The sequence below is a fragment of the Colius striatus genome, chromosome 4 (genome assembly GCF_028858725.1).
Source record: "Colius striatus isolate bColStr4 chromosome 4, bColStr4.1.hap1, whole genome shotgun sequence".
Taxonomy (NCBI): Eukaryota; Metazoa; Chordata; class Aves; order Coliiformes; family Coliidae; genus Colius; species Colius striatus.
The window spans coordinates 24,408,904-24,697,261 of record NC_084762.1 but is presented as its reverse complement, the minus strand read 5'-3'; the positions used below and the strand labels follow the sequence as shown (position 1 = coordinate 24,697,261).

At 38.9% G+C, this 288,358-nt stretch overlaps 1 protein-coding gene across 2 annotated transcripts; it reads left to right on the top strand.

Annotated features, from left to right (window-relative positions):
* Positions 1-116,745: 116,745 nt before the first annotated feature.
* Positions 116,746-287,262, top strand: COBL (cordon-bleu WH2 repeat protein). 2 transcript variants are annotated; one of them, XM_061994851.1, is made up of 15 exons: positions 116,746-116,974; positions 168,592-168,798; positions 175,925-176,135; positions 176,878-177,106; positions 181,450-181,544; positions 184,907-184,990; positions 206,633-206,827; positions 232,636-232,774; positions 235,660-235,830; positions 260,799-261,096; positions 274,296-274,396; positions 275,605-277,625; positions 278,246-278,365; positions 280,472-280,723; positions 286,069-287,262. In XM_061994851.1, the coding sequence occupies exons 1-15, from the start codon at positions 116,931-116,933 to the stop codon at positions 286,084-286,086; spliced, it is 4,185 nt and encodes a 1,394-aa protein (XP_061850835.1). In that variant the 5' UTR covers positions 116,746-116,930; the 3' UTR covers positions 286,087-287,262. The 2 variants fall into 2 exon arrangements, with proteins under 2 accessions (XP_061850835.1, XP_061850834.1); XM_061994850.1 differs by lacking the exons at positions 184,907-184,990; positions 235,660-235,830.
* The last annotated feature ends 1,096 nt before the right edge of the window (positions 287,263-288,358 follow it).

Here is a 288,358-nt window from a genome sequence, read left to right as displayed (position 1 = left end):
TGGGAAAAATAACGTCTCAAATCTTGCATATCCAAACTTGTCTTGCCTGTGGAGTAAACACCAACTCAACTCTGCAACTTGTCATCACACTCATTTGACACATTTTGTATAGTAAATCAGATTATTAACTTCATATAAGTATTTCCTCATAACATAGCCTCTCAGTTGCTATCATCCCTGGCTTCTAATGCTAGTAAAACCAATTCATTAGGGACACAAAAGTTGAGTCCACAGTACAGTATATTTTCTGATGTTGCATTTTCAAGTCCTAGCTTGCCCATCTTTATGGGAGATTCTGAAGGTATAATAAAGTTATATTAACTTTTCAAAAAAAATACAAATTAAATTGACTAGCACACAATCATTTGCAAATTATTCAAAAGCATTTGTAATACACGGTTTGAAATTCATGGTGCATTACTCAGTCACCCAGCTTATTCTTATGGGAGAAATGAAACTATCATCTGACTTGCATATTAACTAGTCCAACGCAGATCAAAGTATAGATCTGATTTACATCTGTAATTTTTAGATCAAGCTGTAAGTTTCAAGGTTCTGAATAACTTAAGAGGAAGGTGATTTACAAAACTAGCCACCACAGCCCTACTTGATAACTTCTTTAGTGTGCATGTAATTAAAAATTTGCTTCCAGCTTTGAGCACTGATGCTTCAAAAATGTATTTTCCATATTTTTTGTCACAAAAAAAAAATAATTCTGGACAAAGACTGTTACAGTCAAATTAAGACCTGTCTTCAATTCAAAATATACTGGGCATATTGTAATAATTATGAAGTATAATTTAAATCTTTTTTTCTTGTAGAACTTGTTTTGTACTTAATTTGAAGTAGAGTGTTTTCCATCATGAGTACCACACCCAAAAAAAAAAAAAATTGAACTAAGGTGAAGGAATTATCAATCTTTAGGTTCTTTATGAAATGTTTAAGTTTGGTCATACTCTCCACAGATTTTCTGAACAACAGATAGCTGTTATTTGACAGCAAGCCTAGATTTACCTTACTGTTGGCTGTTGGCAGTGTCCGATGACAGCATTTGATTGCATGCAGAGTGCATGAGGGGAGTTGCAAACAAATCTACGTCTACAAATAATCAAAAGGCATTTAGGCTTTGCACAATTTTGGCTGTTAGAACATTTCAGAAGTTCCTTAACTTGACAACATAAATGCAAAACAACTATTGAATCACCTTCTTAAAAGGCCATCAGATCTGTATTTTGCTATGGCACTAAGCAGACTGTACCTCTGTATTCCAAATATTTCCCTCAACTTCCATCTAAAAAGGCTGATAGAAATATTTCCATCCACAATACGTGATAGATTTCAGGAAAAAAAAAAAAAAAACCATAAAATATGTCATACGGTCTGTCATGGTTTGACATGACAGCCTTTTCTGGTATGGGGGAAGGGGCTGCAAAGATGGCTCCTGCAAGAAGTTGCTCACAACTCTCCCCAGCTCAGAAAAGGCTCACTGCTGGGGCTGAGCCAATTAGACGCCTCCACGATCACTTTTTAAGAAGAAGCCAGAAGGGGAGGTGTCTTCCTCCATCTTCTTTCTTTTCTTCTGCCCCTTTTTCTCTTCTTCTGGCTGGTGGTGGTGCAAGGAGTAGGAACGGTGAGAGAAACAACCATGCGGACTCCAAGGTCAGTGATGAAAGGGAGGAGGTGTACTGTAGCAGAGACTCCCCTGCATTCTATGGAGAGAACTGGTGAAGCTGAGATTTATTTTCATTTCTTTAAAGACCCCGCATCAGCGGTACAGACTCATTTTGATAATGAGCCCGCATCAGGGGCAGAGACTCATTTTGCTAAAGCTGACCCCGGACCAGGGGCAGTGATTCACTTCATTAAAGGCCCTGAGCCAGGGACGGTGATTTTGGCCGGAGGAGGCCTTGTCCTGAAGGAGGGGCCCTTTATCACTATGGCCGGAGCAGGCCCTGTCCCGAGGAAGGGACCCAATATCCACAGCTGCAACTGTGGGGAGGAACCCACGACAAAGCAGCTCATTAAACTTATGCCCAGAAGAGGCCTTGTCCCGAGAGAGGGACCTTGCAACTGCAGAAACTGCAACCGCGGTGAAGAATCCACATCAGAGATATTCACCAAGGACTGTGTCCCATGTGAGGGAACCTGTATCGGCAGAAGCCGCAGCTGCTGGGAACAACCCACACCAGAGAAGTTTGTTAAGGACTGTGTTCCGGGGGAGGAACCCCGTGTTGGAGCAGGGGAAGAATGCCAGGCGTCATCCTCATCTGAGAAGACAGAAGCGGCAGAGCCCATCTGTGAGAGACTGACCACATCCCCCACTCCCTGCCCCCCTGAGCCGTTGGGGGGGGGATGAGGTAGAGATATCGGGAGCAGTGAGCTGGACCCAGGAAGAAAGGAGGGATGGGGGAGGGAGATCTTAAAGTGCTGGTTGTAATTTTCTCATCATCCTACTCCCTTTTTGCTTTTATTCTGTTCTGTTTCTTGTAGAATAAACTTTCCTACTTTCCTCTCTAAGTCGAGTACTAGAGTCTGTTTTGCCCAGAACCATAATTGGCAGTGAGCCCTCCCTGCCCTTGTCTCAATCCACAACAATCTTGCTTATCTTTTTACTCCCATTTCGCTGGGTCCTCCGCCATCTTAACGAGGGTAGGGGTGAATGGGGGCATCGAGCGAGAAACTGTCGTGGTGCTGTTGTGCAGGCTGGGCCAAACCACAACAGGTCTCAGTGTAGCAGTTCTCAATTTACGGTTTACAGGGCACTATTTTGTTTGCAAGATCTTCCAATGATAGTCTCAACTACAGGAAGTTAAATGGCAGAAAACAAAGCCAATAGTGTTGCTCAGCAGTACTGCATGTGAAACAAAGGAGCATGAGTTTACTAATGCAGGGAGCATTAACTCATATGCTCACCAGGTACGTTATACAAGTGATAAGGCAAAGAATAGTATTCAGACATACTGCTTCTGTAAATGTTTTGCTGTTTCAATGCAGAACTTTTTGGTGCCAAAATACTTTCCAGTGAGGAAAGAAACCACTGTTAATCACAGTACGGGAGACTTACTCATGAAGATGAACCAGGCTATTACCTAAAATTCACAAAAGTCATGTCAAAGACACCATTTTTTACATCAAAGGCATTATCAAAGATCCCTCTTTCTTCTCTAATTCTTTGTTTTGATTTGCATTTCATCTTTAATAGACTGAAAAGGCATGCATAACCCTTGAGAGGATGAAGAGACAGGACAGACACGAATGACACAACAATTTGGAGCAGGGAGAAATAACTCCTCATGAGACTTAATAACAACAACCCACAGCAGTCACTTCCAGTAAATATACTGAGGATATCTGAAATTTCAAATGATGATCATTTCTGTTCTTCAATGTTAAAACTGATCTCCAAGTTAGGTTTTGTTCTAAAATAAGGCTATGGCATACTTATAGCAGAAATGACTAGTCTGTAAGTGGATCAAGTTCTGTCTGCTACTGGAGACTCTGTATGGTACACAAGTAACAGCTAACACAGGTAAGATCTTTGGCTGGGTTATACTAAGTATTTAACAGTGATAATGCAGAATGTTATCATCTGTTTGCAATTTGGCATACTGCTGCACTTATGTTTTTCATTCAACTAGGTAGGCAAGACATTAACAGGGACTTACACAAGAAATAAGGAGAAGTGTCTGCCCTGTCAAGTTAAAAAATGCAAGACATCAGAGTAAACCAACTGCAAATAAAGAATTTCTCTGCTGCTACAAATACTGAAGTGCATCTCCTATTTGTTAAAGCGAAATGCCACTTGTATTCCGTCTGCTCAGCCAACAAAATCAAACACATTTTTTGGTGACAGAGTATAACTTTTTTTGCGAAAAACTAGATTATACACTCCTATTCTGAACTTTCCAACAGCCTTCAGATTTTTCCTTCTTTCTTCTGCCCAGAATCATCTAAATCAAAGTTTCAATTCAGATTTTTTTACTCTAAATATATATATATATAAAAATCAGAAGTTCCAGGTAGTTAAAAGAGAGAGTCCAGGCAGCGAGGAAGATACCTAATTTCTTTCTGAAGACTGCTGTGCTTTTAGTCAAAATGAATATAGGAGATTGCACTTCCAAGTTTAACTGATTGTACAAACCTCAAGGAGCCTTTGTAACATAAGGACAGGGCTCAAAACCCAATCTTTGACAAACAGGTCAGGCACCTGGAGAGACCGGGTAACTTCTGAGCAGCAACGAAATACAGAACTATATCTTAGAGGTGATGGAGAGGAGATTTTCCTGGATACCTGAGTTGTGTTTCTTCTTTTTTTAAAAAATCTCCAGACATATGACAAGGATGAGAGAAAGGATCCTCCAAGTCTCCTGCCATAGAAACAGAAGGTATGAAGGCAGTTGATTTAAAACCCCTTTTTATTTTACTATCTTCCCCTACAGAACCGGGCATTTTCAGTTTTATCATAGTTTTAATTCAATAAAACCTGGCTTTATAGACTAAAGCCTTCCTGTGGTTTTTGACAAGGCAAACTAATTTCCAGTCTTTGAGCTATATGGGAAGTCTGTCACACAATCCTAAAAGCATAGCTACACAGGAGGTCATGTAGGAGTCACGGTCTTCGAAAAAGCAATTAGACAACATACTGTTGGCACCAAGGAGACACTAGAAGCCTCTTTCAATTTGGCATCTTCTGCACTGGGACATTCATTTGTATACATCCCCTCTTGCACACTGTGAATCTTATCTCCACTCTCACATAGCTAGCTGTAAAGCTTAACAAGAAAAGTTCAATCACAGGTGAGGATTTCCATTCTCATTGTGCTGAGGTCTTCTCCCTTGAAAACGACATGGAGTAGCCATTGTAACAGGTCATGTAGTGTATGATCTGTTATTTTTAGAACTACTCTTGCAAGCCTATGAGGTAAGAGGAAATTAAAATTGCACTGGCATTTCTTAGTTTCTGTATATCTATTGTTGCTTACATATAAGAAAAATATTACTATCTTTGGACTGATGAACAGCTATAATACCTTGGGTTATATTTCAGCACACTTGAAGCTGTCAGAGAAGCAAATTTACCAAGACTCACTGAGTTTTATATGAAATCTGCTTGTTAATTCCATAGTTGGTGGAGATAGGAAGAGGGTTAAGCATTTGATTAAACGAAAGACAGTGGCAGCGATACAGCATTCATTGCATCCTTCCCATTCACGACTGCTTCCCAGAGTATTTTTAAAGTTACCTTCTTAGTAGCATCATGGAGAAACACACACTTGGTACATCTGCAATTACAGATTCCATAAACTACAGTTTGCATTGCAGTTGTTTGGTTTTGTGGTGTGCTTTGAGGTTTACTATTTTCCCCTTTTTTTTCTGCCTTGCAAGTTAGCAAGCTATCAGCCAGTAGTGAAAATCGTTTCTGGAATTCACCAGATGCAGGTTTTTAGTTTAAAATCTTGATTGTCAGCATGTACAGAGTGCATTAGCAGGAGGCAAGCCTGTCAGTCAAACGTTAATGAGGTTGTGCCTATGAACAGAAGTTACTAGGAAGCAGTTAACTACAGGCAACAGGCCCAACAACACTGGTGGTTCAGCCAACATCCAGAAGAAATGCAACAGCATTTCCATCTCACACTCTTGCTTTGTGAAAATCTGCTCCTGCAAAATGATTAGTGGGACAGAAACAAATAATTGTCGAATGTCAATGGTAAAGGCATGCATTGAAAGGTGAAAATAGAGTCAATTTTTTTGGAGGGAAAATCCCAGCTTTGGATTTTTTTTTTTTCTTTAATGATAAAACAATGAGGAAGGTTAAGTTTGAATCAAAGCCAGTATTTCATAGCATATGAGGAAACTTTCAGTTTTCTTGCAACAATAGCATTGATGTATTTTAAAAACCCCACAATCTTTCATTAAAATATATAACAAGTTGTGTTATTTTAAATCCAATATTTATTTCTTTCTGGAACTAATTTAGTGAAAGCTCATCAACCACTACTCACAAGGGCATGTTCTCTATTAAAACTGTGGGTTAGGCAGGTTTGTGTTGTCTGAAAAAAAATCGTGCATCCCACCATTTGGGCCAAAAGCTTTGAGTTTTCTAGTGAAAACCATTTGGCTTTTTGTTTGGTTATGGGATTGGGTTTATTTTTAATAGAACTACTTAATCATTACTAGTACCAACTAAGCAGATCTTTTCAACCACGCGGTATGATCGTAATACACTGCTCAAATTAAGCAGCTATGAGGTAAAGTTGTTTGTTGTGAAAAGCTGTGAGGATTTGTTTACAAAAACCAGGAAAAAGACAAAGCCACCGAGCCCCTCCCATTGACTCAGCCCAGAGCTGGGCTGCCCTTGCCCAGGCACGGAGCAGTGCCCTAGCCCCAGGGCTGGTCTCTGGCAGAGCTGGAGCAGAGCTGGGAAGGCTTGGAGTGCTCACCACTGGCCCGCCCACTAAGAGGCCCCCCCAGGAGGGCACAGCACAGCCCCAGGTGAGGGAGGGAAGGTCTGTCAGTACCCCCATGGCTTTGAGTGTGCTCACATCTGACCTGGAGCACTGCAGGCTCTGCTCCCATCTGCTAGGCCTTGCTTCTCCTCACAGTTTTGTCAGTCAGAGAGAAAAAAAAGGAAGAAATAAGAACAATCTCAGCTTTCCAGTTTTATGTTAGGATGACTACATAATTCTTATCTTCTAGTCTCCTTAGATTTCATTTATTACAAAATTGTTTGAGAGAAGTATAATGAGTTAGGCAGGTATTTACACTAATAACAGCAGAACTGTAAGCACCTATCTGCTAAGCTTCCACTGTCCTGAAGACACAGGATATTAGAAAGAGACATATCTGTAATTACTTTCCAGCTATCGCTCCAGAGCACCTCATGGATCCATAGGCTCAACATGTACCTCTGTTCAGCCTGGGCCACCATGTTGTTTATAGTTTCTAGTTAAAAGCTTCCAGATGACCACACACCTAGAAAGCAAAAACATGGAGCCAGGAAAACTCTCCAGTCAGCTTAAGGCTGTGGCTTACTGCATGTACCTCTTTTACTATGCACAACTAGCTGATGTGTCAGGGCCATGGGGCAATAATAAGACCAGATGGCCCCAAACAGTCTCACTTCAAACTTCCCTCACATCCATGAGCCCATGAGTTCTATTTAACCTCTACCATGCCAGGAAGCTTTGCTCTTACCTCAGCTGTATCAGAGGATCGCTGGGTTTTAGCTCAGCTATGGCCACCCGTGGCCATTGATGATATCATGTTGATCCTGGCCTGAACATTGGTTTGCTACCTTGACCTCTGTCTGCCCCTATAGCCCTGCCTAGTGGTTACTGAACCTGATCCCGACTTGCGGTTCGATTTCCAGGTTTAATCTCATGATGACTCAATCATTGTGATGCTTTCTTATAATTAAGGCTTCTCATTCAATCTGGCTCATGTTTCCAGGCTTATCTTGCTTATCTTGCAAGGGTTGGACAAGCCTAAGCTAGTGAGGCCTCTGTCTTACAGTCTCTGAAGTGTCCCTCAGCCTCTGACTTGCATTCCCTTAAGCAGCAGCTATGCTGTCACTGCTTTCAGGTACAAACCTGAAACAATGAAGTTTGCTGTACAAACCTCATATTTGTTACTGTAGCATACTGTTTCCAGATGTGGCACAACAGAGCTATTCTGTATGTTGCTGGAGCTTAACCAACTGTGCTGTTACAATAGGAAAGTGATTTTTGTTGCTGCTTGATTAGGGGAAGCTTGAATGTAAGACTATATATTTCCCTCCTTCACGCAAAACAGTGTTGTAAGACAAATTGTTGTGCTTATACATACATACATACACTTAAAACAACCCCACAATTTCTGTGACCTTCTTAAATAACATGCAATTGGAAGTTCTAATGGTTGAGATCAGCTCATGCATTTATACTGCCCCACTGAGCTAAAGAAGAGTGCATTAATTGATAGAGAAAATAAAATTTTGTATAACAAAGAGCCATAAGTGTGTAGGGGACAATTGCTATAGGAGTAGTTACTGGTTATTGCTAGCTGGGTCTAAAATGCCAAGAGAAAAAAATAATAAGTCTTGGTATCAGACCTCAAATAGGAAAAATACCATTGTGGTAATTCCCAGAAAATACTCTGGGGTCTCGGTTATGTAAATATGTGCCACAGAAGTAATACAGTATGCTTAGCACCTCCTTGTCTTATTAATAGTGGTTCCTTCTGCTAGTACTTCTAACACATCTTATATATTTTTTTAAAAAGACTGAAAAGTGTGTAGCATCATGCAGAAACTGCCCTGGCAACAATGACTGCATGTAATGTGACCACCCATGAATTTCGGACTTTTAAATAAATGTTTTCTGCTGTATCAACAGTTGAACAAAAGTTTCAACTTCGATGAATACATAGTTGTGGTTTAGCCCTGGCTAACAGGAACCAAACCACACAGTTACTCACTCCTCCCCACCTCAGTAGGATGAGAAGGAGAATCAAGAGAGAGTTCCAGAACTCCGTGGGCTGAGATAAGGACAATTTAACAGAACATCACAAAGAGTAGGCAGTTAGAGTGCCGGCCAATGGACCCAGCAGGCGAGCACTGCCCAGTGTCGCTGCTCCCCGAAGCACAGTCCGACGGCAGCTGCAGCTCCCGCACTTTCCACACCGCCGCCGTGGCCCGGCCACTGCCCTGAGAGCCTCAGCGTGACGTCACAGCCTGGCCACGCCCTCTGGTGGCGGCTGCGGAGAGTTAACTGTATCCGCGCCTGACCCAGGACAGTAGCCTTCAGTTGTAACGTACGGCAACAGATTTTTCATATTATACTGGGCAGCTATCCCTTGCTGATTTGCCCAAGTCTTGTCCCAAGACTGCCAACCAGAGCTTTTCTGCACAATCTCTGCATAGTTCTGCAACATCAGCAGTTTTATTAAGTCCTTCAAGGAAAGTGGATAGCATTTCTTCTATATCAGATGGAGCCTAACATGACATAATAGCCCTCACATTTAAACCTCATCCATTTGGTAAACTATAGCATAAGGACCAACATGTGAAGTTCATTGTTATTTTTTGGTGTCTGTTACTACTTTGGCAAGGCTTGCTTGCTACACCAGCTGGAGAGCTGGTGAATGGGATCCAAAATGTTCTTCACTTCTCTGCACCAAATTGCAGGAATCCTCCCACACCTTCATTTCTTTTAGCCAGGTAAATGGACAAAGTAGCTATAGCGTTCAGCAGGGTCCCTCAAGGGCAAGTAAGCTTACCTGAGCAAATGAAGATAAACAAATAAGGCCCTACTTAGCTTTCTTAAGATGAGGTGGGTTAAAACTCTGCTTTAGCCTTCATCTTCAGCCCTACAGCATCAAATTCAGACCCCTTGAATACTTAGTCTTAATGCTATTACAGACATATCTGTTACCTCTGAAAGTCAGCACAGTTAATGAAAACCTAGCATATGCTCTAGTTTCTGGCTGTGGCCAAGTGGGTTCTGGAGGAAAGAGAATTGTTAATCTTGTTTTTTCATAGGCTGAAACACTTCTTCTTGCTTATTATTAAACATTGTCTATAACACAGAAATTCTCCTCTCAGTTATTGACTCTGAAAAATAAAAGGTCTACTATTTCCAGCACAAGCAGTTCCCATGTGCGTGAGACTAGGTGAGAGCAGAGTGTGCCCATTTAACTTTACTGCTGGTACCTGCCATCCTACACTCTTAGGAGGTGTAAAAGGTGAGAGGGGAAGGTATTCTTAGCCTTGCCATGCTAAAATCTCAAGAGATTTTGGACTAACTTTTCTCAACCTCCAGCCAGCTGAGCCCCCAGCTCAGCTTTAGACCTGCGTCGCGTTTTGTGCATCTCAGTGACAGTGGGATAATTTTCTAAGACCGCAGGGAAGAGCAAGGTTTTGCCCTGTGAAATAAAAAATGCATATTAAAGTGAGAGAGGCAGTCTGTACCATTCCAGATTAACAGAAGTCATCTTAGACTCCAACTGATTCAAGCTAAAATTTGAAGGCTTATAATAATAAGCTACCAGAAATAATAATTGTAAGATATCAGAAAATGTCATATGGCCATAGCTGTAGCACTGCCATTCTTTTATTCTTACGATTAGACTGGTATTTTTTATGGATTTTTGAACAGAACCCTAATATTCATGTCTCGGGGCACATTTTCTGCAGACAGGCAGGAACGTGGTGCCTCATTTGTCCAAAGAGGGCTTCTTTGTGATAACTTGGAGGTTACTCAGCGACTCATCTATAATAAATGAATATAAGTAAGCTCTTGCAATACCATCCTGTTCCAGAAATGTCAGCTGCAATTTTCCATAGATTCAACGACCCTAAGTGATATTGCATCTTCTGCCTGGTAAATAATTGATGTAAGTCTGATGGAGCAGGAAGACTTCTGCTGCATGACTCTTCAGGCTGCTATAGATTTTCTCAGGATTTGGCAACACTAAACAGATTAAAAAATATATATTCCCTACAGGTTCAAGCAAGTCATACATTCCACACATGAAAGAAAATTAATTATGCTCTCAGAATGAAGCAATTGAGAGGGTTAATTTGCCATTTGCCATTGCGAGTCTTATTATTCTGAAAAGCCAGTAGACCACAACAATTTTAACAGGAAATTAACTTTTTTCCTAACGTTTAACTAGACTTTGTTTGCATTGTACTTAAATAAAATAAATATTGGAAGAATTAGCCTACAGCTTGTCTGAGTTCTGAAATGTGTTATATGTTGTATTCTTGATCCAGAAACGATGACATTATTCTGTAAAACTGACACAGTCATTTGCCCTTGCAATGTAAGGAGGCGTAAACAAGGGTTAGAGGATATTGCTCTCTAGAAGATCTTCTTATTGCTCTATATACAGTAGAAGTATCAAGACTCTTTTGAATGCCACAACCAGAACACACATATAGTTTCACCACCCTTTCATTTCTTTTCTATCCTTAAGATGAATTGTAGAATTTAAATTAAACCCAGGAAATCTCTGGCATTGTAATGTCATCTCTTAAATCTAGGATAATAATTTCTGCATTAAAAATTAGCATAGAATTAAACAATACCATAAGATGAACTGTCACCAAATTAAAATGCAGGACTCGGCAGTTCAAAATAACATGCTGGCTTGTGTGGAACCCAGTTCTTTTGGTCTTAAATCTTGCAGCAGACTTAACAGACTGAATAGAAAATTTTTATGTACCATTCCAGCACTTCCCAGAATGTCACTGTTTCTTGCTGTGTGTAGTAGCTGCCAGGTGGATCTGAGGAATTTCTTTCAGACCAAGACTTCTTAATTCCTATACTTCTGTGACTTCTGCACATATTTGCCATACCTCTGCTCTAGCATTCAACACAATAGATATATTCTTCATCTAAAAGAAGGTTTTCTGGGATATAAATGTGGTGACCTGGAAACTCAGATGATGGTGGCTATGAAAAGCCTTTGCATTTTCCCTCATCAATTCAAAACACCTCATTTAAAACAATTATTAAACTGTGTGTAATGGAATTTTCAAGTGAACTGTATTAATACAAAGTGCTGAATCCTACAATTCTTTTCTTTCTTCTACCTCATTTTCATTCATCTTCAGTCTTCCCTAATCCAATAAATGTCATTTGGACTGAGAAAGCACATTAAGAGCTCTCCCCACAAAATTAGAGAAAATGCTGTACCAATTCATTTACACCACTGAAAATATGGTAATCGAAGTAAATGCTGTGATGACAACTTACAAAAATCATCCAATTTCATAGCAAAAACAATATGATCTCAAGATTTTTTTTATTTGCTTATATGAAGTTTATCCTTTATCAGCTATTTATGTATTATATATTACTATATGAGTTATATCTGATGCAATAAATAGTCCATAGAGGTTACATTGTCAATGAAAATTGGTAATATTTGTTTACATGTGTTTCTATGTAAGGTCAGGTTCTCAGCAATGTAATAAAAAGCACGTTCATAAGTGATCTTCTGATTTTCATCACTTTCAAAATCCATTTTAGATACCTGTCCATGCTAATAACAGCTAAGGGGACAAGCAGTCATTAAGAAAGGTAGGTACATCAAAATTATCTTTGAAATTTGGTTGGATATTTCAATAGAAAAGTTTTCTGCCATTCTCTGATCTCTGGACATCCACATACTTAAAAGTGGTAAAAACACTAGATATTAGGCATTGTGCTATATTATCTGTTTCTGTATTGAGCTAATTTGTGTTTATAGTAAGAGAGTTTTGTTCATTTTTGAAAGACAAGGTATTTCTTGTGTTATTTTACAGAATTCATCCTCTGAAGGGTTACTATGCACTCTGATCTGAAATGGCTAACATTACACAAATTGACTGAGCACAAGTCTTATCTTCTTACTTTCATATTTTTTACAGGCAGATAAAAAAAAATCTTCAAATAGTTAAGCCAATGATTGGTTTATATCTTTGCCAAACTGCTAAACTGTCCTTTTCCCTGTACAGATATGAAAAGATGTGGTCTTGCTGCTGGTGGTATTTGCTCTGTGGGAAAGAAGCTGAAATAATGTTCTAAACGCAAATGGAGTACAGATAACTTGGGTCATTTGAAAATAACTCTGTTTGTATTCATTCACTTCAAGAATAAAAGCCTGCAAGACTGATTGAAAGTCATCCCCAAGCACAAAGGAACCACAGCAGATTTTTTGCACAAGTGACTTGAAGATTCTAATAAATGTCACCTGCGGATAGCAGGCAGGGAGAATTACCTAGCAGCTATGTATCCCCTCACTCCCAAACCTTTTCCATTCTGGCTCCTGAAAACATTAGATTTCTTCTAGAAACACACTCTTCCCTTCATAGGTAAGAATTTTCAAAGTGAGGATGTAGTCATTGTTTAATAAAGTAATTATTCAAGTGAGATAAAAAGAGAATGGTAACAAGCATTTTAAGAAAACTTTTATCATTGTTAGGGAAGTAGCCATATGCACTGCTTAAATGTAGGCAGCAAATTACTTACTTTAGTTCCTTGAATACAGCCGTAATGGAAAAAATACTTTTTTTTTTTTAGGAAAAAAAATAGGTTTGGTATGAACCTCATTGTTTTAGCACTTTAGAAAGAGCACATTGTCTTTCGAGCTTTTGGTAGAACCATTAGTTCATTTTAGAATATTTAGCATGAAATCATATATTTTTAACTTTCCATAGCTAACCATTTGCTAGCCTGTCTGCCTTTCACAGTGTAGGTACAATCAAAATCTATCTGTAAAATTTCAGAATGTGAGCATATATACCCATGGGACCCTTATAATTCTGCTATGAGTCATGTTGAGAGACTGACGAGTACCAGTGATCACACATAGATAAAGTATCTATTGCTTTTAAAAAAGGGTCTGACCCATCTTATTTCAGGAATCCAAATAATCTACCTGAGGGAAACTAAGAAGCAGAATCCAGCATGAGGCTTGGAAGGAGAGGACTGCAAGAGGACACTTGGTGTAATTTTTACGAGTCTAAATTTAGAAATATAAGGTTTCCTGTTTCTCCAAATCAAGTTTGATCAAGAAGATTTAATTCAATATCAATATCAATATCAATATCAATATCAATATCAATATCAATATCAATATCACCTAAGTGCAGGTGAGGAAAGAGTGAGTACAAGTACCATTCTGCAAAGACATCACTAATAACACACTTTACACTGTCAAATGATAGGTTTAGTAGTCCCTTTACATGTATGTTTACATGATTCTTAATAAGATATATTCATTATGCAAGCATGGAAATTAGAGATTTTCCTGTAAGAGTCATTTAAGCTTCTTCAGAGCAAACTGTATACAAGATACAAACACAAAGCGCAATATTCAGGCCGACTTAGCTTTTTAGCAAGTAAAAACTTGATTTAATAAAAAGTTTTCATTGGAGCAAAGCCTCATCCTTGAATGTGCAGCAAAACCTGAGCAGTTTTTCCTGGATCATTAACAGGACTTGTAGGAAGTACTACTGAACAGGAGGGAAAAAAATGAAGGAGATTGAAAGCTGACTGTTCAAGAATGCACTCTCTTTTGGATTCCTAGTGAGGCAGGCTCTTTTGATTGTGTATCTGCTTACTGTAATGGAATTGCAGCAGACTGATGGAGATCAAGGAGAAAGGGAAGGGAAGGGAAGGGAAGGGAAGGGAAGGGAAGGGAAGGGAAGGGAAGGGAAGGGAAGGGAAGGGAAGGGAAGGGAAGGGAAGGGAAGGGAAGGGAAGGGAAGGGAAGGGAAGGGAAGGGAAGGGAAGGGAAGGGAAGGGAAGGGAAGGGAAGGGAAGGGAAGGGAAGGGAAAGGGGAAGGAAAGGAAAGGAAAGGAAAGGAAAGGAAAGGAAAGGAAAGGAAAGGAAAGGAAAGGAAAGGAAAGGAAAGGAAAGGAAAGGAAAGGAAAGGAAAGGAAAGGAAAGGAAAGGAAAGGACACTAGCATAAAAACTCAGAACACAAGTATGTGTTTCAACCAAAGTTTGCAGTTCTGCTGTCCCTGGGGAGAATATGGAAACCATCACATTTCCCCATGCTAATTATTACATTCAGAGGCTGACTTAGGAAGGGAAGAAAAGGTACCTGAATGGTATAATACCATTGGAGTACAGAAATAAGTGATGTTAATTTTTTACCAGAATATGAAACTTATTATTCAGGATCCGCCTGGACACATCCCTATGCAACCTGATCTAGATGAACCTGCTTCTGCAGAGGGATTGAACTAGGTGATCTCTAAAGGTCTCTTCCAACCCCTACCATTCTATGATTCTATGATTATTAAATCAATAGACAATAGAGTGAATGAAAATGTAACTGCTACTGGTAAAGAAAGCACAACAGCAGTGTAGATGCAAACTTAGTAAAAACTGCTGTTGATAATCAATGCAGACTTCAAAATCACAAGGATTTTCATTGGTGAATTTCTCTGGTAAGAGAAGCAAGACGTTACGCAACAAAAATTCAAAATTCAAAATGGATTTAAAGGAATCTCTGTAGTTAAGAGGTGAGTGACCTGAGAACTTAGCTGCAGATTAAAACTCAATTGTTTGGAGGATGAGAGCAAAAAAATGCTTTCTAAAGTGAAGCAGTCCCTCACAGACTGTTTTAAATCGATGTTACAGAGCACAGTCAAAAGCTGTCAATTCAGGAAACTAAAGCAAAGATGATGGATTTCTTGAAGTGTTGATTTTGTCTTTAAGGAAAAGTTATATTGTACCAGATAGGCAGTATTTGCTGTAAAATCCTGCACTGAACTGTTTCAAAGCCAGCTTATACAGTTTCTCTAGCAACCAGTAGCATTATTTTTTTGTATGGTCTGTAGGTTTGAGTGGCCACTAGTATGTTCAAAATCTCCAGTCACAAAACCAGTTCAGGCATGTCTGAACATTGGCCTTATAAGTTTCTCCCCACAACAGACATTAAGCTTTGAGCTTAATTTGAGTTTTACCGCTTGCAGCTAGCCAACAGACAGCCAGCAACTGAGATGTCTCTTGGAAAAGGAGTGGTAGGTGCAGGACTGGGAAGTACCTTGATGGGATCAGTAAGGAAATAATAGAGTGCTGCAAGATCACAACTCTAAGAAAGAGTAAAAAGGAGGATTGCAAGAACAGGGTGTGCATATTCTATTTTCTGCATTATGCAAAATAGGAGAGTTTTCCTTTGTGCTGTGAAACTTGGCTGGTAACTCAGGTCATTCAAGAGATACTCTATCCACTAGGAGTTGCCTTAGAGGAATAAGTAACAGCTAAAGAGCAGAAGCAACAACAATTGCTGATCATTGTGCCATTTCTACAGTGGCTGCAGAACAAGACACATCTATGGTATGACAACATTAGTAGGAGATGATATAACAGCAGCTTAAGAACAGCATCCCTGCTATACCTTTTAGAAGGTATGGTGACATTCTGACTAACCACTATATCTTTGTAGAGCACTACGTTGGTGTTACTGAAGGAGGGAACACGGAGCTCATTCTTGCACGAGACTGTTTTAGCATGCATACTAAAGGTCTGAGAGGTGGAAACAAAAGAAATATTCAAGGGGAGTAATGAAAACTCTTCATAAAAAGCCACTACCCACCTAATGTAGCCACTAACCTAGTTGGCTGACTGGTAGCAACTGAGATAAAATGATGATGGTCAGAGGCCATTCAGAAACTAATAGCTGCAGGTGGAGAAGGCAATTTCAGCAGCAAAACTACACTACCAAGAAGTGCTGACTGTGAAAGAGAGGACAGTACTCCTCTTTTCCTCCTCTTCATAATAGTGACAATAATTGTCAGGTTGTATATTGTATTCCTCATCTCTATTTTTTAGGAAAAAGTAACAAATTTGTATAGGTTTTGTTAGATCATTCTGAAAAAATCAGCTTGTTTTTATAACTCGGTGATCATGACATTTCTTTATTTTTACCATAAGTTCTTAAGAGACTTCTCAACTATTTTTATCCTTGACAAGCTATAACAATATAAATTAAATGTAAATTTTGTCACAATATGATGTAACCATATTTGGATATGTGTTTTAATTTAGGAAAGAAAACAGTAAACATCAGAGCTTTCACTTTCTGATGTATTTGCTTTCTCTCAGGATTACAATCTTCTTGAGGTTTACTCATAGGAAAATAGATCAAATACAGTAATATTGTGAAAAAATGTGTTATGTGGGAGAGAAGCTTGTTTATGATGTTTCAAATATTAAAATATAGAAACTACTTTCCCAAATCAAGACTGTGCCACTGTATTTCACTGAAAAAAAAAAAAAAAACATCAAAACAAACCCCATTCATTAGACTGATATGTCAAGTGTAAAACTGCTTCAAAGCAAGGAATGTTTAAGGGATGTTTAAGTTGTAGCTTTTCTTTCTTATTGTCAAGGTAGAAATAGGTTTTCGTACTCTTATTGATATTGAATAGCATCAAACACCATGAGCAGGTACATTGATCTCTCATTTGTTGTTTCCCCTTGCATGTTCTTGTGCTTGTTGTCTGTTACAGGAGCATGCATACAAGCTGGTACTGTAAAATACTCATGAAATATAGGCTTTCACCCCTGCTTTTTCCCCCAGTAACTTGTAGCAGTAAGTAGGCAAGCTGCTGTTTTTTAAGGTTTCAAATTTTGAATGCCTGCCTTCTGACAGTAAGTTGATGACACAGGAACAGACATTTTTGTAGCAAGGAAAGACTTGTGTGGCATATGCCACACCAGGTGGGCTATCCAGTTTCTTAGTCAGCTGTTTCATGTTCATCTTCTGTCTGACTCCATATATTTACTGCATCTGCTATGCCTTGGTCTTTACCTTCAACATTTGCAATTGTTAAAAATAAAAAAATTAACTTCAATAAAATTCTCCTTCTTTATGCCAGGTCCAAATTTGTTCATATGGATTTTCTCCCTATGCATTTGTTACAAATTAAAGAAATCAATTCTTAAAGTATCCGTCATGTTTACAAATGCCTGATACATACATTTCTTTTAAATGCATTGACTTTAATATAAGGTAACATAACTCTGTACTGAATGAACTTGAAAAATCCCAGTAATATCAATTTCCATTTCTCTTAAGAAATTGAAAGACTTCAAAAACTTTTCCTCATACACATTTTAAACATTAACTGTCAGTGCACACACCTATAAGTCAAAAATGGGTTAAAGGCCAGGATCTTTTACTATCTTAGGATTTGACAAGTCTAGTGTTAATTACAATCTTGAAAACACTGGACACCCAAAAAAAGGAATGACTGGTGTAAAGCAAGAAATGTTGAACATACAAAACTACACAATTTACAGATATTAACATCATGAATTCAATAAAAGTAGTTCAACAATAATGTAAACAGTACTAAGCTAGCTAGACAAAACATGAACATTTATTAACATTCCTGTAGTTGTTTTGTGACCAAAATGTATAATCACAGGAAGAATTCACTTTTGAGATTCAAAAATAACTTTACTGGAACAAAGTTATCTCATCCTAACCTTTTTTTAACTCCAGTATCTTGAATACTTTGTACTCAATCCAAAATCAGTTTGAGCAAATAGAATCAGCTCTTCCTGAAGGTATTTTAGAGTGTGAATTAATCATAGTAAGATAATGATAACACAAACTTATCTCATTTTTTTAGGATATGTATTCCAAATGGCATTTAGTGTTTTGTCTCTTAGATATATGTTTTTCAAGTGTATGACCCTACTAAGAATAAGCACTGAATTTAGCCTACTTTTCTTTTTTAAACCTGTAGAATAGGGCCAAATTATATTAATTCCTTTACTCACTTTACCCAACATCTTTTTCAAGCAGCAGAATCAGAATACCTGGAGAATTTATGATAGAATTAATTTATCCATGTATAACCAGTTTTGCATGTTTAAGTTGATATATTTTTTTTCTCTTTATTTCATTGATTTATACTAGCATTGAATTGATATAATGTAGCAGTGGATGTGGGTCAGAGATTATAGTTTATTGTGGCTTTATCCTAGATAAAAATGCAGGAATTGAAACATTTATGTTCAGAAGAAAACAAGTCAACTTTGATAAAATGGAGCTCAGCAATTTTACTTTTCTAGGAAAGCATTTGTTCCTTTCAAAAATGTCAAAAAGCAAATTACGCTTAATTAATCAAACACTGAGTGATTGGCAATTAGTTTCCTACAGTTCTTCTATGATAGCTCTTTCCATTATTGCAGTGTGAAAACAATAAACAAGAGAATGACAATACATAATAACCAGGAGAAATTCAAATATTGTCACTTTGAAAAACATCCTCTCTGTTCCTCAAACTCTGAATGCTTACTTATGTAAAAGTCAAAAAATAGGTTTGTATGTGCAACCCAAGTAGCATCTGTTCAGAACGCCTCTGACAGCTTCCACCAGTGAAGGGACTGTCACAGGTCATGACACAGAGCTCTACCTTGCTCTGTGTCACTCTATCTCTCCCTTGCACCTGTGACATATTGTAGGATGGGAGACATAAAACACTTTTTAAAAAATCTCTTTAACTAAAATCTTTATTTGTATGGGTTATCATTTCCTAGGCATAGATATCTCCAGGGTGGAATTCTGCTCTTGTTCATCCTGCTCACTCTAACATTTCTGTTAAAGCAAGTGGGATTACAGAAGTTGACTTATAATGTTTACCTTTCTATCCTGTAGGGAACTGAGACATTTAATCTGAAATAACAAAACCAGTCAGGAAGTAAAAGTGTAACTCATAAAAGTCAGTACTTCCACAAATTATAGCTAAGCTGAAAAAAAAACAGAGATTTGCAATACAAGGCCCATTCTTTCTATTGCATAAATGGACTTTTTAGTTATGCTTTGTAGAATGTCAGCTCTGTCACTACAGGAGAAACATTTCCAGAAAGGAGCACTATAATTTCTTTCTCTTTGTCAAATGTTACTTGTTTCTCCCACACGTGAAGATTAGTGATGCACTCATTTTCAATTGCATCTCCCAAACTTTCAGATCTCTCTGCAGATCTATTCCATAAGTGCTTCAGCAAATGATGAGCAGAAATCAGTTTGTTTTAAATACTAAGGATGCTATTACAATTTCAAGTATTTACTTTTTATTTTTCTAAAAGCAAAGCCAAAGTAATTCTCAGCAGTTCTAACTTGCTTCTCTCTGCTTTTATCCTTTTAGAAAAAGAAACTAAAAATGATTCTATCTTGAATATAGCCTATCTGCAGAGTATTTCTGATTCTCAATGCTTAATCATTGCCTTCTTAACCTTTAGCTGATTTTAACAGAAACATCCTTTACACCATTGTTCTGGTTCCTGTCTTGGAACAGTTAATTACTATATGGGCTGCATATGTGCTTGCAACCAGAATCTCATCTAAAAGTAGCATCTGGAAATTCAGCTTTCTTTCTTATTTTGTTCCCTTTACAGGAAATCTTTTACATCATGCCCATATGTGTAGGCAACTTTCAAATCTCTGTATCATTGACAGCTGCTAAGTCTAGAGAGGAGGCTGCTGAAAACACGTGCATCACAAGACATGCATAACTTCCTTACCAACCACAGCTTCTTGCTGAACAGTGTCTCCTCATGGATCAGAATAGAATGGAAAATTGATCGGAATAAAATGGACAAGGGGAGATATATTGGGGAATCTCATGGTTACCAATAAAAATATTTCACAAATGATGAAGAGCTGGTAAAATTTCTGGAAATTTTCTGAGGATTGCTAATAATAACATTTATCCACTGCTTTTCTCTCTATTTTCAATCATCTCTTTACTCAAGGATAAATATCAAAACCGCAGTAATCAAAGTGGTCTACATCTTGCAGCACTGGAATTTTCTAAAATTATCAGCTCCTCTTTGGAGGGGTCAACTTAGGTAGTTGTCCCCAAAGAACAAAAATGGTAAACAATCACACCGTGAATGGGCAGGCATCGAAGTAACATAGAAGCCACAGCACATCCCACTTGAAAGCTGAGTAGCACCTTACAAATTACGTGTCAGGACTCAGTTTCAAAATAAACTGAAAAGTTCAGTGAAAAAACAATTTAAAAAAATATTAGCCTTTGACCATTGTAAGATCTACATTCAACAGAAACACCATTTACTCTTCAAGCTAAAAAAGATACAAAGGGATGAAGCTGCGTTTTGGTATAAAATTTCTTTGCATTCCAGTACAATGAATGTTGCAAGACTGCAGTAGTTCTGTACATTAGTTTTTCCTGCTTGCAAATGTTAAGAAGAGCATATCTAACTTAGATTCAAAGTGGTAATAAGAATTGCAGTCTATCTCAAGGAAAAACTTCTGTCAAAACTAGGATTTCTGCAAAATTTGTGTGAGCCACACTTTTGCACTGGACGCTATTTAAATCACAGACATTGATGTGACGCTTAGGGACGTGATGGACTTGGCAGTGTTAGGTTTATGGCTGGACTCTGTGATCTTAGGGTTTTTTCCTACCTAAATGATTCTATGATTCTATGCTGCTGCTGCTGTACTCAGGTGAATGAGCTACTCAAGCAGGAGAGAGAATAGAATGACCTAAAGTTTCACCTTGTGTCTCTTAGTCTGACACTGAGATATTCTTTCATCTAACAGGTAAGACCACACAGCAACAGTTTGGAGATGAAGTCAAGTAGTCAGGGTAAAGTTTAATTTTAAACAAATAATGGGGGCAAATAGCTTCTAATACTTGTCTACAGGATGTAAATATTTCATCTTTGGGAGACTATGAATAACACTGGACTTCTTTCAGAGCCAGATATTCTGGTTGTATTCTCTGTGAAAATGTTTATCCCCAGGTAGCCTTGTGGTATTTATATTTGAGATCTTAAACATACAAGTATTCTTCCTTTTTCATACTTTGTAATTTTGCTTGGCAAGGATGTTTAAAATCTTAGTGTTCACATTTGGTTACCCTAAGCAGTGACAGACCTTCACAACTGGTAGAAAATCTCTGCTTTCACGAGAGAGCTCATGGAGTGGAAGGTGTCACATTTGGGACACCTGGAGTCCAGAGAGATGATACTTACCTGCAGCCATCTTAAATTGGATTGCAAGTTAATATTGCCTTGAGGCCTCTTTAGCCACATATTCCTTGTCCCCACTGCCTCCCAGTGGCCTGAGGAAGTGCGGAAACCCCTCATAAAGTATCTCTATTATGTGAAGCTGTTAAAAGGTAACTTTTTGGTTGACAGGCTCAGCTCTATTAATAAATATATAAATTGGTTTTAAAATTGAATACTGAGAATTCTAAGTGTTTTCAGAAACACAATGTAAAGCAAGGCTTTAGCCCTATATTCTGCAAAGGAGACAAGGGACCTTTGTGCAGCGGTGTCTGTCAGAAAGCAAGCCAATTTGTGCAAGCGTGATTTTGTGGTCTTCCCATCTGCCACTGGTCAAGGATGTGCTTAGAAATGGTTTTGCAATAAACAAGCTGACAACTTCTAAGAATGATTTCTGAGATCTGCAGCCCCTAAGCAGATCAAATAATATTCTTCATAACAAACAGAGAAGAACTTAGGAAGCAGAAAATACTATTGAACTCCTAATGCCACTAGAATTTCTAGTAGCCATCACATAAACAGCAGTCAGCAGGAAAGGGACATAGTGAACACAGCTCCTGTAGCTCTCTTTCTGTGTGGTCCAAGCTGGTAGCCATGTGTCGTTTTCAAGACCAAGCATGTAAGATTTGTCCGAGTTTGCATTTTTATATCTCAAAGCTCTCTCATTGCAATCATAGACTTGAAAACATAAAACACTCTTGAACACTCAAGGTTTAGCATGGATTTGACCTAATTGTCAATATTATTCTAAATCCCTACTAGCTGCCACGAGTTAGAATCCTGGGGACATGAAGTACTAGACAGCACCCTCAATGTGTATTTAGTAGGGATGATTTCTTCATTCAGCTAAAGATCCTGTCGAGTTCTCGCTCTGACTTAAAAGGGAGGCAGACATGGTGCAGCCTCATATTTCCATTTCAGTTCGGTCAAGTCATGCAGTACCAAATGTCCAAAACTGGTCACTATTTTGGGTACCCAACATTAAATAGAAACACTTTAAACACTTTTAATCTATTCTAAACTAAAAATCTGTCAGAACCAATGTCAAGCCTGCTGGATGCTGAAAGCTTTGAACCTTAGAAAAGTGCTTTGGCTCATAGCTAGCATGACGTGCACAACAGTGGCTAGGGACTGCTCACTTGAATTGAAAGAAATGGAGGATATGCTTTTAAGAAAAATAGAATTCTACTGTGTTATTTCTCACTAATTATGATTTTGTCTTATTTGCAAGGATGTGTCAGGCAAAAATATTTGAGAAATGCTGCTTTGCTTTAAAGAAAAAAAAAAAGAAGATGGGGAAAGTTTTGTCAAGTTAACTAGTCTTGGCTTTTGGAAGAACTAATGTTCATCATCTGAAAGGCGGTAAAAATTATCCCTCCTATTATCCTGTATGAGTATGAGTATGAGCATTCCTAATGAAAGTGCTTTGATTTCATTTAACTGCAGGTAGCCAAAAGTTTAGGATTCATCACTGGATTAGAAGGCACTTTTCTCTGTTTTTCTGTGGTTTCTCAGACTTCATGAAACTGTCTTTTACTCTACAAGTTTGCAAATGTCTATGAGGTATGTTTTAGAGAAGATAAGATTGCTGAAAAAAAATCTTTTTTTAAGGGAAAATTTGCAAAAACTGTTATTTTTTTCTCAAATAAAAACTGGGGAAAAAATGTAGATTTTAGGTGATTCTCATGAATGAAAATAGCTTGCTTGTAGGACCTAATCAAGTGCATTTATTCAACCAGTCCACTTTAACTTTGACAGTACTTAATAGGTAATATTTCATGTTCCCATTTTCCCATATGCCAAACTATCCCACCTATGAAAGAAAATTTAAATCTACAACCATGTCTTTATGTCTGACCACTTTTGTTTCTAATGAATATTAAACTTTGCTCTGAGATTGAAAGACAAAACACATAAAAAATCTAGAATTCCTAGACAGATAAAATATGGGGGTTTTCATTTTCATTTAAATCTTATCTGTTTTACTTTATGCAGGACTGCTCCAACTGTACTCCTTGTCAAAATCAAAATATTTAAGTGAGAGTTGATGGAAAAACAACTTTCATTGATGTTTAGTATTCTGTGTTACAGTAGTATCTGGAGACACCGATCCAAAGTGTTCTACTGGGCTTATAGAAACAGTTACAACTAATCTTTTGTCCCATGTAGCTTGCAAGCAACAAAGACCCCTGATTCAAAGCCCGTCTCCTAACAGTGAGATTTCCAACATGGGGACCACAAAATCCTGGGCTCAGAAAAATGCTAATGAAAAGTAACTAGGGGTAATTGAAGTAATTATGGCAGCAAGCTATGTGGAGAGCTGCATTTTCACATAAGAGTTTTCAGGTTCTATACAACAAAAAAGGTTGACTATTTTTTGTCATTCAGATCCAATCCTTGTCTAAAGCTATTTCTCACATTTTTCTTTTTTTTTTCCTCCTCTGATATTAGAAGATCTCATTATCTTCAGCCTAGAGTAAGTTGTAGCCTAACTTGGAAGGTAAAAATGCCAGGAACTTGAGACAAAAGGTGAGACATCAATGTACTTGCTCCACATGCTCAAAAGTCATCTCTTTTTTTCTACTTTTTTTCCATAATCTGTCATGCAGGGTTTAAGAAATAAAACCTTATACAGGCAAAAAAAAAAAAAAGGCATTACATAATTAAGAAACAAATTTCTATGGAAATCTGACACTGAGTGAAATCAAAAAGCGTTCTGTAGCGAATTTCTACACAACTAGAAACACTGAACCACTGAAGTCTGTCAATAAACAAGAAAGATGCAGAGGGGGAGTGATAACTAGTGGAATAAGTAAGGTTTGTGGAGGGGAACAAATGTAAACAGTACTTACCAGTTTTGAGTTTAATATATTTTTTTTGTTAAACACACCCACAAGAATGTGCATCCCAGAAACACTTTCTTGGATAGTTTAATTTTAGCATACCTGTTGATAAGGTTATTTCAAACCTGATTGCAAAACTTTGCTATGAGCCTAAGCCAATCTTCACAGAACCTAATATACAAAGTAGAGGTAGAACTTGTGAACTGACTGATCCCATATCAGTTGACTGAATGGTTTTATCTTGTTTTCTTCTGGATCTGATGCCTAGGAACTTTAAGCATGATTTGACAAGTTATATCATGACTTAGGCCAGAACAGGAAGCTATAGCTTTTGCTAACAGGAACCATTAAAAAGAATGGCATGATTTTGGCAGAAGTACACCAAGTTGTAGTATTCAAAAGAGAGAACATCTGGAATTAACTCCTTATCATAGACTAGGACTCTTTTTTACTCTAAAAGTCACAGCATGGTAGGAGAAGGACAGCTGAGCTGCTTTTCAGTACACAAGTGCTTACTTACAGACATATATAAAAAGCACACGAGGTACAGCTTCCCAGTTAGGCAGTCATAATGCTCAGTTTATAGTCAGTTCTGCAAACTGAGTTATTCCCTACTTACTGTGTCCAGTTCTCTTTGTCATGATAGTAGTGCCAGCAGGGTATGGTGCCTCTGGCTGAATTCACATAAGCTCAAATTCATCATCATCTTCCACTGTTAACACAGAAGACTATCCAAATTTTCCTCTCCTGGTATTCAGCAATGAGGTAATAACACAAAGTCCCAGCAGTCTGTAGAGTGATTAAACCTGGAGAAAATTTCTTGGAGCTAATAAAAGCAAGATCCATTGCAATAATCTTCCAAATGGAAGACTGTTACAAGAATTAAAATATTGGAAAATGTCCTTGAAAGTCATAGCATTAAGCATGGAAAGAATATTTGAAATCATTTTGACGAGACCCAGAACTGCTACGTAGAAGATAGTAGGCAATTGTCCTGTGATAAATAGAGCATTCAAGGGGCCTTTTTTGTAAATCTGGAGTCTTAAACATCCCTTCCAAAAATGAAAGCTTTGTGTATGAATGAAAGAATTGAGTATTTCTGATGTACCAGCCAAACTCTATATGATGCAAAGGAGAAAGAAGAAGGAAAGAGGAAAGACAAAAGATTGGGAACAATATGCTAATCTGTGCTTAGCCTATAATAATGTCAGAAAGATTTTTAAATTAAATGTTAGAAAAGTGAATATATTTTATTCTGTCCCTCTTTTAGCCTCTAATTCTTTCAATTAATTGATTTGAATGACAGTTGTAGATGACTAATGAGCTACAGATGTCCAACTGTAGAAGCTGCAGTTAGGAAAACATGGCTTATTTATCAGTCCTTTACAAGAAGAAAAAGAAAAAAAAACTTTAAAACTTTCTATCTGTCTTTTTTATTTCCTTTTCGTTCCTTCTAACGTTGCAAAAATCTTTAGCTCCATCTTCAGAGCAGTAACATGTACGCACCTTCAAACCACAGAGGTAGAAATATGTTAAAAAGTCACAATGCACTGGAAATCAAAATGCACTGGAAATTAACACAGCACAAGTGCTTTGAAATGTGGTTGAAAACAAGAGAGAATTTAAACCAAGAATGAGGCAGAAAACATGAAAGTACAACGCTTCCCACAGACTGTTCCTGATTCTGGTAGTTGCTTGTGTTAAGTTGGTTTGAGGGGCTTTCATTTGGCTTAAACGTACGTGTGTGTAAATACTTTTTTCAACAAGGGTTTTACCAACATGCACATAAAAGATCAATGAAAAACTCTTGGCTAGGTTTGGGGTAAGATTTTAGGTGGAGGGGAGTGCAGTGAAAAATAGTGATGTATTTAACCCAGTAAATTACTGAGGACTGAGGTGACTAGCTTCAAGCTGCTGCTGAAAGTTGACACTCAGCTGTTGATAGCAGAGACTGAATACTTAGAAGCCTACTGTGTTTGAAAACAGGAAAGCCATCATTTGGCAGAGTTAATGGGCCTGTTGTCAGCTGCATAGCAGCTGGGTTATTGAGTAGTAAGGCTGAGGAAGTCAGAGGAGTAGAGAATAAACTAATTCTCCACTGAGAGTATGTTTACTTTAAATATCAGTACTTTAAAGGCATTTCGTTACTTGACTCTAAGTGCCAGCTCTGCTTCTGGCAATGGCTTCTTTTTTTTTCCTCATCCCACTGGTGCAGGTGTCTGAGATCAGGTGGGGCTATGACCTGTGCTGCTGAGAGCATTGCATCTATGAATTGCCAGTGAACATGAGCAAGTTTATTGGGTTTATTTCTATTTAAATTGTTCAGTTTATAGTGATTTCAGAACCTATTTCAAGGAAATAACTCTTGCAGCTCAGTAACCCATTTGGGACCTAATTTTGCTATAACTACATGGGCATCAAAGAACAGACATAAATCCTTGTGGGCTTTAATATGCTCCAAGTCCAACTTTAATAAAACAGGTTTCCTTTTCTCAAATTCATAAAGTATTGTATACTGTAATTAAAAAGACATTGGCTCTAGAACATTACTGTTTGTGTTGTTTCTTTAATAAAGGCTAATTAGAACAAATTTAAGTTTTAGTAATAGCTAGGAGAATAGTACTTAAGACAATTCAAATTAAGCTGGACACATTATGTTCCAGACAAGTGTCCCAAAGCAACCCTAAACAATTGCCAACAGTCATGCTTTCTGCAAAATATAATTCTTTTACACTTAGGAAGATACATGTTGCTCTGGAGATTGCTTGTGATCTCTGCATCTCTCCCTCAAACTCAGATGGAAGAAAGAACACCTTTAACATCTATGAACTTGCATTTGCTCCATTGGCTCAGTGCAAAGAATATTTGAACTAGTTCAATCAAACACAAAAAACTCTTGAAACCATAACCAGCTTGTGAGATACCTATTAAAATCTCCTAACATGTCTGTTGCTATTGGTCTCTTTCTTCACGGGTCACAAGCAGCAGGTACTTTCTTCTTTTCCTGTCAGATGCAAGTCTGCCTGACAATGGAAGCACAAATAAAGTGGTTGAACCTCAGTAATTCCAAATAAATAGCTAAAGTGGAGGAGGAACACGTATGATGTGTCAAAACAGCAACAGCTCTGGTAGGTCAAATTCTGCTCTCTATGCATGCTGGATTGTACCAAATACTGTAAGGACACCGTTAGTTCATTCCTAAATGTAGGTAATACCCTACCAAGAAAAGGAAAGGCAGCAAACACATGTGTGGGGATTCTCAGCTGGTTATTGTTCTGGTTTAGCAAGGAGCAGCTTTTGGCTTAGTAACAGGGGGAGCGGGTTGCAGTGAAGACCCAGTAAAGAGTTTGCGGACTCTCCCCCGGCTCCTGGGTTCACACCCACCTCCGGCCCGGCTGGGCCAATCTGGCGCCTCTGCCATCACTATTTAGGGGACGGGAATTTGGAATGCGAGGCAGGAGGTGTATGAGTGATACAAGATGGAGGCGACCACGCGGGCCCTTCAGCCAGAGAAGGAGGAAGGAAGGAGAAGCACTAGACCAGAGACTCCTCTGCAAGACGAGGCGAGAATGCAAGCTATGCCTCTGCAACCTATGGAGATCCATGGCAGGACCGAGAGTTACCAGCAGCTCCATGTGAGTGAGCCCGGACGGGCGAGGGACTGTGTGGGGAGACGGCCATGGCCCGGGCCATGTTGGAGAGCCTGCACGCCGCAGAGCAGCCCCACACGAGAGGCAGAGAGGAGCTGCAGCCTTTGGAATAAGTGCATGTCGGAGCAGGCTGTGCAGGTCTGCCATGGGTGTGAGTTACCCCACGGACTTGCAGGGAGGACTGGTGTGGAGTTCACCCGTCCTGAGGAGGGACAAACGGCAGAAGCTATCCGGAACAGACTAACTGAAACCCCCACTGCCTGCCGCCCCGAACCGTTCAGGGGGGGACAGGGTAAAAACACCGGGATCAGGGCTCTGAGCCCGGGAAGAGGGGAGGTGTGGCAAGAAGGTGTTCTTAAAAAGGCTGGTTGGACTCTTCATTGATGTATTACTCTGTGTTGTTTCATTTTGGTTATGTTCTGGGTTTTTGGTGGTATGTTTTAGTTGATGTTGCATTAAATTGGGGTTTTTTTTCTGTTTTCTTCCCCAAATCGAGTGGCCTGGTCTGTTTTGTCCTGAACCTTAAGCGGCAATTAAGCTCTCCCTGCCCTTGAGCAATTCTCAGCCACTTCGGTACTCGAGGCTAATCGTGGTCTTTGTTTCCCTGATGGGCCTAAACCACGACAGTTACCAAAATGACAAATGTTTTCTGGAAAAAAGTGCCAAGTAATCTCCTCTGCCAGTAATTCAGGAAACTGAAGAGTCATATGCAGAAGCCTGGAGGTCGCTTTTCACCGCCCTGAGGGACAAAGTCTTAAGAGGAAAATCTGCTGCTCTCCAGTCCTACACTGACCTGAAGGAAAAACACAACCTCTTAGGAAAATACAAATTCATATGACACAAGAGCTGGTAATACCAGGAAGTTGTAAGACTGTTCAGACAATTTTCTGCTCTGAGACTCAAGTCAAACCATCAGGATTGTCCTGGCTAGCAGAGAGAACGTTTCCCAGGATCCACCTGTTCTCATTTCCTGCTGAAATTCCCTACACTTGTAGTCATTCGTGTGTATGTGTAGTAATATTTGCCCTTCAAAAATGCCCAGAAACCTGAACTAAAGCAACTCTTGCCATGCCTAAAATGTAGTAAATAAAGATGACTGAATCAATGGTCAGCTATACAAATACTCTATGCTACTGTGATATTGTAATATTAACAGGATTTATTTTGTAGCTGTGTTTATTTTGGAGTCTCATTTAAGACTTTTTAAAATAAGAGTCCTTTAGGCATTGTTTCTACTCTTTCCTATTTTTCTGTTTTTTCTTCATGCTAGGAGAAAGCCATTGTTCTCTAGTTCTTAATTCTGGTTTTAATTAGTCTGAGCTGACAACCTGATTATCTCAGCATAATGACATAAAGTCAGATCTTGCAGCTTGATGGCTAATGGGCAATAATAAATACACTTATGGATGTATTAATAACACTATGATCTACTTCATATGCAGTTCATTACAACTGCCTGTTAATGCTCTTCTAAGAGCTGCTAGTGGAATTTCATGTCAGGAACATCAAGTGGATGGCTAAAATAAGGCATTTATTTTATATAGCTGTATCTAATAATTTTAATGTTTTACTGACTAGTAGGTTTTGAGTGGGAGAAACATTCAATAATATTTTAGAGTCACAAGAACATAGAAAAGAGCTGTTAAGGTGCTAAAGAAACTTTGTCTGGGACACCATTGCTAAACACAACATGCAAATTCAGGTACAACCAGACTAATCGGATCAATCCTTTCCATCTTTTCTTCTAAGTAACATTAAAACTAGGGACCTGAAACTTCATGGTATAACCTTTCCATATAGTGTACAATGAGACAACCTGCAAACTCACTTCTGTAAAGATGTTTTTATATGGCTTCAAATTTCCACTCTTGCAGTAGCCTCTGTCCTCTAGCACCTAAGATGTATGGGACACATGGGAGTCAGAAAAAAAGGGAAAGCAGTGCCTCACTGTCTCACTGTTTCTCATTGCATATGAGCTGAAGAAAACCTGCAGAGTCTCTTTCAATGCAGGCATTTGAAATTTGTAAAGTAGCACCAATATCTCTGTCACAGAGATGTAAAATCCAATATCCGCTGTCACAGACTACACTGAAGATACTATTTGGCACAACAGCTTGATGAGGCAGTTTTTGGAGAGCAAAGACAATGCTTGTTAGCATTAGAAAATATCAAAATAGCAATTTACAAATGTTTGCATCCTTCAACCTCTTGATGTTCCAGATAACAAGTAAAATACAATCTAACCCTTCAGTAAGCTATTTCTGGTTTGTACTACCACAAGTTGGATTAGATGATCTTTCAAGATCCCTTCCAGCCCTTGAAATTCTGTGATCAGAGAGCTTTTGCTCTCTATCAGTTTGAGTACTTTGAACAGAAAATGCAAATCCCTGTCATCATCCATGAGAAATTAAGAGTTGTGAGCCAATCTGAGCAAAGTCGTGCTGGAATTCACTAGAATAACCAGGAATGGAGTACTGATTTACTATGACAGGGCTTCCCTACTTAGCAAGCCATGTTACCTAACGTTAGGAAGTACATTCAGATTCAATTGTTCAAGCTGGCTATGACAATGGTGCTGCATGTAAATGATGCATTGAGCTAGTAAAATGTTGTCTGTACTGAACACAAAAGGATATCATCATTTGCTATCAACATGTTAGAAACTACAGTTTTAGAATCCATTTTCCTGAGTGAAGCAATAAGCATGGATTAAATATGAGTTATAAATGAGTAGAAGCTAGAAAATGTGTTTTAGCTATGCTGCTTTTCTATATAATATTACAGTGTGTATGTGTAGAAGACTTTTGATGCTTTTTTTCTATAGTAAGGGCATGAAAACAGGAGCTTTACCAGAGTTCTTAGGACCAGTTTGTGCTGCAAGCAGAACTTGCAGCAAGTGCATAATTGCTCCTTACCATGCTGAATTTATGTTCAGAGATTTCACAGAGCTCAGCTTGCTTGCAAGTGTGGAATTTTGTTATTTGCCCTTGTTCTTGCATTGTACCATGCATCATTCCATTAGACCACAGCTTAGTGCTCATTGAACTATCATCATTCTTTCTGTGCTTAGTAATATTTACTAAGGTTTTAATAGCATTCCTGCACACAATAACTGTAGTGAACATATTAAAAACACAGCCATTTCAATGGGAAACAATTAGCTTTCATATTTTTCAGATATTGTTTGTGTTATCAAATGCAGGTTAAGAAAGAAGAAACCATGCAGATTAATTGGAAATATAGAAAAAACACATTCCTGCTTTAGCAGGGAGGTTGGACTAGATGATTTAAAGGTCCCTTCGAACCCTTACCATTCTGTGATTCTGTGATTTTCTATTCTGATGTAGCAAAGTGCAGCATTTAAACACTGCAATTAATAGGTTCATTTCATGGAGAATAAAGTGCTTTATAGTCTTGCTTTAGAAGTCAATATAAGTCATTCCAATCATAACACCTAATTCAAGGTACTCCTGTACACAAGAGAGTTACAGAAAATTGTCTGCCCCTTTTTTCTTCATTTTATTTCAGCTTTCTAGAATATCACTGTTCACTGCATCCCTGCAAGCAGCCTTCCAATGAGGCCAGCAGAATCTATTCAGTGCCAGGCATTGGGCACACCTGGCATCACCAGGAGTCCTCCAGTACCATGTTTCCTTTGAAGTCTAGTAAAGAACCTTTCTTAGAGAGTCAAAACTCTCTTCTGCAGAAATATGGAACAAATCCAGGAGGTCAAAAGCCATTTGTGTGGCCATGGAGTTTTGCTTGTGATCCCAGAAGAGATTGGAGGACTGAGAAACTGCTGCCACCTGCTGTTGGTTCATTTTCAGCCGGCAAAGCTCCACGAAAACAAATTCACAGCAGCCAACAGAAATTACAAATCATTTTGTTCTTTAGGCAGAAAGGGAAGAAACGACTTGCTGTATTTATCCCAAGAGCCAAGAGTAGGCAGGCACTGCTTAGACCTAGTGCACTAGTGCTGGTCATATGGTTGCTAGCATTCAGCACCTTGGCTTTTCTACCCTGCAATTGACAATCTGTCAGTGACTTGAATGTGTGACCCTGAGAAAGCCAATTAATTTTTTTAATGTTATTTTCCAAGCAGTAACAGGGCAGTAAAACTTCCAATGTTTTTCATGGAATATATTCTTCTGGCTGTTTAGGAGTGTACTTTTTCATTATTATCTTTACATCTCCATTCTTTCAGAAGGCTATTTTAATAAAGCTCCTACTATAATAAAATTGTTTTGTTGTGTTAATAGGTAAGCATTACTATTCAACTGTAAGGCAGTAAGTGCAATCATACATATATTATAATGGAGTAAAAAGAGGACAGCCTAAATCAACAAGGGGGAGGTTAGAGTAATACCATGTTTTTGTAAAGTTCTACACCCACACATTTTATGTGGCTCTATGCAGGCGTCTGTGGGGTTATCAAAAAAATTACAGGGAACTTCTGAAAAACTGCTTTTTAAAGATGTCAGTCATCACTGAATTTAAAATCAAAGTCAGAAATCAAGTTGACATGTTCCATTTTAACTAATAGGTACCAATTCATGAAGCCATGTAGTCTCCCAGAGGTAATATAATGACTGTAATACATACTAGCCAAATAGCTAAGAGCTCTGACTATTATTGTTACCTGTAGCTATATCTAGTTTTTTAAGTAAATCCTTTCCTGCCAGTGGCAATGTAATGCAAACTGTCCTGATCTCACTGCCAAGTGTGGAAGGGTGAGCCACAGAAGGAGAAGTGTCAGCAGGTGATTTTCTGTGATCCAGAGTAGAGTCTTTGTTGGGGGGGAATTTGATAGCCCTAGGCAAGGACAAAGCAAGCTGGCTCCCAAGCTGACAACTCTCAGGGGTGGCAGCAAATCCTGCAGGTCTCAGTCTTGGGGATGGCCTGAGACCCAGCTCAGGACTTTATTTAGTCATGCTTCTGAAGGCTGCACATGCTTATTACAAAGCATCAATTCTTTTAATCTGGAAAGGAACAGAATAAACATGAAGTGTATTAGTTTTGTCTATTCAAAATTACCTAAAACCAATATGTTTATCTACACATTTTTTTAATCATTATTTCAAACCCAAATATCTCTATGGTCAGCACCATTGGGAGATGCTCAGATGCATTTCTGCCATACAAGCTGCAGATATAAGGAACTCTGTGACTGCTTGTGTGTTTTCCACTCTTTTAGGCAATGAGCATGACTGGACATTGTAGTGTAAACACAATCTGCCAAGCTGCTTTTCAGTCACTCAGCCCAGGCCTGTATTGTTTCATGAGGCTGTTCCTCTCAAGTTACAGGACTTGATATTTTCTTTTGTCGAACTTCATGAGGCTACTGTCAGTCCCTTTCTGCAGACAGTGTCCCGCTTAATAGCTACAACTGTGCAGTATATCAGCCACTTCTCCCAGTTTTTTGTCACTACAAATCTTGCAAAGGTGCACTTGGTCCCATCATTCAGGTGGTCAATGATGTCTTTAAACTGTCCCCAGCATCAACTCCAGGAGTACAGAGTTACAGAAAAATCTGCAGCTGGAGGTCATGCCACTGGTCACAATCCTCTCAGTCTAGCAGGTCAGGCAATTCTCAGTCCACTTTGTTGTCTACTTACCTAGCTTGTTTGTCTTAGTTTGTCTATGAAGAAGTTTTGAGATACAGTTTCTTACTAAATTTGAGATACACAGCATCCACTCGCTACTTAATTATTTCAGTGTACTAAGTTTGAAATACAAGGATGCCACAGGGGAAAATGTAATAAAACATCTTGCATTGAGACGCATGACCTTTCTTAGATTTTCTCTCTCCAACACAGACAGTGTTTTGGGATAGCCCAGCTAGGTTTACTGGCATGCAACAAATTTGCCTGTTTACAACAGATGAAAATTATTGCTTACAACAGATGAAAATTATTGCTAAGGCAATTGGAAGTGAGGGCTGTCAAGGTCATGATCCTGATCATGGAATGCTTTTCAATGGCGCTCTCTTGATGTGCAAAGTTGCTATAGTTATTATCCATCTGTTTTTACAGCAGCTTCATAAACATCAAGGAAAGCTAATCCATTTGCCTGTAATTTTCATTCTGAATTTTAAACTGTTATATGAAAGATAGTGGTACTTGACACTTCTAGTTCATTAAAGGTTTCCCTGGACAGATCTCAAATTATATTACAGGGCACTTGGGGCTCTGGACAAAAGTTTTTCAAATCTACTAAAGAAAGTGAGGAAATTACCCATGTAAACAAGAATTTCTGAATGAAATTGAATGTCTGTAATTATAGATACAGTCAAAGGAAACACCCAATATAATATTTATTCTTTGCAGGCTATAGGTACTATAGTAATACAATATCAATGTACAATTTGAGGGTCATGACTCTGTTAATTTAAGGAGCCTTGCATATTAGGACCTACCATCTGTTAACTGCATAAAGAGTGTAGTCATCTGGAAGATTCTGTAATTCAAGTAGCACAAGAGTCTTAGTGGACAAGGATCCTTTTTGCCCTTACCTTGTGATACTTCAGTTCTCTTCCATTGTAACCTAAAGCATAGACAATAAAATAGTAACTTTCTCAAACTCTTTCAAAGCACTTCAGTCAGCAGATACCCATACATTTTGCAAGTAAATAACTCTCCATTGTTGCAAATATAGTGAGGTGGATCTTGGAATGACATATAATTACATAGCATATATGTATGTTTGTGTAGGTAGTCACGCAGATAAAACTATTTTGTTTGTTCATTTCAGAACATTGGCAGAGTTACTTTTAGTTCCTATGAGCTGTGTGTTTTAACTTTAAATTACTGAGCATAGGACTTTGGAAATAGCTAAGATTTTCAGATAACTCTTAGAAAAGTAAGTCTTGCTGTGAGAGATAATTTCAGTCACATAGAGACTTCCTAGCTTGTGTGTGTAGCTTCTCATACAGCAGGATGAAGTTCCAAAACTGACAATCATGAACACCCCTGTGATGCAATGAATAAATAATAGTGTCTAATCCAAAACCAATTAAAAACAACACAGCTTTAAGTCATGCTTAAACACAAACAATAGGGAACAGATCATAGCATCTTGCAGGACATCCAGCTGTTAGGTCTTGATAAATGTATTTCTTCTTAGCCAGGCATTTTAGGGCTTACAGTTTCTCTCCAAGATCTTTAAGAAAGTTGACAAGGGGCCTCTCAAAAAGTGAATAATATCTCCCAGTCCTTATAATGAAAGAAAGAAAAAGAAACCAGAACCACTTTTTGGCAAGTTGTCAATAGCAGCTTGATCTTTTGCAGCCTACCCTGAGGAAGGTAAAACTACTGAAAGTGTTTTAAACTTCACATCTTCCCTTGATGCATGAAGGCATCTACAGCCAGACTGTGTAAAGAAGAATTATTTTATTTTATTAGTACACTTAAAATACTTAAGAAACAACAATCCTTTCTCACTGCAAATGATCTTGTAGAGATTTAAACCACTAAGGTAATTTCAATCTGTACACAGCAGAGCAAGAACCCCGTCTGAACCAGTATTATGTAACATAAGGACATGTATACATAAGAGGACATCTAAAAAGTGGTTCTGTTTGATGGGAATATATATAAACTGAGGGAACTAAAATATTAATATTTTTATTTAATTGATACTGAAAACAGAAGCAGAAATGAGAGAGAAATGTCTGAGTTTCTTACTTTCCCAATCCCAATCCCAATCCAAAAAGCACTATGGCTGTATCCAGAGTGGGCTTGTGAGAAATAAATAAGATGCTGTGGACAAGTATGGTGTTTGCATACTAGTGAGTAGGCAACTGGCATAAAGGACAGCAGAGTACTTGGACAAGGATGTTGTGTACAAGATTGTAGACTTGCTTGTGATAGATGGTCTAAGGGCTGATAAAACTAGGAATATGTGGCCATCTAACAGAGATGGTCAAGCGTCAACTTCTAACAGCAGTAAAAAGAAGATGCTTAGAGAAAACAGGAAGAAACAAGAGTAATGTAAAATGGGTTCTTAGTAGCCCTCTAGCTCATGTGACATCTGGAAAAACATTTGGAGGCCCAGTAGAGAGAATATTTAGAATATTTAGAAATAAGTACAAAGATGCTAGTAACCCAAGTATCAACACTGAGTTTTGTGCTGCCTACACGTGCCTGCTTGGGAATGATGGCAACCAACTCCTATGATGAGGCATATCACTAGTATATAGTTACTATTTTTATTCACTATGAGTTTCCTTTCTAGAGAGAACTTAATTCAGCACAGGAGTCATTGGCAAAAGCAGTATTATCATGTAAATGAAACACTAAACCAAAGCAGCAAGATAACAAGCTGAAGATCAAACGGATCAATGTCAGCTCACCTGGGCAGGGACTTGCATGTTTTCCTCAGAACGGAATTAAGTAAAAGTAATAATTTAACAACGGGACTCAGTGGAGTGACTAAGCTCTGTTCAAACAGGAGATAAGCAGATATAGTTATTGGGATAAAGGAGACTTCTTTGTAACCACACAGTGGCCACTCTTTTCTCCAGAGCTTTACTATAGAAGAATACCTGTCCTGTCCTTCTAGAAACAGGTATCTACTTACCCATTTACTTACCCCAAAAGACAATGGCTTATCCTTCTCCTTACTTAGGAAGACAGATAAAGATTAAATTAACCTATCTCAGCTGAAAAAACATAACTAATTTTCTGGGTTTGGCTATCTTTGTAGAGTGAAGAAATATCCTAGGACAGGTAGGAAATAAAACAAACCAATCTGTCTGGATTCACTCTGGAAATGTGATGCAATGGCAAAATTGCCTGGATACAGATCAGAAAACATGGTTTGATTTTTTTTCCTGTCTGTAGTGGAAGCAGGTTTTTATGCCTCCGTGCTTTGTTATGGAATGTTATGCTTCCAAGCTGTACTACACGCAAAGCTTTCACCAGTAAACAGTGTGAGTCACAGTCTCACAATTGGATGAGTACCATTAAACTTTTCTTTCACACAGTTTGCAAACTCATACTTCATGTTCATGAAACTAGCAGGTGTTTCTGTGGCTACTTGGGTTTCAAAGGCCATTTACAAACATCTGTGCACTGTCATTTACAAATAAGAGTTAGAAGGTTGCAAGTATGCTTTCAGTTGTACAATCTGGTTCTAAAAAAAATAGCTCTATTAGATAAACAAAGGGATACTTTCCCAGTCATGTCATTAAGATAGCTTGTAGTTCAGACTTACTTTGGGGTTTTTGTTCTCAGGGAGATGGGGGTTGGAAGGGAGTGTTGATATTGTCCTCCTTGCAAGAGTTTCACTGGCTGTCATTTGATTTTTTTTCTGAAGAATTTAGAATTTCCCTAGGATAGGCAAGGAGGGGGACTATAGCATTCTATGTGAAAAAAAAAAAAAGAAAAAAAAAAACTCCAAAACTTTGCAAAAGTTTGACTTTTGTAACAGACACTATGGAGAAATTTACTGTATTGCACTGTATTATAAACATTGTTGGATTCTAGTCATAGCTTGTCTATCAGACTTCAAAAAACAGAATTTTGAAGCTGAGGCCATTTAAGAGTTGTTGTCTGGGACTCTGCTAAAGGCACAATGCGCACAACAGTGTCTCAAAACACACCTTTTCTGCCTCTTTCTGCACTGTTTACTGCCTTTTCTTCTCACTCTTCCTCTTAGCTGACCTTTAAATCCATTTAGTTGGAGAGTAACACATGGTAACATTTTTTTGTGGTCAGAGATTCCCCACAGCCACATGTCAGATTTCTGCACTGACTGGCACTCAAGACTTCTGTTTGGGTTTCGAATTTTACTCTCAACTATCCATCAAACTCTCTCTTCAGCACATTGCACAACACTGAAGTTGGACACTGAATAGTGCCTCTTGGTGATACATGTTTTAGAACAATGCAGCCCTTCCAAAGGAAAAAAAACCAAAAGTTTCATTTTGGTTTTAGTTTGTTGTTTTGTTGGGTTTTTTTTATTGCCAATGCTTATACAGCCCACCTTGTATCTAAATCAGGTGTTTGATTTTTTCTGAGAACTCTAGTTACCCATAGTTCCCCCTTTGCACTTGATACGGGTAAAAATTGCTCAGCAATGTTTTCCAACATTATCAATAATTCATAAACTAAAATGAAGCTGAATTTTTTTTTTATTCATAAAGCCTTTGTTTGGGTTTTCGTTGCATGGGGATTTCAGGCTTTGTTTGTATATGGCAGAAATAACATATAATGGGATCTGGACTTTAATGGCTTAGGCAAGGCCTCAGACATGTGGAGTGCAAGGCTGTGAGGACACTTGCACTGGAGAAATGTAACTCATTAGCACCATAGACCCATACACTATGTGACTGCTTACACAGATAGATTATTTTCACTGCATTGACCCTATCAAGAAGTGTTGGTTTAACATCTCATCTGCTGGTCCCTTGAATGTTAAGACATAGTCGGAGAAAATGTCAGAGAGAAAATCCATCAACATTGCTTTCCTTGAAAATATCACCCTGTCTGGAACTAATAGCCACTTTAAACTCAGCAGCAGTGAGCCTGTGAGAGCTCAGCTGACAGCACATGGCCCCAAGGTCCTCAATATGACACATTAAGGTGAAGAGCAATCCAGCAGAATAACTTTGAAATACGAGAAGAGATAATACTGTGTCTGTGTGGTACAGTCCTGTCTGACTGCAAGGATATCAGGAGTCATTGACAATAATTTTGTGGGCTCTGATGTCTTTGCATAGGCAAGATCAACTGATACAGACACAGGTCTGGCATCTCTGGTAGCTATGTGACCATGCATACACATGTTTTAGGACATGTGAGGAAATCACCTTGCACAGTAGCACTTTGTTTTAGTGCATGACAGGGAATTAACGTCTGATTGATAGGAATCGCTCCTTGACCTATGCTTTTCCCCCAGATCAGCATTGGCCAAAATCTATGCTTTAGGTTATGATCTGTAAATAAACACAAATATTGCTATTGAGCCTGTCTGTTCTCTAGCCTCTGTAAGAGATCAGGATCCTTTGACCTATGGGCGTGATTTACAATGAGAAAAGTTAAAACCAGTTATATTTTACAGAGGTCATTTTCTTTTTCCTTAATTGAGCTCTCTAGAAGAACTGAGCAACAGGTCTCATCACTATTCCTGCACATAACAGAAAGCAAGCAATAAAACTCCATAAACTTAATCTCTGTTATAGTGAATCTAGAAAAAGGACTTTTCAGTTGTCTAAGTAAGCAAATGAGAGGCTGAATGATATCTAGCATTGTTTACTGTAGAAAATAATATTATATAATCACCAGTCTTGCAGTTTGCAAAGACAAATAATTTGTCTATTGTAATTAATATCTTATTGCTTTGAGGCATAGTCTATAATTCTGCTGGGGAAAGTTGAACAAATTAAGCTATCCAGCTGATACATTGAGCTTAGCCAGGGCATCTCCTCAAAATTTCTCTGCTACGCAGTAACAAATGCTCGTCCTAGCAGCAATAGAGTACCAAAATCTGGTTTATCTACTGAATTACCTCTGGGACAACTTGATTTCACGTCTAGTTGCTTAAAGTTGGATGATCTTAATATTTCTCTTTATTAAATTACTCTTACATTTGGACAGTATCTCAATGAATATTCCCTAGTATGTTTATCATCTGTTTCAGATTGATCTTACTCTTTTGGAAGGGAGTTAATGAGGTGCACTGAGTTAGGGCCTGATGCTATAATTCTGGCAATAGATTCTGTGTTTAAAACAAAGGGGGAGAATAGGATTTCATGGTGGCAGTCTAGGCAAGGAAGTCTCCCTCTGCAGTCCCCAGCTGTCAGAATGCTGCTCACCAAAGAAACACAGCAAGAATTGCTGAAATTGTCCCCTAAACTGACAGATACTCATTCCAAATCTGCACATATTCTACTGTCAATCAGCCTGTGTTAAAAAAATCTCTTTTTAAATCACAGTGATGCTAATTCACCTTTCCTGCATGGTCACTCTCAGATAAATTGTTAAGTATTTTAAGAATGCTGCGTGTGTTTGAGTGGAAAGGGAAAGGTTTGCTGTTTGTCTTTCATGAACTACAGGAGCACTGTTTGGTTCAAAGTCTTACCTTGAGTTAAGCCATTTACTCATGAGTCATGTGTCAGTGCTTTGCTGAATTTCTCCAGGGGCTGACTGGGATGTTATTTGAGTGGCAGATATTCTGGACCACGAATAGAAATACCTACGGACTGATGAGAGCTACTAAGCTTGAAAGCAGCAGACAGAGGGCAAGTCAGCACAGAATTATTGCTGCTTTTGTCTAGGGATTGAAGTAGTCTGCCCTATCCTCTGGTCTCTGGCTACACATACAGTCTTACAGACCTGAAGCTAACAAAGCATTTAAGCATGTTGTCAGAGAGGGTTGAGACTACACATAATTCACAACTGATAACAGGATAAAAAGAAGTTACTTGCAGATTCAACATGCAATGCTGACAGTTTGAGCAGAGAGAGTCAGAGAGGAGACTACTTAAATCAGATTAAAGTTATTCAACTTTCCTTGAGAAAAGGAAAAGAAGGAGAGAAGCAAGTAGTCAGGTAACTTTTAAGGACTATGAATGAGACAGCAGTCCTATTTTATGACTGTTTTTAAATCAGTCTTTCTTATCACCCTTGTCTCAGAGCTTTTAGCAGGATATTATTAAAGAAAATAAATAAAAAAAAAAAACAGAAAAACAAACCAAAAAAAGAGAAACAATCCTCCAAACTCATCTAATCAGAGAAACTAAGGGCTGTTTGCTTTCAGTCACGTGAAATATCCCATACTAAGGAGCTGTGTAGTTGTCCAACTGCTGGTAGACAAAACCAAAAATTCTCCCAAAAAAAGAGTAAAAACAATATAGAAAGCAACTCAGTAGTAATAATTTTATGATCCCTGCTCTGTGTCAGGTTTTGAAAACAATCGCAGCAAGTCACTTCATTTTCCTTTCACTGTGGCCTCCATTTCCCAGCATGGCATTTTGAAGCTAAACAGTGCAGAGCTAAATAGTGCACTGGAGCAGAGGAAACTTCCCTGGCCTCAGTCGCTCCTCTGCCTAACCTAGCTCTACTCACTGAAATGCTTAAGAACATTCTCAAGTGCTTTTCTAAATCATAGTCTCTGGTACAAATTAGGAGAAACAGCTTTCATTACGTTCTTCAGATACTGGAGAAAAATGAGAGACAATACCGAGGTGAAGTGACTCAAATGAGGAGATGGGTAATCAATAATAATGCACATCAGTGTAGCACAGTTGCAGATTCCTCCCATCTGGAAGTAATACTCATGGCAATCATTCAAAAGCAGAGCAGCTGGAGGTTGAAGCAGCAGAGAGGAAAGAAGAGACAGTACTTTTCCATCTTTAAGATCATGGAGCAGAGCAACACAGAAGAGGCAGAAGCTTAATATGCAAATAAATAATAATAATGTGCCTGTAAGTAAACTGTACATTAGTCAGCACTGTGCTGCTCTGTAGCAGAACTTTGGGTCTTTAGTCACTGAATTTTTGCTATATTTGACAATGATAAACAACTACTGGGTAAAACCCTTAAGTACAATTTTCTACATCTATATTTATGTTGAGGCAGATTATTTATCTTTTTGACAATATTAATCACCCAAAATATAATCTGTAAATTAAAAATTCTATAATATTGTTACCTAGAAGCACTGCATCCAGCTGAGAACATTTGTCTTCTGTGTTGCTTTTCTAGTAGAAAAAAGTTATTATCTGATTCGCTTAACTGTATCTGTATTAATTATGACATAACTTTGCTATAGTTTTCTTAGGGCTCTCTAAATTAAAGAGTTGACTCTTTGAGTTCCTCTGCAAATTTAGTGTTTTGAGATGGTGGGTTTTCTGGAAGATTAATATATGTTGCAAAGTGTTAGAACATATAAATCTTTACTAAGGTGGACAACAATTCTAATATAAAGCACCTAGCTTAAAGCTCTTGAGTGGCTGAGCTAATTAACATTCCCATGGGCCATATCCATACCAAACGCCTGGTATAAACCATTTCAATAATACATCACAGATGCTATTGCTACTCTGCACAGATTTCTTTTTCTCCAAAGTAGATGTTCTGTAGTCAGATTCAAGAAAGGACCACCTGTTGTCAGCTGTCAGCCACCACAGACTCCTTTCTGGACATCTTTAGGATCACATCACAATCCATGAAAATTTCAGTGGGAAAGAAAAATAACTAATTAAATTTGCAGGCTTCCACCTCCTCTCCAGAATCATCCAGTAGAAATCTTGAAAGATTTTCCTTGAAGTCTTAAAAAAAAAAAGACAAAAATAAAATGTGTGCCAAAAAAGTCACTGCAATAACATTCTTCTAATCAGCTAGAACTTTATATGTAGCTGCACCATAGAATTTGAAGTCTTTGCAAACATAATTGCAAATTAGGTTACAGAGAGAAAGTATGATTAATTTGTAATCCTCAGGCCTATTGCACTAGATAAATTCTGATTCCTTTTCTTTCTTTTTTTTTTCATTTTAATAGCAATTTTTTGGCTGCCAAATATTAAAGCCCCCTGAATATGTCACAAAACATGATTTATCTTTAGCTTGTATAATATGTTATGCCTATAGGCTAGAAATTATTATCAAGTGTCATGTAAGCTGACACAATTTCTGTACTTTTACAGTCCCAGCCTCCCTTTTGGATAATTTACTATCAAAGTGATCATATTCATTTTCTGTCATAAGGAAATAGAAAGCTCTGGAAAATATTTTTCACCAACTTGGCTCTTTTAAATGGTTAACCTATTAGAACCACCACTTAGAGAGTCATTATTAAATAAAATAGTGAATCCGATTGTCAGATCCAGTTCAAAGACCAAGTAAAAAGGGAAGTAACAGAGGCCAGATTTCATTTGTCTTTCTACTGAGAGAGCAAGTCATTAGCTTCCCTAGTTTAATGATAATAGCATATATAGCGCTATCTTGACCTTTTTAAAAGTTTGATAACTGATTTAAACAGACATTTTGACTTTGTGCATGCTGTTTTGACAACAACGTGGTCCTCAGATTCTTCAAATTTTGTACAGGTTCATATTCAATGGAGCTATGTTCAGTTACTTAGGCTGTGTCAAATTTCTGAGTTTGCTAGAAAGACCTTTCTAAAAGTCTTTTCCCATTACTGTTTTTGTCCTTCAATGAAAGCTGTGAAAGAAAATATTCTCCATCAGAAGCCTAATAAACCATCATTTAAATTGTGCTAATACCTTTCCATCACTATTCTTGTACATTTTCAACATAGCCTGGTGAATAAGATATCGAGGCCTTCCACTGTTCCCACTAATCCCAATGTTATGTTTTTACAATATGCTTTGTTGTCCAGGGATTAGACTCAGTGGTCCCTGAGTATTGCTCTCTGGAATTCACAAGACTTTTTTCAAAGAGCTGAAAGTATATCTTAACCAGATTGTTGAGAAGATATTTCAAAGCTACTGGGAATTGTCAATTTATCACCTTTTTGAATCACTTTTTTCTTTACTTTGTACAAGAAACAGATAGTAAACTTTCATATCATTAATTATCCTTAGTAGGCCTGACGCAATTAATAATTATTTTATTGTTTTTTCTCCAACCTAAGGTTCATCTATTTTCACTGTACCTCTTTGGTCTGTACTCATGAATTTTATTTGGATGTGAGACTCAGGGTGATTCAATTACATTACATCATTATTTTATTATATTTACTATCCATGAGATTATAGTATTACTCACATGTTTAGTTCTTCAAATCAGTAGTTCCCAAAATTTAAAACCTTACGAGATCAGAAGTAGTTTGTGTATACTCCTTCATTTTATTAAGTATAGTCATGAATAGTTTTATTTACACTGTATTAGTTTTTAGCGTGTATATGTGAGACAACTGGGTTCTAAATAAAGGTCAATCAAAAGTCTTCCCCAAAAATCTCGCAGTAAATTCAATGTTAATTTTACATATGGACAGTATAATCTACATAGAACACTAGACAATATAAACAACATTGTAAACTTATAACTTTATATTTTTTTCCTAAGATGTTAAAGGAGAAGAGTTCCTAGTAAAGTTGCACCAATAGAAAAAAAAAAAAAAACTAACAGCTGTAATGAAAAGCAGTGTCTGTTCATGCATTTCTACTCATTTTCTATTAATTTCTGTAAGAAGACAGCTTTTGTCCTATGTATATATATACACCTATAAGTGACATGTCCAGTGCATTGTGTGTTTTATATTTCATTCTGTAGCTCAGCTAAACTGCAAAAAAGAAAATTTCCAACTTGCAACTACCTAGTCAGTATGAAAAGCTTTTCATTAACCTTGTAGTTACCAAAGACTGTACTAGAAGAGGTTCTGTTTCAGTGCTCCAGAGATGTACGTCTGTAATTCATCCTAAACACTGAACTGAAGTGATCATCTGGGGAAAATTAATATAAATGCAACTGCCTTAAAGGTAAAATAAAATAAGTAAACACATGTGTATATTTGAACATCTCTTGCCTGTATTTTCAGAAAATAGTGTGTTTGCTTTAGTTTAATATTGTCAGAGTGTTTTCAGTAATGTGTCAATAATACCTGTCATAAGAAAGTATCCTGAAATACAGCTTTTCAGACCCTTTCAAAATCAGTAAGTACTTGGTGGAAAATAATTCTCTTTTTCTCCAAAGTTTTAATCTAGGAAAGAATGACAGTTAAGCACAAGAAAGCAAGACTTAGCTACTGATGGGCACATCAATATATCTTGGTGAAAGAAAGGCACAGACCTGCCTTGGCCTCTGTTGGCATAAAGGGGAGTAAAGTCAGATAAAAGATATATGGAAGAAAACTTCTTCAGCAAGAGTCCTTACTCCCTGCTGGCCCTGTGTATGGCAGGGAGTTGAAGGCCTGTATCTAGTGTAGTCCCTCAGGGGTCAGTGCTGGGACTGGTACTGTTCATGAGTTAAAAATTATGTAACTACTATAGCTGAATATACTATAACTCTATTTAAAATAAAAAGGTATCTTTTAAAATAATATACATAGTATATCATAGATGTATGCATATATATGTTTTTCTCTGTTCCTCTTGTTAGTAATACTGTTTAATTATGCAATCTGAAATTAGAGGATTTAGCCTCTTGAATTATCAAAGAGGGTGAAAAGGTGGTTGCTTATTTATTTTCTACATCAAACAGAGCTTTGTTGTTCTAAAAATGAGCTGGAATCGTTTCAGCTTTTTATTCTCTCAGTGAAAGCTGCTAACCACTTATTTTACTGTTTAGACAAGAACTGCTTTCCATTTTATTTTACATTCACAGACAATGATAGCAAGCTCTATATTCAGTGCACTAGTGTCATTGCATTATCTCACCTTCTATTGTTTTATATGGTTCTGCTCTTTCAAACATTTGTTATCAAAAGGAATTTTCTTTTTACTCTAACCTGAACCTTCTATAAATGTATTTGTGGAATCAAAACTACCACCACAAAGGAAATTTTTTCACAAAGGGATATGATCTTCACATTAACAAAACCTAGACTTAGGGATACATAAAGGATGAGCATCCTTTTACCAACAGCGATCTTCACTGACTAGCCACTTATAAGAAAACCAGCCTTCAAATAAATTATAGATCTAAATGTTTCTGAAACTTGACTGAGCTCAAAAGTTCACTTCTAAAATATTCAACCTACTGTCAAAATGGTAACAATGCCAGGAGATTTTTTTCTGAATTCATACTACAGACATTGTTTTTGAGATTTTTGAGGGTTTTTTTTAGAGACTAAGCACAGATTTTGGATTTTGGATGGTTATCTATGGACTATCAATAGAACTACACTTGAATTCAGAAGCTCACATAAGTGCGTTTTCAGTGACTATATGGATAGTGCTTTTATTTAGTTGCTGTGACAGATGTTGTAGCAATAACTATTGATTGATTGAAATCACTGATGATATTGGAACAGGACTTCAGCTAGCATAAATCAAAGCAGCTGAACTGAGGACCTAGTCCATTATTTCAAAAAGCCTTTGTTCATTTTCAATACCTTTGTTCTACTTCAAATACATAAGACTGTGCTGTTAACTGTATAAACTCAGATGAACAGCAACACAATACAAAAGCACAATAGGTGACACAGAAGACCAGGAGGCAAGTAAGAATATCTGTAGAGCTCATATGTGTGTTTGTCTAATATGGAATTATCTATTAAATAATAGCTGTGGTTGCTATCAGGATATTACATGGTTGCAAGCATAAAAACATAACAGAATTTGTGGATAACATTATCTTCCTTGTGGTATTTTGTGGCAGTGTTGGAAGTCCAAACTATCAGGAATAATACATTAACAGTAACACAAACCTCTTAGCTGAGTGGTGTTTTAAATAGAAGTCATTGTTATGATAAGTTGAAAATTCTTATATACCAAAGAGATTTTCATATAATTGAAATTAATAGACCCTAGGTATCCAAAAGTTCTCTAAAAAATTCACTTTGTTTTCAAATACATTTATGACCCATACATTTACTAGGAGGAATATTTTTTTCCTCAAATACGAATCATGAATGGTTATGTAAATTATTCTTTGAATCTCATATTTTCACAAATAGAGGCTAACAATCATTTCCATACTAATAGTAAATTCTCTGGAAAATATAGCTGAGATATTCTAAAAGTATTTGTGGATTTATACTGAATTCATTGACTGTTTTCATCTCAGAGAACATATTCTGTCATAGAAAACTGAGTAACATGTTTCATTTTTCCAATGATGCCATCAAATCACAGAAGTATGTGATTAGGATAAGCAATTAAACCTTATTACAAGAGCAAGCCCTTTCTCAGTAACTAGAGAGAAGTATGCTCCAGTGCACCTTTAAATGATAGCATTTAAGACACGCGGCAGGGAAAGAGAATGCAGGGTTTTGAGTTTGACTTTGTATATTCATACTGACACTCAGCAGAATTAATTATTGCACCACTTTTCAGAGTATTTTGCTGGTTCCTTGTCTATATTGTTGCAGTATGTTTGCCCAGGCTAATCCTGTGTTCCTTTTTTCATTCCTTGCTGCTTTGAATAAGAAAAAAGACTTAATGTATTTGTTTTCCAAGTGGTTAAGTGGACCTGCTGTCCTTTATAAACTGATTTGAAGATCAATCAGTGTTATATGTGGACAGCATCCCAGTAAATAGAATATTCATTTTTACTACACCTACAATTAGAGGCAAAAATACCATATCTGCAGCAATCAAATACTTAATGGTAAGTAACCATGCTCATGACAGTCTAATTTTAAATATTTGTACATATGTACATGTATATACAGGCATAAATATATATAAAGTAGTACGAAGTAACTTTCCTCTAAGTACTGTCAGTGTTGTTATAGAAGCACATGATGTATTTATGGTTCAGTTTCAGCAAGGCCAAACCTTAAAATGCCCACTTCAACTAGTAATTTATCATGATTGCCAACTCCTTATCACAAACCACAGACCTGACCCTCTTGTTGTGCCAACATTACCAGGTATTTCCATGGTAGCCACTCCAGGCTGACAGTGATGTCAGCCTGACAGACATAGAGGAACCTTTTTTTCCTCTGACAAGTTCCTGTATTACATCATAGTGTGCCAAAGCCTAGTAACAACTATGAGCACAGGGCAGCAGCAGTGATGCAAATGGGGAGCTGCACAGCCCTGCGGCCTCTGCCATATGACAGCTTAAAGCCATATTGGTTGCTCAGGGGAAAAGTAACAACTTGAAAGCAATGCTGCATTTCCCTCTACCCCTTGCTATGTATTTTTACCTAGACTTCAAAAGCTAGAACTAGCTCTTTATAGGACCTGATTCTTACAGAAGCATTGAATCCAACCATAATATAAATATCTACTAAAAGTAATTGTAGAAGCTCCATGACAAAAAGTTACAGTTGTTACAAAACATATTTAACTAAATCCTTCATATAATTCTGTAACCAGTGAAGAATTTTACTGGTGCTCAATTTAAAGTCCTGTGAAGACACATAGTTCATCTTTAGTTTGGCCTTTCATACCTGTGAGATTTCAAGCAAAATGCAGACTATTGGCATCAGAATCTAGAAGCTCATTAATCAAGGTATTATTCCAACAGAGTGTTAACAAAGCAAGGACTAAAATATGCAAACCAGCACTAGACAGGAGGTTTCAGCAGAATTCTGTTCTGCAAAAGCTAAATAGCACTCAGAAAGTAATTGTGGATCTTGGACATAATCCACAAGTCTTGTTCTAGTATTAGAAGTGAATTGCAGTGAGAATTGCAGTGAGTCTTTATCTCAGGAACAGACTGATTAGGATTTCTTTGCAAAAAATGAAAGGCTCATCACCTGTTGCAGTTGTCTTATGCTTATTTGGCAGCTGCTAATCCTTCATATAAGTTTCAAGTAAAAAGAATTTAGCAGCCAGAGAGGATCTATGCAGCTGAGCCTAGTGAAATTGGTTATTAAAGATACTCTAGAAGTTTTCCAGCTGTTTCTTCCACCTGCTCTAGTCTAATGCCTGGTGCACAAATATGAAAACAGATGAATCCAGATGCCCGTTCTTGGATTCATTTCTCTGTGGATCAGCACAAAGTGTCTTGGACATATGGACATATGAGGTGTACTTGTCCAGTCTAAGGTGGCTGCCAGTGACTCATTTGTGTCCCTCAGGTGACACATTGTGATGTTTACAGAGGGAGCAGTGAGGAAATCTTAACTGCTGTTACCAAGATGTTCACTACATTGGCCGACTTTAAAGTGGTCTCAACACTGAAGACTGATACTCTCCTAGTGTAGTCTGGAAGGTGAATTTTGTTACTCAACATGATGAGAAGAGGTATGTAAATGGCATATAATTTCTTTAAGGACATAGGTAAACAAATGGTCTGACCAAGCAGACAATCTGTGGAATAGAGGAATGTTGCCGCTACCGGCAACATCACCAGGCCACTCCCTCTGAGGGGATAAGTTCACTACATACACAGTATGGATGATACTTTATTCCAACTAATTGTTTACACCATGTGCTTTTATCTGCTAACACAAGCACCTCCTTTCACTTGACCCTATGCCCGCCTCTTCTGTACCCTCCACCTCTCGTGTTACAACCCGAGATCTTCCGGACGCCTACAACAGAAAGACTCAAGGAGTATCCACAGATCTTTTCCTAGAAATCAAAATATCGAAAGATGACTCCCACTTAGCATACAGGAAAATGCCAACATCTTTAGTTCAGCAGCCTAGATTGTCTGATTCTTCTCTGTCTATGAAATTAAGTCCATTAGTAAAACTTTTAATTAGAATGACTGTTGATCTGCGCATGATCAAGACTAGGTTGCTGCTGAAGGCAAACACAGTTGACTAATCAAAGGTGAATTGCTGAATTAAAATACCAATATGTGAAGCTTCTTGGGAAGAGAATAATATTAACCTAAAATACAAGGGGTTAAAAATATGGAAATGAGAGGAATACAAAGATCATCACCTAGTAAAAATTGTTTTTAATGACGTCATGATAGGCATATACCATGTTAAAACCAAAACCAAGAAGTGATCCATCCACTCATCTTCCCTATCAGTAAATTCTATCATTGCTTTTTCCTAGGGATGAATAGATTCTTTCAGATGTAATCTCTCCTGGTTGTCATTTTATTCTCTGAGTTTGTTATTTTATTTGTAACTGCTTTTCACTCTCCCTTATTAGCTGTCTGTTGAAGTTTTCCCTTTTTTATCATCTGTCTTCCTGTTTCACTGCCTAGTATTTTCACACTCCTGTTCACTCAGCATCTTTCTCTTTGATCTTACTGTTTTCTTTTGCTTTCTGATCTCAGTTTTCTCTCCAGTGCAAACTAACCCTTTCATTACATAACAACTCCTAATTTATAGATCTTGTTTCCTATTCTCTCTCACTTCTTTCTGTCTGATGCATTGTTTTTTTAATTGTTTTCACCTCCCATTTCCCTACTTTCCTCCCTTCTGTCCAGAGCTTTTTATGTCTAGTGCATTGACTGTAACCATAGCTTGGGAAAGGGTTGTCCAAAGCTTACTAATGTTTGCTTGCAAGTAAAAGTTTATCTTTTAATGGCTTGGTTTATGTAAGAACAAGATGCAATGAGATCTGAAAGCCCTCTGATGTAATGATAATACAGATATTCTAGTAGACCTAATAACTTTATTAAACATTATGCTGTCTTCCTGCTTCTTTAAATATTTAAAATTCCTTTGCAACTCTTTCCACACAGTACACAAGCAGAAAGCAATAGGGAAAAAAAAGCAGTCATTAACTTTGGAGATACACTAAGCACAGCAGGTAGTATATATGATTCAAATTCAAACTACCACTTTTTAGAAGCAAAGTCTGGAGGGGTTATGGCTTCTGCAGTAGACAGAGGGTGTATCACCTGGATGCTTGTTAAAATAAGGACTGATCCTTATACCTTCATTGAGATGAGTAGATAAAATTCATCTGGAACTCAGGTCTATTACACTTAAAAGGAGGAATAAAATCTTAAACAAAATCAAAGGGGAAAAAAAAAAAATCTAGATTAATGAAATAACTAAGTTTCAATTAATTGTCTTAGAGACTCCAAAAGGTGGAAAACTGTCTTTTGCAAATGTGCATATACGGTAGGTAAAATGTATTTTGAGGGAAATTAATTGCATCCCTTTTCAGTATGCAAAAGCACAGTATGTATTAATCTAATACTGATTTTAACACCTTGATTTTTCTTAGGGAAAAGGTACATAGTTTATATTTGTAACAGAACATTAAAAAAAAGTATACTACTGATTAGTCTTGCTGGCTGCACACTCTTTTTGCTGTTAATTACATCAACCTTCTTTTTCCACCTATTTCATGAAGGTCAAAAGTTGAATTCTTATCCAAAAATTGTAAACAGTAACCAGAGCCCATCTGACACCCAAAAGATAATTTTGTGTGAAGGTGAAGTTTGAGTCCCTAGTACCAGCAGGCATGACCACAGTGCAGCTCACCAAAGCTACTGCCAGGAATCATTTTTGCCTGGAGTACAGTGATTCCACATATTTGCACATTCAGTGGTGCCATTCTGAATCTATCACAATGTCCAGGACACAGAAGCTACAGAGTTTCCTAAATTTGTTTCTTTCCTGCATGTTAGAACCAAGCAGGTTTCACTGTACTTCATACCTCTTAGTCTCATGGAATCTCTATATTAGCAAACTTAAAAGCAACAACCACTTGAAAAGGAAAGACAAGCAAACAAGGTGAGGAGGTGGAGTTGCTCTTTATGTGAGAGAGCAATTAGAGCGCATTGAGATCTGCCTGGGCAGCTAGGAGGGATGGGTTGAGTGCTTAGGGGTGAGAATTAAGGGGCAGGGTAATGTGGGTGATACTACTTTAGGAGTTTGCCACAGGCCATCTGATCAGGAGGAGGAAGTGGATGAGGTCTTCTATAGAAAGCTGAGAGCTGCCCCACAATCACAATCCCTGGTTCTCATGGGGAACCAACTACCCTGATATTTGCTGGCAAAGCCACTCAGCCAAGTGCACACATCTAGGAGGTTCCTACAGAATGTTAATGACAACTTCCTGTCACAAGTGGTTGAGGAGCCAACAAGCAGATGTGTGTTGCTGGACCTTGTGCTAACAAATAAAGAAGGTCTGATTGGGGATGTGAAAGTTGGAGGTAACCTTGGCTGCAGCAATCATGAGATGGTAGAGTTCAAGGTCAAGTTCAACAGCCAGCAACATGCCCTCATGGCCAAGAAGGCCAACGGCATTCTGAAATGCATCAAGAAGAGTATGTCCAGCGGGTTGAGAAAGGTTCTCCTCCCCCTCTACTCTACTCTCATCTGGAGACCTGTGTCCAATTCTTGGGCTCCCCAATTCAAGAGAGACAGGGAACTTTTAGAGAGAGTCCAGTGCAGGGCCACCAAGATCATGAGGGGACTGGAGCATCTTTTTTATGAGGAAAATCTGTGAGACCTGGGACTGTTCACCCTGGAGAAGAGGAGACTGAGGAGGGACCTCATTCATACTTCCACTTATTTGAAAGGTGTACGTCAAGAGGATAGGACTACACTTTTTTCTGTAGTGTCCAGTGATAAGACTAGGGGTGATGGACAAAAGCTGGAACACAAGTTCTACTTAATGAAAAACTTCTTGACTGTGAGGGTGACAGAGTACAGGCTGCCCAGGGAGGATGTAGAGTCTCCTCTGGAAGTTTTCAAAACCCGCCTGGATATGTTCGTATGTGACCTGATCTAGGTGGATGTGCTTTAGCAGGGAAGTTGGACTAGATGATCTGTAGAGGTCCCTTCCAATCCCTACCATCCTATGATTCTGTGAAAATGTGTATTAACTGTGAAAGTAACCATGAAAATGTTAATGAGACCCTAAGGATAGGCTGGACCCCAGTTGCAGGCAGGCATTTTCCAGAGCTGTATGTGCCATTCACATGGGACTTCTGCAAAGCATTTACAGACTTCTCCATGGGGTCTGTCAGCTCCTCCTGTCTCCAGTCAAAGAGAGAATGCTGTTATCTGCAATGCTGCTTGAAGTAATCAAAAGATTGTCTGCTAGCCTGGGCTGAAATAGGATGTGAGAAAGGGAAGTTTATCTTAAAGTTTCTTTGTACCTAGCGAGTTAAAAAATGTGTTGCCTATCGGTCTTTGAAAATTTTCCTGCTTACAAGCCCTTTGTTGTGCTCTCTATTACATGTGAAGAGTCACTGGTTTGAGTTTCCACCTTTACAGACAGCTTTTACCAAAAAAAAAAAGAAAAAAAAATCCCACTGACTTTAATTGGTTGCAGTCTCAACAAAAGGACAAGGATTAAAGGTGGGAAAAAACAGAACTAACCTGCTTGCACAGATGCCCTTAGTACCTGTTGGAGGAAGGATGGTAGAGAGGCAGTGGAGTAAATTTCTCTAGACCTTATCCCATAGCTGCAGAAATAACTGTCCCAAGGAAAAGGGTGAAAGACTTCCATGTGCAGGGATTTCAAGCCTTCACCTTTCCTGAGCACTGAATTTCCCTTAGTCATTTTTATAAACAATTATTGGTATGCCATTAGCTATGACATTATACAGTAGCCTTCACCAAGTCAGGCTTTTCCATCTATATCAAGCAGGACAATATATTTAAAAGTCAAGGGAAAAGTGCATTAGGCAACATGATGGCAACAGTAACCCTTCTTGGATATACTGCCCAATAAATACTAGAAACCACTACAGTAGAGCTTTTATCAAATCCTGGGCCTGAGTGTAAGAGACTGTGGCTTCCACAAATCAAAAAAATGATGCAATAAATCATTCTTCCTGATGTCATATTATTTCTAGCTGCCATACCCAAAGAACACAGGAGGGTCAATAGTTGGTATGACAAATGCACCAGCCACTGCAGTAGCTTTGAGACATACACTCATCTTGGGTTAATCAATGTAAAGGGAATAAAATATCCAACTCTTTGATACTGTTATTCAAAGCTCCTGTTTGTCAGAGTACTAAAATATATATGGCTAATTTGGAATTCAGATTGCCTGCAACAGCAGCTTTTCTATACTTAAAAGTAGGCATGTATTTAAATGCCTTACAGAAATGGAACATAGAAGGCGAAATAGGTTAATAAAGATTTAGGACCCTGAGCTGACATACTGACTAATGAAGGCTGGTTTTCATATTGTAAGAAGGCAGGCACATGTTGTTCATGTTTGCTACTTTGCAAGCAATCATACTTGCTCTCTTGGCACTGCCTTATCATAATTATTTCCCTTATCCAATTAAGTCTGCGGGTAGAATTCCCCTCATAAATCTTTCTCCCCCAAACAATTCAATTGCTTTTATTTACCTCCACTGTGATTAGCTGAGCATGCACTTTTAAAGCTTGTTTCTTACCCTCATTCAAATATGGGGTCATATTTCTAGTGAAATGTACTTTATTGGCCCCTCAGCTTCCATGAAGGGGGTGGAACAGGACTGACAAAGCCTTCATGTAAGCTAGGGCACAAAACAGTTGTGATACACATAAAAGTAGCACAGAGAGATAGTTAACACTGGCTCCTGTGTAAGCATTGTATAGCTATGGCTGGCTGATTCTTCCACAGACAAAGGTGAAGTTATTGCAAAAGAAGGCTTAGAAATGGATAATGTAGCCTGTAGTACACCTACACTGTCTGAAACAAAATGGCCTCTGTACAGACTTTTATTAAAAAAATTTTTAATGGTCATCCTAGGAGCTGGCAATCATCATCTTTATCTGGTTGTATCTAAATTCATAGCAGTTCTTGTATTACGTCAGACCTACCACTTTTCAAATTGCTGGAATAGTAGCAAAACAGAGTCAAAAAAGTACTGAATCTAGGCTATTATTTTGGTGCAGAACTATGAAAAAAATACAACTATGTAAGCATCACTTAGCCTAAATTCCAAAGACAATGCACTTGGGAATGTCTAAGTGAAGATTTAATTGATATAAAGCAAGCTTTGAAATCGCAGCAATCTATGGAAATGTTATTTTTAGGAGCTGCATAGAATTTGCAGGACTGTCAGTGAAAGGAGAGGGAGGAATAAGCAACATATGTAATTTTATATGTAGAATTAAAACATTTTTATAGAGTAAAAAAATGTGTGTGATGTGAGGAACGTATTATGATGTGGCAAGATTTTATGTGTTTTTAAAAACAGAGCCTAGCTGAAGGAATAGAATATGAAGAGAGAAATATCCTGAAGTATCAACATTTTATATATATTGGTGTACCAAATGTAATTTGTCTGGCTGATTCTTCTGAAAAAAAATTTAAAATACAGCAAAAATATGCCTGCTTGAATGTCTCCAACTCAGTAGTGAAAATGAAGGGGTACTAAGACAAAACACCAAATCCCATGTTTCAAAGGCAGCTCCTAGTTTCAACTGTCAAGACAGTTGTGCGAATCTCAGCCCCTAAAACCAGGAAGATTTCTGATTTGTTTCCTCTGTTTGAGGTAGGAAATTAGAGAGACAACTGAGGATCTTAACAGGACAAAGAAATTTAGAAGGGTAACTTTCCAACATGTTTTTAAACACACAGTAAACAAAAGGGGGTTTTAAAAGGAAAAAGGGTACTATAAATAAGCTTTATGAAATATATTACATTTCAAAATATATTTGACAAAAATAGCTGTTGCTAGCAATAATTGCCACTGCATTACCTCTCACTGATGCTGACATCTTTATATGGGACAAGGTAATTCTCTCATTGGAGAGTCAGGAAGGAGAGAAAAGTGCACTTTTCGGTGGCCTGCAGTGCTCTCATAGACTGCACTAGTTAGTGTTTGGCTACTGCATACAATGCTTTTAGTAGTTTCCTCTAATAGCTATACACTCTCACTACTTGTGTATGCTTTGGTCCTGTTTTGAATGGGCCAGTCTTTAACTTGTTCTCATCCTGAATTTCTCTGAGAAAGAATGAAGATTCCTTCCTTTTTTTTTCTTTATTCATCAGTTAAAAAGAAAAAAAAATATTCAGATGTCATTTAAAGGACAAGAGGGTCAGTAGGAGCAGCCAACATGGTTTTACCAAGAGGAAAACACGTTTGACCAATCTGATAGCCTCCTATGAAGATGTAGCTATGTGAATAGATGGTGGTAGTGCTATGAATGGGGTTTATCTGGATTTCAGCAAAGCATTTGACACTGTCTCTCACTCCATCCACACAGCAAAACTGAGAAAGTGTGGGCTGGATGATCAGGTAGTGAGGTGGATTGTTAACTGGTTGTAGGGAAGAAGGCAGAGAGTTCTGCTCAATGGGGCAGGGTCTAGTTGGAGGCCTGTATCTAGTGGAGTCCCTCAGGGGTCAGGGCTGGGACTGATACTGTTCAATATATCCATTAATGACCTTGCTGAGGGAACAGAGGGCACTATCAGCAAGTTTGCTGATGATAACAAACTGGAGTCATTTGCTGACATACCAGAAGGCTGTACTGCCATTCAATGAGATCTGGACAAGCTGGAGGGCTGGGCAGAGAGAAATCTCATGTTCAAGAAGGACAAGGAGCTGCTGGAGAGAGTTCAGTGCAGGGCCACCAAGATGATGAAGTGAGTTGAGCATCTCCCTTCTGATGAAAGGCTGAGGGAGCTGGGACTCTTTAGCTTGGAGAAGAGTGGGGAAAATAAGTTAATATGTTTTTTGAAAGATCACGGGAGCACAGAAAAGGTGAGGAAAGGTTACACTATCTCTCTAAGAGTTTTCAATGTGACCATGGCAGAAACCTTTTCTCTGGTTTTGGAGTTGAAAGTTTAATAAGTTCAAGAAAGGATTTTGAGGGGAGAAAAGAAAAAAAAAAAATAACAAACTTATGAGTTGGTTAATTGCTATATACTAACAAGTTCAAGTGGTCAAATATCAGATGAATGTGGGAATACTTAAGGAGTGAAACAATCAAAGTCCAAATGGGAAATATAAAAGTGGTAACTCAAAAGGTTCTTCTGTTTTACAAAATTAACAGTGTCAAGAAACAAGCCCAGATGTAGCTGAGCTCGATAAACATCCACATTATAATAATTAATCTTAAATTAAATATTCTTTCAATGGCAATATTTCCCAACAAGATTGAAAGCTTTTATTATAACTTATGCTCTGCTTCATACACTGACCTCTGGCTCTTTGTGGTAACAGTGTGTTAGAGTATTGTTCTTTAAAAATAAGTCAGTATCAAAAAACCTAAACTGAAAGGAAGCATTTAAGGTGGATTGTTTTCATAGTAGATGTTTTTCAAGAGATCTCCATGTTCTTGATTTGCATTCTATGCATTTACAAGGAAAAATTGCTGAAACATTTACATTTTCTGTGAAAATAAAATGTCGTTTTCCCTTTTTTTCATAAGCCTTTGAATTAAATTTCCTGCAATATCTATATATTGAAGGCATTTTGAAAAACATAGATTTTTAAAAACTCAACACAGTGAAACAGTCACCCATTAAGTATTCAAAGGATGTATCCTTCTCTCTGTATTTTTGTTTATTGTATTTATTGGTGCCCTAACACTTGAAAGAGTAATTTCAAGTACTTTACCTACACCTTTATGGTGCTAGATCTATCTTTCTAAACAGATGTTCTTCTAATTCATGTGTGGAATATCCTCAACATTATTTACTATATTTTCAACAATTAATGGAGGAAAGCCAAACTGAAGAAGCAGGATTTTCAGTCCTCAGTGCAATAAAATGTTTTCCTACTGTATACACAATCTCAGTTTATGATTATTGTGAGGATTTTCCTTTCTCGAGGATTCTCTGTTTCATATTTCACCATTGAAAGCTTGGCACATAGCTTTTCTTTTTGCTTTTTTTAAAGATAATTCTAGCACCTCTGCAGATTTGGTGATTATCTGAGGGGAAAAAGAAAAAAGAATTTTATGTTTTCTGCTCATCTCAATCCTTTTTCTACTCCCTAGTTTATGTACTAGAGTTCAGAGCTTACTCATCTTTGTTGTCCATACAACTACTGCATCTTACCAGCCTGTGTTGCTTCACATTGAAATAGTTTCTGTCTTCCATACTGACTATATGAAGTACTCACCCACAGAAATACCAGTCTAGATTCAGCTATTTCTTTATTTTAATCAGAATCTCAGATCAAGATGCTCTTTGGAGAAAAATTAGGTTAGGTTCTGTGCAGTTCAGCTTGGTTATATGTGTGTTTCAAGTTCCATTTATAAAACCTATTTATATTTCAAGTCATATTTCAGTTTAGTTACATTCTACACTGAATTTCCTGATGATCCTTTTCTGGTCAGCAAGGCAAATGTGCATGTTTTTACTTGTTTGGGGCAGAATCTAACAGATGTCTGGAAATGGGGCACAAAGCTGTTCTCTGTGAATTGCTTAGTATCCAAGTAGAAAATTATACCTCTCCTTTTCGAGAATCTGTGAATGAGATGGTAGAGAGGTCTTCAGGAAAGAAGGTCTGTACCTTGTATGAATGGGATAGAAATATTCCCGTCTCTTAAACACCTCTGGGGACAGTGACTCCACCACCTCCCTAGGCAGCAGTTTCAATGGCTAACACCACTTTTGGTAAGGAAATTCCTCCTAATATTCAGACTGAACCTCCCCTGACACAACTTGAGGCCATTTCCTCTTGTTCTATTACTTGTGACTAGGGAGAACAGACCATCCCCCACCTTGCTACAACTTCCTTTCAGGTGGAGTCTTGGAGGATCTTGAAGCTTTATGAGTTAGCTAGAGGCTGCAACCTTTTCACTAATGCAACAGCACTGAAGGCTAAAAGAACTGATGTGTACAAGTGGAAACTAAAATGAAAGGGAGCCCAGAGAATCCGCAGCTCACTTTACTGGAGTGATTGGCAAGATTACTTCCTGCAATTATAGAGTAGAATAGTTAAGACGCTATCTTTAGAAATGAATCAAGACACTTTGCAACATAGGATGGGATTAAAAAAGGGAGTGAAAAATCATTCCCCAGTTTTATAAATACTTGAGCAACAGTACTGTACTGGTGTTCCAGTAACTGAATGGGCTTGTTTGCCACTGATGCAGACTGACAAGAAAGGAATTTAATCTACTAGTTACAATACTGCTAGCTCCAAACCTTAAATAATAAGACATCTACAAACCACAAAGTCCACAAGTATGTTCACGCTAATGAAAAATGAGAGACATCAAAAGGGTACAGTTCAGAAGGAAAGATGGGCATTGGGCAAATATTGCAAAAGGCAGTCTCTGGGATACTATAACCAACTTATAAGTCAGGCAAGAAATTCGCTTTGCAGCCGAAGGTTAACCTTAAATTTCAAATGTTTCATAAGTGTGTACTTTGACCTTTTTCTTGGTGACTCTTTCTCAAAGCAAAGTGGTTAATGGGACTTTTCTGAGACAAAAAACAGAGGAAAAAAATTCCAAAAGCTAGAGGAAAACAGACAGACACACCCCCTCTACCCCCTAGAAAGGAACTTAAATCTTTGCAACAAAGTAGGAACTAGAAATCTCAAGCAGAGAGGCTGATGCTTTGTGTATTAACTAGGATTTTAGAAAGGCTAACAATATGATAAGAAACTCCTTTCTTTTACACAAGATTTCAGGACTTTTAACTGCAGTTGCATTCCAATGAAATGGTTTTGGACAACAGTAAAAAATAAGGATATAGGACAGAGATAAACTTTAAGAAGTGAAGGGAGCGCTTGCTGAGTTTTTCCTCAATTATACATACGCTAAAATTCCAGAGACTTCAGATTCTCCAAGATCATGAAGCAATGCCGTATAAGACATTAATGCACAGCATTTTAAGTTGGTGATTAATATTTTTCTTAGTACATCCTATCATGTATATAATGTACTAATCAGTTCATTGGCTATTTGAGTGAAGCTATAACTACAATCTGGCTTAGCTCAAACTAACATTGTAATGGTATATTTTGCTTTCAGGTTGCAGGATCAGTCCTTGTTCCCTGGCAACAGTCATAATGGCAATTATGTATACACTACCTTAAAAACGAGAGCACATAAATGGAAACAGTAAATACCACATATATTTAACCCTTTTACATTTTCATTTGCTTTTATTCAAAGCTTCCATCATTTTTCAAATCCTTTGTGCCCTAGTAAGCTGATAATATGAAGAGAGTTAAAAACAAAGAAGTATAAATTATTTCAGTTAATGTAAACGTCCTTCTTTTTTCCTTTGGCCTCAGTGTCACTGTATTCAAAAAACTCTAAGGATCAAAATTGCAATCTGTATTTTTAAAGCTGACAGAAAATAACTTAATCTAAATAAATTGGGTCTTTCAAAGATATCATTTTGCAAGCAAAGTAGAAAGTTTTTTAAAACTTGTGAAACTAATAACAAATGTTGCTTGTTGAGCAAGCAATTAAATATTTTCCCAATGAAGCACTACTCAGAACTTCTGCAGTTTATTTTTAGTCCTTGCAGACCTTTTTATATACCAAAAGGCAGTCAAGCAGTGACACCCAGTGGCTTCAGAATTCTCTCTTCGGTTTCTTTCAAAGAGAAACTTCGGGTTTATCTCTCAGTTTCAAATCCAGTGTTACTTAAAATGGGTAAATAATTTCCTGATGAAGAGGTAGTCAGAATCCAGTAGTTATACATGGTAATCTGGACTTCTCTGCCTGACTAGGTGACTCTAGATGAAATGGTACAATTACCACAAATATCGATACTTATCAACTCTATGCATTCAGGGAGTTACTGAAGAAATACATGGAAATACTCTCTGCAAATAAGCATTTAAGTTAACCTTTCAACAATCAAGGGTAAAAAATCTGTACTTAAAATCCTTTACTTGTGCCTAAAATCCTTTACCTGAGAATTTTTAACCCTTTTTAAAGCCTTTGCAATTTATCAATGGCAAACACAATGAGGATGTAAAATTCTATTAATATTTCTCCTATCAATAAAAATAGATATGAGGTGCTCTTAGCACTGACAGTTTGGTTGACAGCTTGCCATTGTCAAAGTAATCTGGAACAAACTGCAGATTAAACCAAAATTTTGTCAAAACAAGTTCTTCTACCAAACTTGACTGAATTATAATTCCCACAGAGATATATCTTGAGGTGTACCTTGAAAATAAATTGGCTGCCTGACATAAGGAGGAAATATAAGAAGTCTCATTTTACAATTGCTATACTTTGGGGATAAACAAAAATGACATTTTTCTTTTTAAAATCAGTAGCCTTGCTTTATCAAAATAAACAAAATGTCTTAGTCACATAGAACTGATGACCAAAAGAGCAAACTTTTGGATTGCCCAGCCTTTTAAAATATAGTCCAATAGCTCTTCTCAGGATATATTTGCCTAGGAGTTATATGAAGCATTTGTACTTTTGGCAGCTGAAGAGGAATCCTAGTAGATTTCTTTGATTTGCCGAGATGCTTCTCTACCAGTTCAGTATAACCAGATGTGCATATGGAAATAAGTGTGGAGTTACAGCATACCTATTATGATGTATAGGCTATATGATCTAATGCAAGTCTTATTAACTGAGCTCAAGAAAAAGATAAGGAAGTCTGTGTCCATTACACTGACACATCTCACTGTTCTTTCAGATTTTCATTAATTGCACACTGCAAAGATGATGTAAGACAGGTATGCACCATGCTATTTCTGAAAATAGCAGTATATGCCTATTTCACAGCAAATTTTGTGAATGACAGTCATAATCCACAGTCTTTACTCCCATAGCAATGGGAAGGAGTGGTTGCATCTACTTAAAAATTCTTAATGACTGCCAAGACAAGGTATTAAGAATGAACATACTATTAAGGTCTTTTGCAGAACAGACGTCTTGTCCTCTTTGTTTAAAAAACAAAACCAAACAACAATGAAAATGTTTTTCCTTAAAATTAGAGAATAAAGCAAGAGTGCACTGCCGACTGAAAACAAAACTCATCCATGCCCCAAGGACCTCCCTTGGTGGCCTCCAACAGACTCCTCTGGCATTGCAGTCCAGACGACACTAGGTGCTCAGGGCTCCATGCAGAAGAGATAGCACCTCTGTACACTCCAGGGACAGGACCAGCAGATGGGGAAGAAGGTTCCATACAACACTTGGCCATCAGCAATTCCTTTATGAAATGCAGGGAGGTCTTGCACAGGCCGCTGGACCTCTCTTTCGTGTCAGAGGAGTATCCGGATGCTTCAACCCCTCACAGCCACTCTGGAGCACAGGAGGCTGTGCTACTTGCAGTGAGATGGACCAGTGGGGGTAACTGAAGACCCCTACCCTCCTATTGACACCATCTCATCCAGGGTAGCCCAGGCTCCAGAAGACTGGAGTCCAGAGCACACAAAGGGAGATGGAGGGCAGCAGAAGGTCACAGGGAAGTAATATCCAGGAAAGGGGCTCCCAGACCCCCTCACCCTCCCTCTTCTCCCACAGTAGGGCATCTTTCAGGCCATAGAATCACCATCTCCCAGAACAGACACATTTGGCCACATGTATCATTATCACAGTGGCCTCCTGATGTCACGAGACACCTCACTGTCTTCTGTTCTGGGCCTATAAAAGCCCCAACATTTGCCTCATAATTTACTTAAGCCCTCAGGTTCCAAGGGTGCTTGGTAGCAAGAGGTCCCAGAGCAGAAAGGCAGGTGACTGCCCACCTTTGCATGGAGAGCAGAAATGTGGCTGTAGAAAATACAGAGGAAGAGGTGGTAACATCAGAGGGAGAGCATCATCAGCCACATGGTAGCAATAGTCATCACTCATGTGGCTGATGGTGTGGAGCCCATGAAGGTGGAGCCACCTTCATGGTGAAGAAAAGCCAAGTGAATTTGATCCACCTCCAGCATCACTCACCTGGCACTAGCACAATGTGCTAGACCTCCCTCCATGACACCACAGTAGGATTGTAGGAGCATTGGTCCAGCACCCTGTCGTCAGCCCAGCCTCCATCCCCTGCATTAGCTGGGAGGCCCAGCCTCAGCTCCTGGCCATCCTGTGGGATCACCTTTAACATCTCCTTGCAATCAACAACTATTTTGTTGATTGCCATGGGTGGTGTGAGGCTTTCTTTCCCATCCCCTAGCCCATCCTCAGGGGAGGAGTGCCATTGCTCTGCCCTGAGCCCAAAGAAGAAGGGATGAGACAATCTGCATTCCATCAACTGGAGTGCTGGGGCAACAAGAGTCATCCCTCAGATAGCCACTGAGGTGTCTGGGGCCTCAAAGTGGGATTTCTTCAGTCTGAGAATGAGAAGGCTGCCCAATGGGTGGTTGAAGATGAAGCCAGACCCTCCATGGTAAGGCAAGAAGAATAGCAACAGATAAAGCAAGGAAGTTAGAGAGACAGCTGTTTTTCTGAAGAAGCAGAAGACTGCAGTGCTGTCAGGAAGCAGTCATGACCTTCACCTTTAAGATCCCTTGTAGCTTCTTTGTTAGGACTTCTTTTCAAGATTGGGCAAAAAACAATTTTAAACACAATTTTTATAATCCCCCTATTTTCCTCCTCTCTCATTTGGTACTCTGACAACAGTATCTGGATTACTCTGTTCCTTTCTGGTCTGCCCAGTCCAGGAAGGACACCAGTGGATGGAGTGTAGTCCCAGCACAGGGCCTTCAACATGGTGATGGCCAGGGCACATAGCACACAAAGGCAAGCTGAGGGAGGTGGTCATGAGGGCATTCAGGCCTATGGGCTGAAGCAGGGAACTCTTGGCTTCTCTTCAGCTTCTTCAAACACATTGCACTGTCAGCAGTTGTATCTTTTTTTCTTTTTTTTCTTCCAGTATTCAAGGGCAAATTTAACACCCGAGGTACTCTGACAGCAAGAGACAGCCATCTAATATTTCACTTAAAATAGGCTGGAAAGCTGTTCTTTTCACAGCACAACTCATAGTTCAATCAGTATGTATCTTTGCAAACTCATCACCAAAGGACTTTTAAAAATATATTAAAAACTCCTATAGCTATTTACAGAAAGATGGATGAAAACCATGGGACAGCACTGAACAGGAAAAATGCAACAGGAACAGATCTTGGCTTGCTCAGGGTCTTGTAATATAATAGTTTCAAAGTCAGGGATGTCTCAGGCTAGACAAATGATTTCCTGAGTGCCGCCGCCTTCTTTCCCCTTTGTTCTTACAGCTAAATGGCAGAGGAGAATGAATTGTGTTTATATGGCAAGTTTTTGGTAGCTGGAGTGGAGGCTTCAGCAGTGAAGAAAACATTGGGAGCTTCTACTAGTGGAAGCTGGCCAGTACTAGTCATCTCCAAGATGAATCCACCACTGGCCAAAGCTGAGCCCATCGGCAGTTCTGGTGGCACTCTGATAGCAATGGGAAGGAGTAACTGTATCTACTTGAAAGTTTATAACAGCTCCCAAGCCAGAGGCCTGAAAATAAAAACAGATGTTGTTGATTTTTTTTTCCAGGACAACTAATTCCTTCTTCTTACTTTTCTTTTAAAAATGTAGTGGAGTATTTGCTTTGGACAACAGAAGCTGATATGGTTTGTTTTATACTGAGGTGCCAGCTGTTCCTTATGTTCCAAAAACAATGCCAAACCTGCTATTATGAGACTTATTATAGTGTCTTTTATCCAGTGGTAAATTGTTCCGGGTGGGCAATTATTCCCACTGAAGTTTTTCCTCTTTTTAATAGACACTTTTTATGCCAGAGGTCACTGCTGTTATCATTACCTGTCGTGACTGGATATTTGGAGTAATAAACCATACGACATTCCATAAAACAGAACTATGACTGAAGAGAAAACAGGGCATTAAGCAAAAAGGGAAGTAAAACTCATAACCATATGTACATAACCGTATGTACATTTTCACCTGGTTAGTTCTACAAAGGCGGGGATTGTGATGTTTTTAGAGAAAGTATCTTTGGCTCAGCAGAAGTGAAAACTCTTTTCCTGATACAGGACTACTGTGTATTGCCATAGTAATAAGACAGAACTGCTTGTGACCTTTCAAGGAAAGGATCAGTTCCCTCCTCTTTATCTACATCTTCATAAGCAACTAGCTCAGAGAAAACCTTCATACAAACACTGATTGATCCCATCTCTAATTTCTAACCTGCCCCCTGCCTCAATCTCATCCATAACTAACACAGTTTCTAATGTGAGTTCAATTATCTAACAGCAAGAGCTTGGGGCCCTTTCGTGATACCTATACATATATAATCCACAGCAACTTGCCAAATACCTGTAACCCATCCCTCCAACCCTCAAATCCCTATTTATAGTCCGGACACTCCATGAGTATGCATACGAAGAGCTAGGACCTTATTTAGAGTTATGTGAAAATCACCCAAAACAAAAGTTCCTAATTGTGTCTCTTTTGGGGGAGTTCAAAACAATTTTATGTGTATGCAGACATTTTAGAAAAGGTGGCTTCCATACCATTTCTGGTATCCTACTAGATAATTCATGATATTTGAGGAGTTTTCCAAGTGATTTGCTTTTCCTGTTTCCACAATTAACAACTTTGTTCTCAAATGGAAAAAATATGTTTTCTCCAGGGATCAAACTATGGAAATGGTGGACACTAGTAATTCACAAGTCAAGATTATTGTTGCATGTTTTTGTATAAAACCTGGGCACAAATGTGTGGTAAAATGCAAATGCATGTGTTTAACAAAATACAGACCAGCAATAATCAGATCCTGGTCTGCACAGCTGTCTACTGAAAATAACTTCAACTTGTTACTGCTGTAACAAAGACAGTAAATAGATACCAAGGCCTGAAATTAGTAAGGTGTAACACCAGCTCTGCTCATTGGAATTTCTCCTGCTCAAACCCAGACTGCAATTAATCAGCTTCAGTAAATGACTTCTTTCCCGAAGTTACAACATGCAGTGCTGTCACTGAAAAGACTCAGCTAGATAAAGACACAGTCCAAGAAGGTTTATCTGAGGCCTTGTGTCTAATAAAATATTTTCCATACTTTCTGCAGTATAGCATCTCCATGCTTCAAGTGAGAATATTGGAGAAAAAAATGCTATAGCATTTTAAAATACGATAAATATATATATATAATTACAATAATCACTAGTAGTATCAACACTGTTTTGAAGTAAGTAAACATTTTTCATACAGATTATACTTCCTGAAGAGGATGACTACTACTTTCAATATTTGCCTTGTTGTATGGTTGCAAGAAAATGGATCAAAATAGAATACCAGCACACGTTCTGAGACAAGGCAAACTCTATTATTGCCAGGTAATTCACCATCACTTCTTCTGAACTTGCCCTCCTTTCCATGGTTAATGTAAAACTTACCACTTTTTCAGTCAAATCCCACATTTCTCCAGGCAGCAAAGATTTCAGTAGCTCTGGGTCTCTATGCCCACACAAATCAACCCTTACCTGAACAATTTCTTGCAGTAACATAGTAAAAAAAAATTAAAAAAACCACAAAACATCCTACAGCTTTGACATATAAAGAAAAATATCTTACAGGTACTTTTTGTTTACATTATATTAACAACTCAGTGTTTGGTGATGGGGAGAATATTTATGATATAAACTCATTTTTACTCCTCAAATACACTTTGTTTGCTGCAAAACCAGAAAGCTGGACAGGAATATATGGTTTACTGAGTGACACAGCTACAACATGAGGAAAGGAATTATTTTGGTAGTTAAAATAATACTGCTTCAAATCTGTGGAGGTTCTCAGCTAATTGGAGCAATCAGCAATCAATCTTTGCTTAAACACACACCTAAAGTGAATGCTATTAATGAAGATAATTGGCTCTGAGATGACCAAAATCCTAAGCTATTTTTGAATACAAACCACAAGTCAATAGAAATTATGAACTATTGATGCAGCTTTGTTTGTTGGTAGATTGTTTAACAAATTAGTCAATAACTCATGCATTTAGATTATGTTTAAATTGTCATAACAAGTCATAGCCTCAAATACAGTACACTACAGCAGCAGAACCTGAAATCATGCAGACATGGCAAAGTGTAAGCAAATACTACAACTGAGAAGAGAAAGTTTCACTGGACATTCAGAATGCTCACAATTATTTTTTCAAACTCTACTACTAGAGTAGTCTACACTGAGAGAAAAATAAAAGATATGGGTAAATGAAATTAGATATGAACCATGACATCTTTTTCAGTCTCTCCAGGTGGATGGTATTGTTATCTTAGCCAAGGCCAAAACTCAAATCAACCCACCTTCAAGCCTAAACAGGTATTCCTACATTTAAATTATATTTTTGTACCACCTGGGTTTCTCAAGAAATTGTGCTTCTAAATGTCATCATATATGCTGTGCACATCCTTGTTAACTTTGTTAATGGTTGTCTTTCATCCCATTTCTGTCAAATAAGAGGTTACAAAATGGAGCCCTTGTTGCTTCTAGCTATAAAGAGCTTCCATCTGAAAGCCCTAATCCTTGCTATGACAAGCCTTTCTAATGAGTTTTTGTTGTCTGCTGTGCTCAAGGTGGGTCAAGTGGAGCTTGATGATAGTAAGACCTTTTAATCTCAGTATATGGGTTTCTGTAGCTTCTGTGTCATGGCACAAGGTGAAACCCTCTGAGTAACCTGGAAAACCATGAGTTATCACATACTTGAGAATATGTGAGCAAGTTCTCAGAAATCAAACATTCTGAAGTAACCTATTTTGTTTAAAAAATATATATATATAACATCTGGTCTACAATATAGTCAGTATGGATTGATTGAAAAGGCCATTGTTTAGGGGTAAAAAAGCTCAATCTTTTATACAAAACAAAATACATATTAAAAAAAAGCTGTTTTCTTATTTCTTTTTGTTTAAAAAATGCCTTTCTTTTCATTTGAAAATACATAAAAAATGCTAGAAGGCTTGCTTCTTCCATCTGAAGAAAAAGGAGATAAAAAGTTATAATTGGTAAATAATAACAGTGGGATAGTTCAGAGAAACTAACTGATACAAAGTGATGAATTCTTGTTCCCATGTACTTTATGGGTCCTGAATTTCTACTTAGCTAGAAAAATCTATGAAATAGAATGTAACAGCAATACTACTTGCTTGCATGCTCTCTTCTGTGGGTTTTTCTTCCTCTTATCTTCTTTTCCTTAATTCAGTCCTGAAATATCTTATATAAATTATATGACAGAAGCAGTGGCTGTTGATACTCTCTGTTACAACTTTGTAACTGCTTTTGCTTTTTCTAGTGAAAAATAGCCATTTATATGCAATGTGAGTTCCTTTACTAATTTGCCTCTTCATTTTTTAACTTCTAGTTGCTCATGACATTTTTTAATTATTCTGAAACATAACTACCTGTTCCAATTTGGGGAAAAAAAAAAAGTTTTATAAAGCCTTGTATTCTTCCACTGGCTGCGTTATAAAATCACCAAGATTAAAAAAAAAGAAAAAAAAAGAGAAAAAAACAGTTTATATAAACAGCTTGATATTTTTAGAGCACAGGGTCAAGCAGATCAACTTTTAATTAGAAACAGATTAAACTTTGATCTCCCCTGCAGAATTCTCTAGCATTGACTGAAGGTAATCCTTGCAAGCTTTGAAGTGAGTGTAGCTGAGGTACCTTCCCAGTGACTTTGCATTTAGAATCGAAGGTCAGAAAGTCAAAGCAGCTAAAGCTGGGAAGAGTTATTTCTTACTGGGGCATGGACACAAAATCTACAAATCAAAAGCTAAAGTGCATCTAAGCGCTCAGGATCAATTCATTGATTGATGGTAATGTATGCATATGTCTATTACAGCAAAAACTATATAAAGCAGATAGTGTTGTAGCTTATATCTGAGGAATAGAGATAATCTGTGTTTCTGTAGTTTTTGGCCATGAAAGCTAATGATGGCTTCAAAATGCAGTGGAAAGGATCATGATTTTTGAGTAACTGCATATATATTTTTCATCTGTCTCAGTAAGCTTTGAGGTGTTTCTACCGTTTCTGTAATGATCAGTTGATTTTAGCTGCAACATCTATGTGCATCTTTGTACTTTAGCTTTGTTTTGAAAAATTACAGCAGCCAAAAAAAGGCAACTTAAAAAAGCTAACTGAAGGACAGAAGGTTGTATGTTCATTTGCAAGAGAAGCATCAAAAGTTAGTGAAGAATATTCTCAAAGCTACCATTTAAATAATATGATTAAAATGGGATGAAACTGCAGTGGTAAAGGTATCCCTGCAAGAAATTTAAAGCAATAAGATAGACACAAAGCTTTCTCACTATGATTAAAAGGGAAAATAAAATATAACTTTTGAGAGAGCTGCTTATGAATGCACAGTCCTTTATCTACTTCATTATACTTTATTTAGCTGTTTCTGAAAAGTCTTCCTAGATGTTTAAACACTCTCTGTGCTTATGTGAGTGTGCATGGCTTCCTATTGCTTGCTGTGAAAAGATTTCCTCAAAGCAGTGTAGTCCAGGCAACAAGTCAGCAGATCCAAATTATGTACCCAGCTTTGCAGCAACTCAGTTGAAAGCCATTTTTCTTATTTTTTCTTAAACATTTTGGTGATATCTCGTCCTATAAGAGTGCCATAGGTATATGGAATTTAATGGGATTATGTTATTCCTTACTGATAAATGATAGTGACCCATTTGGTTCTAACCGAATGGCCTAATGACTGGATAGCACAAATGGGCAGAGGCAGTGGTGGCTGCTGTAATCCTCTAAACATCTGCCACAAGAGAGACAGTCAAAGCACTGTCAGCACTAGCCTTGTCGGAAGCTTTTCACTTGCCTGCTCAGACTGAAATATCATCTCAAATACTTGAATGCAATAAATTATTTTTGAAGCCGACTGGTTTTATTAATTAATTGAAGATGTGTGTCAATGTAAGTGCAGCCCTGCACAGCTCTGTCGAGGTGTCATGAGACATGGGTAAGGCTACCTGGTCAATTATGTTTGTGTGTGATCATAGTGCTGAGGAACACATAGGTATATATTTGCATCCCAAGAAGACCTGTTTTGTTATCAACTTTTTTCAATCTAGTCTTCATTTTTTATGTTTAACTTCCTCGACTCTAAATTGGAGTGAATTTAAGGTTGGAGTTTGTTACCCTTGGGGTATCAGTTTTGGAATACGCGAGTTGGGAATACAAGCAGTAAGACGGTCCTTATATTGAGTTTTCCCAGGGGAAGGCTTTTTTTCATAGAAATAATTTTTTGCTAAACTTTTTTTACAGGAACAAACAAATTTAATCTGTAATTTAAATTGCAGGCACAATGCTACTTTTTTGATAAGTAATTTGACTGAACACAGTGAAACTTTGTAAAACTGAATTGAGAGTAAAAATCTCTGACTTCATGGGAGTATGGTAGTTTAATTATTAAGAACTTTGTTTTCAGGCACTTTTTAAATATAATTTGAAAGGACAGAGGAAGTCTGGGTAGAGCATGTACACTGAATTCCAATTTTTAGTTTTTCAGTGAGCTCTAAAAGACTGGAGGATAGAGGGATGAGATGGATTTTTCTTCAGTCTCTTGCATCTATAAATTGACACTGGTCCCAGATCTCTTGTTCAAGCTGGTGTACAACAGCTGGCGTTTCACTGGCTCGCCCTCCATGTTTATATTGTAAGGATTTTTTTCCTGTCCCTAAGGCCTTCACTCCCCTCACCATAGCTCCACTCGGTAAAGCCAACTGTGGGGAGAGGTAACTGTCACTAGAGGGTGCTAAAAATCTAGACTTTTGGGAATTTTTCTTTTTTCCTCCAAAGTCAATGATAAGGTAGCACTCCGGGTTGCTATGTCTAAAGCAATCTGCTGCGGTTGTGGTTCTGAACTTTCAGTTCAGTTGTTGGATATGTCTGATAACCCTGGTAAGAGAAATAGAGCATGATGGGAAACGACTAGGAGATGTCTCTGCCTAGATTTTGATTTGAGATGTTGTGTGTAGTTTTTCTTGCTGAGATTTGTTTGAATATTTGTCCTTTTTAAAGATATGTATGGTTCCATATTTTTAATTCATTTTTCTTTAAGTCGTTGAAACATAAAAGGGTTGATATTTTAAATTATATAGGTTCATACTTAGGCTGAGGATTGACCTGCTGGAGAGCAGCTCTGTAGAAAGAGATCTGGGAGTCCTGGTTGACAATAAAATGAGCCAGCAAAATGCCCTCATGGCCAAGAAAGCCAATGGCATCCTGGGATGCATCAAGAAGAGTGTGATCAGCAGGTCGAGGGAGGTTCTTCTCCCCCTCTACTCTGCTCTGGTGAGGCCTCATCTGGAGTCCTATGTTCAGTTATGGGCTCCCCAGCTCAAGAGGTACAGGGAACTTCTGGAGAGAGTCCAGAGCAGGGCCACCGAGACCATGAGGGGACTGGAACATCTTCCTTATGAGGAAAGGCTGTGGGAACTGAGGTTGTTTAGTCTAGAGGAGACCGGGGGGGGGGGGATCTTGTTAATATTTATAAGTACATGAAAGATGGATGTCAGGAGGTTGGGGCATCCCTTTTTTCTGTTGTATCTAGTGATGGGACAAGGAATAATGGAAAGAAGCTGGAACACAAAAAGTTCCATTTAAACATAAGGAAAAACTATTTCACTGTTCAGGTGATGGAGCATTGGAACAGGTTGCCCAGGGAGGGTGTGGAGTCTCCTTCCTTGGAGGTCTTCAAGACCCACCTGGACGTGTTCCTGTGTGACCTGATCTAGGTGGACCTGCTTTGGCAGGAGGGTTGGACTTGATGATCTCTAAAGGTCCCTTCCAACTCCTAACAGTCTAGGATTTTATGATATTTTAGAATCATAGTATTGTTTTGGTTGGAAAAGACATTTAAGATGGAGTCCAATCACTAATCTCACACTGCCAAGTCCATCACTAAATCGTGTCCCTCGGCACCTCATCTATTGGCTTTAAATATTTTCGGGGATGAGGACTGTTTTCCTTGTCCTCGATACTTCAGAATCATTTCTAAAGATGGACTTACAAAACTTCTGTTTTGTTGCTTGGTTTTTTTAACATAGCTGCATCAGGGCCACCCAACTTTCTTCAGAGAATCTTTTAAAATAATTTTTGCACATGTCTGGCTCAGCTGAGTTTCCTGTTAATGTGCAATGGGTAAGCAAAGCAATAGCTCCTGCTTGTTACGTAGATCTATACATATAAATATTGTTGCTTAATTGCTATGAACATCTATTGGTACTTTAGAGCAAAAGTCATTGTATTTGAAAGACTGAGACTGAGGTACAGTGTTGTGAAACAAAATAAACATGCAGGTAGAAAAAACACCTAAAATCAATATTTTTTTGTTTTCTTTCTGTCACCATTCAAAGCAGGTATTTGCTTCTTCAAGCAAACATTATCAGCAGTATGAGTATGGCTTGTGCAGCACCACACTGAAAGCTACCCAAGCTAGATCTGAATGAGTTGAACAGCATAGGAGCTCTTGTTGACCTGTCTCTGGGAAACAATGTCTTAAGTCTGGAATGAACTTGAGATAGAGTAAGATTTCACACTTGGCTACAATGAGTTACATTTTAGGAAACAACTGGTTGTCATACTGCAATGATAGAAGTAGTGTCACTCAGAGGGCCGCAGTTGCAGTCTGTTTCATTTTTGTTAACTCCTCAGATTTTACAGAGGTGTCTGGATGTGTGAGTGGTAAGGCTTCAGTACCCAGTTATCTCAGAGTTTTTCTCACTTTTTGAAAAATAAAAGCATGTCATTTTCACAGGAGCCATGAGAAAGTCAGGCAAGGATTTTTATTTCTCATGTTGTTGATTATCCTAACCAAGGAATGGATGAGACAGGCATACCAAATGCTTTCTTCAAAGATTACTGCTTCTATCCTTCAGTTCCCCTAAACAGAGTTGGGAATCTGTGTCCATCCCTTTCAAAATCTGTAAAGCTTTTCAGAGGCATTTATTTCAATATCATTATAATCAGTTGTTGTGAAGCCTCCTGAGCTAGAAAACTAGCAGTGATGAGCTCACAGATTAAACGTGTCACTAGAGAGTGATGAAGCTGGATATGTGGGCTTGCTCGGTATACTCTCCCTAAGCAACCCCACTCCCTTACTAGCTGAGAGATTTGGTGACTTTATGTGGACTTGTGCAGTGGGATTACCTGAGCTCTGTAGTGAGCCAAAGCTTGGTTCACTGCTTTGCATTGAATCACTCCGGGGTGTGCCATGACTATTGGTTGTTACAGAGAAAATACTGTCTTGTTCTCCAGCTCTTTTATTTTTTGATATGTTTTTCTAAAGACTTGGGTTGGCTGGAAAGCCACATTTGGGAAAATACTGCTTTTAATATGGTCAGAATAGACATGCTTCCCACTGGTATATAAATGAAATGGGCATTTATCCAATTAATTTCATGCAGGATCTTTCCACTGATGAGGCACAATCATGTCAAGATGTATCACCTGCCCACAGCCCACTGCTCACGAGCAGCTTATGTCCCTGCTCACCAGGAACTTCTGCCTGGTCCCTCTGACAGGAATGTCCAATGCAGGAGAAAACTATTCCTCTACTGACAAGTACTTTACAGCTAATTGGTTCCAACACAAAATAAACAGGGATCCTTTTCAATAGGCCACAGTTTCTTCCTCTTCACGTAGAGGCTAATGTTCTGCATGTCTGCTGTGTACATACACAGGTTTTTGGATGTCTGGCCTCTTCTTTCCTCAACAAAGAACAATAAATGCCAGAAAATGTTTGTACACTTTCTCCCCCTTCAACCCCAAGTCTAAAGCTGCTTCTTTGTAGTGAATGTTGTGTCCTGTTTCCATTAGGTCTGTAACACATAAAGAAGTCAGGTGATAACCCTGAATGGGAACAGTGCCAAATATTTGGCAATAGTGTCAAATATTTGTTCCCAGAACTATTTAACACCAACCATTTCCCCTAAGATAGCAGGTCAGCTTTTTTCACATTTTCACTTAGAAACTGGCCTGCAAGAAGCTCCAATTTAAACCTGATATGATGCTAAGAATTAGACTAAACCATGGAGGGTTTGCAGACAAAGTGAATGCATTTTTGGTACCAAAAATAGCTTTGACAGGATCTGCATACTAAATCTTCTTGCTCCTCATGGCTTGGAAGGAGGGAAAAGGTTTAGGTGCTTAGTTAAGACTCACATTTGAAGAACTACTTCAGAAAAGAGTCAACTTGTTTTGCTCTTGCAGTGAAAATACTGATGAGGTTACCATTTAGAAGGTATCTGATGGTTTAGGCTCTAAATACCTGGGCAAAACTCAATCAAGTAGGAGAAAAAGCAGGAGTTGTCCATGGTGTTCAGGGTTTTGGTACCTTTGAGTATCCTGTGTTAGGAATTTAAATTTACTGAGATTCAGGACCTGTCATCTTGCATGTTTTTTTCCTGAGGAGTGTATGTATGAAGTAGGTAATTAGCTTTTCCTGTGGGCTTGGATTTGAGATGCAAGGGTACGTGTGAACCATCTCCACAGCTCAGGATGGTATTCATGTTTTGCAACAGACAAATAAACTGAGATTAAGGAATGACTGTTGAGGCAAATCTGATTTGTACAGATGAAACTGTTGGTAAAAAGTCTTTGCTTAGGGTTATTTACAATTATTTATCTTTATGTAATAAATTTTATCTTAAACAGTGATTTTGTCAATGAAATTTTATCAGTGACTTTTTTTATTACCTTCAGCATAGTATTGGTTTTGTCCAGATTTTCTCTCAAATCGGGGGTTTTAAGTCCTGGATGTTGTCCAACCATAATTGTTTTGAACTCACTTCCTATTAAATGAGTCCCTTTTCTACTAAGAAAACAAAATTTAGGGAAAGTGACTTTTCTCAGTATCCTCTACAATGTTGTAATTGTCGCTATTCTCTAAAACTCAGAACAAAACCATATCATGGTAGCTCAAGAAATATCACTGAAACAGTGACATGCTTAAAACATGAGCTACTACATTGGAGGTCAGATCAGCCTTTTTGCTCCAATAACATGCCAGCTTTTGCTCTTCAGCTTCATTTCTCCTACACAAAAATATCTAATATTTCTGGTTGCTGGGGTACTTGCAGACACTCAGAAGGAATGGGTTTAAATTGTACTTGAACTGATGCAGATATTGTCAAACTTATTTTTGAGTTTGCCCTGACAGGTATTTTTGGGACAGATTTGCTTTGGGCTGGAGCCTACTGAGAAACTGTTGTAACCATGGTCAGAATCACAAATCCTTAAAAAAAAAAAAAAAGTTCCCCATCAAAACAAGATATTATTTCACCTAGAAAAAAAGCTTTACAATCAGTTGGTCAAATCTCCTTGTGAGCACTCTAAGCTCAGACATTAATTTTCTTCCCTGCATTGTCAGTATATTTTGATATTCTTTGGTTAGTGTATCAGGACCTTTCAAGTACTCAGTTTAGAATAAAATTAAACTGCCTCTATCTATTTTCTTCTGCTGCAATACCTGGACAAGCAGCTACATTTGAGAAGCATTTATTACTGTCTGTCTCAGGAATTCAGAGTACTGATAGATGTTTCAAGAGTTACCTTTATTTCTTATGCACTCTGAGAAGCTGTCGTAATACCTTATGACAGAACATTACTTTGCTAATCTCTTTTGGCACAACACAGTCCAATTCCTTAATTATTTTTAATCTCTTTTTAATGCCATTAGTGCAACTGGCATGTTCTCTACTGACAGTGGAAAGGACAGAGATAATCTTAAAATAGTGTAGCCTGACTGTACATGCTGTCTATTTTATAAACTATCCTTTTTGTGAGCCTCTAAAAATTGGGACAGGTAGGTGTCACAAACCCTAGCTGTCAGTTGTCATGGGAACAGTCCAGTTGCTCATCACAGCTACAGTGAGTGAAATTAGATAAGCTTTGAAAAATGTTATCTGGTCCGCTAGCAATGTGTTTTGCAGATGTACACTCCAAAGTCAGTTGGTATTCCTATGCCTATGAGGCAGATTAATATTTTTATTCCACTGTTTAGGTGCTTTAATTTTTTTCTAACTTAATTAAAAGTGAAACCTAACAAGTTTTATTATTGTCCAGGGGAAAAAAAAAGTAATTAATATTTTTCTGTAATTCAGATTTGTCATTTTAGGCCTTCATTATGTATGTGATCAGTTATAGTTTGACCAAACTTCATTAATTTCTTTTACAGAATATACTTGGACAATTCAGTGAAAAATTCTTGGTTTTTTAATAAGTGATGTTTTTTCAGGGTTTTGGGGAGTGGTGTTCTATTTTAAAAATTATAATGTTTGTAAGAACGGCACAGCTGGGAAGTTCTGGAAAATTAACCAAATCACATCATCAGAAAGCCTCAGGATCGATGTCCAAATTAGTGCCTCTCAAGAAGAGGTAACTGGCCCAAATTCATGCTGCTGTCACCTCTGTTGGCTTGGTGCTATGGGAATAAAGTAAAAACTTACTACAAATTGATGACATGGCAATTTTGCATCAGTAGACCAAAGATAAACAAGGAGAAGAATCATATCAGCAATTACTTCAGAACAAAGAGACTTCAGTATCTCTTCTAAAGATATCTGTTGCATCTTCAAAGTTTCAAAGTATTTTAGTTTTTTCTTCAGAGTTAGATTGCCTAGTAGGATGAGACTCAGTGAAGTTAGACTCGGAAAGTGAAGGGTCAAAAATATAGTATTCTGGAGGTTGTAACTGAAGCACTGTCAAAACTATTTCACCACCACCATCAGTTTCATTCCTGGTGGCATATAACAGCAAGCAAAAAACTGTGAAAATGAGTTTATTTCATAAAACAAAACCTGTAAATTCATCTCCTCCACAAATCCAAAGCACAATGGAGCAGTGCCAATCACTTTGAAATCCTTTGAGAAGATCCTTGTTCTTCATAGTAGTCTGGAAGCAAGAGGCTGAATTTTTTTCTGTGCTTTTTCTAAGGCTGAATGTTACTCAAGAGATTAATATGATCCAGGTTTTGTGTCAAAAGCCCTTGCAAAAAGGATGAGCTCAACTTGGGAATATGTAAGAAAAGCCATTAGATAAATGAGAGATAGGAGAAATATGAGGGAGAAAGATTCTTTTCAACATCAATTTCATTCTGATTTATAAACCAAGCACCTACTTGTTCATTAAGATTTCTCTTTTAATATATTGCTGAGTAATGGAGGGAAAATTGTTCAGTCTCATAGAATGTGTCATCCCAATTCCTTAAAAGTCTACCCAGAGTCATGTTTGTCAATTCCAGTCTTTCTGCTATCTTTAGGCTTGACTGTCACACTCAGCCTTCCTAGAAGAGATTGTAAATAACACCTAGGTAAATGATGTGCAGGTAATTAAAAATCTTAAGTATTAAGCTTAGAACTAAGCTAGCATTTGAACTGTATAAGCTATGTGTTGTCTGTGTCTTTGGTGCCAATCTTTGTTTCAGGTAATAGCAAGTGATATTTGAAGGTAAAACTTTGCATTTTAGTATTTATTAGTAACTTTTTGGCACTAAAGTAGTCTATTTATTTGTGGAGGCTCAGTCTTGGATCAAAATACTAAATCTCTCTCATCCTCTGAAGATATTTTAGTGTATTACTCTGGAAGTGATCCGTGGGGGTAGTTGTAATGAAAGCACTCAAATTTTCTGCGTATATGTGGCTTTCTGGTGAATAAACTGTCATAGAGTCAAAATAAAGATGTTCTAGGATGATCAAAATGCATTTAGGAAAGGCTTTTTACCATCCTGGAAACAAGACACTTGCCAATTGAATCCACTAACAGCTGTCCTGAACTTTTTTTATACATCATTTTCAGAAAGTGATGTATTAAATTATGTAGGACTCTGCATTCCAACCCAAGTTCTGGCTTTTCAGAGCCAAAGTAAATGCTTTTGGTGAGATTCAGAGTACTAAATTAGCACGTGGAGTACTCTAATACTCCATTAGCTAGTAACGCAGCCCCTTTGCTCTAAGGCTGGAGCTGGAATTCAACAAAGAATTGTAATTACCAGTTCCAGACTGTCTTCTTAATGGGTTTATATCATAACATATTCCTTTGCCTTGGGAAGTTATACCTTGCAGATAGCATACCCGCATTGAAGCAGCCGTCCACTACTTATTGATGAGGTTAGCCCTTTCTTGAGAAAAACGTGCATGTGTGCATACATTAAAAAAAATATGCTTTCATGTATAAATATATATTTATACATCCCAGCAGTCATGGCATTCCCAGAAGTCTAATTGTGAACTTTTGACTGACTTGAACCTGTCAAGTCCAGGTGTTAACAACATCCACACCTGAACCAAATGCTGATGTGCCAGAGCTTTGTGACTTTCTGAAAACAGAATCTCTTAACAAGGTTCATAATTTCACTTTCTCCTAATGAGCCCTGTTATTATAGAGCAAGAGACTATCAGATGCTGTGAGACCAGAAGACATTCAGTGAATTTTTTGAACTGTCCAAATAGCAGATAGCCATTCACAGCAACATCAATCTGAGGACTTTTCATTAACACTTAAAAATAATAAGTCGATCACAATACAAAGTGAGAGGCATTGTTTGTGCTGCTTTAATTTCATTTGTTCATATTGATTTAAAATATACATGGTCTGATTTTCTTTGTTCTGGGGATCTTTTAGAAGGGTATATTTTTGATAAGCATGATGGTTTGTTTGAAGTGTCTCTGCAGCTAGGAAGACTAAGATAATTATTAAAGTCCTGGGGAAACAAACCAAAACTTTAAACTGAGACTTACAGTAAGTCAGAACAGTCTTTGTGTGAGTTTCTCAGGATAGCCGTGTTGGGGCAGACTTGATATCACTAGCTGGAGGCCTGGTGTTTCATCTTGGCTAACTAGATCTGTTCCTCTTTCAGTTGTCCCTTGCTGTAAGAATGTTTTCAACTACCCAGATACTTGTGCTAGGTGTGAATCAAGTTGTTATTCTATCACAGAAGTATACAGAAGGCAGAGTATGATAGACATCCTGGGATTGTCTCTGTTTTTATTGCTTCTCTTCTATGAAACAACTTCTGTGTAGATAGCCTTTCAGGTTGTCTAATGAATCTAGCTTTGAATGATTAGGTTTTTTTTAACCTAAGAAATTAAATATGTTATGGAAAAGTAAACAGAGTTTTCCTCCTTACATCAGAAAAATCCATTGTGAGCTTACAAGAGTGCTGTCCAGGCAGATGGGTAGATAACATGTTGGGCAGGTGTTTGGCAAGAAATTTTGTTAGCAGTCATGAGTTTCCTAACTCCAGTCATAAATTGCTGTATGCTACAACTTGCTATTGTACTTTTATAAGACTTGGAGCCATGTATTGTGTGTAGAAAAAATGCTGCTTTCTGTCCTTGCTGATGTGTGTCATTTGATTACCTTAGAGTGTTTAATCAACCTTGGCTTGAAGGATAGGTCCTGGTCAGGTGATGTTGTCAAACATACAGAGAGTCCTTGGGGAAGAAAGAAAAAGAAATTGGTATTGTTTCTCTCCTGTCAACAGTTACAGGAGAAAATACAAGGTATAAAACACATATGGAAGTCTTGAGCTTGTTTTCTGTCACCCTTACTTAACAGATGGTTAAAAGAGTCCATTACTTATTGAGTGTTTATGCTACATATTTTATTTCCTATGAAAGTAAGACTTTATTTTGTCACTTCGAAACGGACTAGAGGTTTGCTTTCAATATCCTTGTCAAAGCATGCTGGCTGTTGGTTCAAGTCTTCAGATATCTGGAGCAATAAGCAGAGAGGACAAAAGATTATGTGAACTCATAAACGACTTCACATTGGCTGTAAAGTGTAAGACAAAACACTGAAGAGACTCAGAAGCAAGTTGTGCAAAAAAAAATGTATTAAAGACAGAAAATTCCCTGTAATAGACATAAATGAAAATATCCTTTAAAAACAACCAAAGAACAAAAATAAAATGCTTCTTTGGTGTATCAATGTGGTCTAATTACTTTAATACACGTTTGAGGAGAACCTCAGAGTAATATCTGGAATCCAGATTTTATCAGTCAGGAGATGAGAGCACCAAAAAGCTGCAAATGGGATGCCCTTGGGTCACTGCCTGGTCCTGGCAAGTGACAACAGCACTGAGCACTGGTGCTAGCGCACTGGTATTTGTCTGCACTGAAAATGTGAATGGACAATTCTCATCAACAAATATCACCATTGAAACTTAGGGAAGACCTGTGCATACCTGTACGAGCTGTCAAAAAGCTCCATGTTGACAACTCTATAAGCACTAAGCAGAGACACAGAGCTAACAACCTGGCAAACTCCCAGTTTGCAATCTAAAGGGCCTTTCATCTTTAACTCTGGTGTTTCTTATTTTATTCCCTGATATTTAACTAACATCTCTTCTGACAATGCTTAAACAATCAATTATTAAATCATAAACATAAGCTACCACTTCAATCATTCTTATTATTTAGAACAATTTTGTCTAGAGCTCTAAGGCAAATGTCCACTGAAATAACAAGGGAATATCTTATTTCATTAAAATTTTCAAATTTAAAAGGAAAACAACAAAATCTGAGGTTTAGATTGTACTAGTCATACAGCTGTGACAGCAACTCTTATGAAGGTGATTTCTAGGAAGAAGTTAACAGATAAAACTGAAAAGGCAGTAAAAATTTTAAAGGATAAATTTCTATTTGAGATGCTTTGATTTTGATGTCAAATTGAGACAGCCTTAGAGAAACTGCCATGAGAAAAATGCCCTAGGAAGATTAAGCTATCTGCATCTGGATACTAAAGTAAATATGGAAATTCACCAAGTCAGCAGTTTCTCTTGAAATGTCTATGCATGCAATAGATGAAGAGGATTTGGAAAAACTTGAAAAGGTGCGTGTTTGCATAGCAGCAGGAAAGACATGATCCAGCTCAGAATAAAAACCAAAGCTTAGAATAAAACACACATGGAATTGTAAGGACATGACGAGACTGAAATATCTCTCAAGTTAAACAAAAAAAAAACTTGTTTACTTACAGATCAATTATGTGGATGGTTGAACTAGCTGGGCTAAAATAGGCATGTTTATGCAGGATACCACCAAATAATCCATGTTCAGTGTTGCTTGTGTGCCTATGGGGTGTTGTCATGCTCAATATCAACAAGGCATGAGAAAAATCACAGTGCATTCCTATGGTCAGCAATCAGCACTTCTGAAGGGACATAAAAAAGGGTACAATATTTATGGAATACATATTTTACCAATTCAAATATTTTAGTATGTCTTGAAATTTTTTTTACATCTTGTCTATTCAGTGTTTTTTATATAAAATAGCAGCCAGGGGCAGGGAAATGGGAAAACATCATGCTTCTGTGTGGATTATACTATCTCACTTTATAGTTGTTTGGTTTTTCTTGGCAAGAAATATAGTAATGCATGTAAGTGAAACACTAACAATAACAAACATGCCTCCTGGATACAAAAATGTAGACTACATTTGACAGCCCTCCAAGATTTGTGCTATCAGTCAAATTAGTAACGTTCCAATTAAAGCAAAAAGTTATGTGCAAAAAGCATATCTCAGAGTTGTGAGAGAGGGTCTCAAAATTACCCTGAAGTTCTCTATGGCTGTTGCTGCTGCTTAGTGACCTAAGCAAGCTCGTGATTGCAGACAGGGGAAAAGGTAAGTCCTCTACTCCTTGCCATTGTTCACATCTTCCTTGTCCCCAGTAGACCTTACTTTCAAAGGTCAGGAAAAGATATCTGGTTTGGGAGGGTTGCGAGGGTTTGTTTTGGTTTGATTTGGGTTTTTTTGAGGGATGTACATGTTGTTCGGTTTGGATCTTTTTCTTTGGAGGTGAGGAAGTGCCCAATACTTAATGCAGTTTAACATTTGAGGACAGAGAAACTGTTCTGAGTAACCAGAAGGTACTGCCTTTGGACTCCTGACTTGGATGTGGTGGTATAGAATGGCTTCTTCCTTGAGCCATATGATGTGACTTGAATATTTATGGGTGGTGGGAACCATAGCCCAACAAACACGTCTTTCCACAGGCATTTTATCTGAATACTTACTTTTCTTTCAACAAATGCCCAAGCAAGCAGTATTACTATCAGGAATATGCTTGGTATCTTTTCATTTTTTAAGCAATGATTGGAAAGAGTTCACAGAAAGTAAGATGTGATTTCAGAAATTCAACATTTACAGAGAAAAAAATGGTTGAATAATCAACTGAATACAAAATCAATATGTGTTTACGTGCACTTTCAGAACACCTTAAGTATGGCTTCTGAATTATCTGTTTGACAATTATTACAACCAGATTTTTTCTTTACAAATTATTTAACATGTAAAAAAACTGCTAAGAAAAATTCACAGGAAGATATTACTGTTCATGTTTCATATACTTATTTTAAATTATTTTTGTAGTTCTCAAATCCATAGTTTAATAAATAGGTATTTTGAAGCAACAATACCATTTTCCCCATGTGAACAAAGCTACTTATACTGAAGATAAAGAGTTTATATGGTTTTATATAGTTTTAATATGATTCATAAACATCAGTGCAACAAGAGCCATGAGAGGGCAATGCTTTTGCATAGCCTATGTGGTGAGCTGGTTTTGGATCACTTTCCCCCTCTTGGTCTCCAATCCAAAAACCACAGAGCAGTGCAGCTTTTTTGAGGAACAGATTAATATCTTTCTCCCTTAGCAGTGCCCACTATATCTGTGACAAGAGAGATGCTGTGCCACCCTGCTCTGATGCTGTCAATACACTTAAGCAACATGTGCTTTGGTACATGCCCATTACAGGCAATCCCCCAGAGAACTCCTTCAGTGTTGGCAGTGCAGTGGCTCTTGACTGGGTCCTCTTGGATCAAGAGGAATACTTCCTATAAAAGAGGATAGTGAACACATGTTAACTTTTACGCAATAAAAGGATTACTTTTTTTAATGCTTTGATCCTGGTAGTTGAGACTCTTGTCTAGACTGCAAAAGAGCAGTGATGGCTCTTCAGTTCTTGGAAAGAATACAGACTTAAGCAAAGTCTTTTTTTAATCAGAATTTGTATCACCTTTGTAAAAGTGATGGGGTGAGTGTGTAAATTTTGAACTTTGTGAAATTGTACCAATTTCTATTTCCTAGCAACTGACCGATTTACATGCAGCAAAAGTTTGTGACTGTAAACTGTGACTGTAAACAGTGACTGCAAACCACAAGAAGTAAATTTGGGGAAGTAGGGGGGCTGGAGTGTGTGGGAAACAAAGGCTTTTTGTGGGATCTACAAGAGTTTGTTTAAACCTGTTGGGCAGGTTAAATGCAGAGATGACCTTTCTTTCAACAAGAAATTCCCTGGAACTGTCCGTTTCTTTAAACCTAAACAGTGACTCTTTGTCCACCAAATAAAGCAAAGAAGCAGTTGTGAACATCATTATAAAAACACCTTTGAAGAAAGTCCAGAGCCCTGAGGACTCAGATCTAGGTGACAAACTGTCATCTACTTCCAGCCTTTGCTTTTCAGTAGCTCCCAACCTTTTTTACAGGAGTGGGGGAATTCTCTCTCACTACACTGTATTTTAGTACCTGACTAGCTCTGAATCAGGTATGTACTGAGAAAAGACAAAATCCCTAGAGATAATATTTTTAAAAAAAAGAAGTTGAAGATTTTACTATTACTCCTTCTGTACATTAACCAAATGTCTCCTGATGCTTACACAGTGAAAACAGCTTGTGTTATACATTAGCACAATGATGCTGAATGGAAAAAAAAATATCTAAACAATATTCCCATCTCAAAAGTGGTCTACACTTATCTGAATCTAGCTGGTTCCTATTAGTTGGTTAGTATTTAATAAATGGTAAGAGTAATGGAAGGAATGAGCTGTGCATTAGTAATCTTGATATAGGTTTTGTTAGGTATTCTAGCTCGAATACAAAAGTAGGGTACAGTAACAGATACAGTAACTCTGTCTCAGGTAGAGAAAGCTTCCAGATAGAAGGACAAAGTGTTTTTACTCAGGGAATGTCTCTTGAAGAATACAAGTAGAGAGGCTATTTCTAGTCCAAACTGTGCTGTCTCTTTGTAATCCATACTGATAGATCTAGGTGAAATGAAAAACATATATTTGAAGAGCTGTTATATTGGAAAAGTAGAAATATGTACATTTATCTCTCTGTAAACTTTTTTAAAGACTTCTGCTTGTTACTTTGATCGAAAGAGTCAGAAAAATTAGAACTTTCTGACTGAACCAGACACTCCAGCAGAGGATATGAATTCATTCCTAACTTGAGGTGAAGTAGTCTTCTAGTACACAGAGCTCCTGTCGGCATAAGAAAGCATCAGCTGAAAACAAATGCTATAGTGGTTTAATGGGAAGATCTTGTATGTAAACTCTGAAGAAATCTTCCAGTAAACAGCCTGCTTCTAGGCAGTACTTGTTATGAAAAAGCTAATCTTATTTTAGCAAAGATGAAAAAACAGTGACACTGAAAACAGTGGCAAAGGAAGAGACTGGATTATTGTCTCAAAAAAAAATCTAAAGTGTATAAAAAAACAAAGAATAAAACATTTCTCAATGTTGGCCAAAATTTCTTGGCAGTTACTGGTGACAAGAAATTTTATTTGAAAAGAAAAAAAAGGGAGAAGTTATCTCTTCATTCCTGATTCATCAGTCACCTTGAGACAAAGAGCTCAGAAACGTTCATTTGACCAGTTATATTTATTTTTAGTTTCACTTTTGTGATAAATCCATCCCTGAAGAGGGAGCAGATCAGAAGTCTAAGGAACTACTACCGTGAAAATTTATGCAAAGTATGTCTTGGGTTAGTGGAACACTAATGAATTCTGCCAATGAATAACAGAACAATGGCAATAAAAACTCAATATGAGAAGCTGGTCAGAAACTCTAGGCACGACAGTCTTCTGATGAAATTAACTTCTCTACCATACCCAAATTGTATGGTGCTATTAAGAATTTATCTTCTGTTGTGACTAAGTATTAAATTGTAAAGAGAAGGCTGGAAGTTATTATATAAAGACTGAAGCTACAGTTTCAGTGCCTTGTTCAGGCATTGATCACCAGCTGATTCACTTAATACCCTGTGCCAAATTACATAAGAGCATTTTGAAGAGACAAAAGTGGTTTTTCTCAGCACTTGTGACTGGTTAAAAATACACTTTAAAAGTTTCCAAAGACCCAGAGGTGTGTTAGTCTCTTGGCCACTTCTTACTTTCACCTGGGATAAAGAGCTTTTATTTTTAAGGGTGAAATGGCAATGGTAAAGTGTTCAAGGGTATGCAGCTTTTTTTTTTATTTGATGGACACAGAAGATAATTGAAAAATCCTGAAAGCTTTGATATTGCCTTTTTTGTAGAGTAGCTAACAGTAACACATATGATAATGAGCTTTGAAAAAGCCATCTCCTTCACTAGGTGATATTTTTCTCCATAACTAAAGAAAAAGAATTCAATACTTAGTATGTAAATAGTGTTTAAAATAACTCCAACACACACATAAAAAAATCCCAAACAACCCAATCCAACATCTTCTCCTACTGGCTTGAGAACCTCTCCTCTGCTGGCAGTTTTAGTTCCAAAATAATAAAAGCAATACAAAAAAAGTAAATTATTACTGGGCTATTTTTTCATATGCTGATGTTGAAAGAAGATAGGATTAATTAAGAAAACAACCAAACAGCAGCATGTTTGGGCTTCCTTCTTTCTATCTCTCTTACTAAAAGTTGATATGCTGCTTCTGCAATTCTGTTTCAATTGCGGGAAATGAAAAATTTTACTCCCAGCACACTTAAAAATTGCAAAATTTTCCATTTCTCTGCCACTTTTGCTTGGGAAATGCTCTAATTTCTCCCTTCAGTGGTGTGCTAGGGCTGTTCTGTTCCAAATGTGAGGCTTTGGATTGTTTTAGGAGGAAAAAAGAGCTTCCTTCAGGGTAGAAGGTGTCTTTATTGCCAGTAGTACCTGGGATAACACACAATATTATCATCTGCATATAGATTATATACAGGGCTGTTTGCCCAATGGAGAAACTAATGATGGATACATGATAGAAATTCTGCATATCTGATCTTGCACATCAATGACTAAACAGTTAACCATCTTGTGATTTTACTTCTTTATTTTTGAATGCTTATTATATTGAAACTAAATATAGTATTGGTCTGAATAAAACAGAAAGAACTAAGAATTCATGTATTTCTTGTAGCCTAGGGTGATCAACCTATTTTTGTTGGCTCACTTTCTTTATTTGTAAAGTGGGTATAATTCTCAATATCCATAAGGATGTTCTAAAACTTGAATAAAGTATTAATTGAGCTTACTTATAAAGCATATGAATATTTATTGGTGAGAAGTGCTACAGTCATTCTAGACATACTAACCTTTTTAAGATTACCTGTGCTTATTAAGATGACAAGCCAGCTAGCTGAAGATTAAAAACTCAGAACAGAAGTCCTGTTGACATGCATTTGTCTATAAATCAGTAGGAAGGAATAGAACAACCACAGAAAGCCTATAAATAAAATCAAATTTCTCATTCCCTAGTGTTTCACTAGATATCAACATCTACTTAGAATTTCTGTTAGGCTAACTTTTCATAAAAACTGTAATGTTCACAAAGCTTGCAGGAAGAACTAAGCTACTATAACTGGTAGGCGGATCTTTGTTTTGAAAACTTCATGGGTTTATGTATGGGAAAAGTAGCTGCCTTCTTGCTTCTTTACCAGGGAATAATTACTTGAATCTCTCACAGTTTTAAACTGTTTCTGTTCATGATTCAAGTTTGGATCCAAACCTTATCTGAGTGCCATCATTCCAATACAGACCTCTTGTTAACTTTTTTCCAGTGCCTTCCACTGTACTTGCATTTTTGCTCTTTTTTCTCACCATTTAAAAGCTATTAGTTTGTTTGAAACAGTCATTCTCCCAGCTGAACAGATGCAAGCATTGCATGAAAGCTCCAAGGAATGTTCCATGGCAGCATCTGGTGCTTCACTTTAAAGTTTATTTTTAACATGAAATAGTTATGAGCATTCATTTGTAGCTGAAATGCTGTGTTCTCAAAGCAATGCAATTAGATCTGACTCTTCAACAGGAGGGGGAAAAATTATGATGACATACATTTTTAAGGTAGAGCCATTACACGTAAGCCAGTGACTTTGCTTTGTAATTCATCATGTTTGTGCAGTGGTGCATATCTATGTATCTTATATGCTAACACTTTCTTTGAAGTTAGGTTGTCATGAGAGCTGCATCTTCAGAACCAAAACTTATCAGAAGGTTTGACAAACTGGGATGGGGCATGTTAAGTGTTTCTTATTCTAGTTTACAGTCTCCTTGTTGAAGAAAAGTGTTTTTAGTAGGAAATTATCTCCTCTGTAAGTTTAGTATGACATTGTAGTGTCATTGGAATTGTTGCTGCTATGGCTGTGCATAAACTGGTATGTCACAATGGTAGATATGACAACATAAGCTGAGAACTGAGCAGGGTGAGGCAAGGTAGGCAATAAACATGGCTCTGTGGCAGTTTATAGTCTCTGGGCAGTCAGTGAGGGCCTCAGGATGGCTGGAGCACTGACGGAATGAACTGCTGCAGCAGCTGAGGCTGCCAGGGAGCAGAGCTGCTCCCAACCATGCCTTCTCAGCTGTCTCCTCCAGGACTCTAGAGGAGAGAGAGTACTTTTACTGCCCAGAGCCAAGTGACAGCTCCTATCATTCAAAGGGAAATCACAGATCATGGCTTATAGCAGTTTTCCAGTCCTTTGATGCCAGGGCTGGTGAAGTAGAAGAGAATTTCTAGCCCATTATTTCCAGCCATATGACAGGACTGACAGGAAACACACTTAAGCAGATGTCTTGTGTTTTAGCAAAGTTTCAGTGAGTCATCTGCATGCCCTTAGGCATTCAACAGGCCAGATAGCTTTTTAATGGCTGTGACATCTTGGTCACAGTCTAATATTATACATACATTCCATATAGCTAAATAAATCCCATATCTTAGCTGGGGAAGATCCATAACACTTTGCTAACCTTGGTAAATTTGGAGTGCCACTGAGGACGTGGCACAAGAAGACGATGCCCACTACAACCTCCCTGGGATTTGGTGTTAACAGCCAGAAGCTGATTTTGGTCTGTGTGACATCACTGTAGCAATCTCTGGGCCACCAGCATTTGTCATCTTCAGATAGCCCATGTAGACAAAAGGCTTTTTGTGAGTTGGCTGGCAGCCTATGAGGTATGTATGCAGCTGTGCACTATATTCATTTTCCCCTTCTTTATCCCAACATGCTGCTCAGGGACTGACTTGAATTCAAAGGAGAGTAAGATGTTATACAGACTAGTATTTCAACTGTTAACAGCAGCAAGCTCTTCTTCTTCTATATGTGCAAAAATGATATCCTAAATCACGTAAATCCTCTTGTTGCATTTGACAATCCAGTGCATCAGCTACTGAGGGCGAGGGAAGTTTATCTTTTCTATCTGGCCTTTTGATACCTGCATCATCTTTCTCCTCCTGTCAGTAGAAGTACAGTCTCTTGTGCTGCTGTCCCCAATTAATGCCATCTAATTAATCAAGCTTTGAGGGTGAATGGAAGCAGCTAATGTATTCAGATCATGATTTGGCTACTGAAAGGTCAGGGAAAATATTTACATACAACCATGGCCCACTGATGATAAACAACCCTCCCTGCTTGGTATTATACTTCCAACCTGCCACTAAGCCTGGATGCGAAGCTGAGATTTCTGTATCACATAATCACACAGAATCACAGAATCTTAAAGGTTGAAAGTGACCTCGAGAGATCATCTAGTCCAAATACCCTGTCAGAGCAGGATCACCTAGAGTAGGTCACACAGGAACTTGTCCAGGTGGGTTTTGAACGTCCCCAGAGAAGGAGACTCAACAACCTATCTGGGCAGCCCCTTCCAGTGCTCCCTCACTCTCACAGTGAAGAAATCCTTCCTCATATTTCTTTGGAACTTCTTGTGTTCCAGCTTGTACCCATTGTCCCTTGTCCTATCATTGAATATCACTGAGAACAACCTGGCTCCATCCTCCTGACATCCACCCTTTACATATTTGTTAACAATAAGGAGCTCACCCCTCAGTCTCCTCTTCTCCAAGCTAAAGAGTCCCAGCTCCCTCAGTCTTTCATCATAAGGGAGATGCTCCATTCCCTTCACTATTTTGGTGGCCCTGTGCTGAACTCTCTCCAGCAGCTCCTGTCCTTGAGGGGCCCAGAACTTGACACAATATTCCAGATTCAGTCTCACAAGGGCAGAGTAGAGGAGAACCTATCTTGACCTACTGCCCTTCTGATACATCCCAGGATGCCAATGGCCTTCTTGGCCATGAGGGCACATTGCTGGCTCATGCTCATCCTGCTGTCCACCAAGACTCCCAGGTCCCTCTCCCCTACACTACCCTCTAAGAGTATCAGCAAGAGCAAAGCAAAGTCTCATCTTAAATATCTGCGTGAATGATTGCAAAACATGAACATTTGTTTGCACATATGCTGTGTGTTTCATACACCCAATAACCTGATGTCATGAATTGACATGAAACCATTCCCAGGAATAAGCTCTAGCTAGATCAAAATATGTTACAGAAGCATGAAAAAAATAACAGTGCCAACCTGGGTGAGAAGTAAGCAAAGAAATGTAGGGCAATATGATATCTAAACTGAATCTTACAGCGTTGCAGAGCTGACCTTGGATAGTATAATTTTGGCTTTAGAGTCATGCTTTCCCTCTTTCATACAAACCAATCAATCACTTATTTTTAAAAAGATTTTTTTTTCCAGCAAATCCCCATATTTATTCTGTAAAAATAGTTCCCATCAAATGTCATTTTTACTTATGATTATTGTACCAGACTGTCTAAAAACCATGTTAAGCATGCTGTGCTGCTATGTTTGTTTATGGAGGGGGATAACTCTAGAGACTGCTTTACAAATGCTGCTGTTTGGTTTTGAATTGGGTTTTTTTATGTGATTTCAAACAATGCACATTGTCTTTTTAACTAAGATGCATCCATTTTAGCAGTATAGTCCGTGTACTACAAATAATTCGTTAAGCAGCATCATAACTGGAAGTTATTTCAGATAGAACAAAGCAGCAGGGGTGTTTCTTCTCCAAGGGCACACAGTCTCTTAGTTTGTCCCTTCAATTAATTTCAGACTAATTGTAGTAGACCTTTAGCAATGATTAGAGTCTTCTCTGAGCTGTGTGGAAACTGCACTGCCTCAGTGTTGCTAAATTTCTGACATTGGCTTTCTCAGATTGTCTAGTGTCTTGTAGAGAACTCACAGTGAATCCTAAATTGATGGAGAAGTGATCTCACTTTCACCTACTGTGGTATTAGACCTTTTATCTTTGAAATCTCAAACTGCTGCAGCCTATTCTGAAAGGCTTTGACTTGCAAATCCTGTTCCTTTATTGAAAACTGAAATCTTGCTACATAAAAGGATGGTTTCACCTGCTATGTGTACTTTGCATTGTTATAAAAGAGAGGGAGGAAAGCAGAAAATCAGTGTAAAGAACCTGGCTTTTGGAAATCTAGTTTATTGCTGTTATTGTTAAAGAGAAATCATTATGTACACTACTGCTTTTGAAAAGTTTGATATAACATAATGTCTAAGGTTACTTGTATGACTCTCTCATGTCAGTGTGCTTTGCTGACAGTAAGTGGGAATGAACTTGTTGAGTTATATTGATGAAAAATATAAACATGATCCAGATGAAGCCTTCCTTTCTGTTGAATTTTTTTGCTATGGAACCAGGAACAACAGTTCTCTCCTGCATGTGGCTTGTGAGTTTTCCTCTTGCTATGAGAAGAGGATGTGTTCATGTTGTAATTAGTAAACAGACAGCGTAACTTGGTCTATACAGTATATTTATTTGGTACAAAACTCAAGGGAGTACCACAGATCCTACAGACCATGGTAAACAAATGTATTATAGACAGTGATGTACTTGAACTTTAAAAGAGAAACCTGATTGCACTAAACAGTGAATTTCTGCTTTGTGGCTGATAGGTAGTTTCATCATTGCATCCTATACCAAAACTTTCAACACCTTAGCTTTAATAGACATATTTGAATCTCAGGGGTTTTGTTCCCTTGCAGGTTTGTTTGGGTTTTTTTTGCATTTGACAGCAATTGGTATCAAATTTTTATTCTGACGCTGAAGGTAGTCAGAAAACTTAGGTTTGGTCTTGTTCTGACTAAGACCTACTTTCTGTTTGTACGGATGACCAACAGTATTCAGTGGTTTAAATATTTTCCTGAAGGAAAAAAAATATTCAAGATTCATTCAGTAGGATGATACTTTGAATATGTATTCTCATCTTTTTCATATTAAATGTGGGTAAAGAGATATTGGCATCTGGCTCACTGACATCCTTAACACTGAGATCATACTTAATATGACCAGGGCTGGTGGAGGCACAGTCTTTGTTTTGAAAACAAACCAAAGCAATCCCACAAACCCCCACACAAACAAAAACTAGACTAATTCAGCAATTAAAAATATGTATGTAGTCTGAAGTACCAGCAAAAAGGATATGAATGAGGAGAAACTTCCTAGGGCATCTATAAACTCCTGGTTACTTGACAGTAAAGATATATAAAGTTTGCACAAATAATATAGCATGTAAGTACCTCTAAAATGTTTGAAAATTCTATAAAGGAAAGAGAGTAAGTGAATTGCAAATGTTTATATGAAGAGTAGAATGCTTTAAGAACACTGAGGAAGCAATGGAAAGATTGTGAGGTTTCAGGAAAATCTGGATTAGTAAATTCTGCCCAGAGTTTGAGTTCAAATATTTCTGTTCACACTGTTTAGTGGAAAACAGCTTAAGCAAGATGCTGACTTCATCCATTACATAAATTACATTAGCTGTGGGATCTGTTAACTGTATTACAGAGAAGAACAATATTACTAAAAACATTTATGTTTGAACTGTTTTGAAACTAGCTGCTGCTGGAAAATGTTAACTGGGGAAAAAAATTGTGGAAAGGTGCTGGTTTTGATACATGAAAATGGGAGAATCTTGACTATGGAATGATTTATATGAATAAAGCATGACATGAAAGACTGACAAAAAATAATGTCATAAAGAATGTCAAAAAACCAAATTCTTCAGTAATTTGGGAATTAATAAGTACATTTGATTTTGGCAATACGGGCCTTACAGTCAAGGGTTCCTACATCCTTGCTACAGTCCTAGGCAAAGGGCTGGTTAATAGTGTGTGGTGAATTATCCTTCTGTGAGTTGAAAAGATGAAAAGGCTTAAGTTTCTAAGGTAGAATGTGAACACCTTTAATATATGAATTTAAACAAGATAGAAGTATTTAATCTCTAACTCTATGCTGAGGACCAAATAACTGCTTGTTATACTCTTGCAAATGTCCAATCAATCCACAGTTATTTGCATTGAAATGAAATCTGTTCTGGTTCTAAGCAGAAGGACTAGAGTGACAATTCTGTTGAAATATCGTTTACTTAATGTCCTTTAGTTTTTTATGAGAAGTGTCACAGTTTATCAAAGATATGCAGCTGGAAGCATCCATCTGTTCTTATGATAGGTAGAATTTGAACACCAGTAACATGCAGCATGTGTATGTCCATCGTTCCCTTGAATTGAGATTCCTAGATCTGTAGGACAGGTGTCCATCTCCTATATATTGTCTTCTGACAGCTGTCTGGCAGTTAATTCATTTCCACTATGTGGGTAACAATAAGCCTTATGTACATATTTAATATGTACTACTTTAATACTTGTGGATATTGGCTGGAAAGTAGAAGAAAGATTTTTATTTTGTACCCATTTCCTGAAATGTGCATCTGGGATATAGTTAGCGAGTATCTTTTTGCTAGAAGCTCTACCTGGGTGAGTTTGCATTAAGAAGCTGTTCCTGTTAAGTTTAATTTTTCTTTTTTTTTTCTTCTTCTCCCCTGTTTGCTTATGTTCTCAGTAGTTGCTGTGCAGAGGTTTCCTCCATATTATTTGAATAGGTACTCAATGGGATAGGTCTGATGTTTTGTGGATCCAGCACTAACCTAACCATTTTGTGGAGAGGTACAAACATATGTTATGGTATTCTCTTTTTTTATACCATCACTTCTGATAGACATCATTGCATTAGCACTTGTTGAATTCACTAGGTAACTGGTGTGTGCTAAGCAGTAGATTTGGTTAATAAATATCTTCAAGTCTTTTCAAGTCTTTTAAAATACAATTTCATTGTTTGTAAATGCGATTTATTTGCAAATCAGGTAAGCTGACAAAGGCTTTTGCCAAGGACAAGCACAATATGACAGCAAGGAATGAAATGAGTTGCAAGATGAAAAGCTGAAGCAAAGGACTGGAATATTCAAGTTGTAGACTTGAATGAAATTTCTTCCCTTTCTTATGCTCTTAAAAAAAAAAAATCTTTATACCTTCATTTATTTGCATCTTATTTGGACTATCTTCCTGCCATTTGATAGGCCTAAAATTCCAAGGACATTACAGAAGACTTTAGCAGGTTTTAGACAAGTCACTTGCCAAGAACTTTTATCTGCCATTCTCACTCTACATCAGTACTATCTGGGCTACGTTTTATTTTTCAATGCCAAAGATACATATCTCCACCCTGTCTAGCATATACTTTCTCAACTATAAAATTTTGCTCAGTTGAGAAAGAAAGGGGGATTCATCTTTCTCTACAAATCAAACTGCAGTTCTTTAACTGTATTCCATCTTCTGAAGGCAATGTCTAAAAGTAAGGGAGGATGAACTTAGTTACCCAAGTTAAATGCCCAAAGATAACAATCCAATAATACTACTGACTTCAGTAAGAACTGAGAGTGATAATTAGTGTCTAAGAAGTACTCAGGCCTTTGAGAGTTCCATCTTCTACTGAGTAACCAAGATAACCAGCAACTACTGAGTAACCAAGATAACCAGCAACTACCCTATAGCAAACAAGACTTGTTCCTAGAGCACATGTATTTTACAGGTATTTTCTTTTTCCCAAGGATAGTACAACCTATTTCTCAAAAATAACCTGAGCTAGATTTACTGCAAAGACCGATGCAACCAAGTATCAGCTCTGCATCACTGTCAGTCCACAAGGTCTGTTATAGGGCAAGGTCACCGAGGGCACTGCTTTCCTCCACTTCTCCTTTCTCTCTCTTACACAGTAACTGCAAAGAAAATTTTTTTGTAAGGATCTAATACAATCTAGTGAACTTTAAATGAACTACAGACTACAGTGTTTAAAACTGTTCTGAATGTCCACCAGAAATTTTACCTGACACATAAGCATCTAAAGGATTTTTGTTGTCTCACGATTTAAGAGCTGTTTGTAGGACAAATGGAAATAAAATGGGATTATATGCAATGGTGTTGCTGCTATAAAGGTGAGCCTTGCTGACACCCTGAAAGAGTAGTGGTGAGTATCGGAAAAGGAAAATGGTTTTACAACTGTAGTGAACTTTAAATGAGTATTCCTGCAAACAAAGCATTTTCTTAAAGGAACAACTCTTGTCTAAAAGTGGTATGCTGTGCTTCATTTTGTTATTGGATCCTTACCAAAAATCCTCTTCAGCTATTGTCTTTTAGGTCACTGGGAATGTGATCCTCTAGTGCAGGCAGGACCATTCCTAATAGGTATTTCCTGGGCAATCCAGAGGGTGCCTTTGCACATGAGCTTTTGTGCACAGCTTCTGCCACCTTTCAGCAACTACGCATACTGGAAAGACTGCAAGAAAGATGCAAGTATGTTTGACATGTTGCTGTTTTTCTTCTTAAAGCTGAGTACCCATGACTGTCCAAATTATCAATAGGGTGCATTAATTAATTACTGATAAAGAGGTTAAGGATGATAATGCAAATCCTAGAATCACAGATAAATTTGAGTTAGAAAAGGACTTTAAAGATTAGTCATCTAGTTCCAACCCCTCTGCCATGGGGTTGGAACCATAAGACGAGGCTGCTCAAAGCCCCATCCAACCTGCCCTTGAACACTTCCAGGGATGGGGCTTCCACTGCTGCTCTGGACAACCTGTTGCAGCGCCTCACCACCTTCACAGTGAAGAACCTTCCTATATCTAAATGATCCCATCTAGTGACTGCTATCTGAGAGTTGGTGAACAGTTTACCTGTTCATTTAGTATCTGTATTCCATAAGCAATAGTCTGCCTAGAAGCATAAGTGATTGTTGTTTCTGTGCTTCACATTACACAGAGCTTGGAGTTATTTTTCTTCTTTGTTTTCCTAAGTATGAGTCTCCTTATTGCCACACAATATTATTTTCAAATATATTTGAAACAGGGCTACCTTCTGTCAACTCTGAAACCAGAGACAGTGGAACAAAAAAAGATAAAAAAGATAGTTGTCTTGTTCTCTGTGAACACTTGGAGCTGTTTCTTCCTGACAGGCAGTAGCTGTCTGCATGAATCTGATCGTGCTGGGTGTCCTTTGTAGGGCTTTGTTGTGGTTTAGGCCCATCAGGGAACAAAAGACCATGATTAGCTTCAGGTACCAAAGACCTGAGGATTGCCAAAGGGCAGGGAGAGCTTAATTGCTGCTTAAGGTCCAGGACAAAACAGACCAGGCTATTCATCTTGGCGAAGAAAGCAGAAAATAATTTAATGCAACACCAACTAAAGTATAACCATAAAATCCCAAAACATTACAAACATAACACAACACAGAGTAGTACAATGATGAAGAGCCCTTTAAGACCACCTTCTCTCCACCTCTCCCCTCTTCCCGGGCTCAGAGTCCTGATTCTGGTGTTTTTACCTCCTCCCCGCCTGAAGGGCTCAGAGGGGCAGGGAGTGGGTATTTCAGTCAGTCTATTCCTGATAGTTTCTGCCCTTTGTCTCACCTCAGGGCAGGCAGGCTCTGCATCAGTCCTTCCCTGTAAGTCTGTGAGGTACCTCACACACACGGCAGCCCTGCACAGGCTGCTCCGAAGTGCATTTATTCCAAAAGCTCCAGCTCCTCTCTGCCTCTCATGTGGGTCTGCTCTGCGGCCACGGTGCAGGCTCTCCAGCACGGCCTGCACCATGGCCACCTCCTCACACAGTCTCTCGCCCATCCGGGTGCACTCACATGGAGCTGCTGGTGGCTCTCAGTCCTGCTGTTGCCCTCCATGGGTTACAGGGGTACAGCCTGCATTCTAACCATGGCTTGCAGAGGGGTCTCTGGTCTGGGGCTCCTCCTTCCTTCCTTCTTGCTCTGACTGTAGGGTCCACGTGGCCACCTCCATCTTGTATCACTCATATACCTCCTGCCAGCACCTCAAATTCCTGTCCCTAAATAGTGATGGCAGAGGCGCCAGATTGGCCCAGCTGGGCTGGAGGTGGGTGTGAACCCAGAAGCCAGGGGAGAGTCCAAAAACTCTTTACCTGGTCTTCACTGCAACCCACTCTCCCTGTTACCAAGCAAAAGCTGCTCCTTGTTAAACCATGACAGGCTTCAAGTGATTTTGTCCAGGCAGTATGAGCATATTCCTCACTTATTAGTGAGGTGCCCTATTGATATTCTTGAGATACCTTAAACATACCTTAAGTGCTTGCCTTATAGACAAAACTGAGGGACAAATGGCAATGACCAAGACAGTGTGACTTTCAAACTCAACTTATACGCCTAGAGCCCAAGGATGCATAATTTCAGAAAAGATATGAGTATTTCAGAGCTAAATGTGCACACATGAGCTGAGTGTGATGTGATGTCTGCACATGATCTTATTTCAATCCTCTTGGAGAGAAAGGGGGGTTTTTTTCAGTTAATGGGAATTTGATACTTAAGTCTCCTGAGTACTTGTTGGAAATCTTACTGTAAGGCTTATCTGCCTAGGCATGCATTCAGCAAAAATAATTTTTGTTTGGGAGGTTTTGGGAGTGGATTTTATCTGACTAAGGATGGGAGAGGGCTGGGTTCCAAGTTTCAAACAGTTTTTTTAAAATGTAACAGATTCACTCTACTTATAAAGAAATGCATCTAAAAATGTACTTTAAATGAACAACTGCTTTTCTGAAGAGTTCTGATGCCAGTTAGAAAACATTGCTAGTTATCTTATGGACACCCAAGGGACTGGAAAATTGTGTGACATGACTACAGCACCTGTTGTTTTCTAATGATGAAGAGTGTTTTATTTTATCTGTGAGGAAAAGATGTAAATTGTTTGCATATGTAAAAAAAAAAAAAAAAAGAAGTGGAAATATACTCCTTGGAGCTATATAATATCTTGTGTGTGTGCTCTGGTCAAATATGCAGTCCATATTCAACTAACAAAATCTGAAGAAAGTGGTACTACTTCTCTAAGTGCAGTAATTTGCGTTATCTTTCTTTTTTTTCCTAGATGTTTCTTGATCCTCTCTTTCTTGTTAATAACATGAGAAACTAAAGTGTGTCTATGTGGTTTTCTACTGAGTAGAAAATGAAGAGATGGAGACCTAAAAGTAAACTACTTTAAGATCCTGAAACTAAATTAGGATTTCATTCAAGCCATCTCTGACAATTCTGAACGAGGCAAAAGGACTGAAAATGGCATTGTGAAAAGTAGGTGGACTGAGAGATACGCATGAGATGCCACAAAATGTTGTTCCTCTATTCCATTGGGAGTGGAAGTATCTCACTTGTCAGTCACACTGGTTGCCCACCAGTGTATGCAAGACTGTTGCGCATATACCAAGGTTCCAGTTTAAATTTTGTATATTTTTCTCAATATATTGCTGATGACAGACAGGACTTTTTTCCTTAAAATTTAAATGTACCAGCTAGTAGAGTTCCATTTGCTTTTAAATGTCATGAAGCACACACTGTGTTGCCAGTCATAGGAGAGAAAATTTTTAATGGAACTTAATATTTCCAGAATGCTTGACTACTCTGGGATGCTCTCAAGTGCTAATGTTTGTATTAAAACATCATATTAGCACATATGCAATGTGCTCCATACCATCCATCATACCATCAGGGCATCCTTCTGTGCAGTAACCCTTCTCAAATGGGATAGCTCAATAGCATTTATATTCAGATCTCATTTTTGCCTGACAAAAGACATGTACAAGATGGTTATAAACAGGGGTTTTAAAAACTAAATCTCCTCTGGATCAGACCTCCTACCTTTATGGGGATTTATCTCCTTGCAGAAAATAGTGAGCAGCCAGCATGAGCTCTTGTCTAGAGAATGGGAATATCAAGCTGATCAACGTTTCCGCATTTCTAGCAAGGTAATCCTTCGTTTGAGCTGCTTATCTGAAATCTGTCTCATGAATCTGATGGGAGGATTTACTCTTAGTAGTTAATTATGGTGTTGCTAAACTTCCTTCACTCACCTTATTTCCTCACTTTAAGAAGAATCATGCAATTGTAAAGACTATAGACATCAATTAAAACCAAATGAAACATTACCTAGCTGAACACTTATTAAGGCACCTGAAATTATCATTTTACTTTTGGCCTGATTTTACTCTCTTCTCTTGATGCTCACTGTTGGCAGCTTCTTTTAGGGGGCAGACAGTGGGCTAGGTGGATTTTCAGTCTGAACTAATCTATCTGTTCTTATAAAGTTGTTGGCTTTGAGCCTGGGATTTTTTTTTCGTTTTCTTTTTTTCATAGTACATCTGGATTTTTTTTTGTTTACTTGGATTCTTGAGTGCCAGTATTTTGGAGTTTTGTGGACAGTGAGGTGGATTGAGAGTTGGCTGAATGACAGAACCCAGGTGGTCAGTGGTTCCACAGGTATTGGTTCTGGGGCCAGTCTTGTTCAACATCTTCATCAATAACCTGGATGAGGGGACTGAGGGTACTCTCACTAAGTTCCCTGACAACACCAAACTGGGAGGACTGGCTGATTCCACAGAAAGCTGAGCTGCCATTCAGTGGGATCTCGACCGGCTTGAGAATTGGGCAGAGAGGAACCTCATGAGGTTCAACAAGGACAAGTGCAGAGTCCTGCATCTGGGAAGGAACAACCCCATGCACCAGTACAGCCTGGGGATTGACCTGCTGGAGAGCAGCTCTGCAGAGAGAGCCCTGGGAGTCCTGATTGATAATAAACTAACCATGAGCCAGCAATGTGCCCTCATGGCCAAGAAGGCCAATGGTATCCTGGGATGCATCAAGAAGAATGTGGCCAGCAGGTCAAGGGAGGTTCTGCTCCCTCTCTACTCTGCCCTGGTGAGACGTCATCTGGAGTCCTATGTCCAGTTCTGGGCTCCTCAGCTCAAGAGGGACAGAGAACTTCTGGAAAGAGTCTAGTGCAGGGCCACCAAGGTGATCAGGGGACTGGAACATCTTTCATATGAGGAAACACTGCGGGAACTGGGGCTGTTTAGTCTAGAGAAGAGGAGACTGAGGCGAGATCTTCTTAACATTTATAAATATCTAAATGGTGGGTGTCAGGAGGTTGGGATATCCCTTTTTTCTGTGGTAGCTAGGAACAGGAGAAGGGGTAATGGGATGAAACTGGAACACAAAAAGTTCCACTTAAATATAAGAAAAAACTATTTTACTTTGAGGGTGACAGAGCAGTGGAACAGGCTGCCCAGAGAGATTGTCCAGAGAGGAGTCTCCTTCCTTGGAGGTCTTCAAGACCCACCTGGACACGTTCCTATGAGACATGATCTAGGTGAACCTGCTTCTGCAGCAGGGTTGGACTAGAAGATCTCTAAAGGTCCCTTCCAACTCCTACCATCCTATGATTCTATGACTTAGGACACTCTAGCTGGAGAATTCCTCAGCGTTATATTAAGCCCTGTCTATTGTCCTGGCCTGAACCTGACTATGAGGGAAGTGCAAAGAAAGAATAAAGACATTGCCAGGTTAATTATTTCTGGGGCATGTGAGAAGCTTATACTCTTCTACTCAAACTGCAGAGAGGGATCATGTTTAAGGAATCTTGGTTTTAAGATATTTTGTACCTAATTGAGACTTATGATGACAATTTTTAAGTGCCACTTTGGAACCCTAATGTGATGATGATAAAGAATTGTAAAGACATGTTGTCACACATACAGAAAAAGTACCAGGATAATGTGAAATAGTTTGGGGTTCATTTCTCACGCATGTAGTACGTGTCCTTGAATAAATGTTTCACTGATTATTCAGATTTCTCACTCAACGTCTTTACGAAGATCCTCCTTAGGTTCTGTTTGCACATAAGTGTTCTTTTCCCTCAGGAAAAGTTAGGTACTTATCCCATCTCGGTGCAGCCACTGAATGAACATCGAGTTCCACTGTGCAAGTGGGTCTGGTTTATGGTAAGGCTTCTTATGTAGCTTAGCAAAACATGTATCTCGAGATGTGTGAGAAAAATACTTGAATTCAAGTAATAAAAGGCATTTTCATATCACAGAAAAGATACTCACAAGGTTTAAGTTTTACTCAAGTAATTACAAAGGCTTTCATTCTCCTTTTACCAAGTTGCTAAACAGGATAGCCCTGGATTTCATGTGATGCCTCTCTGGCCTCCTGGGAAGCTGTTAGGCACAGTCTTCCTAGAAAGCTCTCCTGCCCAGATCTGGGTGTACTTGCTCTGTGCAACAGCCCCTAGAGAAAAAGGAGCAAAATGTACTTGATTGGGCAGGAAAATTTATAGTCTCAGAGGGAAAAATGGCTCCTGTCCAAGCTCTTCTGCTATTAATTTCTAAAAGAGACTAAAGTTTCTCCTCAGAAGGTTTAAGAATTTGGGGATGTTCTCAAATTGCCTTGCATTAGCTCTACAACTGTATCTTAATTCTAGTTGAATATCAGAAGTTACCAGTAAATCCTCAGGAAGTTTCAGACACCACTATTTCAAAAGCACAAGCATAAGTAAGTATTTCAGGAAGGTGTTTGCTTAGGCATTTTTGTGATTTTTCTTCTTTTTCTTTGCCCTCTCTCTCTCCCCAGTTCATCAGCACAAGTGATATTTTTTACCTCCTCATGTTCTTAGATGTTGAAAAATTTTCAGAAGCCTTTTGGTATGTAGTCTACAGAGTTTTCTCAAGTATGAACTCATTTGAATAAATCAATGCTTCTGGCAAATTTCCCTGACCAAGCACTCTCCAGGATATGCTGAAATGTTGCAAGAGTTGTGCTTAAACCATGGCCATAAGCTGTTTTCTTCTCCTCCTGAATTTTGATAATATTTTCTTGCACAGCATATAGAATAACTCTTGCAGGGTTCCAAGACCAAGTACTGAATTATGACAGATTTAGTATGTAATACAGCTTCAAATTTTGTCCTTGCATTTACTTTCTACTGAGTCCTGTGCTCAGAGGCTTTAGCAGCCCTGAGGCAGTAGGGTCCTACACATGTGATGAGTGGTTTGATGCTCACAGTAACGTATCAATGTATGGAAACCTATGTGGAACTTTTTTGAGATTCAGTTATGGGGTTTTTTTTAGTTTCTATTGGTCCTCACTACACAGGGTTTTCCTTTACTGTTACATTTCATAGCAGTTTTGCAACTTGAGCAACAGATCCTCTAAAAAGAATGCGAGGAAAGAAAATTACTCTTCTCTTGCTTTCTTGTACTAAGGAGTTATTTCCTAAGGCTATCTACTTAACTGCAGCTGCTGTCTGTGCCTGGAGATATTAGAAGAAATGACATTATGGCTCAGCACAGCAGCTTAATCTCTAGTTTTGATCTCTTCTGTATTTATCACCAGGCTTGTTGAGGCCCTTAATGCTACTGAGATTGAGTAAATTGTCAAAAGCCTGTGCAGTGACTGTTTTGTTTCCCCTCAACTGTTTTTCATGGTTAGTGGCAGGAAAGTTTCTTGCCACTCCCTTATCTGAAGTTTATGTAATGAATTGATCACAGGCAGTGCTCCCTCTGAACTTGCTCCAGTTTGGCAGAGCTCAGTTGTTCCTGACTCACCACAAATCCTAGAGGAATTATTCCTGACTTCAGATGTAGATATGCAATTTCTCTCTCCTATGGGCATTTTGAAAAGTGTCCCTAATGAGAGTGAGGCTCTCAAGGAAATACTGAAATGGCACCATTGTTCATGTACACTCTGAGGTTGGAAAGTCTAAAAATATGGATCAGGTGTGACTATGGGACACAGTGTTGAACTTTCTGCTGTGTGTCATGCTTCACAGAATGAGATACTCACTCTTGTGTGTCATGCTTCACAGAATGAGATACTCACTCTAAGTGCATATTCTAGATACCTCTGTCTGCTAGGGTCAGTCTGGATCTCCACACACAAGTGTTTTAACACATGTTGTCATTTATGCACTCTGTTTACATGTTTTCTTATAGTTACTGATTTTCTTTCCCACAGACAAAATATAAGTGTAACCTCACCCATCCTTCAGCAAATCATCTAATTAAAATTTTTACCAAAAAGCAATAATACCAGATGTAATATTTCTTGACACATAACTCTACCGGCTTCATTTCCTGGAAGCCTCTAGATATTAAGCAGTTAAAGACTGCAAATTGGAAGTTTTCCTCAGTGGTTACCTGTCTGGGGTAAGAAAAATGCATAACATGATGTAAAATAAGAACCAGTAAATCTTCACAGTTGCTGGAGCATGTGATACCCTGCTGACAGGCTGGTGGGCTCACATCACAGACTATGGTTTTTACAATGAGGGTAATGAAACAGAATCTCAGTATGGCGAGGATTGGAAGGGGCCTCTAGAGATCATCTAGTCCAACTCCTTGCTAAAGCAGGTTCACCTTGATCAGATTGCACAGGAACATGTCCAGGTGAGTTTTGAAAATCCCAAGAGAAGGAGATTTTACAGCTTCTGTGGGCAGCCTGTGCCTCACTCTCACAGTAAGGAAGTTTCTCCTCATGTTCAAGTGGAACTTGTGCCTGTTACACCACTTCCTGTCACCGGGCTCCAGAGACAAAAAACTTGGCCCATCCTCATATCAGCTGCCCTTTAAGTATTTATGTGTGTTGATAAGGTTGCCCCTCAGTCTGCTCTTTTCCACGCTAAACAGTCCCAGGTCTCACAGCCCTTCCTCATCAGACAGATGTTCCAATCCCCTCATCATCTTGGTGGCCCTGTGCTGGACTGTCTCCAGAATTCCCTGTTCCTCTTGATCTGGGGAGCCCAGAACTGGACACAGGACTCCAGATTAGACCTATTCAGGGCAGAGTAGAGGGGAAGAAGAACCTCCCTTGACCTGCTGGCCACACTCTTCTTGATGCATCCCAGAATGCCATTGGCCTTCTTGGCCATGAGGGCACATTGCTGGCTCATATTTAGTTTATTATCAACCAGGACTCCCAGGTCTCTCTCTGCAGAGCTACTCTCCAGCAGGTCAATCCTCAGCCTGTACTGGTGCAGGACTCTACAGATTCCCCAGGTACAGGACTGTGCACTTGTCCTTGTTGAACCTCATGACATTCCTCTCTGCCCAACTCTCAATCCAATCAAGATCTGGAAGGATGGCAGCACAACCTTCTGATGAATCAGCCAGTCCTCCCAGTTTGATGTCATCAGTGATCTTGCTGAGGATACACTCTATCCCCTCATCCATGTCATTAGAAACACTGGAACAGGTTGCCCTGAGAGATTGTAGAAGCCCCATGCCTGGAAACATTGAAGGTCAGGCTGGACAAGGCTCTGAGTAACCTGATACAGTTGAAGATGTCTCTGCTCATTGCAGGGCATTTAGACTAGATGACCAAACCAAAGTAACATACCTCAACTAAACTGCAAAATCACTCCCACACAAGAAAAGCTCACCCAAACTCTGTGTGGTTTGGACAGTGGGGTGTACTTGTCCAAGTGTCCCTCTCAAGTTGTAACTGTAGGCCAGGCAGGGTTGCTTGCTGACAAGAAGATAACTCCTCTTTTTTTCCTTTCCTTCTTGTGTCTCTTTGGGAGTTTCTGAATCACTTCCTCATCTCCTAAGGCAGAAAGGAAACTTGGTATATAAGTAACTATTGCTGCACACTCCCCAAAGACAGAAGCAAACATGGGTGTTCACTCAGTTCTCTATGGAGATTTCCTTCTTCCTCCCCACCAAGAGGTGGGGCAGAGACCTCTCATCTGTGCCACTCTTGATAGCAACTTTGCACTTGCTTGTTTGTCTTCCCAGAAGTGACCCCAAATCTTTGAGTTATTACTTTAGCCCGTTTTGACAACTTACTTTTACAACTTGTGTGTCTATTCTCCTCTGGCAGAAAGCAGATATACCCAACTGTCAAGGTTTTTTTTGCTCTCTTTATAATTCAACGGTTGAAACAGAAACTTCAGGCCACATTTACAAAAAAAAAACCCAAAACTTAAAAACCAACTTTTTTTTTTACTTTTTCATGTATGTAGTCTTATATTTTGTGTAGGAAAATTTCTTCCAAATCTATGCTTTGATCCTTATAGAATCTTTACAAATTGCCAAGAGCCACAAATAGCATGTAAAAAGGTTGCACAACATACACATTCCTAAGAATTAATGTTTAACAACAGAGTGTCACTACTGACAAGATATCTGTAAACAGTGTTTGTTTATACGAGAACTCTTTGCATATCTCTGGCAGTGATTTTACACCCAAATGACATGTACCTTACACATGTTCCACTCTCCTAATGCAGAAATTATCTCAGGGGACTTTTTGTTCACCATTGTTTTACTTGTAATATGTTTTTAAGTTTCTTAAATAAAGCTGTTATATTTTAGTTGTATTTTGCCCTGTTCAATTACCTTAAAACAAGCATAGATGTTCAGCTGTGAGATTGAGGTTGCACTCAGGAAAATCTGCTGGGGGCAGAAAAGTAGAATTAGGTGTACACTCAGAAAACACTTTGCCTGTGTTTGCTGAGTTCACTTAGGGCTTCGTCATATAGGATTAACAACTCCAAAACAGTAATTGAGAGCAATGTCCCATTATAGTAAGTAAATGGCTACAACCAATAGCATTTTGTTTGCCTGAACCTGGCCATCACCAGTGGATTAGGGCTGGTAGGCTGTGACCTCTAGAAGTTAGTATTTTACACAACAATAATGTAAAACAGTGTTCAGCTAGCAAATTCTGGAATTGGTGCCAACTCCAAGGTGTTTCACTAACTGCTCCTGTGTTTCACAGTACTCAGAGTATGTTGCTGTATTGTCATCGTTGCTTGAAGATGTCACTGCACCACCCTTCAACCCCATGCCAAACCAAGCCAGGAAGTTAACCTGCAATAGCAAAACCCTTCTCTGTTGATCAAGGATTTTTTCCCCCCTGTTGTTGTCAGAATGGCTGTAACATGGAAAGAGGCACGAGGAGACTTTAAACGTGCGTGGGAGCAGTGGGGTTGTCTCTCTGGGAATAACACCTGCCCCACTGCATGCCACACAGAGACAAATAAAGCTGTTGTGTGGGGGAGGAAAAAGAGACGGAATAGTTTTGCTAGGGGCAGACAGGAGGGCGAGACTGCTTTCATAAACTGTCCTAACTTAGATTAGCTTGAAGTGACTGTGACACTGTAGTCTAAATTAAGTTTCATCCCACGCACCCAGCATTATTCATAATAGCTCAGAGACAAGAAGTCTGTTGAAGACTGGGCCAGTCTTTAGTTATTTTAAAACATTGCCCTTTTTCCTTCCTAGAATCTCCATGTTTAGTTCCTTCCCTAACTAACGAGACAGATTACATTGCTTTAGTATATCCTCCATCCTCCAGTGGTAGCAGAGATCCTCTGGAAAGAGTACGGTCTTTTGAAACACTGCTCCTGTTGTTCAGAGGTAACCTGCCTGCCAGGACATGGCTGACAGCAAAAAGGACTGGGTTCAAAGGCAGTGACTTTGAGGCCACACCTGGACAACTGGGAAGATTATACTGAACTAGCTAATTTTTGCTATTGGCAAACATGAATCGAAGGGTTAACAAAGTTTGGGCTGGAGGAAGGTTTCAAGAGACAAAAGAGAGGAGAAAAAGCCTGACCAGGTAGATAAACAGTGATAGTAACTGTTATAGTTATTCTTTAACTGTAACAGCTCATAGTATTTTCCTGTAAGGAAATGATTACTAGACCTTTTCCTATCACCTTCAGTAAGTGAAATTTCCCTCTAAAGTGATGTTCTGCCAGCTGCTGGGCTCCTGCTGGCCATGGCTCGGGCTGCCCCAGCTCCACATGCACTGGACCCTCTGCCTAAAGTCCCTCTGTTCTCAGCCAGCTGCTTCCAGCCCAGCCCAACCTAGCACAGCTACCTGCACCACTCCTGCAGCCACAGGACTTCTACAGTGTTTTAATACTGAGGACTACTGAGAATGTGGAGCTGGATGTGGATCTTCAAGGAGATACGGCAATTTTTTTTTTCTGCCTCCTATGCTTACACAGCTTGCAGGACAAAATCTCATTACTTCCCCCTTGCCCAGCTCAGCACAAGCACTAACCCTGTGCTCGCAGCTGTGTGTTAGCTCTTGGCTCAGACTGGAACAGCCTCTTACTGGCCACATTTCACAAAGCTACAAATAAATTACAACACTATAAATATCATTGTTATAGCTGCAAACTTTTCCCCAGTTTGTAAACTCTGATTCTCAGCAATATCTCTTGCGTGTAATAATGCAATGTACAAAATAAGTATTCAGGGTATGTCTATTGGAGTTTTCTGTTCCCCTCCCTCTTGCCCCATTGGATGGCAAAAGAACTCTTCTGTGGTTGGGCTTCCCTCCCTGTTGAGGTTCAGAAGTGTCTCAAGGGGATGTTGTTCTTCAAGTTTTGAGCCCATCCATCAGGTTCAGAACTCAGAGAGACTGAATTAAGGATCATTCTGCTGTCTTGGCGGTTTTCCTTTATTCTTTTTAAACTTTGAGTGCCTGGGTGTACAAGAGACAAAAGTACAAGTCCTTCACAAGTGGCTGAAATCCTTGTCCTGCTGATGTGACAGGTGAAACCTCTGACTGATGGTGTGTACAACCTGGCCACTTCAGCTCATCAAAGCAGCCACCAGCTCAGGATTTCAAAAGCCTTTTGCTCATTTTTGCACCTCTCTTTCATCAAAACTAGAAGTTCCTTTCAAAACAGCACATTCTTTCAGTTTCCTGCTGCAGTTTCATTTTTATGGTGGTGTTAACAGGATTTTTCACCATCCACCTCCTGCGAGCCTCCTCTTCATGGCCATGCATTTCATTCCTATTTGATGTAAAAAGTAAAAGCTGATCAGCTTTCCTCAGAGCATAGCTGGGGATTACAAATGCAGTATCATGATTAAAATAAAGCCAGCCTGGTCTCTCTTTTCCAGGAGGTAGTGACACTCTACTCATTTTGCCACTTTGGGAAAGAAGTTTACCCCCTTCTCCCAGACTTGCATATCAGGACTATAAGCCCCTTCATGTCCCCAGGGAACAGTGTCAGAGACCTCCCAGTGGAGGGGTGATGGATATAAACATTTTAAAGCCCAATTTTGCAATAAGGCCTTGGGAAATTTTTGTTGATTTGTTTTGGGTTTGTTTTCCTCCCAATTTCTCTCTTCCCTTTATCAATCATTAGTCTTTCTGAAATCTTAATCTAATAACTGAAATGTTACTAAGACTTTCATTGGTCATTTTCTTGTTACAAATTGTCACAAGACTGCTGAAGAAATCATGCTCATCAAAATTTCCTTCCCTGATTTTTCCACAGCTGGTTTTTGGATCATATTGTTGCTTATCAGACCACAGATCACAGATTTTATTTTGAGCTTCCATGATAAAATTTAAACAAGAGATAAGTTCCTCTCTATTTTGTTGGCTCAGCTGATGGACTCTAATCTGTCTCCCTTGAAAAACCTCTGTTTAGAAAGAAAGTTTCTGAATCCTGCAGTTCAGTTATAAGTCAACTTCAAATATTCTTGGATTGACAATGATGAATCCAAATGTGATATTTTGAGTACACTAACAGAGGTACTCAAATCCTTACTTGGGCACTCAGGAATCATATAACAGTTTGGGTTGCAAGTGGCCTTTAAAGATCACTCAGTTCCAACCCCCCGCCATGGTCAGGGACACCTTCCACTTGACTAGGTTGCTCAAAACCCCATCCAATCCAGCCTTGAAATCTTCCAGGGATGTAGCACCCACAGCTTCTCTGGGCAACCTGTTCCAGTGCCTCACCATCCTTATTGTAAAGAATTTCTTCCTTATGCCCAATCTAAATCTACCCTGTTGTAGTTTAAAACCATTATCCCATTTGCTATTACTACAGGACCTGGGAGAAGGTCTGTCCCTATCTTTCTTATAATTCCTCTTTGAATATTGAAAGGCTGTTATATTGAAAGGTGTCCCCGGAGTCTTCTTGTTTCCAGGCTGAACGGCCCTAATTCTCTCAGCCTGTCTTCATAGGGGACACGTTGCAACCCCCTTACCATTTTCATGGCCCTCCTCTGGATTCACTCCAACAGGTCCATGGCTGTCTTGTGCTGGATGCAGTATTTTATAATTTCCTAAGGAACTACCTTAAAATTGGAAGCATGGTAGCAAGCTATTGTGTGTTTGCAGTGACATCTTGCAAATATTGTTCTTTTCCAGAGGGTCAAATATGCCACACCTCAAGTTGCACAAATATTCTCCTAGGCTATGACATTAAAATCTCATGGAAAAGGAAGGCTGTACCTGCACTGGGGTGACTGTTCTCTGGAGGCCTACTTGTTGTTTAAGGTATGCTATGAGATTGGCAACAGTTCAGCAGGGATTGAGCAACCTGACAGAGAAGGGTTTTGGCAGCAGTGAGCCACGGCTGTGGTGGGGGAGGGCATGTAAACCTTCAGTCTGCAGCCTGCACAGGCGTTTGCAGGCTAAAGCGCACCATACTGCCACATACCGTGGGGCACAGTCACAGATTACCTTCTGCAGTGCAAGGAAGAGGACAAGCAGAGGGCTGCTGGTGCTGAGCACTCTGAGGAACCTTCACAAAAGTGATGACTTAGGCTACAGAGATTGCTACAAGACCCACAGCTGGTTGGTCTTGTGTGCAGCTACAGGGAATGACTGGCACAAGCTCCTGCTGCACAGCTGTCAGGGTGGTACGGCACATCCAATACAAAGTACACGTGAACCACTGAAACGTCACTCTCCGACTTTTTATTTTCCCTTGGAATCTCTATTCAAGTTTCAAAACACATTTTGAGTGAAAGCTTGCAAAGATTTCCATATGTGTTTTGGTTTAGTAGTGAGCACTAAAGTTAATGTGGCTTTTGTGACACTTGGATTTAAAACATCAGCCAGTGCTGTGAAAGCATCTCTGCAGTTATTGCAGGCATTAACCTAATGCATTTTAGGAGGATTTACAGCTTCTTTTGTCTTCTTCCAGTAAAAGAATAAAAAAAAGTATTAAAATCTGCGGGTTCCTTTAATATTTCATCAGCTTACAAATAACTATAAAAATTAAACAAACCAATGTATTCCTCGAAATCTCTGCAGGTGTGGTTATTTACTAAAGAGACTGTGGTCTATATTCTAGAACCTTTGTAGCTAGTAAGGCCTTCCAGTGACAGATGATACCTGCATTGTCAGAACAGATGGGTCTCTACAGGACTATCGTTTTCCTTCCTTGTCATCCATCTGTGTTGAGAAAGAAGAAGGTGGAGAAAAGGTGGGGCTCTGGCTACCTGCCTACTCTGCTGGAAAATGGGGTTATGTTAAAAAGCTGGGCAATAAGCCTTGTGCCAGACACCAAGTGTTGCGAGGAGAGCTCTTGCCATGGGGGCAGAGGACTAAGCACAGCCCTTTGCATCACAGTTTGCTTTCAGGGCTGTTCCTGAAGCACCACCCCATGTAGCAAATTCACAGGAAGCTTTGTAATCTGGTTATTCTAGTCTGCAACTGAACAGTAGGAAATTAGCTCGCTTTATTTATAAGGTAGATATGCTCCATGTTTATTTTTCCAAAGGAATTCTAAGGAGCTACTTTGTATTCTCAATTCCCTGAACCGGAGGTAATTTTCATGCTGTATATTTTCTGGATACCTGCAGATGACTCACCTGAAGAAAGGGAGTGTTGTTTCACTTTTAATTATGTCATAATTTATACCTGTTCCCTAGACAGATTGCAGGGTGAGGAGAGCTGTCAAGCCAGGCACAGATAGAGAAATAAAAAGGTTTCAAAGGTTCCTCAATCACTTCATGTCGGATATAGCACATTTAAAGCAGTCAACAGAGTTTTTCCCTTCATGTTGTCCTTTATCGGCCAGTAAACAGCAGGTTCCTGTGAAGATTCACGTAGCACCAGTACAAGTGGCTAGAGGTAGGATTAAGATGTAATGAACCTCACGTTCAAGAGGAAGAGAAGAGGAAATGAAAGAAGAAAGGTTGTGCAAAATAGTCATCACTGTCCATGTTTGCAAGTGATGTAAATGATTTTGAAAAAACAGTCAGAGACAATAGAAAACCTCTCAGTAATATCAGTAGGCTTTGGATTAGGTTACTGATGTTCTCCAGATAGTCCATATTTCCTCCATCCCTCTCTGATGGATAGTTTATCCAATCTGTTCCTTGTTAATTAAAGGAATTTTTTTCTTATTTCTAATTATGTGTTGCTTGCAGGGTGAAGAACATGACTGCAACCCTTTCTAAAGGGAGAAGTGTTACCACGTCCTGCCCCTGCATGACTGCGTCTGTTCAATGACACTGTGGGGAACCAACTATGTACTTCCTCTCAGCCCCAGTCCTCCCAGATTAGCACCATTGGACACCTTTGAAAGCCCTCCCTTCCTTTGCCATACCCAGCTAACCTCTATCTTCTGGAAAAAGAGATAAGAGAGCAGAATCAGTCTCAAGGTATGTTAGCAAAAGAGAGAAAAGCATTACTGTCTTCTCACTTACTGATATCAAAGTGTAAAGCTTCTGAAATGTATGAGAGGAGAGTTAAGAAGCCTTTGCTGGCCTCAGAGGGGAGGGTGATGGGAAAACCACCCTTTGCACCACTAATCATGTCATGATGTGGTGATGGCTAGAAAAAATTTGTTGTATGTGATACCAATCCAAATATGCCCAGATAGAATTCATCAAGGTGAGTTATTTCATTATTTACCTTCTCACACTTGTAACCTGGGTCTGAATTATAAATGAGGCTTTATGTATATCAGTCTTCAGACTTCATCTGCCTTCTTCAAATTCTTTCCTGACAATAGCATCCATTAAAGCACTCTCCTTCAAGGGTATAGGTCTCATAATAAAGTAATTCAGTGATTTCAATAAGTTCACGAAGCTTGCCATTGGAGTGGGAATAAAGGAAAGATAGCCCTTTGGGGGTGCATGTAGCAATTTAAGAGCATGCAACTACTCAAGACCCTGTTCAGTTTACAGAACATTCTAGAGGTTATAAACTATGTCAAAGTATCTTACTTTTAAGGGATATAAGTGTAATATTGGTGAGATTTCACATGCCTTTAAATCATTGCATGCTTTGAGGTATTGTTCAACAAATGCAATCACAGACTATGCAACTCAATAGAAACTGCAGCAGCAGCAAGACTGCTATTTTGCATATAAGTACACATGTATTCACCTTCATCTGTAGTGTATTACTTTTGATTAAAAAACAGAGCTAGATACTATTTTCACTTATGCTGCTATCAATCAGAAATAGCTGAAAGGCGCATCAGGTGATGCACGTGTGAAATGAGAATTACATATGTAACTATGAAAATCTACAAAATCTGTGTTGTTATTTCTCCATCCCGAAACTTTAAAACTAAACCTTGAGATACCACTACCTCCTAAGACTGGAAACTTTCTAAATTTCAGTGAAGGACTATACATGGTAAAATCAATTTAAAATTGGCAGAAGTTTAACTCAGTTTGTGAGATGAAAGATAGTTGTGGACATTGTTAATAAAGCCTACCTCAAACAATGTTAAATATTTATAGAGAGGACTGTGAGTGGATATAATTCTTCTGATTATAGCTTGGCCATATTATATACATGAAAATAGAAATACCCTTCTTGAAATAGAAACCATGGTATTGAATATTCGGTACACACATAGCACACTTGAGAATTGTTTTCTAAGGGCATATGGTCACTGCAGGGACTAGCTTACTTCCAGAGTGAGTTCAGCAGTTAGTGGCCAAAGCCCCACAAGAAAGGCAGCACTCCCTAGCACCCCTCACTGTCATTGCTGCTGGGAGGAGAGCTGGGCACAGGGTATGCCAACCGTGGAATCACATGGGGTTGTGTACGCAGCGTGTTGCATAAGGAAAATTGGGAATGTGCCATCTCCATAGCTTACAGCAAGAGAACTCTCTGTTTTCTTTGTTGTGGCACTAGACCCTGCACTGCCCAACCCTCCTGATGTCCTCTTGTCAGTCCTGCCCAGCCTTACAAAAGCCTGGCCTGTCTGTAACCCATTCACTGGAAATGTGTCATGCCAAACTCAAGTGCTCGGCTATGACTTCATGAGATTTCTAAACACACTGTTTTCAGATTCAGGGAAACTTGTTTACATAGAAGGCTCATTAAGTTTCCCTTTCCACTAGTTCTGCTGGACTGAGTAGCCCAAAAGTCCTAATCTAGGAAAATGCTGGAAGAAAGAGACATTCTAAGTATAGCACAACGTAATATCATTACAGAAATCAGTAAGGATGAAGGGAGTTTTAGTGGCATCAGCATCTGGGAGGTAGTGAGTCATTTCTCTGAAATGCTGCTTTGACAATCTCAGTCTCCTTGGCATAGCAAACAAAGAGCAAAAACCACAGTGAAGAATGCCTGTAGCTGGGTCACTCTGACCAGCACACTAAGAAGGACTACCCAGCTCACTACAATGAAGATACATTTATGTAAATAAGCTAATGTGGTGATTCAGATTTGGGTTGTAGGCTCATCAAGACTGCCCAAAACCTTTTTTCAATCCTAGAAGATGACACGGTCTTGAAAATTAATTTAATATTTTCCCTGGACAATAGTTTTCTCTGACACTGTTATCCAATGAGTCACACAACTCTTTGATTGTGAGAAGCATCTTACATTAGCATCTTGCCTAGGAAGATTCTCACCACAGCTGAGACCAAGGACATGAGCTCCAGCCCACGGGGTTTGTCCAGGTAAATATCCTTTTATTAATGTCAGTTTAACTGCAGACTAGGCCTTGGGGATTCAAATCCTGAAGAAAGTTCACATAAGATAAATGGCAGAAAAGAGAAAAATAGAAGTCTACTTGTTCAAAATGTATAGAACAGAATGTTTGGGAAAAGCAACGGACTGTAAAACTGTTGGAGGAAAAAAAGAGGAAAAATAAGCATGTAACCAATACTCAAACTTTAAAATTAAATTCCCAAAGTTCTATGGCTCTTAGATTCAAGGATGTGTCAGCATATTATAGATATACGAGCTTCAGTCTGGGTTATGGTGACATATGCCACGTCCACTTTTAGCCACCTTTAAAATAATCCATTTTTAATTCCCTGATGGTCACATTGTTCACAGAAATTCTTCTTATTCTATTCACATCACGGTTTCAAACCACTTCCCTATCCCTGTTCATGTACATCATGTTCCCTGCCCTGCATGTGTGCTCTGAAATACTCTCTAAGGACAGAGACCCTTATTTTTACCTGGTATGACAGTGCTTGATCTGCCCTGCAGTTTCCGAGTGCCTGTGTTGGGCTGGCACTGTGTCTTGTGGCCACATCTCTACCACGCTGCACCATCCCACTCTCCACTGCCCTGCTTTCCAGACCCCTCTGCAGCTTGAAGGCAGGAGTGAATGGTCAAGCAGAGTGTTCCTCAACAGCCTTTTTCCATACAAAGGTTGAGAAAGAGTCGCCATCACACTCCCAACTTCTTTTTCTAGGTGCTTTAAGGCCAAATACCCTCCAAATTCTTCACTGACTTCTGTAAGTTTGGGGAGAAAAAAAAAAAAAATCTGAAGGGATCTACCTTTCAAAACAGAACATGTCACAGCTGAAGCTATATAAAATTCTGTCGCTATCCATATGCTCTTTCAGATGGCTTCTTTGTCATGTTTTCAGACGAGTTAGTATCCTTTTTCGTTCTCTGCTTTGGAGCCTCAGTTGACATCACAGACTTCTTACATCTCTAAAACTGGGAAGCAAACTAAAATGGCTGTTGCAAAAATCCCAGGTTGTCCGGGACAGGGTGCTGTACAACTGCAGTTTCGCACTAAGTGATAAGGCTCCTCAGCATGACACAAGATAAGTAAGAAAAACAGAAGATTAACCAGAAGTTTGTCAGTGATTTGCTGTGACTACAGGCAGATCCAAGTACAATTCCTCACTCCTCCTTGAGGCGCTCAAAGAATTATAGAATTACAGAATGGTAAGTGTTGGAAGGGACCTTTAGAGATTATCTGGTCCAATCCCACTGCAGAAGCAGGTCCACCTAGACCAGGTCACACAGGAATGCATCCAGATGGGTCTTGAAGACCTCCAAGGAAGGAGACTCCACACTCTCCCTGGGCAGCCTGTGCCAGTGCTCCATCACTCTCACAGTGAAATAGTTTTTCCTTATGTTTAAATAGAACTTTTTGTGTTCCAGCTTCTTTCCATTATCCCTTGTCCCGTCACTAGATACAACAGAAAAAAGGGATGCACTGGACTCTTTCTAGAAGTTCTGTGTGTCTTAGCTAGGGAGCCCAGAACTGGACACAGTACTCCAGATGAGGCCTCACTAGGGCAGATTAGAGGGGGATAAGAACCTCCCTTGACCTGCTGGACACACTCTTCTTGGTGCATCTCACGATGCCATTGGCCTTCTTAGCCACGAGGGCACATTGCTGGCTCATGGTTAGTTTATTATCAGCCAGTACTCCCAGGTCTCTCTCCGCGGAGCTGCTCTCCAGCAGGTGAGGCCCCAGTCTGTACTGGTGCCTGGGGTTGTTCCTCCCCAGGTGGGAGGAACACTCATGGAGTCACGGTGGCTTTCTGAAGCAAATTCAGCCTCTTCAGCTGTATTTAATAATGTTGTGTTACTCTTATATGGACCAGCAATTATGTGATATTTACTCAAGACTACTCATTGGTTTTATTCTTTATTTTGATATGTTCCTCTAAAACTGCTATCATTTTCTCACAGTTATTTGAGTTTCCTAATAAAACACAATAGGACTTGTAGGGCTAAATCCTAAGGCAACTTTCTGAAGAAGGGGTGTCTGAGGCTCTGGTACTCAAGGAAATGGTCTAGCAAGCCCTGAAGATCTCATTTCCCTTCTTTTTTTTCTTTTTTTTTTTTTTTTGTGGATATTAAAATAAAATTATTTCGTGAGCTTGAGGCCACACAGATCCAATTGCTATAATTATATAGCTAGGAATTTTGCAACTGTACAGTAAGTCAACTCCCTTACAGGGACTAATACTTAGATTGCAATTTCTAGATTGCTTAGAATGAGAAAAGGATTTATGTGGTTACAAATGTGTGTTTGCTATTAATTAACCTAACCACATGAACTTCTATTCACAAAGTTTTCCTGCTATAAATTCAGGTTTGTTGTTTTTACCTTGATTTTTAAGCTGAGACCTGGTTTCCAGTTCTAGGACGGAGAAACAGCTTGCTTAACTGGTGTGTATTAGCTAATGCTGAGATTTTTTTTACCTCTTTTTACTACATTAGAAACAAATTAATTGGTATTAGACATGTCTTACAAGATCCCTATGTGTTGTTAAGTTTACATTCCAACCTCAAATTCCTGAAACATTACAGGACAGTTTTAGCAGAAGAAAAAAGTAGCCTTAAAAGTGAGGAAAAACAGCAATAATGTTTTGAAGGCTGTATAAAAGCTGCAATGCAAAATTGCACTGATTTTTATTTATTATTTGTAAAGGCCTAAACTATTTTACAGTAAGGTTTTGTTACACATTGGAATAAGTATGGAGAAACAAGTATTTTAATCATAATGCAAAAGCCTTGGCCAAAGACAAAGGTGGGCATTTACAGTAATCTTCCATTCATGTAGTACAGAAAAGATGAATGCGTCCTTTTCTGTTACTGGCAAATTCATCCAACCTCTGAATGTTTAAAAATATTTGCAATGGAGTTTTCTTGCAGATGGCAATTCTTCTGACCCAGATTTGCAGCTTCTGACCCAGATGTGCCAAGTCTTGCTTGCTGAGGAAGAAACTTTGACTTTGGTGCTGGAGAAGCTGCTTGCATTTGCTCTGGTCACTGAGCTGGGCAAGACACTTTCTGATGGGCACAGTATACAGAGATAAGACCTCAGGCCCGAGGGGAAGGCAGGGTTTGAGGAAACGGGTCGCCATTAACCTGTGTGATATTGTCGCCAAAGCAGCCAGGTGAAAAGTCAGGTAGGACCTCCCCTTTCCCTCGCAGTCCTCTGCCTGAGTTTGTCACCACTACCCTACTAAGCCTGCTTACTTCAGTTTTCCGGTCCCTGTGTTGGCTAGTGGCCTGACCGGTCCGCGTCTCTGTCACCCTCTTGCCATGGCCGGGAAGGCATGGTGAAGCAAACAGAAAGGGCTGGAGGCGAGAAGAGAAACTCCTGAAACGCCCGCGAGAGGCCACGCCGGGCACTCCCGAGAGCAGGCACGTACTGCGGTAACACAAACCCGGCTCCCCCGCCTCCAGCTTGTTTCTCCTTTCACACACAGGCGTAACAGTTGCTCTCCTGGGGAAACGGCGTGAGGGGTACATTTCTGAGACGTCATACTAAGATTTTAAGGTGCCGCGGGCACTGCCGCGAAGGCAGCGCGGACAGGCCCGTCACACCGCGCAGGGCGCCCGCCGGGCCTGCGGGGCGAGGCCGAGGTCGCAGCCGCCCTGGCGCGGCCTCCCGTGGGCCGGGCGCATACTGCGGGGTCGGAGCAGCCCGGGAGGCGCTGTCGTACTGGCCCGGCCGTGCACCTCCCGCTTCTCTCTGGACCAAACCCGCTGCTCATTTTAAAAGTTGTTTGTGCCGCCTCCAATAAAAGAAAAAAAAATTAGCAAGAATAAAGGTATCGAGAAGCAACGCTTGGGGCTGGGCAAGGCGTGAGGCGCACGAAAAACCCTCGGTTCAGGCTTGGGGGACATCCGCCTGGTAAGCTGTGGTTCCGCCAATTTCATGGCAAAAGAAGTGCAGGAAGCCGATGCTGGCGGTGGGGTTTGTCGCTTCTGTCTCCAGCGTCTCTCTCCATCCTATTCCCGTCCCATCCCATCCCACTCCATCTTCTCTCTCATCTCCCCGGCCGCGGCGTGGGCGGCCGCCCATCCGTGCCCGCGGGGGCAGCGGCCGTGTTTGCATTTGTCCCGGGCTGTCACATGGAAACGGGCTTGCAGCTCCCCCGCCTGCCCGCGCTGCCCGGGCCGCTGAGCGGGCAGCGGCCAGCTGAGCCGCGCCGCCCGCCACAGCGCCCGACTCCCGTCCCGCCGTGCCCGGTCGGCGGCCCGACCGGGCAGCCCCTTCCTCGGCGGACGCAGCCGAGCTGTCAGTGTCCGCGGCGCGGCGTTGCTTGCCCGTCGGCCCGGTAAGGCGGGCAAGGGGCCGGCGAGGGGCGGCCGCGTGCCTCCTGCTCAGGTCATCTCCGCCCGCAGCCCGGCTGGTGAGCAGGGGGCGGTGGCGGTGGCGGTGACACCCAGGGCAGTGCCGCCGGACGCCGAGGCGGGGGAGGTGAGGGTAAGGGAGAGGGCGAGGCCGACGCTCACTCGTCTCCTTTCTCCCTTTTCTCCTCATCTGCCGCTTGCCGCTGCCCCGCTGCGGCACTGCGACCGGAACGGCCCATCCCTTAAGAAGTGGCGAGGGGGCGCGGCCATGGAGACCCTCGTGCGCCCTGGGGCCAGCAAGCCTCCCAGCGGGTAAGTCACCGGCCACGAACCGGGGCTGACCGGGCGCAGCTGGCCTCCGCGGACAGGAGCGGCTCCGAGCGGTGACAGTGGCCGTGCTGGTCGGCAGGCCTCGGTGCTTTTCCTCCCTCGGGGCGGCGAGCCGCCGCCGTCGGACCGGCGCACAGGTGTCGGTGGCCCGCCGTGCCGGGCTCGGCCCGCCGCGCTGGGCACAGCCCGCCGCGCTGGGCACAGCCCGCCCTGCGCCGGCGGGGGCGCGGGCGGGGGAGAGGGCGACGGGGACGGGGCGGCAGGGCGAACCGCGGTGCAGAGAGGTCAGGAGGGGGAAACGTGTCTGCTTCGCTTTCACCTTTGGAAGGGACGCCCCGACCCTGCTGCCGTCGCTGCCCCTCCGCCTGCCAGACTGGAGAGGCCGCGGAGTGGGGTTTGGGTTGGGGGTTTGTTTCTAGTGGAAGGTCGTCCGGGGCCGCCGCGGTTTGGAGCCGGGACCGCGGTGGGGGAGCGGGGGCAATGCGGGTTTGGCGCGCGTCCGGCCGCGGACGGCTCCGAGGAATCTGCGGTGCCGGCGTCTGCCGCGCCGATGTGCCCCGCGGCGTGTCAGCCAGCACGCAACTGCGGAAAGCTTGGGAAAGGTTTATTCAGGCGTGTGTCCCTCAGCCCTCCCGCCCAGCCGCGGCAGGGGAAGGAGTAGCGCTGCCAGCCTCCAACTGAAAATGCCAAAACTTGTCAGAGGTTGGTCGGTGCCCGCGGTGCCGGCCGGGCCCATGCCCGTCGCTGCGCGGCTGCCAGCCCCTGTCCCCGGTTCCTGCTGCCCTTGGTGGCGAGCACCGCTCTCACTGTGGTAATGATAAATAGCTATCACCCCGTGTGTAAACCACCGGTGGATTTAGTTGGGTTTGTTTTTTTTCAGAAAGGAGAAGAGATAAATGCAGAATATGCCAGCAGTGAATTTATTAATCAGTTAATTAAACGACAACAACAGAAACAAGATGAAGTCCTAAGTGATCTCTTTTGTCAGAGCAGAAGCTGGGCAAGTTTAAGAGCTGCACTGTCTGCTCGCTGCAATTTACTGCTCTACTTCACACTGTCTTTGTGGACTAAAAAAGACTCTGATTGCTTCAGCAGCTTTTTTTTAGTTCTAGTGATTATGTCATAAATTCATTTTCAACTCAGTATGTGCTAGTGGTCCACAGTTGTTAAGCTAGATTTAATTTCCTTAGTTTCTGTGTGTGACAGGGTGTCTTGCAGTGCCTAACTCAGTACAACAGGGAACGATGGGTGAAGGAGAGTTGCTAGTGCTGTAGTAATGAAAACACACATGTGCAATGATTTTTGATTTGCAGAGCATGAAAAAGCTGCTTTTTTTGGTAACTAAAATGCTAAGTCCAGTTGAAAAGGAGACCGTTCAATTGTGACTGTTCAATTTAAGCTGTGAAAAGCTGTAGATAAAATGTCCCTCCTTTCTCTATATTTACTTAATGTAATAGTACAATTGCTTTCTAAAATCCAGATGAAGAGGAGATAGATCTAGGATGCCAACTTATACATGTGTTCTGGAGAGTAACTACTATTTCTCAGATGCAGTGCTGTTTAAAAATTTGCCTCAGTTGCTAGGTATCTAAAGAATCATTAAGGAGTTTGAATTTTCAGTCAGAAAGTATTGTTGGTGCATCTGGAAGATGAGCACAGGAAGCATTTATGAATAGATCCTACAGAGCTAATTTCATCTGTGTAAACCTATCCATGGCCAGATGCACATATGATATATATGAACAGAAAGTACAGTAACTGCATTAACTTCAGTCAGATTGCTCCTGACATGGGTCAAGGAGGCAAATCCAGTCGTAAGGTGAAGATGTGCTTGTGATGTTGTATAGCAAAGTGTGTGGGTGCTAATCTCTTCCCGCGGAAGCTGATGGCAACACTGTTGTGTACACCAATGCGGACTGCCAATCTCTTTTGCCTGATCTGAGTTCAACCTCAAAATAGCACCTGTTGCCTTTTCTTGCAAGCTGGAGGTTCTCAGCCTGGATGTGTCCATGTTGTTAGCAGTGGGCTTCAATGAAAGGTTCTTAAATTTCCCAAGTTGTTAACTTCCATACTGTAAACTGGTGGCTATTTGGTCCCTAACAAGGTTTTACTTGCTCAATGAGGAAGTCTGCTAGGGCAACAAGGTGAAACAAGAGGATAGCTTCTTCTGTTCTTGTTGGTTCCTATATGAATCCACACTTGAGCTACATCTATTGACCATGCCCGGGAACGCTGACTTTAAAGGCCACTGTGGCAGAAATACTTCCATGGCAGAAGAAATGCTACACACATTTCTAGCTTATTGATTGAGTTAGATTGCAGTTACGAAAGGAAGGTTAAAATGACCTCAAGCTTCACATTTTTTAACAAAATTTAGGCAGAGCTGTTTTTCCTCTATGTAAATCATTAACAGCAGCAAGTTTCCCTTGTTAAACAGTGAACAAATTTAATGTATCATTTGGTACAGGGTAGAGGAGATCTGCTGTGTGCTTTACACAGATAAAATGACTACATATGTTTCGTGTTATGGCTATATGGGAACTGCACATTTAGAGGTAGGATACTGTGTGGGGTTGTTTTGTTTTAAATGCCAAAAGAAAACTGCAATTGGTGCTGGTGTTGCAGAGTTTTTACTGTTTCTCAGTTTAAAAAATAATTACAGACTTCAGCACTAAGAATTTTATTATTGCTAATTGCTAGACATGAATTTTTTAAAGCTTTACCAGTCCATAATGCTTTATTTAATTAGCCTTTATTTTCACTTATGAGAATAGCAGGAGCAGCAGAAGTTATGATTTCTGTTGTGATCGTGCAATGATTGCTAGAAGAGAGGAGTACACTTGTTTAGAATCTTTGTACCTAGATGTCTGCATCTGCTGTTATTTGATTAGGGGGATCAGAGATAGGCCTCTCTTGGTGTCTGGATTGGTGCCTTTTGGTCAAGACATCTCTCTGGGTATCATAATTGGTGATAGCATTGCAGATGTACATTGGTCACAAGTGACATAGCAGGCTCTCACCTAAAACAAGGACTTAAAATCAGGGGATCAGGAAGATCAGAGGATCTTTCCTTCCCTATCTCACTGAGCCTTACAGTACTAACAAATACAGGTACCTATTAGTATACTTGCTTTGGAGGGACTTACCTACTAGATTTAAGTGATCCTGGAAGTCTGATAAAGGCTGTGAAATGTCAGTGATGTTTACATGCAGAAGCTGGGAAAGCAAACCCCCGGGTGCACAGCAAGTTGCACATCTCAACTTTTTGAAATCTTTTCCTGTTACTTTGTGCTTACTTTGTGTAGTTAAGCAGGTTACTTTGTGAAACTACACATCCAGCTTTAAAAAAAAAGAAAAAGTTTTGAATTTTTTTTTCCTGCTTATGTTTCTTCTTGTTTGTAAACCTTGCCTGGAAGAGCCTGGAGGACACTGCTGTCCACAAAACACCCATGTGGTTATACTGTAGTCGTCTCACCTTCAAATATAACAAGATTAAGGGTATAAAGAAAACACAATGTAATTAACTTTTAAATAAAAGTTAGAAAATAGAGAAATTTGCATATCTTTCCCTTGTTTAGTATTTATGTGAGAGTTACATGTGCATGTATGGCAAAGTGCAGTGACTGCAGTTAGAAATGTAAAGTAGCAGTGTGGTACTGGCATTCAAGATTACTGGCTTGGCCACTTGCATGGATGACACCTGTGCTTTTGGCATTATCCTTCATGTTTTGTCACTGTTTGTACATATACAAGTCTCACAGAACTCAAACAGCACTTCTTATGTGTACAACTGAGATGGACCATTGATGAGGCATTTTTCTGGCACCAGAGACAACAGTCTTTTTTTTTTAGAATGATGGGGATTGGAAGGGACCTTTAGAGATCATCCAGTCCAACCCCGCTGCAGAAGCAGGTTCACCTAGATCACGTCTCATAGGAATGTGTTCAGGTGGGTCTTGAAGACCTCCAAGACCTCCACAACCCATCTGGGCAGCTTGTTCCGCTGCTCTGTAACCCTCACAGTGAAATCGTTTTTTCTTATGTTTAAGTGGAACTTTTTGTGTTCCAGCTTTATCCCATTACCCTTTGTCCTGTTGCTAAATATCATTGAAAAAAGGGATGCCCCAGCCTCCTGATACCCAAAATTTAGATATTTGTAATTATTGAGATCCCCCTCAGTCTCCTCTTTTCTAGACTTAACAGCCCCAATTCCCACAGCATTTCCTCATATGAAAGATGTTCTATTCCCCTGATCATCTTGGTGGCCCTGCGCTAGACTCTCTCCAGAAGTTCTGTGTCCCTCTCGAGCTGAGGAGCTGGACACAGGACTCCAGATGAGGTCTCACCAGGGCAGAGTAGAGAGGGAGCAGAACTGCCCTCGAGCTTCTGGTCACACTCTTCGTGATGCATCCCAGGATGTCACTGGCCTTCTTGGCCGCAAGAGCACGTTGCTGGCTCATGGTTAGTTTATTATCAACCAGGACTCCTAGGTCTCTCTCTGTGGAGCTGCTCTCCAGCAGGTCAATCCCCAGCCTGTACTGGTGCATGGGGTTGTTCCTTCCCAGATGCAGGACTCTGCACTTGTCTATATTGAACCTCATGAGGTTCCTCTCTGCCCAATTCTGAAGCCGATTGAGATCCCACTGAATGGCAGCACAGTCACCCTATCTTCCTCTCACAAGCAGTTTAGGTCCAAAGTATTTCTTTCTATGTTAATGGAGATACATCATATTAAAAAAGACTTTGGTAAGTGTGACAGAAGAATTGTGCTTGCTGTTGTATGAAATGAAACAGGACAATTTTGTATGTGTTTCAAACCTCTATGTCAATATAACTCTTGATCTTATATAATGGAAAATATTTGAACTTTAAGTCATGACTAATATCTCAGGATTGCTGAAGATAAGCAAGCTAATTGTAAGAGTAAGCTAAATGGTGAGATAAATGCAATGCAGTCCAGTCCTAACAGCTGTCTTTTCTGAATTCTGCTTTCCCATTTATCCTATCTTACTTTTCCTCCCCCCTCCTCCCTTTTTTTTTTCCTATTTCCTTTCTTTCAGAAATCTGTTAGGCTTGTACTACAGTAGAGGATGAAATAGATGACTTATTAAAGTCTCTTCCATTTCTGGGCCAACCAGGATATTCAGGATTTGTTTTCAGTCTCCCAGGCTCCATCATTATTTTCTTTCCCATGGTTTTCTTTTGTATTCTTTTCATCTTGACTTTTATGCCACTCCAGCCACTGATAGATGAAATTGAACCTTTTCTTTCCTACTGTCTCCTGTCTCAATCATTCCTCATGTCTTTTCCTTGTAATTCCAGATTTTTTCTTTTTGTAGGTTTTGCACACTGTAAGTTTCCATCTTAGTCAAATTGCATGTCTTTATGAAAGCGCTTTATTGCTCTACGAGAGGTAGAGCTGTGTTTTGATGGGATGGATTTTTCTTACCACCCCATCTGGGCAAGCTGTACCAATTATAGTGAATTTCAGGATGCTGCACTAGATAAAGTTGGAGAGAGACGGGGTTAAATACAACTGAGTGCACTCTCATGGATGCACTTGTAGATGATGCTGACCATTAAGGAAAAAGAACTTCTTAAACATTTTTTAAGTTGTTTCAGTAAATACATGACTGCTTTGTGTGTCGTTAATCCTGCTAGAGAAGTCGTATATTGCTTTCTGCTGAGCAATTCACACACTGCATAAATATGATGTGAATTAAGGGATTGTTTTTTCCTTCAAAGGAAGGAGAATTTTCTTGAATATGTGTATTTTTTCTTAAATATCTGGAGTGTTATAGATATTTAAGACTCCCATGGTCACAAATTTGAACTATCTTAGAAGCAGTTATGAAGGCTTCCTAACAATATTCTTTCAGGTTAAAGAAATATATGTAGGAGATTCCATTTTATTTATATAGGCAAAAATGTGAACACATTCACATGAACTGCTCCAAAAGCAGTCAGGAGGCTTGTGGCAGAGATAGGGAAGTACCTCACTTCTCCTGAATTGCAATTCAGTGCCTCAACAAGTATTCCCCTGTGTTTGGCCTTTAGTTACTCTGTTAGCACCAGCAAACACTTGATTTTCTGGCAACTACAGCATTCTATACCTGTAGCTTTTTGTGTTGCTCTGGCATTGTGGTTTATGTGAAAACTGACAGCTTTCACACTTTAATGCTGCATCTAAGAGATTGAGGGGTCTTTGGAAATTTGTTTTTCCATAGTGGGTTGTGCCAGCTCCTGCATGAAAAGCTGGGAATGGGAAAAGGCTTAAAAGCTCTGTTTCCAGATAAAATTGTGATTTAAGGATCTTTTAAAAGTAGCTACATTCCCAGCTAATGGAAATTACAACCCTTATTAACATATTAATCCTCTTAATATATAATGTTTCCAGAGCTGTTAATTGTCTAGTGAGCCAGCTTGCTTATCATTAAATAAGTGATGCTGGGAATAGTGTATTGTTGTCAGCATGAGAGTGTCAGTGATGAGCCAGGGACTTAACTTACGCCAAAGAGTGAGTCACAGAGATTGCGTGGCAGGGCCGTGCTGCCATGACGCTGACACACAGCTTCTCATACCCACTTCAATCCCCTTGCACCACAGATGTTGCCTTTCTGATTTTGTTAATCTTCCACATAAGCTAAGGTGCTGTGCATTTGTCCAGATAATAGTCATCCTATTCAGAGAAATGGGAAAGCAAATGGATCGAGAGTGGTTTTTTTCTGTGTGTTTTCCATTATTCTTACTATGGCTTTCAAATTGGGAGTATCTGTGGGACAAAAACCTTCATTTCTTGCTGCTAGCCCTTTAAATTCAACCTGATATTGGCAAATCAAGCTGTATTAAGTTAAGGTGTGTTCTTTGGGATGTGTTACATGAAACAGAATTAGTAGTCTCCTGTTAATGGTTTCAGTGATTAAATGGGAGTTGTAAGGCTTTCTCTACAATTCTGGAATACTTTTTTTGTTCTTTTTAAGATGGTGAACATCATTAAAGCAGATGGGAAGGGTGCAAATGGAGTGAGAGCTTAGGGTAGACTGGGCCCAATGTACTTGCAGAGGTGCAGTAGATAGACTGCATTTTCAGCTTTGGTTCTACATTCTCCAGTGTCATATTTTTATTAAAGGGGATGGACCTGTGCATAAGTTTTGAGGTTGGTCTGTGAGAGAAGCTCTGCCTCTCTCTGTGCTACTGTGGCCTATGCAAACTGGAACAACTCAGTAAGGTATAATGGAGAGTCCTTAATTGAAGTAATAATGAGCCAAGTAATTAGGAAGCTCACTAGCAGAAAACCTGCTTTCAAGGACCTGCTTGGCACAGGAAGGACTGGGAAATAAACCTACGGTAACTTTTAGTACACCAAATTGTCAGGACCACTCAACAGCCTAGAGTCTTCATTTCTTCTTTGAAAAAGAAGACAGACTTAAGCATATGTATTTTTTAAGCTACTGTGTTGAAATTGATGTTTCCATATAGCAAAGTGACCCAAAGGCTGGGAGAAAATATGGTCTTTATGAGCCATGTTGGTTTTGTGGTGCTAAAATGAAAACTTCCTTTATTCAACAAAATAAATAGATAAGGTGCTTAGTCATACCACTGGCATGGAGCTTGAGCAAGAAAAGTACATTTTATGTTGTGTTCTAATTATGGCCATAGCAGAAGGTTCAACAGCAAGTACTAATCCAGAAGTACTTAATCAAGCAAGTGTTACTTTACATTTTCACCAAGGGTGACTAACAAGCAGTACGAATCTGTGTTTGCCATACCTAATTTCCCTTGCTGTGTGTCAGGCTTTATTTATATAACTGCATGCTGATCTGATCAACTGTTACAGATGTTTTATTGCCAAGTTGAGCCAAAAGCGGAGAACTCTGGTTTTTTTCGTAATTGAGAATAAATTACTTTTTTCTTTAAGACTACATAAACACATAGAAATCTAAGCCAGATAGCATTGATGGTTAATGAGACGATTTCTGAATTTTCAAACAGTGTTTTAATAAATATATTTATTACTGTTCATAGTGAGATGATATAAAATCTCTTTATATTACTGATTTTTGTTAATAATTTTTTGCTGTTTTAGTTAGACCAGAGAACAAAATTCAAAGCCCTGCATATGGATGCACCGTTGATGATCAGTTGTGGTCATCTCCCAGGTTTGCTGGTTGTTCCTGTTAGTCTGCCAGTCCCCTTTCCTCTGACAAGACAGTACGGCCTATTGGGATGCAATTGCTGGATTTCTCCTTGGTACTTGGGTTACATGGTGTCAGGAGATGGTGATGTGAGCAGGAGTTTGTCCTCCAAGGCTGTATGAAGGTTCCCTCATGCTGTGGTATATGTAAGATCCACTAGATGCAGAATCAGCTCAGTCAAAGCTGATTTCTCCAGGGACACAGAGGAAAGCTGCAAAGACTTCTGATTTAGGTTACCTAAATGGCTTTTGGTTAAAAGACCGTCTCTTCCTTCCCACCCCATGCATCCCACAGTGGACATTCTTCTTTGCTCACACTGGAGGTCTTTGGGAGCTATGGTAGTGTCATTCTAATGTAAGATAAAATAAAGCTGTGAGTTCTGTTCAAGATCCTTTAAAACAGTAATTTTTTTTTTATTTCTGTGGTGCAGTTATTTTGAGGTATAATAAATATTAGTTTTTTCCCCTCCAAGTTATTTTATAATAAAACATATTATTTCAATTTTTGGTTCTTACTTCTACTCTTAGATGTCTTTTCTTTCAGCATTTTTCTTTTTTGTTTGAGGTATCTTGCATGTGCAGCAAAAATACCACCTTGGTAAATATCTCAAGTATGGCCTATCTGATGTTACTGTGCACAGGACATTTATTTTCCCTTCTAATTTTGTCTAAGTGTGCTGAGAGGGGAGTCTTGAAAATCAGTGAGTAGTTTCAGCCTAATTGAAGGAAAAACCTGTTTGTGCTTTTCTTCGATCACTTCTCCTATGGCACTGCCGAACAGCACAACAGTGGTTCTGGTTGTTGATGAGGGAATATCTTGGTGCAAATCCAGTTTCTTTCTTGCTTTTTTTTTTGAGTAGCTTCTCATAGTGCTTGGTACCAAGCCTATACTTTTATGGGTACTAAGTAAACTACTTGTGGGTTCCCTGGGAGTACAGCTCATGTTTCAGTGTCAGCACAGCTTTCTCTGCCCAATGGGGCTTCTGATGTTTCTTGCATTTGCTCTGATGAAAGCCCTCATCAGTCTCTGTTAGGACAGGGCTTTCTCCTTGGGAAAGAGGCCAGCTTTTGGCTTGTACTGTGATTAGAATCTTGGTACTGTGACACCTTCAGGTTCTACTAAGACTGACTTAACCAATTCATTAAAAACAGCTACAAATAGGTCTGATCATGTTGCTAAACTACCAGTGTTGTAGTTAACACAATTATTTATTTTGATTGCTTTTAAATACCTCTGTTTCTGTGCCTGTGCTGAAGAGTCATTTGGTCATCTCATAGAAACACAGAGCAGCCATCAGATGTGCGTAACCTGCTTTTTGAGACGTGGTCTTTTTACTGTCTTATTTTACAGCTCCGTAAGGTCTGTTGTGCAGCTTTCTTTGCTGGCTAGTGTCTTGTCCAGAGGGGAACAAACTGGGACCTGTTTCTCTCCTCAATGAGTTGTGAACCCTTCCTATACACAGGGAAGCTGCAGATCCTCCAGCAATGGGCTGTGTATGATGGTGGAATTGCATGAGATCAGCCTGGCATGGAGATGCTGGGGAGAAACCAGAGAATGCCAGGACATCGTCCTCAAACTCCATCAGGGCTTTTATAAACTAGAAGATATTTTTAGTCCCATGCTTATATTTATTTGTGAGTCGAGGATTGCTATCTTCAGATCAATTCCTGAATGTAATGTGGTAATGCAAAATTACTGTCTTCTTTTCAAACCTAGCTTTTCTGTTGGGAGATATACTCAGATGTATCTATCTGTGATGGTTAGAGAGTCCAGGATCAAATGTAAAAATGAGTAAGAAAAAAAGCAACAGCTCTGCCGTATCTTAAAAAAATAATTGCCACTTTAAAAGTGGGTAATTACAGAGCAGTATTTTATCTGAAATTCAGAAATTTGTGGATTTTCCAAACTACTTTTTGTATAGGAGGAGGATAAAGAGCTATACTGCAGTTTTAAGTAATAAATTTATTTGACCTATTTTGTCCCTTCATTTCAAGTCTTGTAGATTGTACCAACTTTGTAAAACTACCTAGTAGAAGACTAAACACAATCCTAAAAATGTATGTTGATAATTAAGCCATTTCATGATGAAAGTAAAGTTGCTTTTCTTCCAAACTTCTAAGCAAACACAGTTAATTAAATTCCTCTTCCAACTCTTGCATGGATTTGTAAGAAACAAGAGAATACCTTTTTGAAAGAGCAACTTCTGTTTACCCAGTTTCAGCCTGCCAGGTATCAGGAAATGTTACTTTTTTGAAAAACTGATTAAATTTTGGAAGAAGAATTCTAACTTCTGAAGAAGAAAAATTCTGGATTTTGTAAATAATTGAGTATCAGTGGATGCAAGTTGTTATTTTGTTTCCTTGCTTTTGGTAGTTCTATTTTGCAGTTAATAAGCAATGTCTCAGTGGGTTTTAGTGCTTGATGCCAGGATCAAAATACAGGGTGGGTCATCCCTCTCTTAAATCAGCTGTGTTGTTTCTTTCCATTTTTGTAAAATATTTCTTTTTATCCTGCCTCACATAGGCAAACTCTGGATTTTTTTTCCTTAAAATAATCTTCTGTTTGTTTGTTTTACTGTTTTGTTGGTTTTTTTAAGGCTATTAGTGTAGTATTGTACAAAATGAACTCATAGGGACTGGGAGACTCACGAGTTTGTTCCTATGGTTTATTGGACTCTGTTGGGACAGAGACAAAGCGTTTGCTTGCACTTGCTGGAGAATGAATAACAGCAAAAACACTGGTTAATTATTCAATGAAATATTGGAAATGGGTCTTTGGTCAGCTGCTCTGAAGCAATGTGAGTTTATGTTACCCATTCGCCATGGAGGAGAGTGGGCATGGCTGCACTCCCATTGCTTTAATATTCGTCTTTTGCACCAAAGGGCCTATGGACTTTGGATTTGCTCTGCTTCACTTGCTGGGCTGAGGTATGCAAATCCCACACAACTTGACTGTTAATCTCTGGGTCTGCTCCTCCATAAAGAGATGGGAGAGGGACTGACACAGGCCTCTCTTGGGCAGATCAGTGAAGCAGATGTAGGTAGACACTGCTTTTGTCTCTTTACTGGAGTTCTGGTTTATACTTTATGTTGAGGTAACAAAAATTGAGTATCTAATTTTAAAAACCACAGGGTTGGATTTGTCTATTTAGGTAAAGATAGGTGAGTTCAGTGCCTATATTCTCCACTTGTGGTTGCTCGTCTTTATTTACATGATGAAAAAGTTCAAGGTGCCATCTTTCCACTGGTATTTTACAGTGAAAACTTGAACATTTTGGAAAACTCTTGAACACTCAACAAGTGTATTGTTTGTACCAGTTATGAATGATTACTTATTCCTCTTCTCACTTATTGTTTTTTCAAGACCAGTTAGGGCTAATATTTTTTGAAAAGCCCACAACTTGTGCCATTATGCCAGCCGTATTTAAGAATACTGCTTATCTATATAATTGTTTATTGTTTATTATGGTGTATTCTCAAATTAGCCATAGTTATTTTGGAATGAAATCTCTCTGCATTCAAGTGGTTAAATATCATACTTTCTCCTATTAAAAATGAGATCCAGGTTTACTGGAAAATATTTTATGAATATAAAACTGCCTGAAGAATAAAACCTGTTCATACAGATATTGTGGGTTTCTTGCCATGAAAAGCACCGTAAATTCCCCGTGTTGCTTCATTTTCATAAGGAGTTGCTTGGAAAGAAATATTGCTTGCGGTGCATTGACATTTATATACTAATTTGCTACCTGAGAATAATTTCATATTTTAAAATTCAGTTCTGTATTGTAGTGTGTGTTGGAGAGAAGATCTTAAACTACTTCATATTTTATAGTTTAGCTGAAATTTACCTGTAAAGAAACTGGCAATGCTGAATTTTTGGGGAGACCGAGAGAATGAATTAACCTTTTAAAAAAGGTAGTGTATGTATGAACAGTTTTCAGTCATTATTTTGTAATGTAAGTTCCCATTTACCTGTGCTGTTACCACAGCCTGCTGTTACCAACAGACAGCTCTGTGCCGTATATAAAATATTAAGCTGTCTTCACATAAGTAGTCTCTGTGTGCAAAACTGAGGTGCCAAGTTTGAATAGAAGGCCACATTCAATGACTGGAGGCAGAGATCTGCCATCATTCAAGAGGATATGCACATCAGTCTCTGGTACAGATCAGCCCTTCAAGTGAATTATCCAAATAGTGGAAAAGGGAAATACATTGTTTTACTTCTCTTTGATAGGTTATATTTTTTACTTCAGCCTTTTGGTTAGTTGTGAAGAAATTATCCAACCTATGCTGTTTCTTTTTTTCCTGAGCAGATGATAACAAAGATGCCACTAGCACAGAGATAACAAAGATGCCACTAGCATTGCAGCTTGACCAGGAAGGGGGTAGGCAGAGTTACTTGGGAAAACGTGATGTGGAAGCTCACATGGAAAGGAAACTCCTCATGCCCCATTTAGCACCTGGCTATACCTGTGCAACAGCATTCAAATATTTATAAATCTTTCATAAGCCTTGTTTATTTGAACACAAAACCTCAGATCAGCAACAGGGGTTTTCCTGTATTAAATTGCTTTCATCAAGTATTATTTAAGGTTAAAACCTTAAAACTCCCTACAGAGGCTTTTTTCAATTTTCTGTGCTGCTTTTTCCTGTTACTGGGGATACAGTCACCGTGTACAGAAAGAACAACACTAAGTTTGGTGGCATTCAATTGTATTATAGCGATGCAATTAAGATACTAAAAATAATATTGCCTTATCTTCTAGCAACCAGTTAAATTTTCTTATTAAATTCATGGGACTAAGTGAATTGGAGACCTTATGTTCTTTCTGTGCCTTCTGTGATTGGTTCCATAATGCTGATCACAGAAAATAACTCAGTTCTTGAGAATTAAATTATACAGCTGTTGAGAGGTCCACAGGACCTGTTCTGGAGTCTACCTTGTGTGATGTTGGTGAGTTGTACATATTCAAGTGCTTGGGAGAAGTGTGAAGTAGGATTAGGGTACAGCTACTTTACCCATACCTGTAGTCCTTGCATACAGGTGGTCCCTGTAGCAAGTCTTGTACCACTCATTAACGCACAAAGGAGAGTGAGCACATGTCATTGATCTACTTTACTGCTTGTAGAAAGAAATAGATTCTCTCATCCTAGCAGTTTGATAGACTCTTTCAGCATTTAAAAGCAGATGTGTGACTATGTTAAGATTCTTTGAAAATTGCACCCTATCTCTGAATTAATGTGTTCATATTTCACTCAGAGTTGCAGATGGAAGACAAAAGCTGTTCTTTGGGCAATGTGTGTTGAGTAATATTGGGAATAAATACTACCGTATGGGATCTTCCTTCTTGAGCCAGCATGTCCACTGTAGTACAGCCATGGCATTCCTTCCAGAATTGTTCTGCAATCTATTTACATGAGCAAATGTTGCAGTCATGGATGGATTTATGAGAGTAGTGATCTTATGGACCACATGCAAATTTATAGATTAGAAATTTTGTTGTATGTGGCGAAATTAACTGTTCCCTGATGAAGCTCACCTTATTTAGGTGAGTGGCACTGTGAGTTGAAACAAAATTCCGGAGGTGGCTTTTGTTCCTTAAAGTACATGTGGATGGTGAGAGTGAGGGATATCCATTTTTATTGCTGCAAGTAGGGTGCAGCCGTGTTGGCATCTGATGCAGACTCCAGATTGCCTGAAATTCTGTATTGGCTTGTATACCTTGGTGCTTGAAACCTGGTTTCTGTGGTTTGGAGTCATGCCCACTGATTTCACAAGTGGTGGAGTGCGAGACTTCAAATTGTCTGTCCCTGGGAGCTCAGAGTAAATTGATGTCCCTTGGAGAAAACATTTGGAAGAAATGAAACTGTGCCTTGTTAATGAAGTTTATTCCTCTGGGGCTTGCTTTTTTTTTTTTTTTAATTCTGTCCTGCAAGTTTCTAATTTCGTGGCATGACAGAAGAGGAGAATCATGTACTTGAATTTGTATCGAGTAAAGTTATCACTGCTCTGGGCCTGTGTTATAAAAGCACTGGAAGGAGCTCCCTCTGACATAGCTTGCAGTCTAATCGCCACGCTTTGGTTGGTCTCGTGCTATTTTGTCCTTCCAGGTCTCGTCTGCAGGCCCCTAGTTCTTGGCAGAGCTGTGACTCTCCAGGTAGGCTTCAGCAGTGTTTTAATACCTCTAGAGGTGTCTCTGCTGCTGACATTGGCCAGAAAGCCCAGAACCCAGCAGATCCAGGGAGTGCATGTAAAAACCCAGTTGGGCATGTGATAAAGGAAAGATTTAGAAGCACACAGCTATGTAAATAGCTTTCCTCAACCTGCTTGTCTTTTTTTTTTTTTCTAACAGCTTTCAGTTCTGTCTGCTGTCTTCTCTCACTAGAGTTTCCTGTGCTGAAGAAAAAAAGAGGAGAAAATGTGTTCACAAAATAATGAGGGAAGTTGTGTAGATATAGTAATAATTATAAAGTTTTACTTAACTAGATGTACAGTATTAGAAGAAAAACTTAAAAAACTTAGATTCAGGCTTAGAGGTAGACTTTAGGTAAGAATAGAATTCTTTTTTTCTGGCTTTGATTCCAGCTCTTTTCAAGCTTACCCAATGTGAGTATATTTTGATACATACTTTTGTAACTACATAAAATTGATAGCAAGTCATATGACCTCTGGTTACGGAGCTAAATATTGGCATCAATTAATTTGTTATGTCTGAGTATATGCTGCAATCAGTTTGTTATTCATAATGCCTTTATTATGATTTGCATAAATGTAATCTAATAGCACAGTATTTCAATGAACATTTAAATGAGAAAACTGAGTAGGTGATAATGTGCTTATTTTCTTTTACGGTGAAAATTTTAACTTTCAAAATAGCATTTAATACTTTATAACATTGTGTTATTTTTGTCAACATTGCTCAATTTTTATATACATATTCAGTACATGGAGTTACATTGGTTTAGAATTTCGATGCATTTTTCACCCCATATCACAGGTTCTTAATAATCTAAACAACTGAATGTTGTGTAACTTTATGATACCATTATATAAGCCACGAAGTTCAGTTTTAGTAATGACATTAAATGTAATATGCAAAGATCAGAGACCTCTTCATCTACAAAACTGACTTAGTCTTGAGCGAAGATTCAGAACTTTTCCTTACCATTGGAAGGTTAATTTTCTAGCAAAGCTAAAAGTAATGCTTTAATGTCTGAGTGCATTTGATTTAAAAAATGTAAATTTTTGCCGTGCAAAAATACATGGCATAGCTTGTGTGTTTCATAGTGAAGAAATTCTAGTTTAAATAAACTGCAACAAGTTGCCTTTTTCCCCTTCTAGATTAAATTTTAATGTACAAAGCTTTTTTCTTCTTTCTAGTCTTTCCTGAAAAGATCAAATAAAAAAGTTTTTAGTTTTGTGAATCCTGCTTTTGGTTAATTTGATTGAGTTTTATTTACCTACTTAATCTGAACGATGCCTTCTCCTTATCGTGTAAAGTTGCTTACTGTTGCTAAATATACCAGTGTATTTTAAAGAAGCAAAGCCATGCGTGAGTATGGCCCATTCAGAGCAGGGTTGTGGGATAGGGAGGGACCTGCTGGTAACCTGAGAACAAGAACAGATGCTAAATTAGCAGCTGGATCGTTAGTAACGAGTCCAGAAATGTCTGCTGGGAAATGATCTTCTTTGGATGCATGTGGTGTGGGTGGGTGGGTTATTCAGAGTTTCTAGCATCTAGTCGTTCTTTACTCATGGCTCCAAAGTAAGTCATGGAGCCGTGAGGACTTTTATTTGTGGAGTGACTGGAACCTGTTTTCATTGAAAGTTCAGGCTGCAATTACAAATTACTGCTATTGTGTGGCATTTTTCATTAAGGAAAGTGCAAGGAGGTGGCCGGCAGTATTTTAATTAAGGAGTTAGGTAAGAAAGCTACTAGAAGACTTGTGGAAAGGCAAATAACATCGTAAGGATGTCATTAATAATCCCAGGGTTATGTTTCATTTCCATCTTCAACATAGTTATCAACCATTAACTGCCATCAGAAATAGATGAGATTGTGGCTAGTTGAGACTCTACATCATGACTGAGTAGTGATGACTTCTAAGTGATTTGTGTTAAGCAGTAGCCAAGCCGGAGAACCTGAGAAAATAAAAGATCATCAAGAAAACAAATGAGAGCTTTCAGAAAAGTGCCATTTGTTTGGGAGATGGAAGTTGAATTTCTCTAAGTCTCTTGCTAATACATGCTTTGCAATCTATCCAAGTATATAGTGTAGTTTGCCTGCAGTCTGGTCTTTCATGTCCCCCAGCCTCAACATATCCTTAACTCTATAATACTGTGGACTCAGCTACGAAGAGTTGTATGTATGTGGCTTACTTTGCATTGCTTTTCTTAAATCCTTAAGCCAATGATGGTGTAAATCATTTAATGGATTTAATGAAAAGTCACCATTTCCCAACACCAAAATTTGATGAAAATTATTCAATTTTTTAGTATTAAACAGGTACAAAAATTATACAGACAGATAGAAAAATGGTATATGCATACTATGGCTCTAGTGTTCACTAGGTTTTGTGATTTCTATGTTAATTAGGAAGAAAGCCTTGTTGTAGAGGGGAAAAAACCCCAGCCTTGTCATTGGCAGGTTATACTCAATGTTAGTTTGCTGTGTTCTGAGACAGTGACTGTGATACAAAAACAAACAAAAAAAACCCCCAAATGAACCCACCCGAACTCATGTCTGGAAACCCACACAACAGTGATTTAACATATTCAGTTATACTTTTTTCCCCTGCTGTGCCAGGAGCTGACTCAAGGTTAAGTGAAAGTTAAGGCTTTGGGGCCAGCAGTGCAAGGTATTTGGTTAAAATGTTAGGAAGGGCTCTGCAGATCATAAAGATGGTTCTGACAGGAGCCCCCTGCTAGACACAGGCCTCTTGGCCATTTCAGAGAGGGATGGACAAGCTGGATCTCTAGTTCAAGACTTCCCTATTCAGGAGAGGATGAAGAGGAAACTTTCAAACAACTGTTTGCATTTGAGAATCCTTTTCTGCTAAACAAACCACCATCTAGACTAGATTTTCTCTCCTTTCACCCAAAGAATCAAGCATCTATGTGAAAGAGAGGGAACAAGTTTCAGTCAGTGAGTTTCTGTGTGAGTACAGAAGCCCAAGGGGAAAAAAAACCACAACAACATAAGCAGTTTTGGATTGTGTAATGGCTACTTATATTAGCCTAAATACAGAAAAAATGTTGAGTTCATGTAACTTGCCAGAAAAAGCTGAGACATTACTTGTTTTTTGTGTGTGTATGTGCATACATTTATAACTTTTATTGAGTTTTAATTGACATTAACTGTCTATGGCAGAATAGTGCATGTGCGTGAAGACCGTATAGTGTTACTGAGTTCCAAGTACGTGCATGGGGGTGGTTTTATTTTGGGAAGGGGAAAAAATCATTACTGTCTGGTAGCTTTTCTACAGGCAAATTAAGGAGTGTGATTCTTTAGTTGCCTTTTGGCAAGGAAGTGCTTTCTGTCTTTGTACACATGACTGTAATTTAGCATTAATGGAAAAACAGAGTAGCTTGGTGTAAATGCTCCAGACAATACACCCCATTCTAGTGGGAATTCAGAATGTTCTGCTGCATAGCTGATATGCTGGATGAGACTGCTGTCTGATGTGAAGCAGGTGGGGTGGAGGAGGGAGAGAGTGAGGCACTTCTTTGTGATCACCAGGCCAAGAGCAGCTACAAGTTTGGTTTGTGATTTGGGGGGGTGGGTGTTGTTTGGTTTTTTGGTTTTTTTTTTAAATGTAATATAATGCTTTTCTTTAAAGAAATGATTGTCTCTCCCATACAGCAGTTTACCATGAGCCTTTGTCACTAACGAAGAAGACTCTTCAGGGTGACACTAATGCTTATCAGGCTGTGTACAGTTATGCAGATTAACCAGTTCACTCTGTGTATTTCCATCTTTCAATCTTTTTCTAAATGACAGTTCCATGCAGTTCCAAGGCACTTCCATGCCGTAAGACAAAACAAAAATTAGTCTTTGCATGGCTGTCTGCAGAACCATGTAGTTTTTCAAATACTGCATTGATTTGTATTTGCTATCTTGTATCATGCTAGTTTTGAACATTTGGGTAGTGTCTGTTTTTTTTCATTTCCCATGTTTAGTGTCAGGTCTAAATATGAGAATGCACTGCATGGTCTCTGCATGTGAGACTCTGTATTCCAAAAATTCATATGATTCTGCTTACTTTCCTGAAGTTAAGGTAAGTTAAGGTAAGGTATATCTCCGATATACTCTAACACTTTCAAACAATCACGTTTTCTTTGTAAACAGGACTTAGATATTCAGGACCTGTTGGGTCAAATTCTCCTCAAGCTGTTTGTGCCAGTGTACATCACTTTCTAGTGCTTCCTAATTTCATAGATCATGTGTGATAACATTAGGAATGAAATGTAAAGCTCTGGATCGTCCCTGTGTAGTTTTGTGGCTATTGCATTTATAAGGAAGAAACCAACCATAAGCTTCAATCTCTGCTAATTGATGTAAATGTAAATCGAGTATTTCAGTACAAATTGGTGATCTGAGAAAAAGTAGTCACTGTTTTTAAGCGATGTGAACATTTACTACAGCATTTTCATATACATTTTAAAGTAATTTTTAAAAAGCACTACTAAAGCAGAGAAAATGTTTACAAGTTTTCATAATTAAACATCTCTGAGGATTGTAGGAGCTGGAAGATCTGTCTCTTCAATCTGAGGCTTGGGTCTTTAGCCCTAAACATGGGTTGTGTACAAGATCCAGTGAGGTCAGTTAAGGAGTCTGCAAAGCAGACCTTTTAAGATTATGGAAGCATAATCTTAAGTGCATAATAAGAGCACTTGGGATTAAACAGTTTACTCAGGTGTATGCATCCATATTTTGTCTAATTTTTATATCCTTTGAAATTTTGGTTAAAACATACTCCTCCTTGCAAGTGTCTGATTGAAGTAAAGTCTCTTAATGGACTATTTTCTAAAGACCCAGGGGATGCTTCAGTGCTGCACCTTCTATGAGAGGATCACCGCAGAAATCTTAGTGAATGTGTGGCTTGATGCCTTCTTTCTCTTTATTCTAGTTTATGAGCTGCTGCAGAAGCACAAATAACATAGGTACAAGTTAGAGCAGCCCTTGAAAAACTTTGTCTGTACATCCAAATGTTATATATACCAATCATTTTTTTTAGCAAGCTCTTGGCATTGGGTTTGCAGTGGGAAATGTTTTCTTTTAGTGTAGGGCCTAACATTTTCCAGGACTGCAAGGCTAAACTAAATTACAGTAAAATTCACTCCAGTCTGCTACTGCCATCAGAAAGGAGGAACAGTTGCTCATACTGTGTGTCTTTTTGGTTTATTTATTCCTTTCATTATAGTAGTGTTCCAGACCCTGACTGTGCATTAGGCATCAGTAACATGAGTTTTTTCCTGTTGGAAATCACAATGGCGTTTTCGCACAGATCCAGCTGCTGGGAAGTACAGATTAGACATACAGCTGAAATCCTCATGGCTTTTTAACTTGTGTTTGAAGACTAAAGTAAAAAAAAAAAAAAACACAACAAACCAAGATGTCTTGTATCATTCTTAAGTTCTTCGAGTTGTCTTCAGGTTTGTTCAGTACAGGACAAAGAGCAAGGAAGCCTGATGGGCCTTGTCGAGAAGGAAGGTATTAAGAGATGCTCACTAATTGGTATGGGAGCCTCGGCAGAGCCTCTGCAGATGTTCCCTCCTTAAAGGTATTTTGAGTGCTATGCCCATTTCACTGCTTGTTTTAACAGGGATCCAATATGATGTAGCATTTCTCTTCCTTGCTCTCCCCAACACATTTTGTACCCTTTCAAGTCTACTTTGTCCATTGTGTTTCTCCTGCCAGCTACACCTACCTTGTAGCCTCCATCCTGCTTTTTCACTGAGGTGAGTTTATGACACATCACGCTCTGCCAAGCCACTGCTTTGACTTCATTGCTTTAGAGGGAAGCCAGTTGATGCAGACTGCAAACCACTCGACTAGGTTACGTGCCCCTCTGTGCTCAGCAGGCAAGTGTAAAAAGAGGTGGCTCCTGTGTGCAGGATTATTCTTGGCCAAAGTGTTTCCAAGATACACAGGTGTTGCCACATATGAACCCACTTCAGAGGGGAGGGTGTGAGCAGGCTTTGGAAGGTGTGGGGCATAAACAAGGCAGATCCTGTGCATTTGTGTGGCACTGTGATCCCATGAAAGCTGCCCAGAAGAGAGGCCAGCATGTAGAGAAATTGTTTCATGCTATTTAAACTGACGTTTGGCACTGGGAAAGAATTCTTTTTTAAATTTTTGTTTCTTTCTTTTTTTCTTTTTTTTTCTTTCCTTTTTTCCTTTTTTTTTCCCTTTTATTTTTTCTTTTTGAGGAGAGTTCATTTCCCTTTCATGTCCTTGCTGACTGCAGACAGAAGAGCTGTTGTGATTTAGCTACCAAAGACTCATTGATGATCGGCTATGAATATAAATCCAAGTTCAAGAAAAATAAAATGGGCCACTATGGAAATGGTTTCTCTTTCATTGCCCAAGGAGGATGAGTGAAGAAGGGGTGACACTTCTGCAGTTCAAAGGAAGCTGCTGTTGGGAGTGATTTTAGGCAAAAGCAGGTAGATCACATGGTGTAGTGAATCTATCTGAAAATAAAAAGATCATTATAGAGAAAATGTCATAAATATGTGACCTCTTATGGGTCATTTTAGAAGAATGGTGTAACTGTCTGGATTTTAAATTTAAAGAAATATGTACAGTGATACACTCAACAAGAGAAGGAAATCTGTCCTTCTACTCTGTCACTCACAGTTCAGCTATGATTTTCAGCTTTCAGGCTCAAACTGTTTTAGGCCCATCTAGGAACAAAGGACTGCAATCAGACATATATGTACTAAGGGCTTTTGGAACCCCCTAAGAACAGGGAGAACTCAGTTGCAACTTATGGTCCTGTGCAAAACAGACAAGACTACTCAACCTAGGGAAGAAAACAAAAATTTATTTAACTCAACCACCAACTGAAAACATAAAACCCCAAAACATAAGGAACAGAAAACAACACAGAGTGGTACAACGACGAAGAGCACAACTAGCCCTTTAAGACCACCTTCTCCCCACCCCTCCTCTCTTCCCTGACTCAGAGCCCTGATCCCTCCTCCCCCTGAATGGCTAATGGGGGCAAGGAATAGAGGTTTCAGTCAGTCTTTTTGTGATGGCTCCTGCTGCTTGTCTCTCCTAAGGGCAGATGAGCTCCTTGCCAGTCCTCCCTACTCCAGTGTGGGGTCCCTCACACATCCAGCAGCCCTGTATGGGCTGCTTCGACATGCCTTCCTCCAAAGGGCTGCAACTCCTCTCTGCCTCCTGTGTGTGTCTCTGTGGCCCGCAGGCACTCCAGCATGGCCTGCGCCACGACTGCCTCCTCACACAGTCTCCTGCCCATCCAGGTGCACTCACCCAGAGCTGCTGGTGGCTCTCAGTCCTGCCATTGCTCTCAACGGGTTGCAGGTGCACAGCCTACGTTCTCATCATGTGCTATAGTGGGGGTCTCCAGTCCTGTGCTCCTCTTACCTTCCTCCTCTGACTGTGGGGTCTGCACGGCTGCCTCCATCTTGTATCACCTCTCCACTTCTTACAGGTTTGATTTGATTTCCTTTCTTAAATAATAAGAGGTGCCAGACTGGCCCTGCCAGGTTGGAGGTGGGCCTACCTCAGAGCCAGGAGATATTTTGAGAACTGCTTACTGTGATCAGCACTGCAGCTCCCTCCCACTGTTAGCAAGCAAAAAGTTGCTCTACACAAAGCCATGACATAACTGCTTTTTGTATGAGTTCCCCTATCTGGCAGGTAGGCACAGATGCTGACTTGGAGGTCTGTGCTGAAATACACTAGTGAGGACGCAAAACCAAAAAACTAAAAAGGCTCAAAAGCAGGCTGCTGTTTATAATAACTCATGTGGTTTGTATGTCTTAGACTCAAAGTACGTGGGATTTCAGTGTAACTGGAAAAGGTAGTTGAAAGCAACGACTGTACAGAAAATGCCATTTGCCAGTCTGAATTTGACCAAGGGTGAAAGCATATGGAGAATTATCTCAGGAAACCATCTACTATCGTGAAACAGTGGGGATAATTTTTGTCCAATGTCTCTTGGTGATACCGCCATGAAAAGTTAGGGATTTAGTTTTTTTACTTTGAATCTTCTCATGAGACAACACAAACAAGAACAGTTTCATTAACTTATTTAGATATGGGGTTTATCAGTTTGAGAAAACAAAATACATGTTTTTTGTATAACAGCTGTTTAGTAATGCGTGATAGTGAGTTGTCAGTCATTTCTTAATGCCAGATTTACACCATAAAATACACAAGTAGTAGAGACTATCTTGGATATTGTGACAGCTGGAGACTGTAAACTTTATTTATATAGACAGAAACTTTGTGAGCTTTTCTAAAGTGATAGTGTTCTGTATTTAGTCAGATCAGACTGGTGCTGAGAGGGAATATGAGGCTCACTTTCAGAAATTAGGTCAGACTAATAGGACTAAGGTTGCTTTTCCTGTAGTAAAATATCAGTGACTTTTCTAGAATAAATTTATAATGATATAAAATATGTTAAAAACATACTTCAATGGAATTCCTTTTTGGCTTTCAGTAATAGCTCATCCATTACATCATTGTGATCTGGGAATCCTTTTAGCATGTGTTGTTCTTGAGGGCTTACATGTTCTTCACCTGCTATAGGCTTTCTTGGTGAAATTGCAATCTAATAGCTAAGTCAGTCTGTTACTATTTTAAAAAACCCTTTTTGAACCAGTACTACAACATGCCAGCAAAGTTCTTCAGCTTTCAAGCTGTAGGTCTGACTCAGACAAAATTCTTTCTGCTATTGAGTATATTGGAAACTGATCTGCACTGCTATTGTAGCTGGTGAGCATTGTTTCTAAGATATAAGATCTCCTATTAGTCCATCTTCCAATTCCTCTGCTAGTGCAATTTACAAAGTTTTGTTACATGCAAAGTCATAGAATCATTTCGATTGGAAAAGATCTTTAATAATCTTAAGTCCAACCACTAACCTTACACTGGCAAGCCCATCACTAAACCATGTCCTTCAGCACATCTATGCATCTTTTAAATATCTCTAAGGATGGTGTCTCCACCACCTCCCTGGGCAGCCCATTTCAAGGTTTAACACCCTCTTGGTGGAAAAGTTCTTCCTAATGTCCAATCTAAACCTCCCTTGGCACAACTTGAGCTAGTTTCCTTATGTGCTGTAATTCATTACTGAAGAGACTGAATTTGCTACAACCTCCTTTCAGGTAGTTGTAGAGAGTCATCATGTCTCCTTTCAGCCTCCTCCAGGCTGAATAACCCTAGCTTCCTAAGGTGCTCCTCATTAGACTTGTTCTCCAGACCCTTCACCAGCTTTGTTGCCTGTCTCTGGACACACTACAGCACCTCAGTGTTCTTCTTGTAGTGAAGGGCCCAGAACTGGACACAGTATTTGAAGTGCAGCCTCACCAGCCCCAAGAACAGGGGGACAATCACTTCCTTGGCCCTGTTGGTCACACTGTTTCTGATACAGGCCAGGATGCCATTGGCCTTCTTGGCTGCACCGCACTGCGCACTGCTGGTTCATATTCAGCTGGCTGTCAATTAACACCCTGAGGTCCTTTCCTGCTAGGCAGCTCTCCAGCCTCTCTGCCCCAAGCCTGTAGTGTTGCAGGGGGTTGTTGTGACCCAAGTGCAGGACCTGACACTTGGCCTTGTTGAACCTCATGTGATTGATCTCAGTCCATTGATCCAGCCTGTGTCTGCCCAAGGCACTCTGAAAAGCCTTCCTGCCCTCAAGCAGGTCTACACTCCTGCCCAGGTTGGTGTCATGAGCAAATTTACTGAGGGTGCACTTGATCCCCTCATCCAGGTCACAGAATCATAGAATCATAGAATGGTAGGAGTTGGACGGGACCTTTAGAGATCGTCTAGTCCAACCAGAATAGGCCCCAGCACCAAGCCCTGGGGAACACCACTAGTGACCAGTCCCCAGCTGGATTTAACTCCATTCTCCACCACTCTCTGGGCCCAGGGCCATCCAGCCAGTTTTCTACCCAACACAGATTACATCTATCCAAGACACGGGCAGCCAGTTTCTCCAGGAAGATTCTGTGGGAGACTGTGTCAAAGACCTTACTAGAGTCCAGGAAGACCACATCCACAGCCTTTCCCTCTTTGACTAATAGTCTGTGCCATGGCCATCTCCTCACACAGTCTCTTGCCTGCCCGAATGCACTCACACAGAGCTGCTGGTGGCTCTTAGTCCTGCCATTGCCCTGCATGGTTTGCAGGGGTACAGCCTGCGTTTTCACCGTGGCTTGCAGAGGGGTCTCTGGTCTGGTGCTCCTTCTTCCTTCCTCCTTCTCTGACTGTGGAGTCCACGTGGTCGCCATCTTGTATCACTCTTATACCGTCTGCCAGCACTTCAAATTTCTGTCCCTAAACAGTGATCACAGAGGCGCCAGATTGTCCCAGCTGGGCCAGAGGTGGGTATGAACCCAGGAGCCAGGGGAGAGTCCGAGAACTCTTTACCTGGTCTTCTCTTCAACCCCTTCCCCCTGTTACCAAGCAAAAGCAGCTCCTCACTATACCATGACAGTAGTCAAGAATTAAACCAGAGTAAATTGATGTGAGGAGAATGAACACCCAGTGCTTCAGGAGCTAATTATAGAGTAAGTATGACTAATACAATATTAAGCATTTTTCTGTTGTTAAGCACTTTCCACAGAAATACTAATAAACAATCAGGAAGTCCAATATGGTTTTTAATTCATAAATTTCTTAGCAACATGAAATAGATGTGCCTCATGATGCATAATCGCATTGTATTGACGTAAAGAAACTGCTTCCGCTTTTCTTTCTTGCTCCAAAATGGGGTACTCTAGGATAGTTATTGTTTATGCAAGAGGAGTAGAGACAGTGGTCTTTTTTTTTTGCACACAGTGGCTCACTTGTGGTACTGAAGATTAGCTTTCAGCAGATTACTGAAAGAAACCCCAGATACATTGGGTTTTTGGCAGTACTAGGTTTCTCTGCAGACTTTTCAGCTGGAAAGCTCAGCACTTTAAACAGCCTTTGGTTAAGTCTGTATAGATGTGTATTGATTCTTAAAGAACAATTAAAACCATAAAAGTGCATTGTTTTAAACTGAGGGCCAAGTTGCAGAGTGACAGATTTCTTACTATTAGCTAATGAAAATATTTGTTGGAGGTTAGGTTCAGAAAACCTGAACTCTCAATCTCTCTGTGTGGCAAATACATCCATCAAATACTTTCAGGAGGCCTGCTGTTGACTCCTGGAGAGAAGGGATTTTGAAAATATAAAATGTTACTCCATATTAGGACACGGATAATTAATGGAAGTGTGGTGAGGGTCAGTGTTTAGGTAGTAACATATAATATAAAATAATGAACATTTTAAGAAAAAGGGACATATTGTTTCCCAGCTGGATTTAGGCTTTTCTATGCTTTTATCAGTTTTTCAGCTTTGTAGTACTTTGTAGTACTGTTCTTTTTAAGTATACCTTCTTGCCAGTGGTAGACAAGAGAGGATTGATCTATCATGCCAAATGTCTGTGTCTTCTTTCTATTTCTGTCTGTGTCTTTCTTTAATTTTTATTGTCTTTGTTCCTGCAACTTTTTGTCCTCTTTTTCCAGTTTGTACAAGTACAGCTTTTATATTCTTTCTTTTTCTTCTGATGCAGTCAATCCCAAAGATGTGATTCACCTGCTACTATTCTGTCTCAGCCTAGAGATAGGTAACATTGCTAGATTTTGGAAGGATAACATTATATTTAAATGGATAACTGAGCTATTGGATCTTGGCTTTGCTGTACTATCAGGAAATGACAAAAAACCACCGGTGTCCCATTCTCAAGGTAATGCTAAAATGCTACAAATACAATTCTTACATATTCACTTAAATTTTTCATCCATATACATTTTTTGATCTGTTGGTGTAATGACAGATGGAAACAGTTTGAAATCTCCATGTCGGGCATAATTTCTGTTAATGGATTTTGTATAATTATTTTTTTTAATATGAAAAAACCCAAAGGTTTTAATTTCACTGTTACTTTGACATACAGACATTTTGCTCAGAAATAAAGTTTGGTAATAGGATGCGTCTGTTAAAGAGATCAAAGGAGCAGGTTATTTCATTGGTGAATTTAGGGTTATTCCATTCATGTAAATGACTATGTTGATTCACATACCAAGGGAACTAAACATTTATCAATTATATTTATTTAAAGATTGTTACAAAATCACCCAGACTCTTATTACTCCCTCGGCCAATATATTTAGCCTAGATGCCTGTTTACCTTTTGTGATTCAACTAAGTTAATTCTTTAACTATAGTTTAATTAGCATAGTTTTGCCAAAGAAAAGGGATTTCTCTTTTGGCTCCTGTTTGTTTTACATTAGAGAACAGCAATTGGAACATCCCCTGGAAAGGCAGGAATGATGAGTGGGGTTGAGCATCTGCTGCCAGTCTGCTCTGGCCTAGGTTAAATTCAGGTGGAGGGAGGCTGTGCTGCAAACTGCTGTCAAACACCTGATCAAATTGTTGTTTGCCAGCATTGAGGAACAAGTGTTCAGTATCAATATGAATTACCTTTTTGTTTTCATCTCCTTTTCTTCTTTCAAAAGAGAAACATAACAGATTTTAATGCTCTGAAAACAGAAGCATTGCTATAAATGTGATCCATTTAGATACATATATACTCCTTGATGACATTTTACATGCTCATTTTACCAACAGGTAGCTACAGCAAATGATCAGTTGATGAGTGTCAACTCAGAAAGCTATGTTTGAGCCACTGTAGATCTCCTTTTACTCTGAAAAAGGGTGTGAACAGCAGGATGTCTACAGGAGTACGAGTGTGTTACTAACAGTGACAGCTACCTCTGTGTCAAGAGTTGCTTCTTTTAAAGTGTCATATTTTTTGAAAATCCTGAGTTTAATAGGAGTATCAGAATTTGGCTCTTTGTTTTTAAGACCATTGCTGCTGACTTAATGTATGTGAAAGCAAATATTTTAATGCTTGCAATCCTTGATTTACTGATAGATATTCAGTAACAAGGAAATTGTAAACCTGAAGTAAAAATGCAAGGATGAGGTATTATAGTTTGGACAGTATACAGAGCCTGTCTACTGTCATCCAGATGCGTTGCTGCATTTCAGTGCCATGTTACTGTAAGAGGAAGCTGCAGTTGTCTTGCTTCAGCATTTGGCATTGAAATAGCATTTCCTGAGTTGGCTTTAAGAAAATGCTAGTTGTACACTTCTTTATCTGTTGGATTTTATTTGATGCTTGGGTGGTTTATTTTATCTCTGTATTCACAAAAGGCTTGTAAGTTCATTTTTATTGAAGAAGGGATCTAGCTTGTTTAAACGGTAGACTCTCAAATTTTGATACATTTGTCTAAATGTATTTGAACTGATCACCTAGGAATAACACATTTCTATGTGTTCTGTGCGAATGAATGGGGGTCAAAAAGGGGGCAAAAATCAAATGTAACTTTATTTTTCATAGAATCATAGACTGGTAGGGGTTGGAAGAGACCTCTACAGATCATCTAGTCCAACCCCTCTCCTAAAGCAGGTCCACCTAGATCAGGTCACTCAGGAACGTGTCCAAGTGGGTTTTGAAGACCTCCAGAGAAGGTTTTCTGGGCAGCCTGTAAAGTAAAGCCTTACAGTAAAGAACTTTTTCATTAAGTGGAAGTTTTTGTGGTCCGACTTTTGTCTGTTACCCCTAGTCCTATCACTGGACACTACAAAAAAAAGTGTTGCCCCATTCTCTTGACAGACATCTTTCAAATACTTGTAAGTATTAATGAGATCCCCCCTCAGTCTCCTCCAGGCTGAACAGTTGCAGGTCCTGCAGGCTTTCCTCATAAGAAAGATGCTTCCTTTCACTGAACACTACAGAAAAAAATGCTACCTCATCCTCTGGATATCTGCTTCTTAGTGTTGATGAGGTCTTCTCTTCTTCAGGCTATATAGCACCAGGTCCCACAGCTTTTCCTCATAGATTCCAGTCCCCTGATCATCTTCATAACCCTCCATTGGGCTCTCTCCAGAAGTTCCCTGTCTCTCTTGAGCTGGGAAGCCCAGAACTGGACACAATACTCCAGATGATATGGCAGAGGAGAGGGGGAGGACTGGCCACATTGTTCTTGATATACCCCAGGATGACATTGGCCTTCTTGGCCATGAGGGCACATTGCTGGGTCGTATTTAGTTTTCCATCTACTAGGACTCCCAGGTCTCTCTCTGTGGAGTTGTTCTCCAGCAGTTCAACCCCCAGCCTGTACTGGTGCATGGGGTTGTTCTTCCCCAGGTGCAGGACTCTGCACTTGTCCTCATGAGATTCCTCTCTGCCCAACTCTCAAGCCAGTTGAGATCCCGCTGAATGGCAGCACAGCCTTCTGGGGAATCAGCCAGTCCTTCCAGTTTGGTTTCATCACTGAGCTTGTTGAGGTTACATTCCATCCCCCCATCCAGGTTGTTGATGAAGATGTTGAACAAGACTGGCCCCAGAACTGACCCCCAAGGAACCTCACAGGTTACAGGTCTTCAACTTAACTTGGGCTAGGTTCTTGAAATAATTCTTAAAATAATTGGAAATTCAATGTTGATAGTGCCTCTGTAGGTGTACTGCCAGCCAAAGCTGCAAGACATAGGTAAGGTTGAAGTCCTCTTGCCAAAATCTGGAGGCAATATGTGTTTCTGCAGTGGTGGCCTTAAAATGAGGAAGTCAGCCATCCCTCCACTGCAGTTTGGCCTGTGTAGTTTTCTTGTGTAGTTTCATAATGTGTATACTGCATTCTAATCAGGTAGAGGATGAACTGGCCCTCAGAGTGCATTGCTTTTACTACGTAGCCATCTTGGGCTTGTCATGAACCTAGGTTTTAGTGAGATCTGCTGATGTTGACTTCAAATGCTCCTGTTTGGTTTTGTGTTCCTCTATAGCTGGAGATTGTCTTGCACAAGGTGTCCTGCACACAGTCTGACAATTAAACCTCTTGTGGGTCTAGGGCAGCCCAGGTGCTGTTGACCTGTTATAGATCACTCATCAAGAAACCTCTCCCCTTTCAGAGTATCTGAGCACTTTGCTATAATATGTGTATTGACCAAGAAGGAGAAATTGAAGGAGCTTGAAGAGATGGAGGGATCAGCGTGGGTTATAACAAGGATCTGCCTGCCTGCAGCAGAGAAATGAATTAGACCTCACTGTTCTGCCATCTTTGCTTGTGCCTCAGCTGCAATATACAGATGGTTACGGATCTTTCCTGTCTTCCATTATTACATGGTAATATTTTTGGCCTACTAATAGATAAGAAGCATGCCTGTGCTCTTCTCAATAACAGTATGCAGCAGCTACTGGTGTGAGGTGCTTTTGTTTCCCTGAGAATGCCACAAAACATGCAGCCCTTCCCACACTGATGTGAGTAGCCCATGCTTATTCAGTGACATTTTTCCTGAAGGGCAGGGGGTGGGTGAGCTGACAGGAGTAACTCAGATGGCATTGCTGTCATTTCTTCAAGCCTAGAATTAGACTTAGGACACAAGGTGCAATGGTGGGTGGTGGCCTGTGGGAAGAAGCCTGGTGGTTCTAGTTCCTGTATTAGTCAAAATTCCTCTTGACTCCTCCACCCCAATCTAGTTTTGGTTACTGACTGCTTTTCCGTTGGGTTCAGCATTAATTTAGTAGCTCAGACCAATGAGTCATCCATGGGGCTAAGGCCAGTTGCTGCTTACCTTCTTACTTCAGGATTGGGTTTAAGGATTCCTTGTAGGCAGATCTTCTTGCAATTAGGCACATGTACTCTGGCATACCTCAGGTAACTGTGTAGATGGAGAGAAGGAAGTTTTGGGTTTTGGTGCTGGTAAGAAACCAAAAACAAAATTTAAGTTTGTGTAATGAATGCTGCTAATGTTTCTCTTTAGTTCTGCCAATATCCGATTCACACGGCAGTGCTGTTTTGGATATGTCATGAGCCTGGGATAGCTCACTGAGTTTAAGATTTGACATGGCCTCTCGTCTTAAGATAAGAGGGTTGCCAAAATCTTGAAATAAAGCTCTTCTAATGGCATGGCTTTTAACTAACTTTTGAAGGAAAAATTTGGTGGAAAAATAGGTTTTATTCATACAAACCAGTACAAACTGCAGGAAAAAAAATACTATAAAACAGGCTGTGAGAAGGGAGGTAGCTTGTAATGCATACAAGCATTGCGTTGGTTTTGCTATGGCCTGTATTTCAAGCACTGCACTTACACATCAGTATAAACAGAATCTTATACTGAAGGTTATTACTTTTGCTTCAGGAAATGGACAAAAATATGCATATTTTCATAGAATCATAGAATGGTAGGGGTTGAAAGTGACCTTTAGAGATCAACTAGTCCAACCCCGCTGCAGAAGCAGGTCCACCTAGATCAGGTCACACAGGAACACATCCAGGTGGGTTTTGAAGACCTCCACAGAAGGAGACTCCACAACCTCCCTGGGCAGCCTATGCTAGGGCTCCCTCACCCTCACAGTGACATAGTTTTTCCGTATATTTAAATGGAATTGTTTGTATTCCAGCTTCTTTCCATTATCCCTTGTCCTGTCACTAGATACAACAGAAATTTTCTACTCCCTTTTTTCTTTTACATTAATTGATAACTTTTTTTTTTTTTTTTAATAACAGAACTGTGCCTTTGCAGATCTAGAAGGCAGCTGAGTGGATAGCCAGGGTAGTACTATGCATCCCAAAGCTTTGCTAGGTGTCATGCTGCTGGTGCTTGGCTTTGTCCTGGTACTTGAAAGTTGTGTTCAAGCTGGAAGAGGCAACAAGCGAGGCTGTCAACACAGAGATGAAACTGAGCTCTGTTGGAGTTCTGCCAGGCTGAAAACTTGGCTTTCTGCAAGGTCAGTGGCAAATCTATTGCCTTCACTGAGTCCAGAATTTCTTTGTTTTGGTTTCTATCGGTTGTGAGGAGGAAACCCTGCAGTTAATCCCTTCCAAACAATTCTGATTTAATTTGGTGTTCCCTGGTGGCTGCTTTCAGATGGGACAGACAGCCTTGTTTTAGTGTAGTCTGCCAACAGCTTGCATAGGCATTAAATGCCAGATTTTAGTGTCGTTTTCATATGAGGTGAAGTTTATTTGATTATGTTCTTTACCCATATCTTCTTGAAAAGTATTAGTTTGTTAGCTTTTTCAGTCATTAGTTTGATTTCAGTTTAATTGACATAGAGAAAGTTAAGCTTTTTATAAGTCTTTGAAGTTGGTGGCTCTCAGATGATAGCTACAGGATAAGGTCCACAGTTGAAAACAGTCAGCTCTGGAACTGAGAAAAGCTTCCATGAGACATTTTTTTAATATCAAAATCAGTCCTGACAAGACAAGGAAGCTAAAGGATGTCAGATGTCATTAACATTGCTGTTTCTTTGGTTTTGACAAGGAGAAGGAAATCCTTTCTCTTTGTTAACAGACCAGTTCTAAATTATCGTGTTTTTTTGGTACATACATTTGAGGTATGTGTGCCTTCTGCCATTTCTAGTGTAACTATAGCAGTTCATGTTGTAAGGTAGTCCAATATACCCTACTTCTTGTGTGGGTTTTGTAGCCTCTGCTGAGTTTGCAGCTAGCTCAGGCATGTCTGTGCAATCTGTCACTGCTGTGATGCCCAATCAGTACTTAGAGAGCAGCCTCAAGCATGTTTGCAGTGAGTATCTCTGAATAGCGTTTAAAATTCTGAAGTAGTAACTAGCTTTTCTCTGTTAGTAGTGTTTTCTCATTTATAACATGTAACAGCATTCCTGCATCTTTCAGTCTACTGATCGATGATGCAAGGTCTTGGTTTTACTCTGTAAAGTCCATAGTGGCTCAGACTCTTGTCTGTCTTACGTGTCCCGAGCCAGTGCCACCCACACATTAGTAAAATGCCCAGAACAATCATCCCTGGTTTGATTGTCTGTGATAAAGTCTTTGGCTGCTTCCTCTCTCATTTGATACTGTCTGGGTGTGTTGACATGCCTGATTTATCAAACTTTTCTTTATTATGCATTCAAGTTTGCACTGCATGAGGCTGTTAAGTACTCAGTTGATACTACATCATTTTTTGTTTTGTGAGATTTAAAATCCATTGAGTACCATGTGTGCCTACAGGATACATTAAATATTTTTAAATGGAAACTGACTAAACAAATGGGTTCTGCTGACATTTTAAAATCATTAAATCATTCCTATTCTTACTTGATAAATCAAGATCAGACTTGAGAGGCCAACTTATCAGTTGTTTGATGTTTTAAGTATATTTATCTGTTTTAACATTTGCAATTTTCTCTTTCATCAGACTTTCTGCTTTTATATTAATGTAGAACTCCAGTGTAGAATTACAGCAGGGTTTATTACTTCACAATTAAGTTTATGATTTGTTTTTCATTAATCAAAATGCACAAACTTCAATCTAAACTTAGAAGTACTTGATTCCTGTGTCATTTAAAAATAAGAGAGTATCCAAAAGTGAAAGAAAAATATGCGTGGTTCTCATGAGAAGTTTTGTTAAGCATATCGTCTTGAAGCAGTGGGATTTCCTGACAGAAACACCAGTGGCATCCTATAAGTATGGAGTGGGACAACATTTAATACTGTAGTATTGAAGTTGAGTATTTCTTTATCTCATTGACCTGAGACATTTGCTTTGTTAACTTCTTTTAATATACTGATCTATGCAATTTTTTACTATGTGATGGAATATGAATTAAAACTGAATTATAAATGCTAATTAAAAAGATGATTAAAAGAGTAAGGAATGTCCTGGCATCTCTGAACTGTTTCTCTACAAGGCAATATAAACTGTATCTCACAAAAATACATTGTTAGATCTTTTAGGGGATTTTTTTTTTTCTAGCTCTAAGGAGAAGATTGTAAGCACTGTAGTTGTGCTGGCTGCTTCTGTGACATGTAGTTTCCTACAAAATTTGAATTTACAAAATAGATATATATGAAAAAAGAGAGAGATTTTTGCCTTTGGTGTTCTAGATGGGGCAATTCAAAGGAAGTAAATTGTATCTCCTTGTTTATCCTCCACCCTGATGACAGAGCTAGACTTTGAATACATAGGAACAGAGGGCATTGGACTTGGATGCAGTTGTCCACTCCCCGCCCCAAGAAATTTTGTGTAATATTAACCATGACAACGTCATGAGTGCTTTTCCAAGGGAAGATGAACTTCAGAGGAAACTCAGAGGCCTTCTCCTTTTTAGCAATGGTCAGTGCTGCTGGAAAATGACTTGTCTCTCTCCTGCCTGGGACCTTCCAGTTTAAAAGATTAGGTTTCAGAAGAAGCACAGATACTTTCTGGCCTGCAGCCTGTAAAAACACAGAGCTAGTTGCTATTGATTAAATTAATTTTCTCCTAGAAATATGTATTTCTAATGTTTTGGGAAGCCCTTTTAGGTCTAAGCCTCTGGAACTGAGCCAAGATCCCTCTTGTCCACATCCTTTTTGTCTGTCCCCTTTTCTTTGGTACATTAGATTTTGTAGGCTTTTCGCAATTACTGTGATCTTACCACTATTTGTAGGCAGGTGATTTAAAACCTTTGTCATGGAGGTAGGTGGAATAATGTAGGTTTTGAAAGGCGAAGCTTTCCTCTACCCAGGCTGACGCGCACCTCAGAGGAAAACGAGGAGCCGACTTGATGCAAACGCACGAGGTGAGGTTTATTTCGGAGCTCCGGGTCGTCTCGTAACTCACGCAGGAGTCAGAGGAGGCGACCCTGGTGCTCAGTAGGAAAGGGTTTTTATAGGGTTTACACGCCACACAACAGATATAGGGTTCGAACAATAGTTACAAGCTCTTGACCCTCGGTCTGGCCTCTCCTGATAACCACAGGCCGCAGCCTTTTTTAGGAAATGTCTTTAACTTCTGCTTCTTGGAAATGAAGCGGTCTCAATGAGACTGCACTTTCGCTGAGGCGGTTGTTGTTCTCATAGTGTGCAGGCCGTACTCCATTTTGTTTGTTTCGCCTCTTCTCAGTTTCGCCTCTTCTCATTCCCCTCTTTTTCTTTTGTACATTTCTAATCTTAGAATTTCTGGAGAGGCCAGGCCAGTGGTCAGGACTAACACTTACTAACATTATATTTCTATTCTATGCTTATAACATTATGGATGTCATTTTGGAGTCTTCTTCCACCCCTTTAGGCACAGTCCTAAAACACACTTATAAGAAATAAAGATTATACCAATAAGAATAATAGTAATTATCACAGTTTGGATTAATGAAGATAACCACTCAGCAATATGTATTCCTAGGGAATTGAATACTTCCCCTACCCAATTTCTTCGGGCTTCCTCTTCAATTCCTTTTGTTTTTTCCTCTATCTGATGTAATTTGTTAATATCGTTTTCTACAGCTTCCGTAACATTTGGGATATGTATACAACAGTCGCTTATTTTATTTTTTAGATACCCACAAACCCCATGTTCCTTTAATAGTAACATATCAAGGGCCATCCGATTTTGCAGAGCCATTTTGCTAGTTGCCTGGAGTTGGAAATTCATATCTTTAAATCCCTTTTTAGTAACAGCCGCTAATCGCGCGGTTTGTGCCAACAATTTATCAAGCATCTCCCTATTTCTATATGCTGCGATTTGGGGAAATATGGATTCAATTGCCCACCCTATTTTTATCGCAGTTTTTGGTTCCTGCCATTCATCACTGGGGGCTTCCTCGCCTTCTTTACTTACATCCCTCCTCTTTCGAGGTATAAGTTCTTTTTCTCCAGACTTTTTCCAGTAGGGACACAGTGTGGGCACCCCTAGGGTAATTTGATTAATAGGCCCATCAATGGAAATATGTGTGGTCCATTTCCGTTCGTTAGTGACCCATACTAAATTTCCAGGACTCTGGATTGTAGTATATTTGCAGTCAAGCATTTCCCCATCTGACCCACCTTTAGTATGTGGTGGCAGGGTATGTTTGTATCCTCGACATTCACATCCCCACTTAAGCAGATAACGGACGGGGAAAATCCCTATTTCCCTCTCCGGGGTGTCACAGTTGAGGACTTTGGTACAGTTCCACCCATGTGTGTGTTCCACAATCGTTTTTTTAGAAGTCATCTCATGAAAAGTGTGTGTATAGTGTTGATCCTGCTTTCCTTGAAACTGCACACACCAGTTTACTGGTCCTATGTAGCTAAAAGTTTCTGCAATAGCGGGTCCCCAGATAGATTGCCAGACCTTGGGGTCTAATTGTGTGATATTCTGACATACCACTTCAGAGTAAGTTTCAGTGGTAGTTACTGTAACTTGTTTTTCCTCATCAAAATAACACGTCCCCACAGAATGGATCCCTCCCTTTTTATATACAGAATTAAGTTTTCGTTTGCAGTCTTCCTTCCTGATTTTCCACTGTGATTTTCGTGTCCTGATAAATCGCCGACCTACCCCAGTCCTAGTTCGGGGCACACTCTTACAAAATTGGGATACATTATTTTTATATTTTGGTAGTGGTCCCGCCGGGATTATACCCCACGGAATAGGCTCCCCAGCTGCTTGTGGTAATGGTAAACAAGCAGTGATACTGGTTGCATTTTGGGCCTTCCCGAAATCTCGGATTAGTCCCACCAACAGATTTTCCCTAGGTGTTTCGGTTTGGTTTCCGAAACACACGAAGCTTAAGAGGATTATCAGTCTTTTCCACCACCCAATCATCCTTTTGTATATCTCTAGGTGCCCTTTTTACATGCGCTGAATGTACCCACGCAGTAATCCCATCGACTTTTACAGCGGTGGGAGTTGTTAACAATACCACATACGGTCCCTTCCACCGAGGTTCGAGCGTCTCTGATCGGTGTCGTCTAATCAGAACTTTGTCTCCGACCTGGAACGAATGGGGCATCGACACCTCGCCTGGGTCGTAGAGGTTCTTCAACTGTTCCCAAACTTCTTTTCTAACTACTTCCAACGCTTTTAGGCGTGCTGCAAGAGTAAGAGAGGGCACAACAGGTTCATCAGTCCCCACTATTTCTGTCAGAGGAGGGGGACTCCCATACAAGATTTCATAAGGGGTGAGCCCCGTAGGTCCTGGGGTGTTTCGAACCCTAAACAGAGCGAGGGAGAGAAAGACTGTCCAATCCCTCCTGCCGGTCTCCGCTACTAATTTAGTTAAAGTTTCTTTCAAGGTCCTATTCATCCTTTCTACCTGTCCTGAACTTTGAGGGTGATATGCACAATGGAGCTTCCAGTTAATCCCCAATTGTCTGGCTACTCCCTGACTTACCTGGGCGACAAAGGCAGGTCCATTATCTGACCCGATTACCTTGGGAATACCGAACCGGGGAAAAATCTCTTCCAGGATCTTTTTTGCCACTACTAGTGCTGTTTCGTTCCTTGTAGGGTATGCTTCGACCCATCCAGAGAAGGTATCTACAAACACTAACAAATATTTGTTACCGTACCGGGCAGGCTTTACTTCCGTAAAGTCTACTTCCCAATATGCTCCTGGTCGATCTCCTCTCAGTCTCTTTCCTTGGATTCCTTTAGTATGTCCTGCATTTGTAAAGGCACATGCCTCGCAATTTTGTACGATACGTTCCACAGTTTTCCGTAGGTCCTGGACCTTGTAGCGTGATTTTTTTGCTAGTGTGATAAGTTTTTCAGTTCCCAAATGCGTAAGTCGGTGCATTTTATCGATGTAAGCTTTCCCTTCCTCAGCGGATAGGTTTGTTTCTTCCTTTCCTTCCACTGCCTGTTTGTCGTCAAGTTTTACTGAGAGTATCATGGCCTCTAGTGCGGCCTCTTTGGCAGTTGTGTCTGCCATTCGATTCCCTCTTGCAACCCAGTCATCTCCTTTTTGATGCCCTGGGCAATGTATGATGGCCACCTTTTTGGGGAGGTGTACGGCTTCTAGGAGATTTAAAATTTCCTCTTTGTTCTTAATTTCCTTCCCCGCTGATGTCAAGAGCCCCCTCTGTCTGTATATTGCCCCATGGACGTGAGCAGTTGCGAAGGCATATCTGCTATCGGTAAATATGTTAATCACTTTTCCTTCAGCCAGCCTCAGGGCCTGTATGAGGGCTACTAGTTCGGCTTTCTGGGCAGAGGTCCCCTCTGGCAACGAGCTAGCCCACACGACCCGTTTCCCGTCCACTACGGCTGCGCCAGCCTTACGCTTTCCTTCCAGCAGGTAGCTGCTCCCATCGGTGAACCACGAGGGGGTTCCTTCCATAGGCTGGTCAGTCAGGTCTGCGCGAATGCCCACTTCTTCGGCTAGAACCTCTTGGCATTCATGGAGAGGCTGGTCACTCTCTCTTGCTTCAGGCATCAGTGTGGCTGGGTTCAGGATGGCTGGAGGGGCAAACTTAATACGTTCAGTTAGTAACAGACTCTGATAGTAAGTCATCCTGGCATTTGTTAACCATCGGTCAGGAGGTTGCCGAATAATGCTTTCCAGGGAGTGGGCTGCAATGATTGTAATTGGTTGTCCAAAAGTAAGTTTATCAGAGTCTTTTACCAAGACTGCTGTGGCAGCCACTATTTTAAGGCAGGCAGGCCATCCACTGGCCACGGGGTCTAATTTCTTTGACAAGTATGCCACTGGCCGTTTCCAGGGTCCAAGTCTCTGTGTTAACACACCCCGGGCCACTCCCTTTCGCTCATCCACGAACAGAGTAAATGGTTTGGTGAGGTCAGGTAACGCCAGAGCAGGGGAACTTAACAGCGCCTTCTTTATGTTGGTGAAGGCCTCCTCCTGCTCTTTGCCCCATACGAATTCTCCCTTGTTTTTTGTGAGTGGATATAGTGGTTCAGCCAAGCTAGCAAACCCAAGTATCCACAGACGACAGAACCCCGCTGTTCCCAGGAACTCACGCACCTGTCGAGAGGTTGACGGGGTGGGGATCTGCAAGATGGCCTTCTTTCGGGCTTCCGTCAGCCACCTTTTTCCATCCTTTAGAGCATATCCCAGATAGGTTACCTCTTTCCGGCAGATTTGTGCCTTCTTCGCTGAGACACGGTACCCCAACCTTCCAAGTTCAACCAGTAGTCTGCGAGTTCCCATCAGGCAGTTCTCTTTGGTGGACGCCGCGAGTAGGAGGTCATCTACATATTGGAGTAAAGTTACCTGTGGGTTTTGTGCCCGGAAAGTTGCCAGGTCCTTGTGGAGGGCTTCATCAAACAAGGTAGGAGAATTCTTAAATCCTTGTGGTAATCTTGTCCACGTGAGTTGACCCACTCTCCCACTTTCAGGATCTCTCCACTCGAAAGCGAAAATCAACTGGCTCACTGGATGCAGTCGCAAGCAGAAAAATGCATCCTTTAGGTCAAGGACTGTATACCAGGTACGATCTGGGGGAAGAGAGCTTAAGAGATTATATGGGTTGGGTACCGTAGGATGTAAGGTAAGGACTCTTTTGTTGACTTCCCGCAAGTCCTGTACTGGCCGATAATCCCCAGTCCCAGGTTTCTTTACCGGCAGGAGTGGTGTGTTCCAGGGAGATTTACAAGGCACAAGAATCCCTTGTTGTACAAGCTTGTCGATGTGAGGTCGTATCCCTGCTACTGCCTCTTTTGACAATGGGTATTGTTTTACGCTTATTGGGGTGGCACTTGATTGCAGCTCGATCACTATGGGAGGGATGTTCACCGCTTCCCCCATGCCCCCAGTTTCGGCCCATGCCTTCGGATACTGCTTGAGCCATTTTTCAAGGTTATCCAGGTTCTCCTTGGGGTTTTGGTATAGTCTATATTCCTCCCCCAAGTGCAGGGACAATATGCATGTTTTTGGCTTTCCGCCTGCAAGGGCGATCTCAGGGCCAGCAGAAGTAAAGCTTATCTGAGCCTTCATTTTTGTTAACAGGTCTCGCCCGAGGAGGGGGGTAGGGCACTCGGGTATTAACAAAAAAGAATGGGATACTTGGTTAGTTCCCAAGTCAATAGTTCGATTAGTTGTCCAGGGGTATTCTTTTCGACCTGTTGCTCCAATTACCATGGTCTGTTTGTTAGTTACAGTCCCTAATGAGGTTTTCAGTACGGAATATTCTGCCCCAGTATCAATCAAAAAATTTACTGGGGTCCCCTCCACATTTAACGTTATCCTAGGCTCGGGGAGGGGTTCCGGGCCCTGACCCCATTAATCTTCATCTTCCTCCAGGGTTAGCACTCTCTTTCCCTTTTTCTTGGGGCATTCACGGGCCCAATGCCCATGTTCCTTGCAGAAGGCACATTGATCTTTTCCCAGTCTTCTGGGTCCCTTATTCCTGTCATTGTCGCCCAGGTCCCTTCCTCCTCTCTCCTGTCTTTCCCCTTGGCGTTTCCCCTCGGCCATTACTGTAGTAAGTATTCTTGTTAAATTCTTATCCTGTCTCTTTTGTCTCCGTATTTCTTCCTTCTCTCTCTCATTCTTTTCCCTCTCCCACTTTTCTTCCTCAGTTTCCCTTTTATGGAACACTTTTTCAGCCTCTTTAACAATATCTTGCAGGGTGTAATCCTGCAATCCCTCGATATGCTGCAGTTTTCGTTTTATGTCTGGTGCAGCTTGTCCAATAAAGGACATGATAACGGAGGCCCGCTGTCCCCTAGATTCGGGATCAAACGGGGTATAAATACGATAGGCCTCCATGATACGTTCTAGGAACACCGAGGGTGGTTCATTAGGCCCCTGCATAATTTCTCTCACCTTTGCCAGATTGGTAGGTTTCCTGGCTGCCCCTCTTAGTCCTGCTACCAGAGCCCGGCGGTATATGGACAGTCGTTCCCTACCTGCTGCTGTATTATAGTCCCATTGCGGTCGCGCTGCTGGGAACAACGCTTCCACTTCCATTCCTGTTCGAGGGGGTTGGCCTGGTTGGCCTTCCTGTAGGGTTTTCCGTGCCTCCGAGAAGATTCGTTCTCGCTCCTCTGTGGTGAAAAGTGTTTGAAGTAACTGCTGACAGTCGTCCCATGTGGGCTGATGGGAGTACATCAGGGATTCGACTAGTCCTATGAGGGCAGCAGAGTTCTCAGAAAAAGAAGGGTTATTTGCTTTCCAGTTGTACAAATCGGAGGACGAAAAGGGCCAGTACTGTAATGGTTGTAACTCATCTGGCTCTGTGGGGGCTGGCCCCACCGCCCGGAGTGGTAAGGCTACAGTGGAGTCTGGTCCCTCAGGTGTTATCCCCCGTTTACTCCTGGTACCGGTATAGGGTCCTTCTTCCCAACCCCCCGGGTTATACGGCACAGGTACTCCCTCGTCTGGGGACTGGGGTCCAGTTGGGGGGGCGGTGGGTATAGATGTGGATACAGGTGGAGTCCATTCAGGGGGTCCCTCGACCTCTGGATATACCTTGGTCTTAGGGCTTGGTTCTTTCAATTTTTCATAATCTCCCCCATTATTGGTCACCCCCTCTTCTACTCCTGTGAGAGCCAGAGTCCTGGTTGTCACAGGTACGCCCCGGCTAAAGTATGAGTAGGATGGGGCTAGGACTCTTATTTTATCACTTGGAAGAAATGGTCGGACCCAGTCCGGTGGATATATCACCAAGTCTTCCCATACTGTGATATATGGTTCTTGGTCAGGATGGCCTCCTATTGAGGAGAAAATAGACATTCGGACTGCCCGTATGGTATGGATGTCAAAGGTACCTGACCGTGGCCATCCTACTTTAAAAGTTGGCCATTCACTTTCGCAATAATTTTGCCAATCCCCCTTCTTGATAATAAGAGACAGGTTTTGCCCTCGTGCTTTTACTTTTGGCCAATGTGCCAATGTTAATGACAGAGGGGTGGATCGGGACTGCCCCATGGTTATCAGTAATACAAAAAAGATTATAATAAGACACACACACACAGAAACGGTTTCTCGCTCTCCACGGCTCTTACACCACGGAAGAGATCTTATCAAAATTTCAGAAGGGCGGAGACTTCGTCCCCTCATTCACTCCACAAGGACCAGCTAGGTTTCACTTGTAGGCAAAGGTTGCCTATTTTCACCCGTGAGGCGTCCCCCAGGGCCGTAGCCTGTGGTGCCGGACACGTCTGTCCCCCACACGTGCTACTCAGAAACCTCTTTAAAGTCTGTCAGACCTTTACTGACCCAGCAGCTTCAGTTTTTCCCTGACCCTTACTTCCAAAACAACATAACACAACCCTGACAATTATGACTCCTATCCTTACACAGGTAGAACATAAAAAATCAATACAATTAATCAGGCACATCTAAAAATTTTTTTTTTTTTTTTTTTTTTTTTTTGCAAATGCACGAGGTGAAAAAAAAAAAAAACAACAAATACACTTATGGACACAGAGGCGGCACAAAAAGCATTCCCTGAACTTACAAGGGTACCGAGGTATGTTCTCACCCAATCACCCACAAAAGTAACATTCACTTGGTCTCTGATGCTTAAGATATCTATGCAACAGTGAGCTCCCAATCTCACACACTTAAAACATTTTCAGAGGTTAATGGAGAGAGAGAGAGAGAAAGAGAGTGAGAGAATGAGAACCTTATCCGTGTATCCCTAAGTGTTTTTCTTACTGAAGTTGGGGATTATGGACTGTTGGGTCACGAGGTTCAGGAAAAAATCCTTAGTCCCAGACCTGGTCAACAGTAGGCTTATTTAAGGAGACCCTGCCGTTGAGTCACGAGGTTCAGTCTGGACCCCCTTGCTTTCTAAGGCACCCTAAAAAGGGGCTTAGGTGCGGCTAGATCCAGACCTAGTCTCAGACTTGGTCAACGGTATGCAGCCTATGACATAGAGGGATGGGCACTAATTTAAATTTCGAGAGACGCAAAAGAAACAGAGATAAAGGAAACAAATAACGTTAAAAACAATATTATCCCAACAAAGCTCTCAGTTACACAAACCACAAACTCTTAGAGACACAAAAGAAACAGAGATAAAGGAAAGAAATAACGTTAAAAACAATATTATCCCAACAAAGCCTGCTCAGTTACACAAACCACAAACTCTTAATCTCAATCTACACAAGCTCACAAGCTCTCATGTGGCGCCACAAACATTCACACAAAAAGCTCACCTCCAAGGGGTCATCGTTTCCTGAGGTGTTCGTCGTTGATCCCGGACGAGCCCCCAAATGAAAGGCGAAGCTTTCCTCTACCCAGGCTGACGCGCACCTCAGAGGAAAACGAGGAGCCGACTTGATGCAAACGCACGAGGTGAGGTTTATTTCGGAGCTCCGGGTCGTCTCGTAACTCACGCAGGAGTCAGAGGAGGCGACCCTGGTGCTCAGTAGGAAAGGGTTTTTATAGGGTTTACACGCCACACAACAGATATAGGGTTCGAACAATAGTTACAAGCTCTTGACCCTCGGTCTGGCCTCTCCTGATAACCACAGGCCGCAGCCTTTTTTAGGAAATGTCTTTAACTTCTGCTTCTTGGAAATGAAGCGGTCTCAATGAGACTGCACTTTCGCTGAGGCGGTTGTTGTTCTCATAGTGTGCAGGCCGTACTCCATTTTGTTTGTTTCGCCTCTTCTCAGTTTCGCCTCTTCTCAGTTTAATTCTGCAAAGAGCTAAAGTCCCTCAGATACCATTGCCTCCCTGTTTTTTAGAATCTGTGTGTGTAAGGGTGAATGGGTCAAGTGAACTTTGGTAGCATACTCCTGGGGCATTCTCACTAAATGAGAAGCAATCTGCTAGCTCAAAGTTACGTGTGTTCATGTTTACCCTAGATGTACTTTATTTAAGCAAGTAATCACTCTAAACATAAATCTCCCCTATCTACACCTCAGATGGACCCTAGTTTAGGGCTCTTTCTAGTTGAAATGGATATAGGTAGGAGTATTATTCTATAGTAATATCAGTGATTTTGTATAAAACCAGGAATTAGCCAGAACAGTAAATTACATCAGAATTTCACCATGTGCGTTGTTTTTCTTCAATTCTTTCAAAACTCTTCCATCTTCTTCTGTGTTCCTTGTAAACAAACAATAAAGGAAGCACTTTTCAGCAATAGGGCCCTAATAAGCAGTCTTCAAGCCTCTAGAACGTGATTCTCAGTAGGTGGTAGTGAAGTTAAAAAGTCTGCAAGTGCAGAAATAGAACACAGTCTGGGTTATATTTGCTTAGAAATGCAGTGCAAGTGCACCTGGAAGTTGCATCTTGATTCACATACAAGTCACCACAGGAGAGTTTATACATCAATGCTGCTCAGTAATAATCTTCTATATTTGTTTATTTAAATAGCCTTATTGAAAGCAATTGTTAATAAGATATTAGGAAAGGATAACCACACTGAAATCTGTACAGCACCTATAACTTCAGGGGAGGTATCACAGAGTGTGAGTATTTCTGAACTAACCTCAGGCTTGTGTAGTAATATCTTTAGTTATTGACCCCTATAGAAACAAATTACCTTCTCACTACTTTCCTTGGCTTGCTATTAATAAAGATGATGAAGACTAATGTAACTATTTGCAGTTATTAAAACCTATTCCAACTAATAAGTTATCTGTCCAGACATAAGTGTGTTACTAGAGAGCTCAGCATGAAGCTTAAAAACAGTGAGGTAAGAGCATCCTTGCATAACCACAGCTGATGAAGCTGAAGGATATCTATTTGCCTACAACATGCAGAGAACACAATGCCAACAGTGATTCCAGCCTGCTTGGAAATACCCTTGGCTTTCTTTTCATGCTAGTGTTTTCCCACAGGTAAGCATCCACAGGTAAGCAGTTAGTAAGGATCCAGTTAGCTGGCATGAACCTGATGATACTTTCATGAATAATGTTGAGAAATCTCACTGTCTCAGTAGTTAATGGTATTTTAACCTTGTGGTTTTCACAGCTCAGCCACAGGATTTGCCATCTTCAGGGAACTCGATGTGCAGTGGCTATCTGCATGGTTGCATCTTCCTGTCTGCTAAACTGAGCATTCTTAAAAGCTCAGTAAAGATTTGGGAGCACTGAGGACAGGGTGTCCTGGCAGTGGGAGCTGGGCATGTTACAGTATAAGTCACAGTATTCTGGATATCGTTCTAAGTATATTTGGGATGTTAGCATGGACACTTATTTTTAGCTAACCACTAACCATTGTGTATAAGCATAATTAATATTAAAATAGTGTAGTTCTCTTTTTCTCTTTCAGCATACCATGCAAAACCACCTGATTTAGTCACAGGTGATGGAACTGCATAGCATTTAATATGAGCATGAGCAGTGTGATATTTCCTTTAGTGGTGGTATTATTATTACATTTGCTTGGAATGGAACGAAGCTAATAGCTCGGTACTTGATGAGTGGGGAAAAAACAGTGTGGGTGTGTGAATAACGGAGGAAGAAGTAAAAAACACTGATAGGAACAGGATTGCATGGCAGGCCACAAAATACTTTGCACTAACCCATTGATGGTTCTGATGCAAGTAATTTTAACAGTTATTGCTTGGCAATCTTTTTATTTTGGTCACTGTGAAATTGGCAGTTAGTTTTAGCTGGTGGCTGAACATTTGCATCCAAAAGTCTAAATATGGATTGCCTTTATCAGTGTTTTGATTCATCTGAATCTTCTCTGGCAGATGTTGTCATGGAAAGAGTAAGGTTCCACCATCCCTACCTAGTGTGCTATTTTTTTATTTTTACTTTTCTAGACCAATTTTTTTTTTATGATGAAGCCTGTTAACCGAGCCTCCAATATGAATTGTTAGTGGAGTTTTGTTTTGATCACATCTTCCAAGCTAAACAGTTAAAACTATTTGTGTATGTATGACTCAGAGATGTGATACTACCGTGGTTTAGATCACAGCAGTTTACTATTCCAAAATATAATAACTCATGTATGGTTTCTTGCCTTTAACCACAGAAGATGTGTTTTTTTTTCTTCAGTGTGTGTTTCAGCAGATGAGGCAAATAATTACATACTATTAGGTGCTCTCCCATTTCATTCCTCTTTACTGATATGCAGCCTGATGGAGTTGCACATGATGGCACCAGCTCGTAGTGTGGTCTTTGCCACACACCGAACGAGTGGGTGGTATCTCAAAAGTCCTGTGAGACAGCTAGACCTTGCAATACATACTCAGGCAGTGGGCATGTAGCCAAGACCCAGGATTTGGCTGCTTTTTAAAAGGTTTTCTCTAGGGCTTGTGTTTTGTTTTGGGAACTGATACAGGTAGATCTGTTAGGCTCAATGGTGTGATTGTTTAATAGGTGTAAAAGCATTTGTGGGCTGAAATTTTAATCCTTGAGCAGTTGAATTCCATCTCATGTAGAGCTCCATCATTCCTTTCACTCTTAAATGAGGGCTCTCTAAGGTAGCAGTGGGGTGAATTGCACAGCCTGTGCACTACAGAAAATCAGGTGAATGTACTTCTGGCTTCTTCCCATATCATGAAACTGATAAGTGAACTGTTTTATACTGGATCTTAGGAGAATGACTCAGTGTATTTGAGGATACCAGCCATAGGCTAACAGATGGTTTGGAATTCCGGGCAGATGATGAGCTCTTAATAGTTCAACTGTGTAGTATCAGTGCAGGGGTCTCAATCTCACTTGGAAGCCATTTTCTCCTGTTTGGCAGCTGTGCTATGCTTCACAAGCATCAGAGTGGCCAGATCTCTGCCATGTGTTGGCATACACCTCAGCCTTATGAAATGAGTCAACATCTGGGGAGATGTCTCTGGTAGCAATTTATAACAAGTTTGTTCACTTGTACTTTTAAGACTGGGAGAGTGCAGCACAATGCTTTCAAATGATCAATTGTTTAAGTTTGTGAAAAGTTGGAAATCAGAGACAGAGTGTTAGGAACTACTTCTATATTATTTATTATAATTATAATATATATATTAGACGGTATAATCTCACCTTGACTTTTGTTTATTTTTCTTGATTTTCAACCTTTGGCAGGCACAGTTGTGTACTTCCATCCTTGCTTCCTTTTCTACAAATGTTCTCATTCATTTTGCTTCTGGTCTATTTTTTTTTTCCTGGCATTAAAACTTTATTTTTAAAATATGTAAAGCTGTAGGGTTTCTCATCATTAAAATTAAATAGAAGATAAAAAATATAATTAAATAACTTTCATTTCTTTGCCAAAAACAAATTATTTATTCTTTTCTATTTTGGGTGACTTTATCAGACCCACAAGGGAATAATTTTCATCATATCTGTCAGTGTGATCCTGACTTAGAAATGAAATGATCTTTTAAAAGTAATATTGAGGTCAAATAAATGTTTCAAAAGAGAAAAGCGCAAAATAATTATATACCATAATAGCCAGGAAATTCAGAGTAAAGACAATTTTAAAAACATATTTTATTTGAAAAATTAAAGTAACATAGGGATCTACAGTTCTTTGAATCTTAGGTTCTGATGAATACTTGAGCTGTTTAGAAAGTGTCATATTTTTGTAATGTTTCGATAACAATACTGGCAATTGTGATTTGTGATGTGTGAGATTTAAAGTTACCTGTGTTGGACATGCTTGTAATGCGTCAGTTTATTTTGCCTGTGATAGTCTAAAAGAATGTTGAGTACGTTCTTGGATTTTTTATTTTTAATTATTATTCTCCCGACCTTCCGCCCCAATAAAAAGAACCCCAAAACTTTGATTAATGGGTTAATTTAAGTGTTAGAGATGGTAAAGCGGAATGGAGCTCTAGTTTATGATATAGGGCGAGCTGGATGAATGCTGTCCTGGTTTTTGTTCTCTGTCTCTGTGTGATTTGTTTAACTTTTGGTTTCCATTTTCAAAATTCTTGAAGTAGCTTTATATTGGTGATAATATGTCTGGATTGCCTTTACATTTCTGTTGTGTTATATTTTTTCTGAGCTGCTGCATCTAGAAGCTGGAGGGATTTTAATTACAAAGAGGGAACTTGCTTGCTATTACTTCCAATGCTGTGAGTGTCTTTTTCCCAGTCTGTGATCTATGTTTTCATTTCTTTTCCATGAGCAACAAAGAGTGAAAAAGAAATGTTCTCTAAAGGTTATCTGCTTCACAAACTAGATCCCTAGGCAAGAGTGACTTCTGCCATGCTGTCTGTGTCCTTATGATTTGGAGTGTGAGGTGTGCCTCAGGGGCTGGGTTTCTCTCTTTGCTATGCAAGTTGCCAGAGAGAAAGAGAGAGAAAGGACTCATTTGGTTTGAGTTGTTTTGTTTGTTTTTTTTTTCTCAAACATCAATGTGCATAGGCTTCCACTCAAAAGACTGTCAGAGTGCAGTCACCTGAAAGTCAGAAGAGTTTACTTCAGTGTTTCCTTTTTTCCACCCCAGAGACACTGCATTTGTGTACTTGGGCTCATCACTGAGCACTCTTGTGTTGATTTATTCCTCCTAGTTATGAGATGGGATGCACACAGATGTCACAGAGAAGCCCTCTGCAATTGTTCCAGCCTTGTGCATTGACAAGAGTGCAAATTGACTTAACTGAGTTGGAGGTCCTGTGCTAGTTGTTCACTTTATAAAAAATGAATGTTTCCCTTAATTCTGCTATGTTGTAGCCTGGTTGGTTTTTTTGTTTTGTTTTTATTTGGGATTTTTTTAAACTTGAATGGTTAGAGAAGGAATTGGCACAGAAAAAACCCCAGATTCTACAGATAGGTGTAGTATGGAGCTCTTGGCGAACTCCTGCTGACATCCGTGGGATGAAGTCTGCTCTGAACCTCCTAAGTTGTCTTTACCTTACAGGGCAGAGAGGATTTCATTTTTTTTTTTTTTTTTATCATGGTGGCAATGTGTAGGATCACTTCAGTTTTTGTTTATTTATTTGTGTTAGATTTTGTCTGAAGAAACACAATCTCTAGTGAGGTTGGAAGTCCCAGGAATGCATCTGTTTGAAACACAGGTCATGTTTTTTCAGCATGGGATTGTAAAGTCCATGTTGCATCCTATTGCTTTGTAGTTATATATTAATAAAATATAGGTCCAAAGTGCTTCTGTTACCTTGTCTTGAAGTTCTTAATCCAGTGAAACTTTTCTTCATTTCTGTTGCATTTCTTCTGTGTGCTGTACTATGTAAACACTGGTCTTGTTGGTCAGTTTGCTTGTTGTTTTTCCACTTTGAGAAGACTTGATGCTGTTACTGACAATAGTGACGGTATGTTACTTATGTATTCCACCTAATTATTTCATAAAGACATGCTTTTTTTTCAGTTTGTGGTAAAATGCAATTAACTATTTCAAGCCTCAGTAAAATGCACGGTACATTTGTGTAGTAGAATCAGCTGCTTGTTTTTACTCTGTCTCCTCATCAAGGACTGGATTGAAGCATTTGTGTGAGTAAATAGGGCTTGAAGTTTTCCTGCTTGTAATTTAATCCACAGACTGGTAGCAGGTAGGGGGGCTTAACAAGTATCTCAGTACTGAGCACAGTGAAATGTGTTTGTGGAGAAAAAAAGACATTGGGCTAAACTTAATTGGAATTTAGGTCACAGTGAGGAATGATATGCAACTTTTTAATAGTATGTTGTGTTCATAGCATAGAAAGTACCCATGCTTAAAACAGGCTTTTTAAATGACATGCTTTCAATGTGCATTGTTTTTATGGGAGAACAAAAAGGCTTTTATTAAGGAGCACCATTGTATTGTCCCTCATAACATTGTAGCTCTGACAGAGAAAGTTCAATTCTTTTTCTGACTTGCATTCAATAATATTAGAGGCTTTTCAGCACCTTCTGACTGCAGTTGCTGTCAGAAAGCAGCTGCTCGTGCAGATCCAAGGTAGACCTAAATCTGTGGATTTCAGTCTGCAGTTCATGGTTTATACTTCTCAGATGTTTCAGAAACTTGGCTAGGAAATGCAAATGTGTCATATATTGCTCTACAAATGTGAACTTTGAAGGGATCTGCTTCCACTGAAATAGTTTGAGGTCTTTCATTTGGAATATGTTGAAAACCAGGCCTTTAAAGCAGTCTGACTGTTTCAAGAAAATATGTAGTTGTTATTGTGGAAGAGTTCATATGAGGTCACCTGAACTGTTGCTAAGTTAGAGTCTGTGGTGGCAATGTTTTTGTTTCTTTCTCCAGTGTCTCTGAATGAAACAGACCTGTGCTGTCCTTTCTGTACAACCAAAATGCTTGTAGTATCTAAAAGGGCCTGACCATGTAATGCCAAAAAGAATACTCGTATTTTATATCACTGGTCAATATGTAACAGGTGCTTTTGATATCATGCCTGATTTCATGACACACCACCACTCCCACCCTGCCTACCAGCCCTAAGCAATGTTTACAAGGTATATAACTGGCAGAAATGGCTGTAAAGACTTCTTAAAAAGTGGCCAAATAAAAATTACACTCTGATTTCAGACCTGTAAATTGGTAATAAGATGCCTGACCTTGTTTGTTAGTTCCTTCAGAAAACAAGATGCAACTTTGTGTTATTGCTAGGGAAGAAAGACGTGTACAGCATCAACTCCAAAACTCATTCCTTCTTCCCTGAATTTTCAAGTCTCTTCAGTTTCAACTGGTTTCAGTTTCATGTTTATTTTATTACCATTGCTTTATTTTCTCTGTTCACTGTAAGATCTGGAATTTACAAGTTCAGATAAATTGTAATTACAAAAAAAAAGAAAAAAATAGTTCTGCCAGGCTCATTATGCTCACCTGCTTCTTTTCTTCCCATCTCCTTAGTAGTTTGTCAGGACCGTTGTGTCAGAACTGTCCCCCTAATATTTTAAAAGAAAACTGTTTTTTTTAAGAAAGAAGTTGATGTGAATCTCTGTACCTACTTGTGTTGATGCAGTTGATGTTAATGGAAGGCAAGAACTATATAATTTGTAAATTGATCTGAAGTCTTTCAATGTAGCAATAAAGCTACTTTGGCTTTATACATTTGCCCGGATTTAGACAAATTTTCCATGTCTCTCACCACCTGCTTACAAATAACTTTAGTCAAATGTAAGGGGATCAGAGCAGAAGATGAAGGCAATGAACATTTAAAAAAAAAAACTGTAGTGATTTTTTTTGCAAGTTGAAACATGTCAAAAATTGTTGATCAAATGCAAATATTGATTAAAAAGTGTAGAGAATTTGGATTGTTTCTGAACTCTTGTTTTTGATGATATGACATAGTTCTAACTTTTTATTTTTTCCTCTGCCAGGAGTTTATATTGGTAATCCAAACTGTATGTTTCATCATTTTATCTGTGACAATACAGGTTGTCTCTAATTAAATAAGAGATTGGTTTGGTATTAATCCTTTCTTTTTTTTTTTTTTTTTTTCTCTGAGCACTGTTTTACCCTTGGCTGATTCAAAGCTTTGCAGGCTTTTAAGGGTTAGAGAGATTTTTCCATACTTTTCTGGACCTCTGTTTCTATTGTTTGCAAGGCAATAATAATGTGCAGAATTGTAGTGTTTTCCTGCACCCTAAAAACAAGCAGATTAAAAAATGCAGGCAGTAAGCCTGGGTAATAATTTCTCAGTAAAGAATTTACTGCTTTTTCCATCTGTTACACTAAAGTCTGACTTAAACTTGGCATAAATCTAGCCAGAAGAGGTCACTGGGATATTAATCATCAGAATTAATCCTCTTAGACATGCACTTGGTATGAGGCCAGCTATTCAGAAGTTTTAACATGGTACATATGTTGCTTATCTTTGTGGAAGCTTGCCAATGAAGTAAACTTTGAGTCTGTAGTGGTTTTCCATCTCTGCAAAGTACACTGCTTGTTTGGTGCAAGTTGATGCAGCTTTTTTGTATGTTGCATGTAGCGCATAGCCTGCTACAGAAGAATGAGTTCTCTTTAGGGTGCTTTCAATGAGCTATAGCCTCTTAGTGTTGTGTGGTAAGAAGTGATATCATTCATGGTTGACCTTTTCACGGTGCTTCCCTGTGAAGTACGATGAGCCAAATTTAATACTACTTACTCAGATCAGAGGAAGAGACAATATTTCAAGTAGAGTAATGCTGTGGAACCCAAATATAGCTGAATGAAACCTCACCCTGCCTCCACTCCTGCCATTCTGACTTGGATGAAACATTCATTTATGTAAATACAACTCTTCCTTGAGTCAGGTCTGGACTGAACCCAGTATTTCTGTTTCTCTCTTCATAGAAACATGCTTCATACTTGACAAAATAATGATTATTTCATACCCTAATTATAGAACTGTTTCATCCTGTGGGGTGTGGAAGACAAACGGTAGAAGTGAGTGTATAATTAAAAAATTATAGTATTTTTAGAGAACATGTAAAAATAAAATGCAACTCTGTTGAAAAGTTTCATGATAAAAGAAAATGGCTTGCATTAGAACGATTTTTTAAAACAATCAGATTATGGCTGAAAGAACATATTTTCTTACTAATGTGTTTATACTTGTGAGAAATTATTACTTTTGTTCTTGCCTTTATTTCTCAAGGAGAAGAATGAAAGCTCGCGCTCCTCCTCCACCAAATCAACCTTCTGCAGCAAACAGAATTCACAGTGAATACAAGTCACCTACAGAGTCAGCTGTAATTCCTGATCAGAACCTTGCGAGCATGAAGGAGAACATGATAAACAGATCAGTGGACTTCAAGGTCATTTTACCTAGCGGGGTGGAGCAGAAGAGCACAGTACAAGGAAGGTAAGGCTTTGATTAGTTCCCACCTTCTGGAGCACTCCGTTCCCAGTGGGATACTTGCTGATATTATTGTCTCTGTTTCTGAGTTGATGAGACTTCTCTGCCATGCTTCTCTCTGCATTTCAGGCAGCTGTTCTACCAGAAAGTCCTGAGAGGCATGTCTAAAGGATCCTCTCAGGAACCGGAAATATCTAGCACGTTGTGTCACTGTTTACCTCACATATCACCTTTAACATGTGTATGGCTCCTTCTCTTCTGTGTAGTGCCACCGGGCTAGTGTTAGGTTGTATTGCATCTCATAATACAGAGGGAGTTTGGTGCAGTGGAAGCAAGTGCTGATGGCAAACAGCAATCCTGACAGTACGCCTGTCTGGATTCGTGCCAAGAAGCAAGCTCAGAAGATGAATGATTCATCACTTTCAGAGATTCTGCCTTCCCAAATGCATTGTGATTGTGTAGACAGCAGAACATCTGCTGGTATTTAGAAAGCCTTTTCTGTATAAAAGTGTATTTGTTTTGTCCACAGGAAAAAAGAGAGGTTCTTGTCACTGGGTACTAGAAAGAGCAAATTGTATTGGAAAGGCAGTTTTCAGATAATTTGCTTCACTATGGGAGCTCCTTCTTTTCCTCATCATCTCTGTGAGAAGTGTCTTGAAAGAGGAAAACTTACTGATTTAGGAAAGAATTTATAAGAGTTGCAAAAAATTTATTCAATAAAGTGATGAAACTAGCTAACAATGGTGTGGTCAGCAGTGGTCAAGAAACTGTAGAAAGTGGTAATACCAGATGAGGATAGGTAGGTGCCTGTTGATAGATCAGAGTATGTGCTTATTTTATACTTGGGGTTTACAGTTGTCTGCATTCCTGTAAAACTGCTCTTCCTTGTCTGATATATTAGTCTATTTGACTGTCTATTAGTGTACTTTGGTGACCGAAGAGGCTGCATACAGCAGTGTATAGTTTCTGGTACTTCATTCTTACCTCTACTTTTCTTAAAGAAATCAGTGTGTCTAGCCACTCTCAGCAGACTAGTGCAGAATGTTGTTAAAAGTTTTTTAAGGAAAGCAGTGCTTATCAGAACTCTGAAATTACATGTTTAGTGGTAGAGTTTTTATGAGAAGGTTTGGTCTTAATAAGAGAAAGAAGAAAACAGGCCTGAAAAGTAGAATGCTGCTTCATGCAGTGTTTTGTATAGAGAGATACATAATTGCCATATGGCTAGAAAATATTTTCCCTCAAAAAATCAAACCTCAAAACTACAAGAGCACTACAAGAATGGTGTTTCAATGTGACCTTTTGAAGAATGTACAAGCTACAGAAGCAGAGAACAAGTGGAAAGTCCCTGTACAATAAACATTCTGTCTCTTGCACAGGTGGTTATTATTGCTACCATTGCTATCACATACGTTGAGACTGAGTATTTTAATTGTTAGGGTCTTCAGTTGGTGGACTCTTACCTGAAAGAAATGTCAAAAATTAAACCTTAGATGTTTATGTGGGATTATTTACATTCTCTGTGTTAAGCAGTCTAAGCAACAAAAATATCCTCTTTGCTATTCTGTGCAGGTACTCCTCTCCATTGTCCACATGACAGGTCTAGGCCCCTGATTTAGGCAGCAGTTAAATTCTTGCCTGTCTTAATCTATTAACCTGAGTTTCACCAGTGCCTAGCCTAGGTACTGGTTCTTCCTCAATTCAGTCTTGAGCATTTGGAGTGGTGAATTAATGAAAAATGTTAGGCACTAATATTCAGCTGTGTGGAAGTGGAAGATCATGGAAGCTGAAGAGTGAAGTAAAACATCCTAACAAGTTATGAAATGAGAAGAAAATACCTTATAATGAGCCTTGTATTACAGTGGCATCAATCTTTGAAATGACCCCTTGTATGCTGCTGTTCTTTCTAACCACAGGATTATTAAATTTTATATGTATTAGCACTGGTTACATTTTTAGGGATGTAGAATAAAAAAAAAAAAACCACCCAAACAAACAACACCACAGAAAAAGATCATGTGAAATTTTCAGGGGATGAACTGTCTTAAGTCTCCAGGTTTGGGTCAAAGACTAGATTTCATCATCTCTGAATTATTTTGACATTGCAAACTGGACAGTTATGTAGTACAGTGATACTCATAGGTAAACATTTAATGATGAAGATACTAGATTAAAAAAAAAAAAAAAAAGTTTAGTTTGTTTAGTTTGAAGCAAGCATGAGAACCAGTGCAGGTGATAAATTTATTTCCCTATTGACTCTTTTTATCTGTGGTGAAGGACATTTCAGATAAATTCTGCTGTTGTTCATATTGTATAAATCTTCAGTATTTTCATTGCCATCATTAAAACTGCATTCTGCAAAATCTGCTTTTGGGTATCCTGGGAAGATAGCTTTTCTGTTGCTGAAAAATTTACAAAATATTGCCCTAGGCAGCTTCATAGTGAAAAATGATTCTGTAATTTCCGAAAAGCTGTTCACAGAACAATGAAGTACACCAGATGATATTTGAAAACAGAACTAATGTAGTTAATTGTTATCACTTAAGGTTATTGCAAATGAACCAAGTTTAAAGTTCAAATATCTTCTTCAGTTTGTTCATTGTTTGTAAGCAAAGCAGCATGTTTTAAATTTTACTTTGTTCTCTATATATAAAGTTTCTATAAATATCAGCAAAAGGGCAAAAATTCTCATTACATTTTCTTTAGTGATAGTTCAAGGAAAACCATCTGCTATTTAAAGATTTTTTTTTGAATCTGGAATTTTTAAATAGATTTGTTTATAAAAGTTAATTCAAGCTGTCAGTCTCACTTTAACAGCTTATTATCATCTTTTAACACAAAATTTATTCCAAATTTTGGAAATATGTAGTGCAGCTTTTAGGATACAGTTGAGTACTTAAGATGTGTGTGCAGCAATGCAGCAGTATTGTCATGGTTTAGGCCCATCAGGGAACAAAAGACCACGATTAGCTTCAAGTACCAAAGACCTGAGGATTGCCAAAGGGCAGGGAGAGCTTAATTACCACTTAAGGTCCAAGACAAAACAGACCAGACTACTTATCTTGGGGAAGGAAACAGAAAATAATTTCATGCAACACCAACTAAAGTATAACCATAAAACCCCAAAACATAACAAACATAACACAACACAGAGTGGTACAATGATGCAACCAGCTCTTTAAGACCACCTTCTCCCCACTTCTCCCCTCTTCCCGGGCTCAGAGTCCTGATCATGGTGTTTTTACCTCCTCCCCCCCTTGAAGGGCCCAGGGGGCAGGGAGTGGGGGTTTCAGTCAGTCTATTCTTGATAGGTTCTGCTTTTTGTCTCTCCTCAGGGCAGGTGGGCTTCACACCAGTCCTCCCTGCAGGGTACCTCACTCACACATGGCAGCCCTGCACAGAGGGCTCTGACATGCATTTATCCCAAAGGCTGCAGCTCCTCTCTGCCTCTCATGTGGGTCTGCTCTGTGGCATGCAGGCTCTTCAGCATGGCCTGCACCATGGCAGCCTCCTCACACAGTCTCTCGCCCGTCCAGGTGCACTCACACAGAGCTGCTGGTGGCTCTCAGTCCTTCCATGGCCCTGCATGGGTTGCAGGGGTACAGCCTGCGTTTTCGCCACGGCTTGCAGAGCCCATTTTTCTGTTCAGTGAACTCTACTGTAAGGACATGTAAAAGTATTCATGAAAAAGTGTTATTCTTCTCCCCCTTGAAAAGGATTATAACATATTCCTGCAGCTAATTTCTATATGTACTGTTGTGTGAGCACTACCTGATGTGCTGAAAGGATAGGCAGAGCATTGGCCACTTGTACCAGTACCTAAAAGGGGCCTACAAGAAAGCTGAAGAGGAACTTTTCTCAAGGGCATGTAGTGATAAATGATAATGACTCTAAACTGAAAGAGGGGAGATTAAGATTAGATTTTAGGAATTTCTTCACTGTGAGGGAGGTGAGGCACTGGAACAGATTGCCCCAGAGAAGCTGTGAATGCCTCATTCCTGTACATGTTCAAGACTTGGGTCAGGTCTAAACTATAGTAGTTTGATGTAGGCTTTTTTAAAACAAATCTTAGTAGAATAATATATGTTGAAAGGAGCCACTGGAACTTCCCTGCTCTATCTCCCTTCTCAATGTAAGTCTCACAAGAGCAGGTTGCTCAGGGCTGCCTTCAAGCAAGTTTGAATACCTCCATAGAGGAGGTATCTGAATCTCTCTATATCCGTGTTCCAGGGCTTGACCAGCCTTCTGGTGAAAAAAAGAAAAAATGTTTCCTTGTACCTAAATGAGGTTTCCTATATTGGCTCTTGCCTCTTGTCTTCTTGCTGTTCACCACTGGGAAGAGTCTGGCTCTGAGACCCTACTAGTTGCTAGACACAGCTACCTTTCACCCTTCTCATCTTCAGGCTCAACAAACCTAGTCTTCTGCCTGTTTCTTTGTCTTATCCTTCTGTTATTCCTTCTGTGAATTTGTTCAATTATTGAAAATAAGAGAAATATACATATGAGCAAAGTAAGAAAAGAAAGCATTTATGATTATCTGTCGTTCTTCCTGTACTTCTTTTGATACAGCTGGCTATTTAGTATATACATTTCTGGTTGTGTAGGAGAACTTCTAATCTTTTCATGAAGTGACAGCTGTGCTTTGGAGCATTAGAAAATCGTGATGACTAACACTGGGGTTTTTTTGTTTTAAAGGCACATAGTGAAAGTGTCAGAGACTTCAGGTTATCCCCTTTACACTACCGATTTTCTTTTCCAATTACTTTTCCAATCAATTATCGTTTCAAGTTCCTAATGTCTATTTGATGTTGACTTTAATAAATAAGATCATTTCATTCAATTTGAAATTTTTGTTTATGACCATTTGTAGCATGAAAGTAGAAGTAATAGGAAAGTCAATGTAATCTGATAAATTACACATTTATTTCCTAGCTGTTAAAGGCTGCATTTTAAAATGGTTTCCTCTGTCAGATCCAAGGAAATTAGACCAAGCCAAACCCAAACCAACTATTTTGTTTTCTACCTCTTAAACTGTAGATACTTTGCTGCGTTTTACTGGTGAACAACAGGACACAAGTGGTCTGACACAAACTTTATCAGGGCTCAGACCGATAAATACTGCTGACAAAGTAGTTATTCTTTACTGTCCAGAATTTATGTGAAATGTCAAACAGCTTGGTAAGAGTATCAGGACAGGGCCAAAATACAGTACTCTTTGCTAAGAATAGTTGTCTGGCCAATCTTGTCTGAATCTTAAATTGGATTCACTCTCCAGTTTTATTTCTGTGCTCTAGTATTTTCTTATCAGTCATTAATATTTGATGTCTGTCACATAGCATTTAGTCTCTTCACCTAAAATTTTAGCAACATCTAATTAAAATAAGAAAGCTATGTGTTTCCTAGCTAAACAGTTGAAAAGATGATTTTTCACTTCTTTGTTTCAGCTTTAGATGTGATCTTTTATGGTTAGATGTACCTGAAATAAAGTTCAGATATGGCTGGAATGAGATGGAAGCGAAAGAAGAGCTGACTCTGCATCTTCCAAAAGTCATATTCAGCCCAAAGTTAGAAAGAAAAGTTGATCTATTAGTAGATGTCTCAGTACCATTCTCTTGCTGTGTTTACTGTCTCTCTTCTGTATGTGGCATGTACATTGAGTTAACTTGGAAAAAAACTCCCATTAAAAATCAGGGTGAACAGTGTTACGATTTAGAAGGAAAATGTTTCAAGTTTGTTAATTTAAAATCTGATACATGTAACTTCATTGCATGGACTTCCCAGCTCTCTTACTTCTCTGGAAAAAACATAAATTTTGAATTTTGTTTGTAAAATTTCTCTCTTTTATTTTCTTTTTTATTTCTTTTGTCCTTTTGAAGTTTTGTGACAATTATTTTTTCCAAAGTTATATTTTGAGAAGAGCATAAACTTGGAAGCTGTTTCAAAACTTCAGAGATACTGCTTAATTTGTTCTCGTAAATTGTACGTGTGAAGCCTGGGGATACTTTTCATGGAACAGTTATATATTCTGAGTGGCTCAGAATGGGATGTTAAAGGCTTCATGAAGTGTTATATTTAACACACACCTGCTTTGTAGTCAACATTAAGATGAAACCTCAAGTTTGGCTGTTTTTTTAAAAATTATTTGTCATCTGTACAAATTTGTTCAACATGCATGATTGTCTGCAACTTTTTTTCTCAGATGGCTGATGTGGGTCCTAATCTTGTTGTAATTGTGGTACTGTTGCTGCTGAACATATTTCATCATTTCAGTGGGAGTTATATGGAATGATAAACTATTCTTTTAATTAAGATTAACTGAATTTTAAGAAAAATCCTCTTTCAACTGCTATTCTTTTTTTTTAAAGGGTTTTTAATCAAATGGTTTACATGAGGCAAGATAATTGTCCAAATTTGAATAAATTATCAAAATATTATGTGCTACAAAAATATATTAGTGTTCCACTTTAAATAGAAACATCTAGTAGTTAGGACACCATGTATTGTTTTTCTACCAGGTTGTTTGCTTTTCTCTGAAGTAACAGTATTGAGGCTTGTCGTGGTTTAGGCCCATCAGGGAACAAAGACCATGATTAGCCTCGAGTACTGAAGAGGCTGAGAATTGCCCAAGGGCAGGGAGAGCTTAATTGCTGCTTAAGGTTCAGGACAAAACAGACCAGGCCACTCGGTTTGGGGAAGAAAACGGAAAATAATTTAATGCAACATCAACTAAAACATACCCCCCTGCCTCGCATTTCAAATTCCCGTCCCCTAAATAGTGATCGCAGAGGCACCAGATTGGCCCAGCCGGACCGGAGGTGGGTGTGAACCCAGGAGCCCCGGGGGAGAGTCCGCAAACTCTTTACCGGGTCTTCACTGCAACCCGCTCTTTATTTTAAAAGAAATATATCTGTAAACAGACAGCTGAGATTTGTATCAGATGGACTGACACTTTTAAAAATGTTCAGTGCTACACAGCTTAATGAATATTTGCATAAATTTCAGTGTAGGTGGATTCTCCTACAGTTTGGATTTGGTGGATGTATTGTCTTTTTTTTCTCCCATATTAAAAGTGAGGTAAATTTTTTAGCAACTGTTCTTTTCTCATGCCTAACGGTGAATGTCATCTTCTCTGCAGTAAAGCTGTGATGGATCTTCTGGTTGATTTATGCAGTCAATATCACTTAAATCCATCCCAACATAGTCTTGAACTGAAGTCTTCAGGAACTCAACAACCTCTGAATTACAAGCCAAACACTTTGATAGGATCACTGGATGTCCAGACAGTACTTCTGAAAGAGAAGGTTCCTGAAGAGAAGACAAGGCGAACTCTGCCGAGGGTTCCTGAGGTCAGTACTCTGTATAGCTAAAACAGTACCATGAAACATCTTTTCATTCTGATGATTTGAAGCAGTTCTTCCAGTCTTTGCATCTTCAACCAAGATGGGAAAGACTTGAGATTGATTGTAACCCATGTTACTAGCTTAACCGATTTGCATGAAGGCTGGCAGATGCCACTCTGTACTCCAGCGTTTAGATAAAATGCTTTGTTACATGTGGTTGGATAGACAGAAGTTGGTTCTTTGAAAGATACTTGACTGAAGACCAGAGTGATAGAAATTTGCAGTAGTGGCTGAAATGAGGGTGGTGGGATTGTGTGAAGTTAAGTAGGGTTTTGATGGTATTTCACTTGCCATCTTTATTAAAGATATGGGAAAAGACTGATTGTTAATAAATGTATTTCACAATGTTATGAAAATTCAGAAGAAGCAATTTTCCAAATATGTTTGATGAAATTTTTATTCTCCTGTATCAAAATGACCCTGTCATGTCTTTCAGAGTGGTACTTGTAAACATTCACAAGTTGCATCTGCCTCTGATTACTTTTGCTCATTCTCCTGTTCTTGTGAATGTCTCCTTAGTGACAGGGGAGTTCTAAGATTTAAAAGAAATATTTTTGCAGTAGAACGCATGTGTGATATGTTTGCCTAGGAGGAGCCAAGACTATCTGGAAGTCCCAAATGCCTTTAGCATTTTAAGAGAGCTTAGCCATCACAGGGGAGGGCTGAGAGTTTGTATTTGTGTCTGCAGAAATCTGTGAGGCTGGTAGTGAACTACCTAAAGACACAGAAGACTGTGGTTCGAGTTAGTCCAGAGGTGCCTCTCCACAACATCATCCCAGCTATTTGTGAGAAGTGTGAAGTCAGTCAAGAGCATGTTGTTCTTCTGCGGGATGGTATCACTGGGGAAGAACTGGAGCTTACCAAATCCTTGGAGGAGCTGGGCATAAAGGAGCTGTATGCCTGGGACAGAAAAAGAGGTGAGCTGAGACTGAAAGCAGTTGCCATAGGGTTAGAAGATGTGCCAGAAGTATTACGATCAACTTAAAAGCATTTGTGCACTTGTTCCTTTGGGGTCTGTCTGAAATAGCAGAGTGACATCTCAGTTCGGAGAGGAGTGAGTTTGTTCAGTGAACTGTGCCCAGCCAGGACAGCAGCATGCCCAGCCATCCCTGCCTGCTCTTGGGCCCTGCGCCAGGCAGGGCTGGCCTCTGGCAAGGCGCAGATTGGCTTGAGGCAGGGCAAAAGGAGGAGCTTTGCTACCTCCTGGAGCTGCTCTGAGTACAGGTGTGCATAGCATAGTGGCTCCATCCAGGCAAAGCCTGGTACCTATCTGTGTTGGGGGTTGGAGAGAAAGAAAGAAGAAACGTGCCATAGTCATGGCAGGTGCGAAAGCTGAGAGGCAGAGGCAACAGACCAGGGCTTGTGAGAAACAGACTGGATAGATTCAGAGACATTTCCTCCAAAGAGCGAAGCTATTGACGACTTAGTGAAGAGGAACAGCTAAGAGGTATTTGTATCGAAAATTTTTTCTTCATTATTCACTCTCACTTTTCATTCTTGTAGATGGTGTTGTAACAGCAACTTTTTGGACTTGAGCTTTATCAGCCTGATTGTGTATTCAAATAGCATAATTATGCAATTACTTTAAAATATACGTGCTTCAAAAATACAGGTTGACAAGAGTAACTTCCTTTGAGATCAGAAAGTGATATTTATTAAAATTGCCTTCTGCAGTTTGTCTCAATCGGTATCACTTCCAGCACAGTAAATGTCCTTATTTATTGTTTAGATAATAATCAGTCTCGTAGGTGCTGAGCAGCAGGCTTATTTTTTATTTATATAGTTATTTATTTATGTTGGCATTCCAGCTCTTCTTTCAAACTCCTTTGGTGACAGTTCTACCTTTGTGTGAGTCAAATTACAGTGAGTTTAGACTTTTAAGTAAAGTAAATGTCCCCTTTTCCTCTGGATTATTAAGATGCTCAAAAAAGTAGCTGACAACTGTCATAACTCTACTGCATATTTGTTTGGTTTTTTAAGACCTGTTTACTGTGATTAAGCTAACAGTGTTGAAGCAACATATTGAACATGCAGAGTATTCAATAGGGATTAATTCAATATACTTTAGGGACAACATATAATTAGCCTGAGCCTTTCTTAAAGTCTTTTTCTTTAAAATCATAGCAATGATGTATATACTGGTATTAATATTGGTCCTTGAATCTGTTTGTGGCCTGTACAGTCAAAACCAAGACTTCACTTCATGGCTGAGTTTATAGCAGCAAATTATGTAACAGTTCATAGCATGCTACTCTCTGCCTCAGAATTTTTGTGGTTTGTTCTTTTTTAACCTTTCAGTATACCTTTCATTATCATAAGGTTCCCCCGATCCTGATTGTATTTCAGCCTTTTCTGCTGCCTTCTTACACTGCACCATGGTGTCAAATGAGAAAAACAGTAAACAGACATAAAATTTACAAAATATTTCCTTTATTACAGTAAATTCCTTCTTCCCATATTCTCATTTGTAATCTCCCAAGAGGAATAATCCCATTGGTTTCAGTAGCAGTTGGTACATTGAGTAGATGTCCAGACTGTTATCAGAATACAGATTTTTAAAACATATTCCCACAAATGAGTAAGCCTTCAGAGGTGCTGAAAGCATAGACTGTGCTTATAAGCGCAGGTTCTAGAAAAACTTTGTGTTAATTGTTCTGTCCTTTCCCGAAAACAGAAATATCAAGTGCTGACCGATTATTACAAGTCAAGCTCTGCTGCCACCTGCTTACTTAATTTGATTTAGCAGTTGAAGCAGCTTCAAGAATGAATTGGGAATTAACACAAATGCAGCTCAACAGCTTCTAGTAGCTGCTCTACATGTCTGTTGCCAGCCAACATTTTTCCTGTAATGCTCAGGAAAACAAGTACTAGGAGTAATTCATTAATATTGTGGTTTACAAGGCAATATTAGAACTTTAATATGTCTTCTCTTGTCATTTCATTGCCTACCTTTCCAGTTCCTCCATCAAAAACTCAATCTGAACCTTCCCTGAACTATAGAGGTACTGTACAACGGTGCTGAGGGAAAACTCTCTTTCCCTTCACACCCTGTTCAATGTGGTTTTGGTAGATGGAGCTTTAAGAATGTCATGTAAAATGCTGTAACATTTTACACATTTTTGAAAATAACAAGCTATTTTCAATCTGTGTTGTCTTTTGCAAAGTATTGTTTACATGTCTGTGCTGTTGGTCAGAACAAACATATTTCTGTGCATACTGCTGCTTCAGTAATTGCCATTAAAATGCCAGCAATTAATAAATTCTGTCATTTAACTCTTCTGTGGTATGATATGTTTTTATACAGTTTCCAAGTCTTTTCAGGTTACCTAAAGCATGACTAGTTAGATTTCAGAAATACTAACATTTAAGAGGTCTGTTGGTTTCAAAATTTATTTAATAGCAAAGAATTGCTGAATTGCTATGGTAGGTGAGGTTTGACTGGATTATATTAATGCTTCTGTTTCTAGTTAAACAGAAAATGTGTATATGCTTTTGCTCCATTGAATCTGTTGTAACACTTTGCTTAATTATCTTCAAGAAAGGTATGGTTAGTTTCTAACTAGCTTTACTTCTTTGCATTACTAGTAAACACACCAAAATAAAACTGTGGATAACTTCTTTACATTTTCAGGAAGGAAGGAGTCCACCTCTGGCACGTGAGAGCCGTCAAGCGAATCTTGGCTATGGCTTCTTGCCTCTTGGTTTCACAAATACCAGTACTTTTCCCTCTAACCCTCTGTTGTTACTTGCTGTGGCTTCCTCTTTTGTGGAGCATAATACTAGTGAAAAGATCTACTGTATTTATTTAAGAAAAATTGATAGATGATATGTTGTGTTTAAAATCCCAATTTATTTGGATTATACAATGCTTAGTGTTAGTGTTGATGACCGGCTGGTACTGGCACAGCTTATGCTAATCTTTCATCATTATTGTTCATAGTTGAAGACCACATGAGTAAGGGAATTATGATCCACATATAGTTGCAGCCCAGCCCCAAACAGAAAAAGAGCAGTTTCTGGTGAATGACCATAGGCAGCCTAGCACTTATTATTTGAAGGGAAGTATTAATTTATTACTGTATTTTTTGCAGTACAGTTGCCTTTCATAAAGATAGTTTCACCACTTTTACCTCTGTGTTCATCATCTTTACTCTTCATGTGAATTCTTTGAACTACAGTGTGTGCTTTGCACTTTCTAACACCTGATGTTGTTGACATGCAAAAGTGATCTGTGTGCGCTGTGTGTGAAATGCAAATCAGTTTACAAGCTTCTTCCTTGAGGGTGTTTTTGTGAAGTGAAACTTCATTTTATGTAGACAAACAAGTCATTTGGCATTTGCTTCCTAATTTTTATTTAACAAATGACGCAAATACTTCAAAGAGTAGGAAATTTTCCTCCATACCTGAAATTTTCTGTGTGCTAGCGATCTACTGTGGTGTGCTTGGAAACAGGGAGAAATCTTTATGGTGTTATGCAGTGTACATTAAAAAAAAAAAAAAGTGGGAGAGCTTTATAGTCTCTATATTGAATGGCAAACCAATGGCTATTCCCTGTAATGCATAACCTTATCATTTTGCTTATCAATCTTGGGTGATGTGGGGGAAAATTGAAAGGACACTGAACCAATCTGAGAATTTATGCAGTTCCTTAGCTGGTTTGAGGTCATGCATGTTTAAGCTCTTACAGCCCAAGGTGCATGTAAACTCACCCCTTTTACCACCTGAAGTAAAAACACCAAGATGAGAAAAGATGAGCACAACCAACTGGTTTCAATTGTAAGGAGAGTCTTTTTTCCAAGGGAAAGGTCTCTCTCCTTTTCATGTAGCTTTATCCAAATCTGCGTTGAGAGTCTCTCTCTTAACTTCAGGATGTTAAGTCAGGCCTGTGAATTGTTAAAAGATATTCATCACAATATTTTTTTTGAAGTTTGTTGTTTTGGGTTTTTTAGTATAGGACTCCCATGAGTACTAAGAACCTTGATCATGTTTTGCCTCTGATTAAGGATTACTAAATTGTGATTGAAAACTTATTCAGTTTTTTAAATTTTTGAATTTGTCTCCATTAGATTTTCGAACAAACTCAGAACAAATAAAAATTTGATGAAAAAGAAAGTGCAGGATCTAGCAGTGACTTAAATAATTCAGTCTGTAACGTCTCCAGCTAAAATAAGTACAGCGTTTAGATGAGGTATTTTAAAATACCACTCTTTTGAATCTTTATTTCAGAAATGTAAAAAATATTCCATTGTAATTGTTTCAGAGCCAAGTCAAAATGCTTCAGTAAGCAATGATGCAATAGAAAGGGAAAAGACCAGGCTTCTGGGATTGTTTCAAGCTGATAGAAGAAGCAGCAAGGTAAGTGTTCAGCAGTGTACTACCTCACTAAAGATAATTATTTTCTTTCCAGATGTATTACATCTGTGGATGGTGGCATTTGTTTAAGGTTTTGGATTCTTTTTTTCCTTTCTTTTTTGTTTTTCTCCCAAGGAGTAATCTGTTAGCAGGTGGATAAACTATGTTTAGTCATTGCAGCCTGATGGAGATATCAGCTGCTTATTAAAAGACTCAGGCATGTTCAGCATTTACTTTTTTTTTAATGCTATAGGCTCAGCAGGTGTCAACACAGGGTAGTAGTTTCAAGCAGCTTATGTCCACTTGTTAGTAGTGCTCAGATTACAAAAGATATTTATGAAAGAATGGATAAAATATAGAACAATTAAGATATCAAGTAGAAATATCTCATTAACTCTTCTGTGCACAGCTGATAATCTATTTTAAAGCTTTTAGATCTTTAGGAAAGTTGGTGGCATCATGCTATTGCCAAGTCTGTAAAACCAATGAATTAGGTGTAGGAGAAGTAACTTGCAGTACTAAACTGAAGGATCAGTTTTTGCTGGGATATGTGTTAGACATTTTTAACTTTGTTTTTAATTTGAGTTGGAAAATGTAAAACCAAATTTTATATGAAAGAAATGTCCTTTGTTGAGATGCCTTTATGAAAAAAATATCATTTATCACAGAAATTAAATACAGAAAAGTTTTTTAGCTCAAGGTCATAGAAGAATACTCGGCTTTTAAATTTATACTCTTTGCATCTTTACAGTCCCTTCCCCCTTACCAGAAAAGTCTGTCATGTCAAACCGTGACAGCATCCTTCACTACAAATATCACTGTGAACTGGTTTTGATTGAAAATTATTTCATACTCTAGGATGTCAGAGTAAAAAACGGAATTTTGTTTTGTCTAATTTAAAAAGCCCTCCAAGGCTTTTACAGTGAAATCATAAAACATATGTCTCATTAACTGGTACTGAGAAACACATGGTTTTTAATGGCCTGGTGTCTCACCCTTTCAGTCTTCTGAATCATGTTTTTAAAACTGTGAAAGCTTTCCAAAATGTGTACTGGTTCTCTCCCCTTTTGATTATGATCAGATTTGAAGTGCTTCTGCTGTGTAATAGCTTCCTTTAGGGCACTGGGAATTACTGTGGTGAAAATCTGTTCTGGAAAATCTGGATGCTGAGCTATTCTTGACTTCTTATAAAGGACACGTGGGAAGTGTATTTTACCAGATAGGAAGTCAGTCACTTTCAGAGTGTTTATCCTTTGTAAGAAAATATTTCCCATTTAGAAGGGTACAAAAACTGGAGCAATAATGCTGTGTTTTCCTGGACAAATCAAGTAAACGAGGAGCCCAGCTTGAGCCTCTAGAGTACGCTGCAGGGCTGCAATTTCTCTGAAAGAACCAAATATATCACAGTGCAATTTCTGCATTACAGTGTGTCCTCTGAATTTGTTTTCCTAAACTTCAGTATGCAGTGTTTGCTCTTGGAGTTTTAGTTCCTGAAGCAGCACAGATTTAGCTTGTAAAATATTAATGCTTTCAACCTTAGAAGAAGTTGCTATGAAGCATCCCAATTCTGTGGTTACTGCAGTGGGTTTTTCACAGCTGAGTTTGGGATGAGTGTCCCAAGGTAGCAAACTCCTGTCTTTTTTTTTTCTATTCTCTTCGTTACGCTTGTTAATCAGAGACAAAGGAGGTGATACTTTGGAAGTTTTTAAAATACAAATCTTAATAGATACTAAGGATGTTGAGAATCAATTTACAAGTTACAAGTAGTATTTCACCTGAGAAAAAGTAGGAACTATGCAAACAAGTAGGAGAAACAGCTTCTAAATCTGAAGTAAAGTTGTAATAAGTCTTTCTTGCTGCTAGTTCTGAAAAGTTAATTGACTTTTCTTGGGCATTTCTTACTTTCATGTGACACATACTCTGTACTTGTTTATCTTGTTTAGTCTAGCAAGGAAGTCATTGCCTTTTCAATACAAACCTTTAAGAGTTTGAACCCAAATAGATGGGAGAATTGCTGAAAACTGAAGAAGACTGCAACACACAGGGGCAAGCAGATATAATACATCTGTCTTGGTATTGTGGAAGACTTCTAGCCAAAACAGCAGTGAAGTGACTGAACAGACTTAGCAGAGTGAGGGCAAATTAAATTCTTTTAACAAAGTATTTAGTAGGTTTATGAAGGGATTATATAATGGGATGCCCTGGGTTTTCAGGGCATTCAAATCCAAGGCACAGACTGTGCTCTTTACAATTTTTTTTACACTTTTACTCCTTTGCAAGACTTAAGTCGGTTCTGCTTTTTTATTTGTTTCCATTACGATTTGCAATGATGAAATGTGTATGTGTATGGTCATGCGTAGTCTGTATTTCAGAACTAGTTGATCGCAAGAATCGTCCAAAGTCTTGCAGAGTAGTAGTGCCGCAGAGTTGCAGGCCTTTACACACGTAAGGGAATTTCTTTTGCAAGAGAAGAAGAGTGTTAGCCTGTGTCGCACACTGTCCTGGATTAGATGTCAGCGCACACTACAGGCCTCCACTCAGATTTCCATGCCTCTACATATGCTTGCTTTTCTATCTAGCTCACTGAAAGCAATAGTCATGGTATGACAAGACACTAGATCTAACTTTTGGGAAAAAAAAAATCCACTACCTTAAAAACAACATGTCATAGAATGAAAGCAGAGCCCTATTCTCATGGTTAGTACAAATTTGTTAAAAGTGTTTTTAGTTAACTTTGTACTGGCAGGCTTACTGCCAGATCAGGTATCATCTTCTTCTTTCCATTCTAATTTTATGCTGGATCAGTTGCCCTCTGTTCTCCTGCAGCTGGCATAAAAACCATAAAGGTGGCATGAACTTCATATCTTTTTGATGTGAAATGCAGTCATGCGCCTGAGGCTAAATCCAGATAAAACTGGCTCTGTGAAGCAATCCAGTATACCAGAGATATTCTGCAAACAATCATGGCATCTAGGCTTATGTAGGATATATACTAGCATACAGAAACAGTCCTGCCCATTGACAAATGGCAGGGAAGAATTTCTCTGCTTGTTCCTCTGTGCCTGTGGATACAGGAGGGACTTGAAATCTAGTCTCTACTGCTGCATGAATTGCTTACTACCTGTTTTTGTCTTTGCCCAAGAATTGTTCTGATTATTTGTATCGTTGCTCATCAGTCTTTTCTTAGGACATTGCACACATCAGAGAAATTTTGCAGACTAAATTCAGTTTCTCAGCAATCAGGTCCAGCACTACAGATGCAATTTGTCTTGCTTCTGTGATGAGGTTTGATGCCTTATTCTGGCATCTTTTTGCCATTTTATTTCCTTTGATGCTGGTGTGTAGGATACTTGTTTGTGTTGCAGACAGAGGAACACTTGATGATGAACAGAGATTGTGGGGAGGAGGATGTTTTTAGTTCTTCGTCTACAAGTGAAGGAAGCTTGGATGTAAGTACTAACTCAGCTTATAGACGCTATTGCATTCCTATTAGATCCTGCAGTTTGAATAACCAGAAAACACTGCTATTCCTGATGCTTAGCCAAGTAGAATTAGAAATGGCTTGCTTTTTAGCAGGTTTAGTTTTGCATGTGCACAGTTCAGATATCTTGAAGTTAAAATAGAATGCACTATCTTCAAATAAAACTCCCTAGCTTCACTATAAATAACGTTTCTTTCATAGTTAAATTCAGCACTTGTGAGCAGGACATAGGTGGTTTGACTGTAAGACTGTGACTGTACTGCATGATGCAAATTTGTTTGCCTTACCGGTGTCTTTTTGTTTTTTTCGTTAATAAAACGACACCACTCATTTTTAGCACTTTACTTGTCTTCTGCAGTCTGGCAGTGTTCCATTTGTTTCATAAGTAGCTTATAAGTAGCTTAGAGGTGCAGAGTACTTTTTTTTTTTTAAACACTGGAAATAACGGAAAGGATTTTTATTAAGTACATCATTAGGCTTTGAGGTGCAGAAATCCTCTGAACCACATTTAGAACATCTTTTAAGTGTCTGATAGACTATTAAATTATGAAGATTTAGGTAACTAATTAGAAAATATGAATCGTAAATATTTTTGTAATGCTGTTCTGGTGGATTAGTAATCACAATAAATGCTATATCTTTTTTGTTGCCTTTTTTAGCTACTTGACTTTTTGTTATCATATTTTCAAAACCTGGAGAAGACTCTAAATTACATCATAGACGCCTGAAAGGTGAGATTCAGCTCTGAGTCTTCCTTTCACAAACAGATGTTTGGAAAAGGAATACAGATACACAAAATGTACACCTCAATAATCACAGAGTTTGTCAGAAAATTGTTGAAAAAATGGAGGAGTGAGAGAACAAGTCCCAAATAAAAAGAAAAATATAAAAGAAAGAGACATATAAGTGATTGACTATGAGATAAAAAAATGCCTAGCTCTGCAAATCTATAAAGAATTAATAATGAAAGCATACTAACACTAAAAATTTGACTAACACTATAAAGATGAAAGTTTTAGTGGGAGACCTCTAACAATATAGTTGTAGTAGAGGGTGATGTAGGTAGTTGAAATATACTAGGTGAACGTATAGAAAAAATGTCACAAGCTCTGCCAAAATAAAATAAACTTGTGATTTACATTCATTGCTATTATAAATTAATCTCAGTCTCTTGATACTCAAGTACAAGAAGAAGAGGAAAAAGAGAGGGATTCCAAATAAGGATACAAAGGTAGTTCAGATGCTCTGCATGGTCTTTTACACTAATTTGTGGCATCTTTCCCAAAAAAGAGGCATCTTTGTAAGGGAACATGTAGGACAAATAATAAATTAAGGGGCTTTTTCCTTCTGACATTGATGAAAAAAATGTTTAAAACTTTCTTGGACGTGTAATTGTCTTCTAAAGGCAGATTGGGAGGAAAGGGATCTTGAAGAGGTAAAAAATGTTTTAAGTACATACTTAAATAAAAGCATTGACATAGTTCCATTCAGTTTGGTACTACTCTGTTAAGCTTGCAGAAGAAGTCAGTCTAACAGTCCAACTCCGTGGCACAGATGGACACAGGTCCATCCATTGAACCAGCTAGATGGCTTTTGAGAAAAACATCAATAATTATGATGTCTTAGATAAAAATTCTAAAATACTCTAAAATTGGTATAAATAGTTTGAATTAAGGTAACATTGAAGTTCAGCTTAGCAGTTCCTTATATGGGCAAGACTTTGAGACCATTGATGGTTCTGAGTAATTTTTGTTTCATTTGCTCAAAGGATACCCTCACTTATTTACTGAGGACTACTGAGGATCCTTATTCAAACTAAGTGGTGTCTTATGTGGCTGTATACGTGAAGTACACATTTAGAGTTCATTATATAGAAGTTTAATTAAGATGAGATAGGACTTTTGGCAAAACATCGTCCTATAGAGTCTTCTTCTTTTTCAAATTCCTCAAATCTGCTTTCTGGTTTGTGTCATCTGAAAGTATTTTGTATTTGCTGTGTGGGAATCAAAGCCACAGTTTCAGATTTGTTTCTGAAAGGAAAAGAGTTTGCCACTGCCTGCAACATAGTGCCATGAGGCACACTGTCTGGATCAGGAACATTTTTTCTTGCCTATAAGGAAACAGGCAATTTATGAAGTACTACGGAGCTAAGGGCATGAGCAACTAGGTATGCTTAGTTTAAGTCCGTTCCTCACTATTACATGATGGTTATGTGCATTGAATTGTAGAAGTAATGATTATATGTTGGGTATTCATTGGGTTTTGGTTTTTTTTTGAAAATTGAGCAATATGAATGAAATCATGGTATAAGAAATAGATCTATAGTATTAGTTCAAGCACAAGTTATATTTACTTTTTAACCATCAAACCCCATTCTCAGTGTCATATTCGTGTAATTATTATTGAAATTATTAATGCCTCAAAATTAATTCGGATTGTTGGTGAGGAAGCAGATTTTCAAAGTCAAGATGGGAAAGTTGACATTTGAGGTGAGAGGACATTTGTTCATGGTATCAGCAAAAGTATAAGTGAAAAAAGAATTTGTTGTAAAAAGTCAAGAAAAGAATTCTCCATGACAGTCCTCAGAGTGCAGCCATGCATTATGCCACACAACAGTAAAGGATTTGAAATGTAAGGATGCATTATAAATGAAGCAGAAATCTTTTCCCTTAATCTTTTGCAGTTTTGTGCTGTGCAGGTGAGCTTTACCTCAGGTTAACTTTTCACAAATCCAATGCTATTGAAATACACTGGCATGTAAATACAGCATACAAACAAAGCAGTTGGAAGTTGGCCCACAGTATTCTGCTCTTTGTGTGCCAGCAGCAGTCAGAGCTGCAATTTCGAGCAGCTGGAGAAAAAAAGGAATTTAAATAATCTCTACCGCTTGGTGTCACTGTCCTCAAATAAACTGTTGATCAAGATGAAATCTGGTGTTTGGAATGCAGTACTAAAATTAGATGGTTTTATTTTTGGGGCCTTTGTGTGTTTTCATAAATCAAAACTGAAAAAAAACATATGAAATGCTGAACAAAGTGTAACTCTGATATGGAATTTGTTTATGTAAGAAATCAGCTTGGGAAAAAAGTATTTGGAAGTACAGCCTGGGACACTTATCAGAGGATTTGAAACTTCAGTGCAAACTCTTATCACACAAAGTTTCTCTAATCAACAGAGTAATATTAGAGGATTTCCTTCAAGACTGATTTTACAAAATCTACTCTTCATTGAATATCTGAATATAGGTGTTACTCATAACAGAATCAAGGAACCTAGATGGAGCAAATAGTCCAGTAGTTCCCTGCTGAAAGAATCTGTTGTGGCTATTATTATATATATTCATGAAAAAAACTATCAGGGGAAAAAACGTTTTAAATTTGAACCAGTTATTAGACATGTTTAGAATAAGTGTATGTTTTGTTTTGTTTTTATTTCTTAATACCTGTATAACTGCAAGGTCATGTTGTAGAAGAAAAAACTGCTGTTTGAAAAAACTCATCAGGACTTGTGGTGCATTAGTAACCTTGGTAGTCACTTCCTTAAATGATGGAAACAGATATTTTCCCTGTAAAGCTTTTTAAAAATATATATTATTTACCTTTTCAGAGCCTTGTTTGCTTTTGATGCACTCTAACTTTTATATCCTTGCTGATAGCAGGAGTTGTATCGTTCATGGTACGTTTTCCCAGTTCAGAAGTGGTTGGAAAGAAGGCTCAAGTACAGTTATGTAAAGGTGGCTGGAAATGGGATTTCTCTTCAGCCATATTCAGGTCCCACGTGATCAGTTAGTACCATCTGCTGTCAAGGATTTCACCTTGACCAGGTACTGTTTGGGGCAGTAGGAATGAGAATACTGCTGGTGTCACCTAAATGGAAGTTCACAGCCATCTACTGTTAATATTTCCTTGTGTCTGACAATCACATTCCATTTAATTTCTTGTTTTTATAGTCTTGCATCTTGGTCTTCTAGCAACGCTTAGGATGTTGTTGGTTTTATTTGTACTAGCAGGATCAAATCCTGGGATAGTACTAGTGCCCTTGGTTTGCAAAATGTAACAAGCGTGAGTATGGAGAGTTGTCCTGATGTACAGCAGACTAATCTGTTCCTCCTAGTCTTCTGTTACAGTGTCTGTAAGCCAGTAGTTAGATGCTAGTGGAGATACAGTCTTCATTTGTGCAACTGTTTGCATGATTAGAAGAACAGCAGATTTATTAAATGCTAGCTATCTCGGGATAAGGTTCACCATCATGATATGGTTAGTTTTATTTTTATATTCTGTGATACATTTTGGAAAAAAAATACCATTGTTAACTTTCCTTGGTAAAAAAAAATATTTGCCAGTCACAACTGGCTCGTGACTGGCATTCTGAGAATTCTAATAGGTAGCAAAGATGACCATGTTCAACTTTCTTTCTCCTTGTCTGCTGAGAGCAGGACAAAAAGTAATGAGCTTATGTATAGGAATGAAAATTTAATTTGGAGGGAAAAAATGTCTGACAGCATGGAGATTTGAGATAGGAGTGAGTTATTAAAGAGAATGTGAAATCCTTATCACCTAATCTGTAAAACTTTCAAAAACGTCTAGAGCATGAGTTACACATACCTGATTCTGTCTTCAAGTAGAGGGGTAGATTAGATGGACTGTGGAGGTGCCTTTCAGGCAAATTATGGCTGCTGAAGAGATGCAACTGGAGCCACCTCCTTTTGTGATGTTATTAACACACAGTTATTAACTGTCTTCTTTAATGTAAATCATAGATACTTTTGCATAATGTAATGTCTTTAGATTTTTCTTACAGTGTGTAATAGCATAAGGCAAGAGCTCAAAACAGTGGCTGCTTGCCACCAGACTTTGCTCTAGCATGGAAAAGGTCCTTAGAGCTAGTGTAAAAAAAAAAAAAATCTCAGAACCAGCTGAACTACTCTGGCTAAATAAATAAAAACCAAAAAAATAGCCTGAGGCAGACACCTGGAATGGAAAGTCTCAGCATCTATGGTTAAAGCATGGTAAAGTTACAAGCTATTAAAACAGTATCTGGTGAAGAGACATATCAGCTGACCACTGTTCTGTCTGTACTTCTTCACTTGTATTACTACAGGATTGCCAACTTCATGGATTCAAAAATCACTTGTCAGCTCTTGCCCTCACCACACAAAAGTAGCTTAAGATCATGAGATTTGAAAACAAATCATTTGGGGTGGACTTCCCTCCATTTGGCTTCTGACCATTAGTTTTGTAGAGGACACATTTCTTAAAATTTTTTTGAGATCATGAAGGTTTTATTAAAAATAAAGGATTATCATGTAGTCATTGGTTGCCAGAACTTGCATCTCTATATAAAGCTACGTGTTTCAGAGTAAAATGCATTGAATTCAAGTTGTTGTTTTTAAAAAGACAACTTGCAAATTTCAGTTCCTGCAGTGATTTTTGCAGGCCATTTGAAGGACATATTCTCAATAAATGTTCTGACATGAACAGAGAGATATGGATCAAGTCAAATAGAAAAGACTTGAGTAAGGCTGTATCTACAAAAGGAACTGGGCACAATAAAGCCTGGCAGTGCATTTTAAATACTAAGCAATTCAGGTTTCTGTTGGACACTGAACCTAAGCATCCCAGTGTCAGATTTCCCAAGATCTGAAAGCACCGAAATCTGCACAACGGGAGTTGCGTGTTAAACTCTGCCTATCCTCTGTATCTGCTACCTGTCTCTGCTCAAGATCGAAACCTTGAGTCAACTGCTAAGTTAGATGTTTAAAGCTTACCACCTGCCACTGTTAGCCAAAAATGTGAAAATGCCAGCTTCGGTCCTCTTCTCTGCCTTTAGAGATACCAGCCAATCTAATATCTCTCTTGGAACCATTAATGAGAATTATTTCCTCCTTTGCAGAAAACCAAAATACTTGCTAGGCTGGAGACTGCCTGGAACAAAGCTGTGAGGTATTCTTGATGTGGGTAGCACCCTTTTGTAAAAATACTCAAGTATTCAGTGACTCAGAAAGAGAGAGCTATAGCAAGCTTAGCCATTCAGACCAGTAACAAGTACCACTACCAGTATTGGGGTGGCAGCTCTGGGTTCCAGTGCCAGCGCCAGAGTTGTTTTTCTGTGTTTTATGCTAAGCAGATGTTAGATCCAGCAAATAAGCAGTCAATGAAACTAGAACTGGTGGAGCGAAATGTCTGTTGCTCTCTGCCCAGATGAGTGCCCTAATCTTAGTCTCTTTGTAGCTAAACTCACACTCATGTCCTTGAGCAGAGAATAATCTCACTCTTCTCATGAGAGGGGCAAGTTTTTTTCTCAGCTAGTAGAAGGTTTTGAACCTGGACCATATTCTTACTGAATCATTGATCTTGGGGCAGGGAGGAGGACAAGACAGGATAGAAACACAATAGCTGTCTCTTCTAGCAGTTTGGAGCAAGTGTACATATTGGATCAAGCCCTTTGGCTGACGAAGATGGAGGGATATGCCAGTTTTATGAATCCTGATGGAGTTTAGGCAGGAGATTAGAAGCATAGATTCCCAGCAGTTTTCATACTCGACATGTCCAAGAGCAGAATTCAGCTACCAAAATAGGCGTAAGCACTTCAGAAGGGTATGTGTCAGGCTTTTGGAAGGGAAGACACAGAGTGGTATGAGTTTGGGAGGTGAACCTAACAGGAGCATGTTAAACTAGGCTAGTGTGAAGCAATTCGGCTTCCAGACCTGGGCTGCATGGCATTGTTCTCTGCACTGTGGATGTACCCAGTCAGTCGGGCTTAAGTTGGCTCAGATATCTCCCTCGGATGTTTAATTAAGACCTGGTGACACACCCTTAACCACCCAAATCCTTTTATGTCTGATTCATCTTTTGTTACTGATTTCACTGAAAAGTTCTGAAGTTAAATCACTGGAAAAATTAGAATAAAGCAGCAACTAATAAGACCAATGGCTTTTAATTTGCATTAATAAAAGACCTTAAAAAGACCCAGAGACAAACTTATATTCCATTTCAAATTTTTCTAGTGACATCTCAACCACTCAAGCTTTACTTCCTTGGTATTTCATATTACCATAGCCCCTTAATAGTGTGTAATAACCTTGTAATTCATATTCAGTCATAACTCATTCAGCATATTGTATTTACTGTAACTGGCAAGCATGCAGTAGTGTGGAAAATACCACCTTTAAAGAAAAGTTTATCCCAGTATCGGGCTTTTCTGTAGTTGGATAAGCAGAGATGTGGTTCTTAAAAAAGTCTGTCATATATTTCCATGTACATAAAATGCTTTTTATGTTTTAAGTGAATGAGTCAAGGGAATATTAATTTCACTTCAAAGCCCATTTTTGCTTAATTTAATGATGGATATCCAAAATATTTCTTGTAAAGCTTTCCAAATGTAGCTACAATAGTGAAAGAATTAGTGTGTATTTATGACAATGCCCTTCATTAGATGAAATCAGAAATGGCTAATTTTAAGTCATCGACTCCATATTTCTAATATACAATAGAAGTTTTCTTTCAAACAGTAACACCTGTTTTTGTAGTGGTATAATCTGAATCACATGTAACCACAGGTTTATTATATTAGTTTTAAATATCCTTTTAGCGTATGTAGATTTTAGATACAGTGAACATTTTCAACACCAGTTAAGGTAAAATTTCTTTTCTTTTGCAAACAAATTCTAAGACCTGAGCACTAATAGGATTTGGTTCTTTTCCAGCCTGGTCTGTGGACAGTGAAGACTCGATTTCATTAAAAGTAGTGGCAAACAATAACATTTCTTTTAATTAGATGATCTCATGATTTCCACACGTAGTACATTATTGTTTGCTGGCAAAACTGAGCTGCTTGGTAGCGTGTGAAACCATATGTCTCAATAACATCTTATGGCAGATGAGGATTTGCAAAACAGCATTTGCTGACAGGACACAATGCATTTTACTTTGATGGGGAAGTTTTTCTAAGTGAACTTTATGGCTTAGTTCTCTCATGTAAAGTCAAACCTACATGAGGCTTAGTGGGCCTTACAGGTCTCACTTTAACTCAAAGAGAAATTACATGTGTGAAGCAAAGACCGTATAGCACTAAGTACTGTGTGTGCTGCTCAGTCCTTCATCATTACAAAAACAGACCTCCTGATGCTTGTAGTCTCTGTAGCTGTTTCACATTTTTTCTTCTTTTAAAGAAACAACTGTTAAATTAGGTGTTTATTGGTCTTTTACATGCAACTTCAATACTGAGCTTCCCCTTTGAGCTTAACAGAAATTGTTACAAATTATTTTAGACATGGCTCTTTCTCTTGTATTCCAGCATTTAATGTTTCATTTTAATTCTCAACAGCATTCTGGGACACAAGCTGAAGAGCTGAAAGAGTGTGGCAAATAGTGAGTGTTTTATTGACCTCTACAAGAGCATGAAACAGTAAACCTTCAGTGAGATCCACTTTCTTGAATTATTTTTTGTTTATATATATATCATTTACATTTTTAAGCAGATCTCAGAATATTCAGGGAAAATAAAGGAAGTGTTTTTGGTTTTATAAATGCTCAGCTGGGAGAGAAAGCAGATAGAGGCAAATAGCAGATTGTAGCCCTGCAGAGTTCTTAAGTAGGTGAGGGGCTGTAGACATTGGACCCACTGACTTTTCAGTGTCTTACTAAGAACCTGTTTAAGTGCTTTGCTGGTTCAGTACCTGAGTGACCTGTTGCAACCGCAGTGTTGAGCTCTGTATGGACTCTCTGAAGTATACTGACATAACAAGATGGAGAGATTAGCAGTAGAGTTATGATTGTTAGTGTTTGGCTCCCCCATACCCCCCTCCTCTAACATTTTTTACTTTCCATCAGAGCAAATGCTCAGGTGCTCATCTTGATTTTAATCTCTCCCAGTTTCAGTACAGAGATGGTGTGATTTTGTTGACTGCAAATGGACCTTGTTCTGATTTACAGTTGTTTGCATAGGACAAGAGTCGGGATAGTAAAGTGCATTGTGGAGATTTGTCTTGTAAAAACCTAATGTCAGTGGATTTGACAGAAGGGGGAAGGGAAGAAGAAGCACTTAAGACTATTTATTAATCAAGAATTCCAGCAGTGAGGCTTTTTTGCCTTGATTCTGGCAAATGTACAGATGAGAAATACTGCACAGAGACTATTTCTGCACAAACAGAGAATGCCCTTCAAATGTAAACATTTGAGCAGCTGGCATGGGAGATTAGTGCAGCAGTGGTGGGAGGGGAGTAATAGTGCATAGTGGTGCTCTCTAAATTTAACAAACGTTAAACAGGTCCTTGTTCTACTTTAAGGGTTACAGGTCAGAAAGACAATATCAACTAAAAATATTGGCAATTGTACAAGTCAGTCAAAGTCATTAACTAGTATTTAATTAAGTGCAACTTGCCTTTCCAAACTTGGGATACCTTCCTTCCCCCACAAAAGAAAAGGAAAAAAAAGGTAGGGGATGGAGAGAAAAAAAATATTCTTTGCATCCTATTTGAATTAAGAAAAAAAATCCAAAACCTTTATCCTCTTTCTGAGGTAAGAGATGGAGCAGTTTGAGACTTCTCAATGTTTTTGCTTTGGATTGTGAACTGTTTTGGTATGTTATTCTACTTTTAATTTCCTGTGGCTAAATATTCTATCAAACGAAAGCATCATACTGAGGGTGAAGGTGCTGTAGGGCCTTCTAGCTTTGTAGACATATGTTAGTATGCTGTTTAACGTCATCTGGAAGGGGGGTTGCATTTTGGTTTTTTAAACCCTTGCCAAATGGTTATATAGATAGACTGTACATCAGGGTGTCTGATCATGCATTGAGTTTTATGAATTTTAGTTTTTAACTTGGGTTTTGATCATGCTTTTAAAGCAGCTCCTTGCCATGTGGTTTGTTGGAGGTGCTTCATTTCTTTAGCAGTAGAGACTAAAGTATGAGTATCTGGAGCCAATTTTTATGTTTAAGAAGGTCAGAGCTATGCTTTCTGTGCTGACGTTGTTATAATTGTAATTTAGTTTGAAAGTATACTGAAGAAAAGATCTGGAGAAATGACAGCAGCAGCATAATTTAGAGCATTTTGAGTGTAAAGTTTGCATCGTAAAGTTAAAGTGACCATTGGAGACCTGATATAGAACTCACTAGAGCCAGTGGAAAAATTCCCGCTGGTTTCAACTGACTTTGGACAAGTTTTACAAGTCTTTTACAAGTTGTTAGCCATTATCTGCACTAGGGCATTTAAAAATTGTTCTTTCTCGTGCTACTTCAGTTTCTCCTTTGCATGGACAAAGATCTTCTAACATTTTGACTGTAATTTCTGAAAACTTAAGAACTTCGTTCTTTTTTTTGATAGGCAGTTGACAATGATAAACCCCTTGAAATTACTTAATTTATAGAGCATTTTCTCACTGGGGAAGGAGAAAGCCCCAAAGTAAACATGCTAAGTCTTGTAGAAGATTAATTGCAAACAGTGGCAAAGAAAGGGAGTGGCTTTCACCAACCAATAATTTGTTGCAAAAGAAGATTTTTCTTTGTTATCTGAAGCAGTGCATACCCAGAGAAGTAAGCAGAGTTCTCATCAGGACTTGCTCTGTTTAAGTTATAATTGTGCCAGTTAAAGTCCAAGTGTAGGTATACTTTGTATCTACTTCCACAGTTTTTTACTTCTATTTTTACTTGAATGTAACTTCAGTTACATTTATATATATGTACATATATATATACACAGACACACACGCATGAAGTGGGAAAGAATGAAGTAGCTTGGGCTCCAGCACAGCTGTACTTCCAGTCACTTTGCAGTATCCTATATTTGTGCTTCACCTTTATTTAGAAGTTGAGGTTAATAATTAGTGGTCACAATAGAAAAAAAAATTCCAAGGATATTTGAAAGAGGATTTTAATATAATTCTAAAAAAATTCAAAAGTGATGTCTGCTTGTTTATTTTTAACCTGTTGTTCTCTGCCTAATTATTGAATTTGTGTGATTTTTACCAGCATGTTCAAGACATTGATTATTCTCCAAAGAGAACAGACTTTGGAGAATCCTCTAGGATGGGGAGGAAGCTTGGATCTGAATTTCATGCTCTTGAAGGATTCAGATCCTGAAATTAATTTGCTTGTGACTTCTTCAGAACATAAGCATATGTTTTTTCTATCCAAGTTACTCATATCCTTTAATGGTACAAGCTTAATTTCTATAGATATTGATCTGTAGGCATTATAAAACAAAGCACAGATTTGTGTGACACCTGAATGTTCTCTATCCATTGTCCATCAGGAGAGTGTTGAAACCTTTTCTTCACCTCTGTACTCTTAAGACACCCTGTCCTCCTGACTCCTTCTCTTCACTTCTGTACTGCTGACGTTCAGATATTATAATTCAGAAAGATTCATTGTCATCAATACCTGAGCATGAAGCTATGAGCATGTTGTCCATGAGTTTTGCTTTTTTCTACTACAGCAAGCTGTCATATTAAAAGGTTGGTCTGCTTCAGTACTTTTATTTATGGCCAGAAATTCTCAGCATGAAAGCTGAAAATATGATCTGGGGGCTTGCTTAGGATTTCAGCCTGTTGTGCTTAGTGCATGGAAGTATGGGTACATAGGTGCACAAAAGTGCCTATAGATATCTGAAAGAACTAACAGAAGTAATCAATTTTGTGTGTGTGTGCATACCTGTGCTTGTATGTAGTACATGTATGTACAGCCACAGGTTATGTACATACACATGTGCATCTGTGCATCCAGACACCTGGGAGAGCTAATTGAAACAGTAAAACTCCTGGCTGTTGACTTCTGATTCACGTCACTGGAATCCTCAGAGTGACTCTGTAATTAGGATTTGTCTTAAGATTCCATTAATTTCAGAGTTCAAAAGCTCATTTGTTCTTTTAGTTTTAAGTTTTTAAATCTCCAGAGGTTGCATTGTTTTTCAGTAGTATTTTTGACAATATTTTATCACAAAAAAATTTTAAAGCTTCCTCTTTAAAAATTTGCTTTGATAGTTGGATGATTTTGTTTGTCTCTCTCAAGCTAAACACCTACAGTTACTATAGACTTCAAAGGGAAAACTAGTTGCACAACTTTTAAATTAACAATGTGTTTGCGTCAAAATTGGATTATAGGAACTGGAGCTAGAAGTCAAGTTCCTTGAGCTTGAGTAAATTAGAGCAACTCCTTAGGCTTTAGAGAGTTTTTGCAGATTTTGGTGAGATTTTGCCTTTGAATTTAAGTACAGATTTTCTGCATTCATCAACAGCTATAATAAGTAGAGATTTTCAGAGGCCAAAGGTCTTCTGTGTCAGAATTTCAGCAGACACTGAAAGGTGATGAGAATTGACTATGTTTCTTGTCTGTGGAAAACCTGGATAACACCACTGTCATTAAAATGGGGGGAAAATGCTTTAACTGGAATAAAAATACTTTCAGTAAAACACAGAAATTATTTCTACAAAACTAAACAAATACACACCCAAAAAACTCATGCCAGGAACTATTGCACTCATAATTCTAGTCCCCATAAAAGTTGGCTACACAGACATTAGAACAGACATTTTTTAAATTGTATGTTTTATGCAAGTTTCCATCTCCTTCTCCAGTATAAATTGGCATATCTACAATGAAAATATATTGAAGATGATCAACTCCAGTGAATGATAGTTCCTGTACGTTAAAAGAATTTATTGCAGAAGTTCCTCTTGGTAGTTTCTCCACAAATATTTTGGAATTCAGAAGGGCATATATTGCAAATATAACAATTTCTTTCTTCTGTAAACCAAACACATTGCTAACTTTAAAAGAATTAGTAAGTCTAGAGAAAATAAATTCTTACTGCATTGATGAGTTCATTTTGCCGAAGATCTCCGATCCTTTTTGTGGTTATTTATGATCAGTTAACACCAGTGGAAATTACAAAAATGTCTTTTTGCTGTTGTTGGTCTTTGAACTTTTGAACTCTCCTAAAGTCTGTTGCCAGACCATTAATAAAGACAGATTTTGATTTTCAGCTTGGTTGTTCAACACTATTTGATTGAGGCACTTTTGCATATGTGAAAACAGATTAAGTGAAAGGAGAAACTAGCCTTTTCAGTCTTGTAAAAATTAGAGTTTTTCCATCCTTGCTCTTCCAAGATTGCTCTTACTAGGTCTGCTAATGGCCTTCCAAGGCCAAGTGTAAATATCCTCTTTTCAAATTTTCTTATTTTCCTTCTGGCTTATTATTTTTCTCTCTTCTCTCTGTGCTGGATTTGAACTGAATTTTGGAGTCAATGTCAATTTTCCACTATAATTCTCTCTTCTTCAGGTTTCTCTAAAAGTTATTTTCTTCCATTCTGCCTCATTCAATGTCTTAGTATGCATGAATCCCTACCACACAAATATTTGTTACACATTCACAAATCTATATATTTATCCCTTTTTCTTTCAGTACTGAATCTTAATCAGTTTGAGTTCTGTTTGTGAGATTTCTCCATTACTGTCTTAATGTCAACAAGTGAGCACTAACATTGCCATCTTTCTAGGCTAACATGAGCAATCATTGAGTTTTCTTGCAGAGTGTGGTTTCTGTCCTGCACGGTCTTCTCAGTCGTTGCTCCTTCCAGTAGTCTATCATCAGTCACTGGAGTATTCTGATTTTTGCTTTACTCCTCTCCTTTTCCATACTTTTGCCTTTGAATTTCTGCAAGGACTTTCTCTGTAGTCAAATCTAGTGGACATACTTCATTTTTTGTGATAATGACTCTGGTTTTGTTTCTTTTCTCAGTTCTTCCTGTGCTTTTTCCTACTTGTTCCTCATTTGCTTTTGTACACCTTGGATAAATATTCAGAAGAGACATGTTTTCCATGGAATTTTTTCCTACTTCCTTTTATAATTGACCAAACTCCCTGCACGTCTCTCACTACAAGCCCATCTTCTGTCCCCATTTTATGAGATACTGTATCTTGAATGGATAATCCTTCCTTTACTTTACAGATTAACTCTTCTGGACTTTTTTTTTTTCTGGCATTGTATGTACCAAAAAATTTTCTTGTCATCTATCTATTGCACTCTTAGACAATTATGTGCTTACTTTGCATATAGCTATCAAAAAAGTTATAAGAGTAAGCAAATGTGTTGACTGCCTGGTTTTTATTTAGCCTTTCCCTTTTGGGAATATTTTGAATTTAATCTTTCTCTCCATGTTGCCTTTACATATTTGTATTTTTGACAGTTAAGAAAAATCTGTTTTCAAAATACAGTCTTTTTTTTATAGGCTGACACATTTTGACAGTGCACTGTGGCAAAAAGAGTTGGACTTGTACAAGATCAGTTTTTAGCTGTCTAAGCAGAAAGATATAAATCAGCCCTGAGAGGGTGCATTTTATATATAAATTGACTCTGGCATTTTCCCAAAACAATACTTTTCAAAAAATGGAGAGAAAAAGAAAAAAAAAAAAAAAGACAGCATTCTGGCAAACAGACACAAAGTTGTCCACACGCTTCTCAAAATCAAGGTAAAAAAAGTAATTTTACACTTGCGTGAAATGCATACAAACCTTACAGTAAGCATCTGCTGTCTTCCCAGACTGTCACCTGCTGTTTAGCTTCACTTTGGAATCCACTTCAGATTGTGCCTACAGCCTGCACTTCTACCTCCTGCCTAAGAGACGGACAGCAAAGGTTCCGTTAAGCTACCAAATCACATAGAAAATAGCCAATGCAGAAATGTTTTCTGCGCTATCTTAAAGAGGGATTTATCTTGCTGGGGTTTACATATGCAGAACAAAACCAAGAATATTATGTTTCAGGAGTATTGAAAATGGATCTGTCATCCAGAAAGTAAAAAAAAGCAAAACCCATGCTTCATGTGCTGTCATTTAGGCTAATGGTATCAAGGTACATAGCACAAGAAGGGCATGAAGGAAGTTGGCATGTTTGGGAGGCTTGTGCATATATGTGTGTTATTTGTGATGTATCTGGCACCTTAACGTGGCATTTTAAGGGACTGGATATACATGTGCTTTTTAAAAACGTGGTGGTATAAAGATACCTGTAATACACACATGCTGAAGTTTGTCACTCTTTTATGTCATTAGATTTATACCAATGTTGAAATATCCTCCAACAGTTTTCTGTTTCACAGCTTTTTATCTGTATTTCTGGAAATTGAGAATCTGGTGGGAAGAGGAATATTAAGTGAAAAATACATTGTGTTTTGTGGTTATGAGGTGAAATTTGCCTTTTTGAACACTTCTACTCACTTTTCTCAATCACATTTGTTCAGAAAAGAATGTTTAGCAACCTAAGTTTCTTTCATTTGTAGCTAAATAGCTTCAGATTTCAGTACAACATTTTTTTGTCCTTCATAAAACACATAGTGACAGAAATCTGAACAAATTAGGCATTAGAAAGATCTGTAGCAAGTGTATTTTCACTACATTGAATTAAAGCTGACTTTTCAAAGCTAACATCTCTGAATCAAAGAAGGTATGTTTCTCTTCTTTTTGGCAAGGTCCTCAGCTCTGATTCATGAGATCCACAAGATACATGCTTGCTGGTTACTGCAATGACTTCAGTGTCAGTTTATAGAGGAGAGGACACAAATGGTTTCTGTGTGCCTTTGAAACATTGGTACCAGGCAGCATGCTACCTGCCTCCACCTTCTGAGACGTTGACACATGACTCTGCCTTCTTGCCCTCTGCTCACCATTCAGAAAGGGTAATGTCCACCCTCTCAAGAAAGGTTATTTTTGCTGATTGTATTGGGATACTACTTTTTTTTTTTTTTAAAACACTGAATTTATTTAAAACGCACTGTCACATAAACAGGTGATACAAGAACGCTAGAATACAAATCTAAATCAAGTCATCTTGTCTTCCCTTTTCTTCATGTATTACTCTGATGAAAAAAATAATAAAAATCATTGCATTCATTCCCCTTGAAACCATGACTGTCTTCTTTATTCTACCAGGGAAGCTTCTTCAGGTTGACAAGAGTGATATTTGGTAGCAGTAATAGGCAAAGGTTTAGTTAAGTGTGAAGAGTGGTGTAACTTGGGAAAATCTGACGAGTGAAACATGGAAACAGGAGAAATTATTTGAAGGAAATACATTGAATTTTTAATCAGCAGAGATGATTCAAAAGCTTATATTCTCAAAGCATTAAGGAATCCTATCTATCATAAAATCTTGAAAAAATATAAATGATTTAACAATCTCTGAGTTGCTTGAATATTGTATCTACATTATTGAATTTTCATAGATCTATATACCATTGTGTGTGCCATGGTAGTTTATTGACTTTTGGAGAATTCGGATTTAATTTGTGATCTCAGACTGGCTGAATACTGAAGGAGGTGGTAGTACAATTTAGGCTTGGTTTAACTAATGTGATTCCTTGTATTTGCAGGAACTTACAGACATGTTCATGTTTAGCTGGAATGCATGTATTCCAGATCCATATTTTCCAGTCTACTAATGATTTAAGTTAAAAGTTTATATTCCTAAACATCAAAGTATTTGATTTTTCATTAAAAAAATAACCAACTTATTTGTGATTTTTGCCATATTCATTTAATATCCATCTGATTTTCAAATGGAAAAAAGAGTTTTGAATATTGCTTCACACAAGTCTTAACAAAAACTAAAGAAGATTCTTGGAAACCATCTCTGGTTGAATACCCTCTGTTCTCAGTGTAGTGCACAGGGCTTGAGTTAATACCCATACTTGTTCCTTGCTTAAGAAATTCACTGTGAATCTACACCCCTTAGTCTGTTTCAGAAAGGTTTCTCCTGGAGGCTTCCACTTTTCTAATTCTCTTCCTTAGGTGGTTATTCTTTCAGCTTTTCTACTGGAGAATATGTTGGACACCACAGGAGGTACAAAGTGAACATAAATCATTTGGAACTGGAATCCGTGATTGTGCTCGTAGCTGTAGAGACACTCTAGGTCACATGACCATATCTAAGTGAGGACAAGAAGATAATCTTCCAGGAAGGGAAATTGTAATTAAGGTACAATGAAAAAAATGATAAGGATACTTAAGCAATAAAACAGCATAATTGTGAATGCTGTGCACATGTGTCATAGCAGAGTTTAAGTAACCTCTGCAGGGGCAGATTGATCCTGCTACTTAAATGCTGGGAAATAAAGTAGATGGCTATAAAGGAGGTGACATTGCACTTGGAACAGCTAGGATTTGTGATCAAAAAGTTTGCACTAAAACAAGAAGAATGTAGTTGGCCATGGTGCAAGAGAACTGGCAGGGACACAGGAGAAAGAACATTCTCTGGCATTTCTAATTTAGGCTGTGTAAATTCTGGTGTCAACCAAATGAGCCCTGACCACAAGATCTGGAATTTCCAGCTGGATACTGTCATAGACTTATAGAACTTTAAGATAGAACAGTAGTTGTGCAAACTTCAAATTGTAGCTCAAAACTTGTAGAGTAAAACCTTGAAAGCCTACTCATAGATGTGTAGAATCAATCTCGTACTACCTGTATGAGTTACTGTTGTAGAAACTAAATAGTTCCTTCTCTTTTAGTGTTATGTTGATTGACCAGATCTTTTCCTACCAATGGCAAAATTCAAGATAAAGATAAAAAAGGAACATAAAGTAAATGCCATTAAAATACTGCTTTTTGGGGTTTTGGTTTTATTTTGTTTTATTTTTTTTTAGTTCAGAGGAGGGAAAGGTTAATTTTTGTTTTCTTTCTGACTGTAAACTGTATGCAAGTACCAGAATCACAAGTTCTTTAGAGAGTACAAAAAACTAAGTTGTATTCAGGGTGACTGCTTAGAAAAGAAAATCTGAGTAGTCACAGTTTTGGGATTTTTTTAAACTATATGTCCAAGCAATCTCATGACGGCAGTATTATGCTTTGGTTTTGAAGCAGGAGCTTGGGCTAATTCAGCTTCAGTATTGTCAAATTTAGTGCTAGTATAAGGGATTTCGGTATCATGCCAAACATTGTACAGTAAATTTGATATAACCTGTCTAGTATTTTAAATGGTTAGTTGTATTCAGTTGTGGTATCATTGAGCAAATCAATAAAAGTTTGCATTAATGAAGTTTAAATGTCCACCACCCATAAATATTCTTCCTGCCACTGAGCAGATGAATTTGTCTGCCTGCTCTAAATCTTACTTTTTGTATTTACCCATGGTATACTTGCAAAAAAATAATTGCTTTTATAATACTTTTATTTTTTCCCCTGTTTTGGAAAAAATAAAACCCTTTTTTGCTGATACATCTGGTACTTGGAGTGCTTAAAAACAGCTCAATTGATTACTTTTGATTTAAAAACTTTGCAGAAGGAAATTGCATAACAAGTCTGGGAGCTAAAATATGTGAGTTTTGGCAAAGAGCTGCGGAAGCAAGGCCTGGCCATAGGAACCTCACAAGAAAAGAACTTGACATTTTGAAAAATTTTTATTGACCTGTGTGGACAGGGAACGGGAAGCCAGATCACTCTCATAGGCAAGCTGCAGTGTCTTCCTTGCTGACCTTTAAATGCCACTTAGTATCTTCAGAAAATCAAGGAAATGCTAATAACAGGGCTTTGGGTAAGAGAGTTATATATGAGGAATATCTTTTGAAAACAAACATGAGCTGACTTCCATTTTTATGCGCATCTGTTTTTGTAAAATGGAATTCTTGCAGCAGTTCAGTTTTATTTTTAATAGACCAACCTGATGTAATTTTGTTAATATTACCAGTAAAATTTTCAGAAGTAGCCATAAGATGCCAGAGCTTATGTTCATCATTGAAAAGAGAATATGTTTCTAAATACATTTCATAATTTCATTTTAGGTTCATGGCTTTGGAACACAGACTAGCCTCTGCTTTTATGCTTTTAATCTGACTTATGTTGAGTCTGACTGACTATGGACTTTGGTAGTCTTGTAGAAAGTGGACTTCTCAGTGTCTGTCTTCTGAAAATTGGACTGATATGCCTGAGTCACCAAGTTACTTTGAGCCTTCATGCTTCCATGTTTTTAACAGCCCTCTTTGCGTTTTCAAAAACTTTTTTAAAGCTAAATTTCAACTAGAAGAACAAGTAGGAAAAAATCCTAGAATGAAACTACTTAACTGCAAAAAAGCCTCTTGTACATTAGAAAAAAAGAAAGTTTCTTAGATTTCCCAAGTTTCATGAAAGGGAAAAGCTAGCTGAAACAATGGATCCAAGAAACCTGATGGCACTGTCCATAGGTACTGCAGTTGTTTCTCGCCTCCTTCCAACTTCTGCTTCATGGAACTGAAACAGACTTCAGTCAGACCATTCATTGCTGACCTGTATGCAGCTGTATCTGTGTTTGTAACTGGCTTTGCTTTGACTTAAGTCAGGTGGGAAAAAAATAAAGTGGAAAAGTTATTTTTTCTTACTAGTTTATGTTTCTTAATTGTTGTGTTCTAACACCAAAAACTAGGATTTAACATGAAGTGAGACAATTTTTAAAGCTCTTTATATAATTCATTGCAATGAATTTTCTTTTTGTGACGTTTTTCTCTTTTTTTCCCCTTTTTGGATTATTTTTTTCTTTTTGTCAATGCAGTTACAAAACATATGGATTATAATTTCACTAATTCCACTGAAACTGATCCATTGATAAAAAAATTAAAGCATTACATGACAGATGGTGTGGGTAAATGGCGTGTACATATCAGGTCCCTTCAGATTTGCTTATTAATCTTGGATGCTCTTAATAGTCACCTTGCTAATCCACCTTAAAACCAAACCTCCAAAATCCAATGTTTTGTAAAGAAGCCTTACTGCAACATAAAATATAAAATCTGGGTGACCTGTTGTCTCTGTGGATTATGTTTACATCATAAAACAAGACGTGCCAAAACACACTTGTGTCAGTGGTTTGTGTTTAACTTTTTTTTTTCTTTCTCTTAAAGCTAGTGAAAAGGACTATGAACGTGGAAGAGCTTGAAGGTCTGCCTCCAGTTAGACAAAGCTCTCATTACTGGATGATGGGGCTTCCAAAACTGTTTTGAACTTGTCTTCATTCTGTTCCCCTAGGTGCTGTAGTGAGTTCTTATCTTAGGGGAAGAGTCTTAACATGAGCATTCTGGAAGTGCTCACTCATAAATAATGGGCTTCATATAAATGTTGGACTTGGAAAAGAAAACAGATGAATTCCCAGGGTTTTTATTCTTTTCTTTCATTAAAGTCCTTTTATTAGAAACTATTTATAGTGGAAAGGAATTGTCATGCTATGTCACAAGTCAAATTCACTGTAAGTTACACTCCTTTGCAAATCCAGATATCCGCCACAATGATGAGACAACTGTACTATTGAGGAACAGTATTTTCCAGCACTTTATAGACTGGAGAACTTATGTTCAAAGAACTACCTCTTTTGTTTGGAAAATGAAGATATTTGTGGTGTCCTTTAGTTTTCTGCCAGTAGGTATTCTCTGGTTTTGTACAAAATTCCAGTTAAGGCATTGTGTCCTCAGTGGGTGAGTTTTGCCAGTGCAGTAGCATACTCTGTTGTGATAAGAACATTATTGTCAATCACAGTCACCAGCCTGTGCTTCCAGAATTGATATTCTGCTACAGCTCACAGTGGATTGGTATCAGTGGTGACTTCACAGAAGCCATTTCTGGGAAGTGACTGTCTCATAACTTAATTAAAAAGTAAGATTTTTTTTTTATTTAATAGGAAAGCTTCTCTTAATTAAAAATAGCAAAACATTACTCAGATTCTGAGAGGGAAGTTTTTGTGAGATCTTTATTAGCAGATTAAAACAATTAATTACATTGAATTTAAGTGTCAAAACTAAATTTAAAATGCACATTTTCAAGGAATTATGTTTCCTACTCTTTCCTATTTGTAGATTTACTACTACATGACTGCATATATTTCTATTTGTGTATTAATATAATAATATATTAAGGCTTTGATCTGAAATCAGTGAAACTATTTCCATTGATTTTATTAAGTTTTCAATGAGAAATAAACTAAATAAATTTTTAACATTAAGGAATGACTAAAATAGTTTCTACTTCTTTCATTTGTGCCTGTTAAAATCCAGAGTGGTGCCTGTCAGTAGGACTTCTTTTGACCAGGTTAAATGGTTGTTTTCAGTAGGTTGCAAATGATTGTACCTGATTGTGCAGGTAAACTGGAAAGAGCTGGATGGTAGCAGTTTCTCTTATGAAAATCTGCAGACAAGACACAGGTAGATTAGGCAGATTGATATTAAGATAGACAGGCCTGGGACACAGACAGCATGTGATTAATGCAGTGTTTTTATTTAAGAGTAAATCTTACTTTCAGGAACGTGTATAACTTGTAATTGAAATATAACTCCAAATGCATTTGGATAATCACAATTACGTGTCTTGGTGAAGCTTATATTTTAAGTACCAAGCAGCAGTAATGATCCCATCAATAGTGCTGTTAAATGGTAGTAGGTGTTCATTTTGCCTCCTGACTTAGTAATGTTGCTCATAAGCTCTGTTCTAGTTGACCTTTAGAAGTTTCTCAGTTACAATTTGCAATTCAGCAAGTTTGGCAGAGGAGCATACATGATTATTCATATCATTGTTTAAACGGTAACCAGATGTGTCGTGTTTTTCTTCTCTCTTTCCTATTGTTTTTAAAAAGTGATGTTAATCCAAAATATTAATCCATTTACAGGGTTTTTCCACAGCACCAAATTCCCCTTCGGTGAATTCTCGTTCCAGTAGCCTGGCCCCATCACTGTCTCTTGGTAACATCTCAGGAATGCCAGCAAACCCAGAAGTGAAAAAGCGCAGAGCACCTCCTCCACCAGTTGTGACACCTGCATTGCAGAAGTTCGAGATAAGTGGACAAGAAAAGACAGCAGCACAGGTAACTGACACCACAGAATGGGCTCCTTTCCTTGATGTGCTGGCTACTATCAGTTCATTCATCAAAGCTAAAGGCATTCGTAGATATTTTGGCTAGCCATTAACTACAGCTCACCAGAAGTCTTGATCTTAGAAAACAAAATCATAAGAAGTCTTGGGGTTTTGTACATGTTTGCTGAGCTTTCTTGAGACTGCACAAAGCTCTCTCCCATATAAAGAAACTTTCTAAATCAGAAAAGGCTTGTGAGGGACCCTAAAAGAAAGGTGCAGAAGAAGTAGGGCAGAAAAACTGGAAATTGTATAGGGACACTAGGTATCCTAATTGGCCAGGGCAGTATTGGAACATGGGTGACAGTTCTAATGATTGATGAAAAATTTCAGCATGCTGTTTTGCCCACATACTTGTCAGTCTGTTACCTACGTTCCTATTTCCAGTGTTTCCATAGGATACCAGATAATCTGCTCTGCTTTCTGAGTTGTGCCATGTGACCTTTTAAAGCAGTGCTCTATTTTTGCTTTTTAAAAAAGGTCACTTCCACGTACAGTTATGGAGAATTAAACAGAAATGGGGGGAACCCTTTCTGAAGAGCTAAGGGTAAAGGAAACTCTTCTTGTTTTTATAGTGATATGCAGGTTTGTGTATGTTACTGAACATGCACAAGTACATAAAGACCTCTGTTTCCACCATCAACAAAAAGTATTACATTCTAAATGTAAGCTGTAAAATTCAGTGTGTAAAGCTATATATGAATGCCAAATAAGAATGCCAGTACCTTCACAGTTGTGTAATGTGGACTAACTTGATCTGCTTAAGGTTTGTCACCTCTACAACAGACTGACCTTTGGAAAGCAAACTGTATTAGTGCCAAGTGGAGTCAGGAAGGAATCTTTGAGTTCAGTATAATGGAGGCGTTGGAGTACAGTGCTCAGTCTCACTCTGTGTCACACTTCTACTTACCTCTGCTAAGACATACTTAAAGTGCCTTTTCCAATGAAGCATTGTGTAAGCAGTTGATGCACACTTTTGGTAAAGGATTATGGAATCATATTTTCCCATTCTTATTATATCTAAAAGTGTGACTACTGAACAATAGCAATGTTTCATCAGTATTGGAATAGGTACTTTTGAAATAGGTACATTTCTAAACAGAGATGAAGAGTTTCTTGCAACATTTTATGCACTTCCTTTTTTTAAAATTTCCTTTTGAAATTCCTACTGTAAATGTTTTTATGAGGTTTCTTGTGTCCCCCAGAGTTAAACATTTAAAGTTTTTAAGATAAATAGATCTTTGCATTTAAAAAAAAAAAAAAACCAACCAAACACCAAAATTATAACTCTTAGGTTTATACAAGTAGAGCAATCAAAGACCATATTACTCTGCTGTTCTTTTAGATTTATCTCCCTGGAGTGTGGCATTGAGATTTTAAATTGTGTTGCTCAAAAGCATTGAAAATATAAACTCTCTTCAAACATGTTAACAATTCTATTTTCAATGTTGTTGCAAATTGCTGAAAGTACTGGCTTGCTGAAGCCTTTGGAAGGAAAAAAAAAATTATTGCAAGGTGCTTACAGTACAGTGTCAACTTCAGATTCTCTTAGTCTAAAGGGAAAGCTCTTTTGATGACGGGAAACAGATGAAGGTTGCATCAGAAGATTTTCCTTCATAAAGTTAATCTTGGACAGTAGAAATGTCACGTGTAGCTGACAAAGCTGATGAAGAACTCAACACATTATGAGCACAGTTGCTAGAAGAGACTGTTTTGCTGCATTTGTTGGATAAAGAACATATTTCTGAAAATAGTTGCATAGGACAAAATATTAAACAGTTATGGTGTGCTTCTGAAGCCCACAGGTTGAAAGTTGCTCCCAGGCTGCCCTATAGTTGTAACAAGGGTGTATGGAACACAGTTGAAGTGAAGCAGAAGCAATCAAAAAACAAAGGAACAGCTTAATTATTCAATATTGTGTGGCAAGGTAGCAACAGAGATATTGTTTATAAGAAAACCCAAACAGTTCTATTTTATCTACGTGCAGACTCTCTAGTTTGCTGTGAAAACAGAGTAAAAAATCTTGGTGTAAGTTTATTTCTTTAGTTTATGGGAAAGACTTAGCACTGATCTTTTTTTTTAGGGAAGAACGTCAATTCCTTATTAATGGACTTCCTTCCATAAAAAGATAAGATGTTTGTTTAGAAAACTTTATTTATGTGCAACTGTTACTAACAGGAAGGTCCCTGCAAAAGGGGAACATGTTTATTTCCAGTGAAGCTAGCACATTAATAGAAAATGAAAAAGGTGGTATTCTGAACTTTGAGAAAGTTTTTTCTTTTTTAAGTATCTGGTTCTATAAAGTTGTGTAGAAAAGTGAACACTGTAGTTCTTAGGAATACCTGTGGTTTGACTTTCCAACCCAATAAGCCTATTATTTTAAACTCATTGTTAAGCTTCAGGGCATTCAATTTTCTTTGCAGCAGAGATAATTCTTTAGGAATATATATCTCATCTCCTTGCCTAGTGGTTGCAATCATAAATTTCCATGTGTATAAAGGCTGAGGTGTTTTAATTTACGATTTAGATTTTCTCCATTCACTTTTCTGGATAGGTGAGTTACTGCAATATAATTTTGCTATATTGCAGCTTTTGTTTCTGTGGGACTTTTGGTAATTTACCACCTTGCAAGAAAGGACCCTGCAATAACTTTAATTACATTTTGGTGAAGCATCATTAGTTTTTCATGTCTATTTCAACATAGTGTTCCCTCTGTAACTGTTTTAAATCTTCTCTAGAAAACTCATTTCTGTTCAGAGCACAATTGAGCAATGTTTCAGAGTGTGCTCAGCATACATGAAGCAGTTTGCAAAGAAATGCAGAGTCAAAGGAATCTACAGATTTCTTCCCTGGAGACTTACCCTCTGATTTTTTATCGTCTTCCAAATGATACTATTTAGAATATTGAGAAGTCATTTCAAAAGACCAGGGCATGGTAGTATTTCCAGTCTGAAATATAGGAGGTTGGATGTTTGAAGCAAGGAGTTCCCTTCCTTTCTTAAGTTGCATCATGGAAACCACACAACCCAGAGAGTAGAGCATAACAGTGTAGAGAGTATGCAAAACAATTTTTTAACAATCTGTGTTCTCTGTCACAGCACTTTCAATCATGTGTTATCAGAATTTTGGGTGACCTTATGGTAGGCAGTCAACCGAGTCCCCACCCCAAAAAGCATGTACCATATAGGTGAAATATATGAGAAAACCTGTATGAGCATGCAACTGTATATAGAGCACGCAGAGAAAAGCCATATGTGAAGTTTGACAGAATTAAATGCATCTCCTCACAGAGTTTTTCAGTGACGTGTCATTAAAAGTATGTTTGGGTTTTTCCTTGAAAGAGCTGTTGAACTATGTATCCGAGTCTTTTGGAGATCAAGAGCATTGTGCACTGGCAAATCGGTTTATGGGAACTTTTTCTTTTTCAGCTTGTATGGGGAAATACAGAAATTGGAGTGAAAGGGAATGATAAAGAAGACCTCAGGGACTTTCTGTAAGAGATTTCCTATGATATGGAGTAGTTTATTCAGAATAGAATCATGAGACTTTTTGGAGACAGAATCAGAACTAGAAGAGGGCTCTTCAGTGCCTTCATCTACATAACAGCTCTGATGTCAACCCCAAAAGCCAGAAATGCAACTTGTGGACGGTGATAAAAGAGTCATATGCTATTTCAGCTGCTGCAATTTGCAGAACAGAAGCACTTTCAAATAATATGTAGATGTAACAGGAGGCCTCTGGCATCTGACTAGCCAGTCAAATTCTTGCACTAATGGAAGAATAGCCATATATATATAGATACAATATTCTAACATTTGTTTCATAGATTTTAATCTTAGTGGTCGTATGACAACCCAGTGGATTTAAATAAAAATCTTATCATTGCTTTTATTACAGGTAAGGAACTAGTCTCAGATTTTCAGAAGTTTCTATTGTAAACTAACACAATTCTCAGATATATTTCCATGTTCATATAGTTTCCTGGAGGTTGCTGTAGACAAAGTAATGTGTATGACACTGTGGGGTGTGCCCTGCTTCTTAAGTTCAACTGCTCTCCATTTGGATCTCAAACTTGAGTTGCTGAGGACAGTTGCTGACTCACCATCCTGGGTCAAGTCTGTGCCTTTAGAGCAAACTACTTGCCCCCAGTGCTTTATCAAGGCTGATATTTTCTCACTAAGAATATCTTATTCATTAAGGAGGGTTACTCACATGAATAAAAAGGAGTATTGGAGCCAAAGAGAGTCACAGGCTTACTCAGGTCATCGCTGGCAGGTTTTTTTCTGCCTACCTCCAGTTTATTTTTGACTAAAGTTATGCCTAAATGAGAAAGTAGCTTTAAGATAATTATTTTTAAATGAACAAATATAAATGAGACTTTCATATCTTTCCTGAACAAAATCAGGTATTCACACTAAAAATGTGACAAATTTATTCTTTGTATAGAGAAAATAGTTGCAGTATTTGCTGTACATCTTATTAAATGGAAGGAAATTAAAATTGGGGAAATGCAGAGGAAATGTTATTTTTGCCATCTTAGTCGATGATTTCTAGTACTGACCACCATATAGGATTTCTCTTCTTTCTTTTTAAGTGTTTCTATACTCCTGTTGAAGATAGTGGCTCCCTGCAATGTATGTTCTCCTATTGCACTTGAAAGAATTGTGGTTCTGCTGGCAAGACTCTGATAGGAGTGCCACAGAGCTGGCAGGACACTGGGTTAGGCCTGCTAACCGTTTAGTGGCATTTTCATGCATTTTGTAGGGATGCCTTTCTCATAGCAGAATTTCTGCCCTGTTGTTTTATTTGTAAACTGATATAAATGGAATGTACCAGTTGTGGAAAGCTTATATTGCTTCTGGTTGATTGAGCATATTAAGAATGTGTCAAAAGGAGGGAATACACCAGTGAAATATCCAGCTGAAAGCCATATGAACATGGGAAATCTTCTGTCAAACTTGAAATACTTCAAGTGATATTGCACAGCATATAGTGAAAACATACCTGGAACTTATTCTGTCAGCAAGAACCACACAGTAATGTTCAAAGTAGTAAAAGTAAACGACAGGCAGTGTTGGAAATATATTAGTAGAATTATGTTGAAATTGTAATTCACATATTAATCTTGTTCAAAGCCTTATTAAACCATAGATTCACCCAAATTTCCAGAATCAATCCCTGAATTTGCAGTTCTCAACTTTTCCATGTGTGTGCTATATTCATAGACTTGGAAGACACTTGGAAATGTGATTCATTATCTTCCTCAGAAGTAAAATGTATTTTAAAACAGTGGCCAAGATTTTTAGAAATGGTTAGCTCAACAGTTCATAATTAGGAAACTGAGTTTGTATCTTGATGTTTTCTGAACTTTTAAGATGACAGAAGCTATGTCTGGTTGCTCAGCAACTCAGTATCTGGCCACTGTGATTTTAATATAATATTATTTTTCACTGTTGCCATGTTCTCTTGCAAAAGGAGTTTAAACTGAGATTGTTGATGTAAAAAAATTGAGCAAAGCAAGCATTTCTTCCCCTAATATCACCTCAGCACACCATTTTTTTTTACACAGGTATCTTTCTTGCATATTTGCATAAAGTGATAGCACTCTTCTCATAATCTAATGCCACAGATTTGTGGTTAGCTGACTTCAGGGATAGTCTTGTTGCTGCTGTTCTCCTCAAGTTTTCAAAATGAGATGTTTCCCTGTGGCTGCAAATTAAGCCCTAAAGTGATGAAAACAGATCCTGTGGGATGGTGAGGTATGTGCAGCTATGTCAGTAAGGATACTGTCATTAGAGCTCTCCATCACACCTTGTAAGGTAAACTTTCTTTAATATACTTTGCCCCTGGGTATTTCAGATAAATCTGGTATTTCAAATAAGTCAACTCCAGAAGTTGACTTTCTTTCTGAGAAGCAGCTGAGTGCTCAGAAGGAGCCTATGTTTGTGTGGATGATGGTCTCTGTCCTCAAAAACTTTATTGGACTACCTGAAGAATCATTTTATGGGAGAGGCATGATACCAGCAGACACTGCCATTGTAGGGAGGCTGAGGGACAGGAGAATCACAGCTGGATGAGAAAAACTACCACAGTTGCCTACAGAACTGAGATTTGTCGTAGGCAGATGTCTAGAATCCGCTCAGTTAACATCTGCTGTGATCACTTCTATAAGCAATACACTTTTACAAGCTTTTACCAGTCTTTTGCCTCTTCCTTTGTGCATCTGCTGTAGTTCATTTTGAAAGCTCTGCTTTGGTAAGAGTCCTGTGTCCCAAGAGGAAAAGTTTCAAATTGCTTTAGATTTAACTAGTTAGTTGATCCTAGTTTTGTATAAATTATTGTGGTCGTACTTAGGAAAGGGTTGCTTGTTTTTTTGTACTGCAGCAGGAAAGCCTTATGCTGTAGGAATTTTTTTCCCTTTTAACGTAGACTTTTTTCTGTACTTCTGCATAACATGAAAAGGTAATGAGCAGTTTATAGTGGAGACCATCTGACAGTTGTATTCTGTTTGAATTAGGAGTCCAGAATACAGCAAAAGGGTGGATGTAAGTCATCTCTCTTTCATAGATTAGTTATCTCCATTTCATAAGTTACACCTAAGCCAGAAATGTCTACCAGAAGTCAACAAGATATGAGTGCATGTTTTTTTTATCATCTTTCAGAAAGGAAGGGAGGTTTCTTTTGACTCAGAGGTCTTCTGGGTGAGGTCTTCTCAACCTTTCTCTTACGACACATTTCCTTTCTCTCTTAAGTGTTCTGTGAATGTATTTTTGTTTTCCTTCATTTTGGTGGTTTTTTTTTCCTTTGGAGCATCCAGAAGTCTCCTTTGGGAATAACAGACACTTTTTTCACATTCTGAGGAAGGATGCAATGAATCAGTTTGTGCTGTAGGAAAAAAGGTGGTTTTCAAAATGTCTCTTTTTACTTGTAGAAAATAGTGCATCTTCTAGGTCGCTTCTCAGGTTTTTATAAGTTCCCTGAGGATAAGAAAGTAAGATTTGTTCCAAAGGAGGAGAGAGAACACTAAACTGACTTTTTAGTTTTTTTAAATGTTGATTAAAAGGAATTTAATGACTAGGTTTGTACACCATTTTAGGTTTTTTCTATTTTTTTTGTTCACAAGAAGGCCTGAAATGTGAATCATAGAATGGTAGGGATTGGAAGGGACTTATAGAGATCATCTAGTCCAAAACTCCTGCTAAAGCAGGTCCACCTAGATCAGGTCACACAGGAACACGTCCAGGCAGACTTTGAAAACTTCCAGAGAAGGAGACTCCACAGCCTCCCTGGGCAGCCTGTGCCAGGACTCCCTTGTCCTTACAGTAGATTTTCTTTCTGTGTGCTTCCTTAAGTTTAAGTTTAAAAAGTTTCCTTATGTTTTGTCCATTACTCCTAGTCCTGTCACTGGACACAACAGAAAAAAGTGGCACCCCACCCTCTTGACATACACCTTTTAAATACTTGTGTTAATGAGATCCTCTCCTTAGTCTTCTCTTCATAGCATGATGTATGTTATTTTTACAAGTTTGTCTTTGTTTGTGAACCGAAGATATCATGACTGTTAGCTATGATCTCCAATTTTGGTGGCAAACTTTGTAGAATTCTCAGCCAATATGTGGTTGCTCAACAGCAATTTTGTGATGAGGGAAGGGGTATTGAATCTTTATAAAAGATGCTTTTTCTACAATGTATTCTTCAGGTGCCTAAGTTATTTAAGCCTTAAGGAATATTTTTTTTCTTTTAAGAAGTCAGCAAGTAGTCAAAATGTATGACGTGCTTTCATGGTTTAAGAATAAACCTAATAGTAATTCCAAGAGTTCTTGAGACCATAGAGGGGTAGTATTAAGTTGTACCCCTTTCTTAGATTTTTGTATTAGAGTTTGGGAAAGGGAAGGGAAGGGAAGGGAAGGGAAGGGAAGGGAAGGGAAGGGAAGGGAAGGGAAGGGAAGGGAAGGGAAGGGAAGGGAAGGGAAGGGAAGGGAAGGGAAGGGAAGGGAAGGGAAGGGAAGGGAAGGGAAGGGAAGGGAAGGGAAGGGAAGGGAAGGGAAGGGAAGGGAGAATCACAGGTTAGAAGTGAATGATCCAGTCATCTAGTAGTACAGTATTGGAACAACTCCACTTAAGCAAAATCTTCTTTACTGTAAAGATGAAGGAGCCCTGGCACAGACTGCCCAGGGAGGTTGTGGAGTCTCCATCTCTGGAGGTTTTCAAAACATGCCTGGATGCATTCTTGAGTTGACTTGATCTAGGTGGACCTGCTTGAGCAGGATGATTGGACTACATATTTCTAGAGGTTCCATCCAACTTCTGCCATTTTTTGATTCTGTGATTTGATGATCCATATTCATCATATTAAGAAGTAACCTGGAAAAAAACTCACTAAAGTCGGTTACTTGTACTTGATTTAGCCACATAGTAAGGACAAAGGCTGAGTATGAAGAACTGTTGAAAGAGCTTACGAGATTGCTGGCAGCACTTGCAGGTGAAATCCAGTAAAATTCTGTGTAGATCATTGTGAAGTGATAAAGATGAGAAAAGACCACTCTGAATTTTCTCTAATACCTTGTGAAATATTGGTTGTCTCAGCTGGAAGTAACCAGTGAGGAAAAAATCTTAGAATCATAAGACATACCTCTTTGAAAAAGTTGACTGAAAGATCAACAGCAATCAAAAAGGCAAATCAGATGCAGAGCATTTTAGGAGGGGGAAAAAAGGGTAAAAAGAGAACTTTATTACTCCACTGTACTATGAGCTTTATTATGCCGTCCTAAATACTACAATAGAATCATAGAATTGTAGAATGGTAAGGGTTGGAAGGGACCTTTAGAGATCATCTAGTCCATTCCCCCTGCTAAACAAGATCCACCTAGATCAGGTCACACAGCTGGAATGCATCCAGGTGGGTTTTGAAGACCTCTAGAGAAGGAGACTCCACAACCTCCTTGGGCAGCCTGTGCCACGGTTTCCTCACCCTCACAGTAAAATAGTTTTTCCTTATGTTTAAGTGAAACTTTTTTGTGTTCCAGCTTCATCCCATTACCCCTTGTCCTGTCACTGGATACCACAGAAAAAAAGTGATACCCCAACCTCCTGACATCCACCATTTAGGTACTTGTAAATATTAATGAGATCCACCCTGAGTGTCCTCTTCTCTAGACTAAACAGCCCCAATTCCCACAGCCTTTCCTCAGAAGGAAGATTCTCCAATCCCATGATCATGTTGATCGCCCTGTGCTGGACTCTCTCTAGAAGTTCCCTATCCTTCGTGAGCTGGGGAGCCCAGAACTGGACATAGGATTCCAGATGAGGCCTCACCAGGGCAGAGTAGAGGGGGAGCAGAACCTCTGGCCACACTCTTCTTGATGCATCCCAGGATGACGTTGGCCTTCTTGGCTACGAGGGCACATTGCTGGCTCATGTTCAGTTTATTATCACTGTTGTGGTTTTGCCCATCTAGCAATGAAGCACCACAACATTCTCTTGCTTGGTGCCCCCAATTCACCCCCACCATCGTTAGGATGACAGAGGCCTCAGCAACATGGGAGGGAAAAAGATAACCAATTGAGACAAGGGCAGGGAGGGCTCACTGCCAATTACAGTTCCGGGCAAAACAGACTCCAGTACTCGACTTAGGAAAGTAGGAAGGTTTATTCTACTACCTACAAGAAACGGAACACAACATAAAGCAAAAAGGGAGTAGGATGATGAGAATATTACAGCCAGCACTTTAAGATCTCCCTCCTCCATCCCTCCTTTCTTCCAGGGCCCAACTCACTGCTCGCAATATCTCTACCTCCCTACATCTCAACAGCTCAGGGCGTCGGGAATGGGGGATGTGGTCAGTCTCTCACAGATGGGCTCTGCCATTTCTCTCTTCTCAGATGAGGACGACTCCTGGCATTCTTCCCCTGCACCAATACAGGGTCCCTCCCCCAGGACACAGTCCTTAATGAACTTCTCTGGTGTGGATTCTACCCGGCAGTTGTGGCTTCTGCCAATACAGGGTCCCTCACATGGGACACAGTCCTTAGTGAATATCTCTGGCATGAGTTCTTCGCCTCAGTTGCAGTTTCTGCAGATACAGGGTCCCTCCCTCAGGAGATGGCCTCTTCTGGGCTTAAGTTTAATGAGCTGCTTTGTCGTGGGTTCCTCCCCACAGTTACAGCTTCTGTGAATATTGGGTCCATTCCATGGGACCTGGCCTCTTCTGGCCATAGTTTTAATGAAGAGAATCATTGCCCCTGGCTTGGGGTCTGTAGTGAAGTGATTGGGTTCCTTCCATGGGATACGGCCTCCTCTGTCCATGGTTACAGTCCCTGACTCAGGGTTCTTAGCAAAATGAGTCTCTGCCCCTGATGCAGGGTCATTATCAAAATGTGTCTCTACTGCTGATGAGGCGTCTTTAAAGCAATGCAAACAAATTACTGCTTCACCAATCCTCTCTGTAGAGTGCAGGGGAGTCTCTGCTCCAGCACACCTCCTCCTCTCTTTCCTCACTGAACTTGGAGTCCGCATGGTTTTTTCTCTCACTGCTCCTACTCCTTGCATCTCCACCAGCCAAAGAAGAAGAAGGAGGAACAGAAGAAGGAAGAAACAGAAAGAAGAAGGAGGAAGAAGCCTCCTTTTCCAGCTTCTTCTTAAAAAGTGATTGTGGAGGCTTTAACTGGCTCAGCATCAGAAGTGGGTCTGGCTCAAAGCTGGGGAGAGTTTCAAGCAACTTCTTACAGGAGCCATCTTTGCAGCCCCTTCCCCCTTACCAGAAACAGCTTCGTGTCAAACCATGACAATCATCCAGGACTCACAGGTCTCTCTCTGCAGAGCTGCTCCCCAGCAGGTCAATCCCCAGCCTGTACTGGTGCATGGGGTTGTCCCTCCCCAGGTGCAGGACTCTGCACTTGTCCTTGAACCTCATGAGATTCCTCTCCACCCAACTCTCAAGCTAGATGAGATCCTTCTGAATGGCAGCACAGCCTTCTGGTGAATCAGCCAGTCCTCCCAGTTTGGTGTCATCAGTGAACTTGCTGAGGGTACACTCTGCACCCTGATCCAGCTCATGGATAATAATCTTCCACTTGTTTCAGAAGGGTATTACAGAATGGAAAGTGACTCATGGAAGGGCATCAAGGGTGATCAGAGGTGCGGAGTAGCTTTATACAGGGGCAACTGTACCACTTGAGTAAACCATGAATCATCATCTTGAAAAAGTGGCATGAAGACTATAGATAGGCATTCAACTGTTCAACCAACTATTACAAGACCATTTGAAGCTAGAAGGAAACAGGTAAACCGCACAAAATCAAAGTGTCGTTCTCCATGCAAGCAGGGATTGAAGTGGGTGCTAAAAGTTTCTATGGTCTAAACAGGAGACACCAATTACTGCAAGAATGATAAATGCATAGAGAATTTTTACAAAAAAACCATTCCAGGAAGTCCCTGACATGAAAATAGTTGGTGGTTGCAGAAATATTAGGAAAAAGGTAGTACTGAACATATCTTCCCTGTGTGAAATCTTAAGCAACTTGCCTGGTTTACATGCTAGTAAACAACTTAGTACTGCAAATGCAGTATCAAAGAACCCTACAGGACTCTCAGGGTCATATTTGCAGTCAAAATATCAAAATGCAGGTATGCAGCTAAAATTCTAGGTAGCTATGAGCTCTATAGGTACTGTCCAGTGCACTCTACAGGACATGTGCCTTTCACTGATAAAATAAAATCAACATGAAAAACTTGGTCCCATTCCATTTAAAATCAATGTCAGATCCATGTGCATGCCAGATATTCTCTGATTGCAAGTCCTCTGAGGAAGGAACTGTTGGAACACTTCTATCTTATGCAGTGATGGAGATAATGTTTTTCTTAGAAAATTGTGATATTTCTACCTTTCAGGAGATAGCAAGTCAAATTTATTATTTCCTGGATCTATCCACTTTTGCCTAAAGGATAGGGCAATATTTCTTTAAGAATATTGTATAAGGTTGGAACTTTTCTTAATGACTTTTAGTTAATTGCCCTGTGTTGAAAAAGCCATGTACAAACTGATGCCTTTCACAGACATGAAATTCTGTGACAACATGCATAAAGTTTTCTAGAAATAGTTGTCTTTGTAACCAGTCATGAATCTGAAAGGTTTGGTTAATATTTCCACTGGAGCTGAACCTGGCTACTTCTATTTACTGCAGAGTCTGTTATCAAAATTTACTGGAAACAATTAGTAGAAACAAGACTGAGTTTTAAGGGAGATCTGTGGTCCTTAAAATGTCCTACACCACAGTGAATGACCAAGAAATTAGAACACAGAACAACTCATTTCCAGTTTGAAGGTTATTTGTTCATTTTTCACTGAAGAGCTTTAAATATGACATTCAGTTAGCTGCATGAGAAGTATTCAGACTTGTTTTCATGTCTGAGAAAACAATGCTCAGATGTGAAAGAATGAAACCAGCCGACAGAACGTCAGATAACGTTTGCTATGCAGTTGGGTTGCTTAATTTAGCTGGACAAGTACACTCTAGTATGGATAAATGACTCAGGCCCAAATTGAAAGCGAGAAAAGTGCAGTGGTAGCTGAGGGCTTGTCTTGCTGTCATATAAAGCATCCAATTTAGGGATGCTCACAAAAAGCTGCTAGTGAAAGGGAATAATTTTTACTTCATATTAGAAAAATAGCTCTAAACATTAATTCTGGTTAGAGGCACACTTAATCAAATACCTTAATTCTTTTCAAGTAGCTGTCAAAGGCTACAGCTAGATCAGTACTTTCTCAATGTCTTCAAAGTGTATCAGTTAAGGATGTGTTACATTTTGGTACTAGAGTACAAAATTTTCCTCTCTGTAGGTCTAAAGAAATTACATACTTTCAGTCTAAATTGCCACCCATCCTCTTCACAGCTCCTAATAGTCAACTTTGTGTAGTTACACATTTATTTACTATCAAAATGTGTCCCATTCAAATTTTCAGAAAGCATTTTAATGACTTTAGACAACTATTTTTTAGCTTTTCCAGAAGATTTTGTGTCCCCTCCTTAAAAAAAAAATATATATATATATATATCTGTACTTATTTTTTGACTCTTTTGTCCATGAATTTTTAATAGAGCAAGGTGTCCCAGTCTGATGAATTAAAAGGAATCTTAGCTTTCTCAGTCTCAAAGTGATAAAGTGCAGTTGATTTTTTTTTTTTTTTTTTTTTGAAGTTTAGACATTATGAATGAGGATGCTAGTACAAGATTTCGGTGAAGATTTTCATGATAGCCAGAAGGTGCAGCCTCCCCTACATGCAAGGGGACGAAAGGCCGCTTTTACACTGGCCCTTGGAGAATAAAGTTCATGGACAGTTAATAGGTTTTGCACCAAAGGAGCTTTAAAATTATATCTTTCTGAAAAGGTGAAAGCATGTCTTTTTCTTCTTTAGCTTGGGGAAAAAAGGCTGCTGCTTCTTAAGAGGAGTCCACTGTGTGACTTTATTGCATTTTGAGAATGGATTTTTACAACTTTGCCCAGGAAATCATAGAATCATAGAACGGTAGGGTTGGAAGGGACTTTTAGAGATCATCTGGTCCAACCCCTCTGCAGAAGCAGGTCCACCTAGATCAGGTCACACAGCAACATGTCCAGGTAGGTCTTGAAGACCTCCAAGGAAGGAGACTCCACACCCTCCTTGGGCAGCCTGTTCCAGTGCTCCATCACCTGAACAGTGAAATAGTTTTTCCTTATGTTTAAATGGAACTTTTTGTGTTCCAGCTTCATCCCTTGTCCTGTTGTGAGATACCACAGAAAAAAAAAGGGATTCCTCAACCTCCTGACACCCACCATTTAGATATTTGTAAATATTAATGAGATCCCCCCTCAGTCTCCTCTTCTCTAGACTAAACAGCTCCAGTTCCCACAGCCTTTCCTCACGAGGAAGATGCTTCAGTCCCCTGGTCATCTTGGTAGCCCTGCATTGGACTCTCTCTAGAAGTTCTCTGTCCCTCTTGAGCTGGGAGCCCAGAACTGGACACAAGACTCCAGATGAGGCCTCACCAGGGCAGAGTAGAGGGGGAGCAGAACCTCCCTCAACCTGCTGCCTACACTCTTCTTGATGCATCCCAGGATGCCAATGGCCTTCTTGGCCACAAGGGCACATTGCTGGCTCATGTTCAGTTTATTATCAGACAGGACTACCAAGTCTCTCTCTGCAGACCTGCTCCTGGAGGTCAATCCCCAGCCTGTACCGGTGCCTGAGGTTGTTCCTTCCCAGGTGCAGGACTCTGCACTTACCTTTCTTGAACCTCATGAGGTTCCTCTCTGTCCAACTCTCAAGCCAGTTGAGATCCCATTGAATGACAGTAGTAGCAATGTCAGTTCAGTAGTGATTTAAATTGCTTACCTACTTTAACTGAAGACTGGACTATGTGAAGTGTTTCACACTGACTTGGATAAACTGTTACTGTACAGGGATGGGAGAATGTAATTACAAAATGCTGTAAGATTGCTCCATGGCTTGCTTTCCTGTTGTTGTCTGCAAAATAATCCAATCCTGCACTCAAACCTGTGTAGGTAAAACCTCTGAATTGACACTGACGTCAAAGTGACCTGGTGGTCCTTAATATGTATACAAGAACCCAAGGAAGGTGAGCTTGTGCTGTCTTACTATTTAATGTATATTGCATAATAATCATACATGAACTCAAGATTTGTTTGGCAGGATCCTTTTAATATTTTGCAAGAAAATCTTGAAAATTTTTGCAACTATATCTTGAGAGTTGAATCCTTGAATTCTAAGCAAGAAATATTGGAATACTCTTTTTGCCAGCAAGAGTTCATGGATCACCTGCCAACTGTGTCTGAACAGACAAAACTACCTGCCTTGGGAATAATACCACAACTTACCATCTGGTGAGATCATGATAGTATCGCTTGACCTCCACATATGGTCTCTGTCAGGCACTTCATTGAGAACTGGCAAGACATCAGGGCCCGAACATACTGTTCTATGCAGCTCTGAATTTTGGCAGGGTTGCAACATTTAGTAAGTAAACTTCATCTGGCTTGTAAGTCACAGACAAATAGGACAGACTGATGTCATCACAGGCTTTAACTCTCATTAAAGAGAAAGTATGTGTCAAGTAATTATTAGACTTTGTTGGGCAAGATATTTAGAGGAACTTAATGGACAAAAATCATTTTAAGCAGCAAAGCTTCTGAAGAACTGGCATTCAGTAAGCAAAATAAATGACCTTAATACCATGATTAATTTAGAAACTATGTTTGTGTTGCTTTTCAGATTTTGTTTGAAACTCCACCTTTCTTAGATCCTAAATTAAAAAGGTTAAAAAAAAATAATGGGAAAATTAACTAAGTAAATATGTACTCTGTAATGGCTTAATGGCATTGCATTCTGATCATTGTTTAGCCAAATAAGAAAGCAAGGAAAAACATCACAAGTATGATCTAGTAAAAACTGTTCTCTGCTACTTCAAGCTATTTTTCATTCATCATATCCCAAAAGTAATAGAAATGGAGAGAAACGAATGGAAATCCTGTTCTTCTGACTTCATACCACTTCAGATTTTCCCCTTTTTAGTTCATCTTCTGTAAGAGAACAGATGGTGCAGGTCACTGAGAGAAATAGACATCTCAGTTTGTTTGCAGTGTGCTAATCTAATAAAAGTATCATAGCTCAACAGATGGCCCCAGAGTCCTGCTCAGCTCTATGCTGCTGACACTTCCAGGCATGGATAGCAGAGTGCTGTAATAGACTTCTCTAACAAATCTTTGCAACAGAGACTATTTGTCATTTCAGATGATAAGAATCTTATACTTGTGGGGTGCAGGTTGATGTAGAACCATGTTATGATACAGTCCCTAGTAACACATCTAACTGGCACTGTGGTAGCACTATGCTCTTCCCTGCTGCACTTGGTATATGAAGACTGGGAGAGTATGGGCTTCTGGCTACCTCTGTTTGTACTGGAAGGAACTTGAATTGAGTGGAAATTTGCAGTGGGCAATGGGAAGGATGGCATGGACTAGATGATATATAAAGGTCCCGCCTAACCCAAACCGTTCTGTGGTTCTATGAAATTGGAAAGGAATTGAAAACTATCAGTTGACTTTTCACCACAACCAGGTGTCTCAGACATTCTGTGTGCCTGCAGTTGAAGAAGCCTGATAAGTGGATGAACACTGGAAATAAGTCAGGTATCTTTACCTCTTAATTGAGAAAACATCTGAGGTGATTGCCTAGGACTTCTTCCAGCCCTTAAGATTCTGTGATTCTGTGTGACTCAGTGCTAAGCACTAAGCAATTCAACTTGGCCATCTCTACAAAAGAGATTTTAAGTGTATAGGAAAACTTTAAGCTCCAAGGAGGTATGTCACTCAGTTGTAGTAGAAGGGGTATGGTTCTCCTTGTGCTGATCAGAAGGTGTGTTGCCTCCCACTTTTTAGCCCTGACAGATTTTAGGCTACAGCCCATCCTTTTGGCCAAAAATTGGACAAAGATGCGAAAGAAATTTTGCAAGTCTTCAGTTGTCTCATAACATCTCTCAGATTGTCATGGACAGGGAAACGGATGAACCAATCAGTCAAGCCATCCTGTAAGATGTGAGGAAGAAAAGAAACTGTATAAAATCCCAAAGCCAGTGTCTTTCCAAAAGACAATGCCTCAAGCAGATGACGTCAATCATGTAAAACCCATTGAAAAAGTTATCAGAAGAAATGAGCTGCAGTCCTATTTTAAACTCTTATTAATGTTCATTTGTGCTGATAATTGTATTGCTCTAACTAGAAAGATAAGCACAAATATTAAATGAAAATTTGGAAGTGACTTTTGCCTGTTTTGTTAATTTCTGTAGAGAAGGCATTAATTTTAGTAGCAGACCGGTTTGTGGTGGTTTTAAAATGTGATTTTTAAGTTTTGGGCTTTTTTCTGTTGTTCTTTTTTTTTTTCCCCTAAGTTCAGACATAAATGAGGGGTATTATATTGTATTCAGAAAAACAGAGGAAGTTAAATTCTTTGCCAAACCAAACATCCGCAGACTTGAGTATTCTACATGTTTCAATGCATGTGAAAATATTTGGTATTGTAGAGTGACTTCCTTGAGTGGAAATAATATTGCAGCTAGTAATGAGATTTTGCAAAAGAAGGAAATCACAACTATCTTTGTAATTTAACAGCTCAAATTTGTTTATGGATAGTTTCCTGTCTGACACATTTAACCGAACAAGTAAAGTGTTTAAAGAAGATTAGAATGACATTAATTTTTAACTGCCCTTGACCATGACATTTCACAAAGGGTGTGTGCAATAAAAACAGATGGAAAAATGAGCTTGCCCCTTCACCTTGTAGTGGCTTTCTTGTGTCAACTGATTTAGCTTTCTGTCAACAATCAGCTGAGCATTCAAGGACATCCTTGGCTTTCGTCTTCTTCATTTTGTGAATAAAATAGCACAAGAGCGTAGACATTTCTGTAAAGTCCCGTAATGCTGAACTTTTTGTCTATTACTAAGACTGAGATGTTTTTGCAGTCACAACCTGTTTTTTTAATAACAGATACCAAATTTCATTACTAAAGCTTGTTTAATACCAGTTATATCATAAGAAAAAAACCAGTTTGAAATTAAGCAGAGTAAAAGTAGGCCAAATGATACAATATTTTATGGCATCTGATTGAAATATTAATGGCAAGGGTATTTTCGGAGGTCAAGGCAGTTTGCATTCTATTTATAAGCCAGACTTCCCTCTTAACATAGCACCTAAGCACTTCCAACAGCAAAGCAGCTCAGAAGCTGAGGCCACAAGTATGGCCAGGGTGCAGCCAGCACATGGGCCACACACTTTACAGTACAAGGAAGCATGGCAAGTTGCCTCAAAGCCAGAAGGAAAACACCCTGATATAGACCAGTGGTGCCTCAGGACATTTTGTCCTGCTTTAAGAGGGAGTTGGTGTTATATTCTGGACTTGAACTTACGCATGCAGTAGCCTCATAATCTCCCATCTGAACTTGTTCAATGTGACAGTAGTGTATCCAGAGTAACACGAGCTGTAGGGCCTAGTCAGTCCAAATGTCAGTTGTGCTGTCCTAGAATACTTATTCCTATGGCCTACTTAAAAGTCTCCCTTCCAGTTTACTATTATTTGTTTTATTGTCAGGTTTGTGAGACGCAGCACTGAAAAATCAAGAGGTACAGTACTTAATGACTGATCCAGAGAAACTGCTTGCTAATTTCTTCAGTGTTGTTATATCTATGCACTTTATCAAAATGACAAGTTTTTCAAGTAGTATCTTATTTAAAACTGTTTCTATGTGCCAGAAATTTCTAGTGCCTCTGTGTCTGTTGGTCTTACAATGTGCTGTTGCATTGCATAGGATCATAGAATCATAGAATGGTAGGGGTTGGAAGGGACCTTTAGAGATCATCTAGTCCAATCCTCCTGCAGAAGCAGATTCACCTAGATCAGGTCGCAGAGGAACATGTCCAGGTGGGTCTTGAAAACCTCCAAGGAAGGAGACTTCACAACCCCTCTGGGCAGCCTGTTCCACTGCTCCATCACCCTCACAGTGAAATAGTTTTTTCTTATATTTAAGTGGAACTTTTTGTGTTCCAGCTTCATCCCATTACCCCTTGTCCTGTTGCTAGCTACTGTAGAAAAAAGGGATGGCCCAAACTCCTGACTCCCATCCTTTAAATATTTATAAATGTTACTAAGATCACCTATCAATCCCCTCTTCTCTAAACTAAACAGACCCAGTTCCTGAAGCCTTTCCTCATATGAACGATGTTCCAGTCCCCTGATCCTCTTGGTGGCCCTGCACTGGACTCTCTGTAGAAGTTCTCTGTCCCTCTTGAGCTGGGGAGCCCAGAACTGGACACAGGACTTCAGATGAGGCCTCACCAGGGCAGAGTAGAGGCGTAGAAGAACCTCCCTTGACCTGCTGGCCACACTATTCTTGATGCATTCCAGAATGCCATTGGCCTTTTTGGCCATGAGGACACAATGCTGGCTCATATTTAGCTCAGGACTCGCAGGTCTCTCTCTGCAGAGCTGCTCTCCAGCAGGTCAATCCCCAGCCTGTACTGGTGCATGGGGTTGTTCCTTGCCAGATGCAGGACTCTGCACTTGTCCTTGTTGAACCTCATGAGGTTCCTCTCTGCCCAATTCTCAAGCCAGTTGAGATCCCGCTGAATGGCAGCACAGCCTTCTGGGGAATCAGCCAGTCCTCACAGTTTGGTGTCATCAGCAAACTTGCTGAGGGTACACTCTGTCCCCTCATCCAGGTCGTTGATGAAAACGTTGAACAAGACTGGCCCTAGAACCGATCCCTGTGGAACTCCACTGGCCACAGGCCTCCGACTTGATCCTGTGCCGATCCTAATAAGCATCCTAGTAAGGATCCTACTAAGCATTTCAGATAACGCATGTAATGCATTTTTCAACGTAAGGATGTGTTTTTAGTAATGTGGTTGTGGATTAAGCATTCTACTTTCAATTAAATTAAATGGGGTACTACCCACAAGAAAATAACGTAGAGAAGTCCAGTGCTGAATAGACAGTTTAACACAATGTAAGTTACATAGTGGTCATCCTCATGAATTGCTCATTTGTCCAATTTCTTTGAGAGCTCCCAGAATTCTTCTTTTTGCTTTATGCCAGTGAAAAACCTAATAGTGTATGACCTCTGCAGGGAATATTAGATGCATGAATAAGTATTTTATGAGATATATTAATGTTCAATACAGACTTCTCATCGTTCCTAGAGCTAGACGTGTTGAAGCATCTGTTGCCCTGTGAAAATGCAGAATCACTGGATAGAGTAGCTTCTATATCATCAAGTTTACTGGACAGATTTATGTCTCTGATCTGCAGATGGAAAATTTATCTCTCTGATTTTCCTAGAACATCTCCTCTTGGATCAAAATATTTTCTTCTCAACTGCTTTAAATTATGTACAAAATTATAGAAAAATATTTTTTAAAAATGCTTAGACCATAAATCTTATTTAAATACCAACCTACCACTTGTCTTTCATACAGTGCTATAAAGGATTGGCACAGTTGTGGTTCCATCAGGAGTTTAAAAATTATTAATAAAATGTGTCTTTTTTTTGTTTCTAGAGCTCTTAATGATTTCAAGAGTTCTTAAAGTTCTTTGTGAAGGGAAGAGGGTTCAGATGGTCTCACACAGACTTTGCAGTGATACTATTGTTTGTTCAGTTACAATTTAGTCGGAATTTTTCTGCAGATCAGTCTTAAATACTCTTAATTCCACAAGTATTCTGACCTCATATGATATCAGCAGCAGCACGTGCATCAGAGTCTGGCTTGCTTAAATCAGAGTGTGTGTTAAGTCAGTGTTGGATGATGGAAGCCAGTTTGTAGTCAGGGCATGCCAGTGATTGAATCCATATGTTATGAGGTTTTTATTTACTCAGAAAAATAATTAGTACAAATGGTCACTTGGTATCTCTGAACAAGACATTTTGTATACAAATTCGGCAGAAGTTGCAACAGTGCAAGCATTCTATAAAACAATAAAAGATCCTGATTTGTAATGCTGCATGAAAGGGAGAAGGAAGCAAGAGAGTATATAAGCTTTCTTTACACAGTTTGTATTCTACACTATGCAATGTTTTATTTGCACATGCCAAACCACTATGGGACAACCCTTAAAAACAATCCTTATTCTAGACGTAATTCTATTACTGATAGACTATGTGCGTCACTCACACCTACAATATTTGAGCAGGAAGAGAATTACTTTAAGGCAGACTTCATTCAATAGCAAACTGGGAAATCTGTTAGGTTTTCAAGTTTGCATTTTTCCTTTTCATTGGCAAAATGATAGCAACAAGAGTAAAAAGAAAACTTGTTACCATAGGACCAAAGTTTCTTGTCATGTTTATGCAAACATTGGGAAGCGTGATTTGTTTTTTGAAACACAAACTATGCATGTTTTTTTTAGTTTTACATCTCAATGACATATTCACTAGGCCCACTGAGGGATTTTCTGTTAAGGCATAGTTAGAACTGTTTAGATCTCTTCAGGCTTGCTCTAGTAAGTGTAAACATCAACTACAACACAGATACCTGCAGTTGTTCAGGGAAGACCAATTCCAGCTACCTCAAAAGGTGCCATTTGCTTTTATTGTACAAGTCCAAGAAAGCTTTTCTATGGCACTTTTTAAGTTGTTCTTCCTTGTTTGTGTTCTTGGTTGTGCTTCAGGGCTGAGATCACTCAGCTCTTTTTCCAAGCTCTTTCTTGGTTCTTCAGAAATTGGGTATCTCTTGTATGTCCATACTTCTCACTAAACATCAGCCTCAGGAGAATGAAGAAAATGTGGGTCAGTCTCCTGGTCCCAACACAGTAGTCCTTGAAGAGTATCAAGTCCTCCTCAGCTGCTCGATAATGGACAAAATGTGTTACTTGAAAGGCAGTAGTTCCAGAAGGCACCAACACAGCCTTCAGCATCCATTTATGAAGTTAACGTGGTATTTTTCCCTCAGGCCTACAACATATAGATGAACTTCTAGTGTTAGGTTAAGGGTTTTTACCTGGCTATACCATAATTTTGGAGCACCTTGGTAGTTGCTAGTTTCTTTACTAGTCGAGATATAACTGCAGTAATTGCAACATTACAGTACATTGTTATCTAACAAGGATGCCCTATGTGCACTTTCTAAGGTTAGAAAGCCTAGTCCCTTTTTCTTGACCACCTACTGCAAGAGTGTGCAAGCTTCTTTAACAGAACAGACTTACATATGTGGGGCTCTCTGAGTGTCCTATTGTGGTATTTTTAATCTGTCTTTGGAGATAGTGGAGTCAGATTTGTTTCTGGTCAAAGTAATGATTTAGATGACAGATAAGTAGTCTATGTTATCAAGTGGACTGCAAATGTTGGTAAGTAGTGGAGGGACAGAGGAGTACAGATTAATGATAGTAGTTTCTGGCTTACAGAGAGAGGCTTAGTTTTGGGAGCAGTAAACCTGCAGTAAATTTAGGCCTGATTTGGTCTGTGAATTAAAAGGTGGCTTTTGCCAGATGACTTGGAAAGTAGTTAGATAAACATTTCAGTTAGGAAGATTAATAGGAAAGGGTTGATAGAGACAAAATCAATATCTGACCTCTAAGTAGAAGACAGGCAAAGCACACAGCACTCACATTGCAACTCTATCTGAAAACCTTCTTGTCTTTGAACGTTTTGTGAAGTTTTGGTGGTGGTGGTGGGTTTTGTTTCCTTCAGCCTCCTTTAATATTTTTCATGAACTGATATTCAGTGCAACCTAACCCAAAGAAAATACTGGACCCTTATGGATGAGGATACTCAAATTCAGTTTATACAACCACTCTTACAGAAGCCATGGATCTTTCACAAGTAAACTGTGACTGTCAAATGCATTAGCTTTGAAGGATTTTTTCCACATAATTTTGACGTGTGATCTTCCCATAACATTGTTCTTGTGCTCTAAATGTTCTAAAATTTTATCTAAAGTCCTTAGCTTTTAATAAAGATGTTGAGCTTTGACAGAAAGAAAACACATTCAGCGTGTTCCTGAGCTATTTTGTCTGCAATATTGGAGGTATTTTTCAAACAACATATGAGCCATGACATGATTTAATGGTTTTGCATTATAAGTAGTCTCATCAATATGGAAACAGAAGTGACACTATTTGCCAGACTGAAGTCCTTTTGGCCCACTTTATTAATCTCTAGCTCAGTTGATAGCGTTAATTGTAGTTAGAGAACACTTATTAACATCTTTAAAAATTGCGTATTTGTTACGTAACAGAAGCTGACCTAATAATTTCTTCTATTTAAAAATACTACATAGGTGAAGCACAAGTGCTGAGATGAGGAAATAGTTTCTTACGCTCAGAGGGGAACTCCTGTAACTAACTTTCAATGGGAAATTACTCCAGCTAATGTTGTTAAGGCTTGATTTCTTTATAAAAGAAGCAGCCAGCCATAACAATTTTTTTAAAGTTCTGTTGTTTTGTTATATGCAATTGCAAAAAAAAGAGAAACAGAATGTTCTTTGTGTTTTTTCCATTTATGTTTAGCCTAATTGGTTTAGAGAGGTTGGCATTAAAAAAGTACTTTAACGGCTTTTATGACCTGTTCTTCAACTAGACACTTCAATAGCTTGAAGTGTGTCTGACTTTAAACAAGCTTCTTGTCTTCTTATTAGTGTTTGCAAAGTATACTGCATGTAGTTGACAGTATAATAAAGTATTTTTGTGTGTGTATTTGACCAAACTTGCATTATTGCAATTGTGTACTAGCAATTTTCTAGCCTTTTCTTTGGCTTTAGAAGGTGGTCAACCATCTAAGCTATCTAAATGTTCCTCAGAAGATTCAACTAAATAAGAATTCGTAGAAGTTAAAAGATAAACTGGCTTCTAACAAGGATCTTCTTCTAGCAAGGATCTTTTCTTGTTCGTAAAGCAGTAATATATCTTTCAGGAATTTGACCATACCAAACTAACAGCCTTTACTCATCTTGTACTTTGGGGAAGGGTAATTAGTGACCTTTCTCATTTCAGGTAGAAACACACTTTTCCTTACTTCCAGCCTTGATACTCAAAATTTTATAGACTTATCTTTTAAATCACTTTTTTTTTGTAAGGTAGTATCTTGAAGAATCAAGACACAGTGTTAAATGTTCACATGTCCTTAGTTGTTTAAAATACAGTGCAGAAGAATGTGATTTTTTTTCCAAGTGCCTACTTGCAAACTGCCTCAAATAGACATGGAGAATCCAGAAGTAGGTAGCTATCCTCTTTGTAATTCCTCCTCTGTAAACCAAAGCCTCATGTATTTGTTTCACTGAACAATTTCCCATGTTTAGCTCAATCTTGAGCATTCTGATGCTATTAGAATTGAATGGGATGGGGGAGTAGGATTCAACTTCAGTCAACTTCAGTCAATTCCCAATCACTGGCAGGCAGTTTCTTCATCAAGAGAGGTCTCCCATCTTAATATAGAGCAGTACCGTAATTTTGGGCAAAAGTTTTTCAGAGGAGCCCTGAAAATTTGTTGTATTCATTCCATAAAGTTTGGCCTAGTGCTCTTTTATAGGTTTGCCTAATTTTTCAAATTCCGTGAAGTTTGGTGACTAAAATTGAACTCTGCTAAATCACTAGTTACTATTAACATCCTTGCCCATTTACTATGCCTAACTTTATCTAGATTGGTCTCACTGGCTTTAGCCATATGCTGTATCCAGTGGACATTCAATGTAAAATGCAGAAATAGTCTATGGTAGGAGGAGATAAGACCAAGACATTTTTATTTCCCACCCTCCATCCCCTCCACCTTTTACAGCCTATTTGCTACATAGCTGCATCTCATCCTGGTTAACCTGCTTTGTATCCAATGCAATTACTACCAAGTTTCTCCATGTGCAGGAGGCAGGTTGTCGAGAGCATCCAGTTGTCATGTGGCATGGTGGTTAAATCATTACCCTGAAAGGTGCATTAACCCTGAAAGATGGGAACAAAATATTTGTGGTTTATAACCTAAGACCTTCCCAATTGTGAAAAGGAAGGCTAGGTGAGGGAGGCTCTATTCATGTCCTACTCCTTGTAAAATTCATTTATTCTCAGAGTGTTCACTCAGTGTAGGAAAAGATGTATAAATGAGTGACTTTCCTCTGAACTCTGAAATAGCTTTCAGCAATGTGAAGCTACCATTTGTTTAATGAAATCTCCTACATGAAAATATATTTTAATGGTTTGTTGATCCTCTGGATTAAAGGAATTATTATTAGTAGTAGTAGTAGTAGTATTATTGTTTGGGCCTTTTAAATACTAGAAAACTGCTGGGCAGTTCTGTATATTACATATCTTCAGGTCTGGGGAGTATCAGGGTGGATAGAGCAGTGAAGTCATGATGAGGAATGCTAACAGCATGCTATGTGTGGGCAGCTCCCATTACCCTCTCCCTCAGCTGAGCCTGGCTCTGTCTAGTGTTGTCAGTACCTTACAAATAAAAAAATTCAACAGGTTTTCCTACTTGTTTTTTATTTTATGATTATTATTTTTATTTTTCCAGAAAAAGTTCCAAAAAGCTACAGAAAATATTATGCAACCCAGTGAAACCCAAGTCACTCGTACTAAAACTTTTTGTGTTTTTAAAAGCAACACAAACAGTAATGAAGTCTTGGCTTGCCAGCCAGCATGTTGCAATTATTGGAAGCTGAGGTGTTACAGATCTTCAAAACTATGTCTGCGAAGTCCAGTAGACATAAATAGAGTACGGTATGATCTCATATCATCGTGTAAGCAGACTTTCAATTTTGATTCTTCTCTCAGAAGCCCTTAAAAAAGAATTTGAGAGGAAAATAAAATAAATGGAGAGTTTATTGCCTACACATAACGACTGGAGTATTTAACCATAATTTAACATCTGAAGAAACCAATGAAACAACAAGGTTATGGCTCAAGCATAACAGCATACATAGTTTCATACTGTGTGTTGCTGAGTGTTGGACTATCTAGTTCTCTTTTATCAGAAATGTCAAGTGTCTTCCAGAGTAATATTTGTGCTGTAACATTCATCTGCAGTTCTTGTCCCTTTCCTTCTGAGTGAAATAGTATACTATACCTCTTCTGATCCATCTTATTTAGTGTCCTGTTGTCACTATAAATGCTCATTATGAATATACTGTGCAGAGAAATTAAGTCATATGACAATCACTTTGGGTTTTTTGCCAACAACTGACAACATCAACAAAACATATCCTTTACCGTGCCCGTTTTTCAATTTTGCTAGATTTCTCAAGGAGCATCCTTAAACGATTTACAGAAAAAAAAGAGACGTGCCCCTCTTCCACCAACTGCATCTGCTCCACCAACTCCTGCCATGCCAAACAGGATGGAAGACATGGAAGACAAGAGGAAGAGCACAATGGGTGAGAGGTGTTCTTTTCTTCTACGTAATCATGTGCATGTGCTTTCAATGCATACTATTCAAAGTTTGCTTAATTCTGTTGTGCTGTGAATTTGACAACTTTTTTTACTTGAGGGAAAAAAATGCATTTCTCTGCAGAATGGAAGTCTGGAAATAAGTCTTTATTTATTACCTCCTTCTTTTTTTTTAAATGTCACCATTCAGAGAACCATAGGGTAGTAAAAAAAGATAATGTTCATCAGATGATTGGAGTGTTTGGTACAAACTGGATATCCAACAGCACTATGCCTGAGCCTGCTTGTGTGCCTTTAAGGTCATGGTGGTTTTGCTAGTAAATGGAAATAGGGAAAAAAACAGTAAATGGAAATGCTAGTACATGGAGATAAGACAGGCAACTCTAAATGCATCTGAAGCCGATCAAACTGGTTGAGTATTTCTTCATTTTCTTAAAGCCTCAAGACATTTTTCTTTTCCTGTAGTCCTGCAACAGTTTGACATCAATTAACCATATTCAGTGAAGCTTTTCTTTTGTATTTAGCCCCCAGTTTTATTACAAATCAATCTCTGATGAGTCTTTAGCTAATAAGAACTGTTGCTCTCCAAGGACTGTTGGAGACAACAAAAGAAACTCTAGCCTTTAACTGTATCTGACACCAACATTTGCTCTCATCCAGGAAGACTGAAAAACATTCTCCCAGACCTCTGTCATTATCTGACTGCTGGCTTATTAACTGGTGGGAGCTTTGCCCAAGTGAGGACCCCAAGATTATGCTTTTAGCAAACAAAGTGATTTTATGATGGGTAAAAGCTATGACATAATAATAACCCCACATATTGGAACTCATTTTTCAATATGTTAAGAGAGTCATTCTTCAAGTGCCGTAATGCTCTCAATGCACTTCAGTTCGTGCCTTTGACCTCATGTTTCATAAAGTGCCTAAGACATTCAGATATGACATCCTGTCATACATAATTGCTTACATTACAAATGCCTCACAGTTTAGAAAGAAACCTCTTGGCTTTGATCCAACATTTATTTTCAGTAAATGCTTCACATTTAATGCCTCAGCATTTATGTAGCAGCAGGAGACCATTATCTTGTGACATGTTCAACTTCATTGACATCTCTTATTTAAACCCTGTAAGGGGAACGTTATCGCTGTGCCGTGTAACACAGGAGTTTTCAACAAATTGGCTTACTTTTAACCACCGCAGATGTCACAGTCTCATGCTTTGCCCTGCTACTGGTCACTAATAGACAACATTTGGTGCCTTAACTTTTTTATAGTGTTCATTTTACTTTGTATTAATGCTGGAAATGTTACTGATGAAATAAACCGGAGCAGAGCCACTTTTGGTCCTTTCTGTACTGTGTACACAAGTGCTTGCTGGCCAGGCTCTGCTGATGCAAGATTCTGTAGTATCATTTACCTAAATAGAGCCTTATTATTTTATTCTGACAAAGAAATAGTCCCACAGTAGCCCTGTCTTCAGTTCTTTTCATTTTATGATACTTTCTTGAATGAATGCATTCATTAACAAGAAAAAATCTTACAGCAAGGGAAGGTTGGTAAAACAGCCTTTCTTCAGGGCCTTTGCAAGAAAACGATGAGAAAGCACAGATGGCTCTGAAAGCAAGAGAGAAAAGCTGTGAAAAAAGCAAGACTGTAGTGAGGGAGAAAATGTGCTGCAAGAAATAGACAGCCACGTGATGGAAAAAGGATTAAAGCTATCTATGTATCTCCCAAGTTAGACACATGAATCAAAGCAAAATATCCTATAAAAATATTCTTAAACTGTCAAAGTCACTTCAATATTCAATGCAGAATCACTTATTCTGACCCAAAGTGTTGTGTACAGTTTTCTCAAAATGGTAAAAAAGGATCTGCACAATTTTGTCTCGAATCTCTGGAAGCTAGTGACTCCAAAGGAGAAAATCATAAAGGTATGTTTTACTCCCCTTCTTAGCAGCACCACAGCATGAGCTTGAGAGTATAAGAATGATCACAATGGTTGAGACCAGAGGTCTGTGTCTACCAGCATCCATCTTCAACAGTGACCATAGCAGATGCTTAAGGCAGGGTATGAGAGCAGAATAAGCAAGTAGTAATGGTTCCTGAGTGCATTTTCAGCTTTTAAGGACTTTCCAAAATGTAATAGCTCTAGATCTGTACATTACAAACTGGCAGCAGCTTTTTAACATTGCAGATAGTTAATACAGTGCAAAGATGCATATATATAGTTATTACAAACAGCATTGAAATAAGCCCCCAGCCAAAGTTAGTAGCATTTCCTTTGATAGCTTGAAACACTATTTTACCAAAAAAAAAACTCCACAAAACCAAAAATGACTTAATCATCTGCCTCTCCACAGTGTCAAAATAACGAAAAACCTACTCAGAAAAATAAAAGAAAACCTGTCAAGATGCCTACTTCAAAATACTGACCCGAGGCATCTTCCTCTTTTACTCAAAAAGTCAGGAAAATAGTCACATAAAGTATCCTAGAGGTCAACAAATGCAGGCAGTTTGGCACTTAAGAAGATAAAATAAAACAGATTTTTCACATTTCCTTACATAGTTTTTTTCAATTTTTTTTTATTGAACTTTTTTTTTCCTCCTTTCTTCTGTCTACCAAAACTGGTAATTTTAGCTGTTGCTTATGATGTACATGTATGTGCTGGGCTCAATTCTTATCCCATTGCTATTGGCTTAAAACAGACCTAGCATTTCCTTCTCCCATAATTATTTGCGAGTAAGTGAGAGCAGAACTCCAGAGAGTCTTTGGATGCAGGTAAGGGAAAATCAATGTGTGTTTTAAAAATAACAATAAACAAAGCAATTATTATCTTGCAATGAAGTGACTAGTCAATTGATCCTCCTGTAGGTGATGGACGGCAGGTGCCACAAAAGCCTCCTAGAGGTACCACTCGTGGTCCACCCCAGTTAATGCTGCCCCCACCCCCACCTTACCCTCCTTCTGACAGAAACATTGTGGATCCAGCAGTCTGTTACAGAGAAGCAGATGTTACAGCACCAACAGAGCTGGTACCTAAACGTATGTTTGAAAATACATGTATTTGCATTTCCATTCTTTTGATGGTTACTCTCAGGGATAGCTTTTCCAGACTTTCCTCTCTGCTCTCTAGATATACATGTCTCTTTTTTTCCCTTTTTTTCCAGCCTGTTGTCTTTTAAAATGCCCAATGCAGTGCAACTAATTAATATAAAGTAAACAAAACAATTGCTTGGAAAGAGTTGTGTGGATGATACTTGTATGGAAACATTTCAAAACAACCATCACACCTTGTGACTTTGTGCAGCTAGAAGCAAAAATCTGTCGTCTTGTGTTAATTTTCCGTGTTTGTTTTTCTCTACTAACATGTTTTTTCTGTCTCTCCAGAGATGAGATACTTTGAGAGCCCATAAATCTATCAGTCTAGGTTAAAATCTATAAGGTATCCCTCTTAGGAAAATTCAACCATTTCCAGGAGCTGTACATTGTTAAAAAACCTTCTTGTCCTAATGGCTACATCTTCCTTGCCAGCTCTTGATAGTCCTTTGTGTGCTCTCCTTCTTGTGGTAAAACAGCAGGCAAAGAAATACAATATTTTCCACATCCTTGTGTATTTTTGAAAAGCATGTTTTCATGCTACTTTTTTGTGCTTATCCATTGACTGTCTTTAAATCTTTGTACACAATTCAAGTCTTTGATCTCATATTATGTTCCCTGGGGGCTTGCCCTGCACACCCATGTAGATCCTGTAAAGGCAGCAAAGCTCTGCTCATTATGGCATCTCATGGACACACTTCCTTTGAAGGTTAGGAGCATGTCTGCTAAGCATGGGATAAAAAAAAGTCTCTACTAGCTACTAATTTGACAAAAGATCTTTTTCCAGGACTTTTCTTTTCCAAAATTATTTTGCAAGTAGCAGTTACTCTGATAGATTAATGTTAGTGTGTTTGCTGTTGGATACTAGCTAAATCAAAAGCATTGTTTTTAAAATCTGTGCTGAGGAACTACAGATGGTTGAGTTTGACTGGGAGGAGAGAAGGAAGCTAAGGCAATCCATAGTAACAAAAACCTTGAATCTAATTGAGGATTAACCCTAATTCATTTTTACCAGTTAATGCACAGAAGTCATCTAATACTTTTTTTTTTTTCTAGATACCATCAGCTTGCCTACAATGTTTTCATTATTAAAAATCCATTGTGGCCTTCTTTGCATTAATATTTCTGCTTCATTTGAGTTTCTACCACTGTTGTTTTGCAATACTTTCCTGATCTACATTAGTGATCAAATACTCTTTAATCAATGAAGCTCTGATTTTATCAGCTTGATCATTTGCTCTTAAACAAATACAATATGCCAGCCAAAAGGATTTGATTAAGCTTGTACGTGGAAACATAACATGAGCTTTTATTATCCTCAATTTACTGAGAGCAAAAGAATAGTACTTAGTGGGTACTTATTTTAGATGTAAAGCAGGTGTTGGAGAAGAGCAAGTTTAGCTTTATAATTATACAATGCCCTACCTAGGTAAAGATATATAGATAGATTTACACAAGGGAAATGTGTGTAGTTGTATCCATGAGAGAAAGTAGCACATATGACAGATGCTAATTATATTGCCTAATGCCATTCTGAAAGGTGCTTAGGTACTGTAGCGATTGAGCAGTTTAAGAACAGAGTTTTGCAATGATTGTTTTTATTGCCTGAGAATGCCTCAAGCAGTGTAAATAGGACTTTGACGGTTGATTCACAGAACAAAAAAATTCAATCTTTCTAACCTCAGTAAATGTGTTTTCTCATAGTACAAGGTGGGAAGGAGGATAAGGTACTGATGCCAGGTACTGATGAAAGGCATATTTGTTCTGAAATCATTCTCAAAACAGCTTTCTCTGATAAGGATTGTCGTCTTCCTTTGCTGACTATCAGCAGCAGTTTGTCTTTCACAAGATTAGATTCCCATTCAGAAATTAAAGTTCTGTGATCATGTGAAATTTAAATTCTTGTTCCCTATTATCTGCCACTGTCTGTGAGGCACCATGCCTCACTCCTCACTCCTTCCCAGGAAACACACAATTATGCCATTTTGCTATGGGAAACCTGTGTTGGGGAGTTTTCATTTCATAGAGGATGGTGGTAATCACTCTTTCTGGAGTTTTCCAAACTTTTGTGGAGTGCAAATCATTCATGAATAGGGCTTTCAGTAAGATACTTGGCCTTTTCTGACTAATGGTAAGAACCCGTTCAACAAACGAGTATAATTATTCCTCACAGTTTTTGCTCTTTAATCTTTGTATTCTCATTACATGGCCTTTCCTCTTAACTTATAGTCTGGTAGACCCTTAACTGCAAGTTGTACGTGTGTGTAAAATGATATATTTAAAAGATCCTTCCTCGTTTATCTTACTTGATCAGATTGTTCATGGCCTACATTACTCTACATTTACATACTCTACAGCTGACTGTGCTTTGGGAATGCAGAAATGGAGACTGTCACCTCTGTTGCGTGACATTTGGCTATGTCACTTAGCTTGTGAATGCCAAGTAAATGAGTCGGTAGTAAGCTCTGTGCTACTTACCCTTGGTAAAGAATGCATACACTGAAAGATTGTTGCACCTAGATGAACAACTAAAACATGCTGCCTTGAAAGGTTTCCAACTAGCTCATTAGAATAAATGCCATATTCCCATGAACCTCCCTGATTAGCCCTTTGTTTGGCTATCATTAAGAAATGCAGCAAGAAATTAAAAGCTGTTTGAAAAAGAATAAATAATTTGCCTTTTCATAGAATGAGATCCTGGAGTTAAATTCTTCAATCTGATACTGGACAAAGTACTAGTGAACCCAGGATTCACTAGTAAGGGCACAAGGGCTTGACAAGTGATTAAATTTTTAATTTCAGAAAATATTCTGCCTCTAAAGATGTCAGATCATTATTTGAATGCGTATTTGTTTTTAACTATAGATCAAAATAATCAGTCATCATTTAATCAGAGAGTTTGAAAGGATGCAGGATTGGGTATAAGCATTTTCCAGTTATTTTGTATGGATGGTGTGTAATATTAGTTGACAGATAGTACAAGATTAGTTTTAAGGAACAAGAACAAAAAGGAGCCTTGTCCTCATCTCTATTTTTTAATGGTTTTGATTATATTCTTTACATGTTAACCGGTCATACAAGCCACTTGACAAAAACTGTGACAGTTTCACAAGCAATTTGGTCACCATCACCTTGAAAATGATCTAGTCTTTCACAGTCATTAGGGATAGTCTCTGAGAGTTGGACTTAGTTAACTTGAAGCAAAAATAGGTATAAAAACTCATGGAGAGGAAACTGCATTTTTTTACATATGGTTCTAAATTGAGAACTGCGGGCTGCTGAGTAGGGAATTTTGCCGGTCTGTCATAGTGTAAGGCCTCAGAAGGCATCTATCTAAGTGACCTAGACTCTTCTTTCTTAGACATGTTCTTTAAAGCAAGAAAACTTGAAAATGTGACCTGGGAAGCTTATACTGCCATCACTGCTTTTACTCATCCAGCCTGTTCTGAGGCTAAAGAATATAGTTGAGTCTCCAACATCATGCATCTTTTACCTTCTGGAGAATTAAAATTCAAGCCAAGAATTTGTAGACATACTGTGTATCAGTAAGTGTTATGCTGTTGGGATTGAGTTCACTTGTACATGAGTGCAGGGAGTCAGTCTCAAAGCATCTGTGAGATTCCAAATATTAATATGTGTGCCCATGCAGCTACACCTCCTTTAACCTTACTGAGCATGCTAGCCATTCTGCTGTCTGACCTACACAGTGTTGATAATTTTATCTTTTAACTCTTTTCCCCAACAGTTTACTGTTGTGCATCATTTCCTTCATATTCCAAGCGCGTCTGACAGACCTTGCCTCTTCCTATGACCTTCATACCTCTGAATCTCCAGTTGCCTCTACTACCCTGATTCTTCTGTTGCCTTCCTTCCTCCCCTGCTGAAAGAGAACCTTTTTTTCTGACTGAGATTTTGGCTTCCTTTCTTTTTGAACTTGCACATTCTCTTTTAATTACTATTGATTATTTTTGGCTGTGGTTCATACTCATTTGTGAAATATATGCTCCAGAACTGAATGCTGTGTTATCTAAATCTATATATCAGCCTCGGAAAGGTTATCTGTGCATTTGTCTGTTCTTTTTCAAAATAATCTCTTTATTTTGAACCATGGTTTCATTTGATTTGGTGTTTCAAAGAATGTGGTTTTGGAACAGGATGTCTTACTTTCAGTACTGTCTACAGATTTAATGAAAATGTCAAAAAAAAGTATTTTGGTTTGGTTTGGTTTGTTTTTTCTGTTAACGTAGTTATAACATTTTACATTCATATATTTGATTTTTCCTTCATTGCGTATGTTCTGTTCCTTTGGAAGAAAACTATAACTAGGTGTGGCCTAGACAAGCTGACGTACAAGATTCTTTCTATATCTTGGTTATCAATCAAGCTGACGAGAAAAATAGGAACAGAAAGATCTGTAAGATCTGTAAGGGGCTTAAAAGGAATGCTAAGAACCAGTACCAAATGCACTGATTCATAGGCTTTACTTCTTTCATCCTGATGCTTAATAGGAGTAATTTCATCTTGATGCTGGAGACATCCCATGGAAATCAAGGTGTGTGTTCTATTTCTGTAACAAAAGATACAAACACTGTTTGCTCAAGATAAATCTTGTTCCACAAGTCTCTTTTTTTACAGTTGTACTAGGAATACTCAGTGAGCTATAATTAAAATATCAGCTATAGGATTGTACTTATCAAAAACTTCTATGTGCTGAAAAAAGTCTTTCATGTGAAAGGCCCATAAGACATGTATTTTTAATCATTCTGAAGCAGAGACATAAGTTTTATGACTTGCAACAGCACACACACCCAGAACTATTCTGACTTCACACGTACTGTGACTTAAGACATTTATGTTATTTAAATGAGTTATGATACAGAACTCTAATTCAAATGATGAAAAATTATTGGTTTACCCTCAAGCAATTAATCACGTTCATCTTGAATCCTTTCCAGGGAGGCAAAATGGAAAATAAGAAAGCAAAGCATTCCTACAGATAATATGAAACACGACTGAAAAGGGGTTTGACGTTTTTTAATACAAGTATGACGTACTTAATAAGCTTTAAGTGATGCTACAGAAGGTACACTCAATACCCTAAGGGTCTTCTAATAGAAGTGGAATAAAATTGAACTCTCTGTGCTGCCAGGTACTTTGTAAAAGCTTCTTAAGACAGGACAATAGTTTAATTGTAAGTCTTCACTTAAAAAAATCTAAACTGGTAGGAGTTCACAATGTGAAGATTAGGAACTTAATTTACCCATTCTCATTACTCTATTTACTTCCTATTTGTAACTCCATAAAGTTACATGCACTGTGGAGTTCAGGCTAGCATAAAAATGCAACAACAAAGTGGTGAAACAAAGTTTTTTATATTGAGTATGATTTCGAAGTACAGAGTATTGTATAAGCAGTTCATTGCATTGACATCGATTTAACTTAAGAGGCTTGAGTTTTCTACAAAATTACATTTTAGATGAAAAAATTTCCCTGCTTTGAAGGAATACAGCTGTGACCCCTTCTGACACAGCTGACAAATTTGTTGTGGAAAAATTGTCTCTTTTAAGCTGGTCTGCTCAGACTCTTAAAAGCTCTAGGTGGAAATTCAAAAAGTTAATTACTCATCTTTACCCACAATTTACTTTTTTAAAAAAAATCAAGATGTAGAATTTACTTCTGAAAATCTGTTTGTGAGAACTAACATTTTCTGTGATATTCCTATGTCAAATATTTTTATGGCTTGTTTAAGCTAGCCAGCTCTGCCTTTTGGAATCTTTTAAAACACGCTTGCTTATGCTAGCTCATATCCTTTGTCTCTTACCATTTCATAAGTGCGATGTACATATATAGTATTAAACAGAACTTTAAAAAAAGAATAAAACTTGCTGCATCTTTACAAGAAATCATCTTAAGAAATTAAACTATAATATTAGAATGTTTAAAACCTCCCATTACTATACACAGTGTGGGAAAGAGCTTCCAGTGACAGTCATTAAATCCAAATCTAATCAGTGGAACTTCATAGATCTTCTGTTTCACAACTGTTAATTCAGTAATAGTGTGCGTGCAAGAGGATAAAGTGTTTAAGCAAAGTGTGATTATGGGAATGGGAACTCATTGGAAGTTTGGTTCCTCAGCACCAGCTCAGCACTGAGATACAGTTGGGGAATCCCTGCTTGTTCCAGGCTTCAACCCAGGATTTCTAACTTTCCCTTGATTTGTCTTCTGGAGGAGAATACTTTTTCTTTTTCTGTCATTTTCAATCAGAAGAAGAAATGTCAGTTTAGGTGAGTTTGATGGCATCTTGGATTAGCAGGAATACAAAAAGATATTTGCTTGGGTTTACTCCTTTTGTTTTAACCAAAGAGACATTAGAAGAGTTAAGAGAACGGCATAGAGAGGTTAATAACAAATTGAGTACTGTACAACACTTTGTCACTGAAGTTCTCTTACCAGAGTTAGTAAGAAACACCTATATTCAGGATTTATCTGCACTACCAAACAGCATTGCTCAAACACTGTCCTTCATGGTAAGACATCTGAGGTGAGAAACAAAAAACTCAAGCCAAGCAAACTGGAAAATATTATTTTTCTCTTTCAGAGGACTAGTAAATGTATAGATAACTTACAAATCAAAACAAAGTCCAGCATTAAGACTCCAATGTTAGTGACATTCAGTGCTCTTTAGAAATAACGACAGATGTATCATTTATGATTAAACCCGTTCTAATAACTGATGGATGTGCTCAACCCCGACGAAATCCAGTGAATTAGAAACAGTTGAAGCTTCCTGGTGCACAGATTCTACTGACTCGCCGTATAAAACTTTTTTCCGTTGACCACCAGAGGGAGCCAATGTTGTCATGTATCTGCAGGAGGTAGCAAGTAAGAGTAACGCTGAAGGGAAATTTTAAGCCAATAGATACCGCAGTTACACAGAGATTTTCAGTTCTTTAAGAATGCCATAAAATTAAACTTAGTTTGCTGAGTTGGTTTGTTCAGCGACTGAAAATAAAATTTTTTTCTAGATTTTTTTTTTAATCGATTTCATCACAAAAAGGAAAATGAAGATTAAATCCTGTCTGCAGGTGATGCTACTGTGATGGTGTCTTCCAGACATAAGATCAAAATTTTACTCTAGAAATTCTTGCAAAGGGTAAAAAAAACCCCATTTAGATTGGCTATTATATTGCCTATATATTGCCTGTATATTTATGGCAATTGCGTCCAAGGCTGGTATATGTGCTTAAGAACAAGTGCATAGGAATAGGTCAGGTTTAAGGCCAATATAGAAAGATGTGTTCTTATAGAAAGGTTTGTCAGCCTGAGTTTTCGCATTCTAAAAGCATGAGCAGATTGATTTAGTGTCCTTTCTCACAGTATTCACAGGCAAATTTCTTTGTTACTAGCAATTCAGTCATTCATAGTCTAAAATCTAGGGTTCATGCACTCTCCAAACATCCTTAAATGTCTTTTCTATGTGTTATGCTTTCTTTTTTTTTCCTTAGAACTGAAACCTTTGAGGACTGAAATGAATTTTGTCTTTTTCATTGAGCAGCTGGATTTTTTTCTTTTTCAGTGACAGGGCTGTAGAATACTAAACTTTGAACTCATTCCATTTTTATCTTTAGAAAATGTGCTACTGGGTCCAGAACTGAAACCTATTCTGGGAAGGTAAAATATGGAGAGAATATTCTAAATGTATGAATAGAAAAAAGCAAATATTTCTCTTTTTGTTCATTTTTAACTGGAACTACTTAAAGCTGTCCAAGGCATCTAGAGCACTCAACTGCTAAGAGAGAGGGATTGAGAGAGAAATCATCTGGTCAGAATTGTGTGATGAATTGCAAAGGCCTACGATGCATTTATTTATTAAACATGCAGCCATGCAATCTATCATATGCCTGTCATCTGTCCCTGTATCCAGTATTTGTAAAGTAAACTCTATAGTCATGATTGTCATACTTGTCATTTATGTTTGGAGCTACTTTAAGCCCTCTTTATTGTTCCATCGTAGTACAAAAGTGACTCTTTGTGAGAGACGAGCTGTTGTGTGTATATAAGACAGCAATTCTGTCTTCCATACTTGGCTTCCAGTCACTATCATGACTCCCAATATATATTTAGTACATGCAGTAGGCAACATTTAACTTTCCATGCTAAAATACATGTTATTTTAGAAGACAGAATGCAATTTATTCCATCCTTCGACAATTAGAGACATGTACTCAAGTACAGTGAGGCAAACTTCCTGTCACTGTTTACACGCTTCTTATTCAGATATTTCATATGTAGCATGCAGATAAGCTTCTCTATAGCACCTGTATGGCTAGAGAAGTTAAAATGTGTAAGAAGTTGGCAGAACAAAAAGTGACATAATTCTTTGTTTATCCAGTAGAGCTTACAGGAAATAATGCTGATTTTTGCTGAGGTGTAGAAGGGGGAAAATGACATTGTGTTTTTCTATATGAGAACCAGGTGCTTTATTCTGTGATTATTGCATATTCCTGTGAGGAATTCCTCAAGTGGTAAATGACTATTGAAAAATCAAGCCCAGTACCAAGAATGAACTACTTTAGAAGTTGGTAACATACTGAATACGTGTCAACTACTTAATCCTTTATATCCCTTAAATGTTCATTGAACATGAAAGATTTTTTTTTTCTTGTTCTAATATGAAAACTGTAAATTCTGGTCACAAGATCTGATTCATTTTCTCATGCTATGAGAAAGTTATGAAGGAGGAGATTCAATCATAGAATCATAGAATGGTAGGGGTTGGAAAGGACTTTTACAGATCTGGTACAACCCCTCTGCAGAAGCAGGTTCACCTAGATCAGGTTGCAGAGGAACATGTCCAGGTGGGTCTTGAAGACCTCCAAGGAAGGAGACTCCACAACCCCTCTGGGCAGCCTGTGCCAGGGCTCCGTCATCCTCACAGTGAAATAGTTTTTTCTTATGTTTAAATGGAACCTTTTGTGTTCCAGCTTCATCCCATTACCCCTTGTCCTGTTGCTAGCTACCATCGAAAAAAGGGATGTCCCAGCCTCCTGACACCCACCATTTAGATATTTGTAAATATTAATGAGCTCTCCCCTCAGTCTCCTCTTTTCTAGACTAAACAGCCCCAGTTCCCACAGCCTTTCCTTGTAAGGAAGATGTTCCATTCCCCTGATCATCTTTGTGGCCCTGCGCTGGACTCTCTCTAGAAGTTCTCTGTCCCTCTTGAGCTGAGGAGCCCAGAACTGGACACAGGACTCCAGATGAGGCCTCACCAGGGCAGAGTAAAGGGGGAGGAGAACCTCCCTTGACCTGCTGGCCACACTCTTCTTCATGCATCCCAGGACGCCATTGGCCTTCTTGGCCACGAGGGCACATTGCTGGCTCATGTTCATGGAGAGCTGCTCTCCAACAGGTCGACCCCCAGCCTGTACTGGTGGCTGAGGTTGTTCCTTCCCAGATGCAGGACTGTGTACTTGTCCTTGTTGAACCTCATGAGGTTCCTCTCTGCCCAACTCTCAAGCCAGTTGAGATCCTGCTGAATGGCAGCACAGCCTTCTGGGGAATCAGCCAGTCCTCACAGTTTGGTGTCATCAGCCAACTTGCTGAGGGTACACTCTGTCCCCTCATCCAGGTAAAGGTATCACCAGCTGGAAAAAGGGAGTATTTTGTATTCCCTTACATGTTCACTCTGGTGCTTGCATATATTGGAAATATTACCTGTGATTTTGCAGACTTTGAGACAGAAGTCAGTCTTGCTGCAAGGAATCACAATTCCTTTAAATATAACGAAGTAATTTCTGGTTGCATTAAGTATGAGACTGGAATCCAATTAATCGAATAGTGTTTCTAGCCTCATTTCCTGATATTTAGGGTTTTGATTGGTCATTTACCTATTTGGTAGAATGTGGAATAAACCTTAGCTTCACATTTCCCATCCTGACTTGATATAAAGACATTCCTAATTCCCTTGCAGCCTACCTATGCAGTCCAAGTTGTCTGTGGACAAACTGTGAATATTTATTCTAAATGAAGCCAAATTCCTTGTTTTCCTCTTCCTTAATCAAAATAAGAGCAGTTTAACCATGTGAGTTGTACCTTTTGTAACTGAGTGGCATCTTAAGCAAACTCCATTGTACTTGAACAATAGAATATGAAAAAAATCATCACACCCATACAAATAGAGACTTAACAAGCCAGACTAAACATCTGTGTCCAGGCAAATACATGCACGTAGTATGAGTGTGCTTATGTGAGAGCTCGAATCCTGGGTATGGATTTAAAGTTACTCTGGACATACACATTAAGTATGGGCTAAATCAAACTGGACAGTCAGTATTTGAAGTGATGTTGAAAGTAGCAGTGCAAGATCCTACTCATTCAAACGCAGGCAATGTACAGGGAGCTACAAAAAGCAAGCTGTTGAAAATTTTATATTCTCAGTTCCAGGTAGGTGATAATACCCATACCAAAGTGCTTTGTCCATCTTTAGAGATGCTCATACTCAGCTTTTCCTATTACCACTTCTAAGTCAGTAAACACTGACTAAAATACCTGCCTACTTTCTTCTAAGAAATTGAGAATTCTGGCCATGCACATTCACTTCTGAGTTTTAGGGCCTGAGGGAGCAAAAGGCTGAGAGCAGAGACAGAGTCTCTTTTGTCAGCTCCTTTTGTGGATTCCATAATTGGTTCCTGGCATGAATAAAAGAATTACTTTCCAACCTACTGTACCATAAGCAAAGGTGGGGTATAATGGAGGAGAAAGACCTAAAACAAAAGATGATCAAGGAAAGAATGAGAAATGAGGACTATGACAGGCAAATGGGATTTTTTTTATTTTTCTTGTAAGACTGTTGTGATTAAAGGTGAAAGTAAAGTTGCTAAATATATGGTCACCTCTCATAAACAGTGGAGGACTGGTAGGGGAGTATCTACTTACTTGTTAGGGGAAACAAGCAAAACAACTCATTTTTTCACTTCAAGCATCTGATGCCAATTAGTGTCATTAAATTATTTTTAAGACACGTAGGTTAGCACGTTTCTTCAGTTTTTTACTATGATTGTTTCTTTCCTCAGTTTTTCCAATTGCTAAGTTAACAGCTAAAGGGGAAAACTGGGCGGGGAGGGGCACACACGAACATTTTTTAAAAAAGAAAATTAATGGAGAAATATTTTCAACATTTTTTTTCTTAAATGAAAACACAGAACAGCTCTATTTAGAAGATATATCTATAGGTGTAACAGTCAAGACTGAAATGTAAGATTTCTTATACTTTTAAAAGCAGAATTAGATAAGAATTATAAAGACTGTAAGAAAAAAATAATCTACTGGCTTTAAGTTTAAGAAGTTTTAAAAACATTGTTTACTTGACTTTTACTTGTAAGAGATGGAGCATTTTGGAAGCTAAACAGACTTTTACACTTGACTTACTCTATAGAAAGCCTCATTGGGCTGCTAAGGCCAGCCTGTATCACTTTCTGAGATTATTTTGAAGTAGATGCTACTTTGGGGACTGTTATACAAGTGCACTGGTGTTTTGGTTTTATTCTGAAACTCTTTTTAGGTACTACCAGTCTCTCAAACATGTTAAATCAGTTCTTAGAAGTGACATGACTCCTTTTTACCAGGTAAGACCTATCCTACTTTCTCCCAAAAGGAAGAAAGATTTTTTTTTCCCCAGAAAAAAATCAACTCATTTCAATTAAACACAGCATATGAGAACATATGTGTATTTATAATTTTAAAATCTTTTTTTTTTACTTTTAAAACCCTTCTCTGCTTGCCTTCAGAAAATGAGAACAGTATGCTGATTAACTGAACGATCAGTTAAAGAAGCTTTAAGTGTCTAAGTTTTCCAAATGAAAACATTTAGTTAGAAAAATGAAAAGCATACATATACTGTAATTTTCTTGTTTGCTTCACTCCCTTGTGGACATGCTCAGCTTCCACTCTACTTGGCAGCTTTCCTGTATTCATCAAGCTAATCAATGGGAATTGAAATAATATCATTTGTCTTCAGTCTGCTCTTACGAAGGATGCGTATTGTATTAAAAAGACATTTCTTCACTTTTCGGATGCATTAAGTACCTGCCACTGTTCATAATACACAGCTTTGGCAATATATCAGTTGCGGTTTTTTACACAAAAAAAAGTCCTTGCACAGGGAAATTCCTTGCTTTTTTTCCACAGGGTTAAATCAGTGCCTATGAGAAAATTAGCAGACTGAGACCAATGGAGGCAGAAGTGAAGATGTGAAGAGTAATAATAAACTAGCAGCTTGTTTCTGTGCTGATCTGTTAGTGATCACTCTAGTGAGAAGAGAGTCCTAGAATCTCATGCTGAAATTATGACCAGTTGGGAGAATGAAGATAATGTTTGAGCATTAGTAAATAAACTTTACTGTACAAACTAGAGCAGTGGCCAGTCACACCTGCTAAAAAAATTTTTGAACACAATCATGCATAGTAGTTCTTTGGAGTTTAAAAGAGGAGGTACCGGGGGCAGGGAGTGTCTTTACTTTTTTTAGTTAAGGATAGGAAGAGGAAAGAAAGAGGCTCATAAAGGGATAATAATGAATAAAAAAGGAAAAAAAAAATAGATGGAGGAGAAAATCCCACCAGCTTCACCTTCTAGCTTCTCTAAACTAAAATGAATGTTAGGATTTGGGATTTTTTTTTCCTTTTTTTCGTTTGTTTTTTTCATCTCCTACCCTAGACCTCATCAAGTAATTCTTAAGCATTCTTTTGGACTGCTACATTGATGACTCAGTTCTCTGGTATTTAAACTTCACCACACTCTGGATTGAAGCTTTGCTGTTGTTCATAATATCCTTCCCTCAGGTATCCCTGGTAGAAAATAGCGAATGAGCTTTTATGTCAGCACATATATAAAGAAAGTCTCCTTGCTCTGTCCTCCACCTCTTTATGAAACTTTTGGAACTGAACTTCAGACTGCTATCCTTCCTGACTAATTCAGAAGTTGTCAGCCAGCTTAAAAGTTACTGGAGGGTTTCATAGACTTACAAACCTACAACAACATCACCTTCTCAAATTCATTTCTGTAAGAACTGAGGCTAAAAAGAAAGAAGCTTACAGACATTTCCAAATTTCTTATAGGAAAAATGACCTCTTATCCTGATCCTAATTATGCCCATTAACTCAGGTGAAAAATTCCACAAACTAGCTTGTCTGTTTTGACGATATGATCATAGTGAACCTTCACATTCTAGAAATGGCTCTGCTCCAGCAAAGCACTTAAGCATGCTTAATCAGGTACCCATTATACAGTGTGCACATTATTTTTGAATGAACTGAATAAATGAAAGCCTTAAAATGCTTCACGTGAATAAAAATGCAGACAAATTTTCCCCATAGGGATTCATCCCATGCAGGAGATATTTACAGCTTTGCATGTTAATAAGTGAGAGATCCAATCCTGCTCCAGTTGAAGTCATAGGCAAAACCCAACTACTGGACTGGAAGCGGGGTCTGATACTAACATTGCAAAATAGGAAAGGGGAAAATTCTTTCAAGTGACTGTTCAGATAATGACCCATTTCTTGTATCAGCTTACAGTTCACTGTAGCACCAGAGATGACGTTGCCATTAAAATTTTACAGTCTGCCAATCAGTACAGAATATAACATTCAGTTACCACTCCTGCATGTTTGCATTTCTTTCTCCCAGTATTTCAAGTTAGTAGGGAAAGAGAGCCCAAGAGCAAAGCATGATTGGTGAGATAATTGACTTCACAAGAGAACTATGAAAGAATGGGCCAAATTCAGCTCTGACTTAAGTATTCCCATCTCTGCTTATGTCTGAAATAATCTGATCTAGTCCATCTACTGTCAAAGACAAGTGGTGGAATAACAGCAGAGCTCTTCTGTGAGCACTTTGTTCTCCACCTGTTCAGTATTCCCCTCCTTACTAGGCTCCCAGGGATACTCTGCATTTGGTTCTTGCCCCATGCAATGATTTCCTGGCTATGTCTATGTTACTGGGGAAAAAAAGTCTGTCTCTTGCCATCGTTCAGTACAACCAATTGCCCTTACAGGCTTCTGCAGTGTGTCTGTGGCTCTTTGCTGCTAGTGTAGCCCAAGGGTGCCTGGCAGTGTTTTAGACTGTGAGTGTGCTTGGCATGCACTGTCCCAGCCTCACTGCCCTGGATTTGCCTTCATCCCAGCATGAGAGTCTGGACTTCACAGTGCCTTGGAAATGTCCTTTAAAAATTATACAATGCCCCTGTGGAGAGTATCACACAAGATCTTCAGGGGAGATATGTAGCATACTGTGGTCCTCAGTTTTGTTCTCTGCAGTTTCAGAAGGCAAAATGTCTTAGCAATAAGAAGTGTTCAGGTACTCCAAGCAGTATCTCTCCAGGTATGTACTTTTATTGATATCATTGAACATCTTACAGCTATGAGAAATAAGACAGCAGAGTAATTGACTGTGAATGTGCAGTAAAATATTTAATAACTAAACTCAGAAAAGAAACATCCTCTTCTAGGTTAAATATTTCTCAAAATGTAATTGCTGAAGTAAACCACCAGCCAAAGTATATTGAAAAGCCTGTTGTTGCTTCAACTTCAGAAAGGGAAGCAGTTATTCCACTGATCAGAGGGTCCAAGAGAAGTCAGTTAATGTACATCAAAGAGGTCAGAGTAGAGCTTTGTGTCTTTATAGAACAGAGATGTATGAAAATGTTTTCATGTCTAAGTTGTAAGCCAGCTGTTGAAAATCTTCCATGAAAGTGTTTACGTTATTGGTGGTTTGGATGAAGCATGGTTTGGCCAATTAAATTGAGTTATTTTATGCCGTCCTAATTGTAAGTTAGACAGGTGATTTGTGCATGAAACATTTAATTTTCTCAGGGCTCTGTCTGACTTCAGATGATACTATAGATACTATCCTATACAAAAGGTAATTTAGGGGAAAATGATGATTGGATTGATGGGGGACTGTGAAGATGGATAAGAAAAAAATCTGTAAGAGTGATGAAATCCCATTTTCTTAACCACCACTCCAGCTTAGAGTTCACCCTTAGCTTTTGACAGTAAGCAAAACCAGTGTTTGTTGCCACTACTGCCCAATAAGTCTGCGTTGTTAGGAAGGTACTAAAACTATTTTTCCTTACTTGTGCAGCAGTTCTCAATAGACATGCTTATATGCTCAAAGCTCATACTTTGTTCCTATAAATATAAAGCAACTGTTCAAATTTTTTCTGTATATGCGTGTGATACCTGGCAGTTTCAGTGATAAATAGGTTATTACAGATTCACTTGATTCTCTTTCACACTTCCTAATTTTTAAGTCACTTTTAATCAGGACTAAGTACACAACTGAGTAGAATAGTGTGTCTGTACTATGGAAAGAGCTCTTTAAATCCCACAAGTGTGTGTGTGTGTGTGCATGTAATTGTATTTGGTTTAGCATTGGGATTCTCTCTCTCTTCTTTACTGAGTTTAATGGCAGCTAGTCTCTGAGGAAGAAAAGTATAATTACACTGTGAAAGTGGTTTTATCTTTTTCTCCTCTGGATTATGCTAGAAATATGAAACTCTAGTAGAATTTTTATGAAATTGTTAACAGGAGAACTAAGGAAGATAATAAATTGATAGAATGGAGTGCATTGGGGGAAAGATGGTGAGGTTTAGAAAGTTGAGCAAATGGCCTTTTTTGTGTGAGCTTGAAAATCACCTAATAAAACATTGGTTTATTGCATATGTGCACTAATCGTTTATGGTTTTAATCATTACACCACATACACTTTTCAGCCAATTTTATAGCTTGTGTTCTCTGAGGCAGCTCATGAAAATCACCTTCACAGCCCATTTGTTTAGATTCTGAAGTGGGCTTGAATGGAAGCTGACCACCTCTAAAGGATGTGGATTGCCAAAATCTATCACTTAAGACTCATAATTCCCAGCAAAATGTGGAGAGTGGTTTATTTCTTCATCAGGTTTATTATACTGGGCAGTCTCTGGTTTTAGATCTAGGTTTTCCTTTCCCACAGTGGCCTCCAAAGAGCCCTGTTATTGATCATGGCGTGTTACCAGTGTTACTCGTGGTGATTTATGAAGTGCAAGTCTGATGCTATCTGTTACATGCTCTCAAGTATATTTCCATGTTATCGTATTCCTCTAACCTATGTTGTCTCCTTATTTGTTGTTTTTTTGAAGTGCATTGATTAGGCACATTAACCCTCTTCTCATATCTCAAAGGACCAACTAGAGGCAGGAAAGCACCTTGTGAGTTGTTCTAGCTTGCTATTAACTTCAGATAGTGGATAGCAGGAACAAAAAACTCTCATTACTGACTTATTTTTTAAAACCTATCCTTCTCTAAATCAAGTGGCCATGTTGTCTAGTTAATCAAGGAAAGATGTGCTTTGGCGCAGGATCCTTGTCCTGTCAAAGAGCATTTTTCTCTTTATGTCACTTTTGAGCCATCGGATCCCTTCAAATATGGACGACTGGTGTCTGGCTGTGATGTGGAATTGTCAGAGTATCCAAGCAAGCTTTCATAAAAGCAAGGAACTAGAAGGTTCAAGAAAATGCCAAACAGGAGAGGATAAAAAGCAGTTTAGCAATAAAAGCAGCATTCTAGGTCAAATGGGCTTTGCAGAGTTCAGAGAGGCCTTTTCAGTCATTGAAGAAAGAATTGTGGGAAAGAAATGGGCATAATAGTGTAGAATATAGAATAATGTAGAATATGTTAGTTTTCCCCTGTCTAAAAATCTGTATTACATTAATTCAGAAATTTTTCTTTGCTTGTTTGGCAGGTGGTAAAAAAAACCCAACAAACAGATCTGGAATGGGAGAGGGTAGGAGACATTTACTTGAAGTTGTAGTTTCCTCTGAGTGTTCAAAGATCCAGCAGTCTTTCTTACTGTTGTTTTGAGAGAGACTTCACAATAATTTTCAGCATAGGTTTGAAAGGAAAATTGGACATTAGTACACAAACCTTCACAGTCGTTTGTACATGGGAAAATCAATGGAGGGACTGCAAAACTCTTCATTTCCCACTCTCTGCCTAGATCCCATATCTTGTATTGCATTTGGTATAGGAAACACTGCTAACAAAAAATCTTTTGTAAAACTTAAATGCTTTTGTGGTACTCTGTAAACTAACAGCAGACAGGTTTAACTGCAATGGAAGTGTTTATCTACCTCTAATTCATAAGGCAGGTTAAAGGAATCCACATTGCTTTTATTTTTCAACTCTAGGAGAACAAATCTAAGTAGCTAAGTTAGCTTGAGATTGACTGAGGAAATGCTGAAGATTCACAGGGTGTATTTAATAATACTCCATGTGTATCTTTCTGATGATATGTCTGGTGAGACATGTTCTTTGCGAGTCTTTTAATTCTTGTTCTTGGCCAGCATGTAAGGGAATGGATTTACTTCTGTTTGCAGTTTTGTGCAGTAAGAATGATTACAGTTAAAGAACCTGTTGGAAAATATGAGTGTGAGACATGAGGCTAGGAAGGAGACTGATTATGTGAGAACTGGGAGTCACATGGAGGACTGGGAGTCAGCAACATACCCTTACGGTGATGAAGCGGTAACCACAGACTGGGTTGCACTAGCAAGAACACAGCCAGCAAATCAAGCAAATGATTGCTTCCCTTTACTTGGCTGCAGTGAAGCCACATCTGTGTCCATTGTCCCAAAACAGGTTCAGTTTTGAGTTCTGTGGAGCAAGACATTGGCAAACCAGAGCAGAGGCAGCAGAGTCTTGTAGAAGCATCAAAGATGTACATGAAGGTACTGAGGCAATAGGGCTTGTTCAGCCTGAGGAAGGAAAGAGTAAGGGGAATTTGAATGCTGTCATACATCTGGAGGGAAAAGAATAGTGAGCCAGACTCTTGTCTGAGATTCACTGCAAAAGTGAAGACTGCAGAGGACTGCAACAGCAACAAATTGCAGCTAGCAAATTTTCAGTTTGGCATTAAAAAATGTTCTTTATGGAGAGATGCACCAAACATTGCCCAGGGAATAATTTGTGAATTCCCAGAGAGGCTGTAGAGTCTCCATGCTTGGAAGTTTTCAAAACTCTTTTGCTAAAGGTCCTGAGCAACCTCATCTAAGCTGGAAATTAGCCTTGCTTTGAGGAGGACATTGAACTAGGTGACCTCCAGAGGTTCTTTCCAAATGTTGTGATTTGGCTCAGCTAGCACAGAAGCACCACGACAGTCTCTTGCTTGGTGCCCCCATTCACCCCCACCCTCCTTAGGATGGCAGAGGCCCCAGCAAATTGGGAGTAAAAAGATAAGCAAGGTTGTTGTGGATTAAGACAAGTGCAGGGAGGGCTCGCTGCCAATTATGGTTTTGGGCAAAACAGACTCCAGTACTCAACTTAGAGAGGAAAGTAGGAAAGTTTATTCTACAAGAAACAGAACAGAATAAAAGCAAAAAGGGAGTAGGATGATGAGAAAATTACAACCAGCACTTTAAGATCTCCCTCCCCTATCCCTCCTTTCTTCCTGGGCCCAGCTCACTGCTCCGGATATCTCTACCTCCTTCCCCTTCAACGGCACAGGGGGGCAGGGAATGGGGGATGTGGTCAGTCTCTCACAGATGGGCTCTGCCACTTCTCTTTTCTCAGATGAGGATCACTACTTGTATTCTTCCCCTGCTCTGATATGAGGTCCCTCCCCCAAGACACAGTCCTTAATGAACCCCTCAGGTGTGGGTTCTACCCAGCAGCTGCGGCTTCTGCCAATACAGGGTTCCTCACACGGGACACAGTCCTTAGTGAATATCTCTGGCATGGGTTCTTTGCCTTGGTTGCAGTTTCTGCAGATACAGGATCCCTCCCTCAGGAGATGGCCTCTTCTGGGCATAGTTTTAATGAAGAGAATCATTGCCCCTGGCTTGGGGTCTGTAGTGAAGTGATTGCGTCCCTCCCATGGGACCTGGCCTCCTCTGTCGATAGTTACAGTCCCTGGCTCGAGGTTCTTAGCAAAATGAGTCTCTGCCCCTGATGCAGGGTCATTATCAAAATGAGTCTCTATTGCTGATTCGAGGTCTTTGAAGCAATGCAAACAAATTACTGCTTCACCAGTTCTCTCCGTAGAATGCAGGGGAGTCTCTGCTCCAGCACACCTCCTCCTCTCTTTCCTCACTGATCTTGGAGTCCGCATGGTTGTTTCTCTCACTGTTCCTACTCCTTGCATCTCCACCAGCCAAAGAAGAAGAAGGAACAGAAGAAGGAAGAAACAGGAAGAAGAAGAAGGAGGAAGAAGCCTCCTCTTCTGGCTTCTTCTTAAAAAGTGATCGTAGAGGCATCTAATTGGTTCAGCCCTAGAAGTGGGTCTGGCTCAGAGAATTTCAAGCAACTTCTTACAGGAGCCATCTTTGCAGCCCCTTCCCCCTTACTAGAAAAGGCTGTCATGTCAAACCATGACACCAGATTAAATTGTTCTGTGATTCTATGACACAAATGAGCTGAGACAACATTAAGGTGCTCTACCACCTCATTTTGGTAGAAGACTGGAGCTGCAGAGTGTGGTTTCTCACTTCAGTGTTTCCTGGCCTTCAGTTTGTGCAAGGCAGTTATAAGAACTGGGAGAGGAGTGTCTCAGAGCTTGATCCTTTCTCCCAGTCCTCCAGTGCTATTTTTAATGTATAACAGTGGTCATCTATTTTCTCTTTTTTGCTTTTAGTTTTAAAGAAACAAAAGTATGCATATTGGCTCAAATATGCTAAGAAGCATACTGGATTAAAACAGTCTCAACTGCAATAAATAGAAGACTATTCTTTCTGTCTCATGCTTTAACTGCTCACTGAATGTTTTTTTGACACCTATCTCTGTGTACAAGTTTTTTATCAAAGACAAAAATGAGGAAAATATAACCAGAACACATTGTACCTGTGTGAAAAGTCTTAAACTAATCTGGTGCAGCCATTTTCATAATCTCGGTTAATGATTGCCATAATAAATGTTTTTATTTTCCTATTCCTTCCACCAGCCTTCTTCCAAGTGTATGAAAAAATGTACACTTTTTTTAATATTGCTCTTTTGTGATGGTCTAACTTTTTACTGACAGTACAAATAATTAGAGCAGTATTTCTCTTGCTAGAAGTTTTAAGTACTGGCAGTGAAGTAATTATGTTGTAATTTGAGGATCATTATAAGAACAACCTCATTGTAATAGACCATTTGAACTACAGAAAAGCAATTTTAGTCCATGAAAAGAAAGTTTTTTGGCATTGGAACAACTGTTGAAAGAAATTGGAAAATAATTACCAACCTCTTAGCAAGAAGAGGAATTAAAGGAACTCTGCATCTCTAAAACTATTATGAAGTTCATATTTTTCACCATGTAGGGGTTAAATCAACTGTTTTATCTTCAAAAATGCTTTTAGGTGTACAGTTTTTGTGATTATTGAATGTGACAGTAAACCACTATCAGTGCTGTAAAACTAGAAGGTCACAGTTGTAGACTGACCAGACTTAACACCCTGTACCCGTTGGAGTGATGACTTGGGCTTTGGTCACCGATTTTCTAAGTGTGGATGGGACTAAAGTCTTCTGAATGTTTAGGACCGATTCTTGTCTCATTCAAAGTCAGTGGTGGTTATTTTCATAGTAGTAATCAAAGTGAGTACTTTACCCATAGTAGTCTTGAACTATTGAATTAAACCTTCATTTCTGAATGTGCCGATGAGTGTTTAAATCAGGTGAGGTTTATCTATCTCCCCATCATTGGCATTGTGTGTGACTAATGTGCACATATATGCAATATCAAACCACACAAGTGAAGATACAACTTCTCTAAACTCCGAGTTCACTGTTTTCCTAATTACTTACAGCCTATCGAGATTACAGATAAAAGATCTCTTTTGTGTTAAACAAGAAGTTCACATTCTTTACTGATGAGCTACTCTCCTCTCTTTCCCTCTTGATGATCATGGGCAACATAGACAAATAGACATCCCCTTCCTTCTCCTCCCTGTTGTCCCTCTCTCAAGAAAGCCTTTGTAACTTGTGGTTGACCTAATTATACAGTGACAGTTCTGCTGCTGCTAAGCAGGGGAGATCCCTGGTATGGCAGTCACTTGGGCTTTGCATGGTCTGCAGCCTGGAGCAGGAGTTAGGTAAGCAGCAATGTGGGGCACTGAGGAACACTTTCTGATTTCACTTGTGCTTGGGGTGTCTCACAGAGATTTCAGTGTGACTTGGAAACTGTGGGCCAGGTTCTACACCTCTTTCAGTATCACACCTCAGCTGAAGCCAGTTAACAGAGGCACTTGTCACTGAAAAAAAATCTTGACATTATTGGATATTTGGAAATGCGATCTTCTGAGATACAGCAGTGCTTCATTAATATATTATTGGTAGCAGTTATTGGTATGTCCAATCCTGAAGTACTTGCTGAGTACTCTGTCTTAATCTGGATGTGTCTGCATAAGGTTTTGAAAATCAGAGCCCATAGTGAATTCTTCTTAGTCTCATGACAGAGAGGAGGTAAACAAATGTTGAGATTATTCAAGCAACAAATAGCCTCAGTAGACTGCCATTGTGATCACACTGTGGTTAATGTGTGGTGGTTTTCTGCACATGCAGTCCCTCTGAGAAAAAATATGCACAAATCACAAGGCAGAATGACGTCTACTGCTGTGTATTACCCAGTTCTCTGTGTAGAATCAGAGTTTTAAAAGGTATTTCCTGGCTTCTGGAGTGAAGACCGCTCAGTAGAGTTGAGGTAGGCTTTTTCATGTCATGTATCATTACTCAGGAATGCCCATCCAGCTTCGATTTGCACCAATGGAGACTTAATCAAGCATATAGAAGGAAGACTAGATTCTTACTTAAGCCATCCAAGGATGGTTCAGCTTTAAAACAGGAATGTTTTAGTGCTGCTCTTAACCAAAACAAGGTTGTTAACATGACACAAAAAACTCTAGCAGTTGTGTTTTGTGTGTGTGCTTTCATGTTCAGAGGAGCAGTAATGGCAATGAAAACAGTTTGCCTCAGCCAGCAGCTCTGTTCAGTGCCATGTGTTAACTGTGTTAAAATGTAACAGATATTCTTGGTGAAGATAAAAGACTGGGGAAGTGCTTTGACAAATTGATAGGCTTGAAGAAGGGGGGAATATTTTGGTTTTGCTAGAGCACAGGGAATTTAATTATGGAATAGAAAAATGTCTTTTTGTAGTTCAGTGCTTCAGGATAAAACTACTGTTGAATAAGGAGGTTCTTTGACTGGACTGGATGAGTCAGCTGCTGAGATCCAGATATTACAGATAGGGATTTATTTGCATATGGACTCTGATAATAAGATAATTGTTTTTCTTTTTGTTTGTCATTTTGTAAGAAGAATGGGCTGGAGGATGGAGACTCTGCCATAGAGCAGCTTGGTGAATCACACTGAGTGAGATACTTGAGTGTTGTAGGCAAATAAGGCTGTGTGACTGAAAGGATCTAAATCTTTATGCAGAATGATGCAGGAAATAATAGTTGCAGGCCAGCAGGAGGATGAGGAAATGAGAGGGTCAGCTGGGAAGGAAAAGCCTGCCAACCTCTTGTCAGGAACTGGCAGTAGGTACTTTGTTACAAATTTCTATGCCAGCTGTAGGGTGGAGGTCATTTGTGGCACCTTGGTCACAACAGATGTGGCCTGTGTTATAGAGAGGTCGCTTTGCATCAAGGTGCACTGCATTGTGCATTACTTCAAAATCTTCCTGTGTACTTACACGCTTCAATTTCCAGTTTTTAAATTGATTTCTTTGCTGCCCTACTTTGTTCTGCTTTTAACATATTTTAGCTTTTACTGTTGCTTTGATGGTGAGTTGTTACTGGGTTTGTTGTTTATTTGAAAGCCAAACACTCCATATACTCTTGCCTGTTCATTTACTGTCTGTTTTTGTGAAATTTTATTACTTGTTGTTTAGTGACAAATTAATCATATTTCTCCTTGATGTTGTTTTCCAAATTGTAATTGTGTCATGAGTGTACTCTAATCCATTCAATGACACATACTTAATTTCTGTAATTGCCATTTTTAGATAGAATGATCTCTTCAATTAAATCTGAAACTAGAGCTAATGTTATAGAAAATAAGGTCAAAGAAATCAAGTAACATTGTTTCCAAAGTCACAATAGAGTCTTGGGGTCCTCTTCTATCATTACTATCGATGCCTGACAGCACTCACAACTTTAATCATGATTTGTGACCCTCCAAATTTTATAGCTTCTGCTGTCAGAAATCAATTTCAGTACTTAATGGCATCTTGTAACCTCAGTCAAGGAGAATGTTGGTGTGATTTTTGTTTTAGTTGTACTCAAAGCTTCACCACTAAGCTACATCCTTATGAAATTATTTCTATGACATTTTTGGACAAAGTTCTCTAACTTAAAAACTTCTGTGATGCAACATAATACAAAAGTCTTTCTCTTCATAGATGATTTTTATTCAGCTGTACCTGCATGTATGCTTTAAAAACTTGCACATTCTGACCCTAAAAAACAATGGAGTGTATGTTTCATCTTAGTCACACTTGTAGACCTGGGACACAGAATCACAGAATGATAGGCATTGGAAGGGACCTGTAAAGATCATCTAGTCCAACCCCCTGCTAAAGCATGGTTCACCTAGGTCAGGTCACTCAGGAACGTGTCCAAGCAGGTTTTTAAAACCTCCAGAGACAGACTCCACATTCCCCCTGGGCAGCCTGTGCTAGGGATTTCACCTTTTTCAGTAAAGAAATCTTTCCTTAAGTTTAAGTGGAATTTTTTGTGTTCCAGCTTTTCTCCATTAACCCTAGTCCTATATAAGTAACATACCACAAATGTCTGCAGAATCAGACCATAAACTATTGTTTAATCCTTTTGCTTACTGAAGTTGAAGAAGAGAATGGAGCATGCTTCCAAGTTAAACATTTAGATTAGTCTTTATTGATTTCTTTTGACCAAAAAAAAAGGGTGTTCAGGCTTGATTCTCTCTTTAGTCAACAATTTCAGTCTTTGAAATTATTGACCTTGTTGGGAGGTCCCCTTTAATTGATTAATTGCAGGATGGAGTCTAGAGTTGTACATTTCTAAGGGAAACAATAAAATTTTACTTTTCACCCAAAAAAAACCCCAACCAATCAACTAACCAAAAACACAACTGGGTCACAGGAATCAAACTAAGACAGAGTATGAAAAATGTACTGTGTCTAATGTCTCAAAATTTGCAACTTTAAATAGAGTTAAGCATGCAAAGGGCATATCCCTTGGTCTTCTTTATAAATGACTAAATGTTGGAAAAGGTTCTGCTTTTAGGATGGTAGTGCCTACTTTTCTGTACACTTATTAGCAGATTTTGTATGCTGTGAAGAAGAGACAATGGTTATTCTCCCACTTAATGCATAGGAAATGGAAGGGTGGTAAAATCAAGTGACACCCAGTGGTCCAGCAATAGATCCAGTTTATTGATTCATTGTTCTGAGTGGGAAACACTGCTCATCTTTGCCTGTGTGTAGACTTTTTGTTGGAAATGTCATGATATTTGGCAACATGAAAGAGGAGTGATGAGCTTATGCTGTCAGAAACAGTAACAGGTGTGATTTCTTGCATCAAATAATTTAAACTTTAGTCTTATTCCTCCCAAAAAACGTCGTCCCTGAGAAGTTGTTTCTTCTCAGAAGTAAGGAAACTGATTTGCTGTAAAAATCATAAAACTGAAACTTCACAGGACAGGCAGAGCAAACCACCTAAAAGCACCTTTAAAATCACTTTTCTAAAAGTGAAGAAGGACAAAATTTTTGGCATTTCTCAAATCGTTTTTATCCGGTATACAAATAGTGAGCTCTGTCCCACTGTTTATAATGTATTTCATGTTTTTTCTTCCAATTACAAAGGAGTAGCTCTCTTTGATTTATGTACTGATGACTTTCAGCTAACTTTCCTTGCTATCTTTCATTTAGAGAGCCTGCTGCCTATACATGATAATGTTTATGCAGTGGATGACACAGTTATGGAGCTATCAGAGGTGGAAGAAACAGCATCAGAAAGCAGCTGTTTTGCATCTGAAGACACCACAGAAGACTCGGGTGTTGTGAGTTCCCCATCTGACATTGTATCTTTGGATTCACAAAATGACAGTATGAAGTTGAAAGACATCAAGTTGGTCAATGGCTATGTGGACTCAGCTGAGGCAGATGCAACATATGGCACAGGGATGTGCCCTGTAAAGAACACCTACAGTGATAGTGCTCCACAGAGGTAAAAATTTATTTGCAGGCAGCTCTTGGAAAATATCTTGTATGTCTTCCTTGTAGCGAATCATTTAAGAAAACCAACTTGTACTTTCTTCTGCTCTTTCATAAACTAGTACCAATGCCAAGTGACTCCTCCCAGTGAAAAAGCTCACTGCCAAATCCCCTCCAGTGTCATACTTGTAGCAACAAGCAAAGGTCACTTTTCTGTTTGAACTTGTAGTTACATTTCTTGCAAAAGACTGCTGCCCTCCGGAGTTGATTTCTCAAAAAAATCTGAAATGTTACAGATTTGTTTATTTTGTAGTTTTGACAGCATATGAAGTGCCTAAAATGTTACTGTATATTGATCTAAAATAATTACATGCAGATCATAAAACCGAAGACTCATAAAATGGAAAAAATCAAGTCACCAAAAGCCAGGTGGAAAAGGATTGTATTTAGTGAACTGTAGGGATCGGTTTGTGGGTGTGTGCATACATTTGTTCGCCTACTGGCAACTTCCACTGGCGTTGTACCTTGGGGGCTGTGGGGGAACGTGTCAGCATTTTCGCTTCTCTTTTTTCTTTATTTTCCATAAACAAACACTTTCCTGCAGTTTTTGCAAGAAAATATGAGGACCTGGAATTCAACTAGTAACTGCCTTCAAGCACAAGTGACTTTGACACTGTTTGTTAGCCAAAACTCACATAGTTGGTGGCAGGGCTGAAAAAGGAACCCAAAATTTATAGGATTTTGCAAATACAAACTGGTCAAATAGGAAACTGTGCCTCCAGCAATGAGGGTGGCCTGGTAATACTAACAGGGATCCACTCTGTGTGATGCTACAGAGTCATGGGACAGAGGCCAGAAATTCCTCTGAATTCTCAGTTGACACAAAGTCTGTGCTTTCTGATCTCTCTCCATTCAGCTGCTAATCTGTAGTCCCTTCATAAGAGCATGTATAATGACCTAGTTATTTCCTTCCACACATTTCTGAGGGAGAACTTCATCTTGGATCATGCAATGGGTGATAAATTAGAGATAAATTAGGCCAAAGTCAGTATTTAACCTATTGGAATGTTCTCGGGGCTCTTCTTTACTCATCAATATCAATGAGGACAAGGTCAAGCCTCATTTAGATGTTTAGATACTCAGCAATACATTTTTCTCGTCATTTGTCCTTTTACAGTTTCTTAGGTCCTGATACAGTCTCTGTTTGGAGGATTAGATAGACTAGCACAGTAACTGCGGTTAACATTACAGACCCTATCCAAAAAAGCAACCAATTAATTTCAATAGATTTAAATTGAGCCTTGTAAGATAACTAAGCAATCCCAGCTTTCCTCAAAATGCAGGATCTAAACTGATTAGGAAAATACACATGCATATTGCATAGGGAAGGAAGAAACATAGAATCATAGAATGCTATGGGTTGGAGAGATCATCCTTTAGAGATTAGGATTAGGTCCTGATTAGGACCTTTAGAGATCATCTAGTCCAACCCTCCTGAAGAAGAAGGTCCACCTAGATCAGGTCATATAGGAGTGCATCCAGGTGGTTCTTGAAGACCTCCAAGGAAGGAGACTCCACAACTCCTCTGGGCAGCCTGTGCCAGGGCTCCATCACCCTCACAGTAAAATATTTTTTTTTTATATTTAAATGCAACCTTTTGTATTCCAGCTTCATCCCATTACCTCTTGTCCTGTTGCTAGCTACTGTAGAAAAAAGGGATGTCCCAACCTCCTGACACCCACCATTTAGATATTTGTAAATATTAATGAGAGCCCCCCTTAGTCTCCTCTTTTCTAGACTAAACAGCCCCAGTTCCCGCAGCTTTTCCTCATATGAAAGATGTTCCATTCCCCTGATCATCTTGGTGGCCCTGTGCTGGACTCTCTTTAGAAGTTCTCTGTCCCTCTTGAGCTGAGGAGCCCAGAACTGGACACAGGACTCCAGATGAGGCCTCACCAGGGCAGAGTAAAGGGGGAGAAGAACCTCCCTTGACCTGTTGGCCACACTCTTCTTGATGCATCCCAGGATGTCATTGGCCTTCTTGGCCATGAGGGCACATTGCTGGCTCATGGTTAGTTTCTTATCAATCAGGACTCGCAGGTCTCTCTCTGCAGAGCTGCTCTCCAGCAGATCAACCCCTATCCTGTACTAGTGGCTGGGGTTGTTGCTTCCCAGTTGCAGGACTCTCCAGTTGTTGAACCTCATGAGGTTCTTCTATTCCCACTTTTCAAGCCAGTCAAGATCCCACTGAATGGCAGCACAGCCTTCTGGTGAATGAGCCAGTCCTCCCAGTTTGGTGTCATCAGCAAACTTGCTGAGGATACACTCTATCCCCTCATCCAGGTAATTGATGAAGTTACCTTAATGTTGAGCAAAGATATCAAAGCAAAGCTGTATAAGAACAATACTGATCAGCAGATAAAGTTTTGGATGTTCTCTGTTTTTTTAGACAAAGAAAAGATTGACCTTGTTTGTTAAGTGACATATTCCCTCTTGGAAGTCACTATTCTCTCCATCTTTCACTTGAGCAAAAGATATACCACACAAACACACTAAATTTTTAATATTTGGAAGGAGTGGACATAGAAGAGACAAGGGGATATTTCATCAGCCGTGTGGCAGGACTGCTGCTTAGGGGTCTTGCTGAGCCAAAGGAGTGGAAGCTGGAAGAATTTTTTAATGTACTCCCCATCGCAGCCAGGATGGTGATTACTGCCCCCACTCAACTGCTGGGAGGCCAGTGCTGTGTCCAGTCTTGGGCACTCAATTCAAGAGACAGATTGACAAACTGGAAAGGGTTCAGAGGAGAGCCACTGAGAGAGCTGGAGCACACGATTTATGAGGAGGAGAGAAGGCAACTCGATTGTTTACCTTGTAGAACCCAGGTGGGTAAGGAGAGATTGCAGTCTTTCCCTAGACAAAAATATTATGAGGCTTCTCAGGGATCCACAGTTTAAGGACCAGAGACAACCATAACCAGCTGCTGTAAAGGGCATAAAAATTTAATAAGGAGGAAATTCCTCAGAACAGGAGTGGTAGAGCAGTGGAAGAAGTTGCCCAGAGAGATCCAGGAATCTCTACGGGTTTAGACTGAAATAGGATACAGTTGTTGTTTGCAGAATGCAGTTATTTTTCATAAATTCTTTTATTTTTTAGGCTCTAGAACAGCAGAATTCATTCAGATCAGCCTTAGGGTATAGCAGAAACTTAACATTTGTGATTTATTTTAATCTTATGTCAGCAACCTCTTAGACTGACACAGCAGTGATACTGATGGTAGTATATTTTAAACTTCTGTGCTCTGAATGTGCCAGTAATATTTGAAGGGAAATCCAACTCCACTCTTAACCTATGTTTGTAAACAAACCAGCTGTGAAAATTGTGCTCATCTAAATCCTTCTGAGGTTAACTTGCTAAGTTTTCAAAAGCCACTTCCTAAATGTAGAGGGAAGGAAGAAAATATGGAGGTTTTTTTAAACCTGTTTGTATGAAATTCATGTTTTAGTGAGGATATAAAGCAAATCTGGATACAGTTTTCACTACAGACAGACTTAGAGAACATAATTTTCAACTTGCACTGTCAGCACAGATACCACCCCAATAATAATAAATCTGTAAGGAGCTCTGAGATTGTATGTGGTTCTTGTGTTGAGCAGGCTATGTTCAGGAAGAAACCAGCCACCTGAATTCCCAAACAAGTCAAAGTACTATGTGAGTAGTTGGTACCAAGCTATACAGAGCTCTAAATATGTTTCATAAGCTGCAAAACTTAAAGGAAAGTTTTGTATGGAGTTTATTCATTCCTTTCTAGCCTCTTCTAGTCCATGTACCAAGATCTAATTTAATTCTAAAAGGAAGATAAGAACAAAGAAATTGGGAGAACATGTCAGTACTGTAAAGTAGTGGTGGTTAGCAGCAGTGAATTGGAGTCCTCCTTGAGTCTGAGCTCTACTGAAGCCACAAATTTTATTTAGTGACTAATTTGGCTGAGACTGGGGACAAAAAGGTTATAAGAGTAACAGGAATATTTATCTTGTCATTTTAAGTTGTCAAACTCACTAAAACTTTGGCTTTTCAGCCAGAGAAATAACCAATTCCTAAGAATTTATAATGCTGTGTACTAAAAATTACATTGTGTTCTGTGGGCTGTGAAAAGTACCCTTAAAGTGGAAGAAAATTATATTTGGAGTGTGAAGCGCTATAAAGAAAGTCCAAGTGGTATTTTGCACGTTTTTTGTGAAGAACTGCAGTGATGAGCAGAGTCAAGTCCACAGTTCTTACCTAGGTGTGGTCCAGAGGCTTGTAGCCTGTGCTTCAAGAGATTGAGAGTATTTTGCCATGTTGTTTACTTTGGTTAACCATGTGTTTAGTTTTAAATTCATTTTTCTTAGTGTTTCCAGAATTATTTACTGGGTGGCCTGGGTGGTCTCTGTGTATCTGAAATGCCTGATAGTATTAGAATATCACAGCAGGATCTGCACCTCATCTGGTGCTGAAGTCATGGAAAGCTGTGAGAACTTAAAGGCGCAGTCTTCAACATGCAATAGGCTTGTCTGCACGTAGCAGCATAGTGAGTATGGCTGGGTCAGAAGTGGCACATATCACGAGTTTTGCATGCAGAGAAATTATAGCCACGGCAGAACTCAAATCTCATTCAGTTCCCAGATCTCAGAAACAGAAATTTCTAAAAGAAGGTCCTTGGATTCCAGGGTTTCCAAGCTGGGATCTCTCCTGCGTGGTTTCAGTTTCCTGTATGCGGGAGAAACTTGCAAGTGTGCTCTGTTCTGTCATGAGATTCTTATTCAAACATTCTTTATCCAAATACACATAATAAATAGCATGTAGAATGTCAAATCAAGTATCAAAACACTAATTCTACCCTTGGCTCTCCCTCTGACCTGTTAAAGCATCTCTGTCTCTCTGCCTCTGATATTCCCTTCAGCCACTGACCTTTTTTTATGGTAAAAAACATAATGCAGCTATCATATCTCACAATGTTTGTACAGTGCCTGGTGAAGCAGATTCCAGACCTCAGCTGGAGGTGCCAAGGACTAACCCCATATAAGTAATTGACTGCATGCAGTGTTTGGCTGTGAATGTTTTAATATTAACTGCTGACTCTGAACACTGTACTACGTAGTTCTCTTTCTTCATATCCTTCCTTACGGTTGATTTCTTTGTGCTATGTATCTGTTCACCAAATTTTAATATATAGTATTAAATGAGTAACAAGAAAACCACAGAGAAGCTGAAATGTTGCTTATGTAGCAGTAAGTACATCTCATGATCTCACAGTGTTGCAACTCTGTCCTCCCATACCCCCTTCTTTCCCATCCCTTGTGTGGTGTCATCACGCAAGCTCCTAGGGGCAGGGATCGAGACAATTTTGTATGCCTATAAAGCACCATGCACACCTACTGTCTGGAGCTTTATAAATAATTGCACATTGAAAAATTATGTTAAAATTATATTATTATGGATACTAGGTCACACGCTCTTAGTTGAGTAATGTTAGTATTAAGGCTGTAACCTTAGATTCCTCCCTTTAACCTTAATTTTCCCCCCGTTTTGTGCAGTAACATAAAGTCTCGAGTTCAAAATATACTCTGTTTTGCTGTATTCTCCTTCTAAGTTTCAGAACTCAATGAATAAAGCAGGGTTACTACCATTCACTCTCAGTTCAAATTCTCTTCTGGAGACTAGACTATTTAATTTCCTTTTGCTCTTTTTATCTTGCTTATCACACTAGTATCCATGGGCCATGCAGACTTTAATGCATTTCTCTGCACAGTGCTCATGTGAGATGAAAAGTTGGCATCAGCCTGTTTTAGAGAAAGAAAGCTGATAAGCAGAGAGTCAAGGCAGACTAGTGGCCAGTTATACCACGCAGGATCCCTTTTATTTTCAGAGGAGTGAGCATTAAATAGCATTTCACATCTCAGAATTTAGCTCTCCTTTTCCTCCAAACTGTCTTCTTCGAAGACATTTAACCATTTTGGCTGAAATAAAATAATAGAGTGATCACGGGCATGATATAAATTGTCACATTTGGACTGCCACCTGGCAAAGATGAGTAGTTTCTCAAAGTTACAAGCAATCGAAATCAGGGGTTTAAAAGGGTTCTTAAGAGTTCCACGGGCCTCTCTTTCAGCAGGAAAACCACTTTAAAATACAAAACATTTTTCTTTTTTTTTAATTTTGAAAACATTTTAAATGTAGTAATGTATTTAAAGAATAAAAGTATTTTAAAATGTAAAGGGAACTTGGCAGATGTAAAGGTAAGTAAATACAAACTTATCTCAGACAAAAAGAAAAAAGACCTTCCAAAGGTCTGAAAGGGATTTTCCTGTCCCTTGAGTTTCTATTTCAGTAGCCATGAGAGAATAATATTTTTTCACATACAGCTAGTGGCATAGGGTGGGGATGAGGGAATCCTCCTGAGATCATTTTGTGCTGTGGGTCTGCACAGAGATTTCCTACCTTTCTCTTGAATGAATTTATTACCTTTGACTGTGGTTGGGGTAGTTAAAGCTACGGAAAGGAGAAGAGTCCTCTTTCTTACCAACCTGAGAAATACTTGCTGTTTGCTACAAAACTGTTAGGGTTTTAATGAGTTAGTTTAAAACAAAAGGTTGAAAGGATAGGGGTGGGTGAACTTGTTCTGCCTAGTTCAGATTCAAATGTTACAAGCTTTTATGTTCCACTTGGGAAGGATGAAAGGGAAAGAGAGGTCTGTAGCTGGAGAAAATTCAGTGATGATGCTGATCAGAGGAAAAAGAAAATAATACAGTGAGTAGCAGAAGTCAGGCACGAAGAAAAGAGGAAAACTGTAATGAAAAGTAGCATGATATGTATATGTATCATATATATATAACTGTTTGTGAACAAAAACTTTCTGTATAATTGCATGTCATGTAACTACTTCTGAGAAGTACAGGAAAGTTTATTCTGTTATTTCTCTGTAGGATAGGTTTGGTTTTAGCTAGGTAGGCACGTGGTTTACTTTTTTGGAAAAGAGAAATGAAGTTTTAAGGGGGAGGAAGGTAGAGAAAGGGTTAAAGCGACTAAGGGAACTGCAGGGATAAAGAATTACTTAATTAAGACCCAGATGTCTGACAGATTTGCAAGCCTCTGCTTCTTACATAGTTTTGCTAATTTCCTTCCTTATCTCTGGCTTTCCCTTTCCCCTTGTTCCCAAAAGCTCTTTAAATTTGGATACTCCGGTGCACTTTTTTTGCTGTCAAATCTTCATGGAGGTGAGACACTAACAATATTATAATAAGTACAGTCATTGTAGAGCAAGAATTCACATTATCCTTTCTGTTAAACTCATCCACTGTAAAAACACCATGTACTTTAGATGTAAAATATTTTACATGTTGGAAAGCAGCTTGGGTTGCTAAAAGTGCAGTGCTGGCTTCCAGGACAGCAAGGCTCTGGTCCTTGCTCTGTTTCTTATTTTTCTGTATAAACCAAGAGAAGTTATTAAACCTCACTGTGCCATCTTTTAACTTGCAGTATTGTATTGCACAGGTGATGTGGCTGTATTTAAGATATAAGTCATGCAATTCCACTTTCCTGACTCTTTCTGGCAATGCTGTCTGCCTGTGGGCTTTCCTGTTGAGAAGCTGTTGAGAGAGGCCCATGTGAGGCAGGAAGAGCAGCGGCATGCTTCCAGCTATACAGCAACTACAAGCTGCTGCTTATGGAATAGGACCCTGGAACTGATGTATGTCAGGAGACTCTGGAAGCTTAAGTCACCTTGGTATGTAACAAGCTTAGAGATTTCTAGCAGTAAAATACAAATGATACTAGGCAAAAGTATTTTCATTTGCTTTCTGTCTAGGTTTTTGACCAGTAACCATGGAGGAGGACAATAAACCCAGCTGCTTCTGAAAAATTACTTCATTTTCCTCCTCACCTGTATTTGGAAGTCCATGTTTATAATTGGGTGGTGTTATATCTGAGGGCACTACTGGACCTATGTGTTCTAGGATTGGAAAATCTTTTAATTCAATCTCTGATGATTTTTATTCAACACAGATATAAATGCACTCTAAAGACCTTTGTAAGTTTGATGCAGTCCCACAATACTTAACACAAACTAAAAAACTTGAAATGATACCCATACCTTGCTCTCAAAATAGTATGTGCAGCCTTTTTTTAATCACCCATTGAAGAACCTAATAAGCAAGGTTATCTGGCATTCAACAGCACATGACCGTGTGCCTTTTCCTTTTCATAATTACCTGACAGTTTTGGAAATCTCACGTCAAAGATAAGTGATGACTTTGCTGTCTGACCAGTGCCAAGCTGATTGTTTACACAGTCTACGAATTTTACATTTTAACAGGCTTTATGCATTCAAACATTAAAACTTGATGCTCAAAGGCAGCAGAAATGGTCAGGTCATAGCTTAGGTGACCAGAAAATCCACCACTTAACACTAGCTGGAGTGAAATAATAAAAAGACATTTAGCGTAAGAAACATTTGGGAAATGGTCTCTAAGATTTTTGTAAACTATTGGTTATTCTGGAAATTAGTTAACCTCTGGTTTTGAAGAGTACATCGCTTCATCACTCACAAGACCAAATATATGAACATCCTGAGGTTACTTAATGCCACCTTTCTGGCCTAGTTGAATAGAAAATTATATTCAAAAAGCTTCAGCCATAATTTCTACAGCTTAAAGTCATTCAGCATCAGTCTCAGCATTTCTAAATATTATGAATTCATTTTGTAGAGGACAAATTTGGATAGATACAGAGGGATTAAAGAAATTTGCCTGTATCAAATTGAGAAGAGTGTCAAATCTGGGAAAGGAGCCCAGATGCTGCAAAGCCCAGCCTTGAGTAAGACATGTGGGAAGCTGGATGCTCTCAATGTCCATTGAACTGCCTCATAGCAGTCACTACATCTCTGCATGTGCTACTGTGCAGTGTGCTTGTCTGGATTTGACTGTTACTTGCAATGGCTCCATCTTCCATCCCCAGCTAGTAACAAGATTCACAAGAGTCATATTATCAAGTCTTTTGGTGTAGCAAACAGTAAAAAATGAGTGAGATGTTCCAGTCACATTTCATTAATCTGAGAGATGTCTACTGCCATTCCTTCTTACCTTCTGCCACTCCAGCAGGACATGGGTTTCCCTCTCTTCCATTTTATGTCTACCAGCCCCTGACAGGTGTCTTGAATATCCTACAGTATTTCAAATGGCCCAAGTTTAGGTAACTGAATCTCTTCTTTGGTCCCTTCTCTGCAGTTTATGTAGATCTGTGTTGTATTTAAACATGGTGGGAGTTGTGTTCTCTGCCACTGGTACCATACATGAGGCTCACCAGAACTCCTGAGAAGTGCTCAAAGAGACCATTTGCAGACCCCCAGGGAAAGCTGCTCTGACTATAACAAACCAGCAGCTTCTTTCAATGCACAAGCATTGTCTTACCACTGGTTTGGATTTCTCTTTAATGTAGCCTTTCCAGCAAGATTTATCGGAGAATTTTCTCTCTCTCTCTCTCTTAGAACATAAACTTTCTCATAAACATGGGTCTCCCATGGCACTAATTTCATGAAATGCCACTGTAAGTTTCCTTTTGTCTCCAACTGTGCAAATGACTGACAAGAAGTAATTATGCATTATAGCCTGAGATCGGTGGAACACTAATAGATATAATTTAGTAGTTGCTTTTCTCTGTTCTGTGCTTTTGCACAAATCTATATAAGTAATAAGTGCATAGGCTTCCAGGAACTGTGCAAGTTTGCCATTTTGAACTTGGGCTTAGTGCCTACCAGTGCTGTATTTTTAGCACCTCACGTTTTACCAGAAAGGCAGTGTAAAGGTTATCAAGTTCTTCCCCAAGTAAAAAAAAAGTGTATGAGAAAATACCACTGGTAGTGTTTATCCAGAATGTAAAACATAGTATCAGAATAAGTAATATTTTACTTGGATGCTAGCCAAAACAGAGCTGTCAACAAGAGACATGTATAGAGTTAGAAGTGAAGGCTATGAAAAACAAAATTAGAGGCCCTTTTGTTTTCCTTTCCCAAATACTGTTGTGAGAGAGAGTCTTCTTCAACATATTTGTAAATCATAGAAGCTGCTGGAAACTACCAGACCTTCACCTCACAAAACACGTATGACATTTTAATTCCTGATGCTAAGAATTTTGAGAAAAGCCCTATGATTAATCTATACATTTTGGCTCACTTTGTAGGTGAGTTTGGAGATTAATTGAACAATAACTCTTTTAGGAATTTGGAAATGTGACAGAAAATATATGCTTTTTCTAAAGCTTCCTCTTTGAGAGCTAATAAGAATCCTTTCATTTTCACTGCATTTGTTCTCTTTCCTTCAGAGAAATTCTGTGAACTGGATATTATTATGTCAGTTGTCTACATGAGAAGATTGAAGCAGAGATTGGGACACAAATTATATATAGTCACTGCATAAGTGCACTGAGGATAGTGACAGAGACCTTTGCTGACTGTTGTGCCCATAAAGAAGATAATTATGCTATGAAGAGTCATTGAAAGATTCCCACTGATTGTCATAAGACAAGAACTGGTCAGTGCAGTGGACCTATACTGCATGTTTGGAGCTCAGGAATCTCTGATCCAGTCTCAAAATGTTTTCCTAGATCAATTGCCTGTAAAATTTTCAAGCCAGTACCTCCTGTAATTTCCTGAATAAAGCCCAGCACACCAACGTTAGTAGTACAGATTTTGACTGTATCTTAGGACAGTCAGGCAGTAGACAGGTGGTGAGCTAACATGGCCTTCATAAAATTAGATCATGCTCACTGATAGACACAAACTTACATATTTTTCTTCAAAGCTCTTTGAAATATCTTCCTCACAGTAGCTTAGAGAAAGAGCCTCAATATGTGTCAGAGCCTCAATTTGCTTTCAGCTGTGTACAACTATGCTACAAGACCAGCTTTGTAAAGAATAAAGCAGTGTTTGCCTTCTGTGCTGGATAGACCTGTTGCTTGACTGGTGCACAGTTTTAACGATTTTCCCTTCAAAAATGCTGAGTTTGAAATAAATTGTCTTAAAGTGCACTCGGAGGAGGGCAAGTATTTTTGTGTTAATTTTATGAAACTTTCTACTGCAAAAACTATGAAATTCAGTTAGCTCATTCTTTCTGCCACCTTCAAATAGAGTTTTGTTTGCCAGTCTTCTCTCTCAATCCATATGCCGCACAAAGTTTCAATCTTTTTGTCAGATTGTTCAGCTGAATAATCTTGTTAGTTTGTGTATGTGTGTGTGTGTGTGCATCAGGGTACAGTAGGACTGCAGCCTTACAGTACCAGTTGCCTCCACTGGACACTGTGATGGACTTGTGACACCTTTCTATTAATCCATCAGGGGGAAAAGTCACTTTACTGTGTGTTTACAGTGTGGATGCTGAGCCTGAGCACCATCAGTTCACATGGATTTCTGTGCCTGTCAAACCTGAGGTCAATGACAAATGTTGGAAGAAACTGCATTCCAACACTGTGTTTCCTCTTCTATATTTAAGCAACCAATACAGATTTCTGTCTGAGATTCCAGTTTAGAAAACCACTTAGGCACATATATGACCTTACCATCTTGCATTCATCCCATCTGTGTGTTCAAATACGCAAGGATGTGTATGTGAAAAAAGTTTTGGAAGGCTTTCTTGAAGGTGTTATTTGCTGTTTTCATTGATCCTGCATAAATTAACTCAGCTTTTTAAGTGTCATGCAGTTTAGGTGTGAGTAGAAAAATTAGGCTCCAGGACTACTACAAAAATCGTATAAAAGGAGAGGTGAATGCTAAATAAATACATAAATACTAAAGTAAAATAAAATAAAATACCTGGTGCTTCAACATGTGCTTTTGATTGTTTCTGATACGAGCAAGGGGAAAAAAAAAATCAAACAATAAAGTAGCAAAATAGGAAGCTACATTGTTAGATATAATTTAAAGCAATTCCAGGAAACATCTCTGAGTTTTCAGTCAGATTATGATCTTTAAAGGCCAAGAGAAAAATCACATTTTTCAGGTAGCGTTCGGTAAGCTATTAAAAGAATGTCATCTGTTACTCTATCTGTGCTGTTAAGGATTTGATCTTGAAAAGGGCAAATCTGCTTCACCTGACCAAAGTTTGTTTAAGTGTGGCTAGAATGGAAAATCTTTTTTTTTTTTTTTTTTTTTAAGTAGGCAAATCACAAGGTCAAGACTTAGATATAGTGTCACACTGTCTTAAATTCAGGTGAGGAACATGTAGCTGGAAAAAGTGAATTGCCCAATAAAAAATCCTAACTTCAGTGATTTAGATAGAAAAGCTCTATAGGTCAAGATTTTTCTTCCTGAGAAACAGAAGATCTGTTGTGTAACAGTTTGCCTTACATATTTTTTTTTTATTTTAGTTGATTTTTGTTCGGACTTTTCTTGATTTCATCTTATTTTTCTTTTCTTTTCTTTTCTTTTCTTTTCTTTTCTTTTCTTTTCTTTTCTTTTCTTTTCTTTTCTTTTCTTTTCTTTTCTTTTCTTCTCTTCTCTTCTCTTCTCTTCTCTTCTCTTCTCTGTCTATAAGCCAAGACAACAGTTGGTACTCACTCTGGTTTTAGACTTATTTTAGGTCATTGTACAACATTATCAAAAGCCATGGAGTTACTTTCTGGCAAAATCAGGTCCTTTGATATGTTTCATTAGAAACAGCTCTCAAGGGATTAGTTCCTCTTTCCTCCTCCCCTCCCTCTCCTCAGGATGCAAAGTGATTATCTAACAGTACTTAACTGTATTTATTTTTCATTACTATATAATTTTTATTTAATTAGGTGCAGATATGTTGGCACAATGGATACACAGGATGGCTACTGATCCACTTTAAAATTGTATGGATATGTGAAGCCTTTGCCTTGGCATATGCTGCTTTTCTGCAGCCCAGCTGAAATGCATATTTCACAGCGAAACCAGACTACTTCTTTGCAGCAGGCTTTATTAATCCTAACCTTTTGATCATTAGTACACTGAGTATGCTCAGGCACCGCAGAGTTCCTTTCTAGATGTGGATATGTCAATACAGTGATATGTGTCTCTAAGGCTGAATATTTTCCAAATGTTGGGGAATGAGTTTCAGTACCCCAGTGGGACCAAAGTGGCTGATATGACAGTGTATTGAGAGAGAGTGCAAAGTAAAAAAAAAGGGAGACCCAGCCTTTTTCTCCTCTTTTATTTGGCAGGAAAGATGAAAAAATTGCTTTAACTAGGCTTGAAAACGAGGATTCATTCATTGCTTCACAACTCCAGCAGACTTTGGCTGGCCTACATGAAGATCTAGAAGGTAAGGAAGTGTGTTGCTTCTGAAGTATGAAAGAGAGAGGCGTAGCCAGTAGATGCAAACTGTGCTCTGAGACATCTGTACATTTCTCACTAAGATTACTGGGAGGAAGTCACCAGTCTGAGGCAAAGTGTGAGCCACCCAAAGTGTCTGTTGTCCCTTTGCTTCTAGGGCAGCCTCTCTTCACATACTTGCACCTGAGTATTTTTCAAGCTGCTTAGCAGATTGTCATTGGGTCTCAGTGCCTGCTACCAAAAAGAGAACAGCAGTTTATGGACAAATTTGATGGGTAAAATTTGTTATAATTTCATTGACTAAATCAGTTGTGAATGATGTGTTTAATGAACAATGCCTCTGTGCTTTGTATTTTACATAATGAAATGAAGGGGGGCACATTTCTGTATCCACATTTGTGCCTCCTCTGCATTAGCAGACATTTTAAAAATCAAAAACATTAAAAGAAACAGTGGAAAGAGATAAAATGTCATATTGTTCTCCTCCTTTTCCCACTGCGAAAAAAAATATTTATTTGGTTTGTCACCAAATCACGTTGAATACTTTTTTAAAACTTACCATCTTTATTTCAGTAATTCTGCAGTGGACTCAACAGTGATTTAATTTCTGACAGTTTTTCTAACACTGCAGTTTCTTAGCTTCTGTGCTGTGACCCTTGATCTACAGCAGCAAGTTTGAGAGGAGAGTTTATCTTCTTGCACAATGAGGCTTCTGGTAATGAAGGGTGAGAAGAATGCAGAAAAAATTACATGTACTGGTTCTTTGTTTGTTTGCTCAAAAAAATCCTTCAGCTGGACTGTTATTAGTAACCAGGTCTGGGAAACATAATTTGAAGTTGCTTACTGTTTCTCAGAGATGTTTCTTCTTTGGAGTCGTGTGTTGAAATGTTTATCACTGAGAGAAGTTAGTCAAAGATAAGGTATGACCAATAGATTAAATTCTGCTTTCAACTGTATTTGTATGTTTCCCACTGACTGAAGCAAGAGGACTCCAAGAATATTTGGCTGATCCTAATCAGCAACGAGACAATAAAAAAGACCCAGATCTCTCTTTTTTTTTTAATACAGGCATAAATATATTCCTGTTGGTTTTAGCGTAACTAAAATATCTGATCTGTTTGTACTGGCTCTTTTTGTAATTTAAAGTCATATTGCCTAAATACAGCCTATATGTAACATTGTTGATATATTTTGCAGCACTGGATGATATAAGTAACTGTGACCCTGAGTACACCAATGAACTGTCAAGACTACATTTAAGAAAAGTTGAGGCTGCCCAAGATGTTTCCATTTTGGTTCCAGTAACAGTCATAGATGATGCTCCAGAAGCTAGCGCTTCTAACTCAGCTGGAAATCAAGATACAGAGACAAGGGTTTCAAAAAATATCCTAGCTGACTCTGTTAATACAGGAAACTTTACAAATAAAAACAACAATGCGGGTTCCATTGATAAGGGACACACAGATGGTGCAGCTGAATTCATGTCCAAGGACCTAATACATCAGCAGCCATCTGAAAATGAATTCAGTCACTTGCCTGTTGAACAGAGGAGAGATATGTTTGAATCTCTTACATCCTCCTTTGAAAAAAGAAGTGAAAAGAACTTAAGACTGGAACAGCTCCCCAAACATAGCATGAAGTCTGAGGAATGTAAATCTAAACTAACTCCATCCCACTCCAAGGCCACAGCTGAAATCAGTTCAGCAAAAGAGAAGACAAATCCATTTAATGACTGTAGTAACAGGGAAAGATCTCTGAAAAAAAGTAAATCAGAATTAGAAATCAAATGGCCACCAGCAAAAAAAAATGAAGTAGAAGAAGGCCCGTCAACACCCACATGGTGTCATCGTGCCCAGAATTCAGGAACAAGCTATGAACCTAAAATGGGTTTGACGACCTTTAAAATTGTCCCTCCCAAACCTGAAGTAAAGCATTTCGATAGAGGTGTTTCACTCTCCACTGGTGCCATTAAGATAGATGAACTGGGCAACCTTATAGGCCCAACCACTAGTGTCAGTAGGCGCATACCAGATACCTCTGCTGATGAAAGTGAGGAAATTCAGCTTGGGAAAGTGAAGGCATTTTGGAGGTCAAGTTCTATGGAGAGGCAAAGCGAAGACTGTACTGAGCATCTTCCTAAAAAGTTAGCAGTTACCATGAACTCTAAGTCCTTTACTATAAAACATGAACACAAAACTGTCTGTCTTGCAGCTCCAAAACCTGTAGCTCCACAAACTGCTACTACCCAGGTAGCTGAAAGACAGCCTGAGAATGAAAGGACCAAACCACCTCTTCTAATTACACAGTCTCAGGTAATGCCATTAGTGGCCCCAACCATTAATAAGGACAAGCTGGAGCTTCCATTTCTAAAGCCACAGAGAAGAACTTCAAGTCAGTACGTTGCCTCTGCTATTGCACGACACATCAACGTAACTACCTTTAAGTCTGACTCTATGGAATACCATGAGAAAGATGAAATTAAGCAAGGAGGAGGAGAGTTTAAAACTGAAGCAGAAATTTCACCAAAAAGATGCATTAATGTGGCCAAACATAGCCCTGTGGAAGCAGAATCAGCAGAAACAAGAGAAACACTTTCAAGTATTTTTCCTTACAGTCAAAAACCATCCCGCAGGTTTACACTTGGTGATAATTCTGGTGTGGAAAACAAAGTAGTTAACATCAGGACACCAAATCAAGCAACTCCTCTCAGTTTCAGTAAAAAGAATGCCAGTGTCCCACTTAGTAAACCTGCTTCAAAGGATGATGGTGCAGAAGATGATCACAGTTTAAACAGCAAACAAAGTATAGCAGAGAAAAAGACACGTCTTTTGTTTGACCAGAAATGTGAGACTTTGTCTCATGCTAATTCAGCTTCATCTCTCAAGTCTCCTGATCTCCAAGGAGTCCCATCCTCTTTCAGCTCATCTTTGCGAATCACTAAATGGCCTCCTGCTAACAGTGGACAAGTTAGTTCACTTAAAGCTTTACCCGAGCTAAATGGTGCAGCAGCAAATGTAGAGTCAGAGCAGGAGGAGAAACGTGATGATTCAGATATTAATGCTGTCAGTGAACTGGATGTTAATGTACAGACCAATATCTTTGGACCAAAGAAGAAGTTCAAACCTGTCATCCAAAAACCAGTTCCAAAAGACACATCACTGCACAGTGCCCTAATGGAAGCCATTCAAACAGGAGGGGGAAAGGAGAAACTCAGAAAGGTAAAGTGAAGACTTTTTTCTGCCTATTTAGACTGCAGAGCCCTGTTTTCACCCTATCAGACACTGAAGGTTGGTACAGTGCTCACGAACTGAAGTACACAAGGCATTTGAAAGATTTATGATGGCAAAACACAGACCAAGCCACTGCATATTCTGCACATCCTGTATATTATGCAAGACCATTGCTGCTGCGCTAGCTAGAAGAGATGGAGGATGCAGAGCTACAGCATAAAGGAGAGGTAGTTGTGGTTAGCCTGCAAGCCGAACCTGCATTTCAGTGTGTTGTGTAAAAACAGTGACACAGAGCACAGAGGAAACTTGTAAATACCTGCAATTAAAGAAAAACTGCCTTTTCTATTATTAGCTGATACTAGTTTTCCACTGACTTCTTGCTCAGGGATTATAAGACTTCATGTGTAAGTACAGCATTACAACCTACATATATCCTCACCATTGAGTGTGAATAAGGGTTGTAAAAAGCAGGCCTGAAAGAAGACAGGCTGATTAATCTCCATAGCTTGTATTCGGGTAGAAGTGCCAAAAATATTTTTAATGGTGTTTACAAACTCTCTCTCTAAATAAATATCCAATAACTGTGAGATTTTCTTTTCATATTCTAGGTTTCAGATAGCGCACTAAATGGCAATCACAAGAAACTCTCATATGCTGAGCCAGAGAATCAGCGCTCAGCCCTCTTAGCAGCAATTAGAGGCCACAGTGGAACCTCAAAGCTGAAAAAGGTAAGAAATCAAGATAATAGATGATCTTCTAACTGAAATCTGCTCCTACTGGGTGTTTTGAATAAACTTAGATATGCCATAGACTAAACGATGTTCTGCAAAGAGAAAAGTTGAGGGGGAAATAACATGACAGAAGACCAGATGTGACTTATGCAGGTAGCATAACAATTCCTATCTTCTGCTGTAAAACTTCACACTCTTTCAAATGATGTGCTTTTAGCTGAGAAAGCAGCACATAAAAATCCAAACAAATTACAAGGAGCGTCCATAGAAAACTTCAGATGTTCATCATTTTCACTTTTTGGTGAAGGTTTTTGTACGTTAGAAATATGCATTATCTATGTCAAGTAAATGGATATCGTTACATTACATGTGCATCCAATCCCACTTACCTGGAAACTCATGCATGTTCGTTGACATGAGCTGGTGCGTCCAAGTTGTACGCAAGTAATTGTTGATCCACTTTCACCATAGCAAGATGATCTCTCCTGTCTGAAAGATTTACCTAATCACTAAAGCATCTCTTATTCCTCATAGCCCAAATCTGCATTGTTCCAGCCTTAGTTTCACTCAACTCAGTAATCCAGCCAAGACTGAGTATTTGGCAAGGAGGTTCCCATTTCCCTCATGCAATGACTCAGGTCATTAGCACGTTATCCAGAGAGCTGGCACTAGGTAGAAAGAATCTCTTTCCTGCACAGGGGAATTAACATTGTTCCTCAAATTTATGACTTCTCTTGCTGCAGAAAGAGTATCAACTTTCCCTGAGCCTGAGAGCAGGACATGCTAGGCAGCAGCCATCTTCACACGTACTTAACTGCATTCTGCATTCATTGGGAATAAATGTAAATTTGTGTAAAAGAGGCTTTGACAATGAGTGGTGGTGTATTATCACAGAGACTTTTTGGATATTTCCCTCCAACAGAGAAACTTTTACCATCACTTTAAAGGAAGTTGCCTAGAAACCATAGACGCCTTTTTTTACCTGTGCTAGTTTAAGCACCATGTTTGTATGAGATACAAACAAGGCGAGATACAGATGTGCTATAGTGAAAGGGCTGCCCCGTTCATGTTATCTCAAATGTTCTACCTGACATGACATTATTCCTATAAATATTGGATGTGTGCAGTGAATAGAATACTGGAGCTCTCTGAATGGGGATTATTTGATGGGAGATGCATATTTTCATTTTTCACTAGAGAAGTTTCATGCCTCAGTTTCTCTGAGAAAGGAATGTTAATGACACTGCTTGAAAACCTCCCGTTTATCACACAATACTGAATTTCCTAATAATTTCCAGTCGTTGTGATTAATTACATAAATTATCAATTTGTCATGATTAGTAGTAGTAATGTTGCTAATGACAAAAATATTTATTGAGACAGTTGATGGAAAAGCTGGCTTTGTCTGAAAGATTGCCTTCTCCCCCTGCACTCATTTGAAGTAGGATGAATTTCCAAGCTGGTAATTTGTGCAGAAGTTTTTGTTTCAAAAATTCCACAGAAACACACTTGGAAGAGCAATCAATTGATTTTGTTATCAGTGCCTTCATGTTGTTCTTTCCGGTCCTCTTATATTTTATTTTGTTTTATTTAATGTGGCTGGAAACTTCAGGTTCAATAGCATTTTTTTTCAATGAGGCCATGTCAGAGCTCAGATCTAGAAGAGCCTCCTTGTCATCTGAGATTGTTTCTGTGCAGCCCAGACTGCAAACCATAATGAGGTTCCTGGGTGGCTACTGCAGCCTTAATATATCTTCCTGATTCCAAACCCCTTGTGGTTGTTTCCAAATGAATATCAAGTCCAGCTCTTTTCCTTACCTTACATGCCAAGAAGAGTTACAGGATGCTGGAGCTAACAGTAAATAAAGATTGAGTTTCTGAGACAGAGTCAATGACAAATCCTTGATGCTGGTAATCAGCCCAGTTGAGTGATATGAGTGAGTAGTAACAGATGTTCAACCCCGTGAGCAAACAAAAGTTCTATGTCTTTTACATCATTCAAGCAAAGTGAAATTGCAGTAGTGAAAGTGCATCAAATGTCAAATAATTACAATTCAGTCATGCATGATATTAATCACCTCCTTTCAACTGCATCATGACTAGATCTCCTCGTTGGCGTCCGAAGAGCTGCAGAGTTTTAGGAATGCAGAACTGTCCTTGCAGAAGGCAGAAGACCCTCAGGAAGAGCATCTTTGTACCCCAGCTGCCCCTGCCCAGCCACCACCACCATCTGCCCCTCAACTATCAGCAGCAGCTCCTAAATCCTCTGCCACTGCTACAGGTAACACTGAAGAGGCAAGGCAAGCCCTGCTAGAGGCCATTCGCTCTGGTGCTGGAGCAGCAAAGTTGAAAAAGGTACTTCTATTTTGGATGAAACAACCTATGCTGCCTGTGCTTTGACAGATGTTTTGACGCTGTTCTAGCCACACAATTCTTTCTTCCATCAGAAGAAGGAACATGCACTGTTTTCTCTAACTGAATCAAAGATGGGGAGTGTATTTCAAACCTTCCAGCAGCTATTAAAATATGCTGTTAAAACTAAAAGATGCATATGCATATATGCATCATAACTATGAATAGTCAATACCCTTTGTTTAAAAGATAACAGTAAGAGCATGAGTGTCATTTCAGAAGCATTTTCATGCCCTTTTCATTCTTGTGAATCTGAGATAATACTTTAGTATTATCTTTAGACAAGGTGAGTCTAAGAAAGATCAGATATAAGACCCTGAAGCAAATTCAGAAATGAGTGTTCTGTCCTGCTTTCAGTAATGTGTCCTTGGTCACAAGAGCTGTCAGTAAAACTGTGGGTTCACTTTAATGTCTACCTGAACATTATTAATTGGATCATGTGTTTCACTTCTGTGGTTGGCTGTGAGTCTGTCAATTCCCAGATGGCTAAATGCTAAGTTGCCCGGGTGTGATTTTTGCAGTAAGTTCACTTATCTCTTTGATCAAAATGTGTTCTTTCTAACCTTGAGTTACACTGTATTTCTCAGTAAAGAGAGGCAGATCAGTTGGCCTCAGTGAAGTAATCCCAATATTACACTGCAGTATCCAAGAATAAACTGATCCAAGGACTTTAGGGAATGTACAAAAGCAGATGTAGTTTTCCCAACACATGATTTAGCTGATGCCAACCATAAATGTGTAAATAGACTCTAACCTTGGCTACTTGTCCTCTTCAAAATAATTAAAATAATACAAATGAAACATTAAAAAGCGGCCAAAAATGTTTTTGATAAACCATGAATTCCACAGAGCGATACAAATGGCACAAATAGATCATTTCAGGGAACTTTACATCAGCACACAAACAGAAATCTGGATGTGCAGTTATTTTGCATGTGAAAAATTACATCAACATTATGTATGGTATTATGAGGGGTCACTGAGGTCACTTGGTTTGTTTAGCTTAGAGAAGTCTGAGAATAGAACTCATTGCAGTCTACACCTTCCTCAAGGGGAGCAGTGAAGGGGGAGATGCTGATCTCCTCTCTCTGGTGACCAGCAATGGGACACGAGGAAATGGAATGAAGCTGAGTCAGGGGCAGTTCAGATGGGACATTAGGAAAAGGTTCTTTATTGAGAAGGCAGTTGGACACTTGGAACAGGGAGGTGGTCATGGCACAAAGCCTGTCAGAGTTCAAGGAGCCTGTGGACAACGCTCATAGTCATATGGTTTAGTTTTAGGTAGTCTTTTGAGGAGCAGGGAGTTGGACTCTGATCCTTATGGGTCCCCTCCAACTTGAGGTATTCTTTGATTCCAAGACTACAAATTAAGAAGAAATAATACTCCAGACTGGAATTTGAACATTCAAGAATAATGCATGCAATTGTTTTCTAGATATTTCCAAATTTCTTGTTCTTCCAACTACATTACTCTCACAGAAGTCTCTGAGGGGACCCATAGCTCTACTTATTAAAACAAGTCTTTATCATATCCTTGGGGATTTATTTCAAAACTGTTGGATAACCAGTACATGAAAGCAAGCTGTATATACCGATGCATTCTGCTAAATACTGTGCTTGTCTTGTTTCATTTTCAAGACACAGCAATTTTTGATAGCTTTGACATTGAAATGACCAAAAAATACCTCTCCTATTATGTAGGTCTTTTATGGAAATAAGAGAGCAATGTTTAGAGCAATGTTTTGTCCAAGACAAAGTATGATTTTCTTGTCATTGTGCTGTCCTTTCAGTTATTGGATAAGCAAGCTAAGTCTTGTATATGTCGAAGATGTCATAGCACTGAGATCTCATGCTCTTGATAACTGATAAAAGTAAAAATGTTGTTATATTTCTCAAATATTTTCTATTCAGTGCATATTAATATCTCTTCTAGCTTGCTGCTTTGAATGAGAGACAAATTCTGATCCTTCTTTGCAGTTGGACAGCTTGTGATAGCAAAAATTGAATCAGCAGAAGAGAGGGAATACACAACAGCTGTGTATCAGGGTTTTCTTCCTTTACAGCTGAAAAACATGTCTTCATGGAACTCTGAGGGGTTTTGTAGACAAAGGCTGGAAAGTGATTTTTTGCTAGGGCTGAAACAAACACTTTTTTCTTTGTTTTATCTCCTCTGTCAAAGATCTATGATGTCATGAGTAGGAGGTGTGAGCACAGAGCCATTTTTGGCTTTGCCTTGCAGAAGATACTGGTTGCAGCAACTAAACAGTGGAGTAGGCAGTTCAGTTCGGTAATTAAATGTTTCTCTTCCATTGTCTTTTCAAAGTTTTCTGGTACAAGTGCTTCTGATGGTAAAGTCATTTATTTACCTAATATTGTGGAGAACTGGTAAGAAACTGCATTGCTTAGTTACTTATGACTCAGTTTGTGCTTTTTTATGAGTCGTTATTTGCAATGGAAGTAGATCAAACAGAACCATCAGGGGAACCAAACATACAAAGCAACCAGTTGCCTAGATAAGGAGCATCCCAACAAACATTTGAGCTCTATTCATATCTGCACAAAGGCAGCTACTCCATCCCTGATTACACAGCTGTTTTACTAAAGTCATGAACTTTAAGGTTAGAAGATCCACTGTGCAGGAGGAGAGAAGTTGCTGCAGGTTGACCTTGCCTTGCTGAGATTCAGGGTCTCCCACTACACAAACTGTAATTGGGTCAGCCCAAAGAAACCAGAGCAAAAACAGGTACTTGAGGGAAATGCCAAGTATAGGTAAGACACTATGTGCATAGGTCTCCTGGCTGTTTAATCAATTTCTTGGAGTACTGTGGCTGCTTTGGCAAATGAATCATGGTTTGTTTTTAAGAAACGGCTTCTGTTTTATTGCACGCTGTTGCTGTTCACAGACTCCCAAAGGAAAATTCTTGTGGGTGCCAAGCCCTGTTGGGCCTGCTCAGTAAAACGGTTCAAACCCAGTGCAGTGCAGTGCAGAGACCTGCCAGAAAGTGGTTAGACTACGAATCCTACCCAAAGGGTACTGAGATGCAGATGTGTTATTGGGAAGGGATGAACTTACTAAACTGGAAAAGGCCTGACAGTGTGCAGGAAGTAACATTTTTCTTCAGTTTTAAAAATGGTCTCTCAAGGAACCTGGCAGGTATTTAACACATCTAGAATGATGCAAGTCAGGGAGAAGGTGTCAAGTAAAGCCACCAACCAAGATGGCTGACCAGGCGCCTTTGGTAGTTAGTTGTCTTGAGACGTGAATGTATCTTCAGCAGCAAGAAGCCTGCTTCCCAGCCATGTGGTCTGCATTCTGTTCAAAGAAGGATCAGTTGATCTGGGAAATAAAACAGCCAATCTGGGACCAAATTTAGGCTAATTCTGGTGACCAAAACTCAGGTCTTAGAGCTGTACTGTTTGAGCTTCTGGTGTTAAAAGTGAGTTAGTGTTTTCCTTAAATTGTATCAAGTAACTTTTATCACAATTTCACATACTTAAGATCCTTATGTCTAGTTTTTTCACTTTCTATCTCAGAGACTGCAAAATAACCTAAGTAGATTTCTGTAAGCCTATGTATTTTTGTGTCTTTGTAAATTGCCTTGGGATTTACAATGATTATCTGAGGAAAAAACATAACTAGACATGCAAATAACCCTTTAGACGTCTAGCTGTAGGTATAGTTGCAGCACAAGCCCATGCAGGATTAAAAATCTTACCCAACAACGAGAAGCTATAAAAGTTGCCTTAGCTTATATGCCATCTACTTTTTTTTAGGTAGAGTTGTATCCAGGGATTTGGTAGAAATATTGCAGAAGAATGTACCTGCACAAGATGGGGAGGGAAAGTTGTGTATCTGAAGAGCAGGTTTTTGCTCACAATTGTCAAATGATTGCTGCAGATCACTTTGTAATGGTGCATGCAAGAGAGATGCCACTGTTTTCACATGTTACCTAATAAAGATTGGAGCTGCATCTAAGCAGCCTTTTCTGTTTGCTCTCTGTGACTTTAAAAATTTATTTGGCTCCATCACAGCATCCACAAGCTTTCATGCCAGTGTTTGGCAGCGGCATTTAGTCACATGAATTCTTGATACATGCAGTGTATCACTCTGTTGTCCATCAAAGGAGCTGGGGGTAAGGTTATTGCTACACCCATTACAGTGAGTCCCTGGTATATAGTGAGATAATTTGAATCTGGTTGCCAATAAGCAAGGCATTGATCTGAATTACAGCACACTGAGTATCTTCTCCAGGAAGCATGGCCTCGTTCCATACCTTTATGTGAAGTAACTATTCTTCTCACATAATCAGAGATATATAATTGTGAATGAGGAAATAACTGAGTCTTATCATCGATGTCTGTGGGTACAATGACAGAGATTGCAGATTCAAAACCACAGTTGATATTGGGTTTAGTAGGCTGAAAAGGGGGCAGGAGGCTGCACTAAAAGGTTGCCTGAGCTTGATATACAGGTAGTCAAATGAGCCTATAAAGTGATTCTCGTTCCCATGCACAGTGAGAGGCAGTCATTTGCATGCTGTTAGTTTATTTGAATTGAAAGATAAAATGTAATTTGAACTCTTCACCTTGCTAATAATTTATACCATGACCTATTTTTTTTCCTCAAGAATAAAGCTTCTGCCATGGATACTGAAGCTAAAATGGAAGATTTAGACTTGATCAAATACATCATTCTTGTTTAGCCTATGTGGTGATCTTAATGTATATCTCTGTGATAGAATCAAAGCTCTGTAACTTTGATTTTGGAAGAGTAGCCTGACTTACGTATTTAAGCATATGCTTAGATGACCTGAGGACTAGGAAGAAAGATAAGCATTTGTTTAAGTATCTTCCTGAATCAAAGCCTCTGGGAGTTTCCTTCATTCGATCAGGAAGTAAAGTACTCAACAACTGATTTTTATGACCAGTGTCAGCTAACTGATGCTGGATAGATTTTGACTGTCAGATATTCCATATATACAGCCTGAGTTTCTGTTCAGTCCTCAAAATGAAAGAAGTTTACAGAAAAATACATCACCTATGTAATCATGCAATTGCAGCTGTAATACCTAAGGACATATGAGGTGTGGGTGTTTTTGAAGGATAATACATTTCATCAGACCAACTGATACAGCTAGGAAAAAAGCAGATAAGCTTTAGGTAGTCTCAAGGAGCTGGTAAAGAGACCAAGGCTTGAAAAAGACTCACAGGAGAATGTTTGGTTAACAATATCAACAGTTGGAAGTTTAAAAATATCTTGAATGATCATGTGCTTTCCTTTGTTACAGGTCCCTCTGCTCGTTTGAATCATGAAGAACAGGTAATTGGAAAATCTAACCACATATGGACCCATAATTATCATTCAAGGTCTGAAGTGGCAAAACAAAAAAATCAAGAAGTTTAGTTTATTCTCTTGTCAACAAGCCAAAATAAGTTGTAGTTAATTTTCTGTGCATAATGGTTCTGAGGGGAAAATATGTTGCTCTGCTGTAAAGCTTCTGTGCCAAGGAATTGTGTTTTGCCTCTGAATATTTAAGGTTGCCAATAAACTATTCTTGTTGGCATGTTAATAAGAACATAAACACTGTGCAGTCCTATGTTAATACATAATTGTGTTTATGGGCAAAAATTAAAAGACTTTGCTAGCTATTTGAAAAGTAATACTCATTTCAAGTTGTTAAAAATACGTATTTCAACTATTTCCTTGCTTCTTGTTTGATTTGGAAAAGGGCTGTAAGCGATTAGGGGGAAATCAGAGTAAAGATCTATAAAACCAATCACAAGAAAAAAAAAATGTGGTACATTGTGAAGGACCTAAATTGTCATATGCTGGAGTGTCTGGTTTGTAAAATTAGATTAACTTTATGTCTCTGGTGAAAGCCGTATAGCTCTGAGAAAGCAGGCAATCAATAATGACTGTGAGACAGTGTCTGTTGAAAAGTTACTTATGGGATATGACGTATAGAATACTGCAACACAGAGATATACTGAATCCTAGTAACATTCGGGGCACTTTAAAAATATTGAGACTGCTTAAAGAGTCTTTATTTGCAGCAGATTGTGAAGGCTATAAATAAGATTCAGAGTACTGAATAGAGGTCCAAGATTTAGAATTCATTCCTGCACTGCAAAATGAAGGGAAGCTGGTTTGCATGAGTAGCCAGGACTTTTGCCGTCTGTTGTTCAGGTCGTGCGTAAGTTAGCCCTTTGTTTCTAATTGTTATGGCTGTTGTGTGTTGTCTCACAAGTATTTATAGCAGCATCTTTTTAAAATGTTAACTACTTTGGTAGCTGTACATATTTTGAAAATATTCTGTTAAATCTATTAACTGAAAAAGGACAAATAAAAATGCTTTTTAATATTTCCTACACTGCGATGAAACTGAAGAAGAGAATGTTTGTACATTCACATTTTTATAATTACAGACTGGAGTGGTGGAAGATTCTGTTTTTTTGGAGCTAAAATTTATGATGTATAGCTATGTAATGTTGAAAGCATAAGAATATTTAGCCATCTGCATTTAATGTGATTATATATTAAATATTGTAAAATATTGATGTCTATTAGTGCCACAAATAAAACCAAAATCAAAATCCAACATGTCTCAAAAGACTCCTTTTTCAAAATGTTTTCTACTTACAGAAAGAATTAGAACTAGAGGTGGACTTAAGCAAACTGTGGACTTAAGCAAACTGTTATCCTGTGTTTGATATCTCAAGTCTAATGACTCAGTTCAGGAAAGGGCTCACAACTAATAATCTAGGAACATGATAGAAATCACCAATTAGAATCAAGACGTGAGAGTTATATGCATTTTGATAAGAATGCAATACTGCTGTCTCACCCTAGGATAAGTAAGATCACCTTTGTTGGCTGGGTAGCCTTCTTCTGCCTTAACAGTCTTCTCAGTATGCTTTAGATCAGAAATATTAATTTGATCGAAATGCCACCGCAGAAAAGGAATCAATCACTCCTGAGCTTCAACACTGTGGATAGCCCCAGCGGCAGAAGATACCACTTCCTTGGTCAGGTGCTGTAAACACAAAATCCAGTGCAGGTTTCCTCCTTTGGAGAAGAAGACCCTGGGCCTGTAGCACCTCCTTGCCAATGCCCCTTTAAGTGAATTAAGTTGCATGCGTACTTACTTTTCAATATAAGGGATCCAGAACTGGATTTTGAGGTAATAAGATCCTCCAGGCTTTGCGAGGCAAAGGTTCTGGTTCTGAGTGCAGGCACTGCATAGAACTCAATTTTGAACATGAGTTACTCATGGATAAACTTCTGAGTGTCACTTTCCCATGGGTAAAAAGAACTGTAAGAACAGCTGCAAGATGAGATGTCACTTTCACTGTGACAGAAAAAAAATTATGAAAAATTCTGCTGGCTCAGTCACAGCTCAAGCTAAAAATGGAGGGAGAGTTCAGCTGTCTATGGTAGGCAGCTAGACTGAGTGTTCATTCCCTTCTCCTGTTGGTGGGAGCTGTTGTATGTTCTTGCATTGTCATCCAGGTGCTGTTGAAGTAGCATTTTTCCTAGTAGCAGTTTAATTTAGCCCTAAGTGAATGGAAATTTTACTG

Bases quoted from the DNA above. Each gene is read 5' to 3' on its own strand.
- COBL (XM_061994851.1), top strand. From the start codon at position 116,931: ATGGAGACCCTCGTGCGCCCTGGGGCCAGCAAGCCTCCCAGCGG. The intron at 168,799-175,924 runs GTAAGGCTTTGA...TCTTCTCTGCAG, and splicing joins AAGAGCACAGTACAAGGAAG to TAAAGCTGTGATGGATCTTC. The intron at 206,828-232,635 runs GTAACTGACACC...CAATTTTGCTAG, and splicing joins AAGAAAAGACAGCAGCACAG to ATTTCTCAAGGAGCATCCTT.